General features: G+C 40.7%; 1 protein-coding gene, 2 non-coding genes and 2 pseudogenes across 7 annotated transcripts; 1 reads left to right on the top strand and 4 right to left on the bottom strand.

Annotated features, from left to right (window-relative positions):
• Nucleotides 1-38,789: 38,789 nt before the first annotated feature.
• Rbpj (recombination signal binding protein for immunoglobulin kappa J region) lies at nt 38,790-255,392 on the bottom strand. 5 transcript variants are annotated; one of them, XM_071614200.1, is made up of 12 exons: nt 138,887-138,959; nt 106,039-106,225; nt 81,485-81,523; nt 67,849-67,944; nt 60,901-61,066; nt 57,415-57,589; nt 52,870-53,007; nt 52,624-52,736; nt 45,078-45,218; nt 43,815-43,970; nt 43,172-43,275; nt 38,790-43,028 (listed from the first exon to the last, which is right to left on the bottom strand). In XM_071614200.1, exons 2-12 carry the CDS (start codon nt 106,053-106,055, stop codon nt 42,713-42,715), a joined length of 1,461 nt encoding a protein of 486 aa, XP_071470301.1. In that variant the 5' UTR covers nt 106,056-106,225; nt 138,887-138,959; the 3' UTR covers nt 38,790-42,712. The 5 variants fall into 5 exon arrangements, with proteins under 5 accessions (XP_071470301.1, XP_071470303.1, XP_027794759.1 ...); XM_071614202.1 differs by lacking the exons at nt 106,039-106,225; nt 138,887-138,959 and adding an exon at nt 255,312-255,390 and having other exon boundaries at nt 43,893-43,970; XM_027938958.3 differs by lacking the exon at nt 106,039-106,225 and having other exon boundaries at nt 138,887-138,982.
• LOC114093960 (ribosome biogenesis regulatory protein homolog) lies at nt 45,244-48,975 on the bottom strand (annotated as a pseudogene).
• On the bottom strand, nt 97,961-98,091 carry LOC114100818 (small nucleolar RNA SNORA51). The gene has a single exon (XR_003584144.1). It is a non-coding gene; the product is annotated as a small nucleolar RNA SNORA51 (small nucleolar RNA).
• LOC114095640 (small ribosomal subunit protein uS12-like) lies at nt 128,426-128,851 on the bottom strand (annotated as a pseudogene).
• LOC114101024 (U6 spliceosomal RNA) lies at nt 145,565-145,671 on the top strand. Its single transcript, XR_003584204.2, has one exon. It is a non-coding gene; the product is annotated as a U6 spliceosomal RNA (small nuclear RNA).
• Nucleotides 255,393-275,140: the final 19,748 nt, after the last annotated feature.

Raw genomic sequence — 275,140 nt, 5'->3', positions numbered from 1 at the left:
CAAAGGTGACAGCAATGAATGAATGTAACATGTGGATTCTTATTTAATTATGCCAACAACACATACAAGGTACCATTTTCCACATCTCACAAGTGAAGAAACTGAGGCTCACGTGTGTGGTAACAGGTCCAAGTCAGATAGCCAGTAAGGGGGGAGTGCAGGAGAAGCCCCATTTTAACTCTCCAGGCTGCTGTTGAGAAGAGGGACATTCGTTATTCTAAGTGGCCAACAGATGGCTGTTTAGTGTCCTGTAGTGATTTCCAGTTCCTGGTCCTTGTGTGGTCATAATCTTAGGGAAGGAAGTCCCGGTCTTGCCCCCTCTCCTGCCTTCCCTGTGGATATTTAGCCCTCACTCCAGCCTCTGCCTGTGGATGATCTGAAAGCTGTTTTTGTGCCTGTGTCCTGGATGCTCTTTCTCTGTGTTTATTTTAGGAGGAAGATAATACACTTGACCACCTCACAGGAAAGCCAAGAGATAGGATCAGTGAACGAGCTTCCACGGCTTGGTAAATTGTCAACGTTATCAAGACAGATCTGTTCTCTCAGAATTATCAGAAAGGAGACAACGCGGGCCAACTCAGGCTGCAGTGTAGATGGCTCGTTTCCCCTTCATCTGTCACCTTTCCGTAGAGTCCCCCTCAACAGGGGATCATGTATCCTTCCCAACCTTCCTTCCAAATCAGTCAGAACAGAACGATTGCTATTCTCCCACCCTTCCTTGTGCTCAAGTCTTCCCTGGCTGGGAATATTCCCCCTTATCTTCAGCATATTCTCATAAAAACTTACCATTCTCCCTGGCTCAGATCACCTTTTAGCTTCCCCCATAAATCCTCTGTGTTTCTCTATCAGAAAGGATTCTCCGTCCTCTGAGCTCTCAAACATGCCTGTGTATACTTGAGATTTCTAACACCGGCTCGGCTCTCCATCCCACTCCTTACCGCTTGCTAATGAAACCCCACTACACACAGACATCGACCATATTATGTTCAAGGGAAGAAAAAAAATCCAGTTTCAAGGAATGACTCATCATGGAGCTGTGCCAGACGTGATCAGAGCCTTCCCTCCTGCAGGTTATTGGTTTAAGGGTTGCTTTGTGTTCCAGTTCTAGCCATGATGGCTAAGAGTAGGCTCCCTGGTTTACAAGAGAAAGAAAGCCCTAACTTATGACAAGTTCGCTGAATTCTGCGGTGTAAATATTTCCACCATGGCCAATCTAGAGTTATCAGTGTGACATCGTCCAAACAAGGAGCTGGGAAGAGATGGGAAGAGCACACTATTGTATGAGTGCTACCACGCAAGTAGAGGAAGCATAAACCACCAGGCACATAAATGAGCACTAAATGTAGTAATTAGGAAAGGATGCATTTTGAATATTTATAACCAGGTATCCTGAAAAATGAAACATCTGACTCTTAGAAACCAATATAAGCCCACATGGGCACACCCCTGGGTTTCGCCAGTGAAGGCGAGGAACAGTTCACACGGGGCTCCTGGGTTTACTGGTCAGCATTGGTTGCTTTGTGCTTCAGTATGAAAACCCCCAAATTTAGCATAGAACATGGAAAACGAAGGTATTCAAAACATGTTTTACGAACAGATCTTCATCTATAAAGTATTCAGGCTAGATCAGGGGTTTGCAAATTTTAACACAGAAAACCCTTTCCCGTCCTCACCCCCAAAACAACTCTATGGAATTCCAAAATGGGAAAGAAAGGAGTGGGGACTTTGAGACCTTTCCCAGTGGGACCTCCTGGGATCCATAGAACACAGTTTGAAAACCAGTAATGTGAATCCACTTAGAGACCAATAATCTGTGACGATAAGTTGCAATCTCAGCTTTTGTTGGGACCAGCCAATGACTTCAATGCACAAGGTAAAAGTCTAGGACCTTAATTTCCAGAAATGCCAAGCGGTTGGCTTTTGTGTAGAGCAGACCACCTTCCATTATACTCTCAATTACAAACCATCATACATCATTCAGGCCCTCCTGGCATTGCTGCAAGACTCTCTCTGTATGGTTTCCTGCCAGAGATGCGCTGGGCCAGAGATGCTGGCTGGGGGCCTGGGTATTGTTCTCTCCAGCAGCAGCAGGACTCCCTGCTGCACACAGAAGCCCATCGTCCCTGGGCTGGCTTGTCCCCGCAATCACCACAGGCCTCCTCCAGCCAGCAGGGGGACTGGGTTTTCTGGTCTTCCTATCTGACAAATCAAGACCCTAGCATGCGCTCCACCCCTGCATTACAGGACCACATATCCTTAGATCCCAAACCTCCAGTGGAAGGTTTAACTACCTCAGACCTGAGGTCTATCCTACCTCCTGCCATTTTGACTCTGCATTCCTGCCTGATGGAAATTTCCAGAAAGTCTCACCCCTTAGAACTTGCATGATATCAGCTCAGAGGATCAGTAGCAACCAGCAAGCCTGTCCCCAGGCACCTTGGACAGCCTGGACCTCAGTTAGGAGTTCATACAATTCACCCCTCTGTACAAAGGGAAGGAGTCCAAGGGTCTGTGGTGAGAAATACATGGACCCCCTTCCCTGCAGGCCACAGCATTTAGCTATGGGAAGACCTGGGGACGGTATGTCCAACAGACCTCCTGCCATAGCTGAAATGTGTCCCCCTAAAATTTATATGTTGAGGTTATAGTCCTAATACCTCAAATGTGGCGATATTTGGACACAGAGATGACCAAGTAAAAATGAGGCCATTGGGGTGGCCCTGACACAATCTGATTGGTGTTCTTTAAAGAATAGGACAGTCAGGCTGGGGCAAAATGGGAGGCCCTAGGTTAGCTCCCCAACACTGGGGTGGCTGGGTGGGGAGAATCAATTAAAGAGGAGGACTCACAGAGGAACCACCATGTGAAGAGGTAGCCAAGATGACAGCACTCCCCAGAAGTCGACCGCTGACCCCTTGACCTTGACGTGTCCCCTCCAGACTACTGGGGTGGGGGAATAAATTCCTGTTGCTTCAGCCACCCAGGATGTGCTACTTTGTGATGGCAGCCTCAGCAAATCAAAACACCACCCCACCTGAAGGATACAGGCTGTGGGTGGGGGGGCACTCTCTTCCCGAGGCCCAGAACCAGCCCCAGCTGGTCAGGGAAGATGGAGGCTCAGAAGGCCTGAGGCGGGGCTAAGACCGCACACCTGTTCCAGATCCCTCCTCCCTCAGCTGCCTCTGGCTTTCCCGCCTGGTCTCTAATTTCAGTAACAGCCCCTAAGGACAGAGCACAGCTGCAGCCAGAAGACAGGGAGAAGGGGCAAATAAACAAGGGGGACAGCAGGAGGAAAACTGCTAGTGGGGGGGTTTCAGCCAAGCTGAGAAATTCTCTAGGGGGGAGCCAATAGATCCGGATCCCAAGACCTGACAAAAAAGCAGGTGTTTTCTTGAATGCGTCCCAGGGATGGGGTTGCCAGATCACACACAAAATGCCACTTCCATTTGAAGCTCAGATTCACGGTGAATAAATTCTCAGTATGTGCATGTCCTGTGCAATGTATTTTTACTTGCTGAGTCTGGCAGCCCTGACTGGGGGCCATCCCTAGTGCAGTCGTGGGGTCACAGGGAAGGAGGCCTGGGAGAGAAGTAATCAAATATGACAGGCGCTGTGCTGTGGCTGCACACACAGAGGGCATGACCAGCAGTCACAAAATAGATGCTGAGCTGATTTGGAAAGAAGGATAGGAGTGACGGTTCTCCATCACCTCCCTAGCCCTGTGGCCCCTCTTTTGGAGTCAAGTCAAAGATCTCAGATGTTTCTGTTTCCTGGCACACGGCTGCAGAGAATCACCATGAAATTAGTGGCTTCAAACAACACAGATTCATTATCTTACAGTTCTGAAAGCCAGAAATCTGATAGAGTCTCATTGGGTCTAAAACCAAAGTGACAGTAACACTGCATTCCTTCCAGAAACTTTAGGGGAGAATCCATTTCTTACCCGTTCCAGTTTCTTGAGGCTGCCCAAATTCCTTGGCTCCTGGCCTCTCCTGCCATCCTCAAGGTCAGCAGTGTGGAATTTTCAAATCTTGCTCCTCTTCCTTCCTCACCCTTTCCCCCTCCCATCTCCTTCTCTGACTCTCCTCCTTCCCTTTTATAAGGATCCTTGTGATTACAGGGTCAGCTCACCTGGATGGTGGTATCGTACTCATAAATCCTGAAGATTAGGACAGACACATCTTTGGGATTAGCCTTTGGGATTAGCCTATCAATCAAAGTGTTTTTCCCAGGTGAAACACTTGTCGAGGCTACTGTAGGAAAAAACAAGTTTTGACCAGGGTCCACAGCTAGATATATACAAGGAGTGCAAGAAAACCAAGGCTCTGAGTGCTGGGGGTTGAGACCTAGGTCGTCATGCAGGAGGGCAAAGGGAAGGAGATGGGCCTCGCAGAAGGAGCACAGACTCAAACTGAAATACAGAGATGTACTCGGACAACACAACCCTTCTGCATAGTGTGCCCCCCCCCACGCTACCCTGGGGGACATTTCTAGTGCTCTAAGACTGCCCTAAATATCCCTTTCCACCAGGTCTCACTGGGTTTGAACCGAGAGCACAGAGGCTCTCTGGAGATCACAGCCCTGGGGTGGCTGGGAGCCTCAAACCATCATAGCCTCAGTCTGCATGCAGACACCTGGGGAGGGAGATACAGATCCTAGAGTTGTCATGACTGAGATCACCAGGGCTTCCAGAACTAAGGGCCACAGTCTGGGTGGCTTAAAGAGCAGAATGTATTGCCTTACAGTCCTGTGGGTCCAAGGAGTCACCTGGGCTGGTTCTTTCCAAGGACGTGAGGGAGAACCGGCTCCAGGCTTTGCCCCACGCTCATGGTTGCGGGCCATCTCTAGTGCCCTGCCGATTCACAGGGTGTTCTTCCATATGCAAGTCCTCTTCTTATAGAACATCTTAGATGAAGGCCCACCTTAATGCATTCGTTAACTAATCGCACCTGTAATGATTCCATTTCCAATTAAGGTCACATTCTAAGGTTCTGAGGGATCACAACTTCCAAATAGAGATTTTGGAGAGACATGATTCAACCCAAACTAGTGTTCAGAGACTTTGTCTCTAAATTTCACAGTTTTCTGTGAAGTAGGTACGGTCATCGTACCCACGAAGCGTTCACGTCTCCCTTGGCGTGTGAATGACATCTGACTGCATACAAACCCCTGGCTACTCGGCTCAGGTCAAAAAGCAGTTTCAGATGCACAGTCTCCCTCCTCCCTCCTGGGTGCACCAGCTCCTGCAGGTGGGTACAAACCTCATTTTGGGTTGAGACCTTAAGAGATGGAGCGCCCTGCCAGCACCACCTCACCATGGAGAGCGGAGCAGGGAGCTTCACCCTCAGTACACACACACCCATTGGCCCCTTAGAGAAAGGACAGGCGGTCAAGACCAGGTCTAGATTCACCCAGGGACTTCCCTAGCTGGAAACGAAGTCCTCTGCAGGCCGCCAGCAGATGCCTGGGTCTGGACTCTTTTGGTGAAATTGTTGAGGTGCAGCAAGTGCAGCCAGTCAGGCACAGTTTCCCAGGGAACGGGCACAAGGGAAACCTGAACCTATGTGGAGGCCAGACTCCAGGGACAGATGCAGCCCCCTTCCGTGCCAGAGAAGGAAAGCAGGACTCAGGTCACATGTGAACACTGTGGCTTGGCAATTGCCAGCCTGAACTCCCAGATGCCATGTGGCCCAGCCCTTTGGAAGTGTAGGTCCTTCTAACTATATAAATAGGACTCCTGCCCAGACCAGGACGTTTTTGCAGGGATTTCCTGGTAAAAGTAAAGGAAGAGAGTGTCTCAAACATTAGTTTGCGGAGGAACACAGGAAGGGTTTAGTCAAATTCAGATTCCTGGGCTCCATCCCGAGGGCCTGGAATTTACATTGTTTGCAAACTCCACAGGTGGTACTTATGCATTTTCCAAATCTCTGGAAATTTCTATTCTTTAGCAGGTTTGACTACCTCTTTTCCAAAACCAAGATTATGGAGCAACAGGTCTCTAACCACAGCCCCCCTGCCTGTGAGCCACTGGAAGGGCGACTGAGTCACTGGTCAAGGACTAAAAAGGTCAAGGGCAGGGAAGGGGTGCCCGCCTTCTTGTTCCATACACATTGTGGATTAGGTAAGCAATTGTGGCACTGCCAGGGAGAAAGGTGACATGTGTTGGGGGAGGGGACACAGGTATATGATGTCATCTCACCTTCACAGCATCAGCTTCAGATTCTCCCTCTGGGGCTGAACTGAGGAGGCCCATTGGCAAAACCACCAAGAACTGCTTGATAGTGGCAGGGCTGGTTGGTGAGACCCCACACAGGCTGACCCCCCCATCCTAGCTCATTTGAAGAGCAATCCTGTGGAAACAAGGAGAAAAGCTGCCCTGTGGTAGCACTAATACACCAGGCGCCAGAGCCAGCCTACCCGTGTTTGCTCTTGGGTCCTTCCCCCTGCTGGCCGAGAGCCCCTGGGCAAATTAACAACCTCCCCATGTCTCAGTTTTTAAATTTTGTTTCTGTGTGTGTATGTCGCTAAACCCTCGCCCTACATCCTCTGCCCACGAGCCTCAGTTTTATCATCCATCAAATGGGAGAAGAGAGCAGTGTCCATCTCCAAAGAAATCACAAAGAACATTTTTAAGCACTTATATCAAATTCTCAAAAGCACTAAAATTATTAACTAAGGAGACGTGGTTGGAATTGCTGCTTTTCCTCCTGGCCAGCTCGTATACAGGAAAGCAGCATGGAGTAGATGCTCAAAAAAACTCTTTGCTGGATTCTGGACTCCTGCACCCACACCACCTGACCCTCACTGATGGCTTTGCAAGGCATTGCTATGCGCTGCCACCCCTACAGTCACTCTGCCTTTGAAAACTTCCTAACACACTCTTTCCGTGTCTGCCCTCAGAATGCAAGCCTTGGGGGCACAGGCAGGTCTGGTGCCCTTTGATTTTCCCCATGGTTCATGGCACACGGTTTGTCCAGGGTCGCCTGGACAGAAGCCAGATGGGGATGGTTCCTGCAGGACAGTGGCATCCTTTCCTCTATCCGTCCTTTCATGCTTTGGAAGTGGGCTCGCCCCGCTTTCCTTCTCTGAAACGCTGGAAACCCACTCCTTACTGCCCCAATGGCTCTCCGCATACACGGGCAGACACCTGGCGAGGGAGATACTGACTGTTGTCACAGCCAACACCCAAACGGCCCCAGCTGCGTCCCAGCAGCTGCACCCGCCCCTGCAATGACTGACGGGTGCACGAAGCGGTAAGTGCGGGAGGCCAGGCCATGCTCCCCACCAGGCGTCGGGCCGCGCAGGTCTCCACGCTGCCACCGCGGAGTTCCGGGAACGGGGGGGGGGGGGTCCCGCCGGCTCCTGGGGGCCCGGGCTGGCCAGAGGCTCGCTGCCCTTGGCCATTGTGATCGGAAACCAGCACCACCCCAGCCAGCAAAATCCTGCCGCCGGGCTCTCAGCCTCTCCCGGGCTCCCGGTTACCTCAGTGTGCGCGGGGGGACCGGCGGCGGGCAAAGTGCAAGGTCAAAGCCAAGGGGAGCGGCTCTGCGCATGTGCGCTGCCGGGCACCCGGGAAGCCTGTGCACGTTTTGCTGTGGTCGGTTTGGATCTGCCAATTCCTTCTTTTTAGTCAGATAAGACTAAAACCACACTTATTGACCATGAAAATAACCTCTATTTTTGAATTTCCTCTGGGCAAAACAATCTCACTGAAGTGATTCTGAAACTCCAGTTCCCGCCCGGCTCCTTGTTTCTGCGGGGATTTCTCAGGTGTTCCAAGTGGCCTGGGCAGCCCCGGCCCCAGTACCCAATCCAAGAATATAAAGGTCAGGAAAGGAACATGAAATCTGATCTCTGTCAGCACAAGGAATGGAGTAAGCCGGGCTCATGGCCTGGAGTTTGGGGTGATAGGACTTGGAGGAGTGCTTAAGAGAGGGGAGCCCTTTACAGAGTGAAGTTCTGGTGTCTGGGTGAGGTGGGGGGAATGGGGTACAGGACCTGAAGACCCTGAGCCCCAGTTGAGATTCATGATCATAGCTCCGTCAGGACCCATGAAAATGGAAAGATATTAATGTGATTCCAGGCAAGTGGCGAGGCTGGTACAAACTGCCGATGTAGGAATCAGTTATTGTTCATCAAATATGCTTTCTCCCCCAGCCTCTGGGGGGAATATCCTTCCTTGCCCCATAGATACTGGACTTGGCTGTGCGACTTGCTTTAGCCAAAAGAATGACACTGGAAGTGACAGTGGGCAAGTTTTAAGCCCATCCAAAAAGACATGAAATGTTTCCACTAATGCCTCAGTTTGCAACTGGTCCAGGAAGGATGAGAGACATCTGGAGCAGATCTGGAGTCACCTCCAACTTGGAGCTGAGCACAGCAGGGTTCTGCCCAGATCAGCTGAACCCAAGTTGATAAATACATATGTGAGGGAGAAACCTGTGCTCAATATATGCCGTTGAGTTTTGGATGGTTTGTTACACAGCATTACTGCAGCAATAGCTGACTGATGCAGAATCTTTTCCTGTTTCCCACCATTTCTCTGTGTCCCTCATGCTTTCCCCTCTGTCTTCTCCCTATCAGAACTCTTCATCTTAAGGTCTTAGGTCAAATCCTTACCTTTTAAACTAATTTCCAGTTGTAGATTTGCGTTTCCCAAACAAATCCAAGCCACTGTCTCTGCGGAAAGAATGACTTTGCTATTAGGGTCTCAGGAATCGGCAAGCAGATGAGCATGGCATTGACAGGCTGGGGACATCTTCATTGAATCTCTTTTATTTTGTACTTCTAGCAGCCTAGAGTGAGGCAGATATATCCCAGCACAAGCTGTTTTTTCAGGAAGCCTCAAAATTCTGCAAGAAGATGTCAGCAAAAGCTACGTGTTGGTTTTCTTCTCTCGTTGCTTGGAACAGGTTGGAAGCTGGTGGCAGTTCTAGCTGGGTGTATAAGGACTTTCCTCCCTGCCCTTCCCTCAAGGCTTGGCCAGATCCCCAGTCCAAATGGCAGTATGTGTTCAAGAAGATGATTAATGTTAGCAGAAGTCTCCAGAGAATCTCTCAGGGCCCTTTTGTTTATTAAATAAAAAAGCCCATGTTTAAATATAATGTCAAAGATATGACACAGACCAACATGATGCAGGACAGACTGTTGGCTTTGACCTTGAATAACGACATGCTCTTCAAGTTCTGACTCCCGGCTTAAAGCCTCTAAAGATTTTCCAGGAAGGTCCGAACTGCCCAAAGAAGAGGTCAGCCCAGGCCGACGGTGCCCATCCATTTCTATCAACTGTTCTTAATGGCAGAGGCTGTGGCTTTCATGCTGGGGGCAGGACACGGTGAGGTCAGTATGGAGCACTGCAGAAGGCCACCCCTGGGCCCCCACAGCCCTAGACCCCTCCTGCCCCTGCATCGTCCTTCACACACAGTCGCCAAGAAGCCACCCCGTGCTGAGGGCGGCTCCAGCAACTGGAGACACCCGAGGACCTGACATGGCCCCACTCTCCTGGCTCAACCATCAGGGGTCCAGAGACAGACCACACACAGGTGAACACACCTACAGTCGGATCAAACGGACGAGGAAGAAAAAAAAAAAAAAACGAGGGTGACATGATTGAATGATTGACTTGGGTGAAAGGGGGAGGCGATTAGGTAAGGTGGCTGAGAAGCAGGAGAGCAGAAGTTTCCATGCAGTTTACCCTGCGACAGGTACTGCTCAGGGTACGCTGTGGATTAACTCTCAGTTAATCCTCACAGCAAACCCCATAGGGTAGGCACTCTTCCCTCCTCTTTCATATATGAGGAAACTGATACTCAGAGAAGTTGTGTAACTTTCCGCATATCACACAGCTAGTAAGAAGCGAGGACTGGAAGGCAGGCCCAGGGGTTGGGCCACCATCCACTCTCCCACCCTCAGGGGAAGGGGTAGGAGCCTCTTGTGGGGCAACTTGGTTGGCGCTAACCCTGAGCAACAGGCAGGGGCCATGGAAAGGACTGGGAAAGAGTGTTCTGGACAGGGGAACAGGAAGATCACTGTGTTCTGGAGACAGGAAATGAGGGACCCTGGACCAGCCAGCAGCAATGGTGGCAGCCAGGCGTGGCAGGCTCAGGGTCTGTTTCCACTGTGGTGTCATTGCTTAAAGACCCACCTTTCCTACTGAACAGGAAGCTCCATGAAGGCCAGCATAGCTTCCTTTCTACCTACCATATGTCCCCAGTGCTTAGTAAAATGTTATTTGATGTATAAATTTCTTTACTCTCTTTGGATTAATTAATTACTTAAATAATTAACTAATGCACACTAGGCCATTGAATCCAAAAGGTTTAACCTGTTAACTGTTCATCCTTGATGAAGTTATGTAACCTCTCTGATCCTCTCTTTGATTTCATGTACAGTGGGGATGATGAAGCAATCGCAGACTGGCTGTTGGGAGGATCAAGTGAGATAGAGCTTGTAAAGAATCAGGACGGGCCACCACAGGATGGGCCCTACAGAAATATCGGCACCCCAATTTTTTTCCCTATGACAAGCAAAATGAGAATCATTGCAGTGACAGGATCCCAATGCAGAACCTTCAGCTGAAAGAGACGCTGAGCCCTTGGTATTCAAGATACAGTTCAAGGAGCAGACCCCTGGCTAGTTACAAGTCAGCTCAGTCTCCACCACAGACCCGCTGGAGCAGGACAGCTGGGAGAGACGCCTGGTCATTGTGCATGGGACACGCGCTGCTCCCATCTCCAGAGGGTTCAGATCATAGGGCAGATGGCTGGGATAGGTGGAGCCTGCCCCAGCCCAGGGCCCCAGGGCCTCTGTACCATCTCAGCACTTGAACCCCATCCTCTGACTCCCTGCTGCTCAGGGCCTGGGCCTCACACTGCTGCCAGTCCATCTGCCAATGAGTGCCGCCTGGGCTTCCAGGGAACTGACAGCCACCCTGTCACGTGTCCACCCTCCACCAAGCAGCGGGAGGGAGGGTCCAGCGGCATCCTGCTAGGACAGCCCGAGCCTGCTGGCCCCCTGATCAGGTCCCTGCTCCCTGCACGAGGGCTTTCTCTCCTCTGCAGGCCTCGGGCCCTCAGCTGTGCCTGAGAAACGCCAACAGGGTTCTGCCCTAGACAGCGCCCCCTGAAGGCAGAAGTGTGAGCCCAGCACACTTCTAGGCCTGCCCCACCCGTTAGTTTACCCTGAGCGCAGGATTCAGAGAATGTGTTTCTTCACTTCTGTGATCCAACCTTCGGGAAACTAATTTTTTTTTTCCTCTTAGATGATACAAAAGTCGTTTCCGTGAGGCTGGAATTGGCTCTCATTCCTGGTGACTGTCCTCCTTCGGGATGGTTAGAGAATCTTGCATTCCTTACAGGAACACCTTTGCTTTGCACCTCAATGCACCTGCTTAAAAACATCACTTAGAAGGCGCTTGTCCTGGGGAATGACGAAGCGGTTACGCTTAGACAGCAGCCCTGTCTGCCGTGACTGCCCTCCCTGGCACAAAGCCTATGTTAGTCTTTGTCACTGTGACAAAATGCCCGAGATAATCAACTTCGTAAGGGAAAAGGTTTGTTTTGGCTCATGGTATCAGTCCATAGTTGCTTTTCCCTGATGCTTTGGGTCGGTGGCTGCACAGTGCATCATGGCAGGAGCCAGTGGCAAAAGAGGCCTGTCCACTCACTGTGGCCAGGAAGCAAAGAGAGGGAATGGGAAGGAGTGGGAGTCCCAACCTCCCCTTCAAGGACACATCCCAGTGACCGGACTTACTCCCACTAGGTCACACCTCTTGAAGGTTCCCCCACCTTCCACAGGTTTCACAGGCTGGGGACTGAGACTTCACTGGGGCCGTTGGGGGACAGTCGGAAAAAAAAATCATTGCAGTGGCCAGGCGTGGCCGCCCACACCTGCAATCCCAGGGACTTGGGGGCTGAGGCAGGAGGATGGCAAGTTTAAGGCCAGCCTCAGCAATTTAGCAAGACCTAGTCTCAAAATGAAAAATAAAAGGAACTGGGCATGTAGCCCAGTGGGCATGTACCCTGGGTTCATCACCAGCTCCAAAACCAAAGCACAGAACATAGCAGTAGGCATTCAGTACATAGTTCTTACTAAATGTCATCAACTCTAGAGGTGTGGATGGACTTTTAAAAGATATTCATTATGACGAGGGTCCGTGGCCACATTTCCTTTTGTGTTTTCATCCAAAGTAGTTTGATTTCTTTTTTTAATTTTTTTTTTTTTCCTGAGGATCCACATCCCCAGCCCTTTTTATTTTTTATTTTGAGACAGGGTCTTGCTGAGTTGCTGAGGCTGGCCTCAAATTTTCCCTCCTTACTCAGCCTCCAGGTTGCTGGGATCACAGGGGAGTACCACCACACCCAGCTCCCTTTCTCGCGCTAGTCTTTACTGCGTTAGGGCTGACTTGAGGGTTTTGTTGCATTAAACACTAGGAAACCTGTTTCCCAGGCCAAGTTCAAACTTGCTGCCATCTACTGGTCAGCATTAAAATTATCTTTGCCTGTGTATACTGGAATTTTAACTCAACACACACACACACACACACACACACTTGCAGAAAATTATGGAAACTTTTTTAAAAAAGGATGAACACAAACTACTTTTTGGACTACTAATATTTAGAAAGTTTAGATTATAAAATAAAGGTCAGAGAATTTCCAATCAATAAACTATGTTATAGCTTCGCTGAAAGATGTGCTGCTTTGGCTGGTTTTATGGCAACTTCTTCATAGCCCTTGAGCAAACAGGAAGAGAAGGTCTCCCAGTGACGCAGAGGCCCAGAAGGCAGAGATTCAGACAAGCCTGGCAGGTGTGGCCGCCCAGTCAGTAGGGGTGTGTGTGTGTGTGTGCACGTGCCCCATGCATGTGCATGCTATGCTTCTAAAAATATCTGCAGCTGTCACGGAGGGGTGCTGCAGAGAACTCCAGCTCCGCCCTCACTGCCCCCCACCTGCATATCAGGGAAGGTCCGGCTCTGCCCCCAAAGCAAGCAGGCACGCACAGGGATCGAATTCCAGATTCTCCCAGACTCCTTGTGGCTCCGGAATGGCCATCAAGAAACCGATGGTCCTGGAGTGGACCCTGATTTTCATACACAAATGGCCCCAAAGTCTGGTTGGGGATCAGAGCACTGCTTCACAGAACCGCAGAAGCCAGCCCTAGCGGGGACGGCAGGTGGCTGCGCTGGTGCCCAGGCAACGGTCCCCTCCTTAAAAATAGATGTGGAGTCTCTGAGTCTGGATGTTTGTCCTTGGGAACAGGTGTGTGCGTGTGTGTGTGAGAATTAATAGGTGCCTCCTGGAAACCTCTCCTTGGCAAGGATCCCCACCCTCCTCCCTGCCCATCCTGCCCGCGTGACGTGTCGGGAAGTCCCCTTGGAGGCCTTGGCTGTGTCAGTCACCCACCTGCTCTGTGTGGCCACAGACCCGGTGACAGACATCCTCCCCTGCCCTGGGGCCTTGCCTTTCCCTGGGAGAGGAGGGCAGTGAGGATGTGGAGAGTCCAGAGAAAGAACCTGCAGAAAACAAAGCAGGGGTGAGAGAGAGGTAGCTGTGCTGGGGGCCTGAGGAAAGAGTGCTTAGGGATGTCACTGGGGTCTGGGTAAGTGTCCCCCAGAGGCCCACATGTTGAAGGTTTAGTTGCTAGTCCCTGCTGCTATTGGGAGGGGGTGGAAGTTTTAGTAGGAGGAAGTTATGGCACTGGGGGTGTATCCTTGAAGGGGATATTGGGATCCTGGTCCCTTCCTCTCTCTTTTCTCATTCTGGCCATGAGGGAAGTGAGTCTCCTCTACTTCGTGCTCCCACCATGATGTGCTACCTCATCACAGGCCCCAAATCAATGGGGTCAACCAACCATGAAACTTCCAAAGTTATGAGCCAAAGAAAACCTTTCCTCTTTTTAAGTCCATCAACTCAAGTATTTTGTTACAGTAATGGAAAACTGACTATCACAGTGGCCTCTTTGACAGATGATATCTGAGCAGATCCCTGAATGAAACAAGGAAAACAACCATGCAAAGACCTGGGGGAAAGATTTCAGGGAGAAGGAACTGTTCATACAAAGGCCCAGGGGTGTGAACCTCTTAGCCTGTTCAAGGAACCAGAGGAAAGTTCTTGCCATACATGACCTCACCTTATCTCCACAAAGATCCTAAGAAGTAAGTGCAATTATTAGTCCCATCTTACAAATGAAGAAGCCAAGACTAAGAAAAGTTCAGTCACTTGCCCAAGGTTATCTAACTGGCAAATGGTAGAGCCAGCGAGGGGACCCAGGCACTTTGGCCATGGAGTTCAGGATCTTAAAGAACTTATATTGACTTGATGTGATAAGAGTTAAGTGTCATGTATCCCCGAGAGGAGTTGGTGGGACTGGCTGCACAGAGAGCAGAAGGTGGATCCCAGGATCAAACCTCTCCTGTGGATAAGGGGTGACTTTTCCTTCTGATTGTGGACAGTTATAAAGGGAAGCTTTCAGAAGAGGGCACAGTAGCGGACCAGAAAGGAAAACGAGGATCCAGAGCATGTCTATGTGGATCCCAGCAAACTTTGACTATGGGGACAGTCACACTCAGCCTATCAGCTTAAATCCCCCCACCCCAGGTGGCCCAATTGCCCAGGCCCTCTGAGGGCTTCATGCAGCCCAGTGGGCATCATTATGAGAGATGGCACCTCCCCACATCCTTGCCTCCCTCGGCTGGGTGATGAGGTGGCAGCTCATCAGGGGTGTGTTCCTGGGGCTCCACAGAGTGGGGATAGCACCGCCCCTGCCCGCATCTGAGCTGACCAGCGCAGACCCCGGCTCCACAGCGCATGGAGACAGAAGCGCTCTCTCCCTAGCGTCCTCAGAGAGTGGGACCTCTAGTGGAGAGGCTGGGGCAGAGGTACCACGGGGTCTCCTCATCACATCCTGGACCCAAGGCTCCTGACAACTGGGACAGCATGGGTCGCAGGCTGCCCTGTGCAGCACCTGGCCTGCATGCCGGCAGGTGGCCGTCACTCTCTAAGTGGGTGTCCAATGGTTAGTGATTAGGACCTTCCCCGGGCAAGACAAACAAGTCCTGGTTTGAGCCAAAAGAACAGGTGTTGACCTGGCAGCAGAAGGTCTGGAGTCTGGATTTGCCTCTTCACCCAGACGGACCTGGTGCTGTGATGGGGACCCAGGACTCCACGAGTCTCGGTGTCTGAGCCAGGCTCTTCCTGCCTTGGACTCCTTTGCAGGTGAGGGGGCAACAGGTTCAGCCCAGCCTCCCCAATTCACACCAGCTGCTACAGCCAAGGTCCTGGGAATCACCTGATTGGACCAACTCATTTCAGTGACCGGCCCTGAGCCAATCGTGGTGGGAGGAAAAATGCAGTGTTTTGATTGGCTTACACCTGGGTCATCAGCTCCACCACAAACCAAGAGGATGGGCAGGGAAGGGGCAGGTCCTTCCTATTGTGCTTTAGGTAGGGGGTGCCCCCCCAAAAAAAGAGCTCATGTGATAATGCAGGAATGTCCAGAGGCGAACTGACTAGTTTATTAAGCTATAATCAGTGGATCAATTCATTTGGTGGATTAGTAATTTGAGTGGACTCCCGGGGTGGAAACGAAGCAGGTGGCTTGGCTGGATGAGGTGGGTCCCTGAGGGCGAGACCCGGGAAGGTGCATCTTCCTGCCCCTCCCTCTCCTCTGCTTCCAGCCTGCAGCTCTCCTGTATCAGAAATCCTTCCACCATGATTTTTCCCCCCTCACCTCAAGTCCAGAGCAATGGAGCCAGCCTCTGAAACTGAGCCAAAATAAACATTTCCTCCTCTAAGTTTTTTTTTGTTGGATATTTAGATCACAGTGATGAAAGTGAACTAACCTAACTCCCAGTGAAAATCTGGGGTCTGGTAAAGAAGGAGGGAGAGAGGCCAGGGAGGAAGTACAAATAATATATGCCATCCAAGATATGGCAAGGGTAATAAAAATAATAATAAGCATTCGTAGAGAGCTGTTTGTGCCAGGTCCAAGTCTCAGCACTTTGCAAATGTTAATGCAGTTCTTATTATAATCCTGTGGTAGATGGTACCATCCAGCCACAACTGAGAATGAAGAAGCACAGAGAGGTCCAGCAACTTGCCCAACTTTCAGTAAAGGAAAGAAGGAAAAATATGTGTCTGAACCATTAGTCAAACCCAAGAACCCAGCTACAAATCTATGCTGACAACTACAACATATGTCAAAACTGCAGAGGAAGTCCAAAGGGAAACAAATTAGTGGGCAGCATCCTGGAGGTGACACCCAGTGCCAAGCAAAACCCGAACACATAGTAGGTGCTTATTCAATATTTGTCAAATGAGAGATGGATACACTGGCTTCACCCATGTTCATTTAATATCCTCAGAGGCCAAGTGACTTATTTCTAGGAAAATGCCCTACTTTGCTTCTAACTTCTCCTAGGCTGGAGGCTCATCATGGATGCTGACATTTTTATTTTCAGAGGAAAAAGAACAAGTGATAGTAACAGGAAGAAATATCCATCTTCCCTGCTTCAGAGAGAATTCTTATACTGTCACCTACCTTAAATATTTAAGTTTCTGGGCAGCAATTCTAGAAACTACTCTTTAGGGTGACCTCTAAGACATTTCCCATCTTCATCTTCCCAGGAAGCTTGCTTCAGAGATTACGTCTGCATGTGTCAGACACCAGGCAGCTTTGCGGTCCCACATGCCTCAGACACCTGGCACAACCAAGTGCGTGAGAGCTCTGGACCTAGAGGACTTTGGGGATGAAGAAAGCTCGGTAGCTTCCTGGAGCCAGATAAAAACACATTGCTAGAATGTTATGCCACACTTACAAACTTAAAAACAATGCTAAGCAGGAAGTGTGAATCAGGCGGTATAGCGATACCAGACTTCAAACTATACTACAGAGCGATAGTAACAAAAACAGCATGGTACTGGTACCAAAACAGACGGGTGGACCAATGGTACAGAATAGAGGACACAGAAACCAATCCACAAAACTACAACTTTCTTATATTTGATAAAGGGGCTAAAAACATGCAATGGAGGAAGGATAGCATCTTCAACAAATGGTGCTGGGAAAACTGGAAATCCATATGCAACAAAATGAAACTGAATCCCTTTCTCTCGCCATGCACAAAAGTGAATTCAAAATGGATCAAGGAGCTTGATATCAAATCAGAGACGCGCCGTCTGATAGAAGAAAAAGTTGGCTATGATCTACAGTCGGTGGGGTCGGGCTCCAAATTCCTCAATAGGACACCCATAGCACAAAAGTTAATAACTAGAATCAATAAATGGGACTTACTCAAACTAAAAAGTTTTTTTCTCAGCAAAAGAAACAATAAGAGAGGTAAATAGGGAGCCTATACCCTGGGAACAAATCTTTACTCCTCACACTTCAGATAGAGCCCTAATATCCAGAGTATACAAAGAACTCAAAAAATTAGACAATAAGAGAACAAACAACCCAATCAACAAATGGGCCAAGGACCTGAACAGACACTTCTCAGAGGAGGACATACAGTCAATCAACAAGTACATGAAAAAATGCTCAACATCTCTAGCTGTCAGAGAAATGCAAATCAAAACCACCCTAAGATACCATCTCACTCCAGTAAGATTGGCAGCCATTATGAAGTCAAACAACAACAAGTGCTGGCGAGGATGTGGGGAAAAGGGTACACTTGTACATTGCTGGTGGGACTGCAGATCGGTGCAGCCAATTTGGAAAGCAGTATGGAGATTTCTTGGAAAGTTGGGAATGGAGCCTCCATTTGACCCAGCTATTCCCCTTCTTGGTCTATTCCCTAAAGACCTAAAAAGGGCATGCTACAGGGACACTGCTACATCGATGTTCATAGCAGCACAGTTCACAATAGCAAGACTGTGGAACCAACCTAGATGCCCTTCAATAGACGAATGGATAAAAAAAATGTGGCATTTATACACAATGGAGTATTACTCTGCATTAAAAAATGACAAAATCATAGAATTTACAGGGAAATGGATGGCATTAGAGCAGATTATGCTAAGTGAAGCTAGCCAATCCCTAAAAAAAAAAAAGCCAAATGTCTTCTTTGATATAAGGAGAGTAACTAAGAACAGAGTAGGGATGAAGAGCAGGAGAAGAAGATTAACATTTAACAGGGATGAGAGGTGGGAGGGAAAGGGAGAGAGAAGGGAAATTGCATGGTAATGGAAGGAGACCCTCAGGGTTATACAGTGGAGGAGGTAGAGAGAGAGGAGGGGAGGGGAGGGGAGAGGTGGGGAGGGGGGAAGGTGGAGGACGGGAAAGGCAGCGGAGCACAACAGACACTAGTATGGCAATTTGTAAATCAATGGATGTGTAACTGATGTGATTCTGCAATCTGTGTATGGGGTGAAGGTGGGAGTTCATAACCCACTTGAATCAAAGTGTGGAATATGATATGTCAAGAAATTTGTAATGTTTTGAACAACCCACAATAAAAAATTAAAAAAAAATTATAATCTAGAGATAGCAATAGATAAAGTACAATTAAATTTTCCAATTAATTATTTAGGAATTCTATTATCCTCAACCATGGTCTGTACACCAAAAATTCAAATACGAGTAGATCAACTCAAATCACTTAATGACTTTCAAAAGTTATTAGGAGACATAAATTGGATAAGGCCTTTATCTAGGCATACCAACAGGACAGTTAGGACCTTTATTTGATATCCTAAAATGTCCATCAGATCCAAATTCACCCCTTATGTTAACACCTGAAGCAAGAAAGGCATTAAAAATCATTGAAACATATATGGAAAATATGCATTTGGATAGAATTGATATAAGTTTGCCTTTATTATTTATTGTACTACCAACAAAAAATATTCCTACAGGAGTATTTTGGCAAGAAGGTCCATTATTCACTGCTACATCGATGTTCATAGCAGCACAATTCACAATAGCTAGACTGTGGAACCAACCTAGATGCCCTTCAATGGATGAATGGATAAAAAAAATGTGGCATTTATACACAATGGAGTATTACTCTGCATTAAAAAATGACAAAATCATAGAATTTACAGGGAAATGGATGGCATTAGAGCAGATTATGCTAAGTGAAGCTAGCCAATCCCTAAAAAACAAATGTCAAATGTCTTCTTTGATATAAGGAGAGTAACTAAGAACAGAGTAGGGTCGAAGAGCATGAGAAGAAGATTAACATTAAACAGGGATGAGAGGTGGGAGGGAAAGGGAGAGAGAAGGGAAATTGCATGGAAATGGAAGGAGACCCTCAGAGTTATACAAAAGTACATACAAGAGGAAGTGAGGGGAAGGGGAAAAATAATACAAGGGGGACAAACGAATGTCAGTAGAGGGGGCAGAGAGAGAAGAGGGGAGGGGAGGGGAGGGGAGGGGGGATAGTAGAGGATAGGAAAGACAGCAGAATACAACAGACACTAGTATGGCAATATGTAAATCAATGGATGTGTAACTGATGTGATTCTGCAATCTGTATATGGGGTAAAAATGGGAGCTCATAACCCACTTGAATCAAATTGTGAAATATGATATATCAAGAACTATGTAATGTTTTGAACAGCCAACAATAAAAAATTAAAAAAAAAAAAAAAGAATAGATGCACTCAGAAAAAAAAAAAAAGAAGGTCCATTATTGTGGATACATTTATCTTATTCTCCTAACACTATTCTTACTAGGTATCCTGAGGCTGTAGGACAATTAATACTCAAAGGAATAAAAGCAGCCAAGGGAGTGTTTGGAATTTCTCCCAATAAAATTATTACTCCATATACTATGGATCAAATTGATGAGTTAGCTAATGAGTTAAATACTTGGGCAATAATCATGTGCAAATCTAATGTTTCACTTGATAATCACTTACCATCTAACCCTTTGTTATCTTTTTGGTCTTCTCATCCTGTAGTTTTTCCAAAAATGACAAGAAAAACACCTATCATGAATGCTCCAAATATATTCACTGATGGGTCAAATGGTATAGCAGCAGTAGTTACCCCTGATCAAACTTTTACATTTTTAGTACCCAAACAATCAGCTCAAAAGGTAGAGCTTCATGCAGTATTACAAGCTTTTGTGATGTTTAAAGATTCTGTATTTAATTTATTTTCTGATAGTCAGTATATAGTTAATGCTATAGTATCCCTTGAAGATGCTGGTAGGATTTCCCCTTCCTCTACTGTTTTCTCTTTGTTTTCCACTATACAAAGTCTAATCTGGGACAGAAAAGATCCATTCTTTATAGGACATATCAGGACACGTACAGGATTGCCTGGAGCCCTTAGTTTGGGCAATGATTTTGCAGATAAAACTACACATGACATACATATTTTCTCTACACTAGAAGAAGCTACAAATTTTCATAAAAGGTTCCATGTCAATGCTAATACTTTACAAAAGCATTTTAAAATAACTAAGGAACAAGCTAGACAAATAATAAAACAATGTCAAAATTGTGTGACCTTTTTACCACAAGTTAATCTTGGAGTCAATCCTAGAGGATTGGTACCTAACCATATTTGGCAGATGGACGTCACACACTTGCCAGAATTTGGAAAATTAAAATATTTGCATGTTACAGTTGATACTTCTTCCAGATTTTTGATGGGCTCCCTTCATGCCGGAGAAAAAAAAACTAAAGATATTATAGCTCATTGCTTACAAAATTTTGCCACTGTGGGCGTTCCAAAACAGTTAAAAACAGATTATGGCCCTGGTTATACTTCTACCTCTTTTAAACAATTTTGCTCATCATTTGGCATTACTCATATAACAGGAATCCCATACAATCCACAGGGACAAGGCATAGTTGAAAGAGCTCATCAAACTATTAAAATGTACTTATTAAAGCAAAAAGAGGGAATTGGGAAGGGGTATATATCCCCCAAAGATAAACTTAAAATAACCCTTTTTACTCTAAACTTTTTAAATTTGGATTCATCAGGGCTTAGTGCTGCGGAAAGGCATATGTGTCCAAAAAATGTACATAAGCCTAAGGTACTTTGGAAGGATATTCTAACAGGACAATGGAAAGGTCCTGACCCAGTGATTGTCTGGAGTCAGGGGTCTGTTTGTGTGTTTCCACAGGGAGAACAGCAGCCGATTTGGATTCCAGAGAGACTAACTAAAGCGATTTCTACAGACCAAAAAGAAGATGACTTGGCTCAAATCCATAACAGCTGAAATCCTTACATCTGCAACAGTGGTTCTCCCACACCTGGAGGCTAATGAATAATGAACACCATTAAAGCCTATTCCAAATGTGAAAAACCTTGGGGCTTGCTTGTGGGAATACCTTCAGACCCATTATGCAAGTTACAGGAAAAAGGATGGGATATCCAAAGAAGAGTCAAACCCAGGTGGTAACCAGGATACCTTTTTCAATATCTATTTTATTATTGCCTTTTCCCACATCATGAAGTTCTATTTTATTTTTTGAGATCATACAGACCTAGGTTAATGTTTTTCTGATCAGTTCTATTTTTTGACTGTGGAGTTTTTAAACATTGCAATGGAGATTTCACCTGTGAAAAGCTACAAGGCCTTTACTATTATGTTATGTGTTGTATGTATTGTGTTATGTGTGCACACTTCTGTTTTGTGTTGTATGTCTGTATGTGTGTATGTCCATATATCATATATGAGGAGCGCTCATGAAAAAATGGATCCAAATATTTTTTTATTCATGTGATTTAAATGGTTTAATTTAAATTGGGTAAACAGCTGTTGAGATTGTTTTAATATGTGAACAAAAATGAAGGTTAACAGATCTGTTTGTTTACTTTCACCTTTCCTTTTTATTATATTTAATAATTCTGTTCAGGATAATGTAAATTGTTCAGAAAATTGTTTTCTTAGTGCCTGTTGGAATGTTACATAATTTTTTTTTTAGCCACCATTGCCAGAATTCCTATCTTCATCCTATTTCCGGCGAAGCCAAAGATAAAACCAAACTACAGCTTCTATGATAGCTATTACAACAAACTGTATAAACTAATGCATCAATGAATAATAACTCAACAAGTGATGCTCAATCAAGGAGTCGATTTACTTTGGGAGGAAATGGACATATTGATGGATTCCTCTGCTTTGAACTGCTTGCAGAACTTGCCTGGACTATGTATCACTTGTATGCATTGTGAACTATCTGTTGGTGCAGCGAATTGTGGTAGTGCTGGCGTATCTTTGCTGATGGTGTCATCGGTGGTACAATTTTTCCAAAAGGAACCGTCATTTGGCTTGGTGTCGTGGAATTTTGCATCCTCCTCCCTTCTGCTTGTGGTGGTCTGAAATTTGGGAGCCAACAGAGGTGAGGCAAAGAACCTCACCTCCCCACTGGCACCAAGGCCAAATTTGGGGGCCAACAGAGGTGAGGCAAAGAACCTCATCCCCCCACTGGCACCAAGGCCAAATTTGGGGGCCAACAGAGGTGAGGCAAGAACCTCACCCCCCCACACACTGGTGCAAAGGCCTATCCACAAGTATGGCTGTATGCTGGATTGGTAGTCAATGACGGGTAAGATCCAATTGCAATGGTACCAACCTAAGACAGGAGGCTGACACCTTGAGGTCAGCTCATCTGATGATGGGTAAGGACCATATGTAGTATTGGACAGCCTAACAGGCACAGTCCCTAAGCCACATGCTTGTTGTTTAATTAAACAGAAGGGGGGAGATGTTGAGAGCCACAGCTGAGTTGGAATGGCCCCTGGCATTTTGCCAGAAGTAATGGTTGAGAGGTGAGCCATTAAGATGATGCTGGATTGATTCAATTGTATATAGACCCCTGCTGTCCGCCTCGGGCACCCGCTACTTTGGAGTTCTTGCAGGGATTTCCTGGGGAGTTCCCGTTGGTTGGGGAAGTTCCGGTGGAGGGAGTTCCGGTTGGTGAGGTGTGCCAGAGAGGGGCCGCGTGGGTGGCGTTCAGGAGAGTTCCTGGGGAGTGTGCGTGGAGTGCTGTTGGAGTTCAGGCAATAAAGTTTCCTGTTTGAACATACAAGTGCTTTGTGGCAGCTCGGTGATTTGTGCCCAGCCAGACTGTGGCAACTGGGCACCTGACGGGCACTGCTCTGCTGGGTGGCGCTCTCCCTCTTGTCAGCCCCAAGCCTGGTCCTGGGCAGCACTGCCAGAGGGTGCAACACACACACATTGTTCATCCAGCTTCCTCCCTCCCTCATCCATCTCCTCACTGACACTTGAGCACTTGCTAAGTGCTTGTCACTCTTCCAGGTGCTGGGAAATTGAAAAGGTCCTTTCAGAAGGACCAAGATTCTCCCTGTGCCCCTGCTTTCCAAATACCAGCTCATTCTCACATGAAGCTGAGCCCCTCCCTTGGTCCCAGGGATCAGGCATTAACCAAGGGATGACACTCATGACCCGGAGGAAAGGGAGCTCAGAGGACCTAGTGAGGGAGCAGGGGCAGACAGGGTGGCGGCGGGATGGGAGTGGCCACTGGGGGCTTGCCTTGCGCAGGAGTGAGCTTTGGGCCACCCTCAGTAGAATGAGCAGGAGCTTCAGGTGACAGGGAAGAGGGGAAGAGTATTTTAGGCAGAGGGAAAGTCTCTGGGCCTGGGAGGGAGCACAGAGGACTTGACAGAGGACGGTGCAGAGAGAAGGAGGGAGCGGAGGGGCAGAGGAGGCCCAGCCTAGCAGGCAGGACTCCCTAGGACTGCTGGGAATGTGCGTCGTTTACACTGGGACACTGGCAACCTAGGAATGGGCAGTGGTGTCTCTAGAACATCTCACTGACTTGTGTGGAAAATCAGAGCGGATGGGGAAAGCTGTTAAAAGGTAGATGGGGAAATCCATGGATAGGTGACAGAGGCAGGACAAGGTGATGGCCTTGGAAAAGGATGGTGGCAGACGGAGGCAAGAGCCATTCAGGACAAAAGTCAAGAAGAGGGCTTCATGACCAGAGCAGATGGAGGGACACGTGTTCTTCCTCATTCCCCTCCTGCCCGGGACAGTGTGAGACTTTGATGGACCTTACACTTCTTGGAGTGTAAGGTCTTTGCCTTTATCATTTAGCTCCATGTCTAGTCCATACATTGCTGGGAGCCATTAGCCAAGTAGGTATGACAATTTCCTTGCCAGCGTACCCCATGTTGCTGACATTTTGCAGTGACATTGAATGTAGGTGACCTTGCTCAAGGACCAGGGCGGATTAGGGTGTTCCCGGTTTAAGATAATCGGGTTTAGGGCGTTCCCAGTTTAGGTTCCAGGTTTAAGGTTTAAGATTATTCCTGCTGGGAATAGGGCGTATCCTGCTGCCTGAGTTCCCCTTGAGTTCTCACGGGATTCAGACAGTATATTTTTGGGAGATAGAAGCCCAGTGGAGGTGGATTTGGGCAGAGAACGTGGATTTCCCCAGAACGTGATTGTAGACGGCTGGTGTGAGTTCGGGAATAAAGAGTTGCTGTTTGAATCTACAAGCTGTGTGGTGGCTCGTGATTGTGTGCCCAGCCAGACTGCAGCAATACATTTCATTTACAAATGACCAGTTTCTTGGCAAACATCAGACATAGCCCCAACTCATAGCCTGGGAAGAAAACCTAACCTATAAGTTGTTTTAAATATGGTGACAATGTTTGAGTGTCACTGCATCATTCACACTTGGGAAACATTTGCAGCAGGGCCTCTGTGCCAAGCTTGCCTCACCGTCTCTCTGCCCAGCCCTTTCTTCCAGCCGTTGCTGTCACTGCTGGTTGATATAGCTGTGACCCGGTGGCCCTGTACTGTTCATAGCTCACTCTCTCCTGGGACTTTGCTGCTGCCACTGTGTGGGATCCTGTGGGGACCCACTCTGCCATTCTGACTTTTTTTTTTGCAAAACCAGAAGCGTGAGGGAGTTAACAACCCCAGGGAGTCCCTCAGCTGGGGACGGGGATCCTCTTCTGTCCCTTGAGCGGGCCATGCCAGAGAAATTCTACAGGACTGGAAGGTGGTTCCCAGTGTCCGTGGCAGTGCTCAGCTTGGTAATGTACTCTATGCAGTCTTTCTCCTTTTCCCACCATTCCCAGGCTCCCATTACTGTTTCTTAGGATCACTTCCCCAAACAAACTTTCTGCCTGCAAGCCATCGCCCCAGGCTTTGGTGATGGAGGCACAGGGAGGCTGAAACTACTGGACCTAGAAGTGGTTCTTAAAAGCAGTTAGAAAGGGGGACCCTTGATGACAGGGGACTGTCCCCAGGTCTCCTTTACCCTGGAGACTGTTGTCCTTTCCAGACTTGATGCTTAGACCAGGTGTAAGTTTACTTCTCCTGCCCAAAGCATCATGGCCAGCGTCACCCCCCAGGACGTGTGTATTAGTCGGGGTTCTCTAGAGGAGCAGAAACAACAGGAAGTATGATTATAAAAAGGGGACTTATTAGGTTGGTTTACGTGACTAGAAGCTCGACAGTCCACATGGCCATCTGCAGGCTGGAGAGCTGGAAGGACCAGTAGCCACACAGTCCAACAGGCTGATGCCCCAGAACAAGAGGGATCAATGGTGCTACCCCAGTCTGAGACCGAAGGCTTCTGGGGAATCACTGGCAGAGTCCGCTTTGGAAGGGTGAAGAAGCAAGAGTCCAATATCCTCAGAGGATCTCAGCAGCAACCAAAGAACCCGTTCAAGAAGAACCGAGCTTGCATCTGCTGATGCTTCCCTGTTCTTCCAACTTTTATTCCATCCAAGCCACCATCCAATTGGTCAGTGCTGCCCACGTTTAGGGAGGGTCTCCATTTCAGTTGGTTATCCCACATGCCAATCATTTCTTGACATGCCCATAATTCTCTTGGTCCTGGGCATCTCTTAATCCAATCAAGTTGACAATTCAAATTAACCACTACAGGGTGGGAGCCTATATGTCAGTGCTTTAGATGAGGGGACAGATTCAGGACAAAGAAGTGTGATGGTGCATCCTAGCCATGGACAAGATCCATTGCTCTTACTATAGCCCTGCATCACCCAGAAACAGCTGGTCCAACAGAATGATGGATGGACTAAGTGGCCCAGCTAAGGTGGGAACGCAAGGAAGTACACTGTAGGCTGGGGACTGTCCCTCAGGATGTGGGATGTACACTGAATCAAAGGCCACAGTAGGCTGCTGTATTCCTAAGAGCTGGAATACTCACCTAGGAATCAAAAGATGGAAGTAGGATTTCCCCTCTCCCTGTCACTCTCCAGGGACCCATCTGCAGAATTTCCATTCCTGTCTCCCCAACTTGAGGCTTTTGCTCAGAGCCTGAGAAGTATCACGGAGTGGTGCATCAAGAGAACAAGAGACCCCACCACTTCAGACTTTTTCAAATGACAGTAGATCCAAGGCTGGAGAGAGAGAGAGAGAGACTGACTCTCTCATGGGTACCTACTACAGGTGGAGGCCAATATCCAGAGACTTGGGCCCTCCTGCCTCCCATCCTACTGTCCTGGTGTGTAGGTGGACTCCCAGGTGAGGCGATCATGGTTGGACAGAAGGCAGGTGTCTCTAAAGAAGGAAAAATCCAATGGGAGGCCAAGACCATAACTGACAGGTCTTCTGGTCAGGTCCTGTGCCAGGGCAATGGTCACAAGGGCTGGTCATCTTAGGCCTGACCTTCACACATGGCCACAATCACATCTTTGACACCACCTTCAAGAACATCTGCTGTCCTTGTTTCTATTCCAGGTGTTGCAAATGTCGATTTGTTAAATATAAATACCTAGACTATATTACGATTTTGAGAATCCTGTTTTGGCACTCCTTCACTTAAAAAATAAATCAAAAGCCAGGTGTGGTGGTGCATGCCTGTAATCCCAGAGGCTCGGGAGGCTGAGGCACAAAGATCATGGGTTCGAAGCCAGCCTCGGCAATGATGAGACCTAAGCAACTCAGTGAGACCCTGTCTCTAAATAAAATACAAAATGGGGCTGGAGATGTGGCTCAGTGGTCGAGTGCCCCTTAGTTTAATCTGTGCTAAAAAAAAAAAAAAAAAAAAGGAAAGAAAAAGAAATCAGGAAGCAAGAGGCTTGCATGTTCAAGGCCAACCTGGGCAAATGAACAAGAACCTTGCCTTGAAAATGAAATAAAAAGAGCTAAGTTTAGGCCAGCATTTGCCCAGCGTGTGTGAGACCATGGGTCCAGTTACCAGCACAGCCAAAAAAAAAAAAAAAGGAAGAAAGGGTGGAGGGGATGGAGGAAGGAGAGAAGGGAAGAAGAAAAGGGAAGGGAATAAATACATAAATAAGGTTTATTGGTTGTACCCTTTACAACCAGTGAATCAAATCTTATTGGGTATATAATTCAATGAGTTTCACAGACACAGCTGTGTAACCATGACCAAAATCAAGATGCAGAGTATTTCCCTCACCCCAAACGCTCCCTGCAGCCCCTTTGTTTCCCAGGCTCTTCCCTCTCTTTGGCCCTGGCAACCCTGGCTCAGGAGTCGGTCCTGAAGTTGTCCCTCTCCAGGTGCCACGATGGGGTCCCAGCGTCCGCAGCCTTCTTTCCCTTAGCACAGTGCACTTGAGGGCAGTCCAGCTGTGGTACGTGTCAGTACTCCGTTCCCTTATCACTGAGCAGCATCAGGTGGCATGATGTACTACCACAATTTGGTAGCTTCAAAGCAGAGAAATTTATTCTCTTGGTTCTGGAAGCCAGAAGTTCAAAATCCAAGTATCAGTATGTGATGCTCTCTGCAGAGGCTCCAGGGGAAGTTCTTTGCTGCTGGTGGGTCCAGGTGTCCCTCACTTCAGCCATCTTCACATAGCCTTCTCCTCTTGTCCTCTGTGTGTCTTTTTCAAGGACATTTGCCATTGGATTCAAGATCCACCCAGATAATCCAGGGTAAGCTCAAGATCCTTAGGAATGGCTGAAGACCCTCTTCCCATCAAAGGGCTCATTCAGTTATTGGATATAAGTGCAGAGGGGGTTCAGCCCATGGCACATGGACAAGCTGCCGCTTGTTTATTAATGGTTGGTGGCCATTAGGCTGGTTCCCAACCTGGGGACATTATAAATACAGCGGCTCTAAACACCACTGGACTTTGCATGGGCCCATGTTTTTATTTCTCTTGGAGTGGGATTAGGAGGTCAGTTTTTCACTTTGTAACCCATAAAGGAGATGCTTCCAAGCAGAGTGGCCTGTCCCTCTCTGTCCACCTGAGTGGCCTGCCCTAGTTTCAGGCAAGCTCAGGTCCAGTGCTCCTGCCCTGCTGTCCCTGCTCCCTGCCTTCTCACTACTCCTTGATCCAGAGCTGAGCATATTTACATCAATGGGCTTTTACAGCGGAAGGTCCTGAGACGGGGACAGGGACAGATCTCATTTCCCAGGGCCCACTTCCTTGAGCCCTAGACTTAGATGTGGGAGTTTCTTTTTTTCTGTCACAGGCCTGACTTGTGAGTCCTTGGTGGCCTTGACAAGTAACAGATAGATGGATGTCATGGGCCACATCCTGTGTCCACCACTTTGCTGGTCCAGGCAGGCTGATGGGAGATTAAAAAAAAAAAAAATAAGTAAAAATCAAGGCACACACTCATTGAGATGCAGCTTTATAATCAACCTGTGACTTGATTATCTTGAAAGTAAATGAACAATCAATATTGCCAATCTCTGCAATTCCCCAGCAGGGACATGGAACTGCAGCTCAGCCGGACTTGTGTTTGACTACACATGTCCCCTCAGCCCCTGCCCCCCGCCTTCCCTCCGTTGGTTCAAAGGAATCTTCTGGTTAATGTCAATGTTTGCTTTTGAACTTTTATTTATTTGTTCATTATTTGCTTCTACTTGTCCTTGCCGTGTGTGAGAACAACCAGATGCAGGGCTCTCCTACTTGGGCTCCTCTGGAATTGGTGAGACCCTGCACACCTGTGTGACCATGGAACGCTGACTTATCTCCCGCTGACTGGGACACCTTCAAGCCCCCGGAGATGAAGGAGCCGAAGCCATTGCTTAGAAAAATGGCTTCCGGTGACCTCACCTGTTCCCCAAGGAGGCTGCCTCCTAGCCAGCCAGCTCTTGCTGGGGCCAATGAACCCCATACAGTCTTCACTTCCTGGTCCCACTATTGACTCAGGGGCTCTTTACATTCTATGCCCTTGACCTTCTATCTCTATCGCCAGCAGTAATTCAGTTTGTCACCATACTGGGTATAGTTGGAGGCTCCACTATACCTTCCAAGTTCAACCTCTCCACTGAAGAGCCCCCACCTCCCACCACCTGGGTGAAATTCTTAGATGTTTTGCAAGAACTCAAAATCCTAACTGGCTTCCCTTGAGCAGAGCATCTGTAAAGCAGAGACAGAGAGAACTTCCAGTTCAACGTAATATTCTCTGCTCCTTAGGGGAAACTTCCTGAATTCTGTGAGCTTAATTCACAATGTAGAAGATGTTTCTGGGGGAAGCTGAAAACAGGGAGCATTCACCTGCTTCCAGAGAATTCAGAAGGTTGTTGAGACAGAGTGGACTCCCCTCACCTCCTCCACCGAGTGGCCGATTTCAGAGGGGTGACATTTCAGGTGGAGTCCCAAGGACAGAGTATGACTGCTTCCCACCCAGCTGCAGAGCTGAGTTGCCACATGTCCAGATCCAACCTAGCAGTGAGTGCTCACTGGATGTGAGAACTTGACGTTCCCCATTTCATCTTTGTTCATTAACAACCTCAGCGAGGCCCATCTCATTCATTATCCTCCTTTTGCCAATGAGGACACTGACGTTTGGAGAAATAAAGCAAGCGCTCAAGCCCACAGAGCTAATGTGGAGAGATGAAGCCTGAATCCGACCCCTCAGTTGGTGGGAAGTCTTGCTCATTTCCTTTCATGCATAACAGACGCTTCTTTCCAAAAACTATCAAAGTGATTTTTACAACTCCATATTCTTGACTGACAAGACTCGTTCACTGTGTTTATAGGGCTCTTCCCTCTGTGTTGTGTGCCTGGTCTTGGGTGATTGCCATTACTTCTAGATGTTTCTGTCACTGCAGCATCCCAGGGTAAGCTGTTCTTCAAAAGCTTCTGAATTCAATAAGACAGGAACCTGGGTTGTTAAGGTAGATTGACACACCACCCCGGAAACAACTAGTCCTCCACTTGGCAAATACTTATTGAGCACCTACCATGTGCCAGACACTGTGCTAACGTCTGCAGATACAACAGGGAGCAAAGCAAAGTCCCCAGTCATGCTGGCGGGAGAAGAGAGGAGCATCATGGAACATCAGGTGGCAACAAATGCTATGGGAAAAAGCCAAGCATGCCGCAGACACAGGGCACAGCAGATGACCAGGCCCTGTGCTGAGAGCTAGGCCAGTGCATCTGGGCCCAGTGACCCTGGGCAGAAGGTGGACAGTGAGCTGAGGAGTAGGAAGGCAGAGGGTGAGGGGCCTGGGGAGGGCTCTGTGAGTGCTAGGAAAGTCCCCCAGTTAAGCCACAGACTCCCTCTGGCTGCTGCAGGACCAAGTAGAAGAAACATCTAGAAGTAATGGCAATCACCCAAGTAGAAGAGAGCAAGGGAGGGGGAGGGGCAGTCAGCAAGCTCCCGCCACCCCCTGAGAGCGCTCAGGCTGCTTGGCCCACTGCAGTGGAGGGGAGGGGAGAGGTGGGCAGAGTCTGATGTGCTTTGAAGGCGCCATTGACTGGCTTCACTGGGGGTTGCTGTGGGCTGTGGGATAAGGAAATGCATCCGGGAGCCTTCAGAGCTGCCTGTTCAAGACCTGGCTGTCAGTCTCCCTCCCTCTCTCTCAGCTTCCCTACCCCCACCCCATGTGGTGGGTGGCTCTGCTCACCACAGGCTCCAGAGTGGCAGGGCCCACTGACTGTGCCCTGAAACCTCTGATCAAAACGAACCTCTCCTTTTTAGAAGTTGATCACCACAGGTAGCTTTTTAGGGTCAGAGAAAGCTGACCAAGGTTTTCCCCTGAGAAACGGGAGGCACCATTTACCCAGCTGGCTAAGGTGAGCAGCTTGGGCCAGAGGACTGCGATGAGCACCTGCTCTAGGAGGAAGTGGGGGGCGGGGGGGGGGCTGTGACCCGCCAGCTGCCGGGTAGCACCCACATCTACAGTTGTGGAGTTCAGGCCAGGAGTCTGGGCGGGGAGCAGGAATGTAGGAGTCATGTCCATGTGGATGGTGCTTCCATAGATGACAACAGGGTGGTGGTCACTGGAGGAATGTGGTGGGGGAGAGGGGCAAGGGGACTTTGTTTTTAGAATATGAAACTTAACATTTTCTGTTAAGTGACTGGAACACTGGCCAAGAGTGCGTGAAGAGCAATGCGCAGGCACGTTGGCATCACCATGGACAAGCAGGAGGACTGGTAGGTGCCACAGCTCTGATGGCCTAGTTTTTCTTTCTCAACATTTGTAATCAATATAAGGATCTCTTAAGAGATTGAAAGCAGCATGTTAAGGCATATGAAGTACTTTCTATTTTCAGAGTATCTGGGAAGAAAAGAAATCCGCAACCCCTGGTTTGGTTAGCTGGATGCAGGGTGCTTCATTATAGCGTTGCCTTGAAGTCCTGCAAGTCCTGGGGTTTTCACCCACTTCTGGACAGCAGACCGCTCCCTCTTCTTTTGTTTTTATTTTTTTCAATTTTTATTTGTTCTTTTGAGTTATATATGACAGCATCATGTATTTGGACATATCATAATACATGGAGACTAACTTCCCAATTTTGTGCTTGTACATTAATCGTTAAACTGGCCGTGAATTCATATAAGAACATAGGAAAGATGTACTGATTCATTCGCTTTTCCTGTTCCCATCCCTCTTCCCTTCCCTTCATTCCCCTTTGTCTAATCCAATGAACTTCAGTTTTTCCCTCCCATTGCCCCCCCAATTGTGAATTAGCTTCCACACATCAGGGAGAACATTCAGCCCTTAGTTTTGGGGGATTGGCTTATTTCACTTAGCATGATAGTCTCTACTTCCATCCATTTACCTATTGAAAATGCCATAACTTCATTTTTCATTATAGCTGAGTAATATTCCATTGTGTGTGCATACCGCATTTTCTTTATCCATTCATCTGTTGAAGGGCATCTAGGTGGGTTCCATATTTTGGCTATTGTGAATTGATCTGCTATAAACATTATGTGGCGGAGTCACTATAGTATGCTGATTTTAAGTCCTTTGGGCATATGCAAAGGAGTGGGATAACTGGGTTGAATGGTTGTTCCATTCCAAGTTTTCTGAGGAACCTCCATACTGCTTTCCCAAGTGGTTGCACCAATTTGCAGTCCCACCAGCAATGTATGAGTGTGCCTTTTTCTCCATATCCTCATCAAAATTTTGTTGTTGCCTATATTCTTGATAATGACCATCTGACTGAAGTGAGATGAAATCTCAGTGTAGTTGTTAATTTGCATTTCTCTAATTGCTAGAAGTGTTTAACAATGTTTTATATATTTCTTGACTGATTGTATTTCTTCCTCTGTGAAGTGCCCGTTCAGTTCCTTAGCCCATTTATTGATTTGTGCCCTCATCTTTAATCTTTTCATTTGACTTCCTGGATGCTGCACCTTCTGGATACTGATTCCCAGTCTGTTGTGCCAGCCCCTCCCGCCTCCTTAACATTGGACAGTCCCAAGACAAAGTATTATATTTTAGAAACAGACTCTTTGATGCTGTTGAAACATTTTCTGAGGTTTGCAGTGTTCGGCTGTGTTGTGCTGTGTGTGGTGTGTATGTGTTTTCCAACTCTCTCCACCTTGGTAAGAGGAGTGAACACCTCATTTCTTTTTTGGCCCTTCACGTTTCTGGATTTTGCTTCTGTCACCTTGTGTCTACAACCTGACTTGAAGAGGGCGCTTGTGTATCTCTTGGCTCCCCTGTCACAGTGAGGGGCAGAACATGTGGCCTTCCAGAAACCAGGCTGCCGGCAAGTTCCTCTGCAGAGCCAGCCAGGGTGTGGGTGGCCGCCTGTGAAATCTCAGTTCAGACTCAGTACATTAGGTTTTTGTGATGTTAGTCTTTGAATTTGGAGAATTGTCCTGTTAGTAAGGGAACCCAATTAAAACAAGGTTTTTTGTTTTTTAAAAATATTTTAAAATTCAAGAATTGTTCAGAGCTGGTTAACTCTTGGGTGCAAGTTGCGTTCTGGATGCTAAAAGGCTCTGGGGCTCATGACACAAGGCTGTGTCACGTAGACAGGCACCTTAACAGCCCTGCAAAAAGAATCTGACTGAATCCGAAACAGGGTGATCTGGTCTGAGGCCTTCCCCAGGTTAAAGAAAAACTCCATGCTTAACTAAGGGTCAGGCGAATTTCAAGATTGCTGTTTGTTAAGTGACTTGGAAAATAATGATGTTAATTAGAAACAACTACCTTAAGAGCACAAAGAAGCTCTGTACTGTCAATCACTCCTATCTCTGGCTGGGGATCACTGGCCCTTTGCTATTCTAAGTGGGGCTCTGGGCCAGCAGCAATGGTGTCAATGGGGAACTTGTTGGAAACCAGTCACACTGGCCACTCGCTGGAGCTGTGTCCTAACACCCTCCCCTGGGGGTTCCTCTGCACTATAGTTGCTTTAAACAGGCACTGGGGTTGGGAAGGGAACTCCTCCCTCTGTGGTGTCATGACTGTGGCTTTTTATCATCCATAGGTGTTCCCAAGGGTCTGTCCCACTGACTTCACCCTGAGACCTATGCTTGTTTTAACTTGGAGTCTAGTGGGCATCTCAACATTAACATACCTAAATGAGCTCTTCATTTCCTTCCCCAGTTTTCCCCGTTTTACTTATTGGCAGAGGTCATTCCTTCACCAGACCAACAGACAATGACACTGCTGTGTGGGCTTCCTCAGCTCATCTGTGGGTTCTTGCCTCCCCTCAGAGTTCTCTAAGGAGGGGTTCCCCAACAGGAGCAAGCCTTTGGGGGATATGGGTACACCAGTCACAGCCAGCTGGGTCAGTTTTGGTGGTCTTTCCCGGATAGGCCTGTCCACTCCCTTATCTCTCCATCTGTGTGGCTCACAGTGCTCACTCTGCCCCAGGAATGTTGTCCCCAGGTGGTAGTTACCTCAAGGTGGCTGAAACAGATCCAAAGACAGACAACTGGGACAAGTGTCAATTACTCAACCACCTTCTGATTGAGATGTGTGCACAGCATTCCTGATGCAAAACAATGTACTCATAAAAGATGTTTTTATATGGAACATTACTCAATAGTTCTAGAACGTGGATTCTCACACACATGTAGCCCTACATGCTGCTAAGGTCCTTTGATAATCAGGTTTCATCTCTGGGCCTTTCTTAACTGTACATTCATATAGTATTTTGTCTCTCTCCCCTAGACGGCCCGTGATGGCTATATCGGCAGTGCCTGGCTGTGGTAGAGTTGGATTAACTATCTCAGCAAAGAGTTATTAATAGGACACAGATGGCAAGGCCAGGAATACTCATGGGAGGTCCTTCCACAACATACAACAGCAGAATCCAAAAGGGAAAGAACTGGAATTGGGACTGTTCCCTTCTTTCAGCTTCATTCTTCAGGGAAGTTTCTCCTGGAGTCCTCCTCACATGGCAAAACAAGGCCACCTGGATCTATTTGTTCCCTGCCCAGGCACTGGCAGAACCTGGCAGGAAGTTGCTCAGTGGCCCTGAGACTACAGCAGTAGAGTAGGGGAAGAACACAGGCCTGGTTCTGAGAGGTGATCCTGCAGAAGGGACATTTCCAGGAAGGCTGGAGAGGTGGGCAAGGTTTTGATCATGTGCCTCTGGACCCAGTATTCTTTTCAAAAGCTGCCCTGCATATTGGCTCAAAGAAATTGAGGAGCAAGAACTATTTCATATAAAGCACTTAACACATACAAAGGATTTATCATAGTCTGTTGCATGTGGTTCTCCACAGCAGCTGCCAACATCTGTCCTCCATCCTGGCAACCTTGGCTTCCTGTTGGGGTAATCTCTTCCTCCACAGACTGAAAATCCAGGTCTCTTACAGCAGAATCCAGAGAGCCCTGAGGTTCCTTTTTAAGTAACTTCTGAATGTACAAAAAGGACAGGCAAGTGAGCCAGGATGACCAGCTGTTCTCACCCACAAACCTGAATCCTGAGGGTGACTCAAGAAGGAATGTATCCCAGCTCCCTGAACAGGCCGCGCACCAGGATTGAGTGTCAGTAACAGCTATCGTGCTGAAGGTGAACATTTAATAATCTCTGGGGTACTACATGCACAACAACTGCATCACTGTTTTCTTGCAAGAACAAGCAAAAATCAGCAAAAAATCCATCACTGAGCACTAAATCCATGCTGATTCTGAAGACCCAAACCAGAGGGACCTCTGAGCCTTAAGGCAGCTGAAGCAAAAATCTGGATTTTGTGGCTAAAGTAGACATGCAAGCCCAGGCCAGAACACAGCTAAGGGCTCTTTGTGTGTCCTTATCTAATAACTGGACTTTCTTTTTTTTAATATTTATTTTTTAGTTGGACACAATATCTTTATTTATTTATTTTTATGTGGTGCTGAGGCTCGAACCCAGGGCCTCACACAAGCTAGGCAAGCGCTCTACTGCTGAGCCACAACCCCAGCCCTAGATTTCCTTTCTTTTTTTTATACAAAAGCTCTTTAGGGTCTTTAATCATTTCTCAGGATGAAAAGCAACCCTGAGGCCAATGAGTCTGATAACTGGATTTTCCCCACTTAAAAATGAGCAATTCGTGGAGAATGCAGCAGAAACTATTCATATGATAAACCAATGGCCGACTGGTATTTTTTCTACTTGAAGGCAAAGCTATTATTACATACTCTGGTCCTCTGAGTTCTGTTCTGATCTTTCTAAAGCCAATATGAGTTCTAGAAACAAGGTCTCATCTGAAGCTACAATTGGCTATTGATCAATTTATGGCTGAAGATTCGGTACCTTCACTTAGGAAAGGGACAGTGTTCTGAGGTGTCCAAGATCACTCTCCCTAGTGTTGTGCAATGTTTACCTGCAGACATGGCCGAGAGACTAAGAACACTAGAAGAGTCAGCATACTAGAAACAAAAAACATGGCAACAGGGCAGCACTTCTGAGTTTACAAAACATGCTTTAATCCACAATCACAGGTTATTCAGCTTCTCTAGGCCTGATTTTCTCATCTGTGAAATCTGAAGGTTGAACTAGACTGGCCTCTACTAAAGTGCCTTTGGAACACACAACTGTTCAGAGTCTCTTGATAACCCCAAGTCCTCAGCTCCTTAGAGTTCTGATGGGAGAAAACTTGTGTGGCACTCAAGAGGGTAACTCCGGACCATATGGGTCCAAATCTGAAGGCTTAGCACTAAATTTCACATATAACACTAAATGGGCTCTTTAAATGCCCCTAGCTTGTCTCATCTCTAAAATTAGGCACATAATCTCATAGGGCTGTAGTGATTGAAAATGGCTATTAAACACCATATACAAGGTCACCGATATGAGTTTGCCCTCAATCTTGCTTCTTCCCTGCCCCTCAGTTCAAGTTCACTTATCATCTTAGCTAACTATTGAGAAATGCTAGTAGGACCTAAAATGAAGGAAATCCAAATATTATCAAGTAACTAGCAGATTTTTAGAAATTGCTCCATTTCACTGTCTGGAGACAGGGTCTTTAGAAAGTAATTTAGATTGGTTGGGCAATGTAGCTCAGTGGCTGAGTGCTTGCCTAGCGCAAGGCCCTAGGTTCCATACACAGCTTGGCCAAAGAAAAGGGGCGGGGAGCCAGGTGTGGTGGTGGCAGGCCTGTAATCCATTACTTTGAAGGCTAAGGTAGGTGGGCTGCAGGTTGAAGGGCAACAAGGCGAGACCTTGTTGCAAAATAAAACTTAGAGAAGTTAAGGTTAAACAGGATCATCACGGTGGGCTTTTTAAGAAAATAAACCACTTTGTCATGTGAAGGTAGAGAAAGTGGCTACCTGCAAGTCAGGAAGAGGCCCCTCACCAGAACCGGACTGTGCTGGCAGCTGAACTAATATATGCCTTAGTAAGAAAGTTTAAGAAATATCTAAACCCTAGCTGGGCTTACAGCCCCTGAAGCATTACCAAACATTTAAACATCCCTACCTGTCCTAACCAGTTCTCGTCGTCTGCACTAGATTAATGTTAGGCATGGATATCTGTGCTTCCAGGTGAACAGCTGCACATTCCACTATCCTGCAGCTGAAGTTCTTACTAAAGACCACAATTTGCACCTTAGAAATTTATTAGACACTAGTATATTCCTAGCTCCTAAGAGCTCTGCTTGCTAGGATTACCAGTAACAAAAGCCTGACATCAGTGATAACACTGATCAACAGTCTTCAAAGTCACAATTATTCTTTCCTCCTAGAACTTTTTATTATGTGATATAAGTATCTGAACTTAAGTTGGAAAAGATTAAGGAGAACAACACAGAGGAGGGCAGCCTTGCACAGAGAAGTTCTAGGGAAACAGAAAAGCCATCAGCCAGCTCCCACGGCCCCTGCAGGAATGAATGAGCCATGTCTTAACTCTCTTATATGACGCAGGTGGGCTGTTTCTACATTGGCACTTGGACTAAGTAGATAGTAGCAACTCTTCTCTGTCCAGCACCAGCAGAAAGGATCCAATAGGCAAAGGAGCGAGAAACAAGTGACCTGCACACTGGCCTGAACATAATGAGGGCAGTGGAGCAGAGGAGGTGGAGAGCAGGAACTGCGCTCACATGCCAGCAGAAGCTCGAGTGATTAACTTTACAGCAGATGCTCGCACTGTACCATGTTAGAGGTCCACCTTCCAGATCAAAATCTTCTGCAAACCCAACACTTATAAATAACCTATTTGAATTTAGTATGAATGTTTCTTGCCATTAAACCCTTATTTCTCTACACCAGAGACTACTTACCTCTACTTTCAATAAAACCAAAAAGTAGTCATGACTTCCACATACACAAGGATTACAGCTCTGAACTCTTTATTTAACACTCATATAAGAAAACAGGCGACCTTATCCTTAATGTCATCTTAAGATCTGGACAGGTCTTGGGTCTTCCCACTATCTGGGCCTTGTGCTTCAGGTTCTAGCCCTGGCCTGAGTCTGAACTCCTCATTTGTTTATAACATGCAAATTTCATCTCTCCTTTGGCTGTTTCCTAGTACTAATTCTTTTATGGTTACTTTTTAGTGTACTTTTTTTTTTTTTTTTTTAAAAAAAGGGGAGACTTCCTTCTGTGAGCATTCACTTTACTAGATATAGAAACCTTGCCTCCTGCATCCTCCAAGCCAGTGACCATATTAGTGGTTCAACGACAGACAATATATTTAATATAACTTTGAAAAGACTGCTCAAAAAGTGATCATATACTATTTAAAGCAAGAATCACAATATTGTTATTAATTATAAACCAAATGACCCACACTGTCAGTAGCAACTTTTAGAGGCCTCACAACTCAAGTTCAAAGTAAATTATTATTCAAGTCATTATTTTAAAAGCAAGATGTGTTTAACAAAACTCCTTACAGTGTTTCTTTGGGAAGGGAGATAAGAACTGAACTTGTTATGACTTAAACATTATAAAATTTCTTTCTTCAAATTTCTGTCTCCATGTTAAACCAAGAATACTTTGTCGCTACTTCCTGGAGTCCCACCTGCAAAGGCACAAACCACTGAGTGTTCTTTGGAATACCAGACCAAATGATAACCCCATGCTGGAAAAGCAAGTTATTGCTACTTGTGATGCTTCAAGTTCACTGATATTAGCTTTTAAATGATCCTGAATGGGAGGTACATCTTGTTTCTCCATAAAAATCACCTTTCTTTAAAGTACTAGTTAAAATCATTGAAAAAGGAATTGATTTGGCACAATTATCACTTTGATGTGATGTAGAGGACAAGGTAAGATTGTAAATACACAAACTAATAGAGAATTTAACTTTATCTTTATGAAGTTTTCTGAAATCAAAGACGATAATACATGCATCAGGCACATCCAACAGAAGACTTTTACAATGGTTTACATTTCCTTTTTATTTATTCCTTGAAACTGCCCGTATTGCAGGTTTTTCATGGATGAAATATGGAACTGAGCAGATTCTTTTTTTCTACAAAATTATGGTATAAACTTGCTCAATTTTCTATCTTATTGCTAATAAACCTTACAGGCGCACAGTTTGTAAAATAAACCCCTTAAGGACTGAATGTGTAGAGCATGCTGCAAGGTACAAGAAATAAGCTAAAAATGAGCGTATAAACCTACATCTGGACCAACACAGTATTGAATGCTGGCAAACATTTACCACGACACAGGGAAAAATTAATAAAGGAAATACAGTTCAGTCCTGAAAGGGTTAAATAGAAACCCTAATATATTATTGTTTCTAACCATCCATCCCATATTACAGTGCTTGAAAACAAAGTCAAAAGTCTGGCACAGAAAATTACACACATTTGTTCAGTACTCATCAGAAACACAGCTGCTTTTGAAATCAAAGTTAACTTGGTTAATAATTGAATAGCATTGTTTCAAAAAGCACCCCCGCCCCAATGGATTTTCTGGCTTACATGACTAGTTAGGTTAGTTCCCAAAAATGGCACTGGGAATTTTCTGCGAGCACACAGATGGTACCGGTTTCATTAAAAATAAGAGCAAAAAACCTAACCAGTTACGATGGCCAGTAAGTCTATGTTGTAAGAGTGACAAATATTTCACTAATTAATTCTATGTGAGGTGTAGTTAGTTGCCATGGTTTCAGAAAAGTCAGCAGCAAGTTAAATATTGTACTAGTGTTTGATTCTGAATTCATTCAAAAATATAAAGGGCATTTTACATTTAAAGTCATTAGCTTGCCTTCCGAATCTATGTGATAAATTTGATGCAACTAATAAAAATGTGCGGGGTCACAGACTCAGTTTCTATGCAGATTTTGAGAAACTGCATAGAAAAACAGGAGCATAAGATTCATTTCTAAACCAAACATTCAAAAACATCAAAACACTACACTCTAACTGAAGCCACCACTAGAGGAGAGTCTTTATGAGGGTAAATGACCAGCATCTCTTAACAATGCCACCATTAGGGAAGGGACATATTGTACTGTAACTGGAGGACAGGGCTGACATAAACTGTGTACTGAAAATGATTCACCAATCCACGAGAAGGATTTTAAAAAGCAGCTGACAAAAGATACTGATGAACAACAAGCTATAACAGATGTATCGTTTTACTCCTTAGTCTGTGGTATGAAATGGCATAAAATGGGGGGGAATGCCAATAATAAGTACATTCTTGGACTTTAAAAAAACAGTGAAAGGGTTTTCAGTCTAATATTTTCATTATCTTATTAAGACACAAAAGAACAGCAATAAGAGATAAACATTAAAATAAGCATAAGTTCATTTTAGTAAAGCCATGAACTTGGAAAATTATTTTGAGCTGCAAAGCTGGGTAAGGGATAGTTTGTTCTTCAAAAACCATCTCATTTGTTATTGGTTAATTTAGTTTGATTTCTTAACTAGAAACCAAATTTAGAAAGTGGAAGAAACTTGTGGCCCACTAAAAGTAAAGCAGCACTGAAAACACTTCCCACTCTGAACAAAAGCACTGTATAATGACCACGTCTGTGACTAGACAGAGAGAATAAACTCTACCCAGAAACAAGCAACTCTGCAAGAAAAAGCTAGTGAGCAGTTACAACAAAGAAAGATAAGGCCACAATGAGTTCTGCCATTCATCACTGAAACAGACAGACAGTGTGAGGCAGGATTCGCTCAGGAGTGAGTGAGTGAGTTGAGCAGATCTGAAGAAAGGCTATATATAAAATCATGCAGCCTGGGGTGATTAAGAAGGCTTGCAGTAAGAGAAAACCGCAGTAACTTTGATTTAACCACCTCACATGTTTTACAAATGACTTTCCCCTTGAAAATTGAGGAAAAGGCAATTTAAAGATGTCGGAAATATTATTTACAGTGGCATAGTTGAAGCAAAGGAGTGATGAAGAAAACAAAGCAGAAAGAAAATGCTAAGAAATGATTTTTTTTAAAGTCTATTAATGGAAACTTTGAAAATAGCCCAGGACACCAGAAAGACACTGGAAATGCTGTAGGAAGTTACAGTTTTGCATTCATAAGGTACTTGTGGCTCCTGTTTTACGGGACAGTAAAAGCTTACCACAATCTAGAGGTAGTTTTTACTCTAAGAAGGATGATTGTATAACTAGACGGTGTCCCAGGACATTATACATGTGGTTCCTCTACTAAATGTAACCCGATGAGTCTGCTGTAATTCCAAAGAAATGGAACAAAGGCAAACCAAGATGCAGGAATGGAAGCAATATAAACTGGCAAGGTTAGCATGCAAGGCTGACACAGCCCTGAATGCAAGCAAATCTTAACTGAAAGGAAAAGAAATGTTTTCTGAGTAAGAGACATTTGTGGAGACACTCGGTATGGAGTAAGAGAAAACAGAAAAAGGCAGACAGAAAAAAGGAAAACATAAGTTACATTTGCATTTTCATAAACTTACAACTATCTGTTTCTAAGGTATGTCTTCCAGCTATTTTAGTTGATCATCTAATAAAAGCATCTTATGTTTTAAGATTACAATGATGTTCTTGCCTAGGCTACCAAAAAAAAAAAAAAAAAAGGTAATAATAAAACATTTGCTGAGATTTTCCTCATTCTACCATAGGGCACCATCTACCACTTGGTAGTAAATACTTCTCATGATATTTTTTTGTCATTTGCCAACAAGGTAGCAAACACCCTGCTGAATTAAATCACTGGGAACATTCTGAGTTCAAAATAAAACGTTTAACTTACACATAATACAAGTTATGTACAAGATTAGGAGGGGGTAACCTGAACAAACCCTGGAACACAGATGTGTGGATGTACGGGAAAGGGGGAGAAAACACTTCAAATACCAACATGTTCTGCGCCATTAACTCAGTAATGACTAAATGGCCACACTGAATTCCATGTAAATGTTAGAACCTCTTGGATTACCACTATAAATACATTTTTTTTTTAAAAAAAGGAAAATACAGAAATAACTACCAACAGTGTCTGAGAATAGAGACTAAGTTAACATACATTGCATGTATTGCAGGCAAGGCGGAGGCATTTTCTTTAAAGCTTTTGCACAGACTTCATATAATCTTAAAAAAAAAAAAAAAATGCAGGCCTTTACAAGATTTGACTTGCTGAAATCAAAACATTTCCACCTCATGAAAAGTCATAAGATTTCAGCTTAAAAAAAAAAAAAAGTTCCAGCCTTAGACCAAAAGAACCTGGAAGAGTGTGTTAATTAAACAAGTGGTCAGGCTTGGAACCTGAATGTACTTTAGAGCAAAAGCTCAAAGGGGGTGGGGAAAACAACCTATTTGGTAACAAGGTATACTATATACTGTGATATAAAAAAAGGTATGGTGAAAATGTACCTTTTACTAAAGCTTATACAAGTTCCTTGGTCCATAAAAACTATGTTAGATTTGTGCCTTCTAGTTTGCTTAATGTTTATTCCAGCCACATTATCTATTTCTTGCCCATTTAAACAAAACCAAACAAAACCAACCAACCAAACAACAGCAACAAGAACAACAAAAAACAGCTGAAAAACTTGATTTCCAACAGTCTGTACATACTGATGTTTTTCTGTTTTACTGTGGCTTCTGCATTTCAACTCAGCACTTGCAGGTAATGGGTTTTTTAATGGTATCACCTGGTATGAAGTTTTCCCAAGAAACCACAAAAGATTGTTCATTTTTTTCTTTCCTTTTTTTTTTTTTTTTTTGTCAACTTTTTGCCACACTCAAGTCAGTTTAAGTCCTAGCAAAAAGACGGTAGTTAGGACACCACTGTTGCTGTAGATGATGTGACACTGGTTGAATTTGTGCTGGCATTTGTGTAACTCCCCTCGCTGTTTGTGTTTGATTCGTTCGGGGGCACTTGGCTTGAATTGGCTCGAAGGATTGCTCCAGCTGCACTGCAGTGTGGCCGTGGCCCTGGTTCCGGTGTGTAGGTAAAGGTAAGGCTGGTGGAATAAATGATTCCATCATTACGAACCAAAGTTACTGGAACCTGAACTGGCTGCCGGACCCATCTCCAACCTTCTCGGAATGCAGAAATGTCTGGAACAACACAGAGCATGCTCTCTCCACATCTGAGAAGGAAAAATAAATCACTTAAAAGCACTTTTAATAGCAGTAAAACATTTTAGAAATGAAACAACGTTGTTTAATAAAGTACAATGGATGTCAGAAAATAACTCATGTATCCCACCCCTGACAACCTCTGATGATGTACCTGTACATAGTTTCAGCTTCTACATCCCCAAACCACACTCGTAAATTTGGAGTGAAATTCTGTCCTGTGAGTTCAAGCATTGCTACGTCCCCGCCGCCATTCAACTGCAATTTACAGAAAATCATTTTTAATTAAAGTATACAAATTAGGTTCTCATTTATCTTTCAACATCTATAAAATGTTTATTTTAAAAGGCTTGATCATAAAGCTAGCTAAAAATATCTCAAGATAACATATAAGTTGATTTAAATTTCTTTGCATGCATGTTGCTCCTATTTTTCTTTTCTTCCTTTCTCTTTTTTTTTTTTTTGATAATGGGGATTGAACCCAGGGGCACTTTTCCATCAAGCTACATCTCCAGCCCCTTTTATTTTTTGAAACAGGTTCTTGCTAGGTTGCTGAGGCCAGCCTCAAACTTCGTGTTCCTCCTGCCTCAGTTTCTCAAGTGGCTGGGATTTCAGGCATATGCCACCATGCCTGACCTTATTTTCACTTTTATTGCAACAAATAATGTGTAACAAAATCCCCAGATTGCAAAATTAAAAAAAAAAAAAAATCAGAATTACTGTGAAATAAACGATGCCAAGCTATAGCTGAAAATAGCTGCAAAAAGTTAAGTTACGTTGTGACTAAGTGGTCTCACCTGAAGACTTTCTACGACAGGCACAGGGGTGACTGGGGCAAGGACAGGGCCCATTCCCTCATAAAATGTATACTCTGCCTTATCTGTGCTAATGATTGTCCAGGAAGCTCCATCATTTATCATTTCTTTATTTGGTTCTTTCGGGCATGGAGTGGCCTTATGGAGAAAGAATGTTCAGAAACTGAGTTTTATATATAATACGGCATATTAAAAACTTCCAACAACATTTGCAGAGTGTTTATAGTTTTTACAGAGTGTCATTAAACAAGGAGAACTCAAGTATATTGCTTTGTCAGCATATTTAATATATTCACATATTCATATTCATATTTATATTATATGTTCAACAGAATATTAATATGAAAACCAAACAGCCATTTTGTTATAAAATATTTCAGTGATATATTAAATAACTAATAATACGTTTCAGTACATCCCTTAATAGTACACATTACTGGTACAATTTCATTAATACAAGATCAGTTTCTGAGATGCAAAATAGATGCTTAAAATTCTTAAGGGCCCTCTAAGACACAGACACCATGGGAGCCCCTTATGTTTAGAGGATAGCTAGAAGCTAATGCATTTTCAGCAGAAGAAACCAAGATCAGGACTGGCGACCTCCTACTCCTGCCATATACACCGAGACAGGGGACCCAGGTCACTCATTAGTGTGTGTGACCATCTCTCTGGAATGGGAATTTACAAAGGAGTTTACATGAAACTGTAACCGTACTATTAAATCACATGCCCTTCTCATAATGTTCTTGTGAAACCTGAGTGTGATGCAGCTAAAAATTAGCTTTTGAATCATGTCGTCATTACTATCTTGGGAGATCCCAATGTAAATCTGATGAAAATTTGAACCCTCTTTCAGAAAAATGTTTTCCCTTTACAATGTGTGTACATGATTTCAGAACATTCTCTAAACACATGGAAATCTATTTCTAGATATTACAAGGGGGCTCTCTGTTCCCCTAAAGCCCCTGAAACATTTTACAGTTTCAAGTTTCTCCCTGAGGTAGAATCACAGGCATGTCTAGGGACCCTTGGATCTGAGATAAATATCTGAATACAGTTTCATGTATTTGGATACAATTAAAAACAAATTAGAATTTCATGTTTCTGTAAACTGCTAATCCATTTATACATTTCATTTATTTATTGTGCTGGGGATCTAACCCAGCGCCCTTAGGTATTACTGAGTTACACCCCCAGCCCTACTTGCATATTTTAGATTTCAGCAGTAATTTTAAGACATACCTGAAACTGGATTATTCTTTCTTGAGAAAGGCACAAGTACATTCTTTCTGTATCCTTCAGGTAAAATGCACATTTATGGAGTTGTGACACAGGATCATCTGCATCCAGTAATGCTGTCTGTTTATCAACTTTCCTAATTATCTATATTTCAACAATGAAAAAATAAAAGGTCATCCACACATGAAAAGAGTTATCATTTTGTAGAGTGTCAAGAATACACAGAACATTTATGCTATAAAATAATATATCACAGTTAAATGACCTTATCTACACAGAAAAACATAAGGCTAGGAATAAAAAAATAATCCTTTAAGATGGCGGGCGTGTCAGAATGTGAAATTGTTACTCTCTTCATGAAAATCTAAAAAAAAAAAAAAAAAAAAAAGAGCAGACCACTTGTTTTCTAGATAAACATTAATACACATATAAATCATCCCATGTTCTTGTGAAAAATACAGGTTCTAATGAGGCATGGCTCATGTGGGGCCTGATACTCGACATTTCTAACAAATTCCCAGGTGATGTTAATGCTTCTGGTCTGTGGACCAGCTAGTTCTGATGATATTCCCAATAATATACAAATATTACAATGATGAAGGAGAAAATCCCTAGATGGCCACTGTGGGCGTGCTAGTCAGTGCAGACATTTTATATCCATTACCCAATTGTTTAAATACTTAATAGAAAGTAAACTAAAATAGTTTTTGCAAAAAATGGGCTCAGAGAGGTAAGGTAAACTGCTCAAAATTCTCAGATTGGTAGCTAAAGGACCAGAACATGATCCCAGAGTTGGCTATCTTATCTTTTCCTACAGTACTCTATAATCTTATAACCCAAATAGTCCACAAAACACATATGGTTAGCTGATACTAACAGACCTTAATGACACTTAACACATAGAAGGAAATCATTAAATAAATGAAGATGAGGGTAGTAAAACTGCTTTTAATTTCCTTTCTCCTTTTTATTGGTCAATCCCAACAGCTATAAACTATTTCTCATCTTAAAATCAAGAGTAAAAAAAATCCCTCTCTGGAGTGCATATCCCTGTCCCTCCATCTTACTAACTCTGTTGTTTCTCTTTTCCCTTGAGAGCAAAGGCCTCTTCTCCACTGTCCCATCTCTTGTAATCTCTCCGGTCTTGTCCCAAAGATTTCATTACAACTGCTCATGAAGGCCACTGAGGATTTCCAGACAGATGACCTCATGGCATTTCTCCTTCATTGTCTTACTTCACTTTCTTGGAGGCATATGGCAGAGACATTCTCCTCTGGGAGCCAAAAGGGCTCTCACCAACTTGTAGGGTGTGCAGTGCTGAGTCCTGACTTCTTCTTTAATAATCTATACTCTATTCAATGTAGAGTTTGACTTCTCTCACCTCTAGATCTCTAGGCCTATTCTCTCTCCTGCATTAACTTTTATATTTAACTACCTAATCAATATACTGTTTTTTAAACAAAGGAAATATATTCTCTCACAGTTCTTGAGGCCAGAAGTCCAAGATCACCTATTCAACATTTCTATCTTATGATGTCCAATATATGCAACTAAAGTTTAACATAGCAAAAGCAGGATTTTGACTTTCTTAAACTGATCCTTTCTCAACTCAACAATTCAATAAATGACTTCAACTGCCACATCCTTATTGCTTTCTCCACACAGTAATCAGAACTATCCTTCTGGACATAGATAGGCCATCATCCTGTTTAAAAACCCTCCAGTGGCCTTCTATCATAAGAAAGTAAGATATTGCCCTTTACCTTAGACAGAGAGGGACCCTAAAGATCTTCCCAAGCTAACTTTGCAGCTTCATTTCCTGCCCTTGCACCTGCCTCTCTTTGCTCTGGCTACACTGGTCCTCACACATTCCTGTCTTAATTTCTGCTGGACTCAATCTGTCAGGCTAAAGTGCTCCTCACCAGTTCCTTGACTCCATTCTGGTCTCTCATCAAACACTGTCACTTTAGAAAGACTTCCATGAACTCTCTAAGCCCTGTCCAATCCTCCACCTCTTTATCTCACTTTTTAAAAAATTACCTTCACAACAGTTTTATTTATTTTTTCTTCTTATTTTTATGTGGTCCTGGGGATTGAACCCAGTGCCTCATGTGTGCTAGGTGAGCGCTCTACCACTGAGCTACAGCCCCAGCCTCACAGTTTCTTTAAATCGACTTAGGAAAATGTCATCTTTCCTCTCCCCTCCTAGATCTGATAAGCATAAAACTTATTACAAAAATAAAAAATACTGAAATATATACATTAATCTACCATAAGTCTCTGAAATGTCACCAACTCTCCTTCACCCCATAACCCAAAGGTAAAATGGCCAAATTATTTTTCTAATCCTTGTGTCCTCAAATATACCCTTCATCACTAGCTAAAGTCTCATTTGTGGGAAAGGCTTTAATCTGTACAGTAGAACACTTACATACTTTCTTGAGGGGAGGACAATTTTGTCCTTTCAACCTCAAACTCAAGGAAGACAGTGGTCCTGCCCTGCAACAGTATCAAAAACTTAACATTTAGCATACAATTCTTTCTTTACAGAACAGGTCCAAGGGTGAATGAAGCGTTACTTCTTCCTCCTTCCTCCTTGGTGCTGTCCTCCTTTTCTCTTGCCACCCACGCCAGGTGGCCCGGCATGCATTTTGCCTCCCAAACTTCCTTTCCTCTTCCCTTTCTGGCTGGGCGGGAGCCTTTACTCTTGCCTCCAAGACCTTGCAGGTTCCCTTTCCTCTTGCCCTTCTGGCTCATTTTTCTCCTTTTGGCAGCCTCCTCCTGGTCCTCTTCTCTCATCTGCTTGCTGCTGGCTCTCATTACATCCAGTTGAGGCTTTTTGCTACTCATGACTCGAAGTAGCTCCAACTGGTTCTTTCTCTCGGCTCTGAAGTCCCCAAAAAGGGGCTGAAACTTCCTCTTCTTGCCTGAACCCCGGGAAGCCAACTCCTTGGGGAGGCGAGCGCCCCACAGAGGTGGTGGAGATCTTGGCCACCTGCATAGCGCGGCCCAGCTCCTCCTTACTCTGGTGTCTGGTAGAGTGCATACCAGCCGCGCTGGGGAGCTGCATCTTGTGCGCACCGGCCAGATTATGCAGCCAGTTCAGCTTGTTCTTGGCCACGCATTCCTTCTTGGCCTGAATCCGCTTGGCGAACTGGTCTTCTAGGGGGTTGGCGCCACTGGGAACCTCGATCAGCCATTCCTTGGTGTCATCCCGGGTGCGCTTGTAGCCCCAGCGCGGCTGCTGCCACTAGCCGCTCACCTAGTCCCACACCAGATAGTTTTTCTTCTCAGGATGGATGCCCTTAAGGTGCGTGAACTGCTGCCAGCGTTCGGCTTCTCACGCAGCAGGCACATGGTAGGCTCCAGTAGCCAGGCCACCAGCACCTCTTCCACATGCTCTGTGGGCAGCTGCCACAGCTGGTTGATGAGCAGTTGCGTATTGTCCTGTGCCAAGGCCCACAGCTTGGCTTCTGGCGTGGGTCCCACCTGCCGCAGCACTGGGCGGGTGTGTGTGTGTGTGTGTGTGTGTGTGTGTTCCAGTTGAAAGCCAGCAGGTTACCCAGGTCAAATTCCAGCTCCAGATATCCTTGTGCACTATGGTGCATTGCAGCTTCTCTGCCTCTTCCTGCTCCGCCTTTGCCAGCAGCGCCTCCACTTCTGGCTCCAGGTCCGTCCCCTAGCTCTGAGGTTAATAGCTAAAGTCACTTCTCCTCTTTATCTCATTTTAATTGGCCTTTTTATCACTACATAAATCTTTAAAGATATTTTCTGTCTAGCTTCCTACCAGAATGTAAGCTCCACAAGGAGAGGAATTGTTCTGTTTGCTGCTGTTATTTCCAGCCTCTCGGCAGTGCCAGGCACACTTCAGAAGGTGCTCAGGACTGTGTGGAAAATGCATGCGCATATGCACCTACCATGTAATGCTCTGTGTCCTTATAGCAACTACCCCCAACAACTGTGAGGACTGAACTAATCAATGTGGTGCTCACAGAGCTGCTACTAATATTGTGCAATGTTACTGATTTCACTACTTCATTCATGCCTCACTGACATTCAGAGATCATCCTACTTCAGCTAAGCCACAACTGTAGACAGCTCTAATCTTTAGTTTGGGTTCCTCGTGTTTACACATTTTTAGCTCTGCATTATTTTTAGTCAAAATATTTGTCATCCTACCAAAAGTAATTTTTAAGTTAAAAGAGTGACTACATTTTCAGTGATTATAGCTTCTAAGATAGTCGGAGACTAATTAACTCAAGCAATGTTTTAATTCAATGTTCAAGGGCTACATTTAAATTTAATGAGGTCTGGATTTTAGAGAAATAACTGATTTTAAAAATGATGTAAATCTCAAGCTTCCCAGAAGTCTTGGAATTACTTAACATCTTAACCAGTTAATTCTACAACTGGAATCTGTGTGCCTGTTATTTCAATACTGGCTAGTAATAGTACCCACACTGACCACACTTGGTATGTTTTCATTTCCCTCAACAGTACTTCAGACCTAGACACTGATGAATGACTTTGTTCTCACCAATAAAGAAGCCAAAATGGCATTAAAATTTTACCCTGATAATGTTTTTAACTATTAAGAGAAAGAAATTTTGAGAAAAAAGGGAGTACAAACTTATTACAACTCAGATATGTGTGTGGTGAATTGTACATTCATTATACTTTGGGGGCTGCTTGAGTAACAGGCCTTTTCCTCTAAGCAAGCTGGTTTGGTACATTTTGTTGGTGCAATCACTATATTTCAGAGACTAAGAGAATACAGCCCTCAGAACAGAGGCTTATTTTATTCATTTTCCTAACACTGTACCTGCCTAGTAAACACTGGCTGGTTCTATGTTATTGGGCTGCTCATCCAAATGGAGTGATGTGCATTCTAAACGGCACAAAGAGCAAATACTACTAGTGTGACTTCAACACATCAACACCTAAGGAATAGAACAAATCTTAGATGCTCCTACCCCCGGAGTATCTGACATACTGATGAGTTTGTACAATTAAGGGGTTAATAGTTAGTTTCTAGTTAGTTGACTTGACCTGGATACACAATCTGTTTTGAGAGCACTCTAAAACACCAGGATTTTCACTAGGACACTTATTCCACCAAAATTTGGTCAGGGAAGAACAGTGTTTCCAAGCAAAGCTCTCCAATGAGGCTAACATTTTAGGAAGTATCAAGAACAACTTTCAGGGCTGGGGTTGTGGCTCAATGGCAGAGCACTCGCCTTGCATGTGCAAGGGTTCAATCCTCAGCACCATATAAAAATAAATAAATAAAACAAAGGTACTGTGTCCAGTACCTTTATAAATAAATATTTAAAAAAACCTTTCAGATAATAAGGTAGGATTAACAACTTTCTTCTCTTTTGGGGAAGGTACTGGGGTTTGAATCCCCAGGGAAGCTATACCAGTGAGCTACATCCCCTGTTCTTTTTATTTGTTTTATTTGTCGAGACAGGGTCTCACTAATTTGCTGAGGCTGGCCTCTAACTTGTGATAGTCCTGCTTTGATGTTCTGAATCACTGGGATTACAGGCATGCAACCCCACATCTGCTGAGGATAATTTTTTTAAGAGCATATAAGAGCTAAAGAATGTTTGTACCTGTTGAAAACTGCACATCAGTAGAGATCAAACTGCATATCAAGAGGTATAGGAAGTAGTGTACTAACTAACCCCTACCTATGATTCTGAGGAAAGCAGTCAGAATTTCTCAATTATAGAATTTCTAGAAGGGCATGTATCAGTATGTTAATGATGGTGCTGCAACTTTTTTCTAATAAATCCCTTAATTTTTTATTATAACTTTGAATATAAAAATTCAATTAATGATGATTTTCAAGCAAGGAAGACTGCTTCTACTTTGCATGAAACTTTAAGTGAAAACACTTAAGATTTGGGTCTGTCTTCTAGATGGTCCACATGTAAGCTGTTACAGATCAGAGGTATAAGCCTCTGAACTTGAGCTCCTCTAGTATAAGCAAATGAACGTCATCTCTGGAATAGGGTAACACCCAATAAACTAGAAGAAAAGAGCTGACTTTTTTTTGTTTGCTTCTTTCTTTTCATTTTTTACACCTGTTCTTCCCTACCTTTACAATTTTTGTTATAATTTGTTGCAACTTCAATGCTTTATAGATTAACTGTATTATAATTCAATTAATCTGTATTAAGCTAATATTTTAGCTTATTATATCGAATGGGAAATAAGTCCTCTTGTATAGCCATGAAATAGAAAAATAAAACAAAAAATAGATAAATAAATGATGCATTTATTCAGAGATCTGCAGACCCATCTGCTTCTGCTGAAATCAAGCCCCAGAAAACAGAAGCCAATGAAATATAAAGCACGATAAAGAACAGTATTACTGAATATTCTTCCACTTGCCCAACACCCTCAATCTGATCTGGTACAAACTTACCTATAAATTCCCTGTCACCTTAGTATAACTGAATCATATTCTTTGAGAAAAGGAAGAGAGTTGAAAGGGACTTTTGTTTTCATTTTACTAAGAAAAATAATTTTATAGTTTCAAGATGCTCTAGCAAACAAAAAGCCCCAATTCTTATGCTTTTCCCCCCAAAGAAATACCAAATTTTATTTATTTTTAACAAATCTATATTGTTAGACAGTAAGCCAATGAAAATAAGTTTATATTTTGAAAGGAATAAGAATTTCTATGCTTTTGAAAACTTTGATCCCATAGCAGAATAAAACAGGTGCCACAAAAAAAAAAGAGTAACAGTGTATATGCATTAGTAAGGAATAAAAAAATACTGTAACTTACAGTGCCCTCTATCGACACATTCAGATACACAACCAAAAGGAAACTGCCACAAACTTTGTTAGGAGGAGCCTAACAGGAGGTCATTAAGAATGCACTTGTAGTTGGGCATGGTGGCGCATACCTGTACTCCCACTGACCTCAGAAATCGAGGCAGGAGAAATCTTAAGTCTGAGATTACACACAGCAACTTAATGAGGCCCTAAGCAATTTAACAAGACCCTGTTTCAAAGTGAAAAAATAAAAAAGGGCTGGGGATGAAGCTCAGTAGTAAAGTACATCTGGGTTCAGTCCCCAGTATCAAAACAAAAAACAAAACAAAACACTTGTAGTAATAGGCTAGTCTTTAAACCATTTCAGAAATAAGGTAGGGTGCTAGGCAAGGTGGCATACACCTGTAATACCAACAGCTTGGGAGGCTGAGGCAGGAGGATCATGAGTTCAAAGCCAGCCTCACAAAAGCAAGGTGCCTAGCAACTCAGTGAGACCCTGTCTCTAAATAAAATACAAACTAGGGCTGGGGACGTGGTTCAGTAGTTGAGTGCCCCTGAGTTCAATCCCTGGTACCAAAAAAAGAAAAGAAAAAGAAAAAGAAATGATTAGGAACTATAAGAAATAGGGATAACTGACATTACCTTTTAAAATTGAAAAGCATAAAATTGAGGTATATTTTTATATATGAATGTTAGAACTTTCCTGTTTTAAGAATTAATTTTTACTTCACACATCACTAAAGCAGAAGTAAGGCCTTACCAATCTTGGGAGTGCCATGCCAGTAACTGAACATACAAGTTTGACTGTTTGTCCATAATGGATGTAACCATCTCTGACTGTGAATTCTTCTCCTTCTGATTCATCATCATCCACTACAGAGGATAGAAAAAAAGATCAAATTATCATCTTTTAGAATTTATTATCTGCTTGGGAAAATGACAAAAATTAATATACCCATATAACTCATTATCAAAAGAATTTAACAATGCACATTTTAATACTCACAGAGATGAATGTAAAATGCTCCCCACTGCTGTGAACTGGCATGGAAATTACCTCCTTCTACATGCAAGTATCTGGTACTAACTGTCTGGGATCGAAGTCGATTAAACAAAGCCACCTTTGTTCCTGAGGCAATGCATACTGCAAAGGAAAAAACAACTGCTGTTTATGTGACTGGGTGGTGGGAGTGAGAGAATAAGAAGGGACTTCTGCTTGGCAAGTTATGACTATTTATTATAAATTAATAAATATATAAAATTATATTATAAAAATATAAAGTATAATCTGAATCAGAATGCAGATTCTGATGACAAATATTTTAATCTGACAAAGTACAGATAACGCTGAAAAAGGTCAAGTTAACCCCTATTAATAATGTTAAGCTGGGCTGGGGATGTGGCTCAAGCGGTAGCGCGCTCGCCTGGCATGTGCGTGGCCCGGGTTCGATCCTCAGCACCACATACAAACAAAGATGTTGTGTCCGCCAATAACTAAAAAATAAATATTAAAATTCTCTCTCTCTCTTTAAAAAAAAAAATAATGTTAAGCTAAATGATATAAAATATGTTCATAGAAGTCATTTTAAAATGAGACCTGCACGGTATGTTTAATGAAAAATTACAGGAAAAATCATTTTAAAATACTAAATAGATTCTAATACCATTTACATATTTAAACCATGTGTACCTAAATTCACTGATGAAAAAAATATCATTGAAAGAAAAAAGGCCTGTGTTCTACCCTACAGAATATATGCATAGAAAAGCATTTGCCTCTGTGTGTTGTGATTTTAGAAAACACTGCTGTCTTCTAAAATACCTTAAATGTTGTACTGCATGAAACCTACCATAAGTAAATTTTTACTTACTTCAGATGTGCAAAACAAGTTAGGAAAGTTACCTTCCATGTAACTTAGGAAAACATTCTGAAAGTGAAATATGTTCTCTGCTTTCAAGAAATTAATATTCAATATAAATACAAAAATTAAAGATGTTAAATACAACTATGTAATTTGAACTGAAAATAGCCTGAATACCAGACATTATATGCCTCCTGATACAAGAGACACATGACCATCAGTGAAGTAGTCTTGCCCTTCAGCAACAACAAAATAACAAACTTAAATCTTATCAAGATTCTAAGATTAACCACATGTAAAATTTCTCTTCTGAACAAACTTTACAGAGTCTGCTGTGTTTCAGCGTCCCCCAAAGCCCTTGTGCCAATGCAAGTAAAATGATTAGATTATAAGAACCATAATTTAATCAGTGAATTAATTCACTTGATGGATTAATAATCTGAAAGGACTGCTATTCTGAATGGTAACTCTAGGCAAGTGGGGTGTTGGTTGAAAGAGGTAGGTGACTGGGAACAGCCTTTTGAGACGATATCCTGTCCCCTTGGCTCTTTTCCTCCTCTTTGTTTCCCAACTGTCCTGAGGTAAGCAGCTTTCCTGCTGCCCTTCAGCCATGGTATTCTGCCATATCTTGAGCCCAAAGCAATGGAGTTGGTTGACAATGGACTGAATTTCTGAAACCATGATCCCAAAACTTCTACTCAAAAGTTGGTCTTGTGGAGTATTTTAGTTACAGTGACACAAAGCTGACTAACATACATGGTTTGCTTAGCCAGTTGTAGCAAATTCTAAATCATGCCCCAACTCTTGATATGTGATCACTTTTGCTTGCCTTTAGCAGGACTCCTGCTAAGGCAGTTTAGCAAAGATTCCCTTACCTTTGATGTCTCTGCTTTTTGTATTTTTCTACCCATTGACCACCTCACTTTATTCCATGGCTGTACATCCCTACTTGACTGTTGTATTTCAAAATTGAATTCAGTTCTATACTTAGGTCTTTTTCCCCCTATAGCAATAGTACTGAATAAAACCTGTCTTTCACTTTAACTACTATCCAGCTGTTTTGGGCACCAATTCACAAAAACACATTAAACTATACCAAAGGGATGAAATTAGCAAAATCCGGGATGTGGAAATCATTAATGGTTAAAATCTTTGAACAAATATACTGCAAGGCAGGGTGTATGTTAAAGAATACACAAGAACATCTCCACACAATATATATTTTAATATCCAGAAAATTTCAATTTTGATTCAAATAAATTGAAAAACTGACATTTTGGAGACTATTTTAACTTTGAACACAGACTGTATATGATGACACTTTAAAAAAGTATTTTTTCTTATAGTTCTCTTATATATTGTTTTTATGTAATCATGATACTGTAATTACAGGAGAACATCATCTTTTACAGCCACACAGGGATATTTACAGATGACATAATGTCTGGGATTTGCATCAAACTAAAATTAGAAGAGAGGAAAGTGGGTCTAGGGTTGGGGTACAGCTGAAAATAAAGTGAGATTTGGTCTGAAGTAAGATTACTATTGAAGTTAGAGGAGAACACAGGGGTTTTATCCTATTATGCAACCCTGCCTACATTAGTGTGCCTGAAATTTTCCACAATATTAAGTAAATGATGATACTAATAAGAGCTGGGTAGAATAAAATATATCCACCATAAAAGCCCATAAGTGCATAATAAAACAAAATGAAATTCAGGCAAACAAAACAAAACCACTGAAACCTCACTGTTTCTAAGAATACTACTGTACAAATTAGTAAACAAGCATTTATCCTGCCTTTTATTCTATTGACTACATTCTGAAGCAAATATTTGATATGGCAAAGTTCTATGTAGAAAAAACTTGAACTAACAAATGCAGGTTAGGAATAAACAATTGGGAAAAAAAAATCACCATTTGAAGCCCTTGATGAAATAATGGCTATGATAGCCATTCGATTACAAATGAACTTACTATAACAACTAAACTTACTATAATCAATCTAACCTGACAAAAAAGGGATAACCAGATATTATTTGCTTTCTGATTGGATGAAAATGACCAGCTTGCTTGCCTATTTATTATTTACTCATGGTACCAGACTTTATTTATTTATTTATTTATTGTCCTGGGTATTGAACCCAGGGGCGCTTTACCATTGAGCCACATCCCTAGCCCTTTTAATTTTTTTATTTTGAGACAGGGTCTCGCTAAGTTGCTAAGGGCCTTGGTAAGTTGATGAGGTTGGCCTCAAACTTGAAATTCTTCTGTCTTAGCTTCCCAAGTTGTTGAGATTATAGGTGTGCACCACCATGCCTGGCATCAACTAATTTGAAAAGTTTAACTACCAGTTTATAACATGAGAAACAGAATATAATCAGCGAAATTCAGAATATGGAAATTCCACAAGAAAAATGACCCAGTTTATTCAACAAATAAATGTCACAGAAAGAAAAAATGAGGGTAAGATAAGAAACCATCACAGATTAAAATTTGTTGAACTTTGTTTGGATCTAGGTTTGAACAAACCAAGTGTAAAATGAAACAGCAAAACAAAAAAACAACTGAAAAGAAGACACTGAGAAGACACTGATAAATCTGCACAGAGAATGGATAGTAAATGGCTTGAAAGTACTACAGTCAACTTTGTAAGGTGTAATGATGTTTTAAAACAAAATTATGTGTTAAGAGTCCTTACTGCAGAAAATTTGGTTGAAAGGACAATATGTCTGAAACTTACATGAAAACATTCTAGCAGCTGGAAAAAGAAGAAGTTTCGGTGGTGATGAAGAAGATGAAATAAAATTGGTAAAATTACTGAGGTTGGGTGAATTATTAAATTATACTTTTTCCTTCCTTTTATATAAATTTGAAAATTTCCAAAATGAAGTTAAATTTTAAAAAATTGTGCATGGGTACTGACATGTATAATTCAAATACATAGTATGTATCTTTGGTAGTCTAGGAATTTGCTGATGAGACAGCAATCTCTGCTAGAGATGTTAAAATTTTGATTAGGTTCTCAGGATGGCATTCGAAAGTTCATTTAATGTTTTTTTAAAGAGGTATTTTTGACATTCTGGGTCTTTATCATAACCAGTTAATTTATCAGTTCTTTATGGAATGAGAACTATCTTGGACACTACAGGACATTTAGCGTCACTGGCCCAAGACATCACATGCAAACATCACCTCTTTCCTAGTAACTAAGAATGAAAAGAAAAAAAAAATGTCCCATTTTCTTTAATACGTCTAGGGAGCAATAAGGAACCATCTCTGGTTCAGAACTACTTCATCAGACCAGGCACTACCGGGTACCGGGTACAACAACAACAACAAAACACCCCAATATGACAGGCAGGCCCAAAAGTACTAGTAAGGAATGAATTGGCCAGGCACAGTGGTACAAACCTGTAATTCCAGTGGCTTGGGAGGCTGAGGCAGGAGGACTACAAGTTCAAAGCCTGCCTCAGCAATTTAAGGAGGCCCTTTCTCCAAAAAAAAAAAAAATGGCTGCTAGGGATGTGGTTAAATGGTAAAGCACCCCCCGCCCCGCCCCACAAAAAAAAGAATAAATTGGCTACTGAAAAAGCAGTGTCTTCTCAATTCCTGGTGGATAAAAAAAGTGTGTCCTATCAATTCCTGGTGAAAGTTCAGGAAAAAGAAGAAAACTCAAGTGTACATACAGTCAGCATTCTTCAATGATTGCTTCTTTTTGGAAGGTTTGGAGATGACTTTTATCCGTTTGCTCAGAAACACGCCAATGTCATCACTGTTGCCGTAGAACATCTTTACAGACAGCATGAAGTGTTTTCTCTTATCTGAATCAGATATATACAATGTTTTTGCTGTGCAATAGTTCTGTGAAAGAAAAGTAAAGTATTAATAGCATCAAAATCTTACTGGTTATGTATCTAAAACAGAGGCCATGACTAGGTTTGATCAGATTTAAATGAAATCATTCCAATGGGCAGCCCACAGGTCAACTGTAAAAATTATCAAAATTGATCTCTGAACAGAAAATACAAAATCTTCCTTATGAAGTCAATAAAATACAAAAACCGTGGCGGCATATAACGAGCTCTAGCAAGAGGTGTGACTCTTCCTTAAACCAGCACTCAACAAGGACAAGCCATGTTTAGCTCAAATACCAAGAATTCGGATCCCAACCATGAAAGTGGAACCAGTTCAAGTCAGGTACCCACACGATGCTTCTGGAGCTGGAGATGAACTTCCCACAGTGATATGGAAACTGAACAATATACAGGAAGCTGAAAACAAAGTTTTCAGCACTTTCAAAAACAGCAAGGATACTTCAAAATACTGCTACTTCAATTATATTTAAAAGCTCTAACACCTTTCCTATTCCCTTGAGCCCTGAGGAGGTACATAAATTACTGACATACTTTTCCTGATAGGGTAAAATGATACTCTAAAATATATATTTTTTTAAAAACCCAAGATTATGATTAAAAAGTGCCTCAACTACCTCTGTTGTGTGTTCCTTTGAAAAAGCAGGGCAAACGCCACTCATTTAGGAAATAGCCTATGAGTTCCAGGCTTTTTTTGTCTGCAGTTTTACTAATAGGCAGCATTAATAATACTTAACAATACTGCAGTAATTTCTATTTCTCAATAGTGAAAGCTACAAAAGAAAATTTAAATGCCACTTTGAATACTCCATACTCAAGTTTTTATACATTCAAAAGTTGGGTAAAATTTTTGGGAAACTGCTCTGCAGGAGGCAAAATACAACAACACTAATAACAGTAAACAAAGAATAAAAACAGTACTTTTCAGTCACCTAGCTCTTTTCACGCTAGACTCTCAGAAGATGACACATGTAGCTACTATGTCCATGGGTTCACCACACTTTTAAAAATGATCGCACTAAAGGTCAAATTAAGCCCAAACAATGAAATTCTGCAACACAAGATGAGGTTTATTAAAATGGGTACCAATGCACTAAAGCAAATGGTAACAAGAAGCATAAAAATGAAAATGTTTATCTAGATAAAGGGAATTGTATTCCAATGGGAAAGCTTAAAAAGGTTAAGATCATTTAATTTTGAGTGTTAACCTTAATGGATATGATCTGTATCAGGAAAGAGAAAAATAATGAAATCTAGTATAAATAGATTGGGAAACATTTAAGGAAAAAGCACACATATGTATCTCCTTGGAAAGAAAAAAACATATAGTCTTAATTACAGTAAATGAGTCAGCAAAAATCATACCTGAGATAACTTTATAAACAAATAATTTAAAAAAAAATCAAAGGCAACTGACCACATACTATTCACATTCCATGAGAAAAAAGGAGAAAGTCACTGACTCGCAAAAAATATTAAGACTCCAAGAAAATAAGCAAACAAAAACTAAATTACAAGTGCTCTGACATACTAAAAGGTTAAATTATATTAGCTAGTGGGATTCCAGAGCATAAATGGCATATAGTAATCTTTCCAGAAATAATAAACATTGTTTAACTTAAAACCGACTCTTTGAAGACAAGATCGCTAATAAATAAAACACTGCCCTGAAATGAAAAATAGCAGATCTAATGCAAGAAAAAAAAAAGCAAAATAATTGGATTATAGAAACAAAATAATGCTATCAAGAATATGGAATATGTGATTTTTTAAAAATAAGAACTACGCTGTAACAAATCTCCTCTACTCAGTAAGTCTTTGTCCACCTGGGATAAACCATATTCTTACACCCTTCTGCTCCAAGCCCATGAGTATGTTGCTCTTTCTGCCTGGAGTACTTTCTACTGACTGTAACCTAGTACTACTTTATACATACTTCTCTAATAGCATTTTCCATTAAAATTAAACTTAACATGAATTAAATATATTTGGCATACAGACACTGTACTACTCTAATAGCAGGTGTTTTAAAAGCTAGTTAAATGCTCAGCTCCCAGATGTTCTTTTCTGCTAATGTGCAGGTCTTGGGAAAAGGTGTAATGACAGAAGATTTGAAAAGATATAATAGAGGATATTAAGAAGATCTTCACACTGATGCAGTACTTAAGGGTATAGGATTTAAACATGGTGGTACTATACCATGATGCTGGGAAAGGTAGTCAGTGATGCTATTGGCTGGTTTGTTTGGTATTACCTCCATGAAAGATAAAATTACTGAAGCTGGAATTGGATAAAATGAGTAATGAAGCTGAATTTAAAAAATTATACACACTGGTAAGCAGAAGCTCTGATGTTCCCAAACTAACTGAAAATCCATAATAATGTTATGAAGAAACCTGATCAATAATAACTACAATGAAACAAACAAAGTAGATTTGAAAGTGGCTTGCTTTAGTACTCACTTTCTGTAAAATGACTAAAACTAAATTTGAGAATACAAATTCCCTAGCTTATATCTTCCATATCATCCTCCAGCCTCAATCCCTAGTGCCAAATACAACACAGCAAAACCAAGATGTTCAAAAAAGATGTACTAAACAAGGAAATGGCCTCTATGCACTGAAAAACATTCACATAATCATTGAGATCAAAACCATTTTCTGAATTTTAATATTAAGGGAAAATAATAATAAATTCTAAATGACTAAATAATTATTTATCAGTACTTAGGCACTAAGTAGTTCCTACTTTCTAAAAACACAAAATACAATTAGTAAACCTAGTGGATAAATTTATTTCCCTTGAAAACTTGTTTGAAGAAAAACCTCTAAAAGTTTGACTAGTGCTAACGCTTGTCTTCTTGTCTATAGCACAGCTCTGCTCTGCATTGCTGTTAGGTGAAGTATAATCTTTATGATCCAGATAAAAGTTTCCCCACCAAGAATTTGCCTGTATCACTGCTAAGAAGTAGTATTTAAAAAAGATTAAGAGAGTAAAACATTACTGATGATGCATTTTCATTGATAACAAACATTCCTGACAGAAGATAAGGATATCTGACAAAGGATATCTGACTTGCAGCATCCTAAAACTGCTAGCTAGTTGCAGAAATTTTCTGCCTATCACCTTTAGATGTCAACAGCTGAGACTACAGATATGTGAGAGGAATATTTCTGGTTCTGATTTATATATACAATAAATTTGTCACTAACAGCCATTAAAAAAATCACTTGCACAAAAACGAATATGGAAACTACATACTGGTGCCACTTTTACAGGGAACCAACTGCCTTGACTTACCTTTCCTTCCAAGTTCAGCTGCTGCATTTCTTGGTCACTATTGCCTATTCCAATAAATGCACATGGTTGAGACTCTTGCTCAGAACAACCATCGCGTTCCATTTGTTCTTTTTTTTTCTTCCATCCACTGCCCATAAGATATACACAAGGAGGAGGACAAAAAAACCTAAAGAATAATTGGGGAGGGGGGAAAAAAACCCTCAAAACACAAAGTAATTAGATTCAAGACATTTCCTTTTCCTGAACAAATGAAACGAAAACCACATTGAAATGGTGCTGAGTGAATCCCCTAATGAAAAATTTCAGTGAAGCCTTTTGTTATGCAAATAATCATGTCCATAGGATAGAAATAAAAACTTCCATATCTGTTCAGGTTAAAATACTGAAGTCATCCATTTGGTTATTCTATATACTTCTTAGAGCAGAAAACTTTTCATATAGCTTAAAATTTAAACTACTTGATTTCAACAAATCAAATAAATATACAAAACCTGACATCCCATCATAGAATCTGTGATTACTAATTGAGGTCTACTCAAACTAATAGAATTAGCCAGACGCAGTGGCGCATGTCTGTAATCCCAATGGCTCAGGAGGCTGAGGCACTAAGCAACTCAGTGAGACCCTGTCTCTAAATAAAATACAAAAAAGGGCTGGGGATGTGGCTAAGGGGTTGAGTGACCCTGAGTTCAATCTGCAGTACGTCCCCCCACAAAGATAATTAATACTATTATTTCTATATATATTACATTTAACTTTATTTGCTAATTCACCTGGGAAATAGCATTTAGAACAACGCTTCAAGTATAAATATTTAAAATATTAATAAAACTAAGTAATTAAAGATTGAAAGCAAAATGGATCACTGCATGAGAGCTCTGTGAAAGCAGTGTTGTTTGTGTTCTATGTATCTTACACCTGGAACATCTTGTGCACTGTAAATAACTAAGAAATAGTACATACAAAAGGAATAATATACTCCTTTCTTCCAACTCAGAGACTAGTAGCAGGTTTGCTTCTCTAGTAGCCCAAAACCACCCTCACAAATTCTTCCTACCTAGAAGACCTTCCTTATAATCTCTCTGTCAATTAAAAAAAAAACTGCTTCAAAGCCTAGTTCAAACCCCATATTTTATATAGCTCAGGCTATGAATCCAGTCCTTATGTAGGTGCAGTTCACTTTTGCTCAATTATACTTGCTGACACGTACATACATTAAAACATTTATGTCATGTTTTTCCCACAGGCCTGAAAACTCAGAAGGGGCCAGGTAATATAACTGAATGAACCAAGTGTACAATAAACCAGTAGAAACTATCCTTTAATTATCCAAATAAATAGGTTTCTTCTTCTTTCTAAAAAACAAACAAACAAAAACAGTCCTCACAGTAATTCCTACTTTTTGGATAGTTATGAGTATAGGAGAAATGTTTCTTAACTCTGTTAATTCTACTGTAAGAAAATAAGAGCTTAAAATGCAATGATACTCAGCTACTGGTGTGTGGCTCTAATTGTAAGAAAACAATAGCGAGTGGCCAACTGTGTGAATATAAACTCATGCATTGATGAATTAAGGATATGTGGGCCTGGTATTTGTCACACCTTCTGTTTGATAGACATCTGAAATCAAATTTTGTATGAAATTCCTATTTTAAAATTTGGCAAGCAATTTACACTTATTTACACTCCACGGACCAAAAGTGGGCAGACTTAAACGTAAAAAACTGTTATGCACCTGTATTCATGCATACAAATGCTGTGTGCACAGACACTAGCAGGCTGGATGTGACTTTGGACGTCCTACAGGTAAGAAGTATAACTTCTGGTTTGCTTCCCCCTGAGAATCTACTACAATATCCAAAGAACTGACTCAAAATTCAGGATGGCCACTTTTTTCAACACTATCAAAACTACTTCAGAAGTAATTTATAAAAAGTAAGCTCAGTTTATTTAATATTCATTATTTCTTCAAATTATTTATAACATCTTCAATGTATACCAGACACTGGGAAATTAGTGGTAAAAATCAAACAAGCAAAATAATCAGATAAAATTCCTGTCCTCGTGGAAAGTATACTCTAATAAGAGAGACACAATAAAAAGGATTAAAATAACATGTATACTCTGTTAGTTGGTTATAAGTATCGGGGCGGGGGAAGCAGGGATAGAGTACTGGAAATACGTGAAATGTGAATCACATTTAAGGACTTGACCTTACATCACAATCTAAAATCATGGGGATGTTTGAGAACAGTGCATTTCCACTGAATGGGGAGCAAGTGCAAAAGGCTCTGAAGTAGGAACAAGGATTGACAGTGGGGAAACAGAAAAGCAGCTGGATGGAGAAAAGGGGGATCAATAGGAGATGAAGCCAGGGGTAATGATAGACCAAGTGGGCTCTAGAAATCAAATGGAGTAAGGAGGGAAGCCTCTGTAGGCTTCTCATATTTATCTAAACCAAAAGAAGAGTACCTTTCTCTATACACACTGAAGGCATGAATATAAAGGTCACAGCTTTGGTAGTGTGTCCAGTTTCAGGTCACTCTAAGTTTGGAGGAATGCCTAGATTAACTGAGCTAGTTTTGGAGTAGGTTCAGATTAAGTCCACATCAGGGATTGTTCTGGCTTCTAATGCTGGGAGTCACCCAATGCTTACCATGGCACAAATCCAGATACTAGGCTAGTATGCTCTGAGGAGGCTGACAAGGCATCAATTTTGGAAACTTTCAAGTATTTTATTAAACACTAATATTAAGACTCCTTAGTAAATTGGCACACCAGCTATAAAACTTGAAGAGCTGAACTTTAAGATAGTATAGCAAATGTAGCAGTCAAATCTCAAAGAGTCATCTCAAAACGTATTTTTATTTCATATCTGAAAAACAGAGAGGGCTAAAACAATAAAAGAAGGAGTAGTCTTATTTTTCTCAGGAGTGCTGTGTCAAAATGCATGAAAATAACAAGATATGAATTAGGCAAATAGATAAAACAAACAACAACGACAAAAAACCTCCTGCTAGGCACAGTGATGCAGGATTATGATCCCAGTGACTTAGGGGTGGGGTGGGCGGGCTGAGGTAGGAGGATTGCATGTTCAAGGCCAGTCCCAGCAACTGAGCAAGGGCCTAAGCAACTTAGTGAGCCCCTATCTCAAAATGAAAATAAAAAGGGCTTGGGGATGTGGCTTAGTGGTTAAGCACCCCTGGGATCAATGCTCAATACCCGGCTTTCCAATCATCTAATAAATCTAAGAAAAAAATGAAAACTCTTTAATGGCCTATGAGATGACCTTGTTTATATATCAATCCCTTTTCAGAAAAGCTGTGATAAGAAAACAGCAAATTGAATATAATCTTAACATTGAGAAGATTTCTATTGTGAGCTGGTAAAAATCATTTCCTAAGTATCCCAATATTGCCACTTCCCCTAAAAAACAAAAACAAACAAACAACAACAACAACAACAAAAATTAGTGAATGAATCAAATTTTCACTTCCATAAACTTCAGTAGTAATACAGCAGTCAATTTAAAAACATAACTGGGCACGGTGGCACACACCTATAATTTCAGAGACTAGGAAAGCTGAGGCAGAATGATTGCTAGTTTGAGGTCAGCCTCATCAACTTATTGAAGCCCTAATAAGCAACTTGGTGAGACCCTGTCTCAAAAAATATAAAAAAGGTTGGGAATATAGCTAGTGTTAAAGTGCCTCCTCTGGCTTCAATCTTCAGTACAAAAAAATAGAGTGTGTGTGTGGGGAGCGGGGGAGGTGTACACACATACACCAAAAAAGGAATACAGACAAATAAATTAAAGGGAATAGGGATGAAACCAAAAGGCCATATAACTGACAGGAGAAAAAATTAAATAAATCTCTATGATAATGTGTGAAATTAATTATTTTTTTAAAAAATGGACAATTGGTCAATATGAACTAAACACTCAGTGAGGAGTTTAACCAGTAAGGAGTTAGCTTGAGTTTAATAGCTGCTATAAAGATTCAATGAAACAATGTTGCCTTTCTCTTCTCATCTTTCCTAATAATTCTAAACAACTATAACAATGCTTTTCTCTGCCACTTGGTGGCGATATACACATTTTATATTTTAACTTCATAATTCAAATAATCAGAGAATGATTCAACAAGTTTTTCCTCAAATCTCAAGAAGAGATCTGGGAAACACCTCACAGAATCAAAGGTGGTTTTTAAATTCAGTCCAATGTGTACAAGAAGTTTGGGCAGACAAAAATCCAAACTCCTGTCATTTATATCTTTTGACTACCTTTGCTGAATCATTAAACTTTGATGGTTATTCAGTTCCAAGGGCCACATTCAGAACCTTTTTACATATCAGTTACTCCAATCAATGCATTTCCTATTATTATTTCAGAATCACAATCTGTCTAGAAAGCTTTATTCTTAATTGTCTCAACAGCCTCACTATTGCTAATTACCTCAGAATAAAGTTGAACGTTAATATGTCAAATGGCATATTAATATTTCCTCTTGAGAAAACAATGTCTTGTTTTGTTTTTTTGGTACCAGGGATTGAACCCAAAGGCACTTAACAACTGAGCCATACCACCAGCCCTTAAAGAATTTTTTAAATTTTGAGATAGGGTCTCACGAAGTGGCTTATTGCCTCCCTAAATTGCTGAGGCTGGCCTTGAACTTGCAATCCTCCTGCTTCAGCCTCTGGAACTGCTGGGATTACAGCACACACCACTATGCCCAGCAAAACAATGTTTTAAAAAGTTTTATTTTTGACTTGGTAAGACATTCTTTACTGAAAAATTAAAACCAACTACTAACACAAACAGGATAATGGATGTGCTATGTCAATACGTATTAGTTATTAGGCATAAAAGCTAATATCAAGAATAATTTTTAAGAACATTTTATTAGAGCATTATAGTTATGAACAGTAGTTGGGTTCATTGTGATAAATCCGTACATACACAGAATTGGATTTCAGTTCATGTTCTCCACCTTTTACTCTTTCCTCCTTCCTCCCCATTCAATTTTAAAATTTCAAATAAAAATTCCTGTCCAAATATTTGTAGTATCACTCACTGGAGTTATTTTACATGCCAAAGAGCCATGACCAAACAGACTGTGCTCATGCCTATGCCTCAGCAACTCCTCAAAAAGACCTGAACCTGAATGGGCTAGGCGCCAAGGCAAGAGGATTACAAAAGTTCAAGGCCAGCCTCAGCAATTTACCAAGGCCTTAAGCAACTTATTTGTAAGACCCTGTTTCAAAAGGGGGTGAGGGGAAGAGCTGGCCATGTAACTCAATTATACTACAAAGTGCCCCTGGGTTCAATCCCCAGTACCAAAACAAAACAAAATACAAAAATAAACACCAAAAACGAACCTGAACCTGGATGAGCAAGAGAGCAAGCAGTGAGTTAAGGACCAGTCAGACCTAATCCTCAAAAGAAGCCTCAACAGAGTTGCCAGTTGCCTAGCATTAATAGTTCTTTACTAGTACACTTTTAAAACATCAGGTAAATTTAGTGGGTTTTTCCCCCTCTATTGCAAGGTAATATATGTGGAGTGGGGTGGAGTGGGGTGGGGTGGGGTGGGGTGGTGTACCAAGGATTGAATCCAGGGGTTCTTAACCATTGAGCTACATCCCAGCCCTTTTTAATGACAGGGCCGTGCTGAGTTGCTTAGGGCCTCACTAAATTGCTGAGGCTGGCTTTGAATTAGTGATCCTCTGCTTCAGCCTCCTGAGCTGCAGGGATTACAGGTGTGTGCCACTGTGCCAGACTCACTCATTCCTTTTAACCCAAGTCCCAAATCTGCATCTTCATTCTTTCTCCCATCTCACTTTGGTGCCTTGGAAGCAAATCCAAAAAAATCTTTAAGATTCAAGAGACTATTGAAAAAAAACTTAGGAATTAAGTGAAAAAACTAAAATGGGTATAGCTTGGTGCTGGGGCACATGCTTACAAGTCTGAGGGCCCTGGATTCCCTCCCCCATACCTCTTACCCCACAAAACAACTGCATCATAAATAATGATTATTTTGGACATGAGGATATAGCTCCTGGGTAGAGCACTTGCTTAGAGGATGGGACAAAATCTTAAAGTCCAAAATTAAACACAAAAATATTGAAATTCATAATATTGTGAAAATTCTGTTAAAGATAACTTTGCTTTAATTTAGTTTTGGCTAATCAACTTTATAGATAATTTCTGAAGTTTCTTTTTGATTTTACAGTACTGGAGATGGAACCCAGGGCCTTGGGCTTGTTAGGCAAGTTGTCCATCACTGACAATATCCCAACCCCCCTCCCCATTTTTTTTTTTTTTTTTTGAGACAGGAGTTTTGCTATTTTGCCCAGGCTACCTCTAAACTCTGGGGCACAAGTGATCCTCCTGCTTCAACCTCCTGAACAGCTGAGACTACAGGCATAACACCTCCATGGCATGCAAGGGCAGTTACTCAACAACAACTAGAACAACCACGGGAGAGGGCCTGGAGCTCTTTACAATGCCTCCATTGCTCAACAAACTAAGCTCGGCCAGTTTTAGGATCAGGAGTTGGTTTAGCCTTCTTCGTTTAAAATGGTACTTTGGGAGTTACATTTGTTCATAAATAAACTACATTTTTTTCCACCAAAAAGAAAGCTTCTTTGTGAATCAGCTAATATATCATTGAAACACTTAGGAAACAGTCAAAAAGAAAACTTGTGGATTACTTCATTTTGTAAAATCAGAGAGTTAGCCAGATGATCTTCATTAAATTCTCCTGGCTTCAGTATGCCACGTTGCTTTGGTTTTCCCCTTCAAGAGATAAATCCTTTTCCCCTCTCTTGGTACTAAGCAAAAAACCCAATAATAGAAACCATCCTCAGACATGAATATTAATCATCATTTATAAATTTATGATAACTACAATTAACTACCTACCAGGGAGGAAAAAAGGTAAATCTTACCTTTTTTCATTTCCATATGACTTCTGTGCAACTTTTGCATGAAGAATAAGTACTGTTTGATCTCCTCTCTCTTTCAAATAATTTCGCATGGCTTCCCTAAAATCAAATTACAAGTTACTACTATTACATTTTTATTAAATTTTGATAAAATATTCTTTTTTTACTTTGCTTTGTAACAAGAGGGTTGCTTGTGATACTTTTTAAACAAGCAAACTTAAAGACAGAAACAATATAGAAAAATCTGTGAATGAAACTTGAAGAACAGTACATATTATTCCTATTCAACTCTAAACTTTGTTTTTTAAAAGAAGAAACTTCTCCATTCTTTGGTATTTATCATGTGGAACAAACCTCAGTTACAACTTCTAGAATAACTAAAACCAACATTTACACTGGTAAAGTGGATTTAAATAATTTATAATCTTGCTCCATCCCCACCTTTCCTCCTCCAACTGTTAAAATCAATGGTTTTCATTGAATATAAAAGCCATATAAAACATTAAGTCATTCACATTTATTATTATATGACCCTAAAAAGACAATCCCATGTAAGGACTAAGAAAAGCTTATCATTTGCATGCAAATATATAATTATGAGAAGGATATTGCTAAATGTATAAAATTTAATGAAGCCTAATTCAAATGAAAAACTGGATTAATTCTGAAAAACTACAATATTAAGTCCTTCAAGTACAAGCTATTCTGACTACACATTTATTAAGCATATGTTCTATTAAAAGTTCAATGTCTTAAATACATTTACTCACCCAATTATCTTACCAAATATTATAAAGAAGTAAGCTCTACAGAGATTAAATCATACCAATTATGAATCAACAAATCCCAATTCTTGAAGTGTTTTACACATCACCAAACAAAAGCCAAGATTATTTCAAAGATATCACCAAGAAATACTTTCACCAAATTTAAATGCTATTCTATTTAGATTGTAAAGGAGGACAAATGTAAAACACAAGAGAACATCTACATAATGAGTTATTAAATGTGAGGAATTCTAGTTTTATAGCACTTACACAAGAAGTGGCCTGGGAAAAATTCATTTAATCTCACCCAGCCTGTTTCCTCTTTGAAAACTGGAGCTCTAACACCATCTACCTAACATAGCATGGCTGTTTGGATCAAATGATATATCCTATGATAGCATTTAAATTTACTGACTGAAAACAAACAACTTGTTAGTTATAAGGCACAGCAAATAATACCAGAATATAAATAAATTAAGAATTATTCTGTACACTAAAAGGGAACTCAAGGTCAAAATGGTAATGGAATATAATGATTAAAACAGTTATGTATAAAATGCGCCACAATAAACAGATGTGCATGTAAAGGAGAGGGTGCATGATAGAAAACTATGTGTCAGGTAAAAATTAGCAGAACTCTAAAGGAAAAGTAGACACAGGAAGTGGGAGGAGAAGAAAAGAAGGCATTCCATTCCCGGACTTGGAGTAGTGTAGTCCAGGCACAAACAACCTTGCACACTGGGTCCAGTGGGATTCCAGCTGAGGAATAATACAACCACAACAAGGAAATGCAGTAGCAAATGTTTCTTGAGTATTTATTATGTGCAGTCCCTTAACTAAGAACTTAGCAGTATTTCATGTAATTCTCATAATTTACCAAAATGTGTTGTTAATACTACCTGGACTGTCTTTCCCAAAGTTTTGCAATGACTAAGTAATAGGAACTGAAATAAATTCAGGATGATTATGATTTAAGCTATAGCAGTGAATAAAGCTTATGAAATGGATAGTCAAATTATGAAAGGCCCTCAAAACTGGACGTTTATAAACTTAAATACCAAGTATAAATATCATTCAAATCATTTCTTATCAAATGATGACAAAAATTGTAGAAGGTAATAAAATTGTAAGAAAACTAGAGAAAAACATAAAACATTAAACAATCTACCCCTTTGTGAATTGGGACAAGATCATAACTCAATTTTATCTGAATCTATTATAAAAAAACGTGCTGTGGAATTTGGATTTTTAATCAAGTAAAGGCAATGAGAGATCCTGCAGATTTTTAGATACGTAATTGATTTCCTGTTAGTTAATACTAGAGAAAGGACTAGAAGACAGAGATGAGACAAACATGTAAAAAAGGCTGTCACACTAAGAAGATAATAGGATGTAGTAGGGGAAAAGTCAGCTCAGCATAGAACATTTGCCTAACACGTGCAAGGAAGGCCCTAAATTCAATCCCTAGCTTCTCAAAAAAAATAAAATAAAATAAAATAAAAGGGAGAAAGAGGAGACAGAACTGGTAGGAGATAGAACTGAGACTGGTATCTGATGCTGTAGAAGGGCCCAACTTCAAGAGAGGGGAGCAATCAAAAGGTGAGGTATTAGTAACAAGAACCTAAGTGATGCCAGCTAGGAAAGGAAATAAGGTGTGTTGCTGGCTACAAGTATTTTACTTGTAAAATGAAAGGATATTATGATATCTAATGGGTAAGAAAAGAGGCATAAATATTTGGAAACACCCACTAGGGAATGGAAAAGGAAGCTGACAATGGACAGGTAAACCACTGACGATCAATATTAAAGGAGCAGCTAATGTTGGAATCCAAAAACAATGGTGCCAACTCCCACTAACACTCCAGTGAGCCTGCTGGGTATTAGACAGGATGACAATGATAAGGGTTTGGAGACAGTAAACCAGAGAGTTCAGTGTGTATTTAAAAAAAAAAAAAGCACAGTCTGGAGAAAGCCAATAACCTTATAAAATTGGCACAAAAGTTGCTGGCAATAAAACTTAAAAGAAATTGTTATTTAGTTAAAAAGAAAAATCTTTAAGTGCAAATGAATTTCCCAAACTATATCTATTTGCATTTATACTATCTATTAATCATTTAACAATTACCTGATTATATGTTTATCAGTTTTCATGTTTACTTTTCTTGTCTTCCCAAATAGACTACAAAGTCTTTAAGGGCAAGACCCATATAATATTCGAGGCAGTCACAAATTCTTTCTATAAAGATATTAATTATAATCATCAAGAATTAAAACTTCTGTACTAACAGAAGCCAACAACCTCAAGGGTGACACACTATGCATACTTCAGAAATGGGGACGTGTTAAATAACTCTCCTATAATAATACTGAAGATCCAGAATTCAAACCTAGGCATTTTGGCTCTTGAGAACAAAATTATATTAACAAAAAAGTTTTATTGGTTATGGGGGTGCATGCCTTGTAATGCCAGCTACTCTGAAGGCTGAGGCAGGAAAACCCAATTTGGAGGTCAGTCTGGGAAACAAGTTTTTAAAAGGCTAGGGGAATGGGGGGTGGGGGTTAATTCCTAGTGTGCATGAAGTCCTGGGTTTGATCCCCAAACCCACTAACAAAATAAGGATAACAAAGAAGAGGGCTGGGTATGGCTTGGTGGTACAGCACAACGCCTACCACAGTGAGGAAAAAAAAGTTTTGTAGTAGTTAAGAGCACAGATTTGCTATGAAACATGACATGTCTGAATCTTAACTGTCATTTACTACCCCAGCATTTTCTCCCTTGTGAAGTAAAGCGAGTTACTGTGGGGGAAAAAACTTAAAGTTAGCTCCTACACAATGACATATAGAAGTGTCAGTGTACTCCAACTATTGCCATTATTTCCTTAGAAAAGGTGCTTCAACCTCTTGTTAATAACTACACAAGGGTATGAGGGTACGTAGAGTGGGGACGGACTTCCACGAAAGCTTGGAGAACATACCTGGAATTGGGATTAGGGTGATGATCAGGCATCTTATCCAACTTGAAAAACACAAGTTCTGAAAGTACATCAGGAAAGCTGCGCACCTCTCCATCTTCCCACTGAAGATTTATTGAGAATCTACTATATTGTGCTAGTTTCCAGCACTGGAAGTGACTATTTGTGATTAATGGAATATTAAATATTAAGAATTATGTTCACTGTCAATTAAGAGCTTGGTAATTTACTTTTTGTTCTTTAAGAAGCCATTTAAAAGGATGGTATACTCCATAAAAACACTAACAGCAAGGCCCATGGAATGATGGCCCACATACTTTTCATCCAAGTTGAGTAGGGTTTCTAGCTCAGCACTGTTGACATACTGTACAAAGTAATTCTTTGCTACTAGGGACTATCCAGCATATTACAAAATGTTTAGCAGCTTCTGTAGTTTCTATCCAGTAGTAGCACCCTGCCTTGTGTTCTGACATCCAAAAATGTCACCAGATATCGTCCAATATTGGGGCAGAGGTAGAATGGGGTGCTGTCATCCTTTTGAGGACTACTCAAAAATATTCCAACAATAAGATGTCACATCATTCAATGTCTTTTTAAAACAAAGTGGGGGTAATTTTAGTATTAGAAAAAACACAATGCAGGACCTAAAGAATGCTTATTAGTAGAATTGCAGTAGCCTCCCTCTATGTACTGTTTTCTTTTTTTTAATGTATTCTACTTTGTAATATATGTAGCAGAAAGCAATTAAATTCATATTACACATACAGAGCACAATTTTTCATGTCTCTGGTTGTACACAAAGTAGAGTCACATGACTTTCTGTGATTTCACCATAAACTGACTTATCTGACTCTTTAAAGAGACAGACCAAATTTACATAATCTTTATTACAGTATATTATTATAATTGTTCTAGTTACGATTGTTAATCTCTTACTGTGCCCAATTTATAAATTGAACTTTATCACAGGTATGTGTGTGTGTGTGTGTGTGTGTGTGTATGTGTGTGTGTGTGTGTATATATATATATATATATATATATATATATATATATATATATATATTTATATATATATGTCCACACATGCACACATGCCCTCCACACATGCCCTCCACCACATATCAAATCTTTTCACACCTGATCTTGGGCTTCACAGACTCCAGAACTATGAGAAGTAGAATTTGTGATTTATAAGCTTACAGTTTCTGACATAAGGTTACAGAAGCCCAATATATATATGAAGAAATATATATAGGATTTGCTACTATCCTCAGTTTGAGGCATCCACTGGGAGTTTTAGAACTTATACCCTAAAGACAAGAGAGGACTCCTGTATATGGTTCTTTATAAAAAACATTTTTGATCCTTGGAGAAAATAAAAAAGTGAAAGGAAAGTTGTAAAACAGAATAAATAATGACATCCTAAATTTTAAAATCTATACATGGTTGACATTTTCAATACATTTTTACAAAACTCTTCTCAAAACTGGACTTCAGGGAAGTTGAGATCTCAGAAATATCAGCTGGCCTCTTTAATCTTGTACTTCAGAATGCTGCCAAAAGGAATTCAAATTTACACATGTGCACACCAACTCCTTCCTTCCTCCTGGCAAAATCCCATAAGGAACTACCCCATTTTGTCAGATTCTGGCAGTTTCATCTTTTACATCATCTCAGACAATGCTTCTAGAATTGAGCTTCACCATAGTTATGGTGGAGTGTGCCCACTGAAGTTTTACCAAAACTAGATGAAACAAAGTTAAACCAATTCTTTCACAGCAGGACTATTCGGAATCTTAGGTAAATTTTCAAGAAGGGGATATTTATATGCTGTATTTTCTGAACTATTTGATCTGATCCAAACCTCCTTGTTTTTCCCCCAAGGAAGCTTACTGAGAATTATGGCTTCCTAAAAGGTTAGTTGTGAAATTGATAATTTAGGGATAGTACCAATAGTCAACAAAGTCCTGGGACCTTTGCAATATTAAGGAAAGATTAGTGTGGCTTCATTAAGAGTTTGCATCTACTGGTGTCTAAAGACAAACAGGAGGTCTTGTTCCTAGGGATGCCTGCAAATTTCATTCCAATTCCATGATAGAAGTAAATACCTTTATTTTGTTTATTTATTTTTATGTGGCACTGAGGATTGAACTGAGTGCCTCACATGTGCCAGGCAAGCATTCTACCACTGAGCCACAACCCCAGCCAAAGTATTTTTAAAGTATAAAAATTACTAAAATTTTAAACAGCTTTATTGAGATTTAACTGAAATAGAGTAAAATGTACTTAAAGTGTACAATGTGCTAAGTTTTCATATTTGTGTATACACCAATGCCTCAATGAACACAAGGATATTCACAATTTCCCAAAGTTGTTCTGCTTCTTTTTAATCTCTTCTCCTGCCTCTCTCCAGTCCAGAAAACCAGTGACCTGTTTTCTGCCATTATAGAATAGTTTGTACTTTCTAGAATTCTATGATAATGGAATCATACAGTTTATGTACTTTTTTCCTGACTTCTTTAGAAAACTTGAGTATGATTATTTTAACATTCATCTAAGTAGCTGTTTGTATCAAGATTTCATTCTTTTATCATTGCTGAATAGCAGTTCATTGTAGAATATATTACACTTTGTTGATCCATTCACCTGTTGCTGGATATTTGGATTATGCCCATAAGGCTATCACAACTAAAGCTAACATGAACATTTGTGCTTCAATATTTTTGTATTCACATGTTTTCATTTTTCTTAACTAAATATGTAAGGATGGAATGGCTGGGCCATATGGTAGGGATATGTTAAACTTCAATTTTTTTTCCAAAAATTATTATAGCATTTTATATACCCACTACCAGTATATAAAAATAGTAGTTCCACATATGATCAATCCCTTAAATCTAAGGCATTTTAATAGGTGTAAAGTGGTTATCTCACTGCTACAGACTGAATACATCCGTATCAAATTCTCATGTTGAAACTTAATCAGCAACGCCATCGTGTCTGGAGGTGGGGCATTTGGGAGGTAATCAGGTCATGAAGTAATCCTCATGAACAGGATTAATGCCTTCATCCCTTTTGCCATGAGAGGACAGAGAAAAGTTGGTCATCTATAAATTGGGAAGCAGCCCTCCACCACATATCAAATCTTTTCACACCTGATCTTGGGCTTCACAGACTCCAGAACTATGAGAAGTAGAATTTGTGATTTATAAGCTTACAGTTTCTGACATAAGGTTACAAAAGCCCAAGAGGACTAAACACTAATTGATTTTAACTTGCATTTCTTTAGAGCTTATCTGCCACAAGGTATGTGTTGTTTATAGACAATTCTTCAAATCATTTATCCCTTTCAAAAATTAGTTAATTTTCTTTTTGTTGACTTCTGAAAGCTCTTTTCATTGTCTAAACACAAAGACTTTATTCTTAACTTTCATGAAGTAAATGATCAATTTCTTCATTCCACAGAATGTTCTTTTGGCATTAATACTAAAAATCTTTGCTTGGTCAAGATCAAAGATCAAGATACTTCCACCTGTTTTCTTTTACAAACTTTAATTGGAATTCTACATTTAAGTCTATATTGAGTTAATTTTTGTATATGGTGCTATGGATGAATGGTAGTTATTTGTGTGAAGGGGCAGCATATGGATAACAGATTATTCTAGAATCATTTGTTAAAAAGACTATCATTTATCTAACTAAATTGCCTTTGCACCTTGATTGGAAAACAAATAAGCATATATTCAAAGAACAATTTCTGGCTATTATTCTGTTACAATGATCTACATCTTTCCCTAAGACTACATTTGATTTCTGTGGCTTCATAACAACTTTTGAAATCAGGCAATATAAAACTACTTGCTGCTGTTTTTCAAGAATGTTTGGTTGTTCTAGATTGTTCGCATTTTCACATGAATTTTATAAATAGCCTGTCCAATAGCTGCTGGAACTCTGACTGGGACTGTGTCGAATCCATTGATCAATTCATGAAGAAAATATTTCTAACAAATACAAAATCTTCTGTCAGAAGAACATTTACTTAGTAATTCAAGTTTTCCCAGCAATATTTAATAATTTTCATGGCAGAGATCTTGTACATCTTTTGTCAAGCTTTTCTCTAAGAATTACATATTGTTTGATATACCTCATCAATTTCCAATTATTCATTACTAATATGAGGAAATATAATTGAGGTTTTTTTTTAAGAGAGTGAGAGAGAGAGAGAGAATTTTTTTAATATTTATTTTTTAGTTTTCGGCGGACACAACATCTTTATTTTATTTTTATGTGGTGCTGAGGATCAAACCCAGCGCCCTGCGCATGTTAGGCGAGCGCGTTACCACTTGAGCCACATCCCCAGCCCATAACTGAGTTTTATATGTTGATCCTGTATTCCACCACCCTGCCAAACTTGCTTATTAATTATAGTAGCTTTTAAGAAGATGATCATAACTTCTGAAAATGAAGTTCTTTCTTTATATATATATTTTTTAATTTTTCATTTCTTTTTCTGGCCTTGTAATGATTAGAACCTCAAGTACAATGTTAAATTAAAAGTTATAAGAAAGAACTTTATTGTGTGGTCCTAATGTTAGACGGAAATACTCAGTCTTCCATTAAAAATATGGTAATAAATGTAGTTTTTCAGAGGTATCCTTTGTGATTGCTAGTAAATTCCCTTTATTTCTACCATACTATGAATTTTTATCAAGAATGAACGTTAAAAGCATTTTCTAAATCCCTTAAGATAACCACGTGATTTTCCTTCTTTGTTCTATTAACATGTTGAACTGACTTTTTCCATTTTTAAGATAAATCTCACTAGGTCTAACCGTATTGTTGGATTTCATTTAAAAATTTATTAAGACTTTTTTACACCTTTCTTCACATGGAATATTGGTGCATTCTCCTCTAATGTTTTTGCTTTTAGTAATAACGCAATACTGTTCTCACAAGATGAACTGGGAAATATGTCCTGCTCTCCAGTTTTCAGAAAGACTATGTGAAGAAATGGCATAATTACTTTTCTTAAACATTTCTGCAAATTTGTCAAAAAGTTTATAAAAACAAACTCAATCTCTTTAGATTTAAGGTTGTTCAGATTACCCACCTCTTCTTGAGTAAGCTCAGGTAGTTTGCTAATTTTAAGGAATTTGTGTCTATCTTCAAAAGTTGTTGAATATATTGGCATAAAGTTATTTACAATATTTGCTTGCTATCCTTTAAGTGTCTGTAGAATCTGTAATGATGTCACCTTTCTTGTTCTTGTTCTTGCTCAGGCCTGTGAAAAATTCTTTCCATTTCTAGTATGTCTTAAAAAGTTTTATTTTGCCTTCAGTGGGTAGAGAACTCTAGGTCGACAGGCATTTTTCCAAACCCTTTGAGCACCTGAAAGCTCTTGCTTCACTGTCTTATCCATAGCAAAGTTTCAGATGAAAAACTTGCTATCATCCTTCCTTACCTTTGCTCTTTTGTAAATAATTTGTCTTTTGTCTCTGTTGCTTTTAAGATTTTTCTCTATCACTGGTTTTAATCAATTTGATTCTGATGTGCTTCTGTGTAGTTTCACACTTGGGATTTACTGAGTTTCTTGGATCTGTGGTTTAAAAGTTTTTAACAATGTTTAAAAAAAAATTCAGCCATTATTTCCTCATATATCACTTGAGTCACACCCTCTCCTTCAATGATTCCAATTACATGTAAATAAGGATGCTTGAAGACAGACCACAGCTCACTCACTAATGCTTGTCCTTTTTTCCAGACTTTTCCTGTTTCTTCACTTTAGATAGTTTTTACTGCTATGTCTTCAAGTCAACTATTCTCTCCTTCATCTACTCTGAAATTAACACCAAGTGTATTTTTTGCACCTTATTGTTGTTTTCATCTCTGGAAAATTCATTTGTGTCTCTTTTTAAAAATGTGTATCTTCCATGTCTTTATTAAACTGTTCCATCTCTCCTCTTGTTCAGAGATACAGAATAATTATAAATTGTTATTTAGTTGTTTATTATTACCACTGGTAGGTCAAATCCAACCCACTATGTCTGCTTTAGAAATAGATCTGTAATTCATTACACAGAAACACTAATTTGTTGACACATTATGGCTGCTTTTGTGCTCCAGCAGAGTTGAGTTATACCAGAAGTTGTATATGACACAAAACCAAAATATTTACCATCTGACCATTTTCCTAACTCTTAATCTTAGCTTCTTCAACATATTGATCACAAGCATATAATAACTGTTTTAATGTCATCTATGTCATTGCTGGGTTGGTTTTGACTGGTTTTTCTTCTCATTTTGGATATTTTCCTGCTTCTTTGTATGATTGATGTATATATATTTTTTGTTTTTGTTTGTTAGTGCTGCATGGTTTTTTTCATTCTTATATTCTTGAGCTCTGTTCTGGTACATAGTTACTTGAAAAGAGTTTGATCATTTCAGTCTTATTTTAAGTTTGCCACTTAGTCTGGGCCTAATTTTACACCAAAGCCAAACTCTTCTGAGTTTAGCTGATGGTCTGTGAATTATGAGATTATTTTTCCTCTGTTCATTGAAAAGAGATACAATTCATAGCCCTAATTGAGTTTTAGGGATTGTTTCCTTTAATTCTTCTGGATGGTTTTCCCCACCGGTGGGTGATTGCTCACATACGTGTGCTGATCAATACTTGGCTGACAACTAAAAGAGAAAGAACCCTTTGCCAATCTCTGGAACTCTCTGTACTGTTCTTTCCTCTTCAGGTCTCTGCGCTGTGAACGCTAGCCATCTCAGCCTCCATGAATTCCAGCTTCACATGGACTCCCCCTCCCTACAACATGGCCTGGAACTCTCTCCAGGCTTGAAGCTGGGGCAATCATAGGGCTCACCTCATTTGTCTCCTGTTTCTTGGGAATCAATGTCCTTCCTTGCCTGTTGGTCAACATCTTGAAAACTGTTGTTTCATATATTTTGTCCATGTTTTTAGTTGTTTCAGGCTGGAGAGTAATTCCAGTTCCTGTTACACCATCTTGGCCAGAAGTAGTAGTCCTAAAAACTACTAAAATTTTCCAAAGAGGGAAAACTGCTTAACGGGTAAATGATGGAAAATCATTATCAAGTAGATGGGACCTAACTAGATTTCTGTATGTATTTAGGAAAAGGAAAGGAAAATTTCTTTATGAAGTATATTATCATATTGTTATTTTTACAGATATATCCATTAAAGAAACTTATTCATAAAAATATATTTTATTGTTAGAAATAACTCCAACTAATCACTGCTGGTAACAAAATAAAAATCTTTATCTATTAAATTTCAAAATGCCTAAATATGTGAACACAGTAATTCTTCTTAGAAGAACTTATTCAACAGATATATAAAAACAAATAATGGAAAATTTGTGAGACAAATTATATTTTCACAGTATACTTTACCTAGAATACTTATATAATAACGTATTTTTAAAAATGTTTTTAAATTTTATAATAACTTAAGAATTACAGAAAAGTTATAAAACTAGTACTAAGAATTCCTAGTCACCCTTCACCTAGACTTCTCAAATTTTAATATTTTACCATGTTTGCATATTGCTTTTTAAACCTTTAAGAACCTCTATAGACATATCATTTTACCCAATATACGAAAGTGTTTATTTTTTTAAAAAGGACATTCTTATAATTACAATGCAATTATCACTTACACAATACTAATATCTATTCTACAGATTTTACTCGAATTTGTCACTTATTCAATAAACCTGTACTTGTGGGGGTGGGGTGTTATCAAGATAAACTGCTTGATAAACTACTGCTCTTTGCCCTATCAGGACAGCCACTGGGTTTTGCACATAAAAATGTGTTGGAACACAGAAATTCCATTCCTAAGAACAGAGTTGACAATTCACAACAGACTCAATCTGGCCCACAAAGGCAACATGTTTATTATCTGATCTATTACAGAAACCATTTGCCTACTCCAGCTTTACAGGACAGGAAAACTTCTTTCCTAGCTCAGGATTTACTTAAATGGGGTTATGTCTCTACGGTTTCCTTTAATCCAGAGTAGTTCTTCAATCTGTGGTTTTATTTATTGATTGATTTAGCTAGCTAGCTAGGGGGGAATTAAACCCAGTGAGGCTTAAACACTGAGCCATATCCACCCTTTTTATATTTTTATTTTGAGTCAGGGACTTGCAGTGTTGCTTAACCTGGCTTTGAACTTTCGAACATCCTGTCTCAGCCTCCCAAGCTGCTGGGATTACAGGCATGCACCACTATGCCCTGGCCAATCTGTGGTTTTGACCTTGAGATTTTGAAGAATGAATATAATTTATTATAGAGAATGTCCCTCCTTTTGCATCTCTCTGATGCTTCCTTTCAACTAAAGTGATACGACGTCCTCCTTGGGATGCACATTATATCTATTTGTCCATTACTGGTGATGCTAATTTAGATCACTTACGTAAGGTGGTATCTGCTAATTTTCTGCACTGCCATTTTACTGTCCCTTTAAACTTCAAGAGAATCCACTTTGGAATTAGACATTTTGCTTTTCTTTAAATTTTAATCCAGTAGTTTAAGCATCCACTTGATGATATATATAATAATCACTATTGTGTCTATCAAGTAGTGATTTCCTTAATTTAATATTCCTTCTACATTTATTAGATGGTATTCTTTTATAAGGAAAAGCTATCCCCTGTTCCCTATTTATTCAATTATATAAATAATTTTAAAATATTTACATAAATAAATAATTCTAGAATTTTAGGGACTTTAGAATATATGAATAGAATTCAAGGTTTGAGGTTACCAAAACTAAAAATCTGAAACCCATAATGTTTGAAAATCTGAAACTTTTTGAGCTTTATGGTGACACTCAAAAAAGTTTGAATTTTCAGATTAGAAATGCTCAAGCTGCACAGACTACTAAACTATCACTTGATTCTACAGCTTTTAATCCATTACATTATTATTTATTTGATGATGAAAATGTTCTAGATTTGGACAACAAAAAGAGCTCCTTTAAATCGTCTCCTGTATTCTTCTGGCAGGTACTATTCTTTTAAGTGCAACAGTTTTTTAAATAGTAGCATTAATTTGGAAATAACCTAAATGGCCACCAATATGGAATATTAAATAAAGAAAGGTATGAAGACAATGGAAAACCAGGAAGCCATTAAGGAGAACTATCCAAGTAGAAGATGTATTGTGGTTACAAAGTAGGGAACAACGGTAGGATATGTTTCCAGTTCAGTGGGAAAAGGAAAAGAAAAAAGACAGACATATCTATCTCTTTATATACAATTTTCTTGAAAGATTAAAAAAAGAAATTAGCAATAATGAACACTAGGACTATGACTAGGGTTGAGTTTCTTTATTTTATAACCTCTGACCTAAAATTTTTTAGTTGTTTTTAAAATAATATTTTTAAATTTAACATCTATAATAAGATGTATAGTATAAAATCAATTTATGTAATTAGAACATAGTACCAGTTTATTCTCACTAAAAACAGGCAAAACCTCATATTTTCTTTAAAATGGTGAAAAAATGTTTTCCTTAAAATTCTTTAAATCATTAAATCTGTAATCAGCAAACTGTGACTGGTTAAACACACTGCTGGATACAAGAAGTTTTGTTTATATTGTTGCCCTTGTTACATTCACCATACAATACTGAAGATTAATTCTCAAAATGGTTTCATCTTTCCTCTTTGAACTATATCCTATTATTTCTGTTTTGTTTGTTTGTTTCTTTTTGGGGGAAGCAGAGGAGAAAGTTGGGGGGATGGGAATGTATTTATGCTCTAGATACCAATATTTGAATGATTTCTAAGAGCACCTAATTATAGTTTCAAAAATGACGGGATCTCCATGCATATAAAATGTTTGAGTAGACGATTAATATAATACTTACCTAGTGAGTCGTTTAGGTGGGGGCCTCTCACCAAATTTCCTAGAAAATAAAGTAAAAAAAAAAAAAAATTAAACACACTGCATGAGATACTCCATAGTAAGTTATTTTAGGTATCATGAAATTTCCTTTATGACTTCAACCTCACTGAATAACAGTGGAAAGAGAAATCATCCAGCAATCAACTGCACCAGGAAATAACAAAATACTCACTTTAAAACAGTTCTTAAAACAAAACCAGGATACCCCAAGTAGGCCTTATACACCTACTCAAGCAAGGAGAACACTGATCAGATGAGGATAACAGGTTCTGTAATTTTAGAGACATCTCAAAAAAAATTAAAAAATTTTAAAAATAACTAACCAAAGATCCTCCAGTCTCTCATAATTGGCAGCACTAAGAAAAGTACTCTCAGCTCAAGAGGAGATACAGCATTCACAAGTGTTTGCCATGTTTCAGGCTCTACATACTTTTACACATTACCATATTTTATCATCATAAAACAATTCTATAAGGTATATATTGGCCTCATCTTAAAGATGGGAAAACAATTTGTCCAAAGTCACAAAGTAAATTAAGTGGTAGGCCAACTTAAGAATGAAACCCAGATTTTGACAACTGTTTTACAGTCTAATTAATTAGGCCCTGTAAGAGAAATGTGCTAAATGGGTTAGCATATAGGCATTCACTTAATTGGGAGCAGGCAAGGGGAAAATCATAAGCAAAAGAAAAACCACAGAATTCAGGATGGAATGATAACACAACACTAGAGTGAGGCTCTGGAGTAGGACTGTTTGAGTTCAAATTCATAATTTGGCATTTACTTGCTATGTAACTGAAATTAGTTGTGATTCTACAAAACTTAAGTTTTCCTATCAATAAAAAGGACATAGTAGTGTTGAGAGAATTAAAGGTGGAAATTGATGTTCTAATTAATACATAGAAAATATACAGAACAGTTCCTGAAAAACAGTATGTGCTCAAAAAACAATTTTTAAGGTTATAAATGGTTAAGCCAAAAGAACTAAATAAAGCAATTACAAAACCAATAGAGACAAGTACAAGAAGAGTAAACTAGTTCCTAGGTGATAATCTCTATTTCTTCTGAAACAGGAAAATGTGATTCTCTTTTGAAAGACAGTGATGAAACTGCATTTGAAGAGTAAGGCCAATAGATGTTTTTATCTATAAGCAAGACTGCTGTTATAAGCAGTTACTTGTTCAGAAGCACAGGTACAGGCTGTGAAGGCTTATTGACTTATAATATCTATGCTATATTTATGAAGCTCCACAAGACTATTAACTTTGATGATAAGTCTTAGGATTCTATTTAGTTCATTTCCTGAAGTTAAATAAATGTCATAGTGACACTGACACTGTTTATGAATTCAATATCTATAAGTGATAGGTATCTACACCTAATATTTTCATATTTTAATTAATTCTAAAACATCAAAAAGTGGCTTTAACTGAAATAGCACAAAATGAGCAAATATACATTCTTATGAGCAGAATTCTCATTAATTTTCTTTGATTTTTTATATTACAAAATACTCAATTTTTAAAATCAAGAAACAAAACACAATGTTTTAATGGTAACACCAGCAAGGCAAGCTAAAAAGACCATTCAAAACACTCAACTATTGGTTGATCCATGAATCACAGCTATGGAGTTAAAAGCAAAAATCAGCACTGAATCTTTTTCTACTGGAAAGGTTTTTTGAAAATCTGTAAACTGATTAATTGTACCACTACAGCATATAGGTATAATAAAACTGTCTTAGCATTAGCAGATACAGAATATATTATAAAACCCACAAAGATTATTATACATGTAGAACCATATTTCTTAGAAGCACAGTGAAGTTTGGCTGGAATCTACCTAAGGGTTCAAGCGGTAAAAATTTTAGACAGATAATGAACAAAATAAAAATCTCAATATTGCCATCATCTTTTCTACTAGCTCTAATATTCTAGCTAGAACTACTAAGGACTACTAAGAGTCACTACACTCAAAATTCAAATATTAAATTTTATTTCTACATGCTTTAAAATTCTGGAAAAGTTACATTCACAAGTAAATGATGATTAAAATAGCCAAGACCCTTTTTTAAAAATACTAATTAAATCAAGCTAACAATTACATAGCATGCTTGCACAACATCACTCCTGCATCAACAGAAAATCGGAGCAACAGAGGTACTGCTGAGACTGGACAACAACACACAAAACCATGAATCATCTTCTACCTAGGTGCCATTCTAAGGCCAAGAATCATAAAAATTGAAATCAAATTGCTTCTTATGTACATAATAAAGTTATCTCCAATAATTTTGTGTGTAATCCTGAACCTCTGTTTAACACACGTGACATCACATTCCTGTTTATCTCATTTAACTAATGGTTACTGTATTTAATGGAGTGTGGAAAGAATTAGAAAATGGGATGTCTCAAGAAGATTTCACAAAGCATGTACTAGATTCACAATGTACAACTCTGATGGGCATGATCCAACTAAATTTTGATCATTTAATAAATCCTCTTTGGCATATATATGGAAAAAATGTCAAGTTAAACTAAGATATACAGTATCTTGTACTGACCAAGACCCATCTTCATTACTAATCTGATATATGACTAACATAAAACTCTGAGAATTATTTACTGGAAAAAAGAAGGTCTTCCCTTTTAATCACTGGTGAGTCCATAAAATTCATGATGTAATATATAGAGTATGCAACCAAAATAATCACTTCTCAGCAGAAAAATAGTAATCAACTATCAATTACTGAGACTGATTACAACCTAAAGATTAGGAGATGGGCAAGTACAGTTTGCAATCTACCTTGAAAAACATCTGTGTACCTACATAATCTAAATTAACAAGTGACTAGAAATAAGCTGGGCCAAGTTTACACCATGTAAACCATCATTTTATAATAGGTATAGGCTATGTTTCACAATACAAAGGAAAAAAATGTAAGCCTACAAGTGTCCAGGGAACCTTCTTAACTTCATAAAATAATGAGTTAAACTGCTATTCAATTTCTCTTTTGATGATTATAGATTATCAACACTGCATTTGCATGAGGTTTCTCAAATTTTCTACATTCTGTATAAATGTACTTTTAATTAAATGTAATAATCCCGATAAATATGTAAAGTGAAAAGGTTCTGATTCTAGGCCTTTCTTTTTAAAGTAAAAAGCGAAAATCAGCTAGAGTACAGTTGATTTGCACCATGCCCCTCCCTTCTTGTTCTATGTTCACATATTTCTTCCTCAGACTGGAGTGAAAGTGAATGAAACATGTTCTTGCTTTACCCAGTATGCTCATATAATAATTTGGCTCAATAAAATTTATATCTTCAGTGTCTATATGTCATCAGTATAATTTTAAATTAGCAAATTCATTTTACTTTTAATGCACTTGCTTTCCCTTCTTAGACAATAATGATCTTATATTCCCCCAAATGAGAAGAGCTAGGGAAAATGCTAATCACAGTAGCTAAATCTAATTTTATACATCAAGAAGTGTGAGATTGGGCTGGGGATGTGGCTCAAGCAGTAACGCGCTTGCCTGGCATGCGTGGGGCGTTGGGTTCAATCCTCAGCACCACATAAAAATAAAGATGTTGTGTCCACCAAAAACTAAAAAATAAATATTAAAAAAATTCTCTCTCTCTTAAAAAAAAGTGTGTGATAGATTGTTTTAATTTGTAATTTCATTAAACACAACACTTCCTACCTGATGGGTTCCCATATATCCTCTAATCTCTTAGAATTTTCAAAATATGTGGAAAACTTACACACACATTAAACTTATATACTCGTACTTCCTTCTGTTCATGGAGGAAGTACAGCAGTGTTTCCTCCCACACAAGATACACTTCCTTCTATATTCAGTCTGTGAAGTAAGTATATGACTACAAATGTGCTGAGGACAAATATGATAAAAAATTATTAAACCTTTTCTGGCTAAAGGATATTTCACATGAGAAAAACAAGTCAAAAATCAAGAAAGGAGGGGAAACAAACAAGAAAAAAATATTTTAAAATACAGAACAATTTGGTAATTACACCACTATTAAGATAAAGCAAAAACCCTCATGTATGTAGAATATTGTCTAGTAATAGTAGTAGAACTTTGGTTTTGAAAATAAACAGATGGCTTGAAAAATAAGCTCAAATCATTAGGGAAACTTCTGGATTGTAGAACTTAAAGTAATTCTTTCTAGTTTCCAAATTTTCTACTTAATGCAGAAATGAGATTAAAATAAATAAGGAAAGAAACAATGTACAAAAGAAAGCATTAACTACCTAAATTCATAATTAAACCGAACTTTACACTAAACCTGTAATAAACAGTTTTTAATTTTATACAATCAAAAGTATTGGGATTTTCTGAACCATGATTTAAGAGAGGGAAATGAAGAAGTACTAAATTAGGGAAAAATCAGGAAACCCAAAATTCACACCTTCAAGGCAGTTACCACCAGTAGGAGGAATAGAAACAAAAGCAAACAAAAACAAGAACAAAGCATATAGTGCTGGAAAACTACTTAGTAACTAACTCTTAAAAAATAAATTAAAAATGTATATACACACATTAGAAAAGGGTACATGTAATGCTCTTTTCAAATCTGTTCTTCAGCAAGTATTTATTGAATATGTAGCAAGGGCCAAGTACAGGTATTTGGTATGTGCATGTATGTGTGTGTGCATGCACTCACACATGGATCAGTGAACAAGAGACACATGCTCCTTTGAAACTTATGTGCAACTGGGACAAATGGACAATTATTTACTACGAAAGATTTACTCATTTTCCATTCATGGATAAATACAGAATAATACAGCTTATATTAAGTCACACAATCTCTAAACAAGACACTATATCTGTGGCTGGGGGTGCAGCTTAATGGTAAAATATTTGCCCAGCATGTATATGTGTAAGGCCCTGAAATTGATCCCCAGCACTGCAAAAATAAATAAACTAGGTCAGCTTTTTTCACACTTCAATTTCTAGTTGTGAACCTGCTTATACTTTAAGAACCACATTTAACAGCAATGTTGCTCCAAACTCAGGTAGGTATAGCTAGTGCTCCCTCATTACTATAACAAAGATGACCAAGGCATGATGATGTATTCTCCTGAACTAACCCATTTATTAAGCATGTTTTTATTGAAATAAACACTCCCTGGGATACATTTCAAAGACATGCATGTAACTACATGTGTGCTGACCACTTCTGAGGAGAAACTCCCAACTCTTGTACGCTTTGTAGAAACATTTGAAAAGAACTATTAATTTTTGAAGTATCTTCATCCTACCTTTTCTTTTAATCAAGAAACAAAAATAAAACAAAACCCCTTCTTTTTGTAAAAATCTCCCAGCAGTTTCTATAAAGAATAGGAAAAGTGGAAAGAAAAATGAGAGCTATCAATCATCATCTCCAACTATGCTTGGCATGAGGCTTTTTAGCTAAAATCTCCAATAATAGTACAGGTTAGGTTAAGGTTGTCTTTCCAAATATCCATATCTAAAGAAGACTTCCAGTGGAATAAATCTGTAATAGCAAAAAGCTCTGCTTATGTAGATAGCATAAGTAAATTGTGAGAATAATGACCTCCATTAATATCTTACATGAAGATCTTATATAAAAAATTATGGCTTAAAAAGAAAATCTGTAGCCTCAAAAAGAGGTGCAATCAGATTCTGGGCAAACTACTCCAATTTCACATATCACCGAATGGGGCTACCACTAGCTAGCTTAGTGATAGAATCATATGTTTAGCATGTGTGAGGCCTTGGGTTCAATTCCCAGAACTACCCCTCCAAAAGAAATGAACAGGGAGATAGATACAAGAGACTGAGAATACTATACCAAATACCTCCTAATATGATACATTAAAACACAATATTACTTTTGTGATATTACTGCCAAAAATGCAGAACCTGATTCTAAACATAAGGAACAAATCCAAATTGTGAAACAGCTTATCCAAAATTAAGGAACTGGCCCAGATAAAAGAATACTTAAGACACATAACAACTGGACAATGCAACATATGGTGCCAAAACTACTTTTGCTATAAAAGACACTATTCAGACAACTGACAAAATCTGGATAAAACCTACAGATAAAGGACCAAATCAATTTCAATTTCCCAATTTTGTAACAGTACAATGGTAATGGAAGAGAAGGTCCTTACTTTTAGAAATATTTGATGTAGAATTTAGAGAGAAAAAGATATTATGTCTACTTCTTTCTTTCAAATGGTTCAGGGAAAATAGTTCATCTGGGTACATGTAGTATGTGAATAGTGACAAGGTGAAAGTTGCAAATGTTAACATTTGAGATATCTAAATGAACTCTAATATCCTTCCAACTTTTCTATAAAATGAAATTATACCAGGAAAACAAAACAAAAAAGCTGCACCCAGAGAAACACGCATCTCTTAAATCAAGATGCTGGCCTGACTCTACTTGCTATAGAACCTGATGGTGAAAAATAAATCAAAAAACATTCACATGATATTTTTTGAGGTGGCATGTAAGATGCTCTGTGGTCAGCTTCCTGGCACAGCTTTTATGTTGTTAAGATAATTATTAAAGAATTGCTTGCTGTAAATTTAAAGTTTGATAATATCCAGTGTTAGTGGTATATAAATGAAGAAACAGAACTATATCATATACCCTCAGGAGTATAAATTTATTCAGTCTTTTTGGAAGACATTTAGGCAATGTCTATTATAATTCAACATTTGCAGTCATTTGACTCAGCCATTTCAATTATAGAAATATACATAGATAATTTGTGACTGCAAAGTATGCATGAAGATGTTCAATAAAATATCATTTGTACCAACAAAAAAATTTTTAAATCCATACATACAATGAATATAGTCTGTTGATTACACAGCACTTCCCATTTATGCCCACATATACAAGCAAAAAACTATTCAGGTAGCAGCATTAATTTTGAATGAGATGCACATCTTTCTTCACTTCCATGTATATACACAACACAGATACAACCTATATACAATTATTAATGATTATGGTGGACAGCTATGAAAATTCCATTTTGCTTTAGAATGTATTACATAATTTGACAGGTTTTTCCTTTACTAATTAAGTTTGGCATATGAAAATAGCAAAATGAAATTGTTATTCATCCACCAATACCCACTCAGTATCAATTCTAGAATACAAGGGACTTGAAATAAAAACAGAGAAAATAAAAACAAAGATAAGAATTCATAAAAATTGTCTTAGAAAGCAAATTTCCTGAGAGCATTCTTAAAAACATATGCTAGACTCAGAGAACCACATTTGTATCTTTACGGAAAAGCTACACTTTCACAAAGGAAATGCAATTTAAAGAACATTAAGAGTTTCCAATCTTGACTTTTTAGTTTTTTAAAATTTTTATTTGGGTTGTACTAGTGATTAAACCCAGAGTTTTGCACATGCAAGACAAGTACTTTACCACTACATCTCGAGTCCTTTTTATTTTGGATCTTGCTAAGTTGTATGGGCTGGTTTCAAATTTGTGATCTTCCTGCCTTCGCCTCCAGAGTAGCTGGGATCACAGGCATGCATTAATACACTGGACCCAATCTTAACTTTTGCTACTATATTCTTCAAGCACCTTAATTTTATGAACTGCATTTTCAAATGTCACATGGTTTTATGAATTTTAGTCATGATTCTCTGATCATCACAAGTCTGCCTACCTTCTTGTTTTGTCTTCCATCCCCTCACCCAGTACAGAAAGTGAAGATGTAGGGGCTGGGGTTATAGCTCAGTAGTAGAGCACTTGCCTTGCTCTTGCTGGGTTTGATCCTCAGCACCACATAAAAAAATAAAATAAAAGAAAGAAAGAAAAGATATTGGCTCTATCTTAAAAAAAAAAAAAAAAAGAAAGTAAAGATGTATGGTAGAGGTAAAGCAGACCAAAAGGTGCCATGTGATGAGGCACATACAAGTTGATCACATAGCAAGTCAGGGGAGAGAGTCAAATGCTGTGATAAGCACACAGACCCAGGGCTTGCTTCAATCCAAATCCTAGCAAAGTGCAAAATAAACCACGGTGAGACCTGGAACAGAAAAGTTAATTAAACTCTCTATGCCTCAGTTTCCTCATCTGAAAACACAGATGAAATTATTTCCACACAGAGTTCTTGTGAAAATTTAAAAGGTTCATACATTTAAAGTTCTGACAAGAGTGTCTCTCACCAACTAAGCACTTGATAAACACCATTATTCTTTCAAGGTTGGATTACTGAATGACATTTACATTAACAAATACAATGAAACTGAAATGGACCATTCAAAATAATATATTTTTATACTGTGGTGTGTGGTGGCACATGCCTGTAATCCCAGTGGATCCGGAGGCTGAGGCAGGAGGATTCTGAGTTCAAAGCCAGTCTCAGCAACTTAGTGAGGCCCTAAGAGCACTCAGAGAGACCATGTCTCTGAATAAAACATTAAAAAAAGCTGGGAATGTGGCTCAGGGTGAAGGACCCCTGGGTTCAACCCTTGGTACCAAAATAAACAAATAAATAAATAAAATACAAGTAGCTGAAATTATATATCTGACAAGGGACCAATATCCAGAATACATAAAATGTTATCTACAACTCAACAACAATTTAAAAAGACTTGAATGGACATTTCTCCAAAAGGCAATATGCTCATGAAAATGTTCAACATCACTAATAAGGCAAATGAAAATCAAAACCACAATGACACCACTTTATACCTATTAGTATGGCTGTTACTATCAAAAACAACAACAAAGTAAGCAAGGTTGGTAAGGATGTGGGGGAAATGGGACTCTGTACGTTGCTGGTGAGAATGTAAAAACAGTGCAGCTACTATAAAAAACAATATGGTTCTTCAAAAAATTAAACAGAGTTATCATATCCAATTCCACTTCAAGGCACATAAACAAAAGAAATAAAAGCAGGTGTTCAAAAAGATAGTTTTACATTTATACTTAAAGCAACTACCTTTTACCTTAGGCAAAAAAGTAGAAGGAACGTTCACTAACAAAGAATAAACAAAATGAGATATATACAGACAAGGGTATATTATTTAGCCCAAAAAGGAACGAAATACTGTAGCACATGCTACATCATGGATGACCCTGGAAGACATTATGCTAAGTGAAATAAGATAGACACACAGAACAAACAGTGTATTAGAGGTACCTAGGGTAATCAAATTCACAAGGACAGAAAGCAGAATGATGGCTGTCAGGGGAAGGTGTGCCTGATATTCAAAAGGTGCTCAATAAATATTTACTGAATGAACAAATGTATGGGCACATATTTCTGAAATATAACAGCTTCTATAAAACATATGACAATTAAGACACTCAATTCTTTCCAACTCTATTATCATTCCACAACTGCTAACTAGGCATGCAAAACCAGGAATCAGATGAAGAACAAGGAGCAAGCCATCTACACCAGAGGCTCTGGGGTGACCACTAATTCATCAACACGAATGAACTGTAGAGGTGCCCATGTATTGGGTACCTAGCAGGGTTCTGGGTGCTCTACATACAGTATGCCTCTCAGCAGTCACCAAAAAAGAGAATTCCATTCTAAAGATAAGACAGGGGGAAAGAGGAGCAAAGCTGAGTCTGACCCAAACTCACACATTTAGGAAATAAGTGGCAGACAGGGGTGTAATTCATTTGTGACTTCAAAGTAAACTGATTTTCTCTGTGTTAACAAATATGTAGCAATCCTACAAGAAGTTAAGAACTGAAGACATGCAGCAAAAAGGGAAATAGAGAATTATTACTATGGACATGGAGTTTCAGTTGGGAACAATGAAAAAGTTCTAGAGACTGATGCTGTTGACAGCTGTACAGCAATGTGAATGTACTTAATGCTACTGGACTGTACACTTAATTTTACATTGTGGATATCTTACAAGAATAATATATATTTAGGTTTGCCTTACACTGACTTAGCATGTTACTAAGCTTGTCTTGGAGGGCCCTATATTACTGTCACCAGCGGCTCACCAGTAACTTAGAAAAAGCAAATTAAGTAGATGCCAAAACAAACAAAAAGAATCCAAGGAATATATGTGTATATAAATGATTTTTATTACTATCAAGGCAAAGATGTAAAGGAAAGAGATGGCATGATGAAGTCTGTCTTAGGAAAGGCAGGCAGCTCAGTCAACATACGACAACCCTTGTATGTGGCCTGTGTCTCTCTCCACAAAGACTGCTTAGGACAGACAGAACATCTTATATGCAAAATAGAGTAATCATGAAAAACTGGCTTATTCCTACAAGATGAAATCACATAATTTTCTTCCTAATACTTTCCTTCATATTTCTCATTGCCACCTCAAATTATAAACAATTTTCATTGTTTATAAAGAAAATAAAATATTTTCTTTCCATAAAATTGTTGGCAGCAATTTTTGAGGTTGTCAGTGGCATTATGTAATCCTGAATTTCTGAAGGCTAGGTAGTAACTCAAAAAATTGTTCTAGGAAGAAATATACCAGACAATTGAGGGTTATTATAGTCTTCTCGGCTTTTAAAATGCTCTTTCCAACATTAATGAGACTCTTAAAAAAATAAGAAGAAGAAAACATGGAACAGCAAAAGTAAAAGAGATATTTTTTTCCCTTCCCATGAAATGTAAGATTGTCCATTGAGTACAACTACATGTAAAACTTCTTAATCTGTTTTCCAAGGGTTCTATTCTTGAAAATAAATGCAACTTTTAGTGTGTAGTCCATCTGTGTGGGAATGGGGTCCAGTTATTTGGTAACCACTGTCCAGGACAGGTAAATAAGCATTTGGTAGGAAGACTAATCAGATCTCCAAGAAGAGACTTCAGCAGAAAGGGCCAAGGAGACTAATGGAGAAGCAAATGAGAGAAAAAAATAAGCTGAGTATCAGAAGGCATCTCAGAATTAGTTCTTGTCTCTAAAGAATTAACAAACTATAGAAAAATGTAATTAGCAGTTTAAAAAAATAATAATAATTTAGCCAAAGAATCTGTTTTTAAACCTGGACTCTATATTGAGTCTCAATACCCTAGAAATAAAATATTACAAATATCCAGTGAAAATTCAAACTATAATATTGGTAGATAAAGGCCAAGTAAGTATACTCTTCAGCTATCATCACACAGATGGAAATATTGGTGACAGAAAAGAAATGTTTCGCTGTAATGGTTCTATTCATCTTGATTCAGCTTCTAGATTCAGACTCAGACACAGTATTGTACAATTAGGTGGAACATGAAGAACCCATTTTTTTCCCTTCATTAAAGTATACTTGAGAAATTACTGGTACTCCTAGGCCAATAACAAATTTTAAAATATCTGCTGTTGACCTTAGATTTTTTATTGCTGATTAAGTTCAAAAATAGTCGAAATAGCCTGTCCTTCAGGAGACTCTTCTGAATATTAAATGTGAGAATTTAGGTAAATGTGAACAAATGGATATCAAAAAAATATGTAATAGAATGCTCACAACATCATTAGATATAATAAACCCAAATTAGAAACAAACCAAATGTTTGGAAAAATTATACAATCGCACAACACAGTACTATTAATGTAACAAAATCAAGCAACTTATTACTCCATTTGCAATGTTGTAGTACCAAAAGAATGCAGACTTAAAAGGTATAATATTGCAAAATTCTATTTATATGAAAATCAAAAGCAGGCAAAAATAGTCTCCAGTATCCATCAGATTCAGTTACCATGGAGAAGAAGGGATACAGACACCAGAGGGGCTATGAGAAGGGCCTCTGGGGAGCTAGCCAGCAATACTCCTTCCTTATGTCATGGCTATTATGTAGTAATTACTATACTATATACTTGGAGCACACAGCAATTAAGAAGGAAAATGGTCCCTCTCCAGGTGGAGGTACAACACAACAGCAGCTAAGGAAAACAGGCATTATGGTACATACTTTATATGAACATCATACTTTCTACCCACATGCATCTTATAAGGCAGGTGTGATTATCCCTCATTAGACATAGAAGAAACTTGGTTTAGCACCTGCCTTACCCAAATTCACATACTGGCAAATTTTGTTCAAAATGTAAATAGTTTAATATTCACGATTTTCCACATAATCTGCATTAAGATAGAATTTTAACTGTAGTTCAGTTCTGGATAGGAAAATGTGAAAGGGGTGACAAGTTGTGTGTTCTTTTTTTTGGGGGGGGGTTGGTTTTTTTTGAGAGGGGTATTGGGCACTGATCTCAGGGGCACTTTACCACTGAGATACATACATCCCCAGTCCTTTTCTTCTTACTATTATTTTTATTTGAGACAGGGTCTTGCTAAATTGCTGAGGGTCTCCTTAAGTTGTTGACGCTGGGCTGGCCTTGAACTTGTGATCCTCCTGTCTTGGGCTCCAAAGTTGCTGGAATTATAGGTGTGTGTAACTGTGCTCAGCTAGGACATTAATGTTAATGCTAGGATTACAAAGTATACTAAAACTTTCTATGATATAGCTTAAATTGGTTTACTTGAAATGAGGAGGGATGGAGGGAGGTCAACCAAAAAAAAATTTTAAAGAAAACTTTCATTACCTTCCCAATTTTCACCTATTGATTAAAGTTATATGAGTAAAGAACAAATATTTCTTTGATTACTGGAAAGTGAAGAAATGTTTCCTAAATACACAGAATTCAGGAAATCTAAAGACATCTCCTCTGAGAGCCAAACCTTGACTAATGCATACATACACAAACGTATGAATATATGTGCGCTGCTTTACCTTTGGGTGGTCCTGCATGCAGTCTAATTCTTTTATAACCATCAAAGGAGTCTCTGCCTGGCACGAGCAAAGAAAAGGTTTAAAATGAGAGTGGTGAGATCATTAAGTAGTGATTAAAAGCACAGATCATCAGTAACTTATGGTGGCACTGCACTATTACAAGAGTGAAGGTTTTGAGGATCTAAGTGAAACCAAGAGGACACTTCAATAACCCCCCCCCCAGATTTGCTTCCTTTTACTTACTTGCTTATAGTTGACTTTAAAAATTACAGAGACCACTCAGCTGATAACATCTGGCTCACTCTTCATCTGGGCCTACACAGGTGTCTGTCTGAAGGGTGAAATATTTGACCTCAGAATGCCAAAGTCGCCACTCTGAGACCACACTAATGGGGCCGTTTTCTCAACTTGTGTCCTATGAAGAGCTATGAAGATGGATTATGTGTGGGTGAGCCACTGACTACTTCATCTCCCATCACCTTTCCCCAGCCCTGTTTCATACTCTGTTGCTGCTGCTGCTGCCTTTTTTTTTTTTTTTTTTTTTGGTACCAGGGATTAACTCAAGGGCACTCAACCACTGAGCCACATCCTCAGCCCTATTTTGTACTTTATTTAGAGATTGGGTCTCACTGAGTTGCTTAGGGCCTCGCCATTGCTGAGGCTGGCTCTGAACTCAGAATTCTCCTGTCTCAGCCTCCCAAGTGACTGGATTATCGGTGTGAGTCACCGCATCTGGTACACTCTGCTTCTTTATCCCATAAATATTCCCAAACCTTATCCTAGGGGAGAGAGATTTGAGACTTATTGTCTTGTCTCCATGCTTGGCTGCCTTGAAAATAAACTTTCTCAAGGCTTGCTTCAGTGACTGGCATACTGTGTAGCAGGCAAAATGAATCTGGTTCAATAGCATAACTGGAGGTGGCACTGAGCAAGAAAAGAATAAGGCCTATAGGAAGGAAGAGATTTAACTTTCAGAGTTTGGTTCATTCATGTTATGTACTTAGTTGGTACTTTGTTGTGTTATAAATTTAAACTATGTAAACTGCAAAGCTGTTATGTTACAGAATTAATTTACTATTTTACTGTCTTAGTCAACTGCTTTAAATGAAATTACTGAATCTAAAAATAGAGTAGTTTTTCTTTGGAGATTAGCTCCACTGTAGCTACTTCATTCTGAATACTCCTTCTCTCCCTGCCTTCTGCACATGCATGTTCCTTAAAGACAGTGGAGTCTCTCTTGTCTGTTACTAGCGAGCCGGACCTCTTCCCTCCTTGTTGCCTTCCACAAGCACTTCACTAACAAATGCCATTATCTATAATCCAAATTCTCATCTCTATCTCCATCCCCTCACTCCGTAAGGTTAGAAGAAACTCTCTTTATCCCTTACACCCACACCTTCCTCAGTCTTCATACAGCAGAGCAAACAAGAGAGAATACACAGAATAGATGGATCTCCTTGTATAATTTCTCATTTAAGCCTTGCTAACAATCCTGAGTCAGCATTTTAACCTACAAGGGAAAACTGAAGCTCAGAGAATTACAAGGTAGGGCTTTCCACTACTTCTGACCACACATTGATCATATTATGGTTGAGGACAACAAGTCCCACAGATAAATACATACGGAAGCTATACTCTGGTGCACAAACCACTCATCTTTCTTGCCTTTCCCCCAAGAGGACATTTCCCCTTAAAACTCACTGATGATGACCATTTGTTTTTCATATTTTTTTTTTAAAAAGTGTCATATAAAAACTTATTTAATGTTTCACAAAATCATTTTATTTACCTATAAACTATTTTTCAGCAAACTAAAACTGCCAAATCCGGAGGATTATACATTGTAGTAATCCAACCAGAGAATATAAAGAATGCTGTAAAGTTAAATAAACTAGAAAAATCTAATTGTGTTACCAGCTCTAGAAATTAATCAAATCCAAGCTTTTTAAAGAATTAAAGTAACCTATCAATTTAAAAAAAAAAATGCCAAGCTTTTTCCACAATAAACTGGACACGCACCAGGGTTATTTTAAGCTGTATATTTTATGCTAGCCAATTTTGTTTGTTTAACTGCAGGCACACACATTGGAGACATATGGCCAAAGTAATAAATTCGTATGATTCACATTTAGGTTGACTCAAATGCATGCAATAGTAAACATCAAGTTCTCAAATACAAGTCTGTACACAGTGGTGCTTACTAAGTGAATGAACAATAATAATAGCAAATCATCTGTTAAAGAAAAAGCAACAAAAAATTATTATGGAACTGTAGCTCTTAAACCATATTATTTAGACCAACCATTTCTGAATTAAATAAGGATTATAAACAAACTGATAAGAAATGCCTCTGAAGTTTGTTTCTATAAGAGAAAAAAATTATGAATGAGCTGATATTAACTTTACAAATCTTTCAATGAGAAGAGAACATTTCACCAAGTTCAAATAGCTAAAAAAATGATTAATTTCTCATCTTAATAAAACTATTTTCCCTATGAGAATTCCCCCCAAATACAATGTTATAGGTTACTGTCACTTGCTCAACAAAGTCATTCTTTTTTTTTTTTTTTTTTTTTGGTACCAGGAACTGAACTTAGGGGCACTCAACCACTGAGCCACATCCCCAGCCCTATTTTATTTAGAGATAGGGTCTCACTGGGTTGCTTAGTACCTTGCTGTTGCTAAGGCTGGCTTTAAACTTGGGATCCCCTTGTCTCAGCCTCCCAAGCTGCTGGGATTACAGGTGTGTGTCACGGCGCCTGGCTCAACAAAGCCATTCTTTATGAAGCATGTTGACACTTCAAAATACCGAACTTTTGAAAGATTCTATGAAGTGCCAATCCAGATCTAATTGGGGCTCTCAGTATACACCTTATTAGTTCCTTCATTTAGTTTTGCTGCTTAAAACCAATTGATAGAAAAACTTGCATATATAATGTGTAGGTCTCCAGCAATTTCACCAAAGGTAATTCTTTACTGTAATAATAATCTAATATCTAATATGCCACAATGTTTAAGCCGATAATAATTTGGTTGATTAATTAGCTTCCTGTTATTTAAAAATGTTAGTAGTTTTAGGTATGAAGAGAAATATCAGATTGAAAAGACATCCTTCATTCTAAGTATAAATTAGAACTTTGGGATGAAACTCAAAATTGAAAGGGAGAAAAAAAAAGTTGAAAGGAAGTTATTTTTTAATGTTCACCTTTTATCTACTGCTATAGTCTAAATATGTCCTCCAAAGTTTATGTTGGAAATTCAATCCCCAATGCATCAGTGTTTGGAGACGGGTCCTTATGGGAGTTGTTTCCATCCCAAAGGCTCTGCCTTCACAAATGGATTGTCATTGTGAGAGAGGATTTGTTATAAAGTTGGGTTTAGCCCCTTCTTAACCTCCCTTTCCTGTGCATAACCTCTTGCCCACCTTATACTTTCTACCATGTTACAATGTTGCAGGCAAGGACCTCACCAGATGTGGCCCCTCAATGGTAATCTTCTCAACCTCCAGAACTGTAAGATATATACTATTTTCATTCATTACCCAGTCTGTGGTATTTTGTTACAGCAGTACAAAGTGGATTAAGACAGCTGCGAATATCTTGGTTTGATTCTAGTAGTCCTCAAGAACTAACCTTGGGTGTACTGGTCTGGTCACTGTACTCAAGAAGCTCATTTCCCTCAACTCCATAGCCCCCATTCACAATACAGTCCAGACAGGAGGCCTGAGCTGGGGTGTCTATAGGATAGGTTTACTCTGCCTCCCTTTTGTATACACTCAGCATAAAAACACAGCCTGTGGTAAGCACCAGGAGGTCAACAAGCTCTTTATTCTGAAAACAAAATACTACTTGTCCTGGGTCAGTTCTTTTAACTTTGAACAGCCTCCTAGGATCTAAGATTTATGCTATTTTTATAGCATCCTCCTAACTGACCTTTGTTGGCCAGCTCACTTTCTCACTTGGCCTGCCTGGTTCTGTGACTCAAAAGTTGACTTTATTCAATGTTCACATTATTATTCTTTTATAGTCAGAATGCAGAGGAAATTCTTTTGTTTGCTCAAGTTGCAAGTAATGAGTTGGGAGGGAGGAAAGGAAGAGAGAAGGGAGCTGTGGAGTACAAAGAGCGGATAGAGAGCAAAGGAGACAGAGAACACTGGAGCCAAGAGAGCAGTAACAAAAGACAGAGGAGAACAAGACTGCTTGAGGGAGTGTCAGAGCCACCAAGTCAAAGAGAAACAAGACAGCAATGGAGGATCTGGGTGGCCATAAAAGGGCAATTGTCCACCTCCTAACAGACCAAATCTGGTCAGTCCCAAATATGGAAATGTTTTAGTTGGAATACAGAGCCTTTCTTCTGTAAAACATGAGCACAGATCACAATCTGGCTTTCCCTATAAATAATCTCACACTTGCACATCTACCCATGGCAAGAAAGATCTGTTCAATTATTATGTACACTATTTCCAAGTTTTGCTCCCCCAAAGCCTGCCTTTTGACCAAAAACAAAAATGAAAACAAATAACAACAACAAAAGAACCCCCACTTCAATGCTTTCATAGGTATTGCAGAGCTTCAGTCTCCATGTCAGTGAAATGGGAATACTAGAGATCTGTTGTGAAGCATGAGCTAATAAATGCAAAATGCTTGGCGTGGAACACCTCAAGCACAATATTCGTTAAATGTCAGTGTAATAACACACTTGAGACTTCTCTGTCTTCAGACCCACCACCAAATTCACAAGAATTTAGTGATAACATATATACTGAAACTAAGATCATTTCAAAATAAAATTACTTCTTTAAATATCTGGTCATTCTCTCCATTTGTAAATTTAGAGGTTCATCAATAAGATATCTGGTCTTCTCTCCACTTGTAAATTAAGAGATGATTAATAAGAGAAAGGCTTGTTATGCCATGACAGGATAGATGTAAATCTAAAAACTTAGTGTTGCCAGGTACAGTGGCACACATCTGTAATTTCAGCAACTTGGGAAACTGAGGCAGGAAAATTACAAGTTCCAGTCCAGCCAAACCAACATAGTGAAGCCCTCAGCAATTTAGCAAGACCCTGTCTCAAAATAAAAAGGGATAGGATATAATTCAATGATCAAGTACCCATGGGTTCAATTCCCAGCACCAAAACAAAGCAACAACAAGCATCCCCCCCCCCCCAACCTAGGGTTATCCAAATTGTATTCATTTGACAAATATTTACTGAGAACCTGCTGTGACTATTCACTGTCCCAGGGGCCAGGGATACAGTACCAACAAAATAAACAAAATCAGTTAATGGTGGTAAAGAATAGGTTTGGGAACTAGAGCAAAGATTGAAAATTGTTTCTCTGCAGAGGAAATGTCAGTGTGTACTTCAAAGGTGAATGTTCTCAGTGGATCCTACTTATTCCAAACCCTCCTTGCTTTATATATGCACCCATGTTCCATGCCTCTGCTAGAATTTTCACTGACAGGTTAGTTTTTCCACAGATATTTCAACAACAAAGGGTCCTGATAAAGCTAAATTTAATGCACATTTTATTAATCTAGTTGCTTAGCTGCTACCACTAACTCTTATATATGCGTGTATACACATACACACAGAGAAACACATACTCAATCACGCTCATCACTACTATCACAGTACTGGTATCAACAAGACACAAAGGCCCTCAAAGTAAGTACTTTTTCCAAAGTGTTCTATCTTACCTCTGCATCAACAGTTCTACCCCAGGATTCCTTATAACAATTAAGGGTAGGAGGACAAAAGGAGGCAGTTGTCCTTCCTCCAAAGTAGCACATTTATAGTCATTATTTCTAAAGATAATATGCTGACATACAGTTGATAAAGCAAGGCCCACAGACCAGTAGAGAAGGTCAGCTTGATCTTACTGTGGTTTCCCCCTGGAGGTAGGGGCTCACTTGCTCACTCACTCTCACCTATGTGAGCCTAACTACACCACTAATGAAAACTGTGCTCCATATCTAAACAGTAAGTTTGGCATTTTGAAGAAAGAACACACACACACATCTTCCTGTTCATCTACGTACTTTCCTTATAATGCCCAGCAGTTCCACAGTGCGAGAAAAAGTAGCTTCATTGTATTTTTCAAATAGATGTTTTCCTGATTCCCTGATTTTTCTGACATGTACTAACACAGTATATTTCACTTTTTCAATAAGGTTCATACTTGAAATGAATTATAAAGTACTCTTTGAAGAGATACCCCAGATACCACAGTCATCCAAAATAGTACTGTTTTTCAAAGTAATGAGAGATGGTACAATTAGTTTTGAGAACATATTTAATGCTAACAATACCCCATTTACTCAAAACATTTTTTTTATTTTTTTAAATCTTTATTTTTTATTTTTTTATTTTTATTTATTTTTTTTATTTTTTATTGTTGGTTGTTCAAAACATTACATAGTTCTTGACATATCATATTTCACACTTTGATTCAAGTGGGTTATGAACTCCCAAGTTTTGTTATCTTCAGAAGCTAAAACATCATTTTAAATATAGACTCACAGCAGCTCATCTTAATCTTTGAAAGGTGATTCTAACTTATTTTTTATAACCAAAAATCAGCTGAAATAATATCTAATAATGAATACAGAATTCATGATATGCTCTTTCTTCTAAATCTAGATATGGAGTTGGGGTGCATCTCTAGCTACTCATATCAGGTTGGAGACAACTAAACTAGAATATAGTTTAGTTTCCTTCTCAACTATTCCCTAGAAACAAACAAAAAAGTACCAAAGAAAAAGACTATAAGCTGGTATCATGCATTTATGATAACCAAAGAAAAGGGACACAGATCTGAAGAAACAAATGCCACAAGGAGACAACATGAAAACTCATAGCTCCTGACAGATGACCAAGATAAGGTAAGATATGGTGAAGCTGGAAGTGAGTGGGAAACATGATTGAGAAAAAGAATCAATGATCTTAATGATGAAAAGCCAAACAGGGCTACCTACCGAAAGAGAGTAGAAAGAACTGGATAAGACTGGGAGCAGTTGGGAGATGGAGAGAATTTTGAGAAGCAAAGCAACAGAATAAAGGAATTTTAATTCTTCCATACTTCACATTCAGAATCTCTTAGTGAAAGAGGACTAAGTCGCTGACATAACACTCCATATTGTCCCTTTCTGACTCCATCTGCCTGCCTGCCCCATCCCTCCCCCCTCTCTCATTCTTTTTCCCCCTTCATTCTGAGTCATTTTCTCCTGCAGCTACCTTGGATTCCAGGAACTACAATCTTTATTGATAAGCATCTTTATAACAAGGGACTGAAACTACCCCCAAGCAATTGCAAGCAGAACAGATAACCCAAGGTGAGATTGCCCCCCCCCCCAAGCAAGAACAATCCCCCACAACAAAACCTGGGGCAATATCTCAGATGAGGAACCAAATCATGCCCTCAGGTGCTGAGGATGTCCCAAAGCTTCACAGAACCCATCCCCATCATAGTCTGATCCCCATCATAGTCTGACCAAAATGATTTACTCTCAGGAGCTATACAAGCTTCTCAGCCATACAACCCGCCTTTGTGCCCTTTTCTATAAAACCTCAAAGTTTCTGTCAGTTCCTTGAGACATAGTTGATCACGGCATGTCAAAAGCTCCTTTCCTGCCCTTCATCACTGCTGTCTCTTTAATTGGCATACTGGGACAGGTGACATAGCCTGGTCTGTTTGGACCAACGGAGCTGAAGCTTCATCCAAGGGCTCTGCCACTAACAGTGTATGCCTGCACACATCTGTACAAAGACTAGCAACTACCATCAGGCAGTTAACCCATGACTAGGAGGCTTTACTTCCTATAATTTCAAAACACAATTTCTAAGGAGTATGTCATACCCAGTTTGGAAAAGAAACTATGTACATTAACAAGATTTCCAAGAACTTGAAGTGAAAGATAAAACAGGCTTTTATTTTTTGCCCTCCTCTTCTGGCAAGAATTATTCCATTTTTTCAACTCCCAAGTGTAGAAAACTAATGTACAAATTCCATTGTAATGAAACAATTTACCAGAAGTCTTCATCTTCTGTTTTCTGAAGACAAAAAAAAATTGTATTTTTGACATAATCTTAAAACACATGTGCATATGATGATACTGCCCTACCTTATTTATTAAAAAATATTCACCAGATACTGTGATTATCCTCAACAGATCTATAAATAACTGCTGTTACAAGGCTACTGTATAAGCAAATGCACTAATTCAAGAAAAATAAAAGTTTAAATATTATCAAAATCCTCACACACAGAAATTCTACATTTAAACATCTGACCACCTTAAATATTTGTAATATATATCTGATTTATGCTGAATTTCTATAGCTTTATATTTATCTTCTGAATTAAAGAGTCACCTGTTAAAGGAACAAATCCTAACACATAAAATAAGTTTAGTGAATTTTAAGATGTATCATCAGGTTTTTTTCTAACTACAGCAATCATTTACTTCAATACAAAGTAAGAGTAAATCACAACTAGGAAATACTATAAATTCTTTCTTTTTCATTTTTTTCCCTTTGGTATTGAACCCAGAGGCACATTACAACTGAGCCACATCCCCAGATCTTTTTTTATTTTGAGACAAGGTCTAAGCTGCTTAGGACATTGCTAAATTGCTAAGGCTGGGCTTGAATTTGTGATTCTTCTGCCTCAGCCTCCAAATTGCTGGGATTATGGCATGTGCCTGGCTGGATTATTGTAAATTCTTAATTATAAACCTTTACATGTTTACCAGGGCAAACAAACAATACACACATACTCACAAAATAATAAAACAACAAAAACATAGGTTTCATAGCTAATTAACTATTCCCTACCATCAGAAATAAGACCACTGATTTGATAATACTTGTGATGGCTATCTACAGGCTTTTGTAGCTTTTGTAGCTGACATCAGTTTGGCAACATGGATTTATAAGACCTGAGTTCCACACAGCTTTCCAGTTACTCATTACAAGAACATCTGTCCAATCCAGTACCAATGCCTACCCTTGAAACAGAAGTTTTAAAAAACTATATCAGGTGATACATTCATGAAACTTTCTGTTCTATTCTGTTTCTGTAAGGGGTAGGGGGCAGAAACTTAACGAATTAATTTCAGAACGTGTATGAAAAACACTGGTCTATGAATTGATAAACACCAAAATGTATGCCAAGAGGCAGCATACAATATCACTCTACTTGATAAAATAGCCTTGGTTAATACCACTCTAAAGCTACTATTGTTTTATTCTCATTTTCTCTTCTACTCCCTATTCTCCTGTTATAACCTTTACTTCAAACAAAAAAGATAAAAGAGTGACCTTTGAAGATGATGTACAGGAAGAATATGCACACCATATTCTCTTTCACCACAGACTAAAATGTATCCTGGTCATTTCTTTTCAACAAAGCAAAACAATATAAAGCTAATAGTATTTCTGAGGAACTCTGTGCCTATAGGAGGCATACACTTACTAGAACAAAAACATAACTAATCAATGTACACATAAATATGCATAGATTTTGTTCATTTCAACTGCTTTAAAAATTGAAGAATAAGCTTTAAAAAAAAAAAAAAAGCAATGCATTCTTTTCTACATCCAGTGCATTGACACATTCCTATTCTGAAATATGCTTTGATGCTGGTCACAAACCACTAAAATGTTTTCTTGATCCACTAATAAATGGGATGAAACCAACAATTTGAAAAACAAAGCTTCAGAGAACACAAAAATCATCCTAGCAGAGTAATAGAACCATAGATAAATTACCAGTCTCTAGTGGCTACCTTCTTTCACTGATAAAACAAACAAACAAACAAACAAAAGCAACTGCTGGGTGCAGTGACACACACCTGTACCTGTAATCCTAGTGGCTCAGGAGTTCGAACCCAGCCTCAGAAACTTAGCAAAGCCCTAAGCAACTCGGTAAGACCCTGTCTCTAAATAAAATAAAAAAAGGGGTGGAGATGTAGCTTAGTAGTAAGTGCCCCTGGTTTCAATCCCTGGTACCCAAAAAACCCAAATAATGATGATTGATTTACTCTAGAAAGAGTACAGGACAAAGTAAAAGAGTCAGGGCAGAAAAAAAAAGAAAATAATGTGCATGCACACACACATAAATCCTGATTTGGCATTTAAAAATCATCACTATCACAGCTGATCTGCCATTTTGTCCCATGTGCCCAACCCTGCATAAGCATATGTGTACAATTATCTATGTATAGCAAATATAGCAAATTATCTATGTATTGCAGATTTATATAATAATATGCTTATGTCTCTATATTTTTTATACATAAATTCATATTTTTCCAGATCATTCTCACAACCTATCAAGATAACAAAGTAAGCATTAGATGTGAAGCACAGGTCAGTTGATCCCTAAGCTCTTAAACAAAAACGTATAAACTTTTTAGAGTAAGAAGAGAAGTTGCCAACTCTGGCTATGCATCAAAATCCCTCTGAAGTTCAAAGGAAACAAATGGAGGACCATGTGCTAACCCAGAAAAATTTTACACTTTAAGTAGCAAGTATTATAGAGAAATATATTTTGTAAACAATACATTAAAAACCATTATGTTCCAAAATATCTTTCTGGAGGATAGACACTATTGTATGCCATTACACATAAAATGCCAAGTTGAAATGAATGACTACTTTGGCTAATTAAGCACATGACTACCTTGGAATATGATTAGATCACTATCACTAGGGATATTTTATTATAAAAGTTTTGTGTAGTTTTAATAATTAAATTCCATTAGGAATTTAACTTTTGGCCAGGCATGGTGGTGCACGCTTATAACCCAGTGGCTCAGGAAGCTAAGGCAGAAGAATCCCGAGTTCAAAGCCACCCTCAGCAACTCAGGTAGGCCCTAAGCAACTCAGCAAGACTCTGTTTCTAAATAAAACATAAAAAAGGGCTGGGGATGTGGTTCGGTGGTTAAGTGCCCCTAGGTTCAAACCCAAGTACAAAAAAAAAAAAAGAATTTAACTGTTGACATACCAAAAGGATCTTATAGAACAAGGTAACCTGGCAAAAGTCGTGGACTCTACCAATGTATTTCTGTTCATGTTTTCTATCTATGACTTATACCTCTCTTCCAAACATAGTTTCCTTTATTAACTAATAGGTTAAGAATGCTGAATCTGATATAATATTAATAAATTCAGCATTCTCACTAAGTTGGTTCAATTGTACCACTCTTCAAAAAAAGCAAAATTATTAGCAGCCATATAGTACAAAAAATTTTTTAATATCAGTTAAGAAATAGTTTAAAACTCACTCATTTGCCTCTAAATGAAAATTCTGTGCAAAAGACAAAACTCTACTATAAATGGACTAAATAGAACAGTTTTGTTTGGCCAAATTAGTACTCTATCTGAAGAATTTACCCTATTCAGGCTACCATGAAATGACGGCACTGAAGAGAACTATTCTATGATGTAAACCGAAAGATAATTACAGACTAACACATGAATAATCCCTAAACTATGTGGTAAAATAAATTATAGCTTATTTCTACACTATTACTATTAAAACTGAAGGAAAATATCTACCCTCATGTCTTCCATAATCTTATCTCAAAAAGGAAAAAAATTCAATCATAAAACTTTCAATATTTTTAACAAAAATAGCACTATAAATCTATAACCACTTGCAATCTAAATATTAAAATATGCAATAATAAGATATAGAATCTGAGCATTCATTCTACCCATGACCCTGGGGTCACCGAGAGATTTCTAAAGCATACCTTTTAATCCACGCCATGGTACTTCAAGAACATGTTAAGGTAAGTCACAGACAGCTTGGAACACTTCGGTGCACCTCAAAACACCTCAGCCAGTGTATCTTTAGCATTCTCCTTTCCTTTTGAGATCATAATGGTTCCGAAGAACTATAATGCTTCCATTTGAATGATAGCCTCATAATTTCAATGACTTAAAAACAAAAACAAAAAATAAGGACTTAAGTGTTTGTATGTTAAGCCACTAGGGCGCTGTGTTAAGCTGCCATGACTACAAAAACAAAGGGTGCTGCTAGTAGCATGTAACACTGTAATTTTTAATGTGAACCCTTGGATGAATGAGAAGCACCAGGTGTTAGCCATTGTTTTAGAGATCTTTCTAGTGAGTCCCACAAATCCCTTTACCCCAATGACTTCTTCAGTTTCTTCTCAAGGAATGAAAATAACTAAAAAACATGTCTGAAGACTTGCTAGGAACCAGGTACACTTGCAAATAACTACTACTGTATTCTTCGTTGAATGAGAAATGGAAATCACCTACACAACTGTACTAAAGGGAACTGGTTAAGTGACAGGATTTCCTTCAAACAATGTCCTGATGTAAATATTACTGAATCACTTACTGCATAGTAGTCATTAAATGGAAAAGAGTACCAGTTTCTAAAGCTTATTTCTAACAGAATGCATATAAATGAACAGATAGTTGACTCTAATACCATGAAATACAATTTGGTTTTCATCCCTGTTTCCCGGCATATAACTCCTAAAATCCTTGGAATCTTCAAAGTGATAAGTGTGGTTCTATATGCTAATAAGTTTACTGAAGGCAAGCAGCCCCCTTGTAGACTCTGGATGAGGGCTGGCCACCAGAAAGATAAGGGCAGGATTAGAGGCTTGGGACTTTACCCCTTATTTACAACTTCTAGGAAGGGGAGGGGCTGAAGGGTAAGTTGATTTAACCTTAAATGACCAATGTTTTAATTAATCAGGTCTATGTAATGAAGCCTCCCTAAAAACACAAAGGGACAGCGTTCAGAGTACTTCCAGACAGGTGAACACTCAGAGGTTCCTGGAGGGTGTAGTATGCCCCATGGAACCTCTTAGCCCCTTCTCCTATACCTTGCCCTAGTTACCTCGCCACCTTTTTATTATCCTTTATAATAAACCAGTAAACGTAACTGTTACTCAGAGTCCTGTGAGCTAGTCTGGCAAATTAATGGAACTCAAAGATGGAGTTGAAGCAGTCCTGTTTAGAGCAGTCTATCAAAAAAGAATAGAAAAAAACACCTGGGACTTGTGCTAGGCATGTGGGAGGGGCAGCCTCCAGGACAAAGCCCTAGACCTTTGGGATCTGATGTTATCTCCAGGTAGATAAGTGTCAGAAATGAAATGAACTGGAGGACAGACAGATGGTATTCACTGGAGTACTGTGTTTGTCTGTTATACTGTGTTTACCTGTTCTATGTGTGGGGAAAAACCCTACACACATTTGATTTGATCACAAGAAGTCTTCTGTGTTAATTGCTATGGAATGACAGCAGAGGAAAAATTGCTTTCTACAGAATGGCTATCCATCAAGTTTTACTGCCTGACTGCACTGGCAGGTATCTGTGTCCCTCTTTCCTGTTCACCACAACCCACCTCTCTTACATAAAAACATTAAAATTATTCCATTATTAAGGTACAGTAAGAAGTGTATGCATCACATTTTTTCTCCCAGTACTACATATCAAACTCAGGAGCAGTCTACCACTAAGTAGCACTCTCAGCCCTTTCTTTTAATTTATTAGGGTCTCACTAATTTGTCCACGCTGGCCTTGAACTTGTAATCTTCCTGCTTTGGCCTCCTCAACTACTGGGATTACAGGCCTTCAGCACTACACCTGGCTTTATGCATCATTTTAAATCTACTAAGAATTCACTCTGTTTCTGCTGCAAGTTTAATACTATTCAGTTACCAAAAAGAATACTTGAGTTATGCAAAGAAAGTCGAACTAATTAATCTTATCAATAAATACATGCATTTACTGTCATAAAGCAATTAAAATTACTTTAGGATGATCCATCAGGAAATTTTTTAAAAAGCTAAGCCATAAAGATGGCTTCCCAGAAAAAAAGAAAGAAGATGAGAAAGTTTCTGTTAATATTCTAGGCATATGGAACAACTGGTGTAAAGGTCAATACACAAAGATGACAAAGTTTCCCAGCTAGGGCAAAGAACACATGCTAAGCAGAAAGTGAAACTATTTCCTCCTTGAAAAGATAGAGTCAGCTCATGAAAAACTTTCAAGCCCAGTGTCAGGGGGAAAAAACTGATATGTTTTTAAGATTTAGATTGATTACAGATTATGGGGAATGCAGATTACAAAATGTAGACCATGCTTCAGAAAGCTAACAATGGTGGCAGAATCACGTGTGGGAAAAAAGCTGACCAAAGTAGTAATAAACTAATGAAGAAAAAAGAACAAAGGACCTGGTCCAATGAAATTCCTGTCTGCAGTTTCAGCCATCTTTTTAAACTGATAATTTCACCACATTAGTGAAATCCTTTGGCCCCTCCCTGCTCCTACTTAAAACCAGTTAATGGTGCTGTGTATGTGTGTGTGCTGTAACCTACACACAACTACCAGGTTCATGCTCCTGAAACACAGTTCCTTCACTGCACAGGGGAAAAAAAAAAAAGAGTTAACCACTGGAAAGTAGGTCAGAAAGACTTACTCATTACCTCATTTAATTTTCAGAACCCAATTTTATAGGTAAAACAGACTGTACTTAAAGTACAACCCAAAAAATGTCTGACCCAAGAAAACATATATAGTAAAATAAAAAAATTAAGACTTAAATCTGGATCTTCAATTGGAATTTCTGCATTTCTTTTTCCTACAGCTACACTGTTGTAGAATGTAGATGGGGGAAGGGAATGGTACTGGTGTTAACATTTGTTAATAATGTACCACATACCATGCTAAAGACTTCATGGCATTTTACTTCATTCTGATCTACCTTCCTTTTACAGATAAAGAGATTAAGGATCAGAGAGATTTAAGTCAAGTGCTCAACATCACAGTTAAGAGATGAAAGTGAGAGGACAAGTATCTAATTTCACAATGTTTAAATGCAACACCCATTCACACACCTATACCAATCTTTCTTTCAGAAGCAACTAGAAAAAAATCAAGTCAAATACATAAATTTATTTTTCAAGCATGGCTGAAATGGAAATGATCTAATTATGTAAATTCCTCACAAAAAACCTAGTCTGTTTTGTAATTTATAACTACATAAACACTTGTTGTCTATGTTTTAGTAAGGAACTACATGCACATTTATTAAAAGCCACCATGGAAGATCAGAATAATATTTAGAAACTTCATTTTATTTCTACAAAGTAAATCCATAAAGTTATGCACTTCTCAATCTTTTAAGGTTGACCTAAATTATGGTAGTTATCAATTAAAATTTCAGTTGACAAAAGAATATGACCATAAAAGATATTTTCCTTAAAAGGGTACAATGTCTATTTTCTCAGCTACATCTTGTTCCCTGGACTGCTACAAGTCTTATCCTCAAGGGAAGAGAAATCATTTATTAACTGAGGGAGGCTAAAGGCATGCAGTCAGATTAGCAGTGATAATACACAATAGCCAATGGATAGCTCTTAACAATGTTTCAAATAATGACTAAAAGAATAATAAAAGGCACTGACAAAAATCCCCCAAATTAAGGACAGGAAGCTCCTAAGCATCTTTAAGACTTGAATGGAAACCATTCAGTAACACTGCGTTCCAAAATTAATTGCAGAAGTGATAAACTGAACTAGAATACCAATATTTCCTAACAAGTTAGATGAATTGAACAAGAAACCATTTGACATCATTTTCTAAATTGCTGAAACAATCTTGCAGAATTACTATACTGAGGGTTCAAAATCTGTTACCTTAAGAAACTCAAATGATCAGCATAAGTCTTTTGCATAATTCACTGTGAAAGCATAATATTCAAATAGTGGACTATAACAAAAAAATCCATCAAAAATTGTAACACCCAACTACCTCTTTTAGTTGCAAAATTAATTATTAAAAATCTTACGTAAATGTGTATAAAACACTTCATCTTGTTCTTTTTATAGAAGAAACAAATACATTTCCATTCCAGTTATTACAGCCTCCTTCACTATACTGTGAAGTCTAAAGTCTTTTGTAAACCTAGTATTTCACCACCAAAGTCTGGAATACAGAAGGAATAATGACTACTAAATAAGTGAAAATGTTACACATACACTCTCAATACACAAGTGACAGGTACACATAAAGAACTGATGGCAGGAAAGACTTATACAATGAAAACTACAGAACCCTTAAGAGAGAAATAGAAGAAGATCTTAGAAGATGGAAAAATATACCCTGTTCATGGATAGGCAGAACTAACATCATCAAAATGGCGATATTACCAAAAGTTCTCTATAGGTTTAATGCAATGCCAATCAAAATCCCAACGGCATTTCTTGTAGAAATAGAGAAAGCAATCATGAAATTCATATGGAAAAATAAAAGACCCAGAATAGCAAAAACAATGCTAAGCAGGAAGTGTGAATCAGGCGGTATAGCGATACCAGACTTCAAACTATATTACAAAGCAATAGTAACAAAAACAGCATGGTACTGGTACCAAAACAGGCGGGTGGACCAATGGTACAGAATAGAGGACACAGAAACCAATCCACAAAACTACAACTATCTTATATTTGATAAAGGGTCTAAAAGCATGCAATGGAGGAAGGATAGCATCTTCAACAAATGGTGCTGGGAAAACTGGAAATCCATATGCAACAAAATGAAACTGAATCCCTTTCTCTCGCCATGCACAAAAGTTAATTCAAAATGGATCAAGGAGCTGGATATCAAATCAGAGACGCGCCGTCTGATAGAAGAGAAAGTTGGCTACGATCTACAGTCGGTGGGGTCGGGCTCCAAATTCCTCAATAGGACACCCATAGCACAAAAGTTAATAACTAGAATCAACAAATGGGACTTACTCAAACTAAAAAGTTTTTTCTCAGCAAAAGATACAACAAGAGAGGTAAATAGAGAGCCTACATCCTGGGAACAAATCTTTACTCCTCACACCTCAGATAGAGCCCTAATATCCAGAGTATACAAAGAGCTCAAAAAATTAGACAATAAGAGAACAAACAACCCAATCAACAAATGGGCCAAGGACCTGAACAGACACTTCTCAGAGGAGGACATACAATCAATCAACAAGTACATGAAAAAATGCTCACCATCTCTAGCAGTCAGAGAAATGCAAATCAAAACCACCCTAAGATACCATCTCACTCCAGTTAGATTGGCAGCCATTATGAAGTCAAACAACAACAAGTGCTGGCGAGGATGTGGGGAAAAGGGTACACTTGTACATTGCTGGTGGGACTGCAAATTGGTGCAGCCAATTTGGAAAGCAGTATGGAGATTTCTTGGAAAGCTGGGAATGGAGCCACCATTTGACCCAGCTATTCCCCTTCTCGGTCTATTCCCTAAAGACCTAAAAAGAGCATGCTACAGGGACACTGCTACATCGATGTTCATAGCAGCACAATTCACAATAGCTAGACTGTGGAACCAACCTAGATGCCCTTCAATGGATGAATGGATAAAAAAAATGTGGCATTTATACACAATGGAGTATTACTCTGCATTAAAAAATGACAAAATCATAGAATTTACAGGGAAATGGATGGCATTAGAGCAGATTATGCTAAGTGAAGCTAGCCAATCCCTAAAAAACAAATGTCTAATGTCTTCTTTGATATAAGGAGAGTAGCTATGAACAGAGTAGGGTCGAAGAGCATGAGAAGAAGATTAACATTAAACAGGGATGAGAGGTGGGAGGGAAAGGGAGAGAGAAGGGAAAATGCATGGAAATGGAAGGAGACCCTCAGAGGTATACAAAAGTACATACAAGAGGAAGTGAGGGGAAGGGGAAAAATAATACAAGGGGGACAAACGAATGTCAGTAAAGGGGGCAGAGAGAGAAGAGGGGAGGGGAGGGGAGGGGAGGGGAGGGGAGGGGAGGGGGGATAGTAGAGGATAGGAAAGACAGCAGAATACAACAGACACTAGTATGGCAATATGTAAATCAATGGATGTGTAACTGATGTGATTCTGCAATCTGTATATGGGGTAAAAATGGGAGCTCATAACCCCCTTGAATCAAATTGTGAAATATGATATATCAAGAACTATGTAATGTTTTGAACAACCAACAATAAAAAATTAAAAAAAAAAAAAAAAAAAAAAAAAAAGAACTGATGGCAGGCATGGATGATGTGCTCTGAAAAACAGTAGGCACATCAATATTGGTTGAACATAAGTGAAAGTAAATATTTCATAATGACTCTTTCAGGAGAAATAGGAAAAAAAACACTACGAAAAGATATTAACCTATTTTTGTCCCTTCATCCCAGAGGCAGAAAACCTATAAAAACCTAATTATAATGTATTATGTAATTATAGATAATATAATAAAAATATAACTATAAATATAACAATGAATATTTAGGGCTGGGGATGTGGCTCAAGCGGTAGCGCGCTCGCCTGGCATGTGCGTGGCCCGGGTTCGATCCTCAGCACCACATACAAACAAAGATGTTGTGTCTGCCGAAAACTAAAAAATAAATATGAAAATTCTCTCTCTCTCTCTCTTTTAGAAAAAAATGAATATTTATATAAAAGCTATAGATTATGATTTCCAACATATTTGAATGCACCTGTGTCAATTTCTTTGATACAGTCACAGAACTAAAAGCTCTGGATTTTAATAGGTTAAGAATCTAAAAATGATATTTGTTAAACCCAACTTTCCATTCTTAAAGTTAACCTATTTGAGGAATTATATTGATATTGTACTAAAACTTACATGTGCAATCAACAACTTTATATATATATATATATATATTCCTCAAAATACTCTTAAAAATGCATCATGATGATCGTATGAAGGATTGCAAAACTTTTGAAAGATGATTTTAAATTAACAACTAAGACACCATTTTCTAATTACTATATTTTGATTACAGTTGGTCTGTCAGCTCCAAATCTACAGATTAGAACTAACTGTTTAGGTTTTAAAATATTTGGAAAACAAATTATGGCTGTACTTAATATATAGACAGACTTTTTCCTTTCCCTCCTCGCTCCCCCATCATTATTTCCTGAAGAATATAGTATAATAACTATTTACATAGCATTTCTATTGTATTAGAAATTATCCAAGTAATCTAGAGATTTAAAGTATATAGTGTGTACAGATTACACAAAAACATCACACATGAATATACAAGGGACTTGAGCATCCATAAATTTTGATATCCTAGGTAAGTCCTGAAACCTACCCCATAGGGACACTAAGGGACAACTATATTTTGTTTGGTTTGATTACTAAAATTATTATGCACAGTATTTATGAAGATGTAAGAAAAGCCCTACTGCAAACTACACCTAAAGCATTATTAGCTTTAGGAATATAATTAGAAACATGTTAATAACTTTATACTTTTATGCATTTATCCAGTGTCACATAGTAATCTGAAATGACAATAATAAATGTATTATAATGTTCACAAGGAATGCCTACATATTTCTTTCCAATAACAGGACAATAATTAAATTATGGCACATCCATATGATGGAAGCAGTCATCAAATAATATTGAAATCAAGAATATGACGATATGCTGATTACATGTGTTTAGTTAGTTGTATAATGTTTTTCCACATTACATATTTCTGTGCACATATATTTACATATTTTAACCAAGACAAAAAACTATAAATACATTTGTAAGTATAAATGCATTAAGTTCCAGGCAATCAAGAACTATTTAAGATGTATATACTTCTGTACCTCTAGCCCTTATCACAGTGCCTTGACACAGGTGGCAGAATGGCGTCAAGCTTCGTGGTTGTAAGAATGAACTCTAAAAGAGAAGACTTCCTGAATCTGATTCCCTGATCTACCCCTTAAGAGTTCTGTGACTTCAGACAAGACAATTAACCTCCAGGTATTTAGTTAACTTTTGGGTACTTTATTTTCTCCTTTTGAAAAACTGGGACAAAAATAACATTCACATGATGGTAGGAAAAAATATATCAATAAATACAAAGCAGAACAGTCTCTGGCATAGTGATGACCCAATAAGTTGGACAGGAAGGGAGGGGACAAGGCAGTGGCTCTTCAAATACCAAGAATAAATGACTAGACTATCTAAAATATATACAGAAATGTCACTATACAGAAATATGAAACGGGGTTTTTCAAACTTTGCTTACAACAACACATAGCAGGTTTTGTGTATATGTGTGTATACATTATAACCTAGTACATATTTATGCAGACATAAGCTATTCAATATATGTAAATACAAGCTTTTCTATGTCATGACTTTACCTAAATACAGATCATAACCTGCTAACATGATTTTACAATTATCACTTTCTAAGTGATAAATAACTTCTTAATTTTTTTTCTTCAATCATATTATTCTTAGCAAGGGGCAAGAAAGTTTAGCAATTAAAAAACATAAAAATCAGAAAACACTAAACAAGGCTTTAATCTGTCACACATTCCTAATTTTATTTTATTCTTTTCTGAATCTTTTTCTTTAATCTTAAACCACCAGAAATTTCAGTATAAAACAGATGGTTTAAAGATATAACAGAAAATCTGGCAATTTTAAATATATACCTAGGATGACTTCCTCTTAAAGAAATTAATTTTTTGACAAGAGCAAAGACATAAAAGAGTACAAGTTGGGGGTCTGGTGTAATTTCAACTTAATTCTCATAAGTTTTTTCCTGATCCAGCTCTCTTCTACACTAATTCAGTGTATCTCTCTCAGAGTAAACCACAGTGTTTCAGACCTCTGGGCCTTTGCATATACTATTTTCCCTCCACCCCATTTCTAAACTGTAGGAGCAGTGGGTAAAGTACAGTTAACGTAACATGATAATAATTAAAAGTATAATACAAGAATAAAGGATAAAAATGAAATGGATGAATATACATGAAAAACAAAATAGGACATATTAAATGCCCATAAAACATTATTTATGCTAAGTAGGCATTTAACATGAATTTTTATATGCATAAGATATACAAAAAACTCAAAAGAAAATACTGAATATTGAATTAATGAATTATACCAGATACTATCATTTATATACAGACATCTGAAATTTACCTATTTATTTATTTAGACAAGGTCTCACTACTAAGTTGCCCAGGCTGGCCTTAAAACTTTCCATTCTCCTGCCTCAGCCTTTTGAGTAGCTGGGATTATAGGCATGCACCTCTGCATCCTGCAAACACTTACCTCAGCCACCCTTCCACCTGCTCCTTCACCAAGACAAATCATAGATGCTAGAATTTCTCTTCCCCAATGTGGTCATAGGCTGATCTTCTCCCACATTTGTCTCAGAGTTGGCTATAAAGAAGTTCTCTGACCTCCTTTGGCTAATAGATCATAAGTCTTCCATTTCAGAGAGAGTGCATACCCAGGAGGAAGAAATGCTGCAAAGAGGGACCAAGAAGAATCTGAACAGTTGGGGGCATCCTTGGAGACTGACACTTCAAACCATGGGATCTGATGTTATCTTCAGAACTGAACTGAAAGATGACAGATGGGGTCTGCTATAGAATCAATTGCTTATTTGCTTGTGGGAAGAAATCCCACAAGCTTTGGGATCGCAAAAGTAACCTATATAGTAAGTGCACAATAAGAGAAACTGAGTTTGATTTTCCACTAACTCCTACAGAGAATTTAATATTATCATCCCACAGTCAAACATTGTAGAGGTAAAACAAAAAGGCAACTTCAGCTAAAAACATAATCAAATGTCTCTACATTTCAAACATACAGATCAGAAATAATAAATTAAATTTAACAAATAACACTTATATAGTGCTTTTCACAGGCTAAGAATCTCATTTAATTACCAGGTACCTTCTGTTAGTTCTTCTTTTAAGGTAAGATGGGAAAAAAGAAAGAAAGAAAGGTAAAGAGCTGTCCTAGAAAGAACAAGTCACCAAGGGTCTTCTTATGATCTGTTTTGATTTTATATTAACCTTCATAATTTTGTATTAATGCTTTTCCATTTTCCAATGCACCAACTGCTGTAAAAGTTTAAAGTGCCGCTTTTTATGTGTATATTCTAATAAGAAAATACCAAGGAAAATCTTATGTTGATGTGTTCCAAACCAGAACACATTCTGCTGAGATGAAATTGTATCAAAATATACTAATAGAAATCACAATTTCAGGCTTTAGGACTACAATTACAACTCTGCTAGATAGTCACTGACTATTATAGAGAACTTAGAAAGTCAATGTTTTCTAGGTAACAAGAAATTTCAAAAAGAGAAACTTCCTTGTATGCTTATTCTCACCTTATTGGCCTCATTTGAACTGAAATTAGAAATGTTCTGCCATGAAGTTATCAGAATTTGAGACAGTTTCACAAGTGGTAAATAATACTACCTCAATGACAAACTCACTAATCCCTATTTTATGATATTGCTATCACTTAAGGTAATTCATCAGATGCAGGGACTGTTTTATTTAATTAATTCAACAACTCAATTATTTTCAACCAGTTCTTCAACCAGATAATGTATTATACTTTGTTTCAGACAAGTTAATTTTGAATATATTACTTAATTTTCACAATAAATCCAACAACGGTATATTCAAAATCTTAGGCTTTCTAAGTCCAGTTAACTTAATACTATACTTTTGGCCATTACGGTTTCTACCACTACTAATAAGATCCCTTTTAGGCCATTTTTCCTATAGTCCAAATACATTTAGGTTGAATAATATAATTGTTTTTACAGTTATTCTGGTGGCAACAAATACTATTATCCAACAACAGACCTATATAAGAATTCTATTAAACTTAATTTCATCTATTTACTCTTCAATAAACAATTAAAACTATAATCTTTAAAAATGATTAAGACTCCCCCTCACAAACAAAAAACTGAGCATAAGCAATGCAAATCTCCACAAGAGATAAATGGACTTTAAAAATGGGGCACACATACACAATGGAGTACAATTCTGACTTTAAAGGAAAGGAAATACCTACAAATGCTACACATGTATAAACCCTGTGAAATAAGCCAGTCACAAAAGGACAAATATTGTATGACTCTACTTATATAAGGTACCTGGTATAGTCAAGTCTACAGCAAAAGAAAGAATGATGGCTACCAATATGACTCAGGAAATAAAGCAATGGAGAGTTATTCAAAACCATGTTTCTTATTAAGAGTTGACTAGCCAAAGATTTTTTTGTTTTTCATTTTTTTGTGGTACTGGGGATTGAACCCAGTACCTTGGGCATGCTAGGCAAGCATTTGACCCATGAGCTACATCCCCGCCACCAGCCTAAATTTTTTTAATCTGTCAGCCCCGCCAAATCCAGAGTCCATAAAACCATATTGTTCATTTGCATACATGTTCATCTCACAATCATATCCCAAACCTGTTTCCTTTATCAAATGATGGCAACCCTGTAATTAACATTATCCAGGCCAACAACTATGGCGACATCTCTGATTCTTGTCTTTATTTCACATGCCATCTAATCCAGGAACCCTGTGCCTGAGGGTCTTTATATCTGCTGTTTCTTCCAGCTGGCATGTTCTTTCCCTTTACTTACACATACTTCCCCAAATCACTCTTTAAGATTCCTTGCTCAATAGTCACCATATCAATGCAAACGTCCATACATACTTTAAAGGCACAACTTTACTGATAATTCCCTGTAGTATTTCCAACTTTTTCTCTGAAAGCCCTTATCTCAATTACTATTTTATTTGTTTTTAGTCTATGTCACCCACTAAAATGTAACTTCCACAGTGTTTTGTTCTAAGTAGTGGATGACTTAGTGGCTTCAGAAATTGCAACACTTTCCACTGCGTTAGACTAAAAGTAATTTTCACAAGAAAATAACTACACATTTTTTGGGGGGAAGGGTACGGGTTGATCTGCTTTTTCGTAATTGTATCCTAATGGCTAGAACAGAGTTGGTGCTCAAAAATATATGAATCTATGGCGAGGGCTCATTCAATCCTGTTAGATGATCATTACCTGAAGTGAAGAGGAAATGCTCCACAATGTGAAGAGTTAATAATGGTGCTCTTTTGGATTTGTTTCAGCAAGTCTCATAAAATATGTGCCTAATTAGTTTTATAGATATAACCTAGTTTAGTGTCCTGAACCCTCAAAAGCAAGTGAAGGCTTTCTGCATAAAGAAAACAGGTGATGAAAGATAATATTTTTTTAAAGTATTAATAATTCTTTTTTTTAAAGAAGAGAGAGAATTTTAATATTTATTTTTCAGTTTTTGGCGGACACAACATCATTGTTTGTATGTGGTGCTGAGGATCGAACCCGGGCCGCACGCATGCCAGGCAAGCGCGCTACCGCTTGAGCCACATCCCCAGCCGGAGAGATAATATTAATAATTTAAGCGCACTAGATAAATAGCATAAGTGTGCCTCCACTTCCTCCAAGTATTTATTTCCTCTTTACCAAACAAAAGCAATGTTTAATCAGATAAAGCAAAACAATCAAGATGACAGAAGTAACAAAGTGTCTGTTTAAAAACACAGATTCACATCTATTAAGGACCTCTTTTTACATGCAAATTAGGCCCTAAAAGATTAGCATATGATAATATTAGGTCATCATACTAGCAAGATACTTAAAAACTAAGTACCTAAAACGTGTATCACTATCTCTAAAAGTTTTATGGTTTTTTCCCACCAGTAGGTTTTAAAGTCCTGATTTTCAATTCAGTACTTTGGAAAATTTCACTGAATTTAACTACATCTGTTTATGTGCCTCTTTTGATGTTTCTTATATTAATAGTGTATGAAAAGAAGCCAAATACCATGAGAAAAGACTTGTTCTTTCCATCACTCTGTGTTGCTGGGAGCCATTAGCCAAGTAGGTATGACAATTTCCTTGCCAGCGTACCCCATGTTGCTGACATGTTGCAGCGACATTGAATGTAGGTGACCTTGCTCAAGGACCAAGGCAGATTAGGGTGTTCCCAGTTTTAAGATAATCGTGTTTAGGGCGTTCCCAGTTTAGGTTCCAGGTTTAAGGTTTAAGATTATTTCTCCTGGGAATAGGGCATATCCTGCTGCCTGAGTTCCCCTTGAGTTCTCACGGGATTCAGACAGTATATTTTGGGGGATAGAAGCCCAGTGGAGGTGGATTTGGGCAGAGAATGTGAATTTGGGCAGAGAACGTGGATTTCCCCAGAACGTGATTGTAGACGGCTGGTGTGAGTTCGGGAATAAAGAGTTGCTGTTTGAATCTACAAGCTGTGTGGTGGCTCGTGATTGTGTGCCCAGCCAGACTGCGGCATTTGTGCCCAGCCAGACTGTGGCACTGTGTGTGTGTGTGTGTGTGTGTGTGTGTATGTAAAGTATGGCTTGGAAAAAAAATATGGACATAAACTAAGATGAATTTCTCTTTCAGTAAATTACTATATAAATATGCATAGAAAACACTGTTGAAGATCACCAGCATGGGAAGACTAGTATTAGAAAACTTACCTAGTGTGGGAAATTTTCCATAAAGTTGATAGTACAGTTGGTTTTTCTAATATACTCTACCTTTATAGCCTTTGTTGGCTTCATAATAAAATGCAAATTTTTCTAAGAAAACATTTTTAACAGTAAATTTATTCTGCAGTTAAATATTTATTATTTTGGGTTTTTTTTGGTATTGGATATTGAACCCAGGGCACTTTACCACTGAGCTATATCTCTAGTACCCTCTCTCCTTTTTATTTGAGACAGGATCTCACTCACTGTTGCTTAGGATCTTGATAAATTGCTGAAGCTATTACTGAACTCAATGATCCTCCTGTCTCAGCCTCCCAAGCTGCTGGGATTATAGGCATGTGCTACCTTACCTGGTTTGAGTGTCTTTTATCAAACAGGCACTCTTCTAGGTGAGAGGGACAAAACACTGAATAAAAAGATAAAGCCACCAGATGTGCTGGTCCATGACTGTATTCCCATCATTTGGGAGGCTGAGGCAGGAGGAACCCAAGTTCAAAGTCAGTCCTGGCAACTTAGTGAGGCCTAAGCAACTTTAGCAAGACCCTGTTTCTAAATAAAATACAAAAAAGGGCCAAGGATGTGGCTCAGTGGTTAAGCGCCCCTGGATTCAATCCCTGGTACCAAAAACCAAACAAAACCCCCAAAAGACAGAGGTCTCTATCTTCATGGAGGGATGTCTTTGATTTCTGTAATAAAAACATTTTATGAAAAAACAGTAAGCATTATCTACCACAAAGCGTGGCTGCTTCAGCAGAAATAAGATGAGATTTCTGAGGAAAGCTTGTGAGATTCCAACCACAAGACCTTCATTTATTCTTTCATTAGCAACCTAAGAAACTCAAGACAGAAGGCACAAAGTACTAGCAGATATCACGGATAAGGTTACTGTTATGAAACAACCCATCTTCACCAGACAGGGAAAAATAAAATCTGTCATACCTCATAAAGGTTTGCTATTTATCAAGTGGCAAAGCACTTGAATGTTGTGAACATCGACAAGTTACTCATTTTCTCTATAAAAAGAGCTCCCCTAAATTGATTACTTTTCATACGAAGAAGACAAGCAGATTCCTATACTATGCAGGTAATTTTTGTGTTTTGGGTGGTGCTAGGGATCAAATTCAAAGATTCTTGGATATGCTAAGAACACACTACCAGTGAGCTAAACTCCCAGCCCTATTTTTGTAAATCAAAACATTTAGAGTAAATATTAAACAGTAAATTTTCAGCTATAAAAATTATTTGATTTATATTTTAATAATGAACTTGGAACCAGTCTTTGGATGACTCCATCACAAATTATTCACCAAAATTTTAAAAATAAAAGTGTATTATACTACAATTTACCACAATTTTCTTTTTTTAAATGAAGGTGGGGATATTGCTGAGAGGTAGAGCCCTTGCCTAGCATGCACAAAGCCCTGGGTTCAATTCTCCGCATAACCAAAAAAAGAAAAAGAGAGAAAGCAAGTGATATTCAAACACATTGCTCTCACTAAAAATTACTTGTGAACAGAAACTGGGTTTCTACCAATGACTATTAAAAGTATCTTTTTTTGCTTTATCTTTACCACAATATCTTTCAAAATTTCAAATTTACATATATATGTATATATACAAATATACATATATATAATTCACATACATATGTATATATACATATACACACACATATACACTTCAGTGCATTAGTACAGTACAATATTTAACTGTAATTAACACAGTCATATGTATTAGGATACATGTTAACCTTCTGCTAATAAGAATATGCAATCAAAAATCTAGGACAGGAAGGAAGGAAAGGAGAAAAGGAAGGAGGGAAAAACAAATTGCTCTATGTGTCACAAAGCTCTTGCAGTATATGGACAGAGTCAAACCAAAAAAAGAAAGAAAGATAGAGAAAGCAACTGATACTCAAAAACATTGCTCTTACTAAAAATTACTTGCGAAGATAAACTGGGTTTCTACCAATGACTATTAAAAGTATCTTTATTTGCTTTATTTGGGGGCGGGGGAGAACCACAGGAATTAACTAGAGGCAGGGTATGTAGCTCAGTGGCAGCATTAATGAGGCCCTGTATTCTATCCCTAGCGCGCGCGCGCGCACACACACACACACACACACACAAAAACCTTGAGTTTCTTTTCTTTTCTTTTCTTTGTACCAGGGATTGAACCCAGAGGTGTTTTACCATTGAACTACATACAACTCCAGACTTTTTGTTTTGTTTTGAATTTTGAGACAGGATCTCGCCAAGTTGCGTAGGGTCTTGCCAAGCTGCTCAAGCTGGCTTTGAACTTGCCTCAGAGCATACAGAGTTGCTGGCATTACATGCATACGCCACCTCACCCTCTTGATGTATTCTTTCCAATAAGCATCTAATAAACAAGCCAAGCCTATTCATCCTTTAAAGCTCCACTGCACCAACCACATTCTCCCACACTAAGTTCAGAGCCACTACTCTTCAAAGATGTTTCTATTTCCTTACTTCTAACTCTTCAACTTGTGACAAACCATTCTACAACTCCAACCAGTCCATGAAAATTGCTCTTGCCAGATCTTTGATGCCTTAAATCTAATCAACATTTGGTTTTATCTAACCTGCTCTCTTTGCAGTGTCTGACACAACTGACAAGCTTCCTCCCTTCTAGAATTATGCTTCCATTTTTGTGGCACTAGACTATCAAGGTTTTTGTCCTTTTTTATTATTGGTTTTCTTCTACTGTCTTCCACTCATTCCTTAAATGTTGATGCTTTCCAGAGGTCTGTCTCTGCTCAGGAGATCTTACTTATACCCAAGGTTCCAGTTACCACCTAATAGTCTTCAAGTATATTTTATAACAAGCCACATATATCTACCTCTCACACAAGGGCCTCAAACTCAACTAAAGTTTTTGGCTAACACAAAATTCCCAACACTAACCTAACTTCAGTGCATTAGTATACTAATCTAACTCCTCTCCCATCCATTTATCTCTGTGCCATCTCAACAAATGAACTACTGTCCTACGGGCAATATGTGTAAAGCATCCGAATTCTTTCCTTCATGGAAAAATTCTATGACTTCTATTCACTCTTGGGGTTTGCCCAAATAGCTGTATTGCTGGGGATGTGGCTCAAGCGGTAGCGCGCTCGTCTGGCATGCGTGCGGCCTGGGTTCGATCCTCAGCACCACATACCAACAAAGATGTTGTGTCCGCCGAAAACTAAAAAATAAATATTAAAAAAATTAAAAAAAAAAAAAAAAAACAAATAGCTGTATTAGAGAAATAATGCTATACCCTCTCTTCCCAATGGTAACCTGCCTTCACATATTTCAAAATGTCACTGAGTCATTTTAGGTATTATTATGATTTTAAAAACAGACTAAACATTTCTTACTACTTAAACTACAGAGTAATACAACCTACAAAATTTTTAGAATCTTAATAGATGACTCTTTTGTAAATTTCAGGAGCTTAAATACATATGTAGATATCCAATTTTTTTTTTTAATTTCTAATGGGAGCAGGAAAACAGACACATTTAAAAAGGGAAAGTAGCCCATTAACAAAGTCACCACCATAGCTTCAAAACAAAAAAAAAAAAAAAAGATACAATGTTGTAATTGTAAGCTTTTCAATGACTCAAAGTACTGGATGGAGGTAGTCATCTGACTATGCAGAGAAGAAAATGGCACATTAATGGCAGTTATTGAAAGTCAAAAAGTTGAAAAGGTAGCTAAGGAATTCCTGAGGGGACAGCTGAACAAAAGAATATCCAGGGATCAGTGAAACGAAGTATCCAATAATAAGTGATTTCCTCTCATTGGAGCAGACTGTTCCCTTGAGGCATGGTTAACTAAAGCATTTCCCAAAGGTGGAAATATGTATAGTTCAATAAGTCATTTTAATATCTACAATGTCATCTGTTACCAGGTGCAATCTTTCAAAAGTATATTGAGTTGGTGTGATTGGGAAATCATCCAACATATACATGAACCTCAGTAGGCACTGTTAAGGACCAGTGCTAGGAAAGCCATCTGTTTGATGGAAATAATATTTCTACTTCCCTAGTGATTACAGCTACCAATGACAACTATGAAGTCCCAAGAGAAGAAAAGAAATTCTAACTGCTTCAAAACTTTAATTAATCAAATAAACTAGCCAAGAAATTAATGTTAAATATTACACAAAGGATCTCTAAACCCCTAATATTTTTTGGCTAATTATTCCATTGGTAGTATACATCTGCTCTTCTAAAATTTGGTTATGAATCAGAAATAACTCACTGGGTATGTTTTTATATCTAAAAGTGACTGTGGATAATAACTACAATTCACAAAAAATGTTATTTTTAATGTGCATAAAAATCCTCCTGAAAACATGATCCACGCAATAAAAGAACAGATGTTACTGTCACAGTTTAAATTCCTTTAACCACCAGGAAGAATGAGACTAAATTTAACAAGATTTTTTAAATTTAAAGGCTGGGAGTATATCTCAGTGGCAGAGTGCTTGACTAGCATGTGTGAGGCCCTGGGTTCCATCCCCAACATTGTGAAAAATAAATTAATTAATTAAAGTAACAACCAATAAGCCTGTACATTCAACTTGTATTTTTAACATCTTCAGTACTCAACATTTTATGATCAGGAAGTATGTTAAACATTGACTTTCCAAAGAAAGTAAAATTATGATGATTTAAATATATAAAAGTAGTGAAGATATTTGCAAATATAGTATAAGATCTTCAGATATACTGACCATAATCTCAAATATTTAGTGGGTTCCCTGGTTTCTTTTTTTTCCTTTTGGCCAGGGAATCCTCATTTTTTTCATCTATTGCTACCCTACTCTTCTTGTGGTGTTAGAGTCTGTAAACAAGTCAGGATGGCGCCAGGCATTTTTCTAGAGAAATGTTAGAGTCTGTAAACAAGTCTGGATTGCGCCTGGCAAAATGCCAGAGGGAGTGGTTTGTGAAGTAATGCCATCGAGCCATTAAGTGTGGAGATTCCTTATTGGTTGACTGATGTATCTAGTTTATGCTAATTAGATAAGCTGTGTGGAATGTATAAATACTGCTCCTGTCCTGCAATAAACGGCTTCCACTCCTGCTGTATCAATCTACACAAGTTGTTAGTCACCCCCCGGTTATTTTGCTGCAGCCGGACTGCGGCATTGTGGAGAGGGGGGTGAGGTGGGTACCGGGAATCGAACTCAGACGCACTGGACCACTGAGCCACATCCCAGCCCTATTTCGTATTTTATTTAGAGACAGGGTCTCACTTAGTTGTTTATTAGCACCTCGCTTTTGCTGGGGCAGGCTTTGAACCTGCAATCCTCCTGCCTCAGCCTCCCAAACCGCTGGGATTACAAACATGCACCACCTTACCCTACCCTTTTTAAGATAAGATTTTTGTAAGATTCTTTGAAAATCTTCTAAACAGTTTAATATAATAAAATAAAAGTAGTAGTATATTATAAACTATAAATTTAAGTTATCAAATAAAGAAATATCAAAAATATTTTAACAGAACATATCACAGCTCCCTTTGTTTTTGTAGTTCAACTCCAGATGTTATTTTTAGCATCTCAGAGTAAAACAACTTTAAATAATTACAGTTATTATTTGTCTCAATAACTATTAAAACTACTTTTATTTCTTTTCTTATGGTACCAGGGATTAAAACCAGAGGCTCTCAACCACTGAGCCACATCCCCAGTCCTATTATTATTATTTTATTTTGAGACAGTGTCTTGCTAAGCTGCTGAGGCTGGTTTTAAACTTGCTATCCTCCTGTCTCAGCCTCCGGAGCCACTGGGAATACAGGCATGTCACCATGCTCAACTTAAAACCACTTTCTTTTTAAATAAAAGTGGATACAGGCACTGTGGCCAAAAACTATTCAAATGTATAAACTAAATATATCAAAAAATACTTGGCTTCAAACCACCCAACATCTATAGTTTTACACAGTAGAAGGAGGTAAAGTGTCATCCATAAAGCTATTATAAACTATTTGATGTCAGAAATTATGTCCATAAAACATCTTAAATTTACAATTTACCTTTACACTTATCCAAATAATGTGTTTGGAGGAAAAAAATCATTAAACAGTCATGTGAAAATATTCTAAATTCCCTCAAAGTTAAAAGAGGGAAAGAGCAAAAGCAAAGATTACTAGAATAAAAACACTCAGAATTGTACCACACTAATTCACTCCCCTTCAAAAAACATTCACCCATAGGGCTTCAGAAATAACAAACACAGAATTCATCCCAACTGTGACTACAATTTGTAAGCAGTCTTTCATTGCTCCATAAAGGCTCATCATTGTAAATACTCATCAGTTTTTAAGCCACATCCACAGCTGCTCTCTCAGATAGAAAAACAACAAATCTTGACAGTAAAGATTTTAAAATGACATTTATGGAACAGTTTTACATAAAATAAAATTAAAAGTAGTCCAGTATAACAGAAAGAATTAACGGTACCTAGTCTACCAAACCATAAGAATCTTGAGTCACTCTTCATAGTAATACCTTTCATTTACATGGTGCTAGGATCATTTTCTAAGCTCCCTGCCATGCCAGAGGTATCATTTATGCTTGAAAAAAAAAAAATCAAAGCAGAGATAATCACCAAATTAGTAGACAATAGATGTGTTTCACAGCCACCAGTCTATATTCTTTCCACAAACCTTTCTCCCAAAATCATACTGAAATGAAGGAAAAAAAAAAAAAAAAAAAAGCTCCACACAAATCAATTCTCTACTCAATTTTACCCTCCTGCCTCAATTTATTCTCTGCCTGTACTAAGGGAGAAGTTCCTCTGCTTAGTGAGTATAGCCAGTCATGTGTTTTATGATGACTAAGAGTTAACCATGCTCAGGGGAGAGAAAAAGAAGACTGAACCCAGTAGCAGCATCAAATGCTAAATCACTACAAGATATTCATACTACAAAATGGCAATAAAATTAAAATTAAAATTAAAATCCAGAGATATGGGTTTGACTCTTCCACCAGCTGGCAGGTGAACTTGGTTATGTTTCTGTAAAACATCACAATACTAACTTCCTCACCAGACTATGCCAATGTCTAAATGCAACAAAAGATCTCTTGAGCTATCAAACACTACATTCGGGTACAGAATAAACTGAAAACACATCAGGTAAATATGAATTCACACCAGGAATCTGTTAAGACCATTATAACACATCATGGTAAAAGTAGCATTTCAAATCAGAAAACAGAACACAGCATTCCTCACATAAATTGGCCTATATTAACTAAACAGTATTTTCTTCTACTTGCTTGGGTTTTTAAATAGCATTTCATCTGTGACTGTGGGTATCAATAGGTATGGCTCCCTATTATTCTTAGTGGCCGTTTTGAAAGTGTTTCTCTTATTATTTATGTTGCTGCCCAAGATACATCCGGCAACTCTGATAATGTGAAAACTCCAGACATTTTGAAGTATAGTCTGTTTTGTACATCAATTTATTGCCCATTTTCATTTTCCTTATGAGTTATTCTTTATCCATATTTTTCTAATGAAATACATCTTATTTTGTGTAATGAACTTTTATTTTCCACATATTACCTTTTGTCAATTCTTGATATTAAATACCTTATTTTCTGTTAGCTTTTCACTTACTCAGTTTTGTTTGTTTTTGTTACATAGGCGTTTAAAAATATATATTTTTTTTTTCTTTTGCATACCAGGGATTGAATTCAGGGGACTTGGCTACTGAGCTACATCCCCAGCCCTACTTTGTATTTTATTTAGAGACAGGGTCTCACTGAGTCGCTTAGTGCCTGCTTTTGTTGAGGCTGTCTTTGAACTTGTGATTGTCCTGTCTCAGCCTCCTGAAGAGTTAAAATTTTTATGAAGTCAAATTTGTTATTTTCCTTTGATTTTGTGTTTTGGTTACAACCATTTCTCACCATAAGATTATGAAAGCATTTGTATGTATGTTCTTTTAGAAAGGAAAAAAAATAAAAATATGAAGCAGAAAAAGAAAATTAACAATAACAATACTGCCAAAGTTTCTGACAATATTATTTTTAAAGTTAAATAGAAGCTTGGAGTGGTGGTATGCAAACGTAGTCCCAGCTACTCAGGGGACTAAGGCAAAAGAATCAGGCCCAGGAGTTCAAGACCAGCCTGAGAAGCAAGTAGTAAGACTCCAGTCTTTAAAAAACAAACAAACAAAAAAAGTTAACTAAAAGGTAAATAATGTTACTTCAGATAATCTTTTGTGTTCAAAGACTAGTCTAATCAAATCTAACTTGCACTTCTAGAAAAAATAATTTACTTTTAAAGTAATCTAATAGAAAAGACTATAATCTTCTTTTCCTTAAAAACGTCTACCACATTTACTTATATCTGGAACTGTTTTGCCACCCAGTAATTAACTTTGAAGTGTTTGAAGTGAAAGACAAACACAAGCCCCATCAGTATAGGGTAGGGAATCAAAGGCAAAAAGCAGAAGTAAAACTGTATGGATTTAAGTTAAGTTACTAAAATACCCAACCTTCAGACTTCTGTAAAAGGAGATACCATCTCCCTCAAAATGTCCTGGATGACTCATTATATATTCAACAAAATATCAGTTACCTGATCCCCTTAATACTGTTTACTAATATTTTGATATTTTTAACATGTAATAGTGTTAGCATTTCCATTAAAAAAATTGAGGAATATACTCCCAATTCTTTTTTTCTGTAATATAAAAATTTATTACTATTGTTTTCATCAGCGAAATTTATGATCTTGACCTCCCCTTCTTGCCTTTGTGTATAGGGCCAAAAGAGAGACATGACAACCTTAAAGCAGACTCCAGGAATGTCACCAACAGCATGACCTTTTCGACCAAATCTAGCAACCAGAAATTCATCATTTTCCTCAATAAAGTTCAAGCAATCATCACTGGGTACAAAAGCTGTGATTTTCTTGCCATTCTTGATCACCTGGACCCTGAAAACAAACTTCTCGATGGCAGAATTTGGCTGTTTGGCTTCAACCCCTACTTTTTCTAGCACAATTCCCTTTGCATGGGAAGCACCTCCAAAGGGTTGGTCTTCAGGCCTGTGCCCAAATGGGCTTTCTTGTATTGTTTATCATGTCACTTCTGGTCCCTTCATTGACTATGGAGCTTCCTGGCAGTATGAAGACCTCGTAACTTGCCCATTCTGTTGATGCCGCAGGGCTGAGCGAAAGCCCAATTCTTAACAGTAATTATTCTTGCTGTAGGACTACAGTAGTTCACTTTATGTGATATTTAAATAACTTCTTAATTTCTTACGATAAACATTTCTAATTAGAAAAAAAAATCAAGATGACCATATGCAGATGAGACAATAAGTCCTTAAGAAAAATTTCCAGGGCTGGGGAGCAGCTTAGTAGTAGTATACTCAACTAGTATACTCAAGGTCCTGCATTTGATGGATGGAAGGAGGAAGGAAGAGAAGGAAAGAATGAAGCAAGAGATGAAAGAAAGAGAAAAGAAAAATGGCCATTCCTGACCAATCACAGAAAAAGAAAAGAGAAAAAAAAAAAAGAAAGAAATATCCACATGTTTAAGGCCCCTGGATTTAATCCAGGCACACAGAGAGGCAGGCAGGCAAAAGAAAAATGTCCACATCAAGACAGTTACTTCCCAGAAATAATTATGAAAAACAAAAAACAAAAAACTTTGCACCTACCATGTAAATGTATGTTTAAATTCTAATGTAATTTTAAAAATACTTAATTCATTAACTGATAATTTTCAGGAGTTACAACTAATTAACTACATATTTAAGTAAATGACATAAATAAATCCTGTGTGCAAAGTATATACATCACATTAAATACAGCAGGGAAAGACCAGGGCAAAGAAGGCTTACTTACCAATAATAATGAAGTAACCTTTGAAAGCTACAGCTATCCATTCAAGTTTTTTTTTTTAATATTATAATAGTCAATCCTCAACTCCCACTAATTCAATGCTAACCATTTAATGGCACACATTATTATAAGCTGTGAATTACAAAATAATATAACTCCTATCTTTGGAAGGCTGAAAAGGATTTAATTCATTTCCTTGACATATGTATGAGCATAGATGACAGATACAACAGATTTAATGAACTCTGTAGTCAAGGGAGTTAATATTGTCTTGATGTACACACTAGAAAAATCACTGCATGTTCATCAACAAGTTCATAAGTCCATTTTACAGTATAAAATTTCAATTTGTGGCTTCTCTTCCTTGGAGATGGCCTTTCTTTTCCTCCAGAGGCTCTGGAAACAACCAACCATAATTAATGCAAGTGGCAGAATCAAGAGGCTAGAGACACAAGAGGCAAAGACTGTCGTGAGCCAAAAGTAAAGGCACCTAGCCAGTTCCTGAGTAGGAGTAATTAAACCCGAGTGGTGAGAGGGCATGAAAGGTGAGCAGCGAGGGCAACTATGTTTCTAAAGAGGCCAGCATGACAGTTGAAAACAGAAGACAAAGATCATAAGCAGCAACAACAGGAAGAAAGTAAAGGCCGAAAGAACAAGTAACCCCAAGCCCAACATTTATGAAACAACAATGGCAGTAGCACTTTCCCAACCATGCTTGGAAGCTGAAGGATTTGCATTCTTGGTCCATGCATACTGTAGGGAAAAGGGAATACAGGAAGGGGTGAGTGCATAAACATTAAAAGGCACCAAGCAGTATAAATAGAAAAGAGTAAAAAGACCAGCATATGCCTCACCTCCTGCCCCCTGCCAAAAAACAAGGAGCTGGCTTGTAAATAATCTAACCTGCCTATGTCTATATTTAAATATTTAGAATATATAATAACGCCTTTCCTAGCTCTGAAATTTCCTGAATCTAATGGATTTAATAATCTATATAATGTGTCACACAGGATGTCATAAAGGATACTATGCTACATGTAATTCTACAACACACAGAATATAAATCGAGAGAACAAAGGGCAGGGGGATTGGGAGTACAGAATCATACTTCAGTATCAGTACAGACCACACTTGATCATCTTTCATCTAAGAAACCAATTCCTAGTCTCCTCCTTTAAAGCAATCCACAAAGTGTTATCCACAAACAATACCGCCTAAAATCCAACCACCAGGCTTCATTTCAAGCACATTCAGAAATGAAGAATTTGGTCAACTTGCAAATTTCATTGAACTTCCCTTTAGCTTCTTTCTAGAGAACATATTCAAATACAGTTACATTTTTCTATTTTTTTAAGAGTTGGAGTTTTCAATCTAGTATATGTTTCATACAACACTTCAAAAAGTATAGTCCACAAAAGGAATAAGGGTGACCATAATCCAGGGGGCAGATGTCAGTTTCTGAAGTAGGAAAAAAAAAATCTATACTGAATGTCAGCCTTACCATTTAGACTAAGTGCCACCTAGTGGTAAGTGTTATACACTACCAAATCCATTAAGGTCATGTTCATTTATCCTGCAACTAGCATCTGGCAGATGGTAATTGCTCCATAATTATGCAAGTAAAACACTGCTCCTGTCCTTTTCACTGAGAGATTAAATACAGAGACAGGTAGATAATCAGTATAGATAAATTTATAGACAGTAGAACAATGTTAGGTGTTACAGCAGAGATATGCAAAAATAAGTATCCAATATTTATTATTAACCTAAAATACAAAATACTGTTAAATAGGTTCTCTTAAACCTGTTCACCTCGCTCAGACTTTTCCATTTCTAATTATTACATCACCCAGGTTTCAATTAGTTGGAGGTTTTTCCTACCTTCCTTGCTGCATCCCTCCTCCCATTTTCTCTTTTCAATTCCACACTTCAGAAAAGGAAAGAAGAATCTACTTATTGAACACCTACTACTCCTAAACTGAGCTAATAATTTTATATCCCTTATCTTGTTTAATCCTAGCATCAATACTATAAAGTATTTTTTCCATTTTCTTAGATAAGAGGAAAAGATTTAGATTAACTGACATTCTTAATTGCCACAGACAATAATATTTGGATGACAGTACACTGATTACAAATTTCCCTATATCCCCATACCATGATGCCTCAAAAAAAGCCTTTTTTTTTTTTTTTTTTTTTGCCTTTCTATCCTAGGTCTATCTTTAAGACCATGTTTCTCTTATATAGTAGCCACAAATTTCAATCCATTTCCTACTGTTTACATCCAAGTTCACCTCATCTAAATCATCCAATGTCCTACCCCTTTCTTCTGCATCCCTGATTGATATTCAAATACTTGGCTTAGGACTCAAGGTCCTCCAAAAGACCTCCAAACACTTTCCAGTTTAATTTAAAATGCCAACTCTAACCATTTCTATGAACTCCCCCACATACACACCTGACACAATCATTCACACCTGTTTCCATCATCAACACTCTACATCTGTCACGGCACTTACAATAATTTCCCTTAAATATTAATTATCCATATACTTTCCACTAAGTCATATACCAAAGCACATATTCATCTGTACAGGGCAGGCACAAAGCAGTTTTACACCTAATAAGACTATAATATATGTTGTTATTAAAACAATATATTTATTATGTATTTTATTTATTGGATTTATTACATATTATCATACATGCGACTAAAGCATGGTCATACTCATTCCCTTGAATCTTGGGACAACCTTGGATGTTTTTGCTTACTCCAGTTGGTGTAATTAGGAACTTTGTACAGAATTATATAATATTTTTGCATGAAAAACTTTCTCACACTCAAACCAGAAATATTATTTGAAAAGGTATGCTTGCAAAATAAGGAAAGATCTTAATAGGTTTGCAGTTTTCAAAAAAAAAAAGAAACAAATACCTTTGTTTCAATGATGCAAACTAGTCTAAAATTAGTATGTTCTATAGCATATCAGGTTATACCCCAAAATAAGTTGGTCATAATAATTAAATACCCTACACACTGGTTCTATAGTTCATACGGCAATACTGAACTTCTATAATGCTTTACCACATTTATAAAAAAGTTTTATAGAATGACAAACACTTTTCCTGGTTATATAAACTTTTTATGAGAAACTACTCTTATACTTATTATTATCATCTAATTAACAGTGTACATTAGCTCTACAACCAAGTTAAGACTTCAAGAAACTTGGGGAGAGGAATTAAAAGCAACAGTCAACTTGATTTTCTAGTGCATTTCATCTCCTATCCCTCAGGTATGGCACTTTCATTGCAAGGATTTTGCAACTTAGAATGCCAAAGAAGCAACTTTCTATCTTTTTTTTTTTCCCTTGGTAAAGTTAAGATAGTGTAAATATTTCCAAGACTACCATGAACTTCACCAATCTGACTGAAAAGCTGCCATGCTTATTTCCATGCACTGTGTCAACAAAACAAACTTACACAAATATTTATACACACAGGTAATTACTATAACTTACACTACTGCCGATATATGCCCCTCCCCCATGCCCTTAAGTAAGTTTGATATGTTGGAGAAGTGCACTGGGATATCATTTCAGCCCCTGAAGCAGAAGCAGGCCTAATGAGGCATAAGCAACACCATGATGCTGTGCCAGGCCTAAGAGGCCTCCAGAACTGTGGTCATGGTAAGTGTCTGAGAGATGGTAGCAGCTGGGCATTCAACATTCCTACATTTTTATGGCTGTCCAAGCAGAGAAAAGAGCAGTAAGAAGTAGACCCCAAAAAGTTGGGGGTGACTCAATGACAACATCTGTGGTAAAGCAGTAATTTACCAAATATGTCTGTTTAAAATGCCAAAGCACATATTTCCAAGGTTGTGGTCCTCTGTACTAAATACACTGCTGCTTTTCTAAAACATGACCCACAAACCACAGGCTGCAGTATAAAAAGTCCATCTTGAACCCTGCCCATGAAAGGGTACCAGAAGAAACTGTTATGATAATTAAGATATCTGTATAAAGTGCTTTATGATTTATAAATCACACCTACCACACTGTTTTATTTGACCTTTCTAATTATAACTGCACATACTTTACCTGACATAATAGTCACAATGTGCCTGGTACATAAATGCAATCTGTCCACACAACCTGAGTCTTCCTCTAGATCATAAATTTCTTAAGTGATTTTATGACATGGATCCCCAAAAATGCTGTCTGTAGTGCCCTAAGGTTTATGCATCTAGAAGTACTTAAAACACTTTTTTAAACATGAAATCTTTTGAGAAATATTTGACAGTCAACCACATAAAAAGCAAAATGTGAAAGTTAAGCTTGCCTGTTTTGTAGATACAATAAAATGTAGCATTCTAATAAAATTTTGCCTGGCACAGTGGTACACGTCTGTAATCCCAACTGCTGGGGAGGCTAAGGCAGGAGGATAGAGAGTTCAAAACCAGCCTTAGCAAAAGCAAGGTACTAAGCAACCCAAGTGAGACCCTGTCTCTAAATAAAAAATACAAAATAGTGATGGGTATGTAGCTTAGTGGTCGAGTGCCCCTGAGTTCAATTCCTGGTAATCCCCCCACCAAAAAAAAGTACTTTTCCCCAAGAGCTTTACTATAACTTTCTCAGGTGCAATGACACTATCTATGGCTGAAAATTATACCTCCAGGTATTTCAGGAATTGTTCCTTTACATAATCAAAATCAAATACAAAACACCTACAAGTAGATATATCTCAAATTCTGCCTATATAATCATATTTTCTTTGAAGTCCTATCATGTGCTGGCACTCTTCTAAGAATACATAAATGATTAAGAAAAAAAATGGTATATGCCACCAAGTAATGAACAGCATTTGAATATGATAATTACAATTTAATAAGACATTTCCAAAAGAATTACACCAGTCCTTTAATAACACACAGCAGGAACACCATACCTAGTCTCTTAGATCTGTATAGAATATCCTGACCTTACTCTTGAATAATAACCTAGTAAAGACCAGTACTTTTGATAAACCCTTATGCATTAAAGTTCTGGGCCTATATAGAGAACTCCAAATTCTTAAATACAGTGAATATGAAGAAAGAGAAAAAGGCAAACAATTTAGCTGGAGAAGATGTTAACAAAATACATTCCGAGGAACCTATAAACCATGCCAGCAAACATTTTTATATGCACTTACTATGTACCAAGAATTTTACTAAATGTTTTCATGCATTATCTAATTTAATCTTCATAACAACTCTTTAAGTTAGGAATAATTATCCTGCAAGTGATGAAAGAGGTAAGGATAGGATAATTTGACAATGCTATAGAGGTTTGAAGAGGCAGAGACAAATGAAATCTGAGCAGATTAAATCCTAAATATAAGCTCAAAACTCTCCACTCTGTTGCCTCTTTTAAATGAAGGCTGCTAGGGGGAGCCATTGAAAGGTTTTTAAACTAAAGAGTGGAGTGATCAGATTTGTTCTACAGAAACACTGTTCTGCAGCCATGTGTAAGATGGAAAATGGGTGTGGATCTAGAAGCAGAAAGAGGCTGTCTATACATCTGCTATAATCCAGGTGAGATATGACAAGAGCATAAACTATGGTAGTGGAGTAAAGGTTTAATGGGACATGAAACCAAAATCCTGGCCTGGGGAACTAGATGACAACCAATCCAATATCACCACCAGAAATACAGAAGCAATAGGCTTCATTCCTTCAGTAAATATCTACAGTGTCCTCCAAACACCACTTTCCTATAACAAAGTATCAAGTCTGAAATTATAGTTCTGGTGACTAGAAAATATTGTTGAGAACAAATGACAAAGCATTATAATACTAAGACACATGCAAATTTGTCATTACTATTAACAGGCGAAAACATTTCATGCTATCTTTTAAAAATATTACTACAGGCAGAAAAAAAAAATCAACAGAAGACATCCCATAATTTTATAATGTATTATTACATTTGAGTTTGACAGATCTTTAGTCTCTTACAAAACACAACGACCACTCTGTAATTTGTTTTGCTTGTCCACACTCTCCCTTAAGTTGGGGGAGGGGGCAGGGTATCTGTTTCATTACCCAAACTAAAATACATATTTGGGCTTTTTTTTTTTTAATCCCACTATCATTGCTGTAACTTGCCAAGAATTTAGTTCATAACCTCCTACTTGACTTCCTATAAAATATGACCTACTTCACATTAGCTTATTTCAGTAACAATTCGTAGACGTTAACCACACCTTTCATCCAAGGATGCGCTCTATAAATCTTAAGGCACAGCAATCCTGTGCAGATGTGGCAAGTTATTACAATCCCCATTTTACTACAGAGTTAGGAAACTGGCCCAGGGGAAGTAAAATAACTTGGAAATAATCACAAAGCCAGATGCCAAAAATAACAACTTTTAGTCAATCCATGAGAAAATACTGCCCCTAGTTGAAATAACATGAAATTTAGTATTAGGAGGAAGCAAAATGCAAAATAATGCTTTAAAGCCAAGTCTTAAGTCTTATTTCTAAAAATGACTGAACACCAGAATTAAGATCTATAAGAACTTTCAAACAAAGTCATCTTTTCTGAATGCTTTACTCATCCAAGGTTCCAAAGAAAGATTACTTAATCAATTACATCTGCCAAGAGTGGCTTCCCCCCACAAAAAACAATTTATCTTACCCATTTAAAAGACATTAGTAGACATCTGTTGGTAACACGAAGTAACTTTTTAACAAACTTTTAAAAATCTAATGCCTAGAAACATATATTAGAACAGATCCGAACATACTGCAAGTGAGCCTGATATTATCTTCTAAAAATATACTCCTTGCAGTCCCGTTGTAATATTCACAGATAATAATTCAAAGTTTTGATAGTCAATATTTGAAATGAAAGTTTCCCAAACATAACTTATCCTATATATTCCCATATATGTTGCTGTTTGACATAAATTAAAGGCACTGTTTTATTTGGTTATGACATAAAATTCTTAACAGTGTTTAGGAACTACACAACTCAAACTGTAAAAGTGACTTTATGATAACTATGTAATCATTCTTAGATGCACAAATCAGAGCAAAATACTTTCTATTATTACATAGTATTTACACTTTATTTACAGTCAGAACCAGTATGCTCATGATTTTACCTTCAAAAGATTACATACTAAGAACAAGAAGGGAGACAATAGTTATTGACAAAAATAATTCATGAACTGAGATTGCAAATTCTCACAAACACCTCAGGTATCAATCATGAAAGTATGGTTTTCCTTCAATCAGAATTCAACCTATTAATTCTAATCACTGTCTTAATAAACAACAACAACAACAAAAAAGCTTTCCACTGTGCCAGGATTCCTTTTAGCAGATCTTGCATATCCTCTATCAGGTCCACTTTGTGTGGAACCTCAGTGCATAAATCAAATGACATTCCAAAAGATTTTACCAGTAATGTATCTTCTAAAAGTAGTGATCAACTAGTAGAAAAAAATAATAATCCTGGTAAACCTAATACTTTTTATTCCTAGCACAAGAATAATTCAGGCCACTTATTTACAATACACCACATCCCCACAGATATAACCCCAAGCTTTTAACATTATTGTAACAAGAGCTGAGAACAACTTAATACTCCTTTAACATCAGGAATTGCCTTTAAGATAACCTCACTTAAAGCTATTACTTCTATGTCTTTTGAGTACATGTGATTAATATATTCCACAAAGATCCTAAAAGCAGTATTCATCAACCAGAAACTGCACTCTTGTATTCATCAACCAGAAACTGCACTCTTCGGCGTTTAATCCCAATGATGGGACAGAAGATGCAAAAAGCACAAATTGTAAACACTAACTGCAAATTACAACGATTGTAAAATGTGAACTCTCATGATTAAGAAAAAGCAAATCATTTTTATCAAGTTTCCAAGCAGGACAACTCGCTTTATGAAGCAGGAGTTACTGGCAAAATAAACTGTACAACTAGATTCTGGAAAATGCTCAAATTGTCCACCCCAACATTCACAAGGTTTTAATACTGAAATTCGCTCAATTCCTATTTACATACCAAATGAATATCCATCATGGATATCTGAAACTATTCTCAAACATCGGTAGGATAGGGGCGGGGTGGGGGTGGGGGTGGGGGGCAGAGAGCCACCTTTCGCCTACTTCTATTCGTTCTGCAATACCCGGCCACCCAGCAGCAGGTAACCCAAATGCAAAGCTACGACAGCTGCCCTTGGCCAACGCCACCAGAAACACCAAGGGGCAGAGAGGCGGGGGGATAACCATCAAGAGACTAGATCTTTTTCAGGGCTACTGTTTCCAAGCACAACCACGAACCCAAAGAGATGGCAATGAAAACTGGAGTCCCCTTAAAAGCAGTATTAACCCCCCCCCCGGAGGGGGGTACACATAATCCCGAGAGAAAGGGGTGCAGAGGAGAGGAGGGGGCGGAGGAGGAAACTAAGTATCCCCAAGCATCCTTCAGATTCACAAAACAACAAGCCCTAGAGTCTGTCCGCACTTCCAAGCACCAGATGGAGTCCCCGGGGCTGAGACAGTTCAGCAGACAAACACGGTGGGCAGCGGATAAATCACACGAAGATGGGAGGGTAAGGGGGGTACTGGGAAAATAAGCCACTATATGAGGGAGACAAAGCCTCTGGGGGTGATCCAGGGCCAAAGAGAAAGGTGAGAGGGGAGACACACGAGAAAGACAAAGAAAGAAAAATAAAAACAGGAATCTGGTGCCTGGGCTGTGGCAGGTCACTGGGCCACCAAGAAGAGAGGAACACAACAAAGGGGCACGGGAGGAAGGACAGCGGAGGGAAAGAGATGGAGAAGGGATGCGGGGCGCGGCGGGGCGGACAAAGCGCCCAAGGCAGCGAAACAAAGGGCCGGGGGTAGAGAGTCGCGGGGGGACAGCGCGGAAAGACAAAGCGCCCAGGGCCCGGGGCACCGGAGGGGCGAGGAGGCGACGACCGCCGCGAGGAACAAAGCTGCGCGGGGCCCCGAGGCAGGGCCCGCGGGCGGCGGTGCGGGAGGCGCGCGGCGGGCACGGCGCCCGCGGGCCCCGCGCGCCCGGCGGCACTCACGCCCGCACCCCCCGGCCTCGCCGCCGCCGCCGCCCGCCCTCACGCGCCGGAGCCCGAGCCACGGCGGCGCAGAGCGGGCAGCGCACAGCCACACGCCGCCGCGCTCGGCACACGCGTCGCCACCCCCGCGGCCCCCGGCGTCCAGGCGCGCCGCGGCACTCTAACCCGCCGCCCTCCACGGGCTGCCAGACGCCTGCAACTTTCCCGGTTCCCAGCGCTCGGTTCCCCCAGACTTACCCTGTCACAACAGGCGCCATCTTCCACAAACTCTCGCCAAAACTCCAACCCTCGCGAGATTCCCCCTGACGCCTTCCCAGGTCCCTCTCCCCCGCCCCTTCCCTCTTTCCTCACTCCTTGATTCCACCCAGCCCCCGCGCTCCTTTTCCCCTAGCAGCCGCCGCGAAGAGCCAGACGCCTCGCGCCGCCCGCGGAGTAGGGGATCCTGCTCTCTGCCTTCCTTGGAAACCTACCCAAGCGATGGAGCATGCGCAGGCGGCTCCTCCGCAGGCGAGCCCTCCGTGTGGTCCATGGGGAGCGCTCCGGTTATCCGGGTTTTGGGACGCGCCCTCAGGGACGTACGTGGAGACTGAGGAAAACCGGAGGGGATTACTACGGGGACAGGGAATGGAAGGGTCAGGAGGCGGGGCCGAGGGGTAGGGAGGAGGGGTCCTGGGAAAATGTGCCGCGTTTCACAGGCCTAGATGAAACACCTCCTCAAGTGGGTGTTTTCCTTGTGGCTTCCCGCTCACTCTAGATTCCCAGCCCTTTTCATTCATTCAGACGTTCGTTGGACATCTCCTTTATACTAATCTCAGCGATAGATGCAGGAGCTATATGACTGGGGCTCAGAAGAGTGACATACCAGGAACTACCTTCATTCATTCGACCCCCATGCAACTGGGGAGACGGGCATGATTACATAGTGGTCCGACCCTTCCAGAGCTCTGTAGATGGGAAACTTTTGCAATTGAGCTCTGTCGCCTTAGCTCCTTCTTCTTGGGTGCAAAATGTCAGCCGGAGGCCTCTGGCAAAAGTACCCCTAACGTCCACCTCAGAGACACACACCAGATTGCTGAGTAGTTATTTCCAGAAGTGAAACCTGAGCTGGAATTGAAAGCCACGCTCTGTCACCCTTGAATCAGACCTGCTTAAAGCTCCTGATGAACGGAGCAGAGAGATGAGCTGTCTGCAGTGGGAGCCTCTCTAGGAGCACATCGGAGCCTCCAGCTGCCTGTGAGCCCAGGAGTTTATGGAGATGCACAGAAGACGGATGCTCCCGTGGGCCTCACGCAGCCGAGGACACTGCATGCAACCCGAAACTTTCTTCAGGCGGCCTAAGTCCGAAAGCCCCAGCAAAGGAGGCCGGCTAGGCATTTAATGGCAAGGTGCAGGGCCGGAACCCCGCCCCTTATCCCCCCCTACCTGCAGCACCTGGTTTCCCCCTCCCTCGCCCTTTTCTTTCCTAGAGATTCCCAGATTCAGCACGGCCTCCAACAGGGAGCCCCAAAACCCGGAGAACTGGAATCCGCCGCCTGAAACCTGCTGAAGGCGCTGCAGGATTGGCGCGGCACGCGCAAACGACATTGCGCATGTGCCTAATGCGGGCAGTCCAGTCTCACGCTACACCGCCTTCCTACCGCCTTCCACTACTCCGCTCAGACACAACATAGGCCGTGGGAAATTTTCTAAGCCTCGCGAGAACGTGCCCCCCTGTTGCCTATGCATTCGCGTCAAATCTCGCGGAGCCCAGGCTGGACAGGTGTCTTAAGCAGCTCCAGGCGCTGTTCGTGCCGCGCGTGCCCGGGCGGCGGGCGCTGCCGGGGTGGGAAGGGAGCGGCTTGCTGCGGAGGCGGGGCGAGTGGGCGCGTGGCCCGGAGCAAGGGGCGGAGGACCGAGGCCCGAGGTCTAGCGCACAAACACACACACTCCCTGGGAGGCTTGATGGAAAAAAATGGGTGGGGGGGAGCCTGGAGATTAGGAACTTCCCCTGAAGCGGAGAGTGAGAGGTTATGTTCTAGGGCTGCAGGAGCCCCAGCCCAGACTCCCGGGAGGTTTCCTGTCGCCCTCCACGAGCCTGGTACTTTCCTGAAACGTGTTAGACGTCGCGCCCCCAGCCTCCAGGAGCTGACAGACAGCCCCCAAGTGTTGGGTTTGAGTCATGCCTCTGAGTCACCTAGTCTGGCCACCACTTCACTTGCTTTAAAACAAGTTCGTATTCCTTTAGCAAATGTTCTTCTTTAGCAGTGGATGGTTTTCTGATCTTCCTGCTGGCCATGGTATAAATTGGGCGGGGGGGGGGGGGGGGGGAGTAAAGCTGATCCAGCACTCTCACTTTGTTGCCTGGTATAAAAAGGACACTAATTTTTTCTTTCTTTCTTTCCTTCAGTTTCTTCCTAGCCTTATAAAGTAATCACTATGTTCTTTTTTTGTCCCACTAATGTGGCTTAAAGTAATGGTTTTGCTTCCTTCCTCTTTCCATGCTTTTGTGTAGTGGTTGTAATAAACAGCCCCGTTTTAGGGATCATCTTATTAAGTTATTTAGTGACTATCGTTTTAAGTGCATCCCTTCTTTTTGGATAATGTCTAATGAGTTCCCGATTACATTCTCCAGTCAGCTGCTTTTCAGATTGACCTGCTGTGGTTTCCAACCAGCCTAGCCTGGCATTGTACACGAACTAGTGCTTTGCTGATATCAGGGATCTGCAAATATAGAATTGAATTCAATTTTTATATTGGAACACTGAATCCTCTAATAGAGGCCCAAGTTCTGCTGATTATATAGTGGCAGGGAAATCAAATTTTTTAGTTGTTTTCAAGGTTTTCTGTGTATGTGTATTTGACTATTTCTTTTGATTATATACTTGGCACAGAAAGAGGAAATGTAACAACATTTAATACAATATATCATTGCAAGTTTGATTTGGAAAAGGAGAGTTCAAGAAAGGACAGTATCCTTGGACACATATTCCTTGAAACCTTCATCCAGAAAGGCATTTCAGCCATGATTTAGGACAGGCCATGATCTAATTTGGAACCAAGGCCACCTGAGAGTCCCAGAAAACTCAGAAAGCCATTATAACCACAAATCTAATCATGACACCTCACCTTCACCCTGAAACAGCTCCACTCACAACCTTTCCCCATCTCAATAAATGGCAACTCCTTCCTTCCACTTCAGCCAAGAATCCTGGAGACATTCTTGCTTGTCTCTCACACCTGAAATCCAGTCATGCAGGAAATCATGCTGTTTGCATGTATTAATCCATTTTCTGTTACTATAACAAAATGCCTACTTGGCTGTAGTAAGGACCTAATGGCAAATGTTGTCAAAATGGTAGGAACACATGGGTAACAGAGATCACTTGCATGGGGTGAGAGATAACCAGAGACTGGAAAGGAACTTACTCTTCTTCACTTTTTCTTCTTTTTTAAACCCAGGTGCACTTTACCACTGAGCTATATCTCCAGCCCTTTTTATTTTTTATGTTGAGACAGGGTCTCACTAAGTTTCTGAGGCTGGTCTCAAACTTGCAATCCTTCTGACTCAGCCTCCTGAGTCACTGAGATTACAGAAGCCCACCTCGCCAAGCTGTCTTCATTTTTAACAATTTACTTTTGTTCACTCCATGAGACCAGCATTAGTTCCTTCTGAAGGCAGCACCCTCAACAACCTAAGTACTTCGCCATGGACCATCTCACATCATCACCACAGGGACCAAGATTCTAACACATGAACCTTGAAGGGATACCCTTCATCCATATCCAAACCATAGTACTCCACCTTCAAAACATACCCACTGTCCTAACACCAGTCTAGTCTAATCCATCTCATTTCCCACCTGGTTCACCAGAAGCTTCCTGTTTAGTGCTCCCTTCTTCCATTCTTACCTTCCCTCAGTCTGTTCTCTGGGGGCTGTTCTGAAATAACCTCTAAAACTCTACAAAGGTCTTCCCATCTCACTGTGAAGACCACTGCAACCCGGCCTGCCATCTCACCTCTCTGACCTCACCTCACTTGCTAAGCACCAACCACCCTTCTTCCTTGAGGCTCCTGGGACGCACCAGGCACACTCTCAACCCCAGGTTTTGGTTCTTTTCTCTACCCAGAATGCCATTCACTTAGACACCTTATGGCTCCCTAGTTTGGTCTTAACTCAAATATCACCTTCTCATGAGGTCTTCCCTGACCAACCTTCACTAGAGTGGCTCTCGTTCTCCTCACCCTCTTCTTTCTTTATTTTGCTCATGACATTCATCACAAAGAAACACCATAGCTCATACTCCTGTGTTGTATTCACTGTCTGCCTCCTCCCATTATAATATATCTTTCATGAGGGCAGAGACTTTTGCCTGTCTAGTTCAATGTTCAAGCCTCAGCCTCTGGAACAATGCCTGGTACAAGGTAAGTTTTCAGGAATAGGAGAAATAGGGTGTATCTCACTTTAGGGCATAGTAGAAATGATTCTGAAAACTCACTAGGCCTCCTGGTTCAAAACCAATATTGGGGTCACACCAACAATGACCACCCCAGTATCAGCCTACCCAGGAAGGAAAAAAAGTGTATGGAGCTTTCTAAAGAATAAAAAGAAAGAAACTAGTCTTTACTTCTGAGACCAGTAGATGAGGTTACACTTCCTTTAATAAAGAGTTTACTGTACTCTCCATTTTAGAACCTCAGGAAAGAAAACACTTAGCAGGAGATGAAGAACTAGCTATTTTGATGACTTGCTAGTGGATGTGGAAATGAATGTAATCTTTATGGAAACCACTTTGCCATATTTATCACTACCTATGAATCCTACAAGTCCATGTTTAGAAGTTTAATCCTACAAATGCACTCACACATGTGTGAAATTACCTATGTATTGCATCATTATATCAAGGTAAACAAAAAACAAATACTGGTAACAACCTAAATGTCAATAAGGTATGTCTTGGGCTGAATTCAGAGCCTTGTATATAGCTCAGCAGGTGCTCTGCTGCTGAGTAGTTATTCCATCCAAGAGATGGCTTATTTTTAAAAATCACAATAAATTCATAGAATGGAATAATGTGGGTCCATTCATATTCAGAGACTGCTTATAAGTTACATGAATGGATCATAAAGTTTAAAAAGCATGCAAAATAGTGATAGATACATATATGCATATTTGCTTATATGTGTCTGAAATAGTTCTGGAAGAATACATTAAAAAATAACAGTGACTGCCTCCCCACAAGGGGCTCAACTGTTGGAAAATGTAGGTGAGAAGTTGGATTTTCTCACTTTCTACTTTCTACTTTCTTTTCTCTATTTTCTTGGATTCTTTGAACTCTGTATATGTGTATGTATTGCCCACTCAAAATATAAAACATAAGAAAAGGAGGGGAAAATAGAAAAAAGTGGAATAAATGTGAAATAAGCAAAAAAAAAAAAAAAACAGTCAAAAATTTTCCTTTCTTCTACTCTAGAGGAATTATTTTCTAATGAAAGTTACAGACATGGTCTGTTATCTTAGTGCAATTAAAATGGCAGAACTGAATTCGTGGTCCTTTCAATCGGTATGTTTATTGTATCTACCACTACAGGTCAGGCATCTTCAGTGTTTGACAAAGATAGACACAAAGACCCTAACCCCTGGGGACTCCCTGGTTACCAAAGTGCACAGACCAGTTGCAGAATCACTCTGCTAGAACTGAGGTCTGAATTAATGGCATTGGAATACAATGGAAAAGGCGGCTAACTCTTCTTGCCTGGTAGACCCAGGGAAGCCTTTGCAGAGATGACTCTTGAGCTGACTCTGACTGGAGTGGGAGTTCAACTGACAGTAAGAGGAGGAAACTTGACAAGCACAGGAAACTGCAAGCTCAGGCTCAGAGGTGTGAAAGCACCCCTTACATTCAGAGGAAGCCCAAGTGGGGGATTGGTGCATATGAAGAGGTGCAGGCATCTAAGAAGGACCTGATAGAATTGTGTCCTCAAAAGTTAACGGACATCAAAACCACCTGGGTTCCACTCTCCAAGACTCTAAATGAGTGCTGAAGAAGAGGCATGGGAAATAGGTGTGTCAGGGATTCTGATGGATATTGTTCATGAATTATGCTTTGAGAATCATGTTATAAAACTTGGGTATAACCTAACTCCAGGGGTTTTGTTTGTTTGTTTGTTTTAACCCAGAGAGTAATGGCATATAAGTCCTTTTTTTTTTCAATTAAATAAGTGAAATATTTAAGTAGTAAAAATGATTAATTTGGGAGACCCTGACTGTGTCTTCAGTGGGCAAGAAGCAGTTCATAGCTAGTTAGGGGGTCATTACTATTTTCTGAAACATGTGACACAGTTCAACACTGGCTCTAGGGCCACATTGCCTGGGTTTCCAGATATAAGACCTTAAGCAAGTGATTTATAGGGCAGTTTCCTCACCTGTAAAGTGAAGACAATAATATAAATTTCATAGGGGTGCTGTGGAGATTCAAAATGTTACTACATTTAAAGGACATAGGACGATACTGTAATATAATTGCTACAGTAGGATCTTGCTAAATTGCTTAGGGCTTCCCTAAGTTGCTGAACCTGGCTTTGAACTTGTGATCCTCCTACCTCAGCCTCCCAAGCCACCACAGCCAGCTGTAATTATTCATTATAACTTGCATTTATCTCATCAAAATCCTTAAGAAACGTGTCAAAAGATCCTTTGCACTTCAAAAGTCAAACATATAAAGGCCAAATAGAATGATTTAATTCATGTCTTTGGTACATCCCATACAGAGTGACAATATCTTTATTATTATTTAATTTCCAACAGGCTCACATATCCAAAAAGTATGAGAAACCTGCTATAAATGGCGATGGGAGCCTCTGAGGATATGAACATGATCCGATGGTGCATCTAAGAAAGCCTCACTGATAACTCACGTTAGAAATTAGGAGCCCTGGTGTTCATATCAGCAGCCTATATACTAAAATTGGAATGATACAGAGAAAATTAGCATGTCCCCTGTGCAAGGGTCATACACAAATTCACAAAGCATTCCATACTTTTACAACTTGAAAGAAAGAAAGAAAGATAGATTAGGAGCCCTGTGCTGCACAGACATTTCTAAACTAGTTTCCGTTCATCTTTTTCCCTCCCGTGTGTTCATAACATTATCATTTTCTACTATTTGTTAGCCAAGGTTAGTAAAATACACAGGAGATTGAAAGAATGCCAACAAGGATTCCTTCAGATTGTGCAATTCTACAAGGCAACTAAGCTCTAACTCCAGGATTAAAAGAAATAATGAGAACTGAAAATGAGTCACTGAGTGGGTTTCAGGTGGACTTGAGAAACAAAAATAAATATTCACCCTTTCCTTCCAATTGTGTTTGATTTTTTTTTTTTTTTTTTCAGGATTCTTTGGCCCTGGCAATTTGATGTTTATGCAGGCCGGAGTTAAGCTTTACTTAGCTTGCTAACATGTATTGCATTTCCAGAAGGTAAAACAAGAAAATGAACAGGCCGTTTACCCTAGTGATATGGAATGTGAATGGAATCATATGCACATTTGGTGAGAGGAATGTGTACAAATCTAGTAATTTGTCAGAAGTTTTCATAGCAAATGTAATTGAAAGAAAGTGTTTCCATGTGTGATTGATCTATTTCATTCTTTTTGTAATATGAAAAAATAAAGACAGTTATCACTAGCTACACAAATGACAACACCATGTGAATCATAAAATTCCAGTTCTCTGTTTATAATCAATATTTTTAAATTTTGATTTCCTAAACTTTCCCTACTTATTTCCTAGACTTTTTGTACTTTGTCATGTATTGTATATTGCAGCAGTGTAAAGCCAGTGTTAAATGCCTACCATTAAACAACAACAACTGGGATCTGAGTGAAAAAAACACTGGGACTAGCTCTTTTGCCAAGTCCTTGGGCCTCCACTACTAACTAGCAGGTCAACTTTGAACAATCATTTGCAAATGGGTGATATAATCTCATTGCAGAAGGTCCTTTTGAGAATTAATTGAAATATTACATGAAATACTAAGCACACAATAGGTATTAAGTAAATTGTTATTTCCCTTAGGAAATTCTGCTACCTATCACTTTTCTTATCTGTTGGATAGTCTAATACCACCTGCCTTAGAGCTTTGTTACATGGATAAAATTAGATAACAAAGTGGATAATTAAAAGGAATGAATTGTGTTTGAGTAAGGTACTGGTGTTTAATATATGCCCTGACATATTATCTTTATTTTTAAAAGGTTGATTGTGGTTATATAGCAAATCATTAGAACAGAAAAAATATCCCTGCAGTTCTTCTCTGGCCTCTTAACCTTGTACCTTGATAAAGATAGTCTTAATCACTTTTTCAAAGAAAGCCTGTCCTGTAGGTTTCACTCTTTGCATCTGTATTGTTTGTGTCATAGATGGTGTAATGATAAGTATCAACGTATAGATATGACCTTTGTGGCTAGTACCCTTGTCCAAAATAGACTAAAGACTTGCCACCTCTACTCTGATACATACTAAGATATAAAATAATTTTCATGAAATAAGACTTAACTCTGTCAAAGACAGCTAACTAACCTATAACCCTTTTGAACATCGTAATCAAAGTTGTACAATACCTCTTATAAAAATTGTCATTCTGTCCATTTTTAATTAATTTTAAAATTTTTAATTGTCATGATGTCAACATGTGGAATTTGAAAAAGGAACTCTTGTGAAATTACTGCAAGAAAAAAGCTCTATGGTAATTTCTGATAAGCTATTAATAGATACTAAATATGGACTTACTGATATGAAATAGGTATTCTTGAAAAGTTTCATCTCAATCTAAAAATGATATATTTCATTTGAAATAATGCATTAGATAAACAATTTAAATAAATTCTTATGTTAGGTAATATAACTGGTACTATCCTGGATGTAGTTTTCACTACTTAAGTGATTATTTAACTAAATTCTATCATGATTAGCATCCTGTGGAAATTAAAGTGTTATGAACATTTTGCCAATGGAGAAAACATTTCCCAAATCCATAACTACAAATAGCCTCTCATCTAACTACTTTGAAAAGTTTTGGAAATTTATGCATGCTGCCTTTTTTTTTTTTTCTTCAAACTTTCCAAACACATGGCCCAAATTCTACCCTCAGAATTACTTTTGACTTCAATGAGAGTTATAAACTATCATCTGGGAGAAGTATTTGGCTCCTGCTTTTCAATTCATCTAAATTTCTCCAGAAATGTTCTTCTGAAATGCAAATCTGATTTTCATCAAGCAGTTATACCTACATAGCATCATATTTTCCTTCATCAGCAAACTCTAAGTATTTTATTTTTAACTAGCATAGCTATATCTGTATTTGCATGGTACTTTCCAAGTTTCCAAAATAAGCAACAACTCACAGAATCTAGGCAAAAAAAAAAAAAGAAAAGAAAAAAGAAAAAAAAAAAGATAAAAGAACTGAAAAATAACTTCTAAAAACAGATTATAAAAAGCATTTAGTCTTTATGCAATAGAGGCTTTTCAAGAGATTGCATGCCATGGAATAACTTTCTATTCAAGAAGATGCTGTGATATATAATTTGTGAAGTAACAATAAATATGATTGAGTTTACAGTGTTTCATATCCTCTCATGGATATCAATCATCTCAGTCCATCCTCAGGACAATGCTGAGGATTCCTCCCTATTTTTACAAATGAGCCTCAGAGTACATGATTTATACACGTTCTAGTCCTAGAAGTGAGATTTATGATTGATAGCAAGTTCTTTGTTTTTTGGCTATAGAAATTTGAACCAATAAAGGATATTTTATGTCAAGTACTCAGAGTATCAGATAATTTTAATAAGTTATATACAAAAGTATACATGGTAAGACATGCAGGAAAGATTTATTTTAAATAGCTGTAATATTAAAAAAATTAAAACTATATGACTTGGTAACAGTGAGTGGATGAAGATGATTAGCCCAGCCAAGATGAAAACTAATACCCATTTGGTTTTTAACTTGTCTATTATTAAAAAAAAAAAAAACAATTCACCAAAAAGATTGTAACAGGAGAAGACCATAGACCCAATATACCTCTTTTAGATACAAAAATCCATAACAACAGCCCTATACAAAATCCTAAACAAAAGCCCAATAAACTAGGTATAGAATGGTTCTTCTTCAACCCAATAAAGGGCTTCTATGAGACACCACAGTCAATAGCTTATTTAAAGGTGTGACTAACAGTATATTTAAAGGTGTGACTGGTGCTTTTCCCATTAACTGCTGGAAGAGGCAAGGATGTCTACTGTCACCATTTCTATTCAACATTTTACTAATTGTTCTAACCAGGACAATTAGAGAAGGAAACGAAATAAAAGACATCAGATTGTAAAGGAGAAAGTAAAAACATCTCTTTTGCAGATAACATTAGCTTGTATATAGAAAATTCTACAGGCTTCATTAAAAACAATTGCAACTAATATTCAAATTCAGCAAAGTTGTATGATACAAGATCAAGATACAAAAGTCAATTGAATTCTATTTCTTTGCAATAAATATACTGAAAATTATCTTCTTATTTTTATTTTTTGTATTGAATGTTGAACCCAGGGTCTCATGCATGCTGAGCAAGCACTCTACCACTTAGCTACACTACTAGCCCTTTTAATCTTATTTTGATATAGGGTCTCACTATAAATTGCTCAGGTTGGCCTTGAACTTGTGATATTCCTGTCCCACCTTCCTGAGCATTTGGGGTTACAGGTGTGCACCTTGTGCCTGATGTCAAAATGAAATTTAGAAAACAATTCCATTTTAATAGCATCAAAAAGAATAAAATACTTAGGAACAAATTTTTAAAAGAACTGCAAGATTTATGCTCTGAAAACTACAAAACATTATTGAAAGAATTTTCAGAAAATCTAAATAAATGGACAGACATCCTTTGTGGATCAAAAGACACTTTTATTTAGGTGACAGCCTCCCACAAATTGATTCACAGATTGATTCAGTAAAATTTATATGGAAATTAGAGGAAGCTCAAATAGTCAATCTTAAAAAGAAGACTGACATTTCTTCACTTTGAATTCTCCTCAAAGCTGCATTAATGAAGATTGTGTGGTACTGGATTAAAGATAGACATGTAGATCAATGGAATAGATCTAAGAATCTTTAAAAAGCCCTCATATTTATGGCCATTTGATTTTTGAAAATGGTGCCAAAAGAATTCAGTGGGGAAAGAATAGTGTTTTCAACAAATGGTTCAAGAACAACTGGATAATCATATGCAGAAAAATGAAATTGGGTCCACACTTCACAACATACATAAAAAATACCTTAAAATATAGATCATGCTTAAACTTAAAAACCAAAATTATAACATTCATTATAACATTCATAGAAAAGAGCATAAGGGTATGTCTTCATGATCTTAGATTAGCAATGGGTTCTTATATATGACACAAAAAGCACAAGCAACAGAAGAAAAATAGATAATTTCATCAAAATTAAAAACTCTTGTGCTTCAAAAGACACTATCAGGAAAGTGAAAAAGGGCTAGGTGTAAGCATGTGGCGGCATGTTTACCTACATACACAAGGCCCTGGGTATGATCCCCAGCATCACACACACACACACATACACACACACAAAAAAAAAAAAAAAAAAAAAAAAAAAACCTATGGAAAAGATAACCCACAGAAAGGAATAAAATATTTGCAAAACATATATTTGATAAAGGTCTAGTAGATAGAATATATAAAGGATTCTTAAAACTGAAAATAAAAAGACAAAGAGATCAATTTAAAAATGGGCAAAGGGAGCTGGAGTTGCCACTCAGAAGCAGAGGGCTTACCTGGCAGGTGTGAGGCCCTGGATTCAATCCCCAGGACTGAAAATAAAATTTTTTACTTGGCAAAAGACATTTTTTAAAAGAAGACATTTCTTAAAAATGACGCAGCCATTTTGAAAAACACTCTGTTTATATGACTCAGCAATTTCACTCTTAGGTATATAACCATAAAAACTGAAAACATGTGAAACATATGTCCACCAAATAATGAATGGTTAAATTCAATGTGGTATACCTATAAAATGGAATATTATTAAGCTGTAAAAAGAAATGAAGTACTGATAGACATTACAAAACCTTGACAATATGCTAAATGAAAGAAACAAACCACAAAAAGATACTGTATTCTATCATTCAGTTTATACCTATATTCAGAAAAGGCAAATCTATAGAAATAGTTGATTAGTAGTTATATGGGGCTAATGGGTGTGTGTGTGCAGAGTAACTCTAAAGGGCACAGGTCTTCGTTTGGAGTAATAAATATGTTCTAAATTGTGATGATGGTTGCACAATTCTGTGAATATACTATAAAACACTGAATGTGAACTTTAAATGATTGAATTACGTGGTTTGTGAAGTGTATGTCAATAAAGAACTGATCATGAACTTTAGCATCGTAGATCATAGGCTGATATAAATGTCCAAGTAGGGGCAACTGAATAATAAAATGAACTCCACAGGACACTTTGTTAGTTGATTCACTCTCTAATTTCATGATAAATTTGAGATTATATTTCTGATAAGGATTAGATTCCTTAACATTTTAGGAGTGAAATTATCTCGTTTTAAAATAAAAATAATAGCTGGAATTATTATGCAGCAACTTAATCCAAGTGACTTCAATGGACCTGAGCTCTTTGGATCTTTCTTCACCCTGAATAGGCCTTTTACTCATCACCCCACCTCCAGGCCTGGGAATTAACACAAGGCCTAGCACATGCTAGTCAAGTGCTCTAGCTCTACCACTGAGGTACATCCCCAGCCCTTTTCACTTTATTTTGAGACAGGGTCTGACTAAATTGTCCAAGCTAGCTTCAAACTTGTGATCCTCCTTCCAGAGACCCTGGATTATAAGCATGTGCTGACATACCCTGATCTATTCCCATTTTAAAGGAAGTTATGGTCCAGAGAAAATAAGGAAGGAAGGAATTTCTCTGGAAGTCCAGAAGAATTAAGTAGCTTTCCTAAATTCACACAGCTACAGATTCAGCTACACTGTGTACTGCTCCAGTTTCTCTATAACCTGCTTGATGCTCTCCCTGTTTACCAGTATGAATTAGGGCCCAAAGGCCTCAGGCAGGGGGCACTTGAAGGACAATTAGATAAGTGTGCTAATGTTACTTGAGGACCTAAGAAATGGGACACCACTTCTAGACTACTCCAGAGAGCTGGTGATCCTGGGGTTGGGGATGGGGGAAGGAATGGAGTTGGAAACTGAATTTTTTTTTTTTTAATGTGAAAGAAAGGATGAAAAAATTGAAAGAATGCCTCAAAGTTTATTTTCTTCCAACTCTAATGGTCCATCTATTTAAGACACCCCCCCCCCACCCCTGCCCCCGGAGCTGAAGACAACCTGGAATTCAGAAACTTTTCCTTGTTTTCCTGACTTAGGCTTATCCCAGAACCCATGATTGAGGTATCGCTTTTAGGGCTCCCATCTCCAGTGACCACAATTCCACCAGCAAGTGTTTTCAGATTCCCACCTGCCCCTTCACCTGCACCCTTCCACCCACATGCACGCCTTCAAAATCATCTTTGAGAATTTAGTCCTTTTATAGTTATTTGTCAAAAATAACTTAGGGCTTATATTTTAACTTTTGTTTCATTCCAGTCCTTTTAACCAAAACTCCTCCTAAAAATGTGATGAATTACAGAAACAACTTTATTTTAAAATTTTCTAGTATTTTTAAAATGGGTAATACAAGTACATGGAACAAAATCTGAAATTTATAGAAGGGACTATACATAGACGTGCCAGATTTGCAAATAAAAGTACAGAACACCCAGTTACATTTGAATTTCATACAAATACGCTTCTAGTATTGCCAATCTAGAATAAAATCAACCTAGTTGAGAACAACAAAAAAAAAATTACTTTTATTTGGGAATAGTCAGATTGCAATGCAGAAAGGCACAAATTCTAACTGACTTAAATATATGCTCTGAGGTTTTGCAAAAATGGTGGCTATATTGATAGCTTTAAGCCATGAGAGAGTTATTAATGAAATCATTTGTTGGTCAGGATTTTTGATTAGTGCTGACAAGAGTTAAGCTATCTTCTAAGAAAGAGATTAGGTCTGGTCTCTGTCTCTGGGTAGTTTTGGGGAAAGGGGTCGGTTGTACAGAAGGTTAGCAGAGTTTAACAATGTCTCAAAGGTCAACCAGAGTCTAGTCTGGGTGTGCCTGAAGCTCATTTCAAAAGTTCCACTGCAAACAAGTCAGATCTGATTAAGAGTCCATTTTAAGTGTCCTGAAACAAAGCTTCCCCGTTTGTCCCATGAAGCACTTGACATTTTTATACTAAAACTTATTTATTGCTTATCTGAAATTAAAATGTAATCTTATATTTTTCTGATGACCCTATATGTACAGAAAAATAAGACTCCTCTTGGCCATGATCTCCCCAAGGGACCCGGTTGCCCTCTCCAAATAAAATCCTAAAATCCTATTACTAGTTTTTTGAGTATCATTCCAGGAATATTCTAGAAACAACCTTTTGTTTTGTTTTGTTTTTTTAAACAGCAATCAAAGTTATCTGTCTCAGAACAAAGTAGAATCTGAAAATAAAATGATACCATAGTTCTATCTGGATTTATAAGTGTTAATGGAGGTCAAATAATGCAGGCAATCAGATCTGTCTATAGCAAATTCATATGTTCCTTAACTTCTAAGACCATTCGCAAAAGGAGGATAAAAATATTAATTTTCACCTCATCTGTTGGTAGTGAATAACAAGTAACACATGTAACACTCATTGCAAAATGCCTGGCAGGAGGTAGTCCTTGGATCAGAAGTCCCTTCCTGTTTGGATACTTTAGAGTATTCATTTGTAACTTTCTTAAGAAGTTAATTGTGAAGACCTCTGCCTACAATCACAGGCCTGATAGGCTGAAGCTGTCCTAGTGTAACCTTCTAAATTTGCCACCGGATAGTTACATTGTCTCCTAATACTTTCTACTCTGTCAAATCCTTCTATCATTCAAGAACCTGATGGTTTCATTTACCCTATCCCTCTTTCACTTTTTTTTGTTATGTAGATTTGCTTTACTTTACATTGGTTATTTAAACTCAAATGAATTCAATCACTCTATAAGATATTTATTTAAAATCACATTTCAGTGTCCTCCTTTCATCTTATTGGATTTTTTTCTGACATCCATCAATTCAAAAATAAATACTTGCTAAACATCCACTATCAGCCAGGTATTGTGCTAGGCTCTGGGGAGACAGCTGAACAAGAGGCTGAGGTCACTGCCCTCAGGGGACTTTCATTCAAAAATTCAAGTAAGGAGTCAGATAATAAAAGGGTAACAAATAAGTAAGATGTTTTAATAATGATAAGATCTATGTAAGAGGTTAAACAGGAGAAATAGATGTAGTGAGGGAAGGAAGCTGATTTTATGTAGGTCAACTCTTTAGAAAATTCCCTTTACTGAATAGTAAATTCCATTTTCTTAAGCTGCCCAAATGACTTTGAAGTTGCATTTCTTAAAGGAGGGTTTTCAAACAAGATGAATGGAGTGCCAACAATCTATGCAATTTTAAGTTCACTTGCTAGACTCTAGCACTGTGTTGAAATAAGGGACTTTGAGAACTACAGAGTTGGATATTTCTACCTTTTTTTGTGGGGGAGGGGGCTTATGTGGGAACAGAAATGTGATGGGCATTGAGATTCTGGCTGCCAAATATAAAAGGACAATGACTGATATCAATTACTAACCCCCCACCCCACCCCAACATTCACACCCTAATCTGTAAATTGGTTATTTTTAATTCCTCTTTTATTATTTTTCATCCCTATTTTAAAGGCAAAAAATGAGTCCCAAATGTCAAATGATTTGCCCAAGGATAGCCAGGTCAAAAGCAGACAGAAGTCGGCCTGGGAATGGAGCTCAGGGGTACAGCAGGAGCTAGCACATGTGAGTCCCTGGATTCAATCCTCAGCACCACCCAAAACACAAAAGTAAACACCCCCAGACTGGAAGCCATCTTTCTACCTGAGTCTAGAGCCTTTTTACTTGTATCAGTTAGCCTACAATTTTGTGCCACTTTCACTTCTCCAATAGTCTTACTTCTTCATTAAAAGGTTTACATTAAAAAAAAAAAATAAATAAATACTGCAATCAGAGTTGGGTGTGTTAAGGAAGTTTAGCTAAATGCTTTAGCATTGGTGAAAGTCCAATATGACTTCCACTTCATTTTGCCTGTGAGGTCACGTATCATCAAAGCTAACATTCAGAGATAATTATCGATTGTAATGGTGATTACCGAATAGTTTTAATAGCCTCTTTGCTATCTTTTCTGAGAAGCTGCTCCTCAATTGCCAGGCTAATGCAATTCCTGCTTGTGTATTGTAAACTTGTGCAATTTATATGCAGAAAACCTTTTTCTTTTGTTCCTTCCAGTGATCTGATGCATTTTCATGCTGATTCAAAGCAAAACAGCCTAGAATGCTATATAAGTTCACAAAAATTTCTCAGAATAACATATTAAAACTGAAACTGAAGCACATTATGAAGGTGCTAAAATCTACTCACATTCAATTATTTATGAGCAGCCAAAGAATCAGTAGGACCTGTGCCTGCTGATCTACACTGTGTTAATAATGATATTAAAAGTAAGCATGAAATGCAGGGTGATTCCTCTAGATAGGGCTATTCTTTTAATCAGGTTCTGAAGAACTGATGAATTTATAGACCATTAATTAACTGAGGTATAAAATGAGAAACATATAAGATATTATCATATTAAACTTTGCTAAGAAGAATCGTTTTGAAGCATTCTAACTTCTTAATCACTTCTCCCTTCCCTGGCTTGACACCCAATTTTTAATTTTTTATTTGTGTTTTTTTTTTTGCAAGAGAGTGTAATAATGTTTTATTGAATTATTAATTTTTAAAATATAATGTCTACTTTCCTTTTTAGGAGTTATTTTCTTTCAGTTTTTAGAATGGGAGAGAACCATGATGTTTCCATAGAACAAATTGCATATTTTGAAGTATTATTACAACTTTCTCTGACCTACCTGTTCTCCTTGAAGCCTAGATTTTTAAATGCCTCTAAAATAATTAGCCTTAATTCTACGTAAATTAATTTTGAGCAGTTTTCTGGAATATTCTTGAGAGCACCTTTTCAAAAAATGACTTGGTATCTCAATAGCTCCATTGGTCTTTCAGCTTCTAAAATTTGGATTTGCCTGGCTTGATGACATAATTTTTGGCACTGCCCATTGGCCTTTCCCCATTGCCCTCCTGCCCACTTAATAATATTAAGTCTCCACTTAATAATACCAAACTAATGTGCTAAAGAACAGGCTTGTCAAGTGTACTGCTTTGAACTTGAGTTTATATGAATTTATAAGACAGAATGTTTCCTCAATTTATGAGTGTAATGAACAGCTATTAGTAACTAAGAAGATCCTTTTAATACCTCATTTTCCTCTCCATGCACTGTCAAGGGTTTGGTTTCTTTCAAAGGCACTCAACAAATATGGAATTTAGCTTTGTTCATCTGTGCAAATCCCCTGTAGGGTTTGTGCAACAGGAACCCAAAATCCCCTCTTGAAAACATACACTGATTACTTGTGCTTCTGCTAGTTCCAAATATTACAATAGTTTCTGGATTTTTGCCACATTCCTTTCTACATGGTCATTTGGGAGACTTTGTTTATAATGTGTGTTTTGAATGAAATTTTAAAATTCCAAGAACACAGGATGTAAGACCCAACTGTGGCTTAAACTTGATTTGCATTTTTTTCAAAGAGGACCTACTCAGATCCCAACAATAAAAAAACAGCAAATATAAAACCAAAAAAGATATATTGTTGTTTTCTGTACCAGGGATCAGTGTCTGAAAGAATATAAGAGCATGTGCTATTTTCAAGGATTAGGGAAGTTGGTCAAAATGGCCTCTGAGTATTCAGCTGGTGGTTCAGGTGAATTAAAACATTAAGTTGCTTTATGAAATCAGAGCAAACGTTTTCTTTAGTGAATTTTCTAATTGTGATTTTAAAATCAAAGACATAGCCTTGAATTTAAAAATAGCATCTCTCTCCCTCAAAAAGTAAAATTCAGAGAGATGAACATACATCAGCATTCTGTTTTAAGATTTAAGGCAGCATTTAAAATACAAAATTTCCATAGTCCTTTCTCCTACTAATAAATTATAGACTCCAACCCCAAGGGCCCCCCGTTCTTTATTTTAGAAATTGATGCTAAAGAACTCTCAGAGATTTTAGGGGAAAATGATTTTTTTAAAACATAAGTTAGGGTTCCTTGCATTTGATTACAACTTCAAAAGATTTTTAAACATTGCAAATGATAGACTATAAACTGGTCATGTCTGGTTTTAGTTGCTTTATGTTCTGCCTCCTTAGTCTTCTGCCACTTGGGTATATTTCACTCTCTACTATTTATAACAAAGATAACAGAAAGTGAACCCAGTAACACAACACAGCACAGCACATGGAAGCAAAGACCAGCATCTTCTGCAGACATTCTCAGTTCACATTCTCTCTATAAATGGCGCATGTGCATGCACATACACACACAAAACAGTGATTTCTATGACATAACCTTTCTGGAATTCTATAAACACAGGATATCCAACATGGGTTAACCACTTGTCTAGGAAAGAAAATAAGCAGACAGTTGCCCACAGAACACATTTTACATTTGAACTTCTATGTATGCCAAGAAAGTGATTGCCTTGAGTCTCTGCCTGAATAACAGGACCTTGAAAGCATGATTGCTATTTGAGGTGGGTGTTTCTTGCTAACAGAATGCAGAGTGAATTATGGCCTCTGAATTAAGTTCTTTTATTATTGACCTTGATCTTCAGAGAGGGTGTGATACATAGCCAATGCAAATATGAGGTTTATATTAGGCACAAAGGACCTATTAGAAAAAAAGTAGGATATAAACATTAATGGAACTAGTTAAGATAAAGCCATTTGGTATTCATCAAAGTAAAGAATAAAAGATATTTAATTGTTCATACATGGTAGCCTCCTAAAAACTTTTATGAAATAAAGTAGCAAATAAGTGAGTAAAGGAGTGCCCAAAGTCTTGTGCTTCCCTGCTAAACTGTTTGTCTGATATTGAAATTGGTGAGCATGGCCTAACACAGGTCACCATCCACAGCTCAGGCTGAGCAGCTACATTCAACAGTGGAGTTTGGGTTCAAGTCTACCCCAGTCACCTCCTAGGCTGAAGAAAGCCTTGTTGGCACGGGGTAAGTAGAGAATGGGACTAATAGCCTGTGCTCCTGTCATCATGGGGGAGGGCCATTGTGCTCAATGTTAGCAATTTTTCTGTTCTATAGAAGAAGTGACATCAGGAAGATCTACTGGTGATTACAGAAATTGCCAATTCAAGTAGCTCCTCGACACTCCACTTTAGACAGACCCCAGGGGAAGATCCTCAGTGAAGGAGGAAGGAGGAGTGCCTTCTCTCCCTGGGCCTTGCCGGAGTCCCTGGCTCAGGTGCTCCTATAGCACTGCCACAGGGAGGAAGCTGCTTCTCAACTACCAAGAGCAAAGAAGCACTGCAGAAGTGGAGTGAGTTTCTGAGGTTGTATAATTATGCCATTGCTCTCATTTCACCCAAATGTAACTTTATGGCATCACAATCTGTAGACCCAGCAGAGGGGCCGGAAATCCCTATGAGACCCCTCCTTTCCATTCAAATGCCCTTGATTATCGGACCAGCCCTCATCATAATCTTGGAGATCCACAAGCACTGCCCTCCTCCAACCCGCAAATCAGTCTTAAGCTTGATTCATTGGTGCAGCAAAGCCACGGGGAGGAGGTGACCTGCAGACAACTCGCTTTTTTTTTTACAGGACCAATTCGTCACCATCCTTTTCTGGATGACTCCTTCATTAACCTCAGCTACATGGTCTACATGTTCTAGTATGATTCCATGAATATTCCATGTTCAATGGCAGAGTTAAGGCTGAGAACAGGAAGCCTGTCACTACTGGAAAGGGCACTTCCATCTTCCAGGAGTGAGATCCTACCAACATCGAGGGGTGGAGGGGTGATGCTGGTGCTATATGTGTTGTAGAGTCCAGGGGTGTCTTCACAACCAGAAAAATGCACAGGGCTCATTCAAAAGGCAGAGTAAAAATCACTTCTGCCCTTTCTACCTTCTACTGATGCTCCATATCTGTGATGGGTGTGAATCAATGAGAAGAATAATAACTCCTTCAAGATCATTAGCAACACCTACTACACCAACTGCTTAGTCCCCCAGGTCAAGGTCATCCATGACAATTCTGGCATCACAGAGGGACTCAGAACCATAGTCCATATCATCACTGCTACCTGGAAGATGTCCTTTCTGGGAAATTGTGGTGTGACAATCATAGGACTGCATCCACTGGTGCTGAAGGTCCCTGGCAAGGTCATCTGTGACCAAAATAGGAGGCTCATGGGCATGGCCTTCTGTGTGCCCACCTCTAACTCATCAGTTGTTGATCTGACCTGGAGAAAGTTGCCAAATATAATGACCTCAAGAAGTCAGTGAAGCAGGCGTCAGAGGCCCCCTGAAGGGCATCCTGGACGACCTTGAGATGAGGTTGTCTCCTGTAACTTTAGCAGTGACACTCATCTTCCACCTTGGATGCTGGGGCCGGCATTGCCCTCATGAAACACTTTGTCAAACTTGTTTCCTGGTATGGCAATGAGTTAGACTACAGCAGTAGTGGGGTGGACCCTACTGTCCATAGAGCCTGCAGAGAGCTTCCTGGACCACCCACTCAGCAAGAGCATGAGAGGAAGAGAGAGGCCCTCAGCTGCTGGGGAGTCTCTTCCCTGACTAAAGCCTCAGATACACTGAGAATCTCCCCTCCCCACAGTTTCCATCCCAGACCCCTTGAAGAAAGCAGGGACTTAGGGGGAGCCTTATTTTGTCACATACCTTCAACTAAGTTCACTACACTCAAAAAAAAAAAAGTTAGATCATACTCTTAAATCTAAAACTCACCATATGCATGTCTATTAGGTTTGTTATCCCTAAAGAATTGTGTCATTATAATTAGCATTGAAAATCTTTTAACAAATGATACAGTTTTGTAGGAAACAGGCTGGAAGCTGAGGACACTACTTTCAGATGTAAGAGGTAGGGTGTTAAAGAGAGGAGATAGGGGGCTGTGGCCAAGGTAGAAAGGAGAGTACTAATTGCTGACTTGTTCCTGAGGAGGGGGCCAGGTGGAGCAGTAGAAGGGCTCCTAACTGACCTATGAGACCCTTTGAAGTGTGGCTGCTGTCAACATCTCCAGCCTACTCTCCCACTTCCACAACCCTCTCTAGGTCTTGTGCTTTAGCTATACCCAAATATCTGTAAACATCCAACGATGCTGTCTGCCATGAATCGAGCAATTCATTTCTGCGTATATATATCTGAAAGAAACAAAATCAGTATCTCAGAGAGAAATCTGCATGCCTGGTTCATGGCAGCTTTATTCACATGAGCCAAGACATGGAAACAACCTATGTCATTGAGGCATGAATGAATAAAGAAATCGTGGTGTGTGTGTGTGTGTGTGTGTGTATTCATGTGTGTGTGCAATACAATATTATTCAGCCATCAAAAATAAATAAATCCTACCATTTATTGGATTGAAAACTCAAGGGCATTATACTAAGTGAAATAAATCAGAGAGAGAAAGACAAACACCGTATGATCTCGTGTGGATTCTAAAATGTTGAACTCGTACAAACGAAGAGTAGAACATGGCTACTGAGGGATAGGGGTGATGGGAGTGGTGGGGAAATGAGGAGCTATTGCTCAAAGGTAGGGACTGTCAGTTATAAAATCAATGAGTTCTGGAGACCTAATATGCAGTATGGTGGGCAACATGCCCTCTACCGCTGAGCTGCAGCCCCAGCCCAGCAGTCTTTCTAGACACCATGAAAATTAATGTTTATGATTCTGTTTGATGTGGAAAAGATTTTACTTAAAGCCTCCTGTTGAATAGGAAAGGAAACTGCACCTTAATTAAACAGATATTAACCCACAGTCCAGAATTAATATACTCATCATTTCAACAAATAGCTTCTCGGACTAATCATTTCCTTTTCTGGATTATTCCATAAAGATTAGCAGTCATTTTCTCTTTCTTTTCCATGTATATTAGTTTTTTTTGTCTGAAACACTTTTCAATCACATAGTATAGAAATACGTGTAATAGAGAACGAACCTTGTAAGAGAATACTCATTTGCTCCGGGCAAATATACTATTCAAGGGAATGCTTCCTATTTTGTTTAAAATGAAGTCTTATTTCCTTTATTATCCGTCTAGTTCTTGGAAGGAAGACCACTGGTTTCAGGCAGAAATAAGGGCTATTGATTTTTATGTATTTCATTTACAATTGTATTCGGAGAGAGGAGACTCATTAACAAATAGAATTATTTGTAACAGCTAAACTATTATAATATCTAAATAAAAGTATACTGTCATCTGATGGGGGGGAGAACATTTAGACAGTATTTTCAGCTAACTGGAGAGAACATAAGAGAACTCACGGGCTTGAAAGAAGGCACGATGCTGCTGGAACTAAATTTGAGTTCTTTTATGGCAGAGCTGGACAGCTGCTAGCACCTGCCTTAGAATATTTTTTTTTCAGGCTAAAGTTATCTTATGGAAGGATCCTATGTCATGTGGTATAAAGCTTTGGTTTCAATTAGTCACCAACACAGAAGCTTGGGTATATTTGAAATTCCTTTCAGGGGCGAAAAATTAGCTAAGGCTTTGGATAGCATTTCTTTTCACACCATGCCAAAGTCGGTTGTCTCTTCTGGGGCAAGAAGGCACACTGATGTCTCATTTTTAAAAAATTTTTTTCTGTGGTACTGGTGATTGAACTTAGGGCTTCACACATGCTAGGTATGTGGTCTATCACTGAGCTACACTCCTAACCTTATATTTATTTTTTTGAGACAGGGGGTCTCAAGTTGTCTGGGTTGGCCTTGAATTTAGGGACTCCTGACTTGGCCTCGCAAGTAACTGAAATTACAGGCATGTACCAACCACTGTGCCTGGTGACATCTCATTCTTTTTTTTTTTTTTTTTAATATTTTTGTAGTTGTAGATAGACACCACAGCTTTATTTATTTATTTTTAGGTGGTGCTAAGGATCGAACCCAGTTGCTCACACATGCTAGGCAAGTGCTCTACCACTGAGCTACAATCCCAGCCCTGATGACATCTCTTTCTTAAAGTCACAGAATCATAGTATCTTGATTCAAAAAGAGACTATCTCTTCTTAGAGCTCATGAAGTATAACAACTTACTTATTTTACATTTTTCTGTAATATTATATTAGTCTTTCTTGTTCCCTTATAGCAGATATGCAGAGTCTCTCATTTAATTGACAATATAGAACATTTGTATTAGAGGTACCTGTTAGAAGATATCAAGATAAATAAATAAGATTTAGCAGTTCTTTCAAGGACTGTCACTTGAGATGGCCTAGCAGATCGGTTACCCACCCATTCATGTATATTAAGTATTATTAAGTACTACTCCTTAATTTAGAACGAAAATAGAAATTGAGGTACCTGGACCACATTTCCTCAGTTTCTTCCTTAAATATATTCACCAAATTATAGGCAAAGTGATTCCTCTGAGTTTATCTGCAGGGCTAGAATGAGAGTATCGGTCGGAGAAGTCTAATTGAAGATATTGACCACACTTTCAAATGGTGTCATCTCCACAGAGATCCATGTGATAAAGTCTCTCTTGAATTGAGTTTCAGGCAATGATAACATGTCTTGTCAGAAAGCGAAATCCCTGTCACCAATCATGTTCTCTTTCCACCATTGCTGCCACAAAAATGTGACCAAATTTATGGTCAAGTGTTGTAATCTGATCAACTATGGTGCCTAGAAGTATTTTCTCCTCCTTCCTTCTTAAATATTTGGGAAACTGCCTCAAGTACTTTTAGAAATAAGCTGAAAATAATACCTTAAATTAATAAAATGGGTAGAAACAATTGTGGGGGAAGAGGAATAGCCAAAACTGCCATTGGAACTAGTTTATGCAAAGGTCTTCATGTCAGTTTTCTCACTTGAAGGGAAGTGAAGAGTCCTTACTCGTGTTAGAAAACCTGGGCTTAATTCCCAGCTATACAACTTGCTAAGGGACCTCACAAAAGTCACCTTGTTTCCATTTCATTATTTCTAAATATGAATTTGATGTTTTTGATCCATGGAGGGGCTGTGACAACCAAGTGAGAGAACAGGGGGAAATGCTTTTTGAATGGTGTCACTCTAGGATTTTTGGCTGCTATTTGCTATAATTTCCACACTTTGTGTTGCAGGGCTCACCAGCCCTAATATAACTATTAGATGTTAGCAGGAGGTTGCCGTTAAGTCCACAGATTCCCGAATAAATTCACAAATTCTTTCATGCTCTTCCTTTCAAAAAGTAGAACCCAGTTCCTCTTTCCTAGAATGTGGGCTGCAATAAGAAAGGCATTTCTAGCAAATGGAATGTGGCAGAAGTGACAACGTGTAACCCATGAAACTAATAAATGTGTTTTAGATTCTGTCTTTCTTTTGCTCTTAGATCATTCATGGCAAGTGAAGCCAGCGGCCATGTCATGAGGATACTTAAGTAGCTCTACAGTGAGAACCACATGGGAGCTGTGGATGCCTCTTGCCAGCAGCCCTGTGAGTGCGCCATCTTGGAAAAGGATCCTTCCAATCAAGCTTTCAGAACTCTGAACCCCCAGTAAACTTCTTGACAAAAAGCTTCTGAGAGACCCCAAACCAGAAACACCCAGCTAATCTGCTTCTGGATTTCTGATTCTCAGAAACCCTGAGAGAATAAATGTTTATTATTTTAAGCTCCTAAATTGGAGGGGGGTGGCGTTACACTACTATACTCAACCAACAAACTGTTCATATTTATCCTTGTGAATAGTAGAGAAACACTACTGATCACATATAGCAGATCATATTCTTCCCAGATGTTATTAATGGCAATTCAAGTTCCCAAATATTTTAGAATCATTAAGTAGGAAATCAACTGAGTATCATGTACAATTATCTCATTTTGCAGATGGGAAAACTGAGAAAAGTAGAGGATCAATGAGATGCCCAAGGACATTTAAATAATGGAAAATTAGGACAAGACCATTCCCTATCCTTTTACTATTTGATGGCATCTTTTTCTTCTTTTATTTAAAAAGATCTAGTCTTTGAGGGATCTCCATACTGCTTTCCAGAGTGGTTGTACTAGTCTGCAGTTTTACCAACAACATACAAGTGTATCTTTTCCCCACAACCTCACCAGCACTTCTTATTGTTTGTATTCTTGATCATTGCCATTCTGATTGGAGTAAGATGAAATCTTAGTGTAGTTTTGATTTGCATTTTACTGATTGCTAGAAATGTTGAACATTTTTTCATATATTTGTTGGCCACTTATGTTTCTACTTTTGGGAAGTTTCTGTTTAGTTCCTTTGCCCATTTATTGATTGAGTTACTTGGTTTTGGGGGGTTACGTTTTTTAGTTCTTTGTATATTCTGGATATTAATCCCCTATCCAAGGAGTCACTGGCCAAGATTTTCTCCCAATCTGTAGGCTCTCTCTTCACTCTTTTAATCATTTTCTTTGCTGTATGGAAACTTTTTAGTATGATGGCATCCCACTTATCGACTCTTAATTTTATTTCTTGTACTTTAGGAGTCTTGTTAGGGATGTTGGTGCCAGCACCTATATGATGGAGTGTTGACCCTATGTTTTCTTTTAGCAGTGGCAAAATTTCTGGTCTAATTCCTAAGTCTTTGATCCATTTCTATTTGTGTTTGGTGCAGAGTAAAAGATAGGATCTAGTTTCATTTCTCTACATATAGCTATCCAGTTTGCCCAACACCATTTGTTAAAGAGGCTGACTTTTCTGCCACATATATTTTTGGCACCTTTGTCAAATACCAGATGGGTATAGGTATGTGAATTTTTCTCTGTGTCTTCTTTTCTGTTCCATTGATCTTCATGTCTATTTTGATGTCAATATCACTCTGAAAAGCAGTAGGGCAATTCCTCAAAAAACTAGGAATGGAATCACCATCTGACCCAGCTATCCCATTCTTTGTATTTTCCTCCCAAAATCTAAATTGGCATACTAGAGCAATACAGTCATCTCAATGTTCATAGCAGCAAAACCCAGAATAGCTAAATTATGGAATTAACCAAGGTTGCCCATCAATAGATGAATATATTAAAAAATTGGAACATATATATATATATATATATATATATATATATTTTCTACTCAATCATGAAGAAGAATAAAATTATGGAAAAGAAGAATATCACGTTACTTTAAATAAGCCAAATCCAGAAACTCAAAGGTGGAATGTTTACTATGTGGAAGCTAGAGTAAAATAAAGAAAAGGGAGAAGTGAGAATAGGATATCATAAAGATAAATGGAAGATCAATAGTGTAGGAGAAGGAGATAGGCAGAGTCGAGGGATTAGGAATGGGAGGCAATGCAGAATGAATTCTTAAAAGATCATATCATATGTATATATAAATATACCACCTGATACACACACACACACACACACACACACACACACACCTTTAGGTATAAGTAAAAACCACCAATCTGATACAAATAAAAGATGAGTAAAAGGAAGTCTAATAGAGTAGAGGAAGAAGAGGGGAGGGGAGAGAGAACGACAGGGAAAAGGGTAACCATGAACTGGAATGGAATTTCATGCACATATGAGTTTGTCAAGATGAACCCATCTACTATGTATAACTATAAAGCTCTCATAAAAATATAAATAAATTAAGTGCTGAAACATAAAAGAAAAAAAAGATCTAACATATTCTTTTATTCTTGAGCACAGGTCTCAGAACAATGGAATGGTTCAAAATCAATACTTTCTTTTAACTCTACCATGTTATCTCTTTTCTTTGCTTTTTTTTCTCCTGCAAATGTGCCAGCCAATAGCTTGTATTTACAAAAGGGTGCCCCTGAGATGAGGAAACTCAACAAAATGAATGCATGTTAGTGTGAACACCTGCTGTTTATAAGATGCTGTATGTAATCAAAAAAGATTAACAAAGCCCCAATTCCAGCCTTTAAGGTCTTCACAATCTGGTGGGGATGGGATGTTCTAAGTTCATTTGGAACAATGAATTATGGGGTATTGGAGAACAGAGAGCTCATGTGAAAGAAAAATTTATTTGGCCAAGAGCCCATGATACATATTCTGTAACCACTCTCCCAGGGTGATATCTAAAACTAGTCTTCTAAATTAATATATTAGGATGAAAAAGTGTGTATTTTAAAGATTTTTAGACTAAGCTCCTCCATGTATTCTTGATGGGTAATTTTTATTCACATATTCAACAAACTGCTGCTAGGTTCTGGACAAGCAAATGACAATTTTTGTTCAGACAAGGATGGCACATAAATATCTGTGAAAGATAGGACTAAGGGAGTAGCAATTTGGTTGGAGGATGGTGCTGGGACTTGTCTGGAATCTGCATCTGGCAAGATGCTTCTTCGACAAAGTGGCTTTGGTGTGGGGTTCTGGGTGGATGGCAGTCATGACTGAGCTGCTACTCTGCACAGACATGATTGATAACCATGGTTTTCTTTGGCACAGAATCATACCCTTCTCTCTTCCTTCGCATTTTCCATTTTCAAATGGTGGAAAGAACCAGGTGGTAATATTTATTTGCTAAAATTTGAAGACAGAGAAAACTTGAAGCAGACACTGAAATGACAGTAGGGGCTTTAGCTTTGCAGGAGACAGAGCAGCTCTTGTACTAGAAGTGGATACAAGGGAGAACAATGGGGATAGTAGATGCTGATTGCTGGTTAACGATACTAATTTGGGGGGTTACTTGTTAAGCAGCAAAGGTGACTGAAAGAAGGTGCCAAATGCTACTTGTCCTAGGGCATCGCGGCCCAGGTGTCATCATGGTAGTGGTAGGAGTGGGGGTTTAGAACCTTTATATGGGACTGGGGGCTGCTATGCAGAAACAGCTTTCCAGAATCTACCCACTATGGCATGTATTTGAAGGAATATTTAAGCCTAACTTGTTCTAAGGATGGAGGACAAAAAATAGACTTTTTCATCCCAAACAAAAGAGAGAAAAAATTAGTCTATATGGACAAGAAAATATGCTGATTAGTCTATTAGGACTTACTATGATATAAGTCCTAATAAGAACATTCCAATTACAGAGGTTCTTCCAATAATCATTATTACACACACACACACACACACACACACACACACACACACACACACATTGTACCAGAGAATTGAACCCAGAGGTACTTAACCACTGAGCCACACCCCAGCCCTTTTAAAAAATTCTTCATTTTCAGACAGGCTCTAGCTAAGTTGCTCAGGGCCTCACTAAATTGCTGAGGCTGGCTTTGAATTTGCTATCCTCCTGCCTCAGCCTCCTGAGTCTCTGGGATTACAGGTGTGTGCCACCACACGTGGCATCATTATTGTATTTAACCCAGTAATTTGGATATTATGTGAGAAAACGGAGACTTGTGGATTAGAGGACTTACCAAGTATCACTTGTCTAGAACTTAAATCTTACCCAACCATTAAGAGTCCCTTATTTAAATGTATGTTGTAGGTAAAAAGAGAAAATCTGTTGCTTCTGACTTTTTTGCTTTAGAAAGTCCTATAAGTTATCTTTAATGAAAAAAAAAAAAACATAGAGCATACATTTAAAAATCAAAGGGACAGTATTTTTCTGGTTTCAACTAAATATTTTCTTCCATCTTAATATAAAACTATCACAAAATAGTTCACTTGACACAATAATTTTCTTAGATGCTTATTTGAATATAAAATGATCACTCATCTCTTCCCCATTCCCGTGCACAAGTTTATTTTGTTAACCAGATATATATATTTTTTTCAATTTCCATGTTCCCATATTTAAAACTAAACCGGAAGTTGAAGTGGAACCTTATAGTGGCAATAGGACTTTGATGTAGTGTTGGCAGTGTATCCCCAGAGGAAATAAATCCCCAGATGCGGATGTGGTCCTTTCAAAGGGCTTATTTCTCTTGGTGACACAATCCCACTGTTCATAGCAAAAAATTCCTTTTTTTGATGATTCATGGGCAAGATTTTAGCAAAAAGAAAAGGAGGATTTAGGATGAAGCCAATTATTTACATCTTGTAGGATTTCTCAGAATTTGACAAAATAAATAAACACATACATACATACACATACAGTTTGCCTGGAAATCTGTGGGGAAGGTCTTCCTAGGTTGAGAGAATTTTTTTAAATTTTTAACTTAATTTTATATTTTTAGTCGTACATGACAATAGAATGTATTTTGACTAATTATATATACACAGAGAGTAACTTATTCTATTTAGAATCCCACTCTTGTGGTTCTACATGATGCACAGTTATCCTGGTCGTACCTTCAAGTTCAAGGCTAGGAAATTTATGTCAGATTAATTCTACTGTCTTTCCTATTCCCCTCCCCTCCCTTCCCTTCATTTTCTTTGTCTAATCCAATGCATTTCTATTATTCCTCTCCCCAATATCCCTTGTTTTGGATTCATCCACAAATCAGAAAGAACATTCAGCCTTTGGTTCTTGGGGATTGGCTAATTTCACTTAGCATGATATTTTTCAGTTCCATCCATTTACTACCCATTGTTTCATTTTTAAATGTCATTATTTCATTCTTCTTTATGGCTAAGTAATATTCCACTGTATATGTATATAACACATTTTCTTTATTCATTCATTCGTTGCAGGATGCCTAGGTTGTTTCTATAGCTTGGCTCTTATGAGTTGAGCTGCTATAAACATTGATGTGGCTATATCACTGTAGTATGCTGTTTTTAAGTCCTTTGGGTATAGATGGAGGAGTGGGATAGTTGGGTCAAATGGTGGTTCCATTCCAAGTTTTCTAAGGAATCTCCATACTGCTTTCCAAAGTGGTTGCACCAATTTTCAGTCCCACCAACAGTGTATGAAAGTACCTTTCTTCCTACATCTCAGGTTGAGATAATTTGGAAAGAAGAAAGCACTGTATTTGAGAGCAATCTATAACTTAACTGTTGAGAGCCACAGCCAAGTCTGGATGGCGCCTGGCATTTTGCCAGAAGGAGTGGTTGGGGGGTGACGCCAGCGAGCCATTGGGATGATGGTGATTAAGTTAAGCTGTGTATAATTATTAAGATAATGACTGATAGCTGTAACTGGATGATGCTGGATTGGGACAAGCTGTGTATTCAGTTGTGTATATAAACCTCTGTTGTCCGGCAATAAGGCGGCTCCTGCTACCTCGGGCGCCCGCTACTTTTGAGTTCTCGGGAAGTTCCCGTTGGTTCCCGCGGAGTTTCCGTGGAGTTCTAGAGAGTTCCTGTTGGGGTCTGGCAATAAAGTAGTTCCTGTTTGAACCTACAAGTGGCTTGTGAGCTCCCGGTTATTTGTGCCCAGCCAGACTGTGGCATTTAACTAGAAAAGGAGGGCTAAATTAGAATTAAAAAAAAGGTTTAAGAAATAATTTTATAAGATCAAGTCTAAGAACCGCCAAATTAGCAAGAGTCTTCTCTTACTCCACATCTTCAAGGATCTAATACATCTGATTAAAATGGGGATGGACTTATTGGATCAAAATTTTTTCTTTTTTATTTGCCTGTTATGAAGATAAATCTACATCTTTCATTGGCTGCCAACAGCGACCCCACAGAACCTCTTTCCAACACTAAATTTATGTAATTAAAATAATAAATAAGGGAGTTTTAAAGATCATGTATTAGAGTGGGTTTAAACTTTTTTTTTTTCAGAAAAAGCATTAGGACTTTCAAAAGGGGTATCTTAAAATATAACAGATTCGAAGGGATTTTTAATATAAATTGTTTTTATATGTTAACATTAAAATAATTCCTTATTATAATGTTACTTCAAGAGATTTCTCTTTAATACAAATATTTACAAATACAGCCTCATAGAAGATGGTTACAGCCTCAGCATCCTATTTACTGCTATGTTTAGTTTTGGTTACTCAATAGCAGGAATTTTACTGATTTTTTTTTTCCAGTGCTAAGACTTTGCACATGCTAAGCATGTTCTCTACCAAGGACACCACCCCTCCATCATTATTTTAACTATTTTTAAGTGTACAATTCAGGGAATTAAGTACATTCACAAGTTGTACCACTATCACAACCATCACTATTCATTGCCAGAACTTTTTTTTTAAGTACTAGGGATTGAACCTAGGGATGCTCTACCACTGAGCCATATCCACAGCACTTTTTAGTTTTTATTTTGAGGCAAGGTCTTGCTAAGTTGCCCAAGTAGATCCTGACTAGTGAGGATCACGGGTGTCTGACACTGCATGTACCTGGCTTCAAATCATTTGCCTTTGATAATGAATTTTTAAGCAGTTAAGAATGAAATTGGCGGGACAAAGTGCCACCAGCCATGGTTAGGTCATGGTGGGATTAGACTCTCTTAGAGTATCAGTCAGCCTTTTGTCACTGTGACCAAAATACCTGACATAAACAACTTGGAGGAGGAAAGGTTTATTTTGGCTCATGGTTTCAGAAGTCTCAGTCCATGGTCAGCTGACTTCATTGCTTTGTGCCTGGGGTGAGGTGGAATGTCACAGCAGAAGGACCTGGTGGAGGAAAGCTGTTCAGCTCCTGGTATCCCAGCAGGAGGGAGGATAGATGGAGAGAAACACAAAGATAAAGAGAGGGGAAGTGTCTAGGGACAAGATATAGTCCCCAAGGGCACACCCTCAGTGACCTACTTCTTCCAACTATGCCTCACCTGCCTATGGTTTCCACAGCCTCCCAGTTGGCTATTCAAATGAGTAATTCATCAAATGGATTAATCCACTGATGAGGTTAGAGCTGTCATAATCCAATCCGTTCCCCAAAGCCCTACCTCTGAATTTTGTTGTCTGGGGACCAAGCCCTCAATCTTGGTCTTTGGGGGGCACTTCTTATCTACCTCATAACACTTGGTCACTGAACAATGCTGCTTTTCTATTCTACATTTTCATCCCAAGTAGCAATGTCTTTTCATGCTTTTCATCTCTTTTTTCTTTTTTGTGGTCCTGGTGATGAAACCAAGGGCCTTGTGCATCTTAGGCAAGTATTCCACCACTGAGCTGCACCCCAGCTCTGGTTTAGTCTCTTCAAAGACACTTTCTACTCATGCATAGAAACATTTTCATCTTTCCTCTGCCTGAAAAATGCAAAGTCAAATGTGGTAGGTGAAAACCTACTGTCTTCTCTTGAGGTTTTACTGAAATTCATCAAGGCCTGTCTAGTCTGGTCTTAGAATTATCCTTCATCAAAAGCAAATCTAAGAGACGACAAGAATTGGGGTAAACATTTCAAATATCCAAGAGAGTAATCTGGTTGGCAACATTTGCTCTCTTCTCCCCAAAGTGGCTGCTTATGGCAGGCTCAGATCATCATTCCCCCTCCATCACTTCATTCACTTTTCTGTTCAATCAGGCTTAACTCAGTGAAATTTATTAGCAACTACCAGGTACCACAGACATTTATGCCAAACAATTAGTTAACATTTATCGAGCATCTACTATGGGCCCAGCACTGTGATGGGTACTTCACATATTATGTTCTCTACACAATCCTATGGGATAGGCATTGCTATTGTCTCCACTTTAGAAAGAAGGAAATTGCTGCAAAGGGAGCTAAGATCACACAGGTGCCCAGCTAACCTGCTTCCAAGGCAGCACCTCCCTACAACCTAGTTCTGGTGGAACTCACACATCAGGTGTAGTCCAAACTTCCTAAGGAGCCCCCGATGCCACACAAGTGGAGCTCCCAAGAGGGCTCTTCGAAAAACAAACTGATCATGTTTTCTCAAACCTGCTGGAAACTGATGAGGCTTGAGTTGGATTTGTTCTTTGTAAAGCCCCTGTCAGGATAATTATCCAGGATTTGAAAAAGGATCAGAGGGACCCCTGGGTGCTGGCTAGCAGACTTTCTGGAAATTATTGGTTTTTATGGAGGTATGCAACTTTGATTACCTTAGCTTGATTCTATTATTTCATAGTTTTGTGGGGATAAAAGGTAAGTTGTAAAAAACTGATAACAATGCAGTTGTGTCCTGTCTCTAATGATTTCAAAACATAGTGATTTTTTTTGTTTTGGAAATGCACATAAATTTTATCTGGTAGAAATGTAATTGATTTCTACCTAGTAGATAACCCAAAACACTACATATTTTTCTCTATGCGCTGTTAACCAATTTTCAAACTATTAGTCAATTCATATCAGCTTTCCATGTTGCCTGCATATATGTTTTTCAAATTGTCCTTTGAATTGGTTTTCACATTTTTTCTGAGTCCCTTATGAATTAATGAGTTAAATAAAATCTTTAGCACATGTTCATTTCACATTTGTATGAGAGTCATGATTTTACCTTTTGAAAATTTTATTTAGTACCCGATCACTAGGTCAAAAAATTGAAGATGAATATAAAGCATAAGGGATAAAATAACTAGAAAGCAAAGGCAGCCAGAGAAGTTAAAGGGTTTACCCATTTCTGGAGGTGCAGAGCAGAGGTACATGTGTGTTTAGCATGCACAAGGCCCTGAGTCCGATCACCAGCACTAACAATACAAAAACAATAAAATGTCAACTTTCAATGTCTTAGACTTATCCCTTAAAGCGTTCCTACTTAGTGCTGTGGCATCTCATTCATGCTATACACAGTCCTTATCACAAAATAGGTGCTCAATAAATGGCAAAGGTGCTAGTTTGAAAAATAAGATGCATGCACAGGCATATACACGCGCACACACACACACAAAAGGAATAATTGGAAACTAGGAAAAAGCCATGAAGACATCATGTGAAAGTAACTTGTAAGGATGACACTGGTGCTGAGTTCAATTTTTAAAAGCGTGATGGGAGCCTTTGGGGAATAGAAATACATTTTAAAACAGTAATCATTCCTGCAAAATCCTTCCTCTGGGCTTTTGGGGCTAGAGAGGGTCAGGAGGACATTTCTCTCAGGGAGATGAGCCCACACGAACACACCAAGTGTCTCGCCTCCTATCGATTGCCACCAGAGAGTTTTAAATCCTGCAAAGGAGAACGGGCTCCCTCCACCCTGCCAGGCTGTGTGTCCTCCTGCCAGCACTCAGGAAACAGACTTCCCATGGCATGGCCCTGGTCTTCTTGGGAACCTCCAGCTTGGCCAGGCTGGCCGTTCACCTCTACCTCCTTCAGAGTTCCCGTGTTCCTGTCTGGAGCAAGTACAAATCTGGAGACCAAGGTGACACTAGGTTTTTCACAGATGGCCTTTTTCTGCTGACTGTGTCATTTCAGGGGACAATGTCACCAGATGAGGTAGGAACCATCCCAATATTCATCCAGCCTGACTCCAGAAAGAACCCTGGTCCCCAGAGTTCACCTGGCGTCCCATTTCTTTCAGTCGCCTTCAAGAAGGGTTGTTTTTAAGTCCAACACTTTAACAGTAGACATTCTGTTACTATTGCCATTGTTATTTTGGTGCTGGGGACCCAACCAGGGCACTGTACATGCTAAGCACGAGCCTCTTATTGAGCTACACCCCCAGACCCAAAGTGGACGCTTAAAATTGACCACAGTTTTAAAGTCATCATGTCACTAAGTATTTCTTTTGAACCATAGAATCTGTGTGGTTGGGAGAGGAGATGACAATTGTGATCTGTCAAGACACCTCCTACCTGGGCGGTTTTTCTCTGGACCACTGACTGCCACATTACTTAACCACACCGTGAGTCACAGAATCTTCCTGGGGTTTGATTTCTTCCTCTGGAGGTCTTAGGACTTGTTCCCTTCCTACCCCACCAGGTTGCTGGGAGGTGTAAATAGTCCTAGGATGCGAGGTCCTCACCTTTGCATTTTCTTCATAGGGAAAACGGGGACTGCAGAGATCCAGAGCCCTGCCTCCTGTCATCCTGCCAACAAGTGGCGAAGCTGAGATTTGAACCCAGGTCCTACGCATTTCAACTGAATCTGCTCAAGATGCCAAAATGTTAGAAATAATGGGGTGCAGCAAGAAATCAAACACGTGCTCAAAAGTGGGTGGGCAAGACCAACAGTTATTTCTGGCAAAAGGGTGTGCTACCCAAACCTGGCTAGCAGGTGCACTTGGGGGGCAGAGCACCTGCTTAGATCTCTAACCTACCCCAGCGCTGCCTTCTCCCTGATTGGAGGAGTTCGGGCTATCGTCTACTCGATGGGCTAATTTTAGAATTAGGGCGGGCAAAAGGGAAGGGCTACAATTGGATCCAGTTTAAGGCGGAATACTAAATTCCGAAAACGGACCCCCAGACTTTCTGTTTCTCACCCAAGTACCAACCTTGGTCCCAAACAAGTCAGGGAAGGGCAGCGCAGTGCCAAGAGCTTGGCTATAGTCAGACGCGCCAGAGTTTGTCTGACACCTTTTCTTTAATGTACAACAAGGTAGGTGACGTTCTGTGCCTCGGTTTCTTCATTTATGAAATATCGATGATGACATTTAACTCACCAGTTTCTTGTAACTCTTAACTGACAACCTGGCCATGCCCTTATCACACAAATACTATCTTTGTGCCTTCTAATCCTGTCCCTCCAGTCCTCCTACGTTGGAAGCAATCTCCTGGATCAAAAAACAACAACAACAGCAACAACAACAACAAAAAAAACTATACCTTCCCAGATCTTCTTTTGGGTTTCAAAAGAATTCCTCAAATTCATTCATTATCTAATACATACTTATTGAGCACCTACTGTGTGCTGGATGTGGCAGTGACCAAAGTAGCCCAGATTCCTACTCCCTGGAGTTTCCATTCTAGAAGTTAGGGAGCTTGGGGGCAGGCAGAAGGCAGAAGATATGTAATGCATATAATGCAGGTGGACCGGATGCTAGGAAGTGACAAGTGTTGCAGAGGAAACCAAAGCAGGGCAGTGGATCAGGCTACCTCAGGGGTGGGGCTGCACCTGTGGTCAGGAAAGACCTGACAGGGTAGCCTCTGAGCAAGGACCCATGGGTGGCCGGGGAGTGGGTCATGAGCAAGCTCTTTCCCCCAAAACCAGAGATGACACAGCACCTCCAGGAGAGGCAGTCCGGGCCTCCGGTGATTCCTAGGGAGATGTCAGAGGCAGTACCTAGGCTGTGTTCTGCTGGACAGAAGAGGAAAGAACCTTCAGTGCATTGAGCTCTGAGTTCCAAGGGGGTGGCTGCAAGGGGCGCCAGGAAAGGCTGTGGTTTCCACGGATGAGAACAAGCTGCCCACTTCCCCACGTCTCCCCGGCAGCCTAGAAGGGGAGCAGGCTGCAGCACAGATAGTTCCCAGCCCAGATCCTCTAGGCTTTTCTGCAGGAGAGTGCGAATCCCCAGGCACAAATGGGCCTCCGAGTGGCTCTTCCCTGGACCAGGGCCATTTATGCTCTTTCTTAAATTCCAGAATGGCCTTGGAAATGCACACCCCTCCTGCTGCCGACCGACCGACTTCCTTTTAGTCAGCCAGGGCTGGAAGACCTTTGTCCTTGCTCTCTGCCAAGGCCAGGAGGCTCTCTCTGCTTTGAGATGTCTTACCCTCCTGTGGGTCACCAGTCAGCTACCCAGCCTTGGAAAACAGGGAGTTTGGGGGAAAAAAAGAGTCACTTGAATTTTATAAAGTGGTAACTACTGTGGGGCTTTCTGTAATTAAACCTAAATGCCACTTTCCTCCTAAAGCTCTGGGGTGAGGTAAGGGTTCTCTTGAATGTCAACTCAGGAAGTTTTACCCAAGAAAAAGGAGGTGGGGGAGCGGTGTTTGCCAAATCAGGAAATGTGAATTAACTGACAAGGAACTTAAAAGAGAGAGAGAGAGAGAAAGAGAGAGAGAGACTGAGGCAACCAGAGGGAAGTGGGAGAGAGCAAGAGGTAGTCTGCCCCATACATGAGTAAACTTGGGAAATGCAGGCCGATTTTCCTTTCATGTACATTCCATTGGCTGAAACTTCCTTTTTATTGTGGATTGCTTTGAAAAACTTGGAGGAAAAGTAAAATCCCAAACTGGGCACAGTCTCTGTGAAAGGAAAACCTAAGGTGTTAGCAGGGATTCCAGCCCCTGCCATGTAAACACCACCTTGGGCATGGAAACTTTGCCCCCAGAGCTGCATGAGTCCCCTGTTTCATGTCACAGACCTAACCACAGCCTGCTGCAGGACGTATGGTTTTAAACAATGAATACATTATGTACATCAAACAGGAGTCTCCTCCGCTCAGCAGCCCTCCCCTGGTATTAGACCTACCTCATGGTTGCAAACGTAGCCGGCACGCCCCAAGGACGGAGAAAAGAAAGCCCTGTTTTTAAGCAGGTGTTCAGGAACCAAGAGGAATGAATCACTTTGGAAGAAATGAAGGCAAAATGCAGGTTTGTCTGTCACCAAATCTGCAGTGAGTTTCAGAAAATACCATTCATCTTTTTGTTCCCTTTTTCTTATAAGTATATCCTGGTTTTATTAAGAAACAGAAGTCAGTTTATCTACACAAGGTTTTTTTTTTTTTCCAAAGAGTTTTTGCTCTGGAACCCCACCCCCACTCTTCCTCAAGTTTCCAGACTCAGTCCTGGTTAGGGCTGTCTTAGTCAAGAGGCATTTGAAGGGACACAGTAAGTGAGTGACCCAAGACATTGGCACTGCAGGGATCTTGAGTGTGCATGTGTCACCATGCCTGTGTTCACGCACGACTTCGTGTGGCTGCACATGTGTGGTGGCAGTGATAACTGCATAGAATGAATCAAGGGACATCATAACCTATATGTTGAAGTCTCATGGGTCTTTCCAAATTGATAAGCCTGCTTTCACACAGGAGGCCGAGACGCAGATAAAACACACTCCCTGCTAATTGGACCTGGGTGTGATCAAGGGGGATGTGGTGTTTGGCAAGGACTGGGTCAAGCATCTGAGACACTTGTAAAAAAAAAATCTCAGAGGTCCCACCCCCAAAGGTTCTGACTCCATTGTCCCACTTGGAGCTGGGAGTGAGCATTTTAACCAACACCCCAGTGAGGCTAAGCACATGCTAAGCAACACCAGCTTACTCTTACACAACGATCACTTAACTTGTGTGTTCCTTCCTACAGAGATCCTGGATCCTTCCTGAAAATAAATGTTAGTTTTGCCCTAAGTAGTTCAACATGCCAGCTTGAACCCTTGGTTTGAGATGCCATTCTCTCCCTTTAGTCGTTGCTCACCTGGTTCTCACCCTTTAGTCCTTCTCTCCAATTTTCCTCCCTCTACCTCCTTACCTCTTCCTCCTTTTCCTTAGTTTAGTTCAAGAAGCCATTTACTGAGCTTCCACTCAAGGTTGAGCAGCTGAGGTGATAAGCATGAGTGCTCCTGAAGAGGCTGAAGTCAGGATCGGAGCCACAGATCAAACAGACCAACAGTGAGAGCTCCCTGTTGGGAATACTGACAGGGACAGTGGGGGCCTTCCCAGCAGACATCTGGGAGACAGGCCCAGAGGGAAGTGCTCTCTAGAACCTGGGTTGAAGAGTGCCAGGAGTTTTCCAGGTAACTGAAATCTCTCGTCCAAGCATCCCACTTTCAATCCCCACCAAACTAAAACACGCAGTTTTCTAATGGCCAGTGTGCTAGAATAACCCAAGGAGCCATCACTCTGAGAAAAAGATCCAAGTCATCACTGAAATGGTGTCCAGAATGTCCAAGAATTGAACACAGAAGTTAGTACATGGAATGTGTTCTAAACAGATTTTCTAAGTGTAAATTTTCATTGTCCCATTTGCATGGAAAGGTGGATGAAGCAGAGGATTTGGAGACATTTACCTGCAGCCACTATCCCTCCAACGGCCTGTTCCCTCCCTTTCAGCCCCTTTTGACCTTGGACAAGGCACTGGATTTTTGGTTCTCAACTGGTAAGGAAGGAATGAAGAAGACCTCTGCTTCCAGCTGTTTGACAGTGACCCTGAGATTAATGCACAGTCACCTGAGCTTGCTGGGTTGTGAATAACACATGTGCCTTTACCAAGGAAGAGAGGGAAGCCGAGGAGGCACAATTAACTTCACTGTACTCCTTGCTGGCTAATTAGAAAACAGAATCATTAAGACTCAGGCCCAGAGAAAAAGCCCACAGCGTGAAAAGAGACCAAAGAGAATTACATCATTTCCTCTGACTCTTCCCTAAGGGCATCCTGGTATTGGAGAGAATGACTCAGGCCATAGAAATGAAGCAAAACAGACCAATTTCCAATACTGATTATTTTGGACCACAACCTTGCACAGAAGAGGAGGATTTTTTTTTTTTTTAAATAAAGGAGTGAGGCAAACAAAGAGCATGGTTTTCTGACTGGGCTGAAAATAAAACAGAGAGAAGCGTAAGTTAAATCATAACATGTGCTGTTCTTTTCCTTCTCTCTGTAAAAAACCAAAACAACTTACAGATTTTACCCAACGAAGTATTGGGGCACTTAGATTCCAGAACATTCTTGAAAATGTAAGTATTACTTTAGGAGTTTTTATGTGTGTGTGTGCTTATTTATTTATAAATATTTAAATACATATATGTGTGTATATTTGACCTTGAACAAATGTTTGACACTGTTTTTTGGTTTCCAACTTATAAGGAAGGGATAAAGAATACCTCTGCTTCTAGCTGTTTGATAGTGACACTGAGCTATTTGCACCAATTCTGGCAAAATTACCAGATTCTTAAAATATATCTGCCCCCCTCCCACTTCATATATTACTGAAAATTGAACCCCCAGGGCCTTGTACTTGCTAGGTTCTACCACTGAGCTACATCAATAGTCCAAGAGTTTATTTTTTTAATTCACTTTTTATTATTATAAGATTATTATATGTAATTGGGCTGATGAATTAAGCTGGAAGATCTTTTTATTATGACTTCTGCAAGTAGCTGTTCCTTTTACATCGAATTTGTAGTTTCCTGCCACGTGAATGCCTCATTAACTCCATTCCTTTGCCTCCAGCAATAGGCTGCACATACAAATATTTTGTTCAGTGCAGGTGATGATAGAATACTGACATTTACATATGAAAACAAGTTGATTCTTTCAGTTGACTCAGATACACTCCAAGGAACCCAGGAAAAATCCCTGGGCAGTATCCACAGCAAATTCCTAAATTGGGAGTCTCTTGTTCCAGTCCTTGAGTCTCACTCTGGAGACTGGACTTTGGATGAGCCTAGTCCCATCTTTAATCCCCACCCTTCAGACTCTAGAGCACACACAAGCTAAGGCAGCCCTGGGGAAAATGAGGTCCTCTTGCTTCCACAGCTTGAATGGAGAAGTTCATTAATCCTCACTGAGCCCTAGGAAGAAGAGCGCCCTCACCTCCTCTACCTTGAACTCAAGGGAAGAGACAATCACCTGCTATTTGTATCATCAGAAAAATGCCAGCTTGAAGGCTGTTTGGGTTTTACAAATGAATGATGTGGGGAGAAGGAGAGAACCTCTATGGGAACTTTGCAACAAGATGATGGTTAAGAGGTTCAGATTAGGCAATGATATTTGGAAAACTTCTTTGATGACGCCCATTTTTACCTTGAGGACAATTTTATCTGGGAATTGTGTTTCCACCGTGAAGCTGGTTTTTTTCTTTTTAGCAGATGCTTGATCTTGAGCTCAATGGCTCACAACTGCCCCCTCCTAAATGTCACATGTGCATTTATCCACCTAGTGATGGGGTTCAGGACAAGCTACCCTAAAGTACAGCACCTTGGCATTTGAGGAAACAGCAGAAGCAGGGCTGTCACCACCATCCCTTCCTCCTAAAGCAGCTCACAAAAACCTCAGAAGCCGTGAAGGAGGTCATAGGCCCCTCCCTTGGGTCACAGAGAGCAATCTGAACAAACAGGCCTTGTTACATTTCCCCCAGTTTATTATCCTGAGATCACATCCTTTTCCCATCTTGTTTCTCTACAACTTAGGAAAGACTTAAGTAAATTTGTTTGCCTTTTTCTTTCTGTATCTCTCCTTTAAAAATTTTTTAATATTGAGACAAGGTCTTGCTGTGTTGCCCAGGTTGGCCCAGAACTCCTGGGCTCAGACCACCAGCTCCCACACCACTGCCCCTGCAGACCAGACCCAAGTAGCTGGGTCCACAGGTGAGAACTGCTTGCTTTTCTCTTTTTTAATCTGTCTTTTGTTATGGGTGCCTCAGCCGTGAACCTAGGATCCTGAACCTAGGATCGGTGAGTAAAAAAATTTTTTTTGTCTCCACATCTGTCAAGCCATGTTCTATTTCTAGGGGGCAGACTGTGCTAAACAGCATGTTAAGTGCTGTGGGCACCACAGGGAATCTGATGTGGTAGGAAAACCTGCCAGGGAGAAAGACTTTAGCAAACCATAAAACACCTTTGACAGTAGGCAGAGGGCTGGGGAAGCACCGGGAGGGGCACTGAGACCACCCTGGGGGTTAGGGGCATCTCCAAGTGATGATGGAGTAGGAAAAAAATAAAATAAAGTCAAAGCTTGGTGGAAAGGAGACAAAAGGAAAAAAAAAAGGAGGCTAACTTTAATCAGAAAGCCTGTGATCAAGTTCCTCATAACCTTTCTCCCAGCTTCTCACTCCCGAATTCTTGAAAAATCTGTAAATCTCAAAGTCACTATAAATTCACTCACTTATGAAAATTGCTGTGTGCACTGTGAATTAGCCTGTGCAATGTACTACCACATGTATTCTTAGACTAGATTGGACAAAGGGAGACACACGTTATAAGAAATCTGTAGCATTGGGTACACTGCAAACATCACTCGTTGATCAGATAGAGGAGACAAAGTTGACCTAAAAACCCTGACAATGGCCAGACCACCATAAACCATCTTGGGATCACCAGGCTGACACCATCCCCATGCCCAACACTCAAAAGTTTCCTTTTCAAGAAGAACCGGAGACCCTAGAAATGTCTGCCCTCTCTCAGGGTCCCCCAGGGATCGCCAGCTTCTGTCTCTGAGCTCAGACTGCTTTGTCTTTGCGCTGTAGGTCTGTCTGCACCTCACTGCCCAGTGAGAAGAAATTCTTTTCTGCCAAGGACATAGTCATCTTGAGTTGAGGTCCCTTCTTCTGGATCTCCACAGATCCCCCTCCGGAGATACAGGAAAGGGACAATAAGCCAAGCCTCAAGGCCATGCACAGTGAACCACAAGGCCTGGGCTCAGCTGAGCATCAGTGCTTCTGTGTGGCTGTACTGTGGAGGAGAGGGGGACAGGGTGGTGCCCGAGCAGCCGTGCGAGCACAGGAGAACAGCGGTGCAGGAGAAGCCAGAATCCCAGACACAGACGACAAGGAGTCGGAGAGCCACTGAATTTTCAAGTAAAGAAAATGAAAGGATTTGATGCACCATTTAGAAAGAGGCAAAGAGGAGAATCAGGAGGTGCTCCTGTGCCCCAGATGACTGCCAGAGAGCTATGCTGATAACCTACTCCTTGGTTCATTCTACACCCATATGTTGAAGCTCCTGGGGACCAGGTTATGAGCAAAAAGGCATCTTCCCTCACAGAGCAAGCAGACATTAATAGTCTACCTGTACAAACAAATGGAAAATGAGAACCGCATGAGAAGATGTTGTAGTAGAAACTCATTTCCCTCCAAATCTTTGCCACAGACAGCTGAACTACATTCCCCAGCTTCCCTTGCAGTGGGGATGGCCCCGTGACTACAGTCTAGCCAATGATAGTAGAAGTGATGGGGGTGGGAATAATCAACTGGAAGGACCCTGGGCACTTGCATGTGCACTGACATCCTGAGCCTGGGCCCAGGACTGTTAGGTGAACAAGGCATACTGGCTAAAAGAAGATCAATGACAGTCTGTAACTGGGTCTAGTTACCACATCAACTTAGTGTACCATAATAAATACACACACACACACACACACACACACACACACACTAAAAGAAAGGCACAGGTAAAATGGAAGCAAAAAATTGTGACCTGACATAATCTGAGGAAGAAAAATCAGAAAGGTTTCTTTGTGGAATGCTGAAGATGTACAGACTTCACGGATGGATAGAAGGGGACAGTTCAAGATATACAATAAACAGGAGCAGAACAGGATGTGCAGCGGCAGAATTAGATCCCATGCAGGCGTCTACTCTAGGAAACCTGAGGAATGATGGTTTGGGCATAAGAGCAGATAAGAAGAAGAGGTTTGGGGGGAAGAATGTAAGGCTAGCTGTGGATGTGTGAAGCTGTGGTGCCTGAGGAGCACACTAGAGATGTGAGTCGGTTGGGAGTGGGATGTTGAAACTTAGCAGGGAGGAAATGTGTGACATACAGACCCTAGAGAGTCAGCTGCCTCTGAATAATGGTTGGCACAAGGGAAAAGAACAGATGATGCAAGGAGATAGAGTAATATCAAAAAAGAGAAAAAGAAACAACAGGCAGAGAGTCAAGAATGAACTCCAACGGAAGGCCGACAGAAAGGAAGAATTGAGGGAGCAAAGTCTTCAAAGAAGGCTCAGGGGAAACAATTGAAGTGGCAAAAGAAAACTGGAGGGGAAAGCTATCCCAAAAGCCAAGGCAAAGATGTTACATCTCTATTTTCAGTTTAGATTTTGATAGAAATAGAACAAATTTTTTCTCTTATGCAAAAAACAATTTTTCATAAAAGGAAGGATTCTAGAGTGAGACAAATTTTAGGATGATCACAAAACATTTCTAGATTAGACACTTAGGAGTTCTGGTTTAAACTGATTGAAAAGTTTTACAGAATAACAAGGAATTTAACACATGCTTTATAAATTTTGGCTAAAACCATGCAAATTTTGTTTGTGAGTGTGTGTGTGTGTGTGTGTGTGTTTTACATTGAACCCAGGGTTTCACGCATGCTAGGCGAGTGCTCTACTGCTGAGCTACACTTCTATTCCTGTACATAATTTTTTACTCAAAGCATTGGTGTGTCACATACTTGGTCCTGATAAGAGCATTCAGCGTCTTTGTGTATTATTTGGGTCCCTGTTGCTGTTAGAATAAAGCTGAAGGTAGAAGTAACTTTAAAAGTATAGTAAAATATTCCAAGCAAGAAAAATGTAATTTGGACCCCAAGTTCCTTTCATGTGGTTTTTGCTTTTTCCCTTTGATTTTGCAAAGTTATTGAAAACTGATTGCATTTGGAATAATTTTAATGACCAAAAAAGGATCTGACCACTTCCCTCTCTTCTTCCCCTTTATCCTCATTTACTTTTCTCAGTTCTCTTACCTTTGACCAGGGGATGGAGCCTTCCTCATTTCTTCTCTACTTCCCAAAGCCCAAATTAGTTCCTCTGGTTGGCATAACACATTTTCTTAAGGAGATTATAAAAATGCTTTCCTGGCCTTTTCTTCTGCCTTTGTCCCCACCGCCCCCATCTTAAAAACTTCTCTTCCTCTTTCTGTTCCTCCATTCATCTCAGCTCATCTCCTAATGATGAATCTTTTTTCCCCCTTTCTGTCTCATCTAACTTTTTTTTCCTACTCAATTTCCTCATCAGCGATTTTATTTTACCTCTTCTTCCTTCAAATCATTTCTTCTTTCTTTGCTTCTACACCTTGTTCTGTTTCCTGTGGCGCAGGGTCACCACAGTTAGTGTAATATTTTCCGCATTTCCCAAGTGGTGTTTCAACTTCTTCATCTCTAAGGTAAACCACGACAGTGCCTCTTTCTATGCACCCCACCCCTAGTTTTCATACCTTTTATATACAATAAATTGTCTTTGGTAGTTTAGAGAATAAAATATAGGTCATTATCTCTGCTTTCAAGTTGTTTATCATAAACAAACAAAAATTTATGGTTTTCTTAAATAATCATAGCAGAGGCTCATGCACAAATGGTTTAGGTAATGATTGAGAAATGAGGAAGGTTCAGGTGCCCAGGGAAGGATTCAAGGGCTATAAGAGGAACTGCAAACAGGGACTGAGAAAATACTTCAGCATCACTAGGATCTCAGGGAAATATGAGGTAGCAGGAGAGTGGCATTTCAAAAAAGAGCCCTGCAAACATACAAAACCCTCTGCCACTACAAGGTGTTTTTTTATTTCTGTTTCCTTGAAAGTCATCACCATCAAAAAGGTGCCTTCAACAACCTCCATTGTGTAACCATTTTGAAATGTGGGGTTTGTCAGAGCTGCTGGGTGACAGCAGAATCAGCAGGTCTAGTATGGCAATATGTAAATCAATGGATGTGTAACTGATGTGATTCTGCAATCTGTATATGGGGTAAAAATGGGAGCTCATAACCCACTTGAATCAAATTGTGAAATATGATATATCAAGAACTATGTAATGTTTTGAACAGCCAACAATAAAAAAATAAAAAAAATAAATAAAATAAAATAAAATAAAATAAAATAAAAGAATCAGCAGGTAACAGCTGCTCTTTTGTATTGTGAGTCAACTACAATTTTTGACCACAGATTTAACAAGTAAGAGAATTGGGGATCAAGAGCATAAAAATTTATGCTCCAAAGTTTAAATCCATTTTGAGTATACTACAGCTAAAAAATGGAATTATAGCCAAAGTCTACAACAAGAGAACAGTTGGCAGTGGCCCTTTGTTTTTACTTTTTACCCTAAAGATTAATATTGTTTTTTCTTAGAAAGATTAGGGCCATTAGAACATTAAAGATTTGCATTTGTGCTAGACAAACCACACAAAGTATCCACCATTCTCATGATTCGTTTTCTGAAAATAGAGGTCCATGCTTTGTTCTATCTAATTCTGCCACCTTGGCCACAGCTGAAGGACACAGAAATGTCCTTACCCTAGAGATGGAAGGATAGGCACTTGTCTATAAACTTTGAGATGGCCTGATGTAGGAGCTTTGCACAATGGGAACACAATTTCTTGGGTCTATTCAAGCACCCAGACAAATTCTATCTTTCTAATGCAATTTGATTGTGAACCCTCTAGAAAAGAACTTGGGTGGAAAATATAGTCAGGCGGAGAGGAGATCCCCAGGGTAGAGGCAGAAGAGAGAATAGGTAGGAGAGAAGAATAGAAAGAAATCAATCATGGTGAGCAAGTTGAGAGATAGGAGACGAGCCGAGAAGCCAAACCACAATCAGGAGGACAGACGGATCTGCTGTTGAATGAATGACCAGAGCTACTAGTGCAACCCAAAGAAAATGGACAATGTTCTATCCGACTTGGCAGTCCAGCCACTGAGACCATTTCCTGGCCTTCCTCACTCCCCCTGGTATTCCTACAACAAATTCCTCTACTAACTGCCATAACACAAACGTGTCTATTTCTTCTTACAGAAAGAATTTAACTAGCAGATTATGTCTTCGTACCAAGTCACCATGTGCAGAAAACACACCTTTTTGAATCCTGGCCATAACCTGGTGAAGTTTAACCACTGCTGAGATCAAAATCAAATCTCAGATTGTCTAGGTCACTCAGACTGCAGAACCTGGGTCCAGCCTTCTCTACTTTTTGGTTCCTCTGTCTTTGATGTCTCTACCCCAGTTAGTTTTGAGATGGCAAGGGATATAGGGAAAAGATAACTCAAGGTAGCAATTTGGTATTTTTTCCAACAGTTTGATAATAGAAAAATAGAAACTAACGAGTGGAGGATATGACATAAAGAGGTAACCTAAGTATTGGGTTAAGAGTGTGCACTTGATTTTGAACATGAGCATGACTTATCTTCTCTATGACTCAAGTTTCTTTACCTAAAGAACAGGAATAATAATAGTATTTCATAGGCTAGTTCTGGAGTTTATAATAACTTACAAAATATAATAGGCTTAGAAAAGTGCCTGCAATGAAACAATATCTTTTAACATAGGTGATTCTCATTATTATTTACCCCTTAGAACTATTGTGGGTATTAAATAGGATAGTGGAATTAACATATGTGGTTTAGTACCTGACACATAAACTAAGCAAAAATTAGCAGTTTTGGAGCTTTGTGATAGAGTACTTGCTTAGTATGAGCAAGGTTCTGGGTTTGATCCCCAGCACCATGGAAAAAAAAAAAAAAAGAGCAATTACTATAGTAGCAGCATAGCAACTAATACTATAATTCCTAAAATACTTTGTTAGTGAATGGATTGATTTTATATTCCAATCTACCGTGTTCTGTGACCAGGTGAGCATAGATGATTGAAAGTGGCCAAATAACTGCACTGTCTCTTAAAGGCAGAATATTGTGATGAGAAAAGTCTAGAGCCATCAATCAGGAGCTCAGAGATTTAGTTTCAAGATTCAGCCCATTATGTGTCCTTGGCCTGCACTAGGAAATTATATGTCCTTGGCTTGGTCATTTGATCCCACTGAGTTTCAATTTTCTCATTGTTAAGAGAACCTCAATGTTCTTCCAGCTCATAAATGTTCCTATTGTAAGTTTTCATGTTGTTTTAAATTTTAAAATCTTGGTTTGTAGATGTGCATTTAAAAGCAAATTAAAATCTGTTCTTGCAACTAATACTAACTTCAGTTTTTCTAGACATGAAATAAATTATCCTTTTTATTTTCTGAAACTGTTTTTTCCACAGTATCGGGAATGAGGTTTAATGTAAGTTAAATTGTATGATGTTACTACCTAATCATCATATTATTTTGTAATGTATACTTCTGGTGTATTATAAACTAAGTAGCCAAAAAAGTTAATCAAGTATAAGACTAGTCATCTTAATTATGTATGGACTAGATATAGTAATTTAGAAATTGGTTCTGGCAATACAAGCATCCTTAACTTTCTACTAGGGGATGTGTTTCAAAACCCCTGGTAAATGCCTAAAACTACGGCTAATACTGTACCCTATATAAAACTGCAATGTTTTTTCCTGCATTCCCGGTAACATTGCCACATAATAGTAGTTAATTTGTCTTCCTATGTTATATACATTACTGTCTTCCTTGAATTATTACTCTTGCATTTTGGGGGGGTCATTATTAAATAAAATAAGGATTTCTTGAACTATGATACTACAACTGTCCACTTGATAACAGATAGCTACTAACAGGTGAGCAGAATATACAGTATGAGTACACTGGATAAAGAATGATTCACATCCCAGGAAAGATGGAGTGGTACAGCACAAGATTTCATCATGCTCCTCAGAATGGCTCAAAATTTAAAACTTATGAATTGTTTATTTCTGGAATCTTCCACTTAATATTTTCAGTCTGTGGTTGACTGTGGGTAACTGAAACCCTGGAAAGCAAAATCCCAGATAAGCAGGAACTACTGTTGAAAATATCATTATCAGTCTTTCTTATTATCTGCAGGGACTTTATCATACGAGGAAATTTTTTTATGACATTCTTGTCCTGTCAGTTGCACCTGGATTTCTCCAGAAACATCACACCAGTTAAAAATCTGTGCAGCTCTTTCTTTTCCCCAGCAGCCGGAGATCCTTCTATTTCATATTTGCAAAGGCAGGGTTGGGCTGTGGCTTGGCAGTAGAGGGTGTGGTTTTGATGGGGTTGGCTAGGCAAGGGAAAATAAACACTACAACATGTGGTTGTGATGACGATTTAGTGTCTAGAGACCATCGTACATCCTGGGGAGCTCCATGTTTATGCATCAAATATCTTCCACTGATTTAGAACTATTCATGAATCCAAGAGATGCGGTAAGAAAGAAAGTCAGGGGGAGGGTGGTGAGGAGCAGGGAGACTAATATTTTAATATGAACCATGGAAATAGCAAACAAGAAGGCCCCTTAAAGATCATCTAGTGCAGCTTGCTAATTAATTATTCATAAAGGAGATTGAGGCCCGAAGAGATTCAGTACCTGCCCTGCTACTCAATAACAAAACCAGGATTAGGAAATAGGTGATTTCAGAAGCATTTTGTGACTTCTGTGCATGGTTGTCACATAGGCATTAAGAGAGAAGATACTCCTGCAACTTACATTCTAGTGCTATTGCATAAACTAGTTACTGAACATATGGCAAAAATGAAATCAGAGAATTGAGTGCCTGAAAGAGAATAAAACACGGTGTTGAACCCAGGGTGATGGCAGGTGCGTGGAGGAAAGGCTTCTCTGAGGACTTGGCTGGGGGCCACGTGAGGAAGCAACCATGCAGAGCCTGTGGAACAGAGCCCTCCAGGCAGTGGAGACCCTAAAGTGGGAATGCATTTGGAGTGTTTGGAAAAAGCCTGTGAAGCTGTAGCACAGGGAACGAGTGGCTTAGTGGTATTTATGGAGGTGACAGATGAAGATGCCCACAGATCAGATAGGGCCATATGCTCAGCAGTTGAGGACTGACTTTGAACTGGAGTTTGAAGCAGGTGGTGATATAATTTGATTTACAGTCAGGATAGCTCAATCTGACCTATTATGAGAAAAAATGGATTGAAAAACACTAAGGCCGGAGCGGTAAACTAGCTAGAATGTTGTCACACACGCGTCACTGCAGAGGAATGAGGATCAGGCTAGTGGCCATGAGGGGGAAGAAGTGACAGAGCCTAATAATCAGAGAAGGCAGAACTGGGCATGTCCCCAACTTTGTGACTCAGCAGTCTTTTTTATCAATAGGGCAAAGATGGAATTTATAAGTAAAACAAAATTCCAAATCCTTTAAACATGATTATTATCATGTTTAAAGATATGATTAAGATATGATCATGCATAATCTTGCTTAAGATATGATTACTATTTGTAAACTCTGAGAGACCCGAGTCTCCACCCTCATTACACTCCAATCTTAGCATCAAAATCTTCAATCACAAGATAATAAGCAGATGTCAGAGGTTTCATAAAATGCAAAGATAAGCTTTCAGTTTATGATATGACATCAGAGTAGATTTAGCTTAATTTTGTGTATAGTTTGTATGCTCACATCTACACAGATATTCCCATTTCATCAATTTTATCATCACCATGGTGTGGAGGTAAATCAACAAAATATACTCTATAAAAGTGAGCTGAAAGTTTCTAGAAATGTTTTCAATGTTGAGGATTAAAATAGCTGTTTTAAAATTTTAACTAAGAAGAAATATATGGTAAGAATTCCATTAATTATATCATAATCTAAGAGTTTTAGTTTAGTTTTGTTTGCATTTTTGCATCCCATAATAGCCCTAGAAAAGACTGCTTTGATTATGTGTGCCATACTGGGTTACCCAGTTTAGAATATTTTCCCCAAATGTGGAAAAGGATTAAACATGACATAAAACTCACGGAACATGCCAAGAACCTTGAGCTCAAATGTCCCTGTGACATCAGTGGCTGTCATTGAAAACCCCTAAGATGGCCCAGATGCTTTCAATATGTCAAATATAATACACACAGCAAACATGCAAGTTTGGTATTATTATCAGTCTCTAGAGAAAGTGCAGCTGAGGCTTGTACCTAGGAGAACTAAGTCAGGAAGCAAACAGCCTCCTTCCTAGGTCCCGTCTCTCTCCTGTGCCCATTTTTATTAATCACTCATTCTCTGATTCTGGAGTAGAGAAACATGCATATATGAATTTATGCTCGTGTTCCCAAACTGATATTCCCTAACACAAATGTCAAATGTGTTGATATTTTCCCATGATTATGACCTGGTCTGAAAATTCTGTCTCAACTTGCTGTTCTCAAGTTTGAGCAATGTCTGAAACTCTAATAGGGAAGAAAGATGTATTATTGATTTAAACAAGTCTTTAAAGAATATGGCTTTAAAGTGTGTGAACACAATGAAACTAGTTATAAACTCTTTATGCTTGGAGTTCTTACATATGCAGTGATGGAACCTAAAACTAATTCAAAAATGATATCCAAACAAAACTATTAACTATTTCGTAGTTCATATCACTATAGATTTATTTATCTACCTATTTATTTATCTATTATTTATTTGTGCATGCAGTACTGGGGTTTGAACCCAGGGCCTCGTCCATGCTAGGCAAGTGTTCTACAACTGAACTACACCCCTGCCCTTAAAAAAAAAAAAAAAAAAAATATATATATATATATATATATATATATAGAGAGAGAGAGAGAGAGAGAGAGAGAGAGAGAGACTCACTGAATTGCCAAGATTGGCCTCAAACTTGCGATCCTTCTGCCCTAGGTTCCTAAACATCTGGGATTATAGGTGTGTGACCCTGTATGGCCACATCATGGTTATTTTTCTGAAAATCAGTCAAGGCTCTTGTCATGAGGATATTGGTGACTTTTCGGCTGTACAGTTTTCCTACTTGGCTTTTCTGATCGAGTTCTGCTACCACTCTTCTCTATCCCACCTGCTTAAAAACATCCCTACAGTGAACACAATGTCATTTGGTCATTTGTTTTCCCTACATTCTTTTGTGTCATCCCTGGGTCTGGCACGTTGCAATCATGAACACAGTAGTAAGTCACCAACATCAGTTGGCGGTACTTGGATAGAAGCAGATCATGCAGCTGAGCTAGGTAATGCTTGCAACCGTATTTCAGATGTCTCAAAAATGAAAAGCAAAAAATTCATTTCAGAAAGAAATCCTGTTGACCTACAAATGCATGTTATCCTAATGTTTTTACAAACTCAGCTTTGAAAAAAAAAACCTTGCATTTACATTATACAGTGTCAGGTTTGGGGAAGATAAATTTTCTTCCCCTAGGATGTCATCCTCATACCATACTGTGGAGTACAAAGCATTTAGCTGAAAGAATAAGGTGGCTGTGTCCACACTGACTTAAAAAGATGTTCACAATTTATCAAGTGACAAAAGCAACATGCTAGAATTGAAAACACGGACTCAAACACATACTTTACACTGATGTTCATAGCAACATTATTCACAATAGTCAAAAGATAGAAACAGCCCATTTGTTCATCAATGGATGAATGGATAAACAAAATGTGGTATATACATACAGTGGAGTGTTATTCAGCCATAAAAAGGAATGAAGTTCTCACACACACTGCAACATAGATGAACCTTTAAAACATTAGGCTAAGTGAAATAAGCCAGACGAAAGGGCAAATGTTATATGACTCCACTTACATGAGATACTTAGAATTTCTAAATTTGTAAAGATAGTAGAATAGAGATTACCGAGAGCTGTGGGATAAGGGAGAACCAGAGTTATTGTTTAATGAACATGAAATTTGTTTGAGATGATGAGAAGTTTCTGGAAATAGATAATGTTAATGGTTACACATTATGAATAAAATTAATGTCTCTGAATTATACACTTAAAGGTAGCTAAAATGATAAATATAATGTTATATATATATATATATATATATATATATATATCACATTAAAACTTTTTGAAAAGAAATACTGTTATAGATGCATATGTGTATACATCTATATATGTGTATACACATGCTATACATATATATTTGTAAATGCATAGAAATTTTCTCCATGATACGAAGGGTGTTGTTACAGATTAAATTGAGTCCTCCAGAAAAGATAGCTCAAAGATCGAACCCCCAAGACCTCAGAATGTGATTGCATTTGAAAATATAGCTGTGTGGGTGTAGGTAGTTAATTTGAGTTCATACTGGAATAGAGTGAGCCCCCTGATGTTATGACTTCTGTCTGTATAAAAAGATGTTCACAAGCAGGCAGAAACACAGAATGCCATATGAAGACAGGGGGATGGGGTGGTGCATTTATAAGCCAAGGAATGCCAAAGTTTTACCAGGAAAGCACTGGAAGCCAGGCTGAGGCAAGGAAGGATTCCTCTTGCTATGGTTTAGATACAATGGATGGCCCAGAAGCTCCTGCACTAGCAATGTTTGGCAGTGAGAGGATTAGATTTTGAGACCTGGAACCAAATCAGCCCATCCTAGTTTAAATCGACTGACTGGGTGGTAACTGTAGGCAGATGGGGCACGGATGGAGGGATCACTAGGGCATGCCCAGGAAGAGTGCATCTTCCCTGTGGCCCATGCCCACCTCCTCCTCTCTCTGCTCCCTGACCCCTCCATGAGCAGAGCAGCTTTCCTCTGCTGGGACCCTTGCCCATGCTGTTCCACCTCACTTGGGCCCAGAGCAATGACTATGGATTGAAAGGTCTGAAACTGGAGCTCTAAGTAAACCACTCCCAGCCCCAGTTGTTGGGTATTTTGGTCACAGCAATGCTAAAGCTAACTAAAACACCCCTGTGGGTTTTAGGGGGAAGCATGGCTGTGCTCACATTTGATTCCAAACTTCTATCCTCCAGAACCATGAGAGAATAAATTTCTGTTATTATAAGTCACCCAACTTTAGATACTGTGTTATTGCAGCCCTAGGCAACTAATACTGGGGACTTTATTTTGGGTACTTTTAGACATTTTATAGTGGATATAATTTAATTTTGTAGCCCCCTAAAATTCACTTACCCTCACTGGCCATCAGGGGAATGAAAGTTAAAATTATATTGTAATACCATTACATGTGCCCTGGAACGGCTGAAACATAAAAGACATCTGGTGTTGGTGAGAATGCAGTACAACTGGAATCCCTATGCACTGTTAATAGGAGTGCGAGTGGGTACAAAGACTTTTAAAACCAAATTTAATCTGAACAAAAAGATTCCTGTTCCATTCCTCAGTGGATATCCTCCAGAAAAACTTACATATATTCCTCCAAAGACATGTGCAAATGTTCAGAACGGTATTATTCATAATAGTTCTATCCTAGAAATAGCCTAAATGCCCACCGACAATAGAATGGAAATAAATTGTGATATATTTAGTGGAATGCTTTAAAGCAATGAAAAAGCAAAGTACTCCTATATAAAACAACACGAAGGAATCCTAAAATTTGCTCAACATATTGTTGAGCAAAAGAAGTCAGATACAAAAGAATATATATTGTATGCTTTTGCTTATATGAAATTTAGAAGCAGCTAAAGCTACTCTATGATGTTTTTGTGACTACCCTTGAGGGAAGGTAGTGGCATATGGGGTAATGATTTACTGAGATGTATGATTTATATACTTTTCTGCATGTGTCATCGGTTTTGATATTAGAATTTGTCCCCTTTGCTTTAGTTTTTGAGAGGCTATTGCTCTTTTGTCTATTCCTTTAACAAATATTCATTGATCACTCACTGTATGCAAGGCATTGTATGAGGTAAAGGACTCCACCACTTCTTCAGGAAAATGACAGCTCATATTTTGAAAGTTTGAAAAACTCTGTCTAGAAGCTGCCTGTCAAGGCTTTCTATTAATCCTCACATTTCTTTCCTATCAGAGCTTCATATTCCCTCATTGGCTTCTGCAGAAAACTGTTTTGACATAGTTGTTACCTCCCAGCTGGTGTTTTTGGCTTTTGCCCAAGAATATCCTGCTTGTTGATCTCTGGTTTCTTGTTCTCCCCAGCTGTTCCTAATCTTTGAACTCCTAATCTGCCATTTTGGATACATCAGATTCTTCCTGGCTCCTCTCTCCCATCATTTCCTTTAAGAATCTAAGGAATGAAAAAATTATTTAAATTTATATATCTAATCTATGGGAACTCAAGACTTATTTTGCTCTTAGAGCATTATTCACTATATATTCTAAATGCAGTTATTGTTACATCTAGAAGGGACATATTTTTCTTTCCTGCTTTGAACTGACTGCAAAATTTTCAAGAACAAATACTCCTGACTTCAATAATAGGTAAATGAATATTACCACTACTCTTTAGTATTATTTGGAAAGTTATAACTATGTAATAAGACAAGAAAAGTAAATGAGAATTTTAAATATTGAAAAAGAAAAAGCATTATTATTCTTAAATGCATATGATAGTATGCCTACAAATACCAAATGACTCAATTAAAAATATTAAAACTAATAGGAGAATTGGAAGAGTGACTGGGTATAAGATAAATGTGTATTTATTTATCTGAGATGAATCTTGCTATGTTGCCAAGGCTGGCCTCTGCTTTTCACTATTATGGATCCCATATTTGTGAATTCACCTATTTTCTCAAATTTCTTTACCCCCAAATCAGTATTCATTGTTTTAGGGTCATTTGTACACATGCACATAGCATGAACATTTTGAGTCACCTGACATGTGGGCATGTCCCCTTGTTACCACTGTTTATTGGTGACGAGTCCTTGCTTCCCTGAATGCTGAAGTATAACACAAGAGAAGCACTCCAGGCTGGTGTAGAGTGGAAAGTGGAAGGTTTTATTAAAGGACAGCAGAAAAGACTTCCTTCCAGACAAAGAAGGGGACTCCGAAAGGCAGAATCTGTGGGAGGGGGAGGTCTTCCTTTTTTTATATCTTAGGTCTTCTTTCAGTCCTCCCACATTCCTGTCCTTTGTTTCCCTCTCTCCTGCAGTGATAGAATGCAGGTGGGAAGGCCCAAAGGTGGGAGATAGGTGGACTGGAGGAGAATCTGGGCAGGAAGGGCCTGGGGTGATTTGATTAGAACCTTGCTGTTTTCTGAGAGCTGCTTCATTAACAGTTCCTTAGGATGGGTTCTGGACCTTGGGGACATTAACATTTCAATTTCCCCAGGTGCTGTTCTGGTTTCCTGGACTCCGTTTTCTCTATCCTGATTTACCTAACTACACTAACTACCTATCTTTAAATCAGGCTTCACCCTGCTGAGCTAAGGCACTCTTGCCTTCTCATTTCACCTATTGTACTTCAAACAAGGGTTCTTTTCATGGTCTACCAAGAACTATTGTGGGCTTTTTTTTTTCTTTCATTTTTTGTGCTTTTGCTAAGATTTTGCTGTTTTAAATAGCCTCCAAAGTGTACTACTTAGATGTTGTCTAGTGTTCCTAAGTACGAGAAGACTTACAGGGAAAAGATTGGTGTTGGAAAAGCTTCAATGGGAATGAATATAGCGCTGTTGGCCATGAGTTCAACACAAGGAATCAACAATAATATGAAATGAGATGTCTTTAAATAGAAGCACACAGAAAACTAGGATATGTGTTGATTGGTTGATGACAATGTGACAACAGGTTCACAATTTACCTAGGAGCAATAGTTCAATGTTTTCCAATTCAGTGTTGGAAGTGACTATAGAACTTTACCACAAATAATGAGAATCAACCACTTACCATACAATGAAAAATTATTTGAACACAAAAAGGAACAAAGTACAATACATACAATAACATGGATGACTCTTAAAAATATGATAGATGAAAGAAGCCAGACAGGAAAAACCACATAGTATATGACCCTATTTATAGTGCATTCAGAATAGGCAAATTCTTAGAGACAGAAAGTGATTGGTGATTGCCAGGGACCAAGGGGTGGGAACTAGTAGGCAAAATGGGGAAGGACTGCAAATGAATAGTTTCTTCAAGTAAAAAAAAAAAAAATTGTTTTGGATTTCAATAGAGGTAATTGTTGCAAATCTTGGCAATACACTGAAAACCACTGGATTTGTACACATGAAGATGGTGATTTTATGGTACATAAATTTAAATGTTATTTAATTTGAGTAAAATTAAATATTAAATATTAATCTTAATACTTGGTATTAAAATGTTTTAAAATATTAGAAATTAAATCAATATTTTAAAATGTTGATTAGAAAAATAGTTATAATTTATTCAGCATTTAAAATAACAAAAGTAAACATTACATTTAGCATATTTTAATAAAAAATAACTATTTAAAAAAATAAAAAACATTTAGTAAGACAATAGGCATTGTTTGACATTTCGGGAAATGTCTTTCCTATCTGATTTAATCAAACACATCTGGAACTTCACCTCTCCTCTGCCCTCAATCTACTCCTACACATCTTTGGGTTGGATGTAAGGAAAATAATCTGGCCTTACACAGATTCATTTTTAGAAACAGGAGCATTTTGATAGCTTATAAGGTACTTGTGGGTATCCTTCTTTGATACTGCACCAAAATTTGACAGATTACAGTTTCTTAAAACTAAGTTACCACATGAAATCTCATAACAACGACCTTTCACATGGACACACTCAACCCACTGGACTGTCTTGCACTAGGACTAGATCCTTTACCCACGCCTGATGTCACAGCCTCACACTTTCTCATTTGGAAGATATTAATTTACTAAGTTACGCAGATCACCCAAATATCGGTGCCTTTCAATTCAGCGCGGGCGCGCGCGCACACACACACACACACACACACACTGCAGAAAAAAACAAACCCCAACTTGAATAGAACCAATCTCACTAGAAAATCTTGAGAAGTGTCAAAGTCACCCCTGTGGACCCTGGCATTCCACCTTTCTCTCAAAAGCTCACTTCTATCGTGGGTACAACTTACAGTCAGTTGTTTTTATTAAAGTGATGGACCAGTTTAATTTTCAAGAAAGTGTTTGTCAAATACCTCTGTATTAAGAACAACAGTTTGACAGTTGATGTGCTGTCTGGGATGTGATTTGACCCTAAGTTTACATGCTGGAGGCTCGGTCACCGTGGGCTGAGGTAGTGGAACTTTAAGGGGTGGGAACTAGTAGAAGATGGTAGATCGTGGCAGTACTGCCCTCAGAAGGAATTCATCTTTGTTTCATGGAGTGTGGATTATTTCCTGATGGTGTGGCTTGTAATGCAGAGAGGAATCCTGTCTCCTCCCACCATCTTGCCTCCTGTCTTGCCATGTGACCTCTCCTTCGTTTTCTTGCCACCGTGATGCCATCCACCATGAGGCCTCACCTGAGCTAAGCCCAAGCTGGTGTTGTGTTCCTGAATTTCCAGAACCATGAGCTGAAAAACAAGCCTCTATCTCAGAGCAAAGCCTGTCCAAGGAAGAGGGCGTGACCCTTGTCCTTGCAAAGACCCACAGAACACTCCTAGGCACATTCCCACCTTGCTGAGTTGTTTATCTACAAATAACAGGAGAGATCTGCTGCGCCAGGTGTCCCTGACTCAGTCAGGCTAGGTGGGGACCCATAGCAAACCCCTAGCAGCCACCAATCAGCATGAGACAGGGAAATACCTGGGATGCCAGATGACCCTCCCAGTAGTTTATGGTGGTTGATACCATGTTGGGAAACCATGTAGTTCAGCACGTACTGCCCTCGTGGCCTAAACCAATCAGTTCAAACAAATCCTCTTTTACTAGCCAATCACTCTTCCCCAACTTGTTCCTGCCAGTGACTGTGCGAATCATATTTTAGAGTTGATGTTTGATTTTCCTGCGGTGTGTGATGATTTGCTAAGAGATGCTATGATGTATGTCGGGGGTCCCTGCCTTCCCCAAAGAGTGTATAAAACTGCTGCAAACCCTGGGCTGGGGCCTCTCAGCGTCACCAGTTGCTATGTGCACGTGGAGGACCCAGCTAGCTCGCAATAAACGCCTCTTTGCTGCTTACATCGATCTTGGTCTCTGGTGGTCTTTTGGGGGTCCCGAATTCAAGCATAACAGAGCTAAACAAACATCTTTTCCTTATAAAGCACCCATTTCTGGTATTTCGCTCGAGCAACACAAAACGGACTAAGGTAATATGGTGTTCTTCTCAAAAGTGGCCAGGTAAGCTCACAATCCCAACAATTGCAGATGTACTTTTCCTCATGGAAACTGTATGCTTCAGCATGCAGTACAAGGACTTGATGTGTACTTCCCATGACATCACACAGAATAGTAAAAAGACATGTTCTTCAGTGTGGAGATTTAAGAAAATCAATAATCTTTGCTACTCCATCAAGGAATTCTTAAATGAACTTGACCAATTTTTTAAAACTGAAAAAATCTCATGATTATTAACACAGTTTTGCATCATTGCTTTAATTTATGCTTGGGTACCAGAAGTTTTATCTACCATCAATTTGTGCTATTGGGGCAAATGTCAAATAGTCAAAAAGACAAAACAACAAAAAAAAGAGAGAGAAATGTGTCACAGTAGATTGGGTAGAGAGAGGTGAGGGGAGGGGAGGGGGGATAGGAAGGGGAGCAGAATACAACAGACACTAGTATGGCTCTATGTATAAACGTGGCTGTATAACCAATGTGATACTGCAATCTGTACATGTGGAAAAATAAGATTACGTACCCCATTTGAATCATATATGTCAAGATCATTGTACTGTTTTGAGCAACTAATAAAAAAAATTTTTAAAAAAATTTAAAAAAGACAAAACAGCATCTGGGGATTAGTATGAAGATAGTTATGACCTTGAGAACTCCCTCTCCCCATCTCAAAGGGCCTCAGAAAATCTTATGGGTCTGGAGACCACACTTTGAGACCCTCTGCACTGGACTATCCTTCTGTGAGGGCCGAGTGCAGGACCTCAACACTATGGTTCACTGCTGTATCCCAGAGACACAGGCAAGCAGCTGGACAAAGAAGGAGGACCTCAGTAAATGTCTGTTGAATAAATGTGTGAACAAATCCCACAGAGGGTCCAACTTTGTGTTCTCTGGTTAGATCACGGTCTTGTGGTATTAAGCACCACAAGAGCTTTCATGCTGGAAACAGGAATCCGTGAAATACATTCAGTATAGCTTCAATTCCTTTTTGGAAGTAGGTAGAGTACACTGTTTTTCTTTTTAAATTATTCCTCGAGAGGAATCTAGTTCTGATGCCATCTTCCTTATGTATGGGTAGAATTAAACTGCTTCTCCACCCTGTGAGTTGGCCTGAAATTTCTTTCATGCTTAATTCCAAGTCAGTTCATCAAAGTAGCTGTTCTTCTGCTTACGCCTTCAAACAATGTCAGTTCTCTTTCCACGCTAAGGTCTCACTGCACTGACTTGGCAGACAGATCAGATCATAAAACATGCTGGCCAACTTTCATTCAGGTGGGACAAGTGCCTAACTTGTATAATTTCACGAGAGCTTTTTAACATTTTGTGATGCCTCAGTATGCCATATATATACATGTATATATACATATATTATAAACACACACATACTGAAATAATATACATATATTATAAACACATATACAAATTACATATCATATATACACAGATAACCCCTTTAGTATCTATTATGTATCTATAGTTGTCCTTTGGTATCCATTGGAGATTGGCTATAAGACCTCCTGAGATACCAAAATCTACAGATATTCAAGATATAGAGACATAGAATTTGCCTATAATCGCTACACACCCTCCTGTCTACTTTAAATGATCTCTAGATCACTTATAATACCTAATACTATGTAAATGCTATATAAATAGTTGGTACACTGTGTTGTTCAAGAAGTAATGATAAGAAAAAATGTCTGTAAATATTAGGCACAAATACAGTTTTTCCCCAAATATTTTTAACTATAGCTGGTTGAATCCACAGATGCAGATCCCGCAGATATGGAGGACTGACTGTAAATATGTGATATATTTTTTGCCAATTGTATAATAAAATATAGATTAGTGAAACTTAATTATGCTTAAATATTTAGATTAAGATTGATATATAATCCCAGTGGCTCAGGAGGCTGAGGCAGGAGGAACACACATTCAAAGCCAGCCTCAGCTATAGTCAGGCACTAAGCAACTGAGTGAGACCCTGTCTCTAAATAAAATACAAAATAGGGCTGGAGATGTGGCTCAGGGGTTGAGTGCCCCTGAGTTCAATCCCCTCACCCAAAATTGAAAATCTATATTTTCTTGCTCCTGTACCTGACTTTGTCCTAAAGGTGAGGTCCATGATAAAGAACTACCCCTAGAATTCTGCCTCCCCTGGAAGACCCTCCTTCCCTCTTCCTCATTAGTTAGATATTCCCTTATGAGATATTTGTATTAGCTTCCCATTATGATGAGGAAATACCTGCTACAATTAACTCATGAATAGGAAAGGCTTATTTTTTGCTCCTAATTAAAATTAGGAGGTTCAAGCCTAGGTCAGAAGGCCTCAGTGCTTTGGGCCTGTGACAAAGCAGCATGTCTTGGCAGGAGAACATGGAAAGGCAAAGGTGAAGTCTTATTATGGCCAGAAAGTGAGAGACAGAGAGGGGTTGGGTAAGGGGCCAGGACCCCACATTACCTTCAGGGACACATCCCCAGTGACCTTCCACTAGGCCCTGCCTCCTAAGCTTCCACCACCTTCCAACAGCGTCACCTTGAGGACTCAGTCTTTAAACATGGGCCTGTGGGGGCCATTCATGATCCAAATTATGGCAGTGTTATAGAAAACAAAAAGCCCAGGAGCACAAATCCTAGTCACACCTTCTGTGTGAAAACTTCAAGGGGAAAATCAATAGGGATAACATGAAGGGTCCAGCATTAAACCTAGAAAACCATATGGGTTCTAAACCAGATGTTTCCAGAAGGTAAACCATCATTTTGCTTTTCAGCTTCTGGATCTATCCAAGAGCTCCCTTTGTGAGACAGAGCCCATTTCAACATGCCCTTCCCTGAGTACAGAGAGAGCGGGGCTATTTTTTCCTCATTCAATTCTGACATTGCACCTGGCATTTGGTAGATGTTCAGTAATTATAAGTCCAGATGAATTTCTTCTAATGTCTGCCTCAGATTCACCTATACTGTGTGAAAGAAGGGAGAAATCTTTTGGAGCATAAGGGATTGGAAAGGAGAGATAGTTATGACAGTGTATTCCAACGAACGGCAAAAAGTAAAATCTAAGATAAGAAAGAAGAGGAGACAACAGGAACTATGTCGTCAGATGGAAACCAGAACAGCCAGTTAAATTTGCCTTTCAGATAAACAATGAACATTTTTTTTAGTAGGTCCTGTGCAATGTTTGGCGCATAGTTGTACTAAAAAGTTTCTACATAGCAGAAATTCAAATTTAACTGTGCATCCTGTATTTTTGTGTGTGTGTGTGTGTGGGGGGGTGGCCTGGAGGATCTGTATTTTTATTTGTTTAATCTGGAAACCTGAAATGTGGAAGGACAGACAAGTTTTGCTCCCACTGTCACCTGTCAAGGCTCTAAGGAAGATGTGGCTGGAGTCCTAAGGGTTCTGTCACTAAACTTTTGCTGAAAGAATTTTATTTTCTTTGTGTAATAACATTCTTTTACAAGAAAAATATTGCACAATGGCAAACTTACATTTTATATCTCATTTAAAAAAAATCTCTTGGCTTTGAGTGGAACTGCATGGAAATAGAGAATCAAACAATGTAACTGGATTCACCACAAACACTGAAACGTTTAAGGAGACTTTCTCCATTTCCCCATAAACAAAGTTTCACTATATCCAGGTCTCCTTTCCCCACTCTCTCCCTGTTTGTCTCTGTCTCTCCTCTGGAAATACATACTGGGATCTTTGGTTGGCATTTGCATTTAGTGCAGCTCGAGGTCAATTTGGGCAAAGTTTCTAAGTCTTTCCTTGATTACATTGTGCCTAAAGCATTAACCTGTTAGCAGCCACAGCACAGATTTCTCAATGAGACTCTTGTGTTGCAGACAATGTAACTATTTATTTGCCTGGTCGCTACCATTGACATTTGTGCTGCTCAATGCAAAGTATTACCAATGCTTTCTTCATGTCACTGTTTCTCTTCAGTAACCAAGAAAAGCAAAACAAAGTACAAATAATTGCTTATTCAGAAAGAAATCTCAGATTGTTCCTTAAACCTGCTCCAGGCGCGGATACAGACTTTTGAGGATCTGGGAAATATGCAAAGCACTTGGCTGGGATACAAAACCCGAACTGATCTGCCCTGATGGCAAAAGCAGAAACAAGAGCTCAACAATAAAAATAAATGTCTGTGTGACTGATCATGGCTCTGCTGGCTTTGGGAGGGTGGGGAAGGTCTCCAAAGTCAGACTGTTATCTGCCGAGCGCTTGCTTTGGCAGGGGAGGGTGGGGGACGGGGATTTGCTTCAAGGGCTGTCCCTCGATTGTTGGTTGATTGATTGAGAAAGGCAAATGGGGCCGTCCCTGCGAAGTGTTTTCCTCAGTCTGGGCTCTCCCTGGGTGCCTGGAGTGTGGACGCTGGGTGGCTTCACCTGCTGCTTTGTTCCGACAAAGCTGGCGTCTTGCTGCAGCCGCCACGCACGGCTCCAAGCCGTTGTCGCGGCTGTACTGTGTGTGCAATCCCTGCCTCCCCCATCTGCCCGGCCACCTGCCTCCTCATCTTTAAATATCTTCCTGCCGGCCCACCACGTCTGGGAAGCTTTCTGTAGTTGTCGCCACCCGCTTGCCTCCAAGCGTTGGCACCATCCGGTCTCCCAAGCCACTTGGAAAACCGACTGCATCGCATTTCTCTTGGTTGTTTGCAGGTCACAACAGAAGGCAAAGCACATGCATTCTGAGTCAGGAGAGGGTTCATTTACCGACTTTGTCACTTATCAGCTCTGTGACCTATTGCCACAGTCGTGATGATGCCCCAAATTGCAGAACTCCCATTGTGTGCCAGGCATGTGCTCAACACTTAACACGCTCCGCTTTATTTTATAGTCACATTAAACCTAGGAGATACGCAATTATTCTCCTGTTTACAGGCAAGAACGCTGAGAGTCAGTGGTTAAAGAACTTGATCAAGGTCAAAGATTCAAGCTGCAAATCCACACTCTTAAGGTGACCCAAACACCAGATTGGGTGACTTTATTATGAATACTCTCAACAGTTCAATGAAATGTGCAGTGACCCCATGGTATGGACAAAAGACTGAGGGCCCCAAAGTTGAATTTGTACATGATCATGCCTCTAGGAAGTAGGCAATACTAGGTTTGACCCCCTAAAGCCTCAATTCTTCACCTATCACCAACATTTTCCAGGTGGAAGTGGAGGTGTTGTGTTCTAAGAATCTATAAAATGCTGGCAATGCTGGGTCCAATCCCACTAAATAAATGTATTTTCTTCTAATTTTATTATTAAATTATAGGACTACCTAGAGTGTTTAATACCATGCAAAATGTGCACTGAGAGTCTTCAAAAAAGGATTTACTAGGCCGCCTTTTCAAATTTATTTGACTACAAAGCTTCTTCTTCTTTTCCTTCTTTTTTTAGTTTTATTGATTTTATGTTTTTAAATACACGACAGAGGAATGCATTACAATTCTTACTACACATATAGAGTACAGTTTTTCATATCTTTGTATATAGAGTATGTTTATGCCAATTCATGCCTTTATACATGTACTTTTTTGCATTATAATTCTTATTACACAAATATACCACAATTTTTCATATCTCTGTTAATATATAAAGTATGTTGACACCCAGTTCGAGTCTTCATACATGTACTTTGGATATTGATGTCCATCACATTCCACTGCCCTTGCTAATCCCCTGCCCCCTCCCTTTCCCTCCCACAATTCACAATAGCTAAACTGTGGAGCCAACCTAGATGCCCTTCAGTGGATGAATGGATAGAAAAAAATGTGGTATATATACACAATAGAATTTTAATCAGCATTAAAAGAGAATAAAATCATGGCATTTGCAGGCAATGGACAGTGTTGGAGAAGATAATACTAAGTGAAGTTAGCCAATCCCAGAAAAACAAATGCCAAATGTTTTCTCTGATATAAGGAGGCTGACTCATAGTGGAGTAGGGAGGGGGAGCATGGGAGGATTAGATGATTTTTTTTTTTTTTTTTTGAGATCCACCTATTAACACTTTTTTGCAGTAGCATTTCCCAGAATACAAATTTGGAAAGCATTGCACGGCCCTGTTTGAGTTGTAGCACACACAGATTAGGATATAGGTAGAGGTACATTTGCTGTTGCTATTTAGGAGTCCCAAGGTGGTGACAGGGTCTCTAGGAGCTCACCAGGCTGGTGAGTTCTCCAGTCTGTCAGGGCCAACCAGCTGCTCTAGGTGCCCAGGAACCCCACATACCCAGATGTTGTTAGCATCATTCGTTAATTAAACTGGTGTTTGTTGTTCCACTGTTTTGCCTGAGTTCTGTGGCTTTCTGGTTCCAAAGTGAGATGAAGCATTACCTAGGGTAGCCTCTTGTTAAAATCCAATAAAATCCAACTCAGGGCAGAGTTAGCACTTCAGGACCTTTGTAAAAATAACAATCATCGGGTCAGTGTTTACTCTGTACTCCGTTTCATGTGGGTTGTTTTGGTTAATCCTTCCCACCTGGTATGGAAGTCTCTAAGAGGGCCCTGTGTGTTTACCTCCAGCACTGAATTAGGGGCTGCCTTACAACCAATGGACTGTCACAGAGGGGATGGTGTGTGACTCCATAAAGCCATACAGCATAGAGTCAGTGGGGCTTCCACTTGGTCTCTTGGATGGATGCTTTGGGTAAAGCCGGCTGCCATTTTGCAAAGATGCTCAAGCAGCACTGCAGAAGCCCACCTGGAGAGAAGCCAGTTTGCCAGCCATGAGAGCAAGCCACTTTGGAAATGGATCTTTCAGGCCCAGTTAGACTCTCAGACAAATGCAGACACCAGTCAACATCTGACAATAACCTCAGGAGAGTCCCTAAAAGAGAACTCCCCAAACTGAGCTCTTCCCAAATTCCTGGCCAATCAGGATAACTATTATTATTTTAAGCAACTAAGTTTTGGAGAGAATTTTTACATGCGGGATATAATACAAATTCTGCTACTATCCCCCATTTTTTTGAGATGAGGAAATTGAAGCTGTAAGAGAAATTGGCTTATTCAAGGTCACAGTCAGATTTATATGACTAAGGCAGGGCGCCACAAAGGACTCCTTTCCTCACAACCCAAAATATTGCTCCCAAAGGCTGCAATGGTATCCAGATTTCTATTTCTGGTCTAATTTATTCAGTGTGGTGATGTGATAATACAGATAGTTTTGGAGCCTGTCCGTACCTTACCTCTCATGAATTTCAGTTCCTTAAGAAAGTAACATCATCTATGTGATTGTGGATGAAATGATTTAATATATCAAAAAACTCAGGCAGATTCTAGGCACTGGATTTTGGCGAGTTGCCTTCCCTTCCAATTGCTCCTTTAACCCAGGCCTCACTTTGGTGGTGAGGAAAGCAGAAGGTTAGCCCAGCCAGTAATCTGTCATTCCCACCCTGAAGGGAATTAGCTCATCACAATCCGGTCCTAACTGGCAGAGGCTGAGGAGGCAGGCTTTTTGCTTGGAGAGCAAAGGACAGGAAGACATAATTTTTGAGTATGGGTTACTTTGGGAGCAGGCCGGCTTGGCGCGGTGCCCAGAGGGCTTTTGGAATAGCTAGAGGGCATCACGAAAGAAGGCAGCAGTGGAGCTCAGCAAGCGCAAGTGGCAAGGAACTTTCCTTCACAGAAGTGCCTAAGGCTGGCCCTACCGAATCCCGTCAGCAAAGATGACCCTCTGTGTTGAACCTTGTTGACAATGTCTGCTGCTTCAGGGTCAGCCAGGAAAAAACCCAGAAAAGAATGTAGCAATTCCCTTGGAAGATTTTATTAAAAAAAATAAAATAAAACAAAATTAACGTCAGAGACAGAGGCCTTCGACCCTAGGTACCAGTAGCTTCAGAGAGCCACAAAAAACAAAGTTAAGTGTCTTGCTTTAGTCACATGGCTAAATAGAGACTGTTTGGTTTAGAACCCAAATCTATGTTGTAATCACTATGTTTGATCCAATTGATTTGCTCTGGCTTGAAATGCACACATTCCACTCCTTCTGAGAAGTTTTTCCTTACTAACATTGCCAAAGCTTACTTATTTTTATTTTTTTTCAGCATTAATCTGTAGTTTAACATACAGTTTTTAAAAATTACTATTATTATTAGTTTTTGCAGTACAGAGAATTGAACCCAGGGATTCTCCACCAATGAGCTACGCTCCCAGACTTTTTTATTTTTCATTTTGAGACAGGTTCTAACTGAATTGCCCAGGTTGGCCTTGAACTTGTGATCCCAAGTAGCTGGGATTATAGGCTTATGTCACCAGGCCCTGCTAACCTGTGTTATTAAGCACATACATTATTTCATCAAGTTTCTTGAACAGCTACTATGTGCCAAGCACTCTTCTACCTACTGGTGATTTGGCAATGAACAAGCTGCAAAACTGCCCTGCTTTTAAGAAGGGTTTGCTCAGAGGTAGGGGAAGGGCAGCACCGTAAGATAGATATAAATAAAATTATATAATAAGTTGAAAGACGATGAAGAGAAAGAAGTAAATCGGGAAAGGGGTCTAAAGACAAGGTTTGTTGGGGGTGGGTGAATTTATATAGAGTGGCCAGGAAAGTTTTCTTGGGACCCAGGACACCTGAGCAGAGACTGAAAGCATCAAGGAAGCACATAGTTAATTTATATATTACTAGAGAATTATTCTCTGGCTCCTTCATGCCTGTAATTTTATTATTCTTCTGTCCTGTACTAAATTGTCAAGAGTGTGTTTTTCATCTTCTGCTTCCTTTGGGTATAAATGCCTTCTGTAGAATGTTATTTGTACCACAACCTTTTAATAAATGCTTATTGAATATTCTGGCTAAATTCATTTTCTCACTATTGTCCTTTTTAGGCAAGAAATGATGGGGGAATGACAGTAGCTCCGTATTCTGTCCAATAGTCTAAATTGCTTAGATTGTACAAACCAGCATTTAGCTGTACTCTCCAACATTCGGGGTTAATATTCTTTGCCTTCCATAAACATTACATCTAAAAATATTTGCAAATATCTTGGCTTCTCTTAAATTAAAAACAGGAAGCCCCTATAGTTTATTCACCTCCAAACCCCAACTGAAATCCACCATCTCTATTTTGCAATTATAGTATTTTTGTACAATGAGCTCTGACATTTTTTGAAAATGGTTTCCTGCCTAAGCTAGAGACATCCTGTTATTCTTAATAATAGCCCATGTCACCTAAATATTAAGGTGTCTTGAATTCATAAGGACAAAATCATTCATGGCCTATAACTTGTTTTTCTTTGATTTTTGCAAAAAGGGATGCTTCACGGACATGCTTTCCAATTTCCTTTTGAATAGGATTCTTGGTTCTGCTATCAATGAGATCTTGACCTTTTTTGCTTTTAGTGCTTTCCATAGGGCATATAACTTGTACTTATTTTATTAGCTCTGATTTTTGTTTTGAAGAGAAAAATTGAAAATGAAAAGGAGTTCTAACAATTCCAAAGATCCTAAGGATTTCAGTTTAAATGGCTTTGGGGAAAATTGAACAGAATATCAAAGTCGGAAAACAGTGTCTGTAGCTGGGTAATGAATGAACAAGACACCTACACAATGGAACAAGGCAATGTCTTCAAGAAGCTAAAGGGACCAGGGAGTCAGTCCCTTCAGTGAACACATTTTTTTTTTCATTCAAGAATGCTGTACTTCCCATGTGGGGAAATAAAAGTCCAATCAAGTATCATAGCTCAACTTTTCATCATTCAGGATGTCAGATATATAAAAAAGGACTGTCCTTACTCTTCACGGTGCATAAAACACTACTTGAACGTCTGCAGAAGAAAAGGCAGATGCTCCCTCTGTGTGGGAGACCTTAGGCAAGTCATTTACCTTTCTGAACTTGACTTCTTTTGGTGGTAGTGCAGGGATAATAATACGAAACTTAGGTGAAGTTTAGGAACAGAAATAATAGTAGCCAATGACTTCAGATTCCTGGCCCTCTTTTTAATCCTTCACGTGGGTGAACTGATTTAATCCTAACAACAGCCTATGACATAGTTGTAGTGGTTTACAAATGAGAGAGCTAAGCACAGAGAGATCCAGTCATTTACTCACAGCATAGAGAGCACATACTCGCCGGCTACTCTAACACGTTTTTCTAAGGGTGGATCTAAGACACATGGTAATTGCTCAATAAAGGATTATCATTACTGGTGGTGTTGTTATAAGGAAGAGATAACATTATTTTTTACACTTATGCAGATTCTGTCACAAATTACTCCCCTGAGGTCTCTGAGCACATTCTGATGGGAAGGAGTTCAGAATTCATAAAACAGAGACTTTAAAAACACTAGAATCAAGACAACATCTTCTTATGAATCACATATCCAAGATTTACAAATGAAGGGAACTGACTGTTCATGTCCGTCAGAAAACTACTCTGTTAAATGGAAATATCAGTCCAAGCTAGTTCCTTGGCTAAATCACTTGTGGTAGTTTCCTGTAAAATAATCAACCAGTCAGCTCCACGAGGCTCTGGCCTTCCTCTTATAGTTTTGTGGCTCTTCTGGGTTTAAGGCAGAGTTAAAATATTGAACTTGTTCCCTCAATCAATAAACGGACTTTGTAAACAGGTCACATCATGGAAACAGCTGTGTCGTCTACCTTTGCATTTTTATGTTCTGAATCCATCACTTTCACTGATGTTTATGGAGTGGCTCATGTGGTGCCTCATTAGATGCTGGCAGAGAGCCTGGGGAAGGGGCTTGTTCCAGCCGCTATCTGGGCAAGGTGCTAAAAATGACAGTCAACGAAGCACCGTGCTCCAGGCATCAAAAGACATCAGTGGAGATATTTCATCATACTTCATTATAGAGTGCCAGAACCCAAAAGACATGCTTGCTGTCATTTTAAAAAAAATTATGAGTATATTTTTATGGACCATTTGGATGCTCAGAGAAAAGTATAAAAATGGCAATTTGAAGGTGAAAAAAAAATAGAGAAATGACCTGACTTTTTTAAAAGGAAGAGAAAGTATGTTATTTGTTCCATCAAAAATAAAAAGCACTTAACCTAGCAAAGGAATCTATGTCATGGATCAATTTTGCATGGGCAGTAGAGGCTAGTGGCTAGAATAGTACTCCTGTGAATGAACCTGTCAGGTTCAAACCCTGGTTCTGCTTCTCATACACTACGTGTCCATAAACACATTACTAACCTCCACATGCCTGATCCCTCCTTTACAAAAGGGGAATAAAAATAGTTCCTTGTTCATAGGGTTTCGTGAGAATTTAAGCACTGAGTAAAACCCTTGATCAATGCCCACCATATGGCACAAACCCCCACAGTGCTAGAAGTTGTTATCATTATTGCTATTTATATATTTGAACACAAAAAACACGAATTTGCCTGGAGTGTGGTACCTAATAATGTAGGAAAGCCAGTCAATCTGGCTACTTACAGCTCTGGGCTATTGCAAACAGTGCTATGGGCATGTGTAAGATGATATTTTAATCCATTTTATAGGAGGTGGCATAGCACCGATGTCAAACCTGGTTCCCACAGGCAGGCAACCTGGCTTCTTAACCTGGCTCTATCCTTTCCATTTATTACCTTATTATCTATTACCATTGTTCTTTTCACACTATGATTATTTTATAACAACCCCCTTTCAGTATCGCCACTAGTGTTAATCCACTCTTTACAGAGGAGGGAAATTGAAGCCACACTGTTAATAAGTGGCAGCAGTGAGACTCGAACCCAGGTCTAGTTACTCCTAAGCCTGGGCCCTGTCTTATTCCTTCATTCTGCCTCCCAGTAAGTGGAGTAAGAATGGAAGGGATGGAAGGGTTCCCTTAACAGAGGAGTCACTGGGGACAGGGTGCAACTTCTTCAAATTGCCAGGATAAGGGGGGCCCCCACCAGGGTGTGTTGAGTCCCCAAGAGAAGGAAGAGGACACCGCAGGGAGGCCAGCAGTGGAAGTCTTCATCCACTTCTGAATCATGCAGGGTTTGGCCTCGGAGGGCAAAGCACACTGACCCCCTCATGACGCGTCCCTCCCATTTCAGTTCCCCAGCTCAACCAAAGAGGTGATTGGCTTACAACAGGCACCCGCAGAACTTTCCAGATTGAGGAAAATCTACCCAAGAAGAAAGAGAAGAGAGGCATGGGGTCTAGTAAATTTCTTTCAGGTTTCCTGCCTGATTCTCTACCCTGCTGCCCGACTTGTTTTAATTTTCCCTGAGGGAGCCCATGGGTATGCTTGGCCACATCATGGGTACTTTTTAGGAAAAACAAAACCAAGAAGACTTCTAAGACTCTGAGTCTTGCCCCATCAGCCAATAGTCAGTTGCATTAAGTGCTGATTTCCCCCGTGGAGCCGAGTTAATGGAGGTGGGAAAAAAAGGCAGGACTAAACCAGGAGCCATTCAGACGTGGGATTCCAAACACAAAGGTAACAGAGAGTTTCCGTAGCTGGCTCTGCAGGGCCGCATCCTAGGAGCAGTGTTCTCCATCCATGCAGCCAAGCTATTCAGAGACCCAGCACGAGGGAAAGGACCCTTCACCCTGGTCTCCGCTTCTTGCTGGCTCCAGGTTATTTTCTATGGGAAAGACAGTTCCTTGCGTTCTCTCCAATTTCATTGTAAAATTTGAGTTTTACCTAGAATTTCATTGATGGGTCACATGTTGCATTTTGGGGTCTCGTTTTTCTCCTCTTGCTTTCCAAAAAAAGAAGGAATCAAAAGACTTGAAAGCAAGATGCAGGTCAGAAACTAGAGGCTAGAATTGAGAACCTTGAGAAATGTGGAATTGAATACGAATTGGAAGGGGAAACTGAAAGCCGTGCAAATCGTGGAGATCGGAACAAAACAACACTATTAATGGCAAATACTTGTGGCAATAAAATCTAGATAGGCCGCTCACTAGAATTCTGACCCTGGATTGATACCTCAGGTGTCTGTCTGTAGGCATGTGTGTGTGTGTGTGTGTGTGTGTGTGTGTGTGTGCGCGCGCGCGCGCAATAGTGTGTTTGGTGTATATTTTAAAAGGAATAACCCAAACAGAAAGAGACAGTCTGCAAAACAGCAACTGGGGAAAATGGCAAAATGAGGAGCCATGGACAAAGTAGCCAAACCCAGCGTCTGCTACTGAAATTACAACCAGATTGCCTCCCAAAGCAGGGAAACTCAACAAACATGCCCTGGGGTGGATTGGCTTTCACAGGCGTACCTGAGAGTGTCCAGACCCCCCTTCCCGATGAAAAAAAATGGCTAAGGAGAAGAGGGGTCCCCGCAGTGCTGAGGCACTGTGTTCCCAGCAACCTGCAGGGGAAGGACAGAGAAGCCCTGAACTGTCCCCAAGGGGCTCTGGCCCATGGGCTCACTTATCTTCATGGACTGACACAGGGACACGACCTGTCCTTGAGGCCTGGAGACAAGTGGCAGTCCAGCGCACAGAGGCAGGCGGGAAGGAGCATTCTCTTAGGACCCTGGGTCAGGAGGAACTTGAACCCAGCTGGAGAAGGACTAGGCGAGGGAGGGACTAGAGCAAACGTGTGGCAGTCTGACTTGTTGGACAGAAGTTCACGGCTGAATGCATTTGCACATCTCGAGCTGCAGATTGGAGACGGAGTCTCTGAATGACGTGGCTGGTGCTCATGTGCCCTGGGCCTGCTGTCCCAGAGGTTCCTCAGCAGCCAGAGCTCCAAATGGAAAAGAATCAATGAACGTGTTTAGACTGCAGAGAGCAGGGGAGGGGTGCTACTCATTCACCTCACCTAGATCCAGTGGGGTTTCACCTCGAGCCCTTCTCATGGACCCCGATAATTAATATTATGAGGAATACTAATGACAATCAATGTAATGCTGATATTATTTTCCCTTATGGTGTGTCCAGTTTGTTATTTCCTTTTTCTTATCGAGTCCTCCCAACATCCCTGTGAAGTAGCCATTATTATAATCCATCTATTATACGAGGATGTTGGGCAACTCGCCAAACTGCCACAGCCAGGGCCAGGCAGAGGTGGGCTGAAACAGCAGGCGGTGCTCACTACAGGGTCCACTTAACCAGCTGCCCAAAGGACAGAAGACCCGACCTTTCAATTAGTTAAAAAATTAACCAACACTTTGCAATAACAAAGGATACAGGAAAGGATCCAGATCAAATTCCGTGGCAACCAGTCAAGCAGAACTGAAGCATCAGAGGACCTGCCAGGGTTTCTGTCCCTCCATGCTTCACAGACATTCCCCACCCCACCATCTCGAGGTGGAGACAAATGACCAGCACACGTGAGTATCTGGGAGTCAGGCAGAAGAGCTACTCCAGGGCTTGACCTTATGGTTAGTGAGGATTCATGGGCCTCTCTCCGCCCCTGTGTTCTGAACAAGGAAAAGTGACATTTGGAGTGACACACTGGGGCCCTACTCGATCCTGGAGTGTCTTCCCCATTACCCAGGACTCATCATCAAATAAATTTAAATTATGTTCAGTCTAGTTTTCTCATTAAACCAGTTCTATTCTAAGAAATGCATGCATCCTAATTCTAAGAAAATTGGATGGTTATGCCCGGTATCCATGGCAACCCTCACTTAAACAGAATATGTCTCTGAGCATGACGTTCTAGATAAATGAGTTAACCACAAACGGAAACTGGTTAGCACTTTTTTTTTTTCAAGAGAGTTTTGGGGATTATATGGCTATAGGGCTTTAGAAAGGATTAGATTAGGGTCTGTGTAAGCCCCACACAGGTAGACGACCATCACAGAGCCGTTCAGAACCTCAATTTCCCCACTTTAGAACTGCAGAAATTGGGTGGCTAACTCCTCTAATTACTTCCCCACCCCCAGTTTCCAGTAGAGTATTCCAGATGTTTTATATATTTATTTTTTGTCTCAGTTACTAGCATGGCAGATGAAAATCTACTTTCATTTTACTAGTATTTGCCATTGATTTTTTTAAAAAAATTAATTGACATTAGTTTTAACAGCAGTTTTAGGTTTACAAAAAAATTGAGCAGAAACTAGTTTCTATCTACCTCCATTCTCTCAGTTTCCCCTACAACTAATGTTTTGCACTGGTTTAGAATATTTGTTACAACAGATGAACTAATACTGATACATTATAATGAATTAAAAGCCATAGCTTTCATTAAGGTTCACTCTTTTTTGGTACAATCTATAGTTTTTGACAAACGTATCTACTATTAGAGTTTCATCGCCCTGAAAATCCCCTGTACTCCAATCCTGAAAACTACACAAAGAAAAAAGACAAAAAATAAAAACTTAATCAGTATCTATAACCCACCTTGTTTCCTGACCACAAAGCAATGTAAATATGTACAGTTGAGTTGTTTTCCTTCCCATCAGCTACCTCCAACTTTGGTTTTGTTAAAATTTTTGTCCCAGATGAATATTAAAGATTATTTTAACCTTTTACCTCTTACATGGGACAAATCCCTTTTTTAATGTATGAATCTTTACAGTTTCATTGCCATCAGTTGTTTAGATGGCACCCCACACCTCACGGTTTTGTTTGGTTTTGTTTTCACTTCTCACTGTTTCTTGGCTACCATTCGAGTTTTTGATCTGGCTCTGACTTTTCTAGAACTCTCTTTGGGGCTGGGTGAGCACAGCTAGGTCAGATGGGACAGGAACGCGTTTGAGGTTGAAGTTCCAGTTGGAGATATTCAGGCATCTCGCTCTAGTACCCTGTGACTGTCTTTGGAAAACTGCTTTATTTTTGATTTACTGAAAAGTATTTTTACTGCATATAGTTTAGCAAGTATGTATTAAGCAACTACTACATGCTAAGGCTGCATGCCTCAAAAGAAGTATATGTCACTTGGATTTCACCCTCACAAATGTCCTGTTCTTATTGATGCCGATGGGCATACAGGAAAAGGGGACAGGATGGTGGCGATTGGTGTTCAAGGTGGCCCTCTGAGTCAGAAAACAATAGAGAACAATTCAAAATAATTAATAATATTAATACTAGTAATATTAATCGTGAACATTGTTGAGAGGGCCAGGCATTCTACCAAACTCTCCATATTATTGCATTTAATTATCACAATAACCCTGATGTGTACAATTACTCTCATTCATAAGGCATAGAGAAAGCAAGCAGTTACCCTGAGGTCACAGAGTTAGTTTTAGAGCATGTATTTCAACTTGAGTAATCACCTCAAATTATACCATAATGATCCTTTTTGTGTAAAGTACTGGGCTCCACCCCATGGAAGAGAAAAAAGTTTCCCAGCCCTGATTTCCACACTTTCTATCTCCCTAAAAAGATACTGATACTGTCAGTTTCCTCTTTGAAGATGTCAGCTGACTTTGCTTTCTACAGAGCCAACCACCTCGTCAACTGGAAGTCTGTGTTATTCAGCTTTTTTTATTACTTGGAAAGTATTTCTGCCACTATGACAAAATACCTGAGATAATAACCTTAAAAAGAGGAAAGATTTATTTTGGCTTCACAGCTTTGGATGTTTCAGTTCATGGTAGGTTAAAAAAATTGCTTTGGGCTTATGATAGCAGAGAATATCATGGAGAGGAGAAAGCTGTTTACCTGTGGCAGCCAGGAAGCAGAGAGAAAGACAGAAAGAGGTTGGGGTCCCAATACCCCTTCTAGGGCACACTCCCAACCTAACCTCTTTTCACTAGGACCCACCTACTGAAGTTTCCACCACCTCTCGAGTCCGTGGGTGGAAGACTATGCCTTCAACACAGAACCTTTGGGGGACATTCAAGATCCAAACTATAACAGAGTCCAGGCCTTTACCACCCAGCCTCACTATCCTCCAGCACTACAGCCTCTCTGCATCTTCTCTCTCTCCACCTCTGCCTTCCCATATCAGGACTGTCTGCCCCTCCCCGCCGCTCCTCCCCCTCCTCCAACACTCCTCCCTCCTCCTCCTCCTCCTCCCTCCTCCTCCTCCTCCTCCCTCTCTCCCTCCCTCCTCTTCCCTCTCCCTCCCCCTCTCCCTCCCCCTCCCCCTCCCCCTCTCCCCTCCCCCTCCCCTCCTCCCCCTCCCCTCCCCCTCCTCCTCCCCCTCCTCCTCCCCCTCCTCCTCCTCCTCCTCCTCCTCCTCCTTCTCCTCCTCCCCCCACCCTTCTGTTTCTCTTCTTTCACTACCTGGAAAATTTCTGCTCCTTACTTTTCAACACCACTTTCATTGATAACCTCCTTTGCGCAGATTTCTCGTTGACTCTCAGGCAATGGTAGCCATTCTGTTGTGAGAGCACCTCCGCACTATTCATTTCTATTTCAGTCCTTGACAAGGGGGGATATCCACTGCCGACAGTCCACTTGTCGGTGCTCCCTCAGGGTCGGGGAGGGTGTCTGATCCGTCTCTGTATGCTCTGCCTTTCATCATGCCTGTCCCATGGTACAGCCCATGCAAAGCCAGCAAGCCCCATGGTCCCCAGATCCTGGGGTGCCCCCCAACAAAGCACATTCACCATCTGAAATCAACTCAAGTATATTAATTCTTAGTCTCCTGAGGAAACATTAAAGGTGTTCTATGTGCTTCAAAGTCTCTTATGGATACTCTTCTTATGGATGAGACTTTGAGTGGTCTGTAGTGATGGCAGCTTTACATCATCCACTGGGTCATTTGTTCACTTGCTCATTCATTATTCATTGGGAAACTACTAGGCTTTTAATTTTTTTAGAACTGTATATTTTTTTCTAAAAATACGTTTTCTCTCTCTCTCTCTCTCTCTCTCTCTCTCTCTCTCTCTCTCTCTCTCTCCCCCCCCCCCTACTATCACTTTTCGAATCTCAAAATTCTCTGCAGACAGCTGGTCCAAGGATCTTTCTGTTCTTTCCTCCTGGGTCTAAGCTGGTCTCTGAGGATCAGGCTAGCCTTCCTGGCCTCCTTAGTTTTCTCTGGTGGTCCACTCACAGGAATCAGTCATATTCTAGAATCTGACCCAGAAAATTGGAATCCTTCCCCCTTAGAATCTTTCCAAGAGGAAGGAAAGATTATGAGTATTAATATATTAATAATGTTTGTCCTAGTTATAAATTTAGGAGTGCTTTTACAAACAAACATACAAAAAGAATCAGGACCTGGGGTTGTAGCTCAGTCGTAGAGCATTTGCCTCCCACGTGTGAGGCACTGGGTTTGAAAAATAAATAAATAAAATAAAGGTAGAAAAAAAAAAAAAGGATCAGGGCAAACACGCCCCGAGTTCCAGATAAATGATGCTATAAGGTTAAGGACCAAAATATTTTGGACCCCCAATAAATGTCCTCCTAGGGACCTAACCACTGTGGTACAGTGAACTGAACCTGGACTTCAACTCCTGGCTCTGCCCTTTAGCACTGGCTGGGTCATCCGAAGCAAGCATCATAACTCTTTGAGCCCCTGGTCCCTATTCTCTAAACATGGAGATGATTATCCTAATAACAGCCTCTCCCCAAAGTGCTTGGAGAATCTGATGACATACGGGGCCTGGCCCTAAGGAGTGAAGGGAATGGAAGGTCAATGCGAATCTCTCTGTTTTCAATTCTTTGTGTGAGAGGAAGAGGCACTGTGACCACAGTGGAAGACCTAAATCATAACAAAGTCCCCTAAACAGAGCAAATGAGCTGTTAGGACTGGGCTATTTGTCTCTATTGTTCATTAATACGCTCCAAGTGCCTGCAACAACGCCTGGCCTATTGTAAGAGCTCCATTGATATTTGTTAGATTTTTAAAGGTTCATGTCACAGTATGAGATAGATTTTAGTGCCTAGGAGGACTATTAGGACAGCTATTTGAGGGGGCAATCAGGCAGAATCTATGAAATTTCAAAATGCACATTTACATCTTTGTAGGTGAAATATAAACACTCCCCCCAGGCAGTCAATTAAGTATCATCACAGCTCATCTATCTACAATGTAGGCTGACACAGTTTAGCAGTAGCTATCATTTTTTGAGTACGCACACAGAGTGAAGTAGTGACTCAGAGCAAGAACTCTGAAGCAGAGTGCCTGGGTTTAAACCCTGGCTTTGCCAGATACCAGCCAGTGTGACCTCGATTGAGTAACAGCCTTTCAGTTTCCTTGTCTGATGGATTTGGGTGATAACAGCAGCCGCCACTTCAGAGGGCTGCTGACTGTACTCAGGGGATTCATAGGCGTAAGTACTTGGGCATCAACTGCAGTACAGAGTTATGTGCATGCTCACTTTTGACTGTGGTGACTTCGGATGCTTACCATAGACCTTGCTATGTCACTGAAGCTTAGAGATGTTAGACAACGAAGGTCAGGAGCAACTGGTCAGCTGCAAAGCCAGACTTGAACTCTTGTCTGGGTGCCCAGTGCCTGGGGTGTCACCGTCTCACTCCCCAGGGATAATGGGCAGTACCAACATATTCTTTTGGAACTGCCAAGTGTTTTTGTCCTGGTCTATGTTTTCCAAATGTTCTGAGGCCAAGAAAACACAAGTACTCTCACCCTGAACAGGCTTATGCCAGAGTTCAGATATGGAATATTCCCCAGAGGCCCGCGTGTTAAGGGCCTAGTCGCCAGCCTGGTGCTGTGGGGAGATAGCAGAGCCTTTGGAAAACGGGGTCCAGTGGACGAAGATGGGCCACTAGGGCATGCCCAGTAAGGGGATATGGGTGCCCCCCTGCTTTCTACCTGCCATGAGATGAGCAGTTTCCTCAGCCACACAGTCCTGCTGTGACATACTGTGCCATCGCAGGCCCCAAGGCATCAGGGCCAAGTGACTATGAACTAAAACTTCCCAAACTGTGCATCAGAATATACCTTTCTGCCTTTTAAGTTACCTCTAGTATTTTGTCACAGCCACGGAAAGCTGACTAACACATCTTGTTTCCTCCAGTGAGACACCCATGGTTGGACAGCAGACAACAAAAGAGGTTTTGTTGACATAGCAGAACTGCCTTTCCCTCTACCGGGATTTCTAACATGAGGTAATCCTACTCTTATTTTCCCTTATTATTATTATTTTTTTCTAAATTTACTTTATCTCACACTATCATTTTCATCTCTGAAAAATGCCTTCTTGGGACAAGGTGGGCCCTCAATATATTCCTTGCTTTTCAAGCTGGAGACTGGGGCCTGCAGGAGGCTTAGCTAAGGACCTCTACTCTCTGGGGGCAGCTCCACGTGGCTCTGTGCCTTCCCTGTCCTGTCCCCATGGATATTTTTCCAGGCTCTGAATTCCCAGCTTGGTCACAACTTATTTTCCTTATAAGGGTTAATCCCAAGTGGTTATTGAAGGCCTGTATATGCAGAGATCGGGCTGCGGGCCACAGCGGGGAGGACACAGGGGCACCAGAAACAAATGGAAGGTCCAGCCCTTAGGGATTTGCACTTCTGGGAGAGCCAGAGACAGCAATTGCAAAAGCGTGGTCAGAGGGCCCACCAGGCCCCATACTGACCCCACGAACGTGTCCTGGTAGCAGTGCGTATCCCTCAGTGCCCTGAGGACCGAGTGCCCTTCTGAGGGTGGAGTGGAGGAGACGTGAGTGGGATCATGCATTTTGGCACTCAGTGCTAGTCAGAGCGCCTCATGGGGACTTTCCTCAGAAGGCCCCAGTCTGGGTGGACTTTCACTCTGTGGCTGGTGTCACCTACTCTGTTTTCTCTTGGTGACATCACCAGGATGTGTCCTGGCGATTTCCCCATCAGCCACAGGGAGCCTGTGTTGGCATGTAGCCACAGATGACAGCTGCTGGACCTTGGCCCCGACTGCCGGTGCATGGAGTCTCCTTCAACTGAGCCCCAGACAGGGCCTGGGGCTGTTCAAGGTCACACAACTGGAAGATGCCGAAGGGAGGCTTGAGTCTTCTCGCTCCCTGCATAGTTCTCATCAATGCTGCTTCCCCCAGGATGAGCCTCTGCCTTGGAATAAGGCAGAAATGCCCTGCCCTGTTTTGATTTAACCCCTTCCCAGAGCCTTTGAGCATAGATCTACTCATCCAGGATGATTTGATGAACACATCTATGGGTCCAGAACTTCTGGGGAACTGCAGGAAGGCTCAAAGATCCAGGCTTTGTCACCGTGGAGAACGGAGGGGACAGATGGGATCAAGTCATGACCTGGGGACAGTCTGAACCCAGGTCTAATCCTGAAGACAGCCCCAACCACAGAGCAGACTGGCTCTGATGGGGGAATTCAGAAGTTTTGTGTCATAATGGAAGGAATTGGGTGAAAATAGCAAATACTTGGTTTTCATTTTTGTTTGGTTTTTCCAACGGGGCCAATTTTCCACCAACTTCAGGTTTTACGTTGAATGCAAATGGCATTGTCAAGAGGGGAGGGAGGTTCTATTTTCAGATCAGGGGGCCTACTGCACAGTTCTGAGTGGTGCAAGGGTGTGCAGCCCTCAGTCCTGGGGCAGCTGCTTCTAGAACCTTCCAAGTTGCTGGGCATTCAGATTCCTAGAGACGGTAATTGGGCTTTTGGGGTCTGCCTACATCCTCCCAGGACTAGGATGCTGGCTAAAATAGCTCAGGCCATAAAAATACCAGAATGAAAGTACTTGAAACAACCGCATATCCACATATTCCATGCAGAGGCTATTAAAACTTCTAAATTACACCAGCGTTGCTTTTCAAGGCCACAAGAGCACACAGCTGACTGGAAAAGGAAGAGATATTTTCAGGATGAGTTCAGCACCAATCAGTGTAGGCTTTCATTTATCCTCCTAAAAAAAGTCTTCTTTAAGCCTTTCGGGGTAATTTATAAAGGTTGACTCCCTTTTTAAATGGTTTTACCAGGCCACAATAAGGCATGGGCTAACATATTGTCTTTCTCACTGTGACTAGTCAATTCTCTGGTGGGAGAGACAAAGTGCAGTAAAACTCAGTGGTTCTGAACCACCCATTCTACTCCTAATTTCTCTGCCACCCATCGAGTCCAAACCACCACCATGTTTAGTCTGTGCTTCCAACAAGCATCCTAATTGTCACATCCACCCCCCAGACTCTCATGTCCCTTTTCCACAGAGCACACCTCTTATTTTTCTTGAACGCACACATGGTCATCCTCTGTCAACAACTCTGGTAGCTTCCCACTGCCATTTTTTTCCAGAACTTAGGGGTCTCTCAGTGGCCCAGTTTCCACTCAACCTCTCTTGCTTCATCTCATACCATTTCTAATTTGGCCCCCATCTGTCAGAAACTTCTCCTGGATGCTTTCCCTCAGTCCTTCTTCACTCTGGGAATTCACATTCACCTTAGGTCTTGATCACTATCCCATGGGAAGAGGGAGGAAATCTCACATGCATTACCTATGGTTAAGTTGCTATAGCAAAATACTCAAGACTAGGTAACTTAATAAAGAAGAGAAGTTTCTTTGGTTTATGTTCCAGGAGCATGGCACTGACATCTTCTTGGCACATGGTGAAGGCCTTCTTGCTGCATTATAACATGGTGGAGGGCATCACATGGCCAGACAGAGCAAGTGTGCTAGCTCAGGTCTCTCTTCCTCTTCTATAAAGCCATCAAGAGGATCCACCCTCACAACCATATCGATTCCTAGTTAATTTCCCAAAGCCCTATCTTCAAATACCTTTAGCGTGTGAATTTGGGGACTAAGTTTCCAACACATGACCTTTGGGGAACACAGTCAAACCACAGCAGCAGCCCTGTTTTCACAGTACTCCGACGTGTCTCCTATTTTCTCAGGGGGTGTTGCAAAAATCTCAGAAATGTTCTTGAATGTTAGTAAGATTAAATTTAGTTCTCTGTTAAATAGGTAGCTGTGTATTTGAAGACATATTTCAAGCAGTTAGTGAATCTATTCCCCATTTTGTAAGGACACCAGAATACTGGGTTAGAAGTCCACACTGCTCCAGGGTGACCTTGTCTTAACTAACTTCATCTGCAATGACCCTATTTCCATATGTCATAGCATGGGATGTTAAGGATAGTGACATCAATGCATGGACTTGGGAGGACATTCAAGCCTATACAGGACATAGTGATTTGATTATTTATTCATTACCTACTCCGGTCGAAGGTAAGTTCTAGAGGGCACAGTTGTCTCTCTTGCTCTGGATACTGTACCCGCTGCATTAAGGGCAGTGCTTGCCAAGAAGGCTCTTGGACATCCCTTATCACACAGTGCTGAGTCTTTGCATAACTGTGAAGATATTTTAAAACCACTGAATATTACATTTCATGTTAAATTTTTTGAATAATACATTTCAAAAGTGCAGGTCTATGGTAGGTGCAACAATATCTCAAATACAAATGAACAACCAATGATCTTTATAGATGAAATGATGACTTATTATATAGATACATATTCTTTCTGGGACTCAGCTGTTCTCTGCTTTGCTTCCTAATTCCCTGGAGGGTCATTAGCAGCCCAGACTTACTGTCTTGGGGGCCATGTTGGCCTTGAGTGGATGGTGAATCTTTAACATTGTTGAGAATCTGGTAGACATTTTGCTACAGTTTGAACAAGGTTTGAATGTGTCCCCCAAGGATTCACTTGTTGAAATGTCATCTCCATTATGAGGTATTAAGTGGGGGGAATTAATGCAATTATAGTGTTTAAAGGCAGGGTGTTTGGGAATGCTTAGGATCAGATAAGGTCATCAGCGTGGAGCATCCCTCTACAATTGATTACTCTTGGCTTTCTCTCTTGGGGTGTGGGTGGGTGGAGATTAGAACATATTTACAAGAGCTAAAACTCATATCTTACTACAGGATGCCCTGCCCCTCCCTGGAACTCTGCCATCAAAAGCCATTAGATGTGGGTCCTTCACCTTGGACCTCCAGAATCATAAGCCAAAATCACTTTTTTTTGGTAAATTTTCCTGACCTCAAGTATTTCATTACAGTCATGAAAAACAGACTAATATATTTTTCCCAGAAAAATGCAGTAGACACATGTACATGTTTACCCCTTCCCCACGAAAGCATTTCCTGTATAATTTTAGGGAATTTACAGACATCTTGAATAAAGCTATTTCCATGGATCAAAGTAAAAATGCCTGCATTATAGGATTTTACCAAAAACCCTTCTAACTCAGAAGTTGTGGGATTCTACCCAACTGTGCTTTACTAAGCACTGTAGATCTATGGGGAAAGTGAAATACTTTGCTTCTAATTGCAAAGAACCCTATAAATGACTGGGAGAGAAAAAAAATTATACAACACAAAACTATATGTAGAAGTCCAAGCAACCCAGATAAGGCTTACATGCAGGTTTTTGAGTTCAAAGTTCCTCTACCTGGGCTTTCCACTGGCACATTGATAAAGGAGCCAGAAATATGTACAAGAAAAGAGAGAAAGAGAAAATAAGCTTGCTTAAGTGTTTGAAACCTATATAATCAATAAAAGTGGATTTTGCCAAAGTAAGTCTGATTGACATTTCAAATAAGTCTTATTTTTATTGCATGTGTGTGTGTGTGTGTGTGTGTGTGTGTATGTGAGTTGCCAAGGATTGAACCCAGGTCCCTGTGCAGGCGAGGCAAGCACTCTACCAACTGAGCTATATCCCTGGCCCCTACCTCTTTTTAAAAAAACCTTTAATGTCATGTAGCTTCATGTAAAAATATCAGCTTTTTTATGAAATGGAAATGCTTTTGAATCAATATAATTGCTTTCTGCTGCTCTCTGCACCCAGGTGTAGTTTAGGAGCCATTTTAATAGAATCAACTGTTAAACTTTCACTGCCCAGTTTTGAAGGAATCAGTTTTATGTCTGCCTGGGTCTTTCCCTCTCCCCTCCCTCCCTCAATATACACAGCAAATAGGAATTCTCATAACCTGGAGTTTAATAACGAGGAGAGGGGAGCCCAGTAGGAGGGGAGGAAACTGGCAGTTAGAATCTTTATAAATTCAGGGAAGACTAAGTTCCCAGCCCGTTGGACTCTCAGATCTGTGCTTAGAGTCAGCTTCTCCCTCTGAAATGACTGTGCCCAGGGCATATCCTATTAAGGACACCCTAGGAGCCCTGAAGCAAAAGCTGAGGTAGAGGAAGGACGATTTCCTAGAAGACTGTCTGGAAGGAAAGCCCGCCCACTACTTGCTTTAAATCCTGCAGGAGGTTGGCACGTGGGGGTCGGGTTGGCCTCACAGTGTTTTCTCAGCTCTGCAGTGGCATTGTAGTGAAGAGCAAAACCCACCACCCAGATGAGGATGGCACAAGATGATGAGAGAAGAAAGGAAGGATGATGGAGGGAGGGTGGGAGGGAGGAGCAGGAGGCCAGAGATAGAATGTTCCCTGGGCTTGGGAGTATATTTCTTAGCTTCATCAATTTAAATATAAAACCTTTTCCACAACTTGAATGGCTAGGTGAATGAGGCTACATTGCTAAGGATTGTATTTCAGATTACCACGACACAAATCAAAAAGAGACAAACCTGGTACAGTCTCTCTAAGAAAGCCTTTGTTGAGAAAGAAAACAAACAAACAAAAAAGGCACCACATCCATTAAAGCTCATATTTTAGGAGAACAAACTAGTGTTTTGGAGCCATTTTAGTAGAATCAACTGTTAAACTTTCAGGAATGTTGCAAGCCAGGTGACATCATGCTGGTAGCTTGAAATAGGCCACAATGAGAGTATTTGTATTGTGATAGAGGCTACAATCAGAGTTCTTTTTCTCTTCTTCTTGGACTGCTGGTTGTTAAATAACTATTAGCACATTGTCTTTATACATGAATATTTAGAGTTCTAACTGCAACAAAACAAAGAAAAAAATACCTCTTACCAATCAAGAAAGAAAAAACAAATACATCTTGCCAACCAACATGGAATATGCCCAGATACTTTCGAAGAAGCCCTCGAGAGCTCATCTTAAAGATTGTCCTTTACGCAGTCAACAAATACCGAGTCCCGCCACCCCAGGGTGATGCTAAAGGGCCCACAAAGGCCTGTGATATAGATCCCCGCCATTAAGCATCTTATAATTTGGGGAGACAGGATGGGTACACATGGAATAATTATGGAAGAGTCTAATTACATATAATATTGTCTTGTAAAGGCTGAGTACTGCAAGAGTTCAGAGAAGAGATGGATCATAGGATGGCTAAAATTAAGCAGGAAAATCGTGCAAATTACAGTCTTCTGTTAATTCAAAGGGGCAACAGATAGACTGACTTCACCGTAATGGGACGTTTGGTTTGTGGCAAAGGGATCTTCAGACAATTCAAAAACACCCTTTGAGTGTGTCTCCCTCTTACTATCGCTATCACTCTTGAGATGTGTCATGAGCACAGAGAGATCATTGTTCTCTGTGGTAGGTGGTGACATCTCTGGCAGTGTGGCTGTTCATGTGTCCCTGGCCAGTTGATCAATGGAGCAGTCTTCTTCTCTGCCCCTGGGCCCAGAGCTAGAGCTACCGTTTGAGGAGGCTGCGAGGGCTCGAATCTGTGTTCCACCGCTTTCTAGAAGTGTAACAACGTTAGGCAAGCTACCCAACTTGCTGTACCCCAAGGACCTCATGTGTTAGATGGGAAAGTAGTGGTGTCTGTCTTGTTGGGATGTTCTGAGGATCGGAGTGGGTGACTTCACAGGAAGCACTTACAATAGTGCTGAGCGTGCAGTCAGTGCTACAACATTTATTGCTGTTGCTAAGACTCTGCTGAGCTCAGAGTCCAACCCTGCCAGGTGGGTGGCATGACCTTGGTCTTGAAGTCACTCCTGGTCTTGAAGCCCTGGTTTCACCGATAGGATCATAATGATAACCACTGCCCACTTTGTGGGGCTTTTGTGAGGACTGTAGGATCTTGTCTGTGGAAGCACTTGGCAAACTGGAAAGCTGTCCTGGGTGTGAGCTGTCGGCGCAGGCATGAGATGTCTGTGCTCCAAATGAGCTCCTTTGTTCCTGGCCTCGTGAGTTTTGTGCCCTTGGGGTGTGGCTGTGGTTTCTGGAACCCCATTGCTTGGTCCAGGTTCACAGTCATAGTTTGCTTGTCTTTGCTAAGACACTGACATATAGGTTTACTTGGAGCATCGCCTCTGTGAGATTAGTTTATCGTTTATAATGTACCCCTCTCCTCCCAGTAGAGTAGGAGCTCCTGAGTGCAGGGTGGCTTGTCTGTTTTATACACAGCTGTACTCTAGGTGCCCAGATGGCAGCCTGGCACGTGATAGGAAGTCAACCCACATTTGTTGTAGGATGCCCACCTTTATCCTCAGTGGATGTTGCCTCCAAACAGGAAGAGTGAACCAAGAGACATGGGAATGCATTAGTATACAGCAGGCTTCCAAAATGAACCAGTCCATCAGCTAGCACTTAGCATCATGTGTGTATGCACACCACCCAGCTAGATCCTTGGGGGGAAGGCAGATGTGGAGAAGAAGGCAGGACCTCTGTTAACACTGATTATTATTATTTTTTTTTTCAAAAACAAGAAACTGCCCAAGGCTAGATCTCAACAAACCTCATTATCATCCCATCTTTGTTCCTACCCTAAACCTGACCTGCTCATCACTGACACCAGCTCCCACAAGTGGGATGCTTATCTGGATCTAGAGGAGCCATGAGGAACTAGTTTACAAAGCTCCATCTGCTCACTATTTATTTGCTAAGGGTTTCCATTTCGGAATCAGACGGGAACCACAGGATCCTTTGCCTTCCCCGAGGGGCTGAGTAAAGACTGTCATTTCCACACTAAAAAGAGGAGCAGGAAGGGGAGAGTTCTGCTTGAATCCAAACCTGGAAAGAGCTAAACTGATGGATGGAATTCTGCAGATGGGTAACCCTAGGGCACAAAAGCAAGCCCTAGTCACCTGTGCCATGGAAGTCCGTGACTTTCACGAGAGGTATGAAGATTTAGGGGACTTTTACATGGATATTTTGTATAATCCTACTTTTAAAAACTACCAGCATTCAGAAAGAAAAAAAAAAGTTTCCTTGGCTATGTTTCTTAAAGTGACTGTGAAAACCCATGAAGTAGAAAAACTAGCCAGGAATTTTTTTTTTTTTTTGAGGGTATGAAAGCCTCTTATTTTTATAGTTTTGAAAATCCTTGGAGTTTAACTTTGAACCTTAACCAAGAAAAATTCTATCTTATAAACAATGGTATTTGTTGATTGGATGAAGGACTAGATCAATATTGGTCTTGGCAACCCATTTGGACTGCTGTTCCAGAAATATGCTGGTTGTGGTGTTAAAAAATTATGTCAGCTCCTCACCCTGCATCTCTTTTTCTTGGAGTTTTGCCTGAGAATGAGTTTCCAAAGATACTTCCAGAAGTTAACCTAGAACCTGGCCTGCCCAGCAAAGGAAGTTACACATAAACTCTCGGAAAGCAGCTGGCCACGGTGAGCTTCTGGAAGAGTGGAGAGAGGACGTGGCCTGGGTACCTCCTGCTCCTGCAGGACACTCTCAGTCCCTCTCATTGCTCAGATTTTCACTTTGATTCCTTGCAGGGAGGGCCGAAAGAAAAGGAAACAAAACCAAAATAAATCAATGTCAGTAAAAGAAAACCCTTGCTTTGAAAGAAAATAACTATATTGCAGCCAAGATGGAACTATCTAGCTAGAATGTCCAAATCTTTTCATTTTTGGGGAGATGCTGGTGGTGTGGGAATGTTTATGGAGGGGGATAGTAAGGCTTTCAGTATGCATTTAGTATGCATTTAGTTTGGGTATAAGACTCTTGGCCACATGTTTTCCTATATGTATATTTACAAAGAAACTAGGCACATATGGCAACTACTTTACTCGATGCCACAGAGTTGGGTTATTTTTTCTTTGTGACTTTGATCTTTATTTTCATTTGTAAGTTTAATAACAGGAGTAATTTGGGAGTCCGCGAGTTGGTAAGGAGGAAGGTAGGCAACAAGAAAAGCTAAAAGAGAAATCCCACACTGTCCCAGGGGCTTGGGACTGGCCACCGCATGGGGCTGCTAATCCAGCCTCCTTTGCCCTCCACGGTGGCCGTGGGGTCCTCCTGCACTTGAGGGTGAGGCCATGTCCTCCATTTTACTCTGTTGGCAGCAGAGGATGGCACAGGGAAGTGGCCACTGCCGCCTCTCCTTGCTGAAGACAGACACACTCCTGCCCACCACTGAAGGAAGACTGAGCCAAGCGCTGTCACTGCGTGCCCCTTCGGAGGACCTGCTGGCTGACCCCGTCCCTGCACTCTGGTGGCCAATGGGGGAGCCCTTGCCCTGCCTTCCAATTAACACTGCCATCAGGGACATTTCCTTCCAGCACTGTGGCCCCTGGCACTGAAGCCTGGACCTTGGCACGTCCCTTTGGAAGGGAGGCCAACTCTGCGCTGGCCAGATTCTCACAGAGCTTTTGACCAGTGTCTCCATGAATGAGTGCAGGGGGCAGGGCTCCTGTTGGCTCAACTCAGGAAGGACAGGCCAGAGCACATACTACCAGCACCACAATGAGGCTGGTGCCAACGTTCATTGAGCCCTCACTGCCTACCATGCCGCACTCTGAGCACTTTGCATGTGGAGTTTTATTGAACCCCAACAACCGCTTTGTCAAAGCAGCACGATTGCACCCAGAACTCAGGTTGGGCATCGGCCAGCCTGCAACAGGGCTGCGATTCCTGTGGTAGTGAGTCATTCCCCATCATCCTGACCCACTGTGCTACCTCTTTGTAAGGAAGGCTACATTGGCCAGAGTGGCCAGTGGTCCTATCCTCAGTGATGACTGAAGGGCCCATGGGCATGCTGGGGAACCACACAGGTGACAGGTTGCATCTACCTGTCCCCAGCACCAGCAGGGCCTGCTTCTGCAAATCCTTTCTTCCCTCTCCTCCTTCATTTTATTTGTTTCTGGAATAGAATCCCCAAGAAAGAAAAACTCATCTCTTCCTCCATAGTTCACCTCCCTTATGAAAGAGACAAATATTTTACCAAAATAGCAGCAAATACAAATTGTACTAAGCATGATTCTAAGCAATGAACACGATTAATCCTTACCACAGAGCTGCAAGAGACACGTTATCATTTCCAGTTTGCAGAGAAGGAAACGAAGACACAGAGGTTAAGAAACTTGCCTGCAGCCACATAACTGGTGGGTGCCAGGCTTTGGGCACCAGTCATTTGCCTCTAAAATCTACTGAGTGTATGCTCTTCTTTCTCTCAAAGTTCTCCTTCCCTTCAGAGGAAAAGGAAGCCTTTTGTGTGTGTTTTTGAAATTCTAGTTTTCAATACAGGGAGGAGGGAGAGGGTGGCTAGACTCTGTAAGTGACAGTGATCTATACTTTATACCAACGTTGGACCCCTATGGGGCACACTGCTTCCCAGGGATGGCTGCGTGGGAAGCTGTGAGGGCTGGGAACAAGGGCAGAGTAAAGGCAGAGGTGAAGGCAGGGAAAGAGGCTGCAGGCCACTGCCACCTGCTGCCACCTACTGCCACCTTCTCTTGGCCTCCACAGATAGCCGCAGCAGAGGTAGTCTAGCATCTCCCAACAGACTGATCCGCTAGCCTGAGCAGGGTCTGTAAGGAGTGGAGGAAAGCAGTGGACAAAACAGTCACTGAGCTCACCTCTGAGAGGTGAGAGACGGATACGAGAGAGAAATCAATTCACGACAGATCAGCTGAGGGTCATGGAGAAGAATACAGCTGGGAGGTGGCAGAGAGAGACAGGGTATAGAAACACTGCTGCATCCAAGGTAGTCAGGGGAGGTCCCCTGAGAAGGTTCTGCTTGAATAAAGACACGAAGGAGGGAGGGCGTGAGCCAGGTGGGGGTTAGGAAAGAGATGACTGACACTTCAGGCAGTGAGGGCCACAGCGTGACAATACTTGTCATTCATTGTCAAGTCTGGAGTTTGCATTTACTGTGAGGATAAACTATTTGTGAGCATAGATGTGGTATAATATGGCTCTTTCTTTTAAAGGATTACTTGGCTACTGTGTGAAGACTGGATTTAGGGATAAGGATGCAAGCCAAGCAGATAGACCCTTTATGACACAAACATGATGGTGGCTTGGGCTAGCATGGTAGCAGTGGAGGAAACTAGATGGTATTTTTCAGCAAGGGACAGCCATATTTGGTGTGAATCAAGTGTGGGACTTAAAAAGGGTGGAGAGGGCTGGGATGTAGCTCAGTGGTAGAGAGCGTGTTTTACACACATGTAGTCTTGGGTTTGATCCCCAGCATTATAATAAATAAATAACTTTTTAAAAGAATTCATTAAAAATTTATAAAGGTATGAGGTAGTTAAGAATGACTTTGAGATTAACATTAAACAGAGACATGAGGTGGGAGGGAAAGGTAGAGAAAAGGGAAATTGCATGGAAATGGAAGGAGACCCTCATTGTTATACAAAATTACATATAAGAGGTTGTGAGGGGAATGGGAAAAAAAAACAAGGAGAGAAATGAATTACAGTAGATGGGGTAGAGAGAGAAGATGGGAGGGGAGAGGAGGGGAGGGGAGGGGGGATAGTAGAGGATAGGAAAGGTAGTAGAATACAACAGTTACTAATATGGCATTATGTAAAAATGTGGATGTGTAACCGATATGACTCTGCAATCTGTATTTGGGGTAAAAATGGGAGTTCATAACCCACTTGAATCTAATGTATGAAATATGATATGTCAAGAGCTTTGTAATGTTTTGAACAACCAATAAAAAAAAAATAAAAGCCAATAACCACCAAAAAAAAAAAAAGAATGACTTTGAGGGCTGGGGATGTGGCTCAAGAGGTAGCACGCTCGCCTGGCATGCGTGCGGCCCGGGTTCGATCCTCAGCACCACATACAAACAAAGATGTTGTGTCTGCCGAAAACTAAAAAATAAATATTAAAAAAATTCTCTCTCTCTCTCTCTCTTTAAAAAAAAAAGAATGACTTTGAGTTTTTTAGCCTGAGCAAAAATAGTGCAATGCAATCGTCACTTGCTGAGATGAAAAAGAATGAGGGTAAAGCCCAACCGAGGGGAGAGGGGATCGGGTTTTGGAAATGTTAAAGTGAGACATCTTTATCAGTCAGTTGTCCATTACTATAGTGAAATACCCAAAGGTTTGGCAATTTGTGAAGAAAGGTTTATGTGGCTCACAGTCCTGGAAGCTCAGGCACGGTGGAGCATCAGCCGGCCTCTGTGAAAACTCCTTGGTGGGTGCCAACCTAATGGCAGGAGTGTGTGCAGGAAGGAGCAATCACATCACTGTGACAGGAAGCCAGAGCAGTGGATCCAGTGAGAATGACCTTGATCCTTTCTAGAGGGACCCCCACCGCCCACCAGTGACCCCCAGGCCTTCCACCAGTTCCACCTCTGTGAGGTTCTATTACCTCTTGTTACTGCCACACTGGGGACCAACACATGAACGCCTGAGAGACAAACTACATTCAAACCACAGCAGTGTCTATTGAATACTTTAAGCGAAGATGTCAAGTAGGCAGTGAGCTATCGGGGTCTAGAGTTGAAGGAAGAGGCTGAACTGCAGATTGCTTTTGAAATTATCAGTTTGGTTGATGGCATTTAGGGCCATGGACCAGCTGAGCTTATCTAGAGAATGAGTGAAGACAGATAAGAGGTCTAAAGAAGGAGGTGTGTGGTGCTCCAATTTTGAAGTAGAAGAGGAAGAGCTAGAAAAGTCACTAAAGACCAACTGGAGAAGGGGAGGGATGATCTAGAGAAAGCGAAAGACAAGATCTTAGGAAGAGGTTGAAATCAACTATGTTCAGGGCTGCTAAAGATTTGAATAAGATGAAGACTGAAAAATTGGCATTGAATTTAGCACCTGTTACCTCCCAGGTATCATTGAAGGGACCAATGGAGGACCATCACTTGGCCACGCCTCAAATTTCTGATCTGTATACGCCCTTAGTTTCTTGTACGACTCAGGGGACAAGCATAAACTATAAAATATTGGGGGAATTAGGCAACTCTGGGTCTTTTCGAGTATGGGACATGAAATAGATTTAATCTTGGTTAGAATATTAAAGAAGCATCACTTTTTTTTGTACTCCAGAATGTCACAGAATGGTCTTCCTGTTGCACTGAGATCTGCCTCAGTGTGCCTTTTGTTCCCAGGGATTATGGATTTGAGGTTGTGCCTAGAAATGGGAGGCAGAGGTAAAGGCAGAGGAAGGGTAGGGGGCTGTACTAAAACTGTTGTTGTAAAAATGGGAAATGAGGGTAAAAAGGAAAGTGTGGTATTTGGAGTCACCCTGATGACCTCTAGGGAGGGGATTGCATATCTTTAAAGGGGGGCCATGACAAGTTTCTGTCCAAAAGTTATCAGAAAATCTATTTAACTTTGAGCACTAGAGAGGGAATTAGGAAATTCCAATTCACTTATGTCATCCAGTTAAGTAAAAGTTACACCATCCTTTTTCCATCTCCAACATCCTAATTACACCACAAGTTTGGGACCACAATTAAAACCAGGAGGACAAACCCTGCAGGCAAAACCCAGTCAACAGTCTGAGTCATAGAATTAGAAAAGCATCAAGCATTTGGAAAGAGAACCCACTGGGCAAGGGGAGTTTTATATTATGGGCATTATTGGTAATGAGGCAACATGAATGTCCAAATCTTGTTTTGGTTTTGTTTTTTTGAAATTACTGTGGAGAGACTCTGAAAAGGTTCTTGAGAGTAAGGATGGTAAATGGTTTTGACTGATTGATTCTTTCATTCAGTTTGGTTTTGAAATACCATCCATATGCCAAATCATAGAACAGGTGGAAGTGATCCCTGCCATCACACCATTTACAGGCTAGGTACCACTGAGTAAATAGAAAGCACTCCTGGGGTAAATAATGTAAGATAAGGAAGAATGCAGACATTACAAAGTTAGAGAAGAACACCTAACCAAATTTAGGAGGTCAAGGAAGCTTCTGAGATGAAACAATGTCTAAGCTTAGACCTGAGGATGAGCTCAATAAAGTGATTTGTGGGCACCTATTATTGGGGGTGTGTGTATAGGGATAGTACAGTGGGTATTGGGATGCACTTATTTGGGTTGAAGTCTGAGACCTGCCACTAGCTGTGGGTCTTGTTGAAGTTCATTATCTTTCAATGCCTCAGTAGCCTCATGAAATAATAATGCCACCAATTTCAAGGAGTTGTGATGATTAAAAAGTCTGTAAAACATGAAATACTTCGCTAGCCATAGTTAAGAGATTGAATAAAGTGTCAATAATGTCTTCTTAATTTAAAGTTTTGTTTCATAACTGCAATTGGAAAGATTTATTTCTAAGATTTTTACTAATTTCATCCAAAACCCTATCTTCCTACAATGTCTTAGGTTCTCCAATGGTGAATGCTCCCGCTGCCAGGTCTACAAGCTCTGCCCTGGACATGCAGAAGGGATGCCAGGGCCTAAAATGAGGACTGCCAAAGTCCATTTGGAACGGAAGCTGGAGGGTGGATGGCACCCTCCTTAGTTACTGAGAGCAGAATCAAATCGCAGGGCACAGGCTCAACCAAAAACATTTCCAAAAGACAAGAGCAAGGAAGGGTGAAATGGTTGAATGGTACTAGCCAGGATTTGCATTTTTGTGTGTTCTAAATTATTTTTTTAAAAATTGAGATACAGCCCACATACCATAAAATCCACCCATTCAAAGTGTACAATTCAGAGCTTTTTAGTACAGTCACAAGGTTGTGCAACCAGCATCACTATCTAATTCCAGAACATTTTCATCACTCTGAAAAAGAAACCACTTGCCAGGCTTTTGAGAGGTGCAAGTCTGTGCCGGAGACTTTTGATGCAGAAATAAAGGATAGGTGATCAAAAAATTCATGAGCAGCATCAGACCTGAACCAGACAGCTCATTTCCAAGAAATTACTGTCTCCCTCCTTCCCATCCCCTGCAGGTACACTCTAGAATTCCCATTTCTACTGACCTAGAAGAATTATACCATAGCCGCACTGTCCTGTTCTAACACGTGTGTCTATTTTATTGGCCTCCTGTTTTGGATACCTCTAATCCATAGTTAGCTTCTCCTGTTCTCAGTCTTCTCTTTCCTCTCTAGCCCCACACACAGAAGAGGGAAGGGTCATACCAGCAGGACCTTCAGGTTCCTTTTTCCCAAACCCCAGACATCCACTGTCAGGTGTTTCATAGCCTCACATGAACTTGACCAAAATGGAGATGATTAATTTCCCACCCCAAACTGCTCCTTCCCTGGGGTTCTTGGTGTCAGCAAATGGGTGAATGGAGCCACTACCCATTGAGTTATCCAGTCAGAAAACCCAGACATCATTTGTGACTCCTGTCTCCCTGTCTATCAGAGACATCCCCAGATGACCACTCTTGGTTCAAAGCACCCTCACTTCTAGCCTGCTCTACTCAATTGCTACCCATCTCCCCATTCCCAGTATCCCTCTCCTTCCTTTTCATCCTCCACCTTGCCTGAAATACAAATCGGATGATGCTTCCTCCCACCTTAACGTCTTTCGAGTTGCTGTCAGGTTGAAGTCTGAATTCCTTACTTTGGTTCACAAGTCTCTTTCCTACTTGAGCCTTGTCTCTCCCTGCAGTCACACACCCTTGTTGGTCAGCATGCAGGTCCTCAGGTAAGCCTCTCACGTCCCTCTCTTTTACAAGGTGTTTCCACTTTCCTGGGAAACTCTTCCCACTCTCTCCTCACTATTCCTTGGTCTCTTTTGCCCAGCAAACCCCTACTAAAACTTGAGATCTTGATTTAAATGTGCTTCTCCTGGCATGTCTTTCTGGAGCCCCTCAATATATTTCTAGGAGCGTGGAGCACTTCTTCTAGACCATGGAGGATCACACTATTTACCCCTCCATCTCCCCATGAGAGTGCTCCCCAGCATAGCCCCAGGGCCTCAGCAGTGCACAGAACATAATGAAGTGAGTGAATGAATGAAGGAAGCTTCCAGTTGTGGGCAGGCTACTAGGAAGGAGAGCTTCTGGGACCAGCCTTCTGGTCTTCACCTTGAGCCCTTTTTGGATGCTGCACATAGACTTCCAATGAAGCAGCTTCATGTTCTAACCCTGTCTTTGGGTTCTCATAGACCCTGAGATTTTCAACAACCAAGGAATGACTCCCTAATGGCAGAATTCCCATGGTATGAGAGACAAGCAAGAAGCAAATTTCAAGGGCAGGAACTCTTAATTTCCCTTCTCAAATGATTCCACACGGATGACTTCCTGCTTCTGAGCATAACCCTGGCTACATTTCTCCTTGCTAAGAATTTCATAGGAATTGGGCATTCCATGGGTACAGAGTTCCATCTGGGAAAGATGAAAAAGTTCTAGATACGGATGCTGGTGAGAGTTGCACAACAATTTGAATATACTCAAAGCCACAAAACTGAATATCTAAAAGTGACTAAGATGGTAAATCTTATGTACATTTTATCCCAATAAAAACTTCTAGGTTATTGATGCAGTGGTTTGTAATTAGGCAGATCTCACTTTGAACCCTAACTGGTCCTAGATGCTAGGAACCTAATAAGAAGCTACATTTTCTCTTCTGAAAAATGAGTACAGTCATTTATTCAAGAAATATCCTTTGAGCATGCATCATGAAGGAGGCAGAGCAGTATCATGGTTAATAACTGAGTTTGAATGCTGGCTCCATGGCTCTGTGCTGCAGAACGGGCATGCCAGATTTTTCTCTGTGTCTCAGTTTCATTATTTGGAAAAATAGAGGTAGTGGCTCATCCATCAGAGGGTTGCTGTGAGGGATAATTTGAGTTAGAGTGTGAAAATAGAACAGTGTTTGACACAAGAGAAGTCCCACTTTTGATTATTATTTTCTTGAGTTAGTGCATGAAAATATTAAGAATCTGGCACAAGAGCTACCTACACATATTACTGTTTTATGATGTGCCAAGCACCGATCTAGAAAGTGCAAGAGATACTGCAATAAACCAAAGTTCTTGCCCTCCTGGAACAGACAAAAATAAGGGAAACAGAACATAAATGAGTAAATGTAGGGGTTGTGAAGGCAGCCCGTGAGAGAGCACGGTGTTAGCATGTGTGAGGTCCTCCTGACTTTGGTCCCTAGCACCACACACACACACAGACTAATAAGTAAATGTATGGTATGGAGGAAGTAGCTGGTATCTCACGAAAATTACAGAAGATAATATATGCAAAATGGCTAGTAGAGTCAGAACCTGGCTCAAAATGAGCGCTTAATAAATGAGAACCCCAACACCCCACCCCCACACTTTGCTGGAAAGAAAACCTTCAGAGGGACAAGCAACTAGTGCAGTCCCTGCCATCAGCAGAGGAGGCGGCAGGAACAGCCCAAGCCAGAGCCTCCAGAGGTTGGCTGCAGTTTCTGCAGCAGGTAGTTTCTTTCTTGCTACTTTAGAGGAAACATGAATCAGCCGTTGTTTGGCTTCCATTTCCTGGGAGGATGCAGGCCCAGGAAATCTGCGGTTTGAGCATCAGTTGAGAGATCAAATGAAATGGCTATTGGCGGTAGAGCATGTTACCAGGACCACTGACAAAGTTCACTTGAGCCAAATGACTCACTTTGAGCTGGCTCCTCGGCCTTCTCTCTCCTGATCACATTCATCTCGTGAAAGGGGTAGAATTTCCTGGCCCAGGGTAACTCTTGCTTAGCTATGCTGCACGACAGAGCACATCTGGAACAGGATGGGGTGGGGGTGAAGGGTCCAACTGGGGTCATCTGCCCTGTACAGATGATGGATCTGAGGCCTGGCTCCCTTGTGTGTGCTGCAGCCAACAAATGGTGAAGTCCAGAAAGGTCCTTCAAGTCTCCCACTCTACATAATGCTGCTTTCTCAGCTGCTGGGCAGTTCTCACTGCAACCAGGCCTGGGGCAATCAGGCCATTAGCAGCCACCATCTTGCCAATAGTCACCTTAGGTTAAAGTCCATGTATCTGATACTGCTATCCTCCAGCATAATGAAATGATCAGGACAATTGGGGAGTTTTTGCCAGGAGGGTTAACCAATTGTTAGAAAAATGAGAAAGAGAGAGAAGGCAGATGTTAAGATGAGAACATTCAATTGTTTCTAATTCTTCTTCCCTTTGGGTCATGATTTCTCTTTCAAATAGTTCTTATGTACCAAGGGATCCTCACGCACATGAATTTAAAAGTGAGGGAAGAGCGGGTCCTCCATGACAGAGGAACAATCTGCTCTTCTCCAGAATGGCAGATTCTGGCACAGGATAAAGAAGAACGCTGTCACGATGAGGACACAGTGGGAAGGACACCTGGGAGCTCGCAGCAAATACGGCAAAATGCCGACATCTGTTTCATCTCAGTGGTGGGTACGTGCATGTCTGTTTTGTGATTTTGAACTCATTATGTGTTTTGGAAATATTTCATACCAAAAAAGCATGGAATTTGAAGTCAGAGAATCTGAGGTCAAATCCTACCTCCTTGAACAGGCCACCCAATTTCTGAACATGCTCATCTGTAAGATGCAGATAACAATTAAGCTAGGCATAGGTTGTGAGGCCCAAGACGAAGTATTTGAAGCATCTTATGAATTGGGAGTCCTTATATAAATTCCATTTGTGATAATGACAACAGTGATGACAATAATGAGTTGGCCCCTCATTGAAAGAGTTCAAGGGTAGGTTGACATTTAAGAAGAGGGCCTCTGGGATATGAAGGAGGGCCCTGTCACATAATTTTGTAGGGAGGTTGGAGGAGCAATCAATTGACATCTTTTCCAACTTTCAGATTCTGTGATGGTCTAGACAAGACTTAGGCCTGGCAGAAAACAGTTGGGTAAGTGAACAAAGTTGGCAAATTGGGGCATAGGGGAGTGGTGGAGATTGTGGAGAACGGAGGAGCATGCCTCATCTAGAGGGAGTGTCACCCCTCAGATGCAGCCAGAAATGGCTGGAATTTCACAGGTACGTGGGCCCACCATTGCTATAAATCTACATCTATTCACAGATGTATCTACATATATATGTACACATGTACATATACATCTTCAGTAATCCAATATTTTTAGTATATTCACAGAGGTGTGCCACAACAGTCACAATAAATTTGAGAATGTTTTCATCAGCCCAAAAAGAAACCCCAAACCCATTAGCAGTCACACCCCATTTCTCCTTTCCCAGCCCCAGGCAACCACTGATCTACTTTCTATTGCTGTAGATCTGTCAATTCTAGACATTCCCATGAAGGGGATCCTGCAACACTGGGTCTTTTGTGACTTGCTTCTTTTACTTAGTATAATGTTTTTAAGGTTCATCATGTTGCAGGATGTATCAGTAGTTCTTTTCTTTTTCTTTCATATACTGTTATACCATATATTATATGTCTATTCATCAGTTGATGGACATGTGGGCTGTTTCTACTCTGAGGCTATTGAGAACAATACAATTACGGCCATATAAGAATATGTTTCTGTGTAGATGGATGTTTTCACCTCTCTTGGGTATATTCCTAGGGGATATCCCATATTTCAGTATTTTAACAGAACCGGGACCAACAGGTCTCCCTCTATGTGTGTGCGTGGGAAAGTACCCAATTTAAAAATCCTGACTCCAACAAAACCTTTTGAGCCAAGTACAAAGCATCCAGAAACCAGTTTTCAAAGTTTGGTATAGAAGTTATTTCTTTTATTTACAAAAGGGGGACAGCTGAAGCAGCTGGTGCTCATAAATCTCTTTGGCTTTTCAACTTTCCTAGGATTTTATTAAATCTCTGACATAAACAATCATTCACTTATTAATTTTAAAAAGACAATAATTCTACATTTTTTATTTACCAGGAGATTTTGAGATGACTTTATGAACCTAATAGGAGAGTTAAAAATCAGTTTGGAAAGAGAACTCCTAATAGGCCCCAGAACCTGGGCTAAGCAGGACAGTAGGAGACCTCAAGCCCAGCTCCTTGGAAAGTTCATGCACACACACAAATGTGGTTTGGAGGGTGATCAAGTCCAGGAGAACAGGTAGGTCTTGGGGCCACTAGTCACAGTTGCTCACTCAGGAAGACATGTGCTTCTAGAGTGAGCTGAGAGACCAGGGACTCCTCCCTGTGGGGAGCTGTGGTCTAAAGGGATATGCAGGTGTCCCCAATCAGAACCCTGGGTGCTGAATGCCAAAGTAACTTTGGTGGTTCAAAAGAAAAGTGCTTTAAAGTGTGGTGGTTGCAGGGGTGTTGACAAGGACCAGAAAAAAATGTACTGGGGTGACCGCACTGCCTAGCTCCCTAGAGTCATATGACCTGGTGGTGGCTAGATCACTAACAGGCTGTGTGTGGTGTAGGGCAAGTTATTTCATTTTTTTCTTCCCTTTTGGTACTGAGGATCGAACCCAGGGACACTCCATCACTGAGCTACATCTCTGCCCTTTTTAATTTTGAGTCAGGGTCTCGCTGGCCCTGAATTTTCAGATCCTCCTGCCTTAGCCTCCTGAGTAGCTAGATTACAAGCATGTACCACTTTGTCTGGCAAGATATTTCACCTTAAAGAAGCTAGTTATCTTCATCTGTCCAAAGAGATACCTGCTGTATAGGTGATTCTTTTAAAATTAAAGAAATGATTAAAATGCTTAGCAAAATGGAGGTCACACTATAGGCACACTCAGTAGGTATTGTTCATTGTGATTTATCAGTTGTCTCCCTTAGTGCTTTCTCATCTGGGTTAGGAGTGTGTGTGTGTGTGTGTGTGTGTGTGTATTGGAGGGTGGCAGTTATGCACTGAGGCTGAACCTCTGGGAGTTTCTCTGACCTGAACCTGCAAATAGTGCTGCATCCATGACTGTCCTGTGGGAAAGGCCAAGATGAAAGAGGCAGAGAAAAGAGACTGGTAGGTCAGTGCACAGCCATGAAGTGAGAGTTAGGTGACATAGGAGGGTACGACGGGCAAACAGGTTGAATGTTCTGCAGAAACACCTGCCAGTCTGTCAAGAGCTTTGCACATGGCACCAGTTCAGCTAGATGTATTCACAAGCCAAGGAAGGCGTGGGTAGAATCAGTCTGATGGAAAAGACAACAAATGTTGCTCCTGGAGAAGGAAGCAGAGGCCTGAGGAACTGGTCATGTTTTAGAGCAACGAACAGCTTGGTAGGACTGGCCCTTGCAAGATTGTGGGGAAGAGACCCAGGTGAGGCTGGGGAGGCAGCCAGGGTCCAAGATGACAGGCTCTGGCTTTCAGGTTTAGCAATCTGCTTTTCATTCTGAGAGCAATAGGGGGTCAGGGAAGGAATTTAGGAGAGGAATAACGTTGTTGGATTTGTGGATGAAAAAGCTCCCTCTGGCTGCTGCCGTGTGGAGCTGAGGAGCTGAAGGGCAATCTGACAGCAGCAACTGCACTTATGTAAGAGTGGAGAGAAGGTGCTTACGCTGGACCCATGGTCATAGTTACATGATTTATTATAGTGGCAATTAGAAAGGTGCCAATGTTCTGGAGGAAGTTAAATGGTAGAATCAGGCTCAAATCCAGTGGAAAATGTTCTGGAAGGAAAAGTTTTGAAAAGTCTTTAAGTAAAAAAAATTGACACTGAAACAAAGAAGGGGGAAATTCAATAAAAAGAACCACAAAGTCAACTTCATTAAAGTAAAACTGAGAGTCTCCGTGGATCATCTTTACTTATTCCACAACTGAGACCAGAGACACCTTCATTTTCAATACCAAGAACCTATCTGTTGCTTCTGGGTCCCTCAAATGTGTTTCTTGGCTTTGTTTAGGCAGCCTAACCCTGCAATGGGCTTGAATAAAATGGTTTGCAAATGCTTGCCCTTTCTCCGATCAATGTCTTTTATTAGTGCTTTGTTGATTGTATTCATTTCCTATTGGTGGTGCTGTAATGATTCACCATCACCTTGTGGCTTAAAACAACACAAACTTATCATTGTATGATTTGGGAGGTCAGTAGTCCAGCTTGGGTTTTATGGAGCTAAAATCAACATGTCGGCAGGGATGTGTTTTCTTCTGAGTGCTCTAGGGGAAAATCCATTATTTTGCCTTTTCCAGCTTCTAGAGGCTTCCTGCATTCCTTGGCTTATGGCCCCTTCCTCCGTCTGCAAAGCCAGCCATTGCCTCACACTAAGCTCTGTTTCTATCATCACCACCCCCCTCCCCTCCACACACTGGTTGTCCTGTCCCCCCTCTTTCACTTAAAATTGTAATCTTGTGATGACATTGTGCTGACCAAGGACATTCTTGTTATCTTGCCATCTTTGATTGTGCAATGTCCCTTTTGCCCTCTATTCACAGGTTCTGGGGGTTAGAACAAGGACATCTTTGGGAGGAGCACCATTCTGCCTACCACAGTGATGGTGCTTATTATGGAATGAAAGTAAAAAGAAATGGACTTCTGTGCCAGCAAGGCAATGTGAGTGACGGTGAAACCCAAGCTCTGGGCCAGGCACCCTGGCCCTGCAAGCTGCTTCTCCCAGCTGCCAGCCCTGTGGCCTCTGAGTGCCTGTTTCCTCATCCAGCAAGGGACATTAATCAGGCTCACCTCGTAAAGTTGCTGCGAGGACCGATTAAGTGCTTTTATATATATAACATTACACAACTCTGAATAGTAACTGACACATAGTAAGGGCTCATTAAATATTGGCCATTAGTATTGATGGATGGAAATTATATAATCCTTTCTTCCCTGGTTGGATTTAATGATGAATAGCAATGTCTGGTCTTGTGCGTTGGAGGAATTTGTATGTTTGAGAAGTTTGTGGATGAATATCACATTAAGTGATAAAAGGTAAACATGGAAGAGCCCATACCATATGTTTCTATTTCTAAAGTTCAAGAATAGGACAAATGTATGCTCAGAGTGGTGGTATGCAGAAAAGCATTTCAGGAGACTGCTATCTTTAGAAATGTTGACTTGAAAGATTAGCCTACTGCAGTGTTAAAAGAACAGACTTTGGGCTCTGTGTTTCTAGAATTCTGTAGCAGTGTAGATCAAAAATGCCTCAGAATGTTCTGCCCTAGGGTGCATGTGCCTCAAAATGCACATGGTTAGGCTATAATAGCTAGAAAAAAAGAAGTGACCTTATAGAAAAATGTAAGTTAGGGACGGAGGCCATGCGATTGGTTACAGCTTGTGTCTATCTCATTTGAACATGGTTTGAACAGTTGGTCACTTGTGACTGGCTGAGAGTTGACTACTCATTTTAAGAGTAGGAGATTGTGTACATATTAAGTTAGGCTAACATTCGCCATGTATGGAGAATCCTTTAGGCCATATTTAAAATATGTTCAGAAGCAGCTTTAGGCCAAACAATTCAATTTAACAGCTAGCATCTGGGAACTTGGCTCTCAGAATATTCCCCAAGAACAGTTAACGGCTCTGGGTGGCTCATTGTGCCTAAACAACACGATTTATGTTGAATACCTACCTTGAATTTTGGAATGTGGCATGGAGAGGGGGCCTACGTGACCAGCCTCCAGTTAAAACCTTGGACATTGAATCTCTAGTGAGCTTCCCTGGTAGACAACATTTTATGCATGTTTTCACTATAAATTTCTGGGAGAATTAAGAGGATCTTGTGCAGTTCTGTTGGGAGAAGTCCCTTGGTTGCTGGTTCCCGCTTTCCTCCAGAATTTGCCCCATGAAACTTTTTCCTTTGCTGGTTTTGCTTTGTCTCCTTTCACTGTGACAAATCATAGCCATGTGTACAGCAATGTGCTGAGTCCCGTGGTTTCTCTTAGTGATCATCAACCTAGGGCACAGTTGGTGACTATTCTGCTCTCAAAGAGAGAGCTCCAAAGACCAAAATGAGGTCCCCTGCATTAAAAGAAATTGCTTACAGACAAACAGTCTTCACTCACTGAAGGCTGGCCATGAAGTGCTTGGGTGAGGACAGTTTAAAGAGTCTCCTTCCCAAACCCTCAAGAAGAGGCCTGTATGTTCCTGCCAATTCTCCTCTTCTCTGTCACCATTTCCTTCCTCACTAGGTGACAGGGAGTCCAGAACTCTCCCCGCATTCCTAACCATATCATGGTGCATTGCTCTGTGGCTATTTATTCTCCAAGCTATATATCAGCATTATATGTACACATTTCACAGCCTGAGGAAGAAATATCATGCCTTCTGTCACACTCCTGGCTTCATAAACAACATAATTAGTGACATAGTGTGCTATTTTATTGCAAACCAAGTAATAAGAAACAGCATTGTTATTCTGTTTTATATCTAGAGAATTAATTATATCAGATCTCCATCAATGTAAACTTGGCTGCTTTTTGCAATCTGTTGTATATGATGCATCTCATAATTTATTGCTCAGTGATTTTTAGAATATTCTCCAAAATGAATGTTAAGATACTTAAGCTGAAAGACAAAGTCACAGATCTAATGACAAGAAATACATGTAATTTGGCTGATTGACTTGAAAATTAGGTTATGGGATGGAACATTTTGCATCAGTTGGTTGAGCCAAATCTGTAGCTTGAAGATCCAATGACATAAAAGCATTCATGTAGTTCACTGTGAAAATTTTATGGAAATAAAACTTTTGCTTTTCTCAACTGGTTCTGAGACAGTGAAGGACAACAGTTAAAATCATAGCTCCTTAAAAGTCTCCGACTCTTCATAGATTTCACAGAATAAGACATTAATAAAATCTTTTTCAAGCTGGATGATTTCCAAAGATCTGTTTTCACTGAAATTGGAGAAAGCTCTAATCAAATGATAGAGCCTGAAGAACTGCTTTGTAGTTGGAACATACAATTCAGGGGTGCAGAGAACACTTTCTTTTCCCGCTGCTTCTTTACATGAGAGTTTTCAGTGTTCACACCTCTGAGAAACAGGGGTAGAAATGGCTCTAAACCCTATCACTTTCTGGTAGTAATTGTCTTTTGTAAATATACAAACTGATGGGGGAAAATATATAAATCCATCTCATGGAAATGCATTAAAAGTTATTTTCTCAGCTTGGGAGGCTGAGACAGGAGGACCTCAAGTTGAAAGCCAGCCTCAGCAATTTGGCAAGTCCCTAAGCAACTTAGAAAGACCTGTCTCCAAATAAAAAGTTCAAAAAAGGTGGGGGAGGGGAGCTGGGGACTGCCTGTGGCTTTAATCTCTGGTACCCCCCCCCCCAAAAAAAATTACTTTTAATATAATTATCAAGTCATATGCTATGTAATCATGACATTTGGGCCAACACATATATGATAATGGTCTCATAACCTTCTGATGGGTCTGATAAATTCCTATCATGTGCAATTTTTACTGTACCTTTTCCATGCTTAAATACGTTTGTATGCATAAGCACTTACCATTGTGTTATAGTTGCCTACAATGCTCAGTAGAGAAACCTGTGGTAGGGGTTTGTGTAAGCATGATTTATGATGTTTTCATGACAAAACCACCTAATGATGCATTTCTCAGAATTATTTTATCAATGGATGTGTGACTGCGTATCAAAAGCTAAAATGTATTTATATTGTTTTTTAATCGTGCACTACTAGTAATTTTGTAATAAGTCCAGAAGAATTTTTTTTCTTTTTCTTTCTTTTCTTTTCTTTTTTTTTTTTTTTTTTTTTTGGATTTAGAGTCTGGAGTTCAGAGGAAAAAGTTTTAAACTCATATGTGTTATGCAATAAAATCTACAAGACTTAACACCATAAAAACATGCTAGGATAAAATTCAGAGGGGGGAAGAAAAACAGAAATAGTAGTACAAAGAGATATGAGAACACAGAATTTCTGACTATTAAAAGTGAATTTTCTCTGATACTTTAAAAAATGGGTGATGGTGGGTGACAGATTGCTAGGATGCCACAGAAGTAAAATCCATGGGATCTGTTGAAAACAGTCCTGCAACTTTTCTATTTTCAAGTATCAATTTTTATAATATATTCTAAATCCTTTGCTGTCTTTTAATCTTAAATAGAAATGGTAAGTTGAAGTTGAGGTAAATTAAGAACCGGTGAAGAGGTATAGTTTTGAAAATTCCTTTTCAGAGAGTTTTAGGAAAAAAGAAAGAAAGCTGCTTATTTGTTTCTAAGAATGGACATTTCGTAGGTCTGTGAAAGCAAATGGCCTTGAACCCTGCACCTGACCCCCCACTCAGGTTCTGCTGTGGAAGAAGAGTGGTCAGATCTGCAGGACACAATCAGCCAGTATTGCCCTTCCTACTACTTTGCTTGATTCTATTTTTTTTTTTTGGGGGGGGGCGGGGGGGGGGAGGTGGATACTGGGGATTGAACTCAGGGACACTCGACCATTGAGCCACATCCCCTGCTCTCTTTTATATTTTATTTAGAGACAGGGTCTCACTGAGTTGCTTAGCACCTCGCTGTTGCTGAGGCTGGCTTTGAACCTGAAATCCTCCTACCTTAGCCTCCTAAATCACTGGGATTACAAGTGTGTGCCACTGCACCTGGCTTGATTCTATCAACCACTTCAAGTGAATTTATCAAACACACATACAGCATTTATGGAATGTGCCCAGGCACATTTTAATTACTTTATAAATATTAACTTCTTTAAGCCTCACAAAAACAATAGGAGGTAGGTACTGATATTATTTCCCCTAAACAGACGAGAAAATTAAGCCACAGGGAGATCCAATAACACCCTGAGGGTCACATGGCTAATAGATGATGGAACCAGGACTCCTTTAGTGTTGATCTGTTTTTGTTTGTTTGTTTGTTTGTTTTTAAGAAGCAGAACTAAATTATCTTATTCTCTGTGCTCTGTGGATGCTGATCAGACTTCTTTTGCCCAACATGCCCTAGTAGATCAAACTTCTGTTTCTATATCCAGTACTTCCTGGCTACGTAGAGTGGATTTACCTGTGGACATCCTAAGAATCCGGTTTTGAGCTGCAGATGGAATTGAATTTCAGTGACCTGTTTATTGATGCTGGCTTTTACAGCCCATGAGTCATCATCTAAATTTCTTATTCAGAAGCCTCGGTGGTGCAGACCAAGGAAGGCTGGATAATTAGTATAGCAGGTCACTCATAAAAGGCCTCAAACCAGAAAGCACCAAACCATCCCAAGAAATTATTTTTCCTGGCCTCCTCCATACGACCTCATAATTCCCATTTCAGATGTCTGGAGAGGCAAAATGCTCGGATGGTTTCCTCTAAAGCAATGAGAGAAACAAATTAGGCCAACAGTGGTGCAGTTGAGGAGAGAAGCCATTTTCCTGCCATCTCTTGCCACCGTCTTCCAAATGACTTCAATACGCTTACCACCCGACCCAGCGGGAGGGTGTAAAAGAGGTGGCAAGAACTTTGAGGGTGAAAAATACCTGAAGAAGTTTGCCACTTTGCAGAAGAAAAACCACTTTAAAAATATCTCTCCTTCCTGGGAAAAGTGATCCCTCCCCCCACAACAATGGAGCTGTCTATAAATAAGTCCTGCTTTTACAGAGAGCTTGGTATCTATTGCTATGCTTTGGGGCAAGGTGTAAATACTTTGGGGCAACTCTGGGAAGTTCCAACATCCTTAATGTTACCTAGAACATTTCAGAGCTTTGTGCCACCTGCCCCCTGCCTTGTCCTGGACTTGGCTTCCCCACACAAACCTACCTCGGGACTGACGAAAACACTCACCTTTCACCAAGCTTCACCCTGGCTTCTGAGTCCTCCACTTGACTAGGCCTGACCTTGTGCTTCCTTCTCCATCCTCGTAGAAGAAGAATCCAGCAAAAATCTCCCACCACAGGTAGCTGTCCACTCTCAATAGCTTGTCACGTGGGGCCTGCCGTCAAGTCAGTTTCAGCAGAAAGCCTCTGTCCTTGACGTTGCCTTCTGGCAATTTTCCATGAACGGACACCCGCCCCCCTTGCTCTTTGATTGTAAATCTCTCCTTTTCCTGTTGAAGCTGGAGTGGAGCCCAGTGTCTTTGCCCCCGTCTAAGACCTCTTTGCAGTGGGCCCCCTACCTATGGCCATGGCTCCCCTTGAATAAGGTCTGCTTCACCATCTCAAGTGTTGGGCAGGTTTGTTTTCTTTTTCTTTTGCAGAGCTAATCATCATAGGTGGAGAATCCTGCTTCACCACCAACCACACTTATTACCGTTAGAAAAATCTCCCAAAACCCACCTCCCATCAAAGACTAAATTGCTTTCTTTGTCTCATTTTTTGGGGGACCATCGAAACACAGGACTGGAGAGAAAAACTTTGATTTGGAAGTGTTATGCATGGTCACATGGTGCTCATGGTACTGGACAGATGGAGCTGCAGAGGGGATAGAAAGTCACCCAGTGGGTACCTGAGCTCTGGCCCTGCCCGATTCCTGCCCCATTCAAAGGTGCTCAATCATAAGAAGCTGGGGGCTGAGGGAAAGGAAGGGAGTGAGGATTTTCCTTGTGACCTAAGGACGTAGAAAGATGGATGAGGTAGCACTCTTGAGTGTGGGCAGCGGAGGGGTTTGAAGTGGTCCTGGGGGTTATGAATTGGGTCCCCTTTAATTTTGTTTTGCAAGTTGCAAGTCCGGGATGGACATATGCTTTATAAATTTGCTTTGGCTATTTAGATTGTGCTTCTCTGAATGCCACCTTGTGCTGATACTGGGCCAGGCACGCAGAGCTGCAGTGATAAAGAGACTCAGGACAGAAACTGTAATAATAATTAAAACCACATTTCCCATTGATCAGATAACTTTTAGGATTTCAGGAGAGGGATGGTTACTGGTCCTGTTAGGCTGAAGCACCGAAACAACTGACGGGGTGGGTGGAAGAGAGGACATCATATCAGCATATCTGCTGTCACATCCCCTCTGTGCCAAGAACAGCCCATTTGCCTGGGTCACGTCCAGCCCATTTCCATAATATGCAGGTTTTGAGAATCACATGAGATCTGGGAAACTCGTGTGTTACCGTGTGTTCCACATTCTAGTTACTCAATAAATGTTTATTAAGAATTATAGATTAGGGGCTAGGGATGTGGCAAAAGCGGTAGCGCGCTCGCCTGGCATGCGTGCGACCTGGGTTCGATCCTCAGCACCACGTACAAACAAAGATGTTGTGTCCGCTGAAAAAAAACTAAAAATAAATAAGTAAATAAATATTAAAAATTCTCTCTCTCTTAAAAAAAAAAAAAGAATGCAAGGAAGGATTCTCGCCTAAGAGCTTGCAATGGGAAGAATTATAGATTAAAGTTTAAAGGTGGATGCATTTTTGTTGAAGTAAGGAAGCCCTAATTTGTTTTAAAATGAGTGTAACATTTTACAAATGCATGTATTATTTTGAGCCCACATCTAAGTTAGTTCAAATGCATATAAGGAATATTTGCTCAGTCTTTTTAAAAAATTAGGCTGAACAAATGCATTTTTATGAAATGACTCTGGGTTCCAACGGGGCTGAGCTCTCCCTGATTCTCCCCACTGTCGGGATCGAATGTGTTTCCATAGTGCTCATTTGTTCATTAAAGAAGAATTTAAAGCCTTACTCCATGCCGGGCAGTATGTCCTACTTGGCGAAGGGCTAATTTCTGACTACTGGGTAGGGCCCCTCGGTTTACAAAGTACTTCCACATGCATCATTTTATTTCAGCTGCATGCTGCAGGCTAAGTATATGATTTCTGCTTTTTTTTTTTTTTAAATGAAAGAAGGTATAAAGTGCTTCAATGGCTTGTTTAAGGGGTCACATCTAAAAGTGTTAGAGCAGCATTTGAACTTGGGGCTTCTGACTTTCCAAGTTCTCCACCTTTTTTTGCATCCCCATGTGTTCAGGGCTGAACTGTGTCCCCCATAATTCATACACTGAAGCTTTAACCCCCCAGTTCCTCTGAATGTGGCTGTATGGGGATACAGGGCCTTTGAAGAGGAAATTAAGGTAAAATTAGGTGGTAAGGGTGGGGACCTAATCCAGTGTGACTGGTGTCCTTACAAGTAGAGGAGAGTGATACACCAAGGATGTGCCAATAGAAGAAAGATCACAGGAGTACACAGAGGGAAAGCGGTTACTGCAGACAACGGAGAGGGGCTTCAGGAAGAAACAACCCTGCTCTCGCCTTGATCTTAGACTTTGCCCCTAGCACTGTGAGAAAGCCAGCTTCTATTATTTAAGCCAATGTCTGTGGCATTTTGTTATAGTAGCCCAAGGGAACAGTAGACCGTGGTACTTATCTCATTCCAGTACTGGAAGCATCCCTGGCTCTCACGGACCATAAGGAAGGCCTAATTTCTTATCATGCGATTTAGTATAGGTTGAGCATCTCCAGCCCCCTAATCCAAATTCAACAAAATTGAGAATTTGCTGAGTGTGTTGGGGAGTGGCCCTGGGTCTTCAGCGGGTGTCCATCCACACTGGTAACTGGGAAATTGGACATTTTTCTTCCAGGAGGAGCCTTAAAAGCTTTCAAGAAGCAAAGCATAGTAATTGTCTCACTTTCAACCCAAATGCAGCCAGCTGTCAAGTGGAGATGACAGCTCTCCGTGACACCCCGGGGCCTCCCCAGAAATGGGACCCTGGACCAGTGGCCGCCCTTGGTTTTGTTTCTCTTCACCATCCTCTAAGTACACGGCTGCCTTCTCCGGCCCAAAGGGTGCGCTCTAGCCACTGGTCGCTGGAGAGTGTTGGTGCTCGAATTAAAAGCTGGGCCTCAGGGGCAGCTGGAATGATTCTTGTTGCTCCACCCTGCAGGCAGCACGTGAGGCCTGACCACAAGATGGGCGGCAGGCCCTTTAATCCTGCACCCAAGCCTTGGCTTCCAAAATCTGATCCTCCAAAATTTGAGCTTATGTAACTTATTTGTTTATTTTTAAGCCCGTCCTGTCCAACTTGAGAACATTTAAGACTCGCTTTTAGAGGAAATTTGGAACCCAACATTATCATTAACTAAATCAGCAAGCAAAGGTCTTATAAAAATACCAAGCCGTCCAGCTCTGAGGAATTATATCGTCCGATTCCCAGTGGAATTACGATGTGTGTTGGTTTCTCTGAAAATTGTTCCTGGGATTTCACTTTTTTCTCTCTCTTAAACCATAGCTGGAGGCAAACGGCCTGAGCCCACTGGGCCTGAGACTTTCTACTGGGTAGCATCCCTGTCCTGAGACAGGGGCCATGAAATCCCTACTCCGAAATTGGCTCCAGGGACTCCTCGACCAGGCTGGGGCTTCTGGAAGACACAGTGCCTCTTGCAGAGTACGGTCAAACCAAAAGCATGAGAAGACACCCATCTTTGGGTGAGACCAGATGCCATTTTATGTTAGATTCTCAACACAAGGAAACAGGTGCTATGTGAAGGAGTGGCTCGCTGATATTTCTATCAGGGAAAACACTGGAAACAATCCACATGTTTAGCGAGAGGAGAATAGTTAAATAAATTATGGCCATTTCCAATGTCTCCAATTAAAGATTCATCAAAGTCATGTAGAGTCTTTGAAGAGTCTTTCATGATGTGAGAGGTGTGTTTATGATAGGTTAAAAAAAAGTCCAACACAAAAACATACTTGATGAATGACACCAATCCTGTTTAATGTATGTCCTTAGGAAATGCACCTTAATTTCAGGAGAGGTTATAGGTCCGTGTGATGGGATTAAGGGTTAGATTCTATCACTTTCTTTATACTTTTCAGCATTTCAAACCTTTCTACAGTAAGCATCTATTTCTTTGAATGTCAGAACATGCAATAAGTAGAAGGTGGATGTCTTTCTTGGTGGTGACAGATTTGAGTTCACGTTTTCCTTAGATATTGTTTTCTTTGGTCTTCAATAATCTCAGCTCATGCCTCAAGTGAGGGGCCATGGGAAGAGGCTGGGATCTAAGATGAGACAGGTACCATGTTCCTGGGGGCACAGACCCACAGAAACGCCCTCTTGGGACCTGCAGGCCTGTGGCGTCTATGAACTGCATGCTCTGTACAGACTCCTGTGTGAAAACTCACAGAGCCACACCAACCTGAGGAGGAAAGTGGGCTAAAGGGAGCTTTGCATCTTCCAATTCATCCCAAATCAAAAAAGAGCTCTAACAGAACGGCCCTTCCTTCCTCTTACTGCAGCCTCTGTTCCCCTAAAACACTGACTGAAGTGCACACAGTCATCTTGGCGGCCTGGCCAAGCAGCCTGGTTCAGGCCAGGCTATGGGGCTGCTCATGCCTCTCCAGCCAGGAGAGGCCGGGCTTGCTCCCTGGGCCAGCCCATCCCTCCAGCCCTTGTGGGTTTCCTCTGTGGGCATAATGAGTGTAATACGACTCGAAGCTTCTTTTAGAGCAGTGTGCTGTGACCTCATCTGCCTCTGCCTTCGCATGTGGGGGAAGTGCTCCCTCCAGACGCCCGGGTGTGCTGTTGAAGGGGGCTTGGGAGTGGAGGGAGAAACTCACTTCATCTTAAGAGTGTTTGCATGAGTGGAAGGGTCTTTTAGCTACCAAGCACGGCAACGATTCCTTTCAATTACACCCACCAACTGTTTCCTGAGCAATTATCCACATTATAAGCTAGGCATCCAAGAAATCCCCACACTCCTTAGACAAGGCCTCAGTTTCCTCCACAAACATCCCATCTATCCCAAGTTTGAATTCTTGTGTGGTGGTATAGAACCAGCATCGGTCTCAAAATCAGTGGATCTGGTGGAAAAATCCCATCTCTACTTTGCCACCCACAAACACTACAGCTTCAGGCAGGTTGCAAAAAAGTCCTATTTTCCCCACCTGTGACACAGGCATGTTAAAGCCAGCTTCGTGAGTCATTCTTGTGTATGGTTGCTGGATTTAGAAAATAAAACATGCAGGTGCCCAGTTAAGTTGGAAGGCTCTAGAAACAACCAATAATTTTTTAATGTAAGTATATCCCATGTAATATTTAGGATATATTTATACTAGAAATTTATTTGTTGTTTCTTTAATTTCTAATTGAAAGGGACAGCCTGCATTTGATCTGGAAACCCTGTTCTGGAGGCTGAAATAAAGGGTTTTAATCGGAAACCCTGCCTTGGGCTCCATGATTGCACTGTTCTCGGCAACTTCTGCTGTCACAGTGAGTCCCAAAGGCGGTCAGTACCTTCCCCCTCCATGCCAGAAGGAAGAAGGACTCTGACCAGGTTAGTGGGGACAAGTCAGGATGCTGAAGTAGAGGTAGACATTTCCATGGCAGCAATAAAGGAGCAGGGGACTTTGTTGGTTCATTGCTAAGCCTCTGCTTAAAGATTGTCTTTAAAGACCTTAGCAAATACTGTCCCCTGGTGCTTTCAATGCACCATGTTGGATGTATTCAAGCCTGCCAGTGTAGATGACACCGCAGGATCAAAAGGAGTCCAGAGGGGCACACAACCCCAGGGAAGCTCCATCTTGGTGTGAGCATTGGGCTGCCTTCAAAGGTCAGTGGTCATGAGTATAGACACAGGGACTTTCCTGAAGGTGATTTTTACAAAAAAATGGGTAAAGGTCAGTATGTGCCCCAGAGACCATACTGCAAGTTATGGGGAACCCCGGGTGAGATCCAGTGCAGGTCTGTCTTTCTGTACCTTTTGGTTTTTTGGCTCCCTTTGAATATCTGCTCCCTGCTGCCTCCCAGAACTCACATCCCCTCCCACTAAAGCTCCCCCAGCTCATGGGGTGGGGTGGGACAGGTGGCGGGTGGCTGTCTGGCCTCTGTGTGCATCAAAGCTGATCAGGCGCCCTCAGGACCTCAGGGTGTAATTTTCCTCTTCTGAATGTGAATTCCAGGCCGGGAGCTCAGCTGTCGTTGGCTTCAGGGGATTTTTTTCCACCAGAACTGAAATCAGCGCCAGGAAAGCGTGGGTCTGCAGAAGGCATTCTCTGGGCTGTTCCAATGCACTTTCTCTTTCGTTCAGGCATGAGAAGATGGTGCCTTTCGCCAGAGCCAAAGAGCAAAGTCTTGAATTTCTTTGCAGCAAGAAAGGCATGCTGCGTGTCCCGATCTCTGCCATTTCCCCCCCATCCCTTTCCCACCTGCCTATTATTTACTAAATAATTTTAAGTGATTTTCTAGTTTAATATCATTTATTCATTTTCAGGTAGATCTATAAAATCTAGCATGTGACAGGCTCTAAAATCTATTTGCCCATATGTGAAGATAAATCTATTTGAATTTAAAAACGCTCGTCTTGGATCTCTCAAAACCAACGCTCACAAACACAGCTCTGCTGCTTGAAGCTCTCTGTCTTCAGAGATTCCCACTGGGGTTCCCTTCCAGTTACTTCCAGCCGGATCTCAAGGGGCTTACTCCTCCATCCTCCAGCTCCACAAAGCACACATTTTCCTTGTACAGATAAGGAACCGGACTTAGGAGAAGTGAAGGTCGTATTACTAGAACATGAAAGCCAGGTTGAAGCCCTAGCAGTAGGAGTTCAGAGCCCCTGCAGCTACCTCTCGCCAACCTTTTGGAAAAAACATACAGGTATGGCTACTGTTCTTGCGAGGAAAAAAAAAAATCTTAGCGAAGAGCCTGTTAAAAAATGAGTTCATTCAGTACTAAAAGGCAAGCCTGTCCTTCCCCAGACTTGGAACGCGATGCATGCAGTTCCCAACTTGCGGAGGCTGGGTTCTAAAAGTTCATCTAGAAGCATTTCCCAGTTCCTCCCCCTGTGCTGCTTGCTCTGCTCACCCCTCTCCCTGGGAGGCTTGCTCACCACGTTCTCTCTTAGTCACTTACAGCTCTCTCCTTCCTCGGGCTCCAGGCTGCTCAAGGCCAAGGACCTTGCCTCCTTTACTGTGATGTCCCCAGCACTTACCACAGTGGCCAGTCCACAGAGCCCCAGAGCATACCGGCGCAGTGCTGAATTACAAGTCGTTAGTTTGGAACTAATGTTACCATTGCTTTGCGTTACCGTTCCTTTGGAGTGGAAATGTTATATTTCCAACAAACCCACAAGTGTTTATTTAACCCAGCTCATCTCCTACCCAGGATACTAACCTGTTATCTGGAGCTGTGAGTGGAACAACAGTAGGTGTGCAGAAAGAGGAATCTTCCTCCTCTTTTTTGAGTGTGGGTTTAGATCTTGGTGACATTTTACCTAGGTCAGAGTTCATCTTGGACTCCTGCCAAACCACCTCCATCTATGAACACTGCTGTTTCCAAGCCTCAGACTCAAACCCCACTATGGCTCCTCACCCCATCTTGTCCCCAAATAATCTACTTGCCCTGCTCATCAGTTAAAATTCCTGTTTTCTGGGTACAGCTGAGCTTGGTTGATTTTAAGGAGGAAAACAACTGAATGGAATTAGTCCTTGTTAATTTGCTAATGATTGCCCCAAATCCCCACCGCCTGCCCCCAGCCTCCTAGGACAGGTATATGACTCCTCATGGCAGTGGTTAAGACTGTGAGCTTTCGGGACAGATCTGGCCTTGAATCCTGGTCCTACCGCTAAGTTATGTGTCTTAGGTAGAGGTGTGACATCTCTGTACCTATAAAATAGGAATAGTTGTAATTATAAAGAGCGAGAGAGGGCACTTTTATAATACTTAATGTCACATCACATATCAGGCACAGTTGTAAGGACTTTTTAGTTATTGATTCACCTGTCTTCACATGAGGCAAATATTCTTATTGGCTCTTATTGAGGAAGGTGACATTGCAAAAGAGATTTCTAATGGTAAATTGAAATTAATTTATTTATTCCCTGCCTTCCTTTCTCCAAAAATTCTTTGAAGTAAGAATGCTACCTTGATAAAAAAAATTTCTGGCAGTGTGGATGGGGGAGGACAACCATTCTTGGAAGGAGATTTTCAGGGCCAAAGGGTAGGGGCTGCTGCCACATCACCCATGGCTGAAAATTTGCCCTGGGCGTCCGTTCCCTTCTGTAGGTCCTGTTTCCACAGCTTCTCCCCTCCCTCTCTCTGCCTCTGAATGTGCAGAATCTGCAAGTGGTCCAAGTTTTCCTTTCTCTCTCTCTCTCTCTCTCTCTTTTTCATCCCATTCTTTCTTTTATAATTTTTTTTACACAGCCCGTGGCAGCTGCAGGGTGGTGGGGGCTGGCGGATGGTGGCAGCTGTTTGTATGTATGGGACCTCTGTCGTCTTTCTTTGTGAGTCAGGAGCTGTCTGTACGTATCGCCAGCGACCACCTGGCAAGACATTTAGTTCCATCTATGTTGTTTAAATGCTTGCTGCGTGATGTCATCTGTGAGAAGGATAGGAGGAGGAACTTCAAGAGGATGTCTCTAGCCCCTCGCTGTCCTCTGGTTCTCCACTGAAACCTTCTGGGGTGATTTATCCTCCTGCTTAGCACTGCACTTCAGATTTGCTACCCACTCCTTTCTGCTTACCCACTGCAAAGGTCTTAAAGCTCCTGGGGCCCACACTGACCTTGACAGTGTAGCAGAGAGATGAGCGCACCAGTGGCAGAAGGCAGGTGGCGGGCTGGCCGTGGGGATTCTTGTGATGGGGTAACTTCGCTTCCCTGGGCCTCAGTTTCCTCTTCTGTCAAGCTTAGGGGGATGGAATGCCTCTGCTCCTCTTGAGCATCAGGGCCCCGATTCTCAGATAAACTCCCTGGGACAGATGGCTGTTCACACTTTCTAGAGTTACCTCATGGTGGACAGTCCATGGTGACTATTTTAAGTTTGCTGCCTCTTCCTTAAAATTGGGAATTTTCCCCTTATGCTAATTAAACAGTTTTGGTGCAATTTGAGATTCTGGGGTTGTTCTTGGAACTTCTAAAAATATGAATAGAATTCTACTCCCTATTTCTATTGCAGTGATACATTATATATTGTAAAGTGTCTATATTTTAACCTACGTTGTTAATTTTTAAAGGCTTACTAGCAACTTTATATATGTATATATATGTATATTATATGTATATGTATATGTATATTAAACTCAAGTGTGCTTAACCACTGAGACATATCCCCAGCCCTTTTTATTTATTTATTTTTTATTTTGAAACAGGGTCTCACTAGGTTGCTTAGAGTCTCACTAAGTTTCTGAGGCTGGCTTCAAAACTGTGATCCTCCTACCTCAGCCTCCCAAGCTGTTGGGATTACGGGCATGTGCCACCATGCCTGACTGATATTCTATTTTCATATAAATTATATTTAAGCACTATTCCAGATGAACCTGGACATAAAAATAGAATGGGAAATGATGCTCACTTTTACATGTGCAGAAATTCAGGACAAATGAGCCTCAATGCCTTCAACGATATCTCACAGTTACACAGTGGAGGAGTCAAGGCCCTTTGATCCAAAACCTAGTTCTCAAGCCACGAGATCAAGTGTTTACAGAAACCACCAGCATTATAGCCCAGCAACAGCCACCCCTGACTCAGTTTCTGTTACCCGCTGGGCACCTGACTAGGTGCTCTGCGTACAGTGTCTCTACCCCTTGAAGCAACCATGCAAGGAAAACATCATCTTCAGGTTAGTGATGGGGAAAATTGAGTTTCAGATAAATGAAGCATTATGGATTCGCTTGGTGGAAGCAGCACCAAGCAGGCCTGAGCTGATATTTTTGACAGTGCTGCCTCTTGCTTAAATATGCATCACCCCGAACTAGAGCAGATGTGTCTCATCATCAGGAGCTTTTAGGGTCTCATGAATTCTTGTTCCGTGAAAGTACAGTCAACAGAATTACTGGTTGGTTTTGTCACATTCAGTCAACCCACACCTCGCTCACTGCTCACAAATTTTCCTGTCGTGCACCATTCTGTCTCATTTTTTTCCCTAGATTTTATTTTCATTCTTTCAAAAATATTTTTTAACTTTTTTTTCTGGGCCCTTAAAATATCTCTGCTTCAATTTTAAGAGATGCACATTTAAAGTGAATCTGGTATTCTTAGAATTCCATATAAGAATGGATCCTCTCACTTACCTTCCCCTTCCCTGGTCCAGCTCGGGTATCCCAGGATCATTTTGCATTCATCCATAGTCCATTTTTTTTCTGGATCTCTTTGCATAGCTAACCCTTGCCTGGTTTGTGACTGTATCATTCCTTTCTTATCCTTAGTGCCCTAACCCCATCCTCTAACCCCTGCTCTGGTGGCTAAAGCTCAGAGCTTGGAAGCCACTAGAATTGTTTCCTAAATATCCAGTATACAGTAGGTGCTCAGTAGTTGTATAGTGAGGTAGGCATGCATGAATGAATGAGTGCATATGAGTGGATATTTCTAGCTCCCAATAGCTTATGGTTTTGAGGATAGCAGGTATATTGGGGGCTCTTCTCTCTCTCTCACAAAGCCCAGCATCGTGCTTCCAGAAAGAACCCTGCTTTCAAACAAACAGCCAACTTGATCACTGTCACCAACCTACAGATGTATTTCTGGAGGAACTTATTAAAAAGAAAATCCGAAACCTTAAATACTCCCAGGGTACCATAGATGTCTTGGATTCCATGTTTTTCTCTGCGAGGCTCAGTAAAGGAAAGTGGGGAGTTAGAAGAACCCACAGGGAGGTGAACGGGCTCAGGGAGGAGCGGTGTTGTTGGCTTAAGGAACTGAGGAGAGCACCCTGCTCATGGAGTGGGCAGCTCAGCCCTCGCAGGCTGGGCTTGGTCTTCCCCTGAGTCAGAACACTCCTGTGCAGAAGTTTAAATGGCCGAGGAGATAATGAACTGGCCGCCCTTTGGGGTGGCAGTGGCAAAAGGCATATTCACAAGTCATGAACAAAATCATGTTAGATATTCTGGGCATCGCGACATGAGCACTTTCTTAAAGGAGCCACTCACCTCAACACTGCTGGATGGAGCAGCCCAATCATCTTGAAGAGAACCTCTCAGTGCCAGCTCTTCTGGGGGGACTCAGCCTTAGATGGAGAGTCTCTTCCCCTGGAGTCTGCTGGCCACTCTGCCTGGCAGCAAAGGAAGTGAAAATGTCCAAACAAAGAGGAAGAAAGTCAACATTCTCTCTCTGGGTAGAACTGCAGACACAAGCCCTTTTGCCCCGCTTGTGGGTTGGAGGGTTCGGAAGTGCTTTGATTACGGAGAGTATCTGTAAGGAGAAACAAAAATTAAACTTTCTTCCTTCTTGTTTTTCTTCGGAATATCCTGAAATCTGAGGTCTGATAGTTTTCTGTTTTGCTTTGTTTTTTAATAAAAACAGCCTAGGAAGCAAATCACCAAGAGAAAAGGAAGATAAAGCATCCTATAGCTACTTTAGGGTAATTTGGTTTTCTTTCACGGTTAGTGGCTGCCTTGATATTCTTGACTTCAGCTATTTCTGTTGAATTGAAACTACTGAGTGTCTATCTGATTTCCTCAACCCTAGATGAAGCCTTCATCATCATTTGGGTGAGATGCTCAGTCTTGTAGCTCTGGTCGCTGAGGGACAGTGAGGTGTGGCAGTCCCACTAACCCATGACATCATATCTAAGAATATAACATCCTATCTGCAATGGTGTCACCCTCCCAGACTTAACCCCTTGACCAGAGTTTGCACCCAGGTGCCACATAGCTGTGCCCTTCCTAGTCCCTCTTCATCTAGATGCTTGTCAGCCCGATGGGGTACTGCATCTGGGGTGGGGCCTGGAGGACGTGCTGGCTTTGGATGGATGTGGACTGGACTGCAGTCTCCAGCCAAAGGCCGGGCATCCTGCAATGGCTACTGCTTCATTGAGTGTATGGCTGTTGGCCTGTGCTCTGGAGCCTGATTGTGCAAGGTGGCCTAGTCCTGTCACTTAATAACAGTGGGACTTGGGCAGGTTACCTAGTCTGTCCGTGTCTCAATTTGTTCGTCTATAAAATGTAGGATAATAGGGGCAACTTTCCTTAGATGATGGTTTAGATTAAATAATCACATGGGAAGTGCCTATCTATCCAGCACAGGTCTACGCACTTCACAGGCCTCTAAGTGCCCTCGTCTTTCAAGGGATGCAAATTCCTTTTCTGCTTAAATCACTATGCAAGTTAGCTATCGCATGGATTCTACCACCCTAAACTCAGTGACATGAAGCAATAACCATTTATATAGCTGTGAGTGTCATCAACGGGGCTTGGATCACCTGGGTTCATCCAGGCATCTGCAGTTGGGGGTGAGGTTAGCAGGGACTAGCTGGTCTGGGATGACCTCATCCCAAATAAGCTGGGATGGCTCCTTTCTGGTCCATGTGGTCTACATCCTCCAGCAGGTGAATCCAAGCATCATACAGTGCTCACAAAACTAGGGGCAGAATCCTGAGAGAAAAACCAAGAAGGGTGCAAGATGGCACGAGGCCCAGAGTCCGAACTGGCACTATGTCACTTCTGTCCATTCCGTTTGTCAAAATAAGTCATAAACCCAGCCGAGATTCAACAACTAGAGAAATGGACTCTGCCTCTGGTACCCTGAGTGGAGATACAGGAAGAGCAGAAACTGGAAACCTTCTTGCCTGTTACACAGTCATCTAGAGCTGATGCTGAAGGTCCAACTGGTACTACGTGGCCAGTGGCCGATGAGGGAAGGAGGCCCATTCCCCGACACCTGACGGGAGGACCAGGGCAGATCTGTCTGATGGGCTGCCTTGGTTCTGAGAGCCCAGCCTGGTTGGAGGAAGATGCACATGAAGGCTGGGAAACACCATTAGCTCGGCTCAGCTTCCCTTGAGGTTGGAGGTGATGCACGATTCACCCCGTGCTTTCTACTTCTGCTCCAGAAATCAGCCTTGCTCTAGATGGCAGCTTCTCCATCAACCTTGTGCCCAGAGCAAGAGGGAAATGTCTCCCCTTGGACTTGTACAATATCTAAGCTTATGAGGCTCTGGGATTTGGGTGTTGCTGGTTGACTGCATGACTAACTATCCTGTGCCTAATACGGTCAGTACCTCATGAGGCACTAATCCTGGCAGACAAAACATAAAGTAAGTTTTGTGGGTAAAAATATTGGGACAATGAGAAATTACTGATTCTCTTTGGTGTTTGCTCTCCCTTTGTCACTTTGGTGACACTGAGTTTCAGCTGGGCACTTGGGCGCCTCCCTGGAGATTGCCTGTCCTAGCTTCCCTTGTATCTGGTTGGGCCTCTGTGTTAATCAGCTTTCCGCGACTGTAACAAATGCCTGAGGACATAAACTTATAAAGAGAAAAGGTTAATTTGGCTCATGGTTTGAAGAGTTTCAGTCTCTTATCAGGTGGATGCATTGTTTTTAGACCTCTGGATGGCAGTGACAGGGGCAAATGGCAGAGCAGAGCCATTTGCTTCTGCCTGGACAGTGAAAGAGAGAAAGGTTAGACCAAGTTCCCACAATCCCATTTGAGGGCATGGCCCCCAGTGAGTGACCCAAGACTTCTTTGTAGGCCCTGTATCTTAAAAGTTCTGCATTATCATTTATAGAGTCACTCTGGGGAATAAATCTTTAATACATGGCCTTTAGAGGACATTCCAGATCCAAACTATAGCAGTCCATATTATTGATTTCTGGCCAATGGGACAGGGCACAGAGATGTAGTAGTTTCCAAGTTATCTCCTTAAAAGGAAAGTTTTTTGCACTGGATTATTCCAGCTTCTCCTGCCTGAGAAATGGTTCCTGCTGGTGCCATCTTGGAAGACATGTGCTGAGGATGGAAGAACCATTTGCAGCCTTGTATTGCTCATCTCTGAACCAATGTAGGAAAGAGAAATTAATTTCTATCCTATGTTAGCCACTGTGTTTTAGGGTCTCTTTGTTATAGCAGCGAGGGCGTACCCCAACTAAGACCACACTCTATTTTCTTTTTGGTCATTCATGGGACACTAGAAAGGAAACTTTTGGTTCTAAGGTATCCTGTGGTAAAGCAAGCAGCTCAACTCTTATTTGCAAAGAATCCCTCTTTGGTGGAACATTTACACAATCTCTCTCTCTTTCTCTGTCTCTCTTCTTTCTGGGAAATGTTTCTTGCAGAAACAGCCCTAAGGTAAATTTGCTCTTTGGGAGGTGCTGAAATAGATTTGTCTTGGTGACTGGTGAAGGCTTGCACAGGGCCTCTTCTAATGACTCTTAATAAGTGGCATGTTGCCATCCACCTCCTTCCCTGACTCAGCTGCCATCGCTTTCTTCTTGGAAAAGAAGCCAGATGATAAGTGTAATAAGAATTGTAATGCATTCTGCTGTCATTTATTTTTTTAAAAGTCAATAAAAATAAAATAAGTCACAGTGGCAAAGCATCGAGGAAGACCCATTACCAAAAAAAAAAAAAAAAAGGAGCCAGGTGATAGAAGAAGCAGGACCTGGACTTGGTTCAAGACTTGGGACCTTATGTATCATCTTTCATGTCTCCACATCTCTTCCCATCTGTAGAATGAGGAGGTTTCATGGGGACCTTATGTATAAACACTAGCACGGGAATGTCTGGCTCCCCGCTCTGTTCCTCTATGCCTTCCGTGCAATTTTCAGGGCCTCATAGAGTTCTTCTAACAAAGTCCACCCTTGGGTTTCTTTTAAACTCAAAAGAAAGCAAAGATCAGCTAGACAAATATTTTCCCTTGTGTTACCCGAGAGACTAAATTGAAAAAGAGACCAAGAAAGATTAAGTAAGCCTTCTTAATAGTCACAGGGAAAATAAGTACATCCCTTCTGGGCTGTAGGATTTTTAGGAAGGGACGTGACTTAGTTCCTCATCTTTCAAGGATCTGAATGGCTTTAGGCAAGTGGGGAAGAATCAGATCTGCTTGTGGGTTTTCCTGGTAGAGTCCAGATGACACATGATTCTAGAATTCAAGTTAATTAGAAATCATTCCAAGTCTCCTGTGTTGGCAGAACTCTCTCCAGTTGTCAAGTCTGCAAATCAAGGGGGGAAACTAGGCAGAAAATTGAGCAGGTAGACTCATATTTGAGACTCCCTGAGAGTAAGGTCAGTACCTTCTCTTCAGTCTCTCCTCCTCTGCAAAGACCAGCATGGTACCCTAGGCACAAGCAGGTTTCAAGCACACTCACTAACTGCTTGTTCCTTGTCTGGAGGGCAAAGTTTTTCATAGGGTAATTTTACTCACCACGAATTTGGGGGGAACAAATAACAGAAACTAACTCTAGCTAGCTCATGGGTAAGTGCATAGAGAACAGGGATTTATTGTAAACACTGCATCCCTCAATAGGATCACCCAATATAGATTTTGTGCATCAATTAACTTTTGTGCGGAAAAGAAAAATCATCCCAAAACTGGTTTTAAGCAACAACTGGTTTACTTGCTCATGATTCTGTGGGTTAGCAGTTTGGGCTGGGCTCACCTGCATGGTTCATCTGTGGTTTCACTTGGGATATGTTTATGGTAGCTATCTGGCAACTCATCTGAGGCTCATGGTCCAAAACTATTTCACATACACATCTGGAAATGGGTGTTTGTTACCAGCTAGGAAAGCCTTTTGTTCCTCCACGTGACCTCTCATCTTCAAGTGCACTTCTTTACATGGTAGTCCCAAAGAAGCAGGAGAGGGAAGGACCAACCTGTCTCTGCTTATATTACATTTGCTATTGTCCTATTGAAAGGGCATAACACAACCGAGCCTAGAGCCAAGGAGTTGAGAAATAGACTCTCTTATTCTCTGAATGGGATAAGAGGAAAAATCACATTACAATGAAGAATACATACAGAGATTGCAGCAATTTATTGTCCCTATTTTTTTTTTTTGCAATCAAATCCACCTTATTTTGGCATCTATCTCCGCATATTCCTTAGTCCATAATTAAATGTTAAATTCTTAATTTTCCTTGATAAGTAAATAGACCACTTAGAGTAATAAAATTTATCTGTGAGAAGGTTTAATTTTAATCACAAATTCTAACTCTATTTTTCTGAGTAAATGCAAAGTGTAAGGATAATAAAAGAAATTGAATAAGTCCTTTTTATATTTGACACTCTATCCAGTTGGTTTTTGAAATGCAATTCTTGCCCAGCTGACATTTATAATATCAGATTAGGAACTTGACTTTTGATTCTGTGATCGTCAGCTTTCCTGTCTGAGCTAATCAAATTATAAAGACTTAGGAAGGTTTATTTTGGCTCACGGTTTCAGTCCTTGACTGTTGGCCCTGTTGCTTTTGGGCCTGAGGGTGAGGCCACATGTCATGGAGGGAGTGCATGGGAGATCAAAGCCACTCACCTTGTGACCAAGTAAAAGAGAACAAAAGGAAGAGGTTGGGTCACATGGTCACCTTCAAGGTCACACTCCCATGACTTAATGACCTCCCACTAGTACCCCTCTCTTAAAGGTTCCACCACCCCTCAAACAACATGCTGGGGCCCAGACTTTACATGGACCTCTGGGGAGATTCTGAAGATTCAAACTACAACTGACTGTTAACAGCAACAGTAGTCATTTGTGAGCACCTAGTGTGCACAGTCTTTTTGTACAACATTTCTGATTCTTGCAGCACTCTGTGAAGGAGGAATTACTAGTCTCATTTTAAAGTCGAGGAACTTCAGTCCATAGGTTATGTGTCCTGCCTTTATTGCTATGTGTGAATAAACATCCCCCAGTGGTCTATGTGTCAGAGGCTTGATCGTCAGGGTGGTGCTATTGTGAGGTGGTGGGACAAATGGTGGGTCCTTAGGTCATTGGGGAATGTGTGTGCCCTTCGAAAGGATTATGAGACCCCAGCACTTTGCTCTTCCTCTTTTTCCTCCTGGCCATGAAGCAGGCAGCTCTGTTCCACCATGCTCCCTGCCATTGCTGTTTGGCACATCCAACAGAGGCCTAAAAGCAATGGGTCCATCTGATCATGGGCTGAAACCTATAAAACTAAGCCGAAATAACCCTTTTTTCTTTATAAGATAATTATCTCAGTTATTTTGATATAGTGACAGATAGCTGACTAACACAGAAAATAGGCACTAGGTTTTTTTCTACTATAGCTCTCATTCTTGCAATACTCTACGAGGTAGGAACCATTATTTCCATTTTGCAGTTAAGAAACTTTAGCCCACAGGGAGCTTCCTGCCTCCATGATACAAGTTGTAAGAGACAGGATTTGAACCTGTTCTGTGTGACTCCTTGGGCTCTGTCACTGTCCTCTTGACCTCTCAGTGATGCTTGTTTGTCTCCAGAGGAGATAGGTCTCAAGTGGATGCAATGCTGAAGGAACCACATCATGCTTTCTTTTCCAGTTGGTCAATTTTGTGAATAAAGAGAAAATACACCAGGGTTCAAAGCTGGGAAGGCTCTGAGTTCCTCCACCTCCTTGGCCCAGGGGTTGGTCAGGAATTTGGGCAGTTCACATTACTCTCGTGGTCTTGTGGTGCATCGGTACCACACAACAGCCTCATGGTGGTTGGCACATTCATTCTCCACTTTCTCAAGCTCCACATCCTTCCTCAGTGAACAAGGAGACGGCCTGGGCAGGTGAGTGAGAGCTTAGGATATGGAGAAGGGGTAGTCAGGGTTCAAGTCCTGGATCTGTTCCTCAGGAGCTATAGGCACTGCGGTGTCCTCCTATGGTTTCAGTGTGTCCTCCTAAAGTTAATCCTCACATAATTCATAAGTTAATGGTATTGGAAGGTGGGACTTCGGGAGGTAATTAGGATTTGGAGAGGTCATGAGGGTGGGGTCCCATGTTGACATTAGTGGATCTATGGGAAGTGCAAGAGAGACCCGGGGTGGTAGTCTTGCTCTGTCTCACCATGTGATACCCTCTGCCATGTTGTCATGCAGCAAGAAGGCCCCAACCAGGTGACCAGCAGAGAAACTCAGCCATACTACCTGTTCTTAGACTTCCCAGCCTCCAGAACCATGAGCCAAATAAATTTCTATCCTTTACAAATTATCTGGTTTCATGATTTTCTGTTATAGCAACAGAAAACAGACTAAGATAGTCATTATTTCAAAAATGGGGGTAGGAACCATATATACAAATTGTAGGCTCATTGAGAGACTTAATTAAGATGCTATATGTCAAGCACTCACATAGTTCATGCACTGGTGAAGCCCTCATTTAATGTTAGGGGTGAGCTAACCCACATACCAACCATGGGATCTCATAGTTTACCAGCTAGTCAGTAGAGGCTGGGTCATGCTGCTGTAACGACAATGTGAACGCATTGGCAGCTTATGAGGCAGAGGTTTCTTTAAGCCTGGCTTCTCCAACTTTCTCAGGGATTCAGGGCAGTCTGTGTCTGGTGACAGATGAAAATGGTGACAGTTTCTGGTGACAGATGAAAAACACAGATGGCAAACCACAAGTTGGAAGACATGTGTCAACTCTGTCTACATCGCATTGGCCAACACAAGTCATATAACCACTCCTGAGTTCAATAGTGCAGGGGTGGATAATATTCCTACAGGGTGGTGCTTTGAAAGGAAGAAAATAGTAATATTTTATCAAGTAATTTCCCAGTTATTTATCCTGAACCCTACCTCTCTGTAAAGTTTCTGGCATATAGTAGCATTTTTTAAATAAAAATATTATCAGATTTCTCTCAAGTGCTTTTGGAGCCCCTTCTGCTCCCAGTTTGGCTTTAAGAAGTGTCAGAAGGAGAAAGCCCAATTGTGCCTTATTTAGCTCAACATCTGGAGAAACTCAGCCATACTACATATTTGTTCCTAATCACCGAATTGCTCACTAAATTGGCCGCCAAGCCATCTTTTCCAGACAGGAGAAGAGGAAAAACTTGTTTGCAAAGAAAAAGAGAAGGTTCCTCTTGGCCGGGCTGAGGCCTCCTTTGGAGATTGGCCATAGCCTAAATGAAGAATACTGAATTCCAGGGCACTCATGGGGTGGAGTGCAAGGAGAAGGCCTTGGGTGTCAGAAGGCTGTCGTTGGTTGGCGGTATGACCTCAGACAAATTGCTTCACCTCTCTGAAACTCAGTTTCTTCATCTGCAAATGGCTGGTGAAGGTGGAGGTCAAGGTGGGGATAGTAACTATGGCCCCCAAAGCGAAGATGACAGTCAAATTAGATGATACGACCCGTTTTACAAACTATACAAACCATTCCACAAAGGTTTCACAAAGCAGTTACATGGAACAATAGGCTAGTCTACGGAATAGATCTGATTGTAACATTAATCTGGTAACAAATATGGAAGAGATTGTTCAGGCTCCAAAATAGGAAACATATTCTTAGTCCTTGGAGATCCTCAGAGGGTCACGAAGAAGGGAACTGTATCATTTCAGTGTTTAATTTGCTGGCAATCATTTTGTGCAAATAATTTAGCATTAGTCATGGCTGGCTAACTTTTTTTTCTCTAGAAAATTAGATGGAGCATACAAACATAAAGATGCATTGTGGCTGCCTGGTTTAAAAAAAAAAAAAAGCCTCCAATGTTCTGAGCCTTGGGGCAAGACCGAGACCAAAGGCCAGGTGGGCCCCTGCTCTGTTGCCCGAGGGCCATTTGGTATCATTTCCGTATTTTATTCAGCATTGCTCAACTTCCACTCTCTCCATCATCAAAAAGTATTTTTAGTCCCTTTCATTACAGGAAATCTTTGGCATTGTTCTCAGGGCAGCTCAGATGGGGGAACATAAGTTTTCCATCGTCAGTTGTCTGTTCATCAGGATCTGCTAACACATCTTCACGTCTTAAGGCTTTGGTCTGATGCACCATTTCACATGGGATCATTGGAGGGGACCCGAGAAAGGTGCAATGAGCTCTTCACTGGAGTGCCAGGCCCAGGGGTGGCTTCCCAGGAACTCTTTCCTCATTCTCTAAGATTGAGGCCCTCGGCCCTTCCTAAGTGTTCCTGTGTCCAGTATTGTCCTTGTCCCCATGATTTGCACCACAAACAATCATGTTCTGCTAGGTCTGTGCCAGGCACTGTTTTAAATGCTTTAAATATGTTGATTCATGAGATGGTCATAGCAACCCTTGGAAGTAGGGTTTTTGAATCCACTTTTTCAGATTGGGTGACACCAAGAGGTTGGACATCTTCCCTAAAGTGGCACAGCTTGGGCTGTTGTAAGGGACTGAATGAGTTAACGTCTGAAAGGTGCTTCACACAGTGCCTGATGCGTGGAGAGCGCTCTACAAGTGTTTGTTCAGGGAGTATGGAGGGTCCGGGACACCACCATAGCACTAAGGGGCAGGATGTGTTGGCACTAACTGGGGGTGAGAAGGCCTGGCTCACCCATAGTAGCATCTTGGCCAGGTTGTTTGCTTCTCCAGGATCTGTGTGTAGAATGCATATTATGACTGAGTAGGCCTTTCCCGGGTTCACACATTGCTGGTTGCATAACACGTGAAAGAAATGCAGCCCTAGGGATATGGCAAGAGAATTTTACCTTTGATATCCACGTAGCCTCTGGGGCGGAGGTCCGTTCGTATGTGCTACAAAAGGGGTTTCCCATAGAATTCAGAAACCCATCTGATCAACAGGGGCTTGTTCCAGAGACATGGGTTTCTCCAGGACCTCATAAATTAGTAGCATAGATCAAGGGCATACAGAGCTGAGTTATGGTGTGGGAAAATTCTTAAATGCTAACTGCAGTCTCATTTGAGGGCTGGGAATATAAATTTCTGGCAGGGCTGATGTTGGAGGAATTGATAAGGTGGGAAAAGTGGGAAGGGACAGCCAGCCCCCACAAAGGCAAAGGCGGACTCCCCAGTCACCGATCTCTTGCATGTGACCTGGGGTATTCCTGTGACAGGTCCAGCTAGTCCTTCTACCATCATCTCACTTGACCAGCATCAGGACAGAGATGAACCCCTTCCTCCCTTCCTCAGAGCCAAAGAAGACCTCTGACAGGTCAAGAGACTTGACCATTCTCTCAACTTCGAAGTTGGGGAGTGATTTGAACTTTGAATTCTGAGACTTGTTAAAAGACAAACTTTTTCCAGATTTAATTTTCCAGATCCTAATTGGCTTTGCAGTTCTGGAATCAGGCAGCATTTTTGACCAAGATGGTCCAGAATATCCTGCCCCACAACCTGGGCAGGTCACACTCATAGTCTCAGATTTAAAAAAGGGACTCATGGAAAATGGAAGTGAGGTTCAGAGTCAGCCTTGAACACGGTCTGAACAGTTGGCTGCTTGTAATAATTGGCTGAGCCTCGGCTGCTTCTTGCAAGAGAAGCTTATGTGTACACGTCCAGTTAGGGTACAGCTCACTGTGTACAGAGAAACTGGAGCCCATGTGTTGAACACGTGTGCAGGCAGCTTTAGACCACATTAATTCACTGTCACAGGGTCTAATCCAGGCTCCTCCTCAGCTCTCCACCGACTCATGTGATGTGAACTTTTCCATTTCCTTCCTGACTTTGGAAAAACGGCTTCGCACTTCCTTCTTAAACCTGACTTGACTAATAGCCTTCCCGAAGCACTTCCACGGTGGGTCCAGTAAGGGGCATGTGTCCCCTCTTCCTGTGTCACTAGGTCATCAAGTAGAGAAGGTACTCAGAAGCCGATGGGCCCCAGGATCTTCAGTCTCTAGCCTGACCGCCAGGAACAGCTGCGTTTCCATGTTCTGACCAAGTCCTCTGCCTGCTTCTCCTCTGGATCAGAGTGTCCCCGGCCCTGTTCCTGAAAACACTTCTCCTAGATTGCTCCGACCCCACCCTCGAAGAGGCCTCACACAACCCCCCCTCCCCTGGGCTGAATCCTCCCCTGTGCTTGACTTAGGCTCTTGAAGTCTGTCCTGGATCCTGCCTCCTTCCCTCTGTGCACCACGTCCCCTGCTGATGTCACCAGGCCTCTGTTTTAGACACTACCTAAATGTTGCTGCTATGCCCTCCCATCTCCCCAACGCTGGCCTGTCCCCAGGGCTCCCTACTCAGAGCCCACTGCCCCTGTGCCTAAGGAGCTTCAGGTGTCCACAAGAGAATTCCCAACTGCTCATTTCCTCCATCCTGGGGAGAGGCACTAAATCCCATGGTGAACCCATCGAAAAGTTCCACCGAGGACTTCCAAACACTCCTCTCCTCTCCATGTCCTACACCAGTGGTTCTGAGTGTTAGCCAGCCTGCATCAGAATCGTCCGGGTGACGGGTTAAAAACAAAATTGCTGGGCCTCACCCTCAGTTTCAGATTCAGTAAATGTAGGGTGGCGCCTGAAATTTGCATTTCTAATGAAGTTCCCAGGAGGTGTGATGTGCCCAGTCTTGCTCTGAGAACCCCAAGCCTGATCATCTATTAGGGCCAATCAAGTCTCCTCTTCGCTGGCGCTTGAATTACTGCAATGTCCTGATTGGGATCCGTGTTTTCACTCTCACTTCATTTCATGGATTTTTATGGTGTTTTCTAACTTCCTTGCTCTTTTAAGAAATATCTTCCTTATATATTTTGGGAAATTCCAACTTTGGTAGGTTTTTTTTTTAAACTTCCTGAAGTTAGAATCTAGAAAATGCAAATTCCCAGCTTTCTTTGTAACTAAGATGTAGGCTGGGGACCCAGCTCTGTCACAGGGCATGTGTGGGAGAAGGGGACTCAGTGGTAAAGGGCTTGGAGGAAGGTCGGTCTGTGTGAAGTCCTTTTTGGGGCACCAGATGAGGCAGTGGGCTTTGGGCTGGCCAAAGTAGATCCCACATACCCAAGATTGGATTGGTTGAGGGAGGAGGGGTTCTTCCTGTGGCTTAATGGATTATCCTTGGATCCTTGATCTTGATTTTTTTTTTTTTTAATCTTCAAAATATCTATGAGCTGTCTAATATCCTTTTTTTTTATTGGTTGTTCAAAACATTACAAAGCTCTTGACATATCATATTTCATACATTAGATTCAAGTTGGTTATGAACTCCCAATTTTACCCCAAATACAGATTGCAGAATCACATCGGTTACACATCCACATTTTTACGTAATGCCCTATTAGTAACTGTTGTATTCTGCTACCTTTCCTATCCTCTACTATCCCCCCTCCCCTCCCCTCCCATCTTCTCTCTCTACCCCATCTACTGTAATTCATTTCTCTCCTTGTTTATTTTCCCATTCCCCTCTTATATGTAATTTTGTATAACAATGAGGGTCTCCCTCCATTACCATGCAATTTCCCTTTTCTCTCCCTTTCCCTCCCACCTCATGTATCTGTTTAATGTTAATCTTTTCTTCCTGCTCTTCCTCCCTGCTCTGTTCTTAGTTGCTCTCATTATATCAAAGAAGACATTTGGTATTTGTTTTTTAGGGATTGGCTAGCTTCACTAAGCATAATCTGCTCTAGTGCCATCCATTTCCCTGCAAATTCCATGATTTTGTCATTTTTTAGTGCTGCGTAATACTCCATGGTGTATAAATGCCACATTTTTTTTATCCATTCATCTATTGAAGGGCATCTGGGTTGGTTCCACAGTCTAGCAATTGTGAATTGTGCTGCTATGAACATCGATGTAGCAGTATCCCTGTAGTACGCTCTTTTAAGGTCTTCAGGGAATAGTCCGAGAAGGGCAATAGCTGGGTCAAATGGTGGTTCCATTCCCAGCTTTCCCAGGAATCTCCATACTGCTTTCCAAATTGGCCGCACCAGTTTGCAGTCCCACCAGCAATGTACAAGAGTACCCTTTTCCCCACATCCTTGCCAGCACTTGTTGTTGTTTGACTTCATAATGGCTGCCAATCTTACTGGAGTGAGATGGTATCTTAGGGTGGTTTTGATTTGCATTTCTCTGACTGCTAGAGATGGTGAGCATTTTTTCATGTACTTGTTGATTGACTGTATGTCCTCCTCTGAGAAGTGTCTGTTCAGGTCCTTGGCCCATTTGTTGATTGGGTTATTTGTTTTCTTATTGTCGTCTAATATCCTTTTAAGAAAAGTTTCTCTCTGCTCAGCCAGCCAAAGTCATCTTTGTTATTGAAATCTGAGTGGCACATCCTTTTGAATCCCTTCTCTGCAGTAGCTCACACACTGACCTGATTCAACCACATGTTAGTACAACCTTCCTCCTTGCCCTCATTCACAATGCCCTTCAGGACCAGACCTTTCTCTGCTTCCTGTTCTCACCTCACCAGATAGCTCTTCCTCCTTGTCCATCTGACAGAATCATTTCATTTTCTTAAACATACCAAGCTTGTGTCTACCTCAGGGCCTTTGCATCTGCTGTTGTATTGCCTGGATGATGCTCCCTTTGGATCAGCACACAACTGACCTTTTATTAGCCAATTGGAACTCAGATTGTTCAATTTAGACATCTCTGTGGGGAACTCTTTCCTGAACTACACAATCTTAACATGGCCAACATATGTCAGAAATTTAGTCTTCTGCTGAGCACTAATTACTACTTGATAATTTTTCTTATGAATTAATTTGTTTATTGTGCTTTCTGCACTCTCCCTCATCTAAAGAAGATAAACTCCATAAGAGCATGGTTGTCACTCCCCGTCTCTTTTCATGTTCTTAATGGTATGTCACAAAGCACCAAGTTTTTAAGTTTGAGGAGGTCCACTTGATGTGTTTGACTTTTTACAGATCATACCCGTGGCATCGTAACTGTGAAACTTTTGCCAATTCAAGGTCTTGAGGCTTTTCTTTTATGTTGTCTTCTAAACGTTTTGCTTCTTCTACCCCTTACATCTCAGTCTGTGACTCTGAGCTAAATTTTGTGCTTAGTGTGAGGCATAGTCTAAGATCATCTTTTACATGAAGCTCTCCAGCTACCAGAGCACTGTTGTTTAAAAAGTTATTCTTTCCCCATTGAATTGTGTCGGCACTTTTGTTGAAGCTCAATCGACCATAAATACAAGAATACATATAAGGATTTTTCTGGACCCTCGATTCTGTTTTCATTGATCCAGATCTGCTTAAGATTTGGGTTTGTATTACTTGTCTCTTTAGTCCTTCTGGAACTTGGAGGGCCCCAGAGGAGCTTCTCCCCGCCCCCCAACCGCCTATGAACACTCCAGCATTGTTTATTGAATAGCCCTTCTCTTCTTTGTTAATTTTTAACATTTATGAATGGCTAAAAATGTTTCTTATAAAAACTTCCTCCCCGTTACTCTGACTCATCCCATCTCTCCCCGTCCAGCATTTTAAAAGTCCCCACTACCATATTGTTTATGTAAATGACAAAAATTGTCCCTGCCTCCAAAGAGCTTATATTGGCAAGGTGAAGAGGACATTGACTCCTTAGAACAATAAGCAGAGGATGGATATTTGCATTGGACCTCAAAAAGGGCCAGTGCGTTTGTGGAGTAGCGGAAGGGCAGGGGCTCTCAGGGAGTTGCAAGTTGACTCTGGGTGGAGCGGTGGCCGGGAATCTTCAGGTTGCCCAGCTCCTGCCCCGATTGCTTCTACCTGTTTGTCTGACCCTTACTCTGGTTGTGAGGTTTTTAAACCCCAAATGACTATGAAGTTCTGCAGAAGGCTTCGCCCACTCCAGCAGAGTGTAAAAGTTCATGGTCCTCAGTGAGCCACCTGGGTCACAGTGGTGACGCCTGTAGGACAGCCAAAGCCGGGAGGAGCAGGCTGAACACAGGTGATTCAGGGATGTGCTGTTGGCCTCGCTCTCTGGGAGCCCCAGGGAAACCAGGAAGCTGAAAGGAAACTCAGAAAAATGTCAGCTGCTGCATTTCGTCTCAAAGGGGGGGGGGGGGGGAGAGAGAGAGAGATGCTAGGGCGAGGGCGGGAGGGAGTGCATTTGTTCATTTTCTGTTGCTAATTTCAGAGTGGGCAAATTTCAGTGAAAAGAGGTTTATTTTGGCTCACAGATATGGAGGTGCAAGGCCAAGGAGCTACTTCTGGTGGTGGCTTTCTTGCTGGCAGAGTCCCTAGGAGATGCAGGGGGTGACATTGCAGGAGACAGGGTGTGTGTGTGTGTGTGTGTGTGTGTGTGTGTGTTTGCACATGCATGCACATGTGCAAAGGAGTTTTCCATTCTCTCCTTCTTATCAGCCATCAGGATTCAATCCCCCAGGGGTTTAACTGATCCTAATCACCTCCCAAGGCCCTACCTCTAAATTCTATAGTCAAGCTGTTTCCCTCCTCTCAATGCCTCATAATGGGGACTAACTTGCACCACGTGGAGCCTGGGGGGACACTCCAACCACAGCAGGAGGCTTGGTAAAAAGAATCCAAAACTTTAGTTGCCTGAAACTCAGTACTATGTTGCAAAGAACTCAGTTCTGTTTGCAAACAATGGTGATCTGTATTAGATTAAGGACACAGGGAAGAGTTAGGGAATCACAGGGCAGGAGACTGGGACCAGTTTCAACTGCTGCATCATCAGGCTGCCCCAGTTTTTTCACCAGGCTGTGCATTAGAAGTGTATCTTACCTGGGGCTAGGTCAAAGGCAACAACAGCCCATCCAAACAAAACAGACTAAGAACTTGAGGTCCCTATTTCTTAAGTCATTAGAAACTGGGCTGTTGGCAGTATGTTAGTTTGTTTGTCATTAATATAACAAAAAACCTGGGACAGTTTGCCTTATAAAGCAAAGAGGTTTATTTCGTTCATAGTTTTGGAGCCGAATGTTCAAGACTGGTTGCCCCATTGGTTCAGCCTCTGGTGAGGGCTGAATGGCGGATGGCATCATGGTGTGAGCATATGTGGAATGAGAGATCACAGGAAGCTGGAGAGTGATTCATGGGCCAGGCTTGCTCATAACAACTTGCATCCTTGGGAACTAACTCAGGGTCCTAACTACTTAGTCCCTTCTTAGGGCAGTGCCACCAATGATCTAAGGATCTCCCATTAGCCTGCCTCTTAAAGGCCCGACCACCTCTCACATTGCCACTCTGTGGATCTGGCTTCTACTATGTGAACCTTGGGGGACACACGTAAACCATATTTAGACCACACCAGTGGTGGGACCCCAAAATGAATTTGCTTTTCACACCAGTTGTGACCATCCTTTTCTGGGATTTAGAAGTTGGGGGGATATAGAACAAATAAAATAATCTCTTTTCTCCCCCTCTTGCTCCCTGTTCCTCTATAAAGAAAGGAGCACAGGGCTGGGGTTGTAGCTCAGTGGAGAGTGCTTGCCTTGCAAGTGTGAGGCACTGGGTTCGATTCTCAGCACCACATACAAATAAATAAAATAAAGGTCCTTCGACAACTAAAAAATATTTAAAAAAAAGAAACTGGTACAAATAAATCATTGGCAATTTTATTTAAATTGGTGGAGGGAGACCAGTTAGCCCAGGGAGGGCATGGGGGACGCCCCGGCAGCAGGGGAGATGAGAAGGTGTGCTTGGATTTGACTTGACATTCATCTATGGCATAATTACATTATATAGGGTTTATTTTGGTGTAGAATTTGAGATAGTCGTTGACTAGACACATTTCTCGAATGCCAATTCTTTGTTCTGAGTTTCACAGTGCAGGAAATGCACTGGACGGACAAGAACGAGCTGTCAGTTTGACCTGAACAACTAGCTTAGATCACATCTGAGCGCCTGCTAGTGAAGATCCTGGCCATGTCCTCCCAGGAGATGGGAGGTTTGTGAACACTTTGCAACTTAGATTCTGTTGTGATCAAGCACGCTCTTCCCCAACCAGGAGCCTCCTCCTGCATGCTCGCCTCCTAATATATCCATGCTCAGCAAATCTACAGTTAATAATCCTTTGGAGCCTCGGCCTTCCCCTCCCCAGACACAGTGGAGGCTCAGTGGGTGCAGGGTGAGGTGGTCTGCACCCCGTCAGCCCCCGCTCTGGGCTGGACCGACGTGGAGTGAGATTCCTAAGAATAGCTCAGTTCTTGGCGCCCGGCTCTGGCACAGCATCCTGGGCTGCACTGGGCTTTTTCTCTCTCTTCTTCTCCCTTCTGGGAGCCCCAGCGTTCTGCAGCTGTTCCATCCGCCGGCTGTCCCGGCTGCCAGATGAGCAGAACAAAAGATGCGACTTGGTGACTGCTCACATCTGCACGGCCTAAAAGCAAACAGAACAGAGGCCCTTAGCAACGGGGCTCTCCAGCCCAGGGCAGGGGAAATGTACCCTGCAGGGGGAAGTTTCCCTTCTGAGAGCTGCCGAGCCCCTTCGCCGTGGCAGGGAGCGTTGTGAAACAGAACATTAAACTTTGATGAACTGCAAAGCCTCTGAGGTTTCAGCTGCGAGTCATCAGAGATGCTCTGATCTACATAAACACGCTGCCCGCGAACCCTGGCACCGCTCAGGGCCTTATTTGGATGGTGTTTTGAGACAGGGCTGCGAGGCATGAAGACAGGCTGGGTGGCGGGAGACTCCTGGGGTTCCCGCCCTCAGGTCTGTGCCCCTGCCTGGTTTCCTGAGTCCTCTACTCCCAGCTGCCTCCCCAGGCCCTTAGAAGGGTGACAGGAAACCTTTGAGTGCCACTTAGCACTGTCCCTGGTCTGTCCTTGCCTTCTTTGTCCGGAGGGCTTTCAGTCCAGGGCCTGGCATGGGTTAGACAGCCCAGAGCTGGGGTGGCGACTTCAGGGAGAGTGGACTGTTCACCCAGGGCTGGCCACGCTCTCCCTAGGCCTTAACCTCGCACTGAGGTTTCACAGCACCCTGGGAAGTAGGGAGGATGCCTGGCCTTGGTTTACAGACCAGGTGACTGAGGCCCAAGGCAGTGAGTTGTCCCGGTCACTCACAGCCAGGCTCGGCCCAAGCCGTCTGATTTTTCTGACCCTGGAGCCTGGACCTTCACCGGGCCTGGCTCTTATTTTTGGAACAGAAAGAAGAACTGTTCTTCTCCTTCCTCTGTGACCACCCTCTTCTGCCATCCCAACTGCTGTGGGGACATCCATTTCTTTCTGTGGCTCTATTTCTGGCTCCAGGGGTGGCACTTGACCCCCGACCTAGCTGATCAACCTGCTGGTGACAATCACACCATCAAGTCAGGCCAATCATGGGCAACAGGATTGGTTAGGGGCTCTCGTTGGAGCCTCTAGGGAAGCAGTCTCCCCCTCCTCTCACTCCGTGAGCCTGGGAGGCTGTCGCACCTGCTGCTGTTGGCAGCCACTTTGAGGCTGTGACTGGAGATCAAGTCCGAGAATGGAATCAACACAGGAAGGAGGGCCAAGCTGGGAGAGAGTGACACCAGAGCCTGACCTCATCGTTTGAGCATCTGAACCAAGCCATGGGCTCTTCAGTTACGTGAGCTCATAAAAATCTCCTTTTTGCTGATGTCAGTATGAGGCCAGGTTTATTGTTACTTGGAACCAAAAGAATCCTAGTGGATGCCTTCAGCCTACGGTAAATTTGTGGTCCCTGTCACAGTCTGTGGTGTCACCTGGCAATGAAGGAGGCCTCTGTGTCCATGCTGGAGGGGGCTGAGGTAGCTGGAGAATGTGACTCAAGGCCATGGAAATGGTAGTAGCATATGCTTATGTGACATCGACCAAGTACTGTTTCAAGGGCTTTTATCCATAGTAGCTCATTTAAGTTGCCGTCGTCTCCCTCTTATTTACCAATGGGACTCAGGCACAGACATGTTGGAGATCATAGGCAAGATGGCTCAGCTCCCCAAGTGAGGGGTAGTGGTGCTGGTTCCCCTTGTCGCCATGCCGGCAGGTCCTGGGCATTCTCTCAGCATCCATCCCACTGTCCCTCACCACCTAGTGAGGAGGGTCAACAAGACACAGGAACATTCTAGAAGAATACGGAGCTCCTAGAAATTATTTTCCTTAACTTTATAAAACGAAAATACAGAAGCTCTGGTGGCAATCCCAGGGCCTGTGGCTGGGGGGATTCTGAACTCAACAGTGGGAGGCAGAGACCCCATCCCTGTGGCTTTCCTTCCGACTTACTGATCCACCCACATCAAGGAGAGAAGCGGAACACAGAGGCTGCTGTGGTCCCCTCCGGGCAGCCTCAGGCTCTGTTTGCCTCTGTCTGCTTGCCCAGGCCTGGTGTTGGTCCCCTGGGACTCCCCTGAGGCCCGACTGGCCCTGCCCAGATGGCAGCTTCTCTGCAGCTGGCTCACCCACAGGAAGGTGCTGGCCCAGCCCCGAGAGATTGGGCTTCTCCGAGCTGCAGGCTGTCTCTCTGCTCTCTCCCCAGCTGGGAGCAGGGCACCTGCTGCTGAGAAAGAAGGGTGAGCACTGGGCCTCTGCTTTGCTCCCTGCCTCAGCCCCCCACAGATTCCCAGCTCCTTTTATCCCTAGTAACCGAGGGGTCTCTTTATTTTAAGCTCCACCGTGTGCTAGGCCTAGGCACTGGGCTCACCACTTTCCACGCACTAATTCGTCGAAACAACCTTACAAGGGAGGAGTTATCACTATTCCCCTTTCCCAAGTGAGGAAACGGAGCCTGCAGGAGGTTCTCACAGGGCAACAACTGGAATTGCTGGAGCTCAGCTTAAATCCTGCTCCTCGGGGCCATGCCCTCGGGTGGTGGTCACTTCTCTAGCTCCCTGCTGCTGTAAGGGGTCCCAAGTGCTGGTCGCTGCCCGAGTTGCCCCTGCACTGTCCAGCTCCGTGATGCCCTGGCTCTGTTGACAGTTACTCCATCGTCCCCCCAGTCACCTTCCTTCCTCCTTGTGGGCTCAGAGCAGTCTCAGGGGGTCCTCTTTCTCACCAGCTCTGGCTTGGAAGAGCAGGGAACCACTAAGGATGTCTCCTCATCTCCCACACCAGGAGAGTTTGGGTTCTCATACGGGCTCCCTCAGGCCTCCCCATCTCTTCTTGGGGCAGGAGGACAGGGGCTGAGGACACGCTGCTCTCCTGATATCTGCAGAATGGCTCCCGGACTCCCCAGTGGGTCTGTACCCAAGATGTCCCCTGTCCCCAGCCCTGGGGCTCATTCTGAACGTGCGCTATGGGAAAGCTCAGGATCCCAGAGCAGGGATCTGTC

Source organism: Marmota flaviventris, chromosome 7 (assembly GCF_047511675.1).
Source record: "Marmota flaviventris isolate mMarFla1 chromosome 7, mMarFla1.hap1, whole genome shotgun sequence".
Lineage (NCBI taxonomy): Eukaryota > Metazoa > Chordata > Mammalia > Rodentia > Sciuridae > Marmota > Marmota flaviventris.
Note: the sequence above shows the minus strand (reverse complement) of the source record. Positions and strands in the feature narration are given on the sequence as shown.

Bases quoted from the DNA above. Each gene is read 5' to 3' on its own strand.
- Rbpj (XM_027938958.3), bottom strand. From the start codon at position 138,906: ATGGCGCCTGTTGTGACAGG. The intron at 67,945-81,484 runs GTAAGTATTATA...ATTTGATTTTAG, and splicing joins CCACCTAAACGACTCACTAG to GGAAGCCATGCGAAATTATT. The intron at 53,008-57,414 runs GTATGTACACTT...TTTCCTTTGCAG, and splicing joins ATCATTGAAGAATGCTGACT to TATGCATTGCCTCAGGAACA.